Source organism: Populus trichocarpa, chromosome 2 (genome assembly GCF_000002775.5).
Source record: "Populus trichocarpa isolate Nisqually-1 chromosome 2, P.trichocarpa_v4.1, whole genome shotgun sequence".
NCBI lineage: Eukaryota > Viridiplantae > Streptophyta > Magnoliopsida > Malpighiales > Salicaceae > Populus > Populus trichocarpa.
The window spans coordinates 11,087,320-11,298,576 of NC_037286.2; the positions used below are offsets into that span (position 1 = coordinate 11,087,320).

General features: G+C 32.5%; 19 protein-coding genes, 1 long non-coding RNA gene, 1 other non-coding gene and 1 pseudogene across 26 annotated transcripts; 14 read left to right on the forward strand and 8 right to left on the reverse strand.

Annotated features, from left to right (window-relative positions):
• Positions 1-4,378: 4,378 nt before the first annotated feature.
• LOC112326581 (vestitone reductase) lies at positions 4,379-6,727 on the forward strand. Its single transcript, XM_024595093.2, has 3 exons — positions 4,379-4,696; positions 5,475-5,999; positions 6,528-6,727. The coding sequence occupies exons 1-3, from the start codon at positions 4,567-4,569 to the stop codon at positions 6,725-6,727; spliced, it is 855 nt and encodes a 284-aa protein (XP_024450861.2). The 5' UTR covers positions 4,379-4,566.
• Positions 6,728-9,439: 2,712 nt separating this feature from the next.
• LOC7453972 (vestitone reductase) lies at positions 9,440-12,311 on the forward strand. Of its 2 annotated transcripts, XM_052450845.1 has the most exons (5): positions 9,440-9,466; positions 10,334-10,444; positions 10,729-11,256; positions 11,523-11,718; positions 11,947-12,311. In XM_052450845.1, exons 1-5 carry the CDS (start codon positions 9,457-9,459, stop codon positions 12,086-12,088), a joined length of 987 nt encoding a protein of 328 aa, XP_052306805.1. In that variant the 5' UTR covers positions 9,440-9,456; the 3' UTR covers positions 12,089-12,311. The 2 variants fall into 2 exon arrangements, with proteins under 2 accessions (XP_052306805.1, XP_002301286.1); XM_002301250.4 differs by lacking the exon at positions 9,440-9,466 and having other exon boundaries at positions 10,278-10,444.
• A 2,382-nt stretch (positions 12,312-14,693) lies between these two features.
• LOC127905019 (vestitone reductase-like) lies at positions 14,694-16,666 on the forward strand. Its single transcript, XM_052450846.1, has 4 exons — positions 14,694-14,884; positions 15,239-15,763; positions 15,982-16,177; positions 16,299-16,666. The coding sequence occupies exons 1-4, from the start codon at positions 14,764-14,766 to the stop codon at positions 16,438-16,440; spliced, it is 984 nt and encodes a 327-aa protein (XP_052306806.1). The 5' UTR covers positions 14,694-14,763; the 3' UTR covers positions 16,441-16,666.
• Positions 16,667-22,238: 5,572 nt separating this feature from the next.
• LOC18110108 (vestitone reductase) lies at positions 22,239-33,823 on the forward strand. 2 transcript variants are annotated; one of them, XM_052450843.1, is made up of 5 exons: positions 22,239-22,485; positions 22,982-23,506; positions 24,058-24,253; positions 24,347-24,375; positions 33,493-33,823. In XM_052450843.1, the coding sequence occupies exons 1-5, from the start codon at positions 22,356-22,358 to the stop codon at positions 33,612-33,614; spliced, it is 1,002 nt and encodes a 333-aa protein (XP_052306803.1). In that variant the 5' UTR covers positions 22,239-22,355; the 3' UTR covers positions 33,615-33,823. The 2 variants fall into 2 exon arrangements, with proteins under 2 accessions (XP_052306803.1, XP_006388410.1); XM_006388348.3 differs by lacking the exons at positions 22,239-22,485; positions 22,982-23,506; positions 24,058-24,253; positions 24,347-24,375 and adding exons at positions 31,802-31,969; positions 32,254-32,781; positions 33,049-33,244 and having other exon boundaries at positions 33,473-33,823.
• A 3,161-nt stretch (positions 33,824-36,984) lies between these two features.
• Positions 36,985-38,959, forward strand: LOC18110111 (vestitone reductase-like). Its single transcript, XM_052450848.1, has 4 exons — positions 36,985-37,137; positions 37,702-38,226; positions 38,305-38,500; positions 38,589-38,959. Exons 1-4 carry the CDS (start codon positions 37,017-37,019, stop codon positions 38,728-38,730), a joined length of 984 nt encoding a protein of 327 aa, XP_052306808.1. The 5' UTR covers positions 36,985-37,016; the 3' UTR covers positions 38,731-38,959.
• A 9,318-nt stretch (positions 38,960-48,277) lies between these two features.
• On the forward strand, positions 48,278-50,256 carry LOC7494002 (vestitone reductase). Its single transcript, XM_002301255.4, has 4 exons — positions 48,278-48,617; positions 49,014-49,544; positions 49,642-49,837; positions 49,926-50,256. The coding sequence occupies exons 1-4, from the start codon at positions 48,497-48,499 to the stop codon at positions 50,065-50,067; spliced, it is 990 nt and encodes a 329-aa protein (XP_002301291.3). The 5' UTR covers positions 48,278-48,496; the 3' UTR covers positions 50,068-50,256.
• A 653-nt stretch (positions 50,257-50,909) lies between these two features.
• Positions 50,910-56,223, forward strand: LOC7494003 (uncharacterized). Its single transcript, XM_024595091.2, has 10 exons — positions 50,910-51,302; positions 51,386-51,491; positions 51,621-51,681; positions 51,764-52,059; positions 52,901-53,040; positions 53,667-53,741; positions 54,242-54,332; positions 54,923-55,126; positions 55,589-55,633; positions 55,850-56,223. Exons 1-10 carry the CDS (start codon positions 51,087-51,089, stop codon positions 55,930-55,932), a joined length of 1,317 nt encoding a protein of 438 aa, XP_024450859.1. The 5' UTR covers positions 50,910-51,086; the 3' UTR covers positions 55,933-56,223.
• Positions 56,224-56,465: 242 nt separating this feature from the next.
• Positions 56,466-56,538, reverse strand: TRNAK-CUU (transfer RNA lysine (anticodon CUU)). Its single transcript has one exon. It is a non-coding gene; the product is annotated as a tRNA-Lys (tRNA).
• Positions 56,539-59,586: 3,048 nt separating this feature from the next.
• On the reverse strand, positions 59,587-64,224 carry LOC18096336 (ATP-dependent DNA helicase 2 subunit KU80-like; annotated as a pseudogene).
• Positions 64,225-68,572: 4,348 nt separating this feature from the next.
• Positions 68,573-70,683, forward strand: LOC7461718 (uncharacterized). The gene is made up of 7 exons (XM_024595953.2): positions 68,573-68,849; positions 68,950-69,006; positions 69,377-69,502; positions 69,683-69,749; positions 69,893-69,985; positions 70,081-70,194; positions 70,275-70,683. Exons 1-7 carry the CDS (start codon positions 68,701-68,703, stop codon positions 70,326-70,328), a joined length of 660 nt encoding a protein of 219 aa, XP_024451721.2. The 5' UTR covers positions 68,573-68,700; the 3' UTR covers positions 70,329-70,683.
• Positions 70,684-71,093: 410 nt separating this feature from the next.
• On the reverse strand, positions 71,094-74,015 carry LOC7494005 (proteasome subunit beta type-1). The gene is made up of 7 exons (XM_002302500.4): positions 73,711-74,015; positions 73,521-73,628; positions 72,778-72,859; positions 72,046-72,175; positions 71,825-71,967; positions 71,644-71,730; positions 71,094-71,383 (listed from the first exon to the last, which is right to left on the reverse strand). The coding sequence occupies exons 1-7, from the start codon at positions 73,755-73,757 to the stop codon at positions 71,309-71,311; spliced, it is 672 nt and encodes a 223-aa protein (XP_002302536.1). The 5' UTR covers positions 73,758-74,015; the 3' UTR covers positions 71,094-71,308.
• A 16,103-nt stretch (positions 74,016-90,118) lies between these two features.
• On the reverse strand, positions 90,119-95,659 carry LOC7494006 (AT-hook motif nuclear-localized protein 1). The gene is made up of 6 exons (XM_002302501.4): positions 95,317-95,659; positions 94,553-94,957; positions 93,065-93,132; positions 92,179-92,310; positions 90,850-91,011; positions 90,119-90,662 (listed from the first exon to the last, which is right to left on the reverse strand). The coding sequence occupies exons 2-6, from the start codon at positions 94,905-94,907 to the stop codon at positions 90,402-90,404; spliced, it is 978 nt and encodes a 325-aa protein (XP_002302537.2). The 5' UTR covers positions 94,908-94,957; positions 95,317-95,659; the 3' UTR covers positions 90,119-90,401.
• A 4,827-nt stretch (positions 95,660-100,486) lies between these two features.
• On the forward strand, positions 100,487-100,951 carry LOC18096337 (late embryogenesis abundant protein At3g53040; the record flags this gene model as incomplete). The annotated part of the gene is made up of 1 exon (XM_024594139.2): positions 100,487-100,951. A coding segment is annotated over one exon (357 nt), but the record flags the coding sequence as incomplete, so codon positions are not given.
• Positions 100,952-111,141: 10,190 nt separating this feature from the next.
• LOC127904977 (uncharacterized) lies at positions 111,142-114,265 on the forward strand. The gene is made up of 3 exons (XR_008058479.1): positions 111,142-112,853; positions 112,934-113,067; positions 113,711-114,265. It is a non-coding gene; the product is annotated as an uncharacterized LOC127904977 (long non-coding RNA).
• A 97-nt stretch (positions 114,266-114,362) lies between these two features.
• On the reverse strand, positions 114,363-118,395 carry LOC7461721 (LOB domain-containing protein 19). The gene is made up of 2 exons (XM_002302503.4): positions 118,007-118,395; positions 114,363-114,805 (listed from the first exon to the last, which is right to left on the reverse strand). Exons 1-2 carry the CDS (start codon positions 118,298-118,300, stop codon positions 114,461-114,463), a joined length of 639 nt encoding a protein of 212 aa, XP_002302539.3. The 5' UTR covers positions 118,301-118,395; the 3' UTR covers positions 114,363-114,460.
• Positions 118,396-130,363: 11,968 nt separating this feature from the next.
• On the forward strand, positions 130,364-133,607 carry LOC7461722 (LOB domain-containing protein 30). Its single transcript, XM_002301259.4, has 2 exons — positions 130,364-130,969; positions 133,028-133,607. The coding sequence occupies exons 1-2, from the start codon at positions 130,613-130,615 to the stop codon at positions 133,403-133,405; spliced, it is 735 nt and encodes a 244-aa protein (XP_002301295.2). The 5' UTR covers positions 130,364-130,612; the 3' UTR covers positions 133,406-133,607.
• A 3,820-nt stretch (positions 133,608-137,427) lies between these two features.
• Positions 137,428-147,522, forward strand: LOC7494008 (brefeldin A-inhibited guanine nucleotide-exchange protein 2). 3 transcript variants are annotated; one of them, XM_024595680.2, is made up of 12 exons: positions 138,688-138,834; positions 139,906-140,066; positions 140,503-140,820; positions 140,943-141,288; positions 141,356-141,778; positions 141,893-142,185; positions 142,545-142,818; positions 143,458-143,963; positions 144,084-144,405; positions 144,537-144,918; positions 145,075-145,745; positions 146,527-147,522. In XM_024595680.2, exons 3-12 carry the CDS (start codon positions 140,567-140,569, stop codon positions 147,136-147,138), a joined length of 4,083 nt encoding a protein of 1,360 aa, XP_024451448.2. In that variant the 5' UTR covers positions 138,688-138,834; positions 139,906-140,066; positions 140,503-140,566; the 3' UTR covers positions 147,139-147,522. The 3 variants fall into 3 exon arrangements, with proteins under 3 accessions (XP_002301298.4, XP_024451448.2, XP_024451449.2); XM_024595681.2 differs by having other exon boundaries at positions 138,711-138,834; positions 139,928-140,066; XM_002301262.4 differs by lacking the exon at positions 139,906-140,066 and having other exon boundaries at positions 137,428-138,834.
• Positions 147,523-163,990: 16,468 nt separating this feature from the next.
• Positions 163,991-165,670, forward strand: LOC7494011 (AT-hook motif nuclear-localized protein 22). Its single transcript, XM_002301264.4, has one exon. The coding sequence runs from the start codon at positions 164,532-164,534 to the stop codon at positions 165,426-165,428; it is 897 nt and encodes a 298-aa protein (XP_002301300.1). The 5' UTR covers positions 163,991-164,531; the 3' UTR covers positions 165,429-165,670.
• Positions 165,671-170,721: 5,051 nt separating this feature from the next.
• LOC7494012 (kinesin-like protein KIN-UB) lies at positions 170,722-178,692 on the reverse strand. Of its 2 annotated transcripts, none has more exons than XM_024594118.2 (19): positions 178,332-178,692; positions 178,060-178,160; positions 177,843-177,965; positions 177,428-177,613; positions 177,013-177,234; positions 176,783-176,930; positions 176,468-176,617; positions 176,108-176,196; positions 175,616-175,819; positions 175,106-175,228; positions 174,591-174,722; positions 174,341-174,472; positions 173,477-173,615; positions 173,303-173,395; positions 173,047-173,172; positions 172,809-172,934; positions 172,011-172,154; positions 171,349-171,477; positions 170,722-171,272 (listed from the first exon to the last, which is right to left on the reverse strand). In XM_024594118.2, exons 1-19 carry the CDS (start codon positions 178,522-178,524, stop codon positions 171,112-171,114), a joined length of 2,721 nt encoding a protein of 906 aa, XP_024449886.2. In that variant the 5' UTR covers positions 178,525-178,692; the 3' UTR covers positions 170,722-171,111. The 2 variants fall into 2 exon arrangements, with proteins under 2 accessions (XP_024449886.2, XP_024449885.2); XM_024594117.2 differs by having other exon boundaries at positions 176,783-176,936.
• Positions 178,693-186,355: 7,663 nt separating this feature from the next.
• LOC7461723 (4-hydroxy-tetrahydrodipicolinate synthase, chloroplastic) lies at positions 186,356-189,560 on the forward strand. Its single transcript, XM_002301265.4, has 3 exons — positions 186,356-186,759; positions 186,873-186,956; positions 188,354-189,560. Exons 1-3 carry the CDS (start codon positions 186,674-186,676, stop codon positions 189,279-189,281), a joined length of 1,098 nt encoding a protein of 365 aa, XP_002301301.1. The 5' UTR covers positions 186,356-186,673; the 3' UTR covers positions 189,282-189,560.
• A 2,867-nt stretch (positions 189,561-192,427) lies between these two features.
• On the reverse strand, positions 192,428-193,240 carry LOC7494013 (protein LITTLE ZIPPER 2). The gene is made up of 2 exons (XM_002302505.4): positions 192,828-193,240; positions 192,428-192,752 (listed from the first exon to the last, which is right to left on the reverse strand). The coding sequence occupies exons 1-2, from the start codon at positions 192,935-192,937 to the stop codon at positions 192,521-192,523; spliced, it is 342 nt and encodes a 113-aa protein (XP_002302541.2). The 5' UTR covers positions 192,938-193,240; the 3' UTR covers positions 192,428-192,520.
• Positions 193,241-205,875: 12,635 nt separating this feature from the next.
• Positions 205,876-207,766, reverse strand: LOC7461724 (peptidyl-prolyl cis-trans isomerase CYP18-1). Its single transcript, XM_002302506.4, has 5 exons — positions 207,640-207,766; positions 207,475-207,549; positions 207,171-207,332; positions 206,417-206,575; positions 205,876-206,192 (listed from the first exon to the last, which is right to left on the reverse strand). Exons 1-5 carry the CDS (start codon positions 207,640-207,642, stop codon positions 206,109-206,111), a joined length of 483 nt encoding a protein of 160 aa, XP_002302542.1. The 5' UTR covers positions 207,643-207,766; the 3' UTR covers positions 205,876-206,108.
• Between the last annotated feature and the right edge of the window lie 3,491 nt (positions 207,767-211,257).

Sequence of the window (211,257 nt, forward strand, 5' to 3'; positions counted from 1 at the left end):
ATTTGTGAGACTCGAAGTGATGACCTATAAAAAATAAATCTAGAATCTAACGAGTTGAGTTACACTCTCAAAATTAATTCAAAAATTACGTAATTGTCACCCACATATAAGAGAGCTGAACGTAAACTTGAATCTTTTAGGAGGAAGCCTTTTTAACTATTGTTTATTCAATAAATCGAGTCTTTTTTATTGTTATTGATATAGCTTGTTTCGTGTATTTTTTTTTCGCGTATTTAATTGTATATGATTTGTTCTTCTTCAACCTTATAAGCACCATAAATTGCAACTATGATCATGTCTATTTTGTTCATCAGGCTCTGATATTGGACTAAAAAAGATATCATTTCAACCCTATTTCTACATGTATTTGAGTTTTTTATTCTCAAATAATCTACTAAGAAAACACTAGGTAGTTTGTTGATTTTTTATTTATTTTTATATTCACTTTCTAATTTAAGCTTTTCAAATTATATCAATAACAATGATGCCTCATATCGCATTCGACGTCATCGTTGTAACTTGTCCTCATTTTCTTATGGAAATGCTATTTTTTTTTTGTTTGTGTGAGAGAGGCAAACATCTTAACTTTGTGAAAATGAATTTCCACGATCATTAAAAAATTCTAATTAGTCAATAAAAATCTATAATAACAAACTATTTATACTAAAAAAAAAATATTATCACTTTAAAGTGTTATATTCAAAGTAGATTGCATTACTTATCTTGTCTTCTATTCCTAATAATTTGTTATGCATAGTTTATTGGTGATCTATCTACAGGATGATAACAAGTTTATTACGATAAGTTATACCTTGATTGTTGGCTTAAACCTATTCATTTTAAAGTCTGGTTTATTTTTTTCACTCTTGGTTATTATCTTTGGATAACATTTTGGTGAATTGATAATTTTAAGATTGGTCACTCCTGATCACAACTTATGACTAATTATCGATCAAGTCATGTCAATAAATAATTCATGGATCCATATTGGGATCATTAAACCCAACCTAAATCATAGAAAAAGTTTATGAAAGGCGCTTCGATATTGTGTTTACTCTAAATACCAAAAGTAAATAGCAAAATATTTTTTAACTTGGATTTTTAGAAACCAGGATGAGTATTTAAGAATTTGAGAATGCTAACGGTTAAAAAGTTATAAGGATTCAATATGAAAACATGCTATCTGTTGAATATTTTTTTTCTTTTTTCTTTTATTTTAAAAATGAAAATATGAAAATAACATGTTAATTATAAAACTTACATGAATGTTAACAAAATACAATTTTTTTAACATAATTATGAAGACAATGGTGATTATAGCAAGCATAGATATTCAAGACAACAATTTAATTCTAAAAATAAAAATTTTCAAATTGTATTATTCATTAATCTATCATCTAAGCAAACAAAAACACTTGTCATGACTTTTTCATTCATGATCAAGAAGGAATGCAACAATTTTTTCTTTTTATTTTCTTTCTCTCGTCCCTCATCTCTATCTTCTTGACAAGTTAGTTTTAAATACCCGTTAGGAGATTAGAGGGAGAGATTAACAAAGATCAAGAAACTACCTAGCTAGCGAGCTATATATATATATATATATATATCAGTCATTCAATTAATACAATTCCTTCAATACAATTGTCGCACCCGATATCTCTTGATTACGGAAAAAAAAATAGATATTTAACTAATGATACTTCCAACTCTAGCGTTGGTAAATATTACATAGCTATAAAATAAATTTATATCAATATTTTTATTCCTGACTCTAGCGTAAGTGAATAAACAAATACAATAAATTAATTTTTTTTACACATGCATATAATAAAATAAAAATAAATTTAAATCAATATTTTTATTCCTGAATCTTACATCCGTGAATAAACTAATAAAATAAATTTATATTATTTTTATTCAATCATTACACATTTTTTTATTTTATATTTTTTTGGGGGCCGGGACCCGGCTGGGCAACAGAGGACACGAGTGATTTACATCACGCGTGTTTAATCAGGCGGAGAAGTTAACTCAGAATGCACTGAGTTATAATCTCAAAATGAACAGTAAATCATGAATTAAATTGAAATGCAGAGAACGCAAAGTTCACTTACCTGGTAACTTTGAAAAAGAAAACGTAAGGGAAGACTGGCCTGCTGAACACTTTTCTCCTTCTTTCTTCTTCGTTCTTGTTATTCTATGAATGGTTTGTTCCCGTGCTTCTGGTATTTTATTGATCTTCTGTGCTCCCTCCTGTATGTTTCTGTTCGTTTGTTGTTTGCGGCTGCAGAAGTTATGAAGGAACTCTGCCTTCCCTTTCCTCTGCTTCAACCTGCCCCTGTCTTCCCCTGAGTTTTTTTTATTGTTCGTCTGGTTTCCTCCTCTGTTTTTTTTTTGTATGTTATGCTTGAATTCTGGGACTAAACCAAAGCTGGGTTTAGCTCTCTGTTTTCTTCCTTTTGTGTTCGTTTTCTTCCCCTTTCTCTGTTTCGTTCGTTCCCCTGGCTTTTTCGTGTTCTCACCCCCCCAGTTTTTTGTTCTCGGTCGCCCTCCCTCTCTCTGTTTTCTTGCTCTCGTTCTCTCTGTTTCCTGCGTTTTTTTCTTTTCTTCGTCTCCTCGGTTCTGCTCTTTTTTTCCCTTCCAGTCCTCCCTGTGACCTTTCGTTCTCTGGCTTTTATAGCCAGAGAACAATGCCGTTTCTTCCAACCATTGATTGCAGGTGTAATGGTGGCGGTGGGCGTCCGTTGAAGAAGATGAACAGCGCATCCCCACAGACGGCGCCGTTTTGGTGTTAATGATTATTTCCGTTTTGGCCCTTGAAGTGTTAAAGGTTTTGTAATTAATCCCTAGTTAAATTGTAATGGGACCCCTGCATTTTGGAGACATTTACACGTTAGTCCTTGGACCTTAATCTGTTGCAATTGTGCCCCCAATTAACCCCAAACTTTGATATTTCTTCAATTAAGTCCCTGATTTCATTAATTAAATTAATTTCAAAATCAATTAAGTCTCAAAACTTATTAATTCTCCAATTAAATCTTTGATTTGATTAATTAAACTAGTGAAGAGTTTAATTAAATCTTTAAACTTCCAATCATGTTGCTCTTAACCCAAATTTTAATTTATTCTTTATTTATTTTATTTATATTTATTTTTCATCATTTTTTTTATTATTTTCAGTAAATAAAATAATAATAATAATTAAAATAAAAAGTTAAAAATTAGATTATAACATATTTTTCCTCTTTTTTCCAATTTCGTGACATGATATAGAACTCGATAATAGAACTTGGGGTCTCATATATATATATATATATATATATATGTTATGAGATTTCACGTTTAATATTTTCCATTATCTTCTCGTTATCACTATAAAATTCAAATCACACTTCATTTTGTGTAGAATTAAAGAAATCATTCATTCCAAAGTAGAGAGGTTCAAAACATTATATACTGAAAGGAAACCTTTTCTCAATGTAAAAATGAGATAATTATATAAATCTTTTTTTTTTACTGCAGTTATGATAAATTTATAATTTATGTTTTAAAAAAATCTGCTTAGATTTTTAATTCCTTTTTTGTCTCTTTATATTTAATCTATTTATCACTATTTTTTGTTCTTATTTTTATTCTTTTGTGATATTTTTTTAGTTTGTTTTTCTTTATATTTTTGAAAAAAAACATTATTATTTTTTATTTTTTACACTTTGAATATTTATCACTTTACACTTAACTTATTTATCTCCATTCTTTTGTAATTTGTTTATGTAAATTTGTTTTCTTTACACTTTTGTTTTAAAATATTATATAAAGACTAAAAAAATAATGTTTCACTGTAGCAATTACAATAATCTATTTTTCTACTATATTAAAAATTAAGTTGAGATCTTACACGTTTTTATTAACGTATATAATCTTAATTTTATTTTATTATATGTAAACAATAATTTTTTTATTCACAATTATATTTTTTATCCAATGTCAAAAAATAAATTAATAACCTCTACGCATTTGTTTTTTGCATTAGATAAAAAATTATTCGATTTGCAGTGAAACGGGTTGAGTAGATGTGTCAATATTTTTTTTCATTTTTATTTATTGACACAGAAGATTTTTTATTTATATAATTAAATGCATACAAAAACTTTTTGATTCATGATTAAGATTTTTTTTTTGAGTACAAAAACACATTTAAAAAGCTTGTGTATTTATTTCTTTTCTAAAATTTTTTTAACCAACCCGCAGTGATACCCAGATAAAATAGTTAGTGTTCTCTAAAAGTAAAGAGTTATGAATAAATTTCTCAATTATATATATAAAATAAATAAATAAACAGGGGAGCATGAAATGCACGTTGTTCTTGGACGGACAAATAAATTGGACTGTTTGTCCATTATCATCGTCTCATTACAGACGATCATTGATTTATAGCATAGAATATTAGAACGTCAATTGCAAGTCATTTCACATTGTTATCATCGGGGATTTATACTGAAATACGTCGGGCCCCCGGGAGTAACCCTTGTTGATGAAGGCAGTTTAGTGTCTTACAGCGTAGGAGAAATGGAAGGATATTCAGGGAAAGGTGTGGTCTGTGTAACTGGTGGAACAGGATTCGTTGCCTCATGGTTGATTATGAGGCTTCTTGAACAAGGTTACACTGTTCGAACCACTGTTAGATCCAACCCTACAGGTGAGATTTTTATTTCCTTTGTCAGTACATACATTTTTCTATCTCTGAATAAAATAACTTCTTATTGATTTGATCATTGTAGTAGCAGGTATGATAGTGTTTGAGCTTCAATATATGATTGCGATAGCTGTACATGTTTCCCGTGAGAAAATGCTTTCAGGCAGGATTTGTAGCTAATCTGTGCCAACATTTATACCATTTCTGAAATTTGATTTACTCCTATTCCTAGTTGATTCTGCTTCTTAGCTTGTATGTATGCTTTTACAAAATGATTTTATACTTAAATTATATGCTGAAGACACAAAGAACTATGCAGAAAAGCACTACCAATAACAATATCAAACACAATAATATAGTCTTTACTTTTCACTACTGGTCAACATCATCTTCATTGTTACATATTCCATCCTTGTAATATAGTCTTTATGATGCATCCTGGCCCTGCTAATTACCGAAAGGTGAGAAAACCTCAATCCCTCTGTTAATCTCACAGGTAATGCTCATCCCACACTTTTTGCTAGCCAAAATCAAGGCATAATGTTCATAATCAATATGGTCTCCATTGAGGCTCTAGCCCCCCTCCTCCTCCTCTAAGAAGAGACTCCACTCTCCCTATTTGAGAAAAAGGTTGCGAGTTCGATTTTTCGAAAAAGTGTCAACCTCAGTTCCCAAGCATCCAAAAAATGTAGTATTGAATGAAGTTAAATGCTAGCATGATTAATTTTACTGATTGAGAGCGAAACTAATTATAATGAATCCTTTGATGTTATATGGCCAGATGGTAAACAGGGCATCGGCTATCTCACAGATCTACCAGGAGCGAAAGAGAGACTCCAGATTTTTAACGCGGATCTTGACAGACCAGACAGTTTCAACGAGGCCATTGAAGGATGCACAGGAGTCTTTCATGTGGCTCATCCAACTGGTTTTACGAAAGAAGAAGCAGAAGAAATGGTCATCAAGAGAGCTACTGAAGGAACCATAGGTGTTTTGCAGGCATGCCTAAATTCAAAGACAGTGAAGAGAGTTGTTTACACTTCAGGTATATCGACTGTTTTATTTAGTGGAAATGGTCAACAAGTGGCGGATGAGAGTGCATGGACAGACATAGATTACTTCAGAAGTCTAAATGTAATTGGCAATCCTTCCTTGATTGCCAAGACATATACCGAAAGGGCAGCTCTGGAATTTGCCGAACAACATGGATTGGATCTAGTGACTTTGATTCCTTCCCTGGTGTTCGGTCCCTTCATTTGTCCTAAAATCCCAAGGTCTGTGCACATGGGACTAGCCATGGTTCTGGGTATGTTTTCAGTTTCATTTGCTATGACTCTTGCAAACTGGTTCATTTTAACTTTCGGCTTAAAAACAATTCAGAATCTATTTAGTTGCAAAATGAATTCTAAACTAAATTAAAAGGTTGTTAGTTAAATCTTCATTTTAATTAAAAAAAATCATGAATTTTAATTTTAACTTATGCTACTTAATTTCCTTAGTTACTGTGAATCAATTTTATCAGTCATGTGTTTATGTTAAATCATTTTTATCATAAGTTATTTATTAAAAAAAAAACTTATTTTGGATTATATATGCGTTAGGCTTGGTTTTTTTTCAGGTAGAATAACTTGTTTTGAATATTTTTCTAAGAATATTTTACAATTACTAAGTTTTGTCAAGTAAATAAATAAGAAAATTGAGGAAAATATTTCACGTAAGCTATTTTATATGAAACGTAAACTTAATGTCAGAAATCCCTTCCTAGAAGTTATGTTAATGGATGCTATAAGCTGCAGCATTCATACAAGAACTTTTGACAGCTTTGAATGTGCAGGCAACAGGAATCACTATCGATTCCTTATCAAGTCGAACATGGTACACATAGATGATGTGGCTATGGCACACATTTTTCTGCTTGAAAATTCTAATGCAAAAGGGAGATATCTTTGTTCATCGAACGAAGTATCGCTCAATGAGATGTTTGAATTTCTTTCTGCTACATACCCAGATCTTCAAATCCCAGCAAGAGAGTGAGCCTGCATTTCCTACATGTTTCCATTAATCTTTAAAGAAAGCTGTTTCTAATTTATTTTGTGGACCTTACATCTCTCTCTTGGATGCAGATCCATTTCATCCTTGAAGGACATTGAAGGTTATAAAATATGTAGCCTCTCATCCAAGAAGCTCCTGGATTGTGGATTCAAATTTAAGTATGGTCTTGGAGACATGTTTGATGGAGCTATACAATCCTGCAAGGAGAAGGGACTTTTTTAAATATTTCGTCAAAAAACTATATTATCATTTTGGCTCTAACTCGTAATTGTTTTTTTCTAGTTATTTTTAACAGCCCATTTGTTTTTTAAGTGTACCGCATGGTGTATTTTTCATGATTAAATGGTGTTTTGTAACCCAGTTTAAGATGTTTTTTAAAAATAATTTTTAATTAATGATTTATTAAAATAATTTTTTAATTTTTTTTAATTTTTAACATCAATATATAAAAACAATAAAAAAATCTAAAAAAACATTCAATTAATATTTATTTAGATTAAAAAAATACTTTAAAAAATATTTAAAAAACAAGTTGAATCACAAACACATATAGTTAAAATGTCCATTTAATATATATATATATATATATATATAGATATATAGTAATTTCCCCTCTATTCTAGCTTAGTATAGATCTAACGTTGTTAATAATCTGTATACTATTAATAGAAAATGACTGATACCCAACATTACTAATAACCTATATACTATTGATTTATAGTTGAATAAAAGTTAGTATCTTAGATTTCGTTTTGTATGATTTTTGCAAATTAATTTAAATTGTTTTCTAACTTCTGATTCATATAAATATAATAAATATACTTATTTAGAAATAGATTTTGGTTTAAATCAAAAGCTTTTTACAAATTTAGATTAAATTTTTGTTTTAATAAAAAATTAAAAATTTGAACTTATGAATTCTGACTTTTATTATTTTTTTCTTTAAAAAAGTTAATTCCAGTTATTTTTATTAAATATATTCATAACCTAAAATATTTTTAACTTATTTTTTTCCTAGGTTATTTATATAAAAAAACTTTTAAATTATTATTTAAAGTAAAAAAATTCTTTTCATAAATCATACTAAACATCCTCTAAATTGCTCAGCCCTTTGGCTCAAGAAACTATGTAAATAGTCTTTGCTAGCCACGTGCATGTGTTTCATCCTATAGCTTATTTTGTTTTTTTGTGCAATATAATATGTTTAGCGCTACCAGAAAATTAGAAAATATAAACAGACACACCGACAAAATATTTTTATTAATATATTGTAGTAAATATTTCCGATTGAATATGTCCTTGTTGGATCCATCGATAAACACCAACCAAAATACTCCATTAGTATATACCAAGGAAATTATAGTGGGAAAATAATGAATGAAAAAAATATCAACAAGTATGATGACATGTTATTTTTACAGATAAAATTATCAAAGGATTTAAATCCGTCCACAAATTTGTCTGAAAAAAATAAAAAAACTCATGTGACGCGTCGTCTACTAGTCTACTCTGGTCACTAAAAAGTCAGGGAAATATGTTTTATACTCGAAAACTTATTTTTAACTCAAGTTTTACCTTAAAACACCTTATAGAAACCCCTAAAACATTAATAAACCTATTTATGGCATAAATAACCCAGAAATTGGTTAAAAAGCCCAAAATCAATCCCGAACTAAAAGAACTTTCCAACCCCGTATTTACCTTCTTAAGTAAGGTTCAGGTCAAATAACATCTAAATAAAACTTGTCTCATCTAAAGGAACCCGCTGACACCAATATCAATTTTTTTTCGTGGTTGAAATTGAAGGCAATAATGATTTTCTCTTCCCCTAATCAGTAATCTAGTGACTCTCTTTTTTTTCTTTCTCAAACCAAGAGACTGAAAGGTAAATAAAATAAAATTTTGGATCAAAAGTGAATTTTTAAAAACTAAAAAGACTGTAGTTGTATCAATAGAAAAGTTGGAGGATCAAAGTGGACTTTTCATGTCAAATTTGAAATTACCATCTAGTTTTTTTATGTTTTTCAATTTGATTATTCGAGTTTGAATCTTGTCATTCCTCAACAATTTTTAAACAATTAGTCATTGATTTGGCCACAAAAAGATTCAATAGTAGAGAAAAAAAATGCTATGATTAAATCATTATTGAAAACCCTAATAATTTGTTAGCGAAACCCATGTCTCTCTTTTTTTTTCCAATAATAATTGTTGTTTATAAAAATATATTGTTATTGACACGCTGTTCAATGTCTACTTATCAATGTACTAAAATACGCCAACCATCTAGGTGGTGGCCCAGTGGTAAAAGCTTGGGACCAAGAGGTTTGCTCCCTCTGTGGTCTTAGGTTCGAGCCCTGTGGTTGCTCATATGATGCACACTGGAGGCTTACATGGTCGTTAACTTCAGGACCCGTGGGATTAGTCGAGGTACGCGTAAGCTGGCCCGGACATCCACATTACTAAAAATAAAAAAATACACCTATTAATTTAATCCATTGCGAGAGGCCTAACACGTTTTGGTGTGGCATCCAATAGCTTTGGAAAATTGGGCTCCACTGTCACAAATAAGGTGTGTCCTAGCTAGAATTAAATTAAAAAATAAAATAAAAGCCACCTTTGCCTCATTTTAAACTTGCCAATAATAGAGACATATTGTTTTTAAAAGGTGAATGATCTTACTTTACCGACACAGAGAAAGGAAGAGAGAACAAATGGAAGAAGGTGAATGATCTTACTTTAAAAGGTGAACATATTGTCCTAGCTGAAATATATATTTTTTTTGTGCAATAAAATATGTTTAGCACTATCAAAAAATTAAAAAATACAAACAAACACACCAACAAAATATTTTTGTTGGTATATTACGGTGAATTGTTTTGACTGAATATGTTTTTGTCACATCCATCGGTAAACACCAACCAAAATATTTTCTTAGTATATACCGGAGGAATTATAATGGGAAAATAATAAATGAAAAAAGGCCAACAAGTACGATGACGTGTTATTTTTACAGACAAAATTATCAAAGAATGATTTAAATCCGTCCACAAATCTGTCTGTAATATTTAATTTATGACCTAAATAACTACCCTCCTTTCTTTCTCTTTTATTTTTTCTTCCTCTATTTTTCTCTGCAACAAAGAGCAACCCCCCTAATTTTATCACAAATCAACCTTTCACTACAAATTTGGTCACCTTAATACTCAGTTTGTCAGCATCTTTGTTCTAATTCAAATTTTGTTGATGATTTCTCACTTTAAGTTAGTAAAACTACCTTTTTTTTTGTTTGAACTTAATATTTAGGATAAAATTAAAAAAAAATTAAAAAAAAATACCAAAGTGAAAAAACTTGGCATTTCATTGTTTGTTGCTACAATGAAATACAAAGAACTTTTAATATATGATAAGTAGCTATCTATCTTATTGTCGGTAAAACTATTAAATATTGGAGCAAATTAAATAAAAAAAAATTAAAAGCGGCCTTCACCACGTATTAAACATGCCAATAATAGAGACATATTGTTTTTAAAAGGTGAATGATCCTACTTTACCGAGACAGAGAGAGGAAGAGATAACAAATGGGAGAAGGAAAAGGCTTGGTCTGTGTAACTGGTGGAGCTGGTTTTGTTGCTTCATGGCTGATAATGAGGCTTCTTGAACATGGTTACACTGTCAGAACCACAATTAGATCTAGCCCAGGTGAGCATACGTTTTTCCCCTTTAATCTTGAAAATTCTTGTATTTGCCCTTCCTAAATTAGTATGGCTACATATAGCCTAAGTACGTAATTGTAATTCAACTAATATTTCTTTCTTTTATTCTTAATTAGGAGCTCTCAGATTAAGAAATATCTTTCGAATAAAATGAAGTGTGCATAATCATGTGGACATCTATTAATAATTAATTTGTTGAATGCTGAAATGTGTGTGCGTTAAACATGACATGACCCTGATAATCTCTTTTTGTACTATATGCATGGCCAGGAATTAGCAAAGACATAAGCTACCTCACAAACCTAGCAAGAGCGGCAGAGAAACTGCAAATCTTTAACGCAGATCTTGACGATCCAGACAGTTTCAATGAGGCCATTGAGGGATGCATGGGAGTCTTTCATCTCGCGTTCCCCCTTGACTTCGCTGATAGAGAACCAGAAGAAGTGATCACCAAAAGAGCTGTTGATGGCACTCTAGGGGTTTTGAGAGCATGTGTAAATGCAAAGACAGTGAAGAGAGTTGTCTGTGCTTCTAGTCAAGCCACAGTTATATATAGTGGTGATGGTGATGAGAAGGTGGTTGATGAGAGTTCGTGGACCAACATAGATTATTATAGAAGCCTAAATCGTTTTGGCACTTCCTACTTGGTTGCTAAGAATAAGACTGAAAGGGCAGCTCTTGATTTTGCTGAGCAATATGGATTGGATCTTGTGTTCTTGATTCCTCCACTAATTGTCGGTCCTTTCATATGCCCTCGCATCCCTGAATCGGTCCGATGGTCGCTATCTTTGATTTTTGGTGAGCTAATTTGTTTTGGTTTAACTTGAATTGGGACTATTTAGAACTTGAATTTTATCTTGTAGCATATGTTCAAATCTTTTCCACTTTTTAATATTTTTATGTAGTGTTATTAAACTCGGTCGACACGGAAAGTCAACAGTTTTAGAATCTTAGAAAAAATTAATCTAGAATCTACATCATTAATTTTAAACTGACTTGGGTTCATTCTTTTAATCCACAACAAAGGTCATAAACATGTTTAATAACTTTGTTTGTGTGCGCAGGTGAGAAACGATTGTATCATCTCCTTATCAAGCTAAATGTGGTGCACACAGATGATGTAGCCAGGGCGTATATATTCCTGCTCGAATTCCCTCATGCAAAAGGAAGGTATATTTGTTCATGGGAAGAAATATCCATCGATGAGATGTCTGAATTTCTTTCCGCTAGATACCCAGAATTTCAGATTCCCACGAAAGAGTGAGTTGCATATCTTGAGCCTTTATTTCTTTCCTGGTATTACATCTTCGGCTAAATTCATCGATTAGTAACTTTTATTAGATTTTATGTTAGTTAATTTGACACAAAATTTAAGGAAAACAATATCAATTGGATGGAATTAGACGAATTGGAAGAATGAGATAGAAGTTGAGAGCAAATTCCATATATTTTTTGCATATGTTTCCAAACTTATGTATTTGCCCGTAGTTCCTTGAAGGACATTAAAGGATTCAAAATGCGTGGCCTCTCACCCAAGAAGCTCTTGGATTGTGGATTCAAATTTGAGCACGGTCTTGAAGACATGTTTGATGGGGCAATTCAATCATGCAAGGAGAAGGGATTTCTTTAGATTCATTCTCGCACCCACGTATTACATCTTATCTTATAATATATTATATATTTTCATTATTTCGCACGCATGTAAAATATTAATAAAGATTCCTTCCTTGTAATTGTCTGCCATTGTAATCAATATTTCATCATGTGATGATTTATTTGATATTAAAAATATTAAGGTAATAAATATGTATAATTTTTAAAATATAATGATTAAATTAAATTTTTTATGTGAATTTTAAAATTATTATATATTTATGGCGTGTTTTTTATTTTGATTCTTTATCTTTTAATTTTATTATTAGTTAATAAACTTGACTATTGAGCTAGCAATTTATGTAAACACACATTTCATTTAAAAAAAAATCCCTTCTCCATCAGAATCTTTAATCTGAGCTATTTAAACAGAACCCTAAATTGAACCGCTTATGCAATATCAGCAGCTGAGTGAAGGAAAAAGAAAAAAAAAGAAAAGAAAAATCAAAGTGATTGCTTGAAAAATCTTTTTGTCTGGTAGCTTCATTGTGAATGTCAATAGGTAGCTGGGTATTTTATGTTAACGTATCCCAAGTTATTTCAATTTATGAGTGTAGTTGTCTTTTTTTTTAATTAAATTTGATTTTATTATTATTTTTTATATATATAATTAAAAAAATAGTTTTGAAAAAAACATTGTTATTAAACTTTATAAAATGTATATACATATTATATTTTATATATAAATATTAAATTAATTAAAAATTTAATTTTATAATTGATTTGTTTAGTTTAGTTTTTTATTGAACTAATATGTACATAACATCCACTCACTTATTTATTATGCGGAAGATTGTTAAAATCATAGTTGACTCGTAAAATCATATGATTTTTTAAGTCAATATATGTTTAACATGTAAAATTACTTTAAAAATTTAAAAATAAATAAAATTAATTAAATCAAGCAAAATCACAATATAAAAATCGTTTTAACGATTTTAATAAAAAAAAATACATTTTTGCGGTGCCATACATTAGATATTTAGATTTGGGTGGACGGCGAGGATGCAATTATTATTTTGTAAAATTTGAAAAAAATTAAATTATTTTTTAAATATTTTTAAATATGATATATTAATATTAAAAATAATTTTTAAAAAATAAAATAAAAATATTTTTAATATATTTTTAAATAAAAATTATTTTAAAAAACAGTCTTTGTCGTTGTCGTTGTCGTAGATATCTTTTAAAAAACATCTTTATTAACAGCTGGCTCAAGTGAACTGAAAACCATGTATTTTATAATGTTTTGCCCTTTGCGTTGTTCATAAATTGATAGAAAATAATAGTAATATAACGTCTGCGTGTATACTCACCGAGTCACCGTCACTGATCCATTTGGCATTTTAAGCTTTATACCTAACCTGTAAATTAAGCCCGAACTGAATTGTATATCATGACCATATTCAAGGTCTGCTATGAGAAGTACAAGTTGAGCTTTTAAGCCACAGACAGACGAGGTTTGTTTGTTATGGATGGATTTTTTAAATTGATTATATGACTAATTTAAATTAATTCTTGAATTATTAAACACATTAGCATTTAGAAAAAATTTTCTTATGATTTTATGATTTTATGATTTTAAGATTTGTTTTTACAATTTGAGTTTATATTATATTTTTTGTGTGGTATTAAAAATATGTTTTTGACAATTTTGATTGTGTGTTTTGATATTTTTAGATAGACTTTTTCAAATTCAACCATAAACCATAAATTTTTATTGATACTTTTTGTTTTTTTTCTATGTGATGAATAATAATTGAGTTGCATATAGTTTTTATAAAATGTAATCGATACATAAAAAATTTAAAAAGTGATAAAATATCAACCCCTAATCTTTTTTTTTTACTCCGTAGTAGAATTTTTTTTTTTTAAAAAAAAGAAAAGATTTTCATGCAATATGAAACCATTAAAATGAAAGAAATCTAACATAAGTGGTTTAAATCATAACACCTACAGTTAAAGGAGTTGAAATCACAACAACAAGAACAGCAGCAGCAACAATTTAGGGGTGGCATTTGTACCACTATCCATTGAATTTTGAAAAGTTCTAATTCACCAGATGTTTTTAACATCAACATTATCATTATGTTTTTTTTTTTTTTTAACTTTGTGCTATATATGTGACCAGAACACAAGAGGGACGTTAGCTTCCTGACAAGTCTACCAGGAGGATCAGAGAGACTACAAGTCTCTTCTATGCAGATTTAAGTGAACCCGACGGCTTTGATGTGGCTATTAAAGGATGTATTGGTGTCTTTCATGTAGCTACTCCTGTACCTCAAGATTTTGGAAATGGAGAAGCCGAGGAAGTAGTTATCCAAGGAGCAGCTGATGGAACATTAGGAATCTTGAAGGCTTGCTTGAATTCAAAGACAGTGAAACGAGTTGTGTATTGCTTGAAATATTCTTTTTGTTAGGTAGCTTCATTGTGAATGTCAAGAGGTAGCCACTTTTAAAAATAAGAAAGAGGAGTTGACTTCTTACATTTGATCAAAAAAAAAAAAAAAGAGAAGTTGACACCACGTTAATAAAAAAAGAAAGAAAGAGGACTTGACACGTCTCTTTCCATATATATGAGTATGAACCAGAGAGGGAGGAAGACTCACCACCACAATTTCATTGGAACTCATCTTAGAGAGGGAGAGAGAAATGGAAGGAGAAAGAGGAACAGTGTGTGTTACAGGGGGCACTGGGTACTTGGCCTCGTGTTTGATCATGAAGCTCCTGGAGCAAGGCTACTCTGTTAACACCACCGTCAGACCTCACCCTGGTAAGTTTTCTATATATTTTTTGGGTTGGGGGGGGGGGGGGTTTCGGGGACGGGGAAATGAGAGATCTGAGCCTCGTTCATGGTGACATATGAAAAAAGGTCAGTGAATAATGGAAAATATCACGAAAATAGCTTCACCCGGAGAAGATCGAACGGTGGCTCGAACTGCATAACCTTGTTCAAGTAGCCTCGTGATCAGGCATGATTGCATGAAGCAATGAATCCTGTTCCTAGACACACACACACACACATTCTCTCAAATATGGAGAGAACCTATTTAAGTAGGATTTGTTTGCTAATTAATGCTGACTAACATTTATGAGCACCGATTCTTCTTTAACATTATATGGCCAGATGGTAACAAGGACATCAGCTACCTCACAGGCCTACCGGGAGCGAAGGAGAGACTCCAGATTTTCAAAGCAGATCTCAACGAACCAGAGAGTTTCAATGAGGCCATTGAAGGGTGCGCGGGAGTCCTTCATCTGGCTCATTCCCTCGATCTTGCTGACAGAGAACCAGAAGAAATAGCCACCAAAAGGTCCTTGGAAGGAACCTTAGGAATTCTGAAAGCATGTCTGAATTCAAAGACAGTGAAGAGAGTTGTTTACACTTCAAGCGCAGCCGCGATTCTGTTCAGTGGCAATGGTCAAGAAGTGGTGGATGAGAGTGCATGGACAGACATAGATTACTTCAAGGATCTAAAATTGACTGCCCGTTCTTACACGTCTTCGAAGACAAAAACCGAAAGGGCTGCTCTAGAATTTGCTGAGCAGCATGGACTGGATCTAGTGACTTTGATTCCTTCTCTTGTTCTTGGTCCGTTCAATAGTCCCAGAATCCCAGCCTCGTTCTACGTGGGGCTGGCTATGATCATGGGTATGATCACTCTCTTTAACAAGAAATCATACTGGATTAATTTTTAAAAAACAGTTTAAAAAAATCATTTTTAAAAAAAACCTCTGCGGTTTGGGCAGGGCCAAACACCCTATTAGCACACCTGATCAACAAGAACTCCTTCAGCAATCATGGGCTAAATCCTTGCTGCAGTATCATTAGACTATAAAGATACTTGAACATTCATGTTAAATTTGCAGGCAACAGGAATCTATATCGACTTCTTATGGAGTCAAATATGGTACATGTGGAGGATGTGGCCATGGCACATATCTTCCTTCTCGAGTATCCTGGTGCGAAAGGGAGGTACATCTGTTCATCAGATAGAATATCACTGAATGGGATGTCCGAATTTCTTTCTGCTAGATACCCAGATCTTCAAATTCCAACAAAAGAGTGAGTTCGCAATATTTCTTGTATAATTATATGTTTCTGATTCATGAAGAAAGTCCATTCTATTTTATTAGCTGGCCTTTTTCCTTGTATCTCTCCAGCCTTACATCCCTCTTGTGTACAGGTCCTTGAAGGACATTACAGGTTACAAACAATGCGGCCTCTCGTCGAAAAAGCTCCTGGATTGTGGATTCAGATTCGAGCATGGTCTTGAGGACATGTTTGATGGAGCTATACAATCCTGCAAGGAGAAGGGGTTTATTTAGAATAATCTTGGCAACAACTTATCCTTTTCTTCTCTTCTTAAGTGAATAATGGGTTTGTTAATTGAGATTAATAAGTAATTTCAACAGCACTTTCTTTCTCCAAGACAGTTATTGATAAAAGTAAACGATCAGATCATTCCACAAAACAACCCGTGTTAATTTTTATTGTTAACTTAATTAAGACAAAAGGCTTTTTATATTCAATAATAGTGAATCATTGTCATCCGATCTTTTTTTATTTAATTTATTCTAATATTTAGGGCCTGCATATGTTCGTACTGAGGATCTAGCTATTTTGTAGTGGTAATTGATGATTTTTTTAGGTTTACATAAATATAGATCATAATTTCTTTATGATTATGAATAATTCACAACTACGGTAATTGCTCAATTCTCTAAACGTGTTAAGGTGTTTTATTCTAACAATAATTTGAAATGTAACAATTTTCTTTTTAATTTTTATTAACGTGGATATTCGGGTTAGCTTGCACGTATCTCGATTAATTTCACGGGCCCTGAAGTTAACGACCATGTAAGTCTTCAGCATCCCTGAGGTTTGTGAGACTCGAACTGGTGACCTATAAAAAATAAATTTAGAATCTGACCAACTGAGTTATACTACCAGAAAAAACTAAAAAATTATAGAATTGTCACTCAAATATCATGTTTAAGAACTTTCCAACTAAATAGTAGAGCTGAACGTAAACTTGAATCTTTTTAGGAGGAAGCTTTTTTAACTATTGTTTATTCAATAAATCGAGTCCTTTTTTTTTATATTGATACAGCTTGTCTCGCGTATTTAATTGTATATGATTTGGTCTTCTTCAACCGTATTTTATTCTCAAATAATCTACTAAGAAAACACTAGTTTGTTGATTTAGCTATTGATTTATTTTTATATTCACTTTCTAATTCAAGCTTTTCAAATTATTTCAATAACAATGATGCCTCTTGTCGCATTCGACATCATCGTTGTGACTTGTCCTTCGCTGTAACTTATCTTTTTCTTATGAAAATGCTATTTTTTGTGCGAGAGAGAGGCAAATATCTTAACTTTGTGAAAATGAGTTTCCACCTAGTATTATGATCACTAAAAAATTCTAATTAGTCAATAAAAATATATGATAAAAAACTAGTTATACTAAAAAAAAGATATTACCACTTTAAAACATCTTATTTAAGGTAGATTTCATTACTTATCTTGTCTTCTATTCCTAATAGTTTGTTATGCATAGTTTATTGGTGATCTATCTTCAGGATGATAACAAGTTTATTATGATAAGTTAAACCTTAATTGTTGGCTTAAACCTATTCATTTTAAAGTTTGGTTTATTTTTTTCACTCTTGGTTATTACTTTTGGATAACATTTTGGTGAATTGACAATTCTAAGATTGGTCACTCTTGATCACAATTTATGACTAATTATCGATCAAGTCATGTCAATAAATAATTCATGGATCCATATTGGGATCATTGAACCCAACCTAAATTATAGAAAAAGTTTATGAAAGGCGCTTCGATATTGTGTTTACTCTAAATACCAAAAGTAAATAGCAAAATATTTTTTAACTTGGATTTTTAGAAACCAGGATGAGTATTTAAGGATTTGAGAATGCTAACAGTTAAAAAATTATAAGAATCCAATATGAAAACATGCTATCTGTTGAATATTTTTTTTCTTTTTTTTATTATTTTAAAAATAAAAATATAAAAATAACATGTTAATTATAAAACTTACATGAATGTTAACAAAATACAATTTTTTTAACATAATTATGAAGACAATGGTGATTATAGCAAGCATAGATATTCAAGACAACAATTTAATTCTAAAAATAAAATGTTTCAAATTGTATTATTCATTAATCTATCATCTAAGCAAACAAAAACACTTGTCATGACTTTTTCATTCATGATCAAGAAGGAATGCAACAATTTTTTCTTTTTATTTTCTTTCTCTCGTCCCTCATCTCTACCTTCTTGACAAGTTAGTTTAAATACCCGTTAGGAGATTAGAGGGAGAGATTAACAAAGATCAAGAAACTACCTAGCTAGCGAGCTATATATATATATATATATATCAGTCATTAAATTAATACAATTTCTTCAAAACAATTGTCGCATCCGATATCGTAGTGACTTTAAAAAAAATTTTAATTATGGAAAAAGAACAGATATTCAACTAAGAATACTTCCAACTGTAGCGTTGATAAATATTATGTAACTATAAAATAAATTTATATTAATATTTTTATTCCTGACTCTAGCGTCAGTGAATAAACAAATACAATAAATTAATTTTTTTTACACATGCACATATTTTTTTAGCTAAAAAAATAAAATAAAATAAAAATAAATTTAAATCAATTTTTTTATTGATGACTGTGCGACAGTGAATAAACTAATAAAATAAATTTATATTATTTTTATTCAAGCATTACATATTTTTTTATTTTTTTATTTTTTATTTTTTGGGGCTGGGCCGAACCCAGCCAGCCCGGCCTGGTCACTGGCCCAAGCCAGTGACCCGGCTGGGCAACAGTGGACACGCGTGTTTAATCAGGCGGAGAAGTTAACTCAGAATGCACTGAGTTATAATCTCAAAATGAACAGTAAATCGTGAATTAAAATGAAATGCAGAGAACGCAAAGTTCACTTACCTGGTAACTTTGAAAAAGAAAACGTGAGGGAAGACTGGCCTGCTGAACGCTTTTCTCCTTCTTTCTTCTTCGTTCTTGTTATTCTGTGAATGGTTTGTTCCCGTGCTTCTGGTATTTTATTGATCTTCTGTGCTCCCTCCGGTATGTTTCTGTTCGTTTGTTGTTTGCGGCTGCAGAAGTTATGAAGGAACTCTGCCTTCCCTTTCCTCTGCTTCAACCTGCCCCTGTCTTCCCCTGAGTTTTTTTATTGTTCGTCTGGTTTCCTCCTCTGTTTTTTTTTTGTATGTTATGCTTGAATTCTGGGACTAAACCAAAGCTGGGTTTAGCTCTCTGTTTTCTTCCTTTTGTGTTCGTTTTCTTCCCCTTTCTCTGTTTCGTTCGTTCCCCGGCTTTTTCATGTTCTCACCCCCCGAGTTTTTTGTTCTCGGTCGCCCTCCCTCTCTCTGTTTTCTTGCTCTCGTTCTCTCTGTTTCCTGCGTTTTTTTCTTTTCTTCGTCTCCTCGGTTCTGCTCTTTTTTTCCCTTCCAGTCCTCCCTGTCACCTTTCGTTCTCTGGATTTTATAGCCAGAGAACAATGCCGTTTCTTCCAACCATTGATTGCAGGTGTAATGGTGGCGGTGGGCGTCCGTTGAAGAGGATGAACAGCGCATCCCCACAGACGGCGCCGTTTTGGTGTTAATGATTATTTGCGTTTTGGCCCTTGAAGTGTTAAAGGTTTTGTAATTAATCCCCTAGTTAAATTGTAATGGGATTTCGGAGACATTTACACGTTAGTCCTTGGACCTTAATCTGTTGCAATTGTGCCCCCAAGTAACCCCAAACTTTGATATTTCTTCAATTAAGTCCCTGATTTCATTAATTAAATCAATTTCAAGATCAATTAAGTCTCAAAACTTATCAATTCTCCAATTAAGCCCTTGATTTGATTAATTAAACTATTAAACTTTCAATTATGTTGCTCTTAATCCAAATTTTAATTCATTCTTCGTTTATTTTATTTTTACTTGTTTTTTATCATTATTTTTTCATCATTTGTTTTTATCATTTTCAGTAAATAAAATAATAATAATAATTAAAATTAAAAAATTAAAAATTAGATTATAACAACCATAACATATTTTTCCTCTTTTTTCCAATTCCGTGACATGATACATAACTCGATAATAGAACTTGGGGTCTCATATATATATATATATATATATATATGAGATTTCACGTTTAATATTTTCCATTATCTTCTCGTTATCACTATAAAATTCAAATCACACTTCATTTTGTGTAGAATTAAAGAAATCATTCATTCCAAAGTTGAGAGGTTCAAAACATTATATACTGAAAGGAAACCTTTTCTCAATGTAAAAATGAGATAATTATATAAATCTTTTCAATTTTTTTTACTGCAGTGATGATAAATTTATAATTTATGTTTTAAAAAACTCTGCTTAGATTTTTAATTCCCTTTTTGTCTCTTTATATTTAATCTATTTATCACTATTTTTTGTTCTTATTTTTATTCTTTTGTGATATTTTTTTTAGTTTTTTTTCTTTATATTTTTGAAAAAAACATTATTATTTTTTATTTTTTACACTTTGACACTTAACTTATTTATCTCCATTCTTTTGTAATTTGTTTATGTAAATTTGTTTTCTTTACACTTTTTTTTTATAATATTATATAAAGACTAAAAAAATAATGTTTCACTGTAGCAATTACAATAATCTATTTTTCTACTATATTAAAAATTAAGTTGAGATCTTACACGTTTTTATTAACGTATATAATCTTAATTTTATTTTATTATATGTAAACAATAATTTTTTTATTCACAATTATATTTTTTATCCAATGTCAAAAAATAAATTAATAACCTCTACGCATTTGTTTTTTGCATTAGAAAAAAAATTATTCGATTCGCAGTGAAACGGGTTGAGTAGATGTGTCAATACTTTTTTTCATTTTTATTTATTGACACAGAAGATTTTTTATTTATATAATTAAATGCATACAAAAACTTTTTGATTTATGATTAAGATTTTATTTTTTTTTGTACAAAAACACATTTAAAAAGCTTGTGTATTTATATTTAATCTATTTATCACTATTTTTTTGTTCTTATTTTTATTCTTTTGTGATATTTTTTTTAGTTTTTTTTTCTTTATATTTTTGAAAAAAACATTATTATTTTTTATTTTTTACACTTTGACACTTAACTTATTTATCTCCATTCTTTTGTAATTTGTTTATGTAAATTTGTTTTCTTTACACTTTTTTTTAAAATATTATATAAAGACTAAAAAAATAATGTTTCACTGTAGCAATTACAATAATCTATTTTTCTACTATATTAAAAATTAAGTTGAGATCTTACACGTTTTTATTAACGTATATAATCTTAATTTTATTTTATTATATGTAAACAATAATTTTTTTATTCATAATTATATTTTTTATCCAATGTCAAAAAATAAATTAATAACCTCTACGCATTTGTTTTTTGCATTAGAAAAAAAATTATTCGATTCGCAGTGAAACGGGTTGAGTAGATGTGTCAATACTTTTTTTCATTTTTATTTATTGACACAGAAGATTTTTTATTTATATAATTAAATGCATACAAAAACTTTTTGATTTATGATTAAGATTTTATTTTTTTTGTACAAAAACACATTTAAAAAGCTTGTGTATTTATTTCTTTTCTAAAATTTTTTTAACCAATGTCAAAGAACCATCTCAACCCATAAGCTTAAGCAGGCCCACATTACCTTGTGCTTAATTTTTTTATCAAATAAATAGGGATGGTGAGATTCGAACTCGAGACTACTTGGTCATCAAGGCTCTGATACCATGTCAAATAACCATCTCAATCCAAAAGTTTAAGCTGTTAGGTGAGGTCCCAGGATATGATTTATATTATTCTCTAACAACCAACCCGCATTGATACCCAGATAAAATAGCTAGTGTTCTCTAAAAGTAATGAGTTATGAATAAATTTCTCAATTATATATATAAAATAAATAAATAAACAGGGGAGCATGAAATGCACGTTGTTCTTGGACAGAGATATAAATTGGACTGTTTGTCCATTATCATCGTCTCATTACAGACGATCATTGATTTATAGCATAGAATATTAGAACGTCAATTGCAAGTCATTTCACATTGTTATCATCGGGGATTTATACTGAAATACGTCGGGCCCCCGGGAGTAACCCTTGTTGATGAAGGCAGTTTAGTGTCTTACAGCGTAGGAGAAATGGAAGGATATTCAGGGAAAGGTGTGGTCTGTGTAACTGGTGGAACAGGATTCGTTGCCTCATGGTTGATTATGAGGCTTCTTGAACAAGGTTACACTGTTCGAACCACTGTTAGATCCAACCCTACAGGTGAGATTCTTATTTCCTTTGTCAGTACTTACATTTTTCTATCTCTGAATAAAATAACTTCTTATTGATTTGATCATTGTAGTAGCAGGTATGATAGTGTTTGAGCTTCAATATATGATTGCGATAGCTGTACATGTTTCCCGTGAGAAAATGCTTTCAGGCAGGATTTGTAGCTAATTTGTGCCAACATTTATACCATTTCTGAAATTTGATTTACTCCTATTCCTAGTTGATTCTGCTTCTTAGCTTGTATATATGCTTTTACAAAATGATTTTATACTTAAATTATATGCTGAAGACACAAAGAACTATGCAGAAAAGCACCACCAATAACAATATCAAACACAATAATATAGTCTTTACTTTTCAAGAAAGTGTCAACCTCAGTTCCCAAGCATCCAAAAAATGTAGTATTGAATGAAGTTAATTGCTAGCATGATTTTACTGATTGAGAGCGAAACTAATTATAATGAATCCTTTGATGTTATATGGCCAGATGGTAAACAGGGCATCGGCTATCTCACAGGTCTACCAGGAGCGAAAGAGAGACTCCAGATTTTTAACGCGGATCTTGACAGACCAGACAGTTTCAACGAGGCCATTGAAGGATGCACAGGAGTCTTTCATGTGGCTCATCCAACTGGTTTTACGAAAGAAGAAGCAGAAGAAATGGTCATCAAGAGAGCTACCGAAGGAACCATAGGTGTTTTGCAGGCATGCCTAAATTCAAAGACAGTGAAGAGAGTTGTTTACACTTCAGGTATATCGACTGTTTTATTTAGTGGAAATGGTCAACAAGTGGCGGATGAGAGTGCATGGACAGACATAGATTACTTCAGAAGTCTAAATGTAATTGGCAATCCTTCCTTGATTGCCAAGACATATACCGAAAGGGCAGCTCTGGAATTTGCCGAACAACATGGATTGGATCTAGTGACTTTGATTCCTTCCCTGGTGTTCGGTCCCTTCATTTGTCCTAAAATCCCAAGGTCTGTGCACATGGGACTAGCCATGGTTCTGGGTATGTTTTCAGTTTCATTTGCTATGACTCTTGCAAACTGGTTCATTTTAACTTTCGGCTTAAAAACAATTCAGAATCTATTTAGTTGCAAAATGAATTCTAAACTAAATTAAAAGGTTGTTAGTTAAATCTTCATTTAATAAAAAAAAATCATGAATTTTAATTTTAACTCATTAATTCTAACTTATGCTACTTAATTTCCTTAGTTACTGTGAATCAATTTTACCAGTCATGTGTTTAAGTTAAATCATTTTTATCATAAGTTATTTATTATAAAAAAAAAAAAACTTATTTTTGGATTATATATGAGTTAGACTTGGTTTTTTTTCAGGTAGAATAACTTGTTTTGAATATTTTTCTAAGAATATTTTACAATTACTAAGTTTTGTCAAGTAAATAAATAAGAAAATTGAGGAAAATATTTCACGTAAGCTATTTTATATGAAACAAACGTAAACTTAATGTCAGAAATCCTTTCCTAGAAGTTATGTTAATGGATGCTATAAGCTGCAGCATTCATACAAGAACTTTTGACAGCTTTGAATGTGCAGGCAACAGGAATCACTATCGATTCCTTATCAAGTCGAACATGGTACACATAGATGATGTGGCTATGGCACACATTTTTCTGCTTGAAAATTCTAATGCAAAAGGGAGATATCTTTGTTCATCGAACGAAGTATCGCTCAATGAGATGTTTGAATTTCTTTCTGCTACATACCCAGATCTTCAAATCCCAGCAAGAGAGTGAGCCTGCATTTCCTACATGTTTCCATTAATCTTTAAAGAAAGCTGTTTCTAATTTATTTTGTGGACCTTACATCTCTCTCTTGGATGCAGATCCATTTCATCCTTGAAGGACATTGAAGGTTATAAAATATGTAGCCTCTCATCCAAGAAGCTCCTGGATTGTGGGTTCAAATTTAAGTACGGTCTTGGAGACATGTTTGATGGAGCTATACAATCCTGCAAGGAGAAGGGACTTTTTTAAATATTTCGTCAAAAAACTATATTATCATTTTGGCTCTAACTCGTAATTGTTTTTCTCTAGTTTTTTTGAACAGCCCATTTGTTTTTAAGTGTACCGCATGGTGTATTTTTCATGATTAAATGGTGTTTTGTAACCCAGTTTAAGATGTTTTTTAAAAATATTTTTTAATTAATGATATATTAAAATAATTTTTTAATTTTTAACATCAATATATAAAAACAATAAAAAAATATCTAAAAAAACATTCAATTAATATTTATTTAGATTAAAAAAAATACTTTAAAAAATATTTAAAAAACAAGTTGAATCACAAACTCATATAGTTAAAATGTCCATTTTAACTATATGAATGAAAAAAATGAATGAAAAAAATGAATGAAAAAAATGTCAACAAGTATGATGACATGTTATTTTTACAGATAAAATTATCAAAGGATTTAAATCCGTCCACAAATTTGTCTGAAAAAAATAAAAAAACTCATGTGACGCGTCGTCTACTAGTCTACTCTGGTCACTAAAAAGTCAGGGAAATATGTTTTATACTCGAAAACTTATTTTTAACTCAAGTTTTACCTTAAAACACCTTATAGAAACCCCTAAAACATTAATAAACCTATTTATGGCATAAATAACCCAGAAATTGGTTAAAAAGCCCAAAATCAATCCCGAACTAAAAGAACTTTCCAACCCCGTATTTACCTTCTTAAGTAAGGTTCAGGTCAAATAACATCTAAATGAAACTTGTCTCATCTAAAGGAACCCGCTGACACCAATATCAATTTTTTTTCGTGGTTGAAATTGAAGACAATAATGATTTTCTCTTCCCCTCATCAGTAATCTAGTGACTCTCTTTTTTTTCTTTCTCAAACCAAGAGACTGAAAGGTAAATAAAATAAAATTTTGGATCAAAAGTGAATTTAGGGGTGGCATTTGTACCACTATCCATTGAATTTTGAAAAGTTCTAATTCACCAGATGTTTTTAACATCAACATTTTCATTATGTTTTTTTTTTTTTTAACTTTGTGCTATATATGTGACCAGAACACAAGAGGGACGTTAGCTTCCTGACAAGTCTACCAGGAGGATCAGAGAGACTACAAGTCTTCTATGCAGATTTAAGTGAACCCGACGGCTTTGATGTGGCTATTAAAGGATGTATTGGTGTCTTTCATGTAGCTACTCCTCTGCCTCAAGATTTTGGAAATGGAGAAGCCGAGGAAGTAGTTATCCAAGGAGCAGCTGATGGAACATTAGGAATCTTGAAGGCTTGCTTGAATTCAAAGACAGTGAAACGAGTTGTGGACACCTCTTGTGCATCAGCGGTAGCTTTTAATGACAGTGGCGTGGAAATGATGGATGAAAGTTACTGGAGCAATGTTGATTATATCAGAGCTTCAAACTTATCCATGGGTCCTTGCTTTATTTCCAAAACTTCAACGGATTAATTAGACCTTGTAACTTTCATACCAACCTATATTAATTGTTTATAACGTATCCTTCGAAAGTGCAGTCAAATCCATCTGTCAGTCATTCTACCTCTGTCAGTCAACTGGCTAATTAATTGTTTATAACGTATCCCATCTTTCTTCGTCAAATAAGACAGTAGTTGTCGGTGTTTTCCTTAGAATCCTTCGAAAGTGCAGTCAAATCCATCTGTCAGTCAACTGGCTAATTAATACTTGTCTGTCTCCAATTAAGTAATGCGGTTTTAATCTGATGTGACTTGATTTTACAAGTTAAAATACAAAGCAGAATACGGGAAAAAAAAAAAGGTTTGTCTAAAAACATTCAACACTATATTTTTTAAAAAAATACTTAATAAACACTTTTTAGAACCTCAAAAACAATTTATCATCCTAAAACCCCTAAAAAATATCAAAAACGCAAAATTAAACTAGGAAAACATTTCCTCCGTTAACATGATCTACCTTTTCAAGCAAGTTAAAAATTTAAAAATACCTCAATGAAACTCTCGTTGTTCAATGAAATGATGACACCAAGATGTTTTTTTTTTTTGAAATATGATCAATCAACAACTTTATCTCTCATTTATCGTAATTCAACAACTCACTCTCCTCTTGCAAACTTGAGACTGAAATATAAATAAAATAAAATCTTGGACTAAATCATATATTTTTCAAATTAAAAGGACCAAATAGGATTTGGACAAAATCTCAAGGCTAAAAGGCGGTGACACTAATATTTTTTAAAAGGTTTTTCATTACACCAAACTTTTAGTTTTGATCTCCTCATTTTTAATTTTTAAAAAACAATAAAACTAATTTTTTATTTGCAAAAAGCTGAATCACCGGTCAATACAATGTTAATGGATAGCTTGATGGTTGGACTAAGAAAATAAAAGATAAAAATTGAATTTTTTTAATAAAGGGTTTTCATTTCACCTCATTTTCAATTTTGGTCCCTTAATTTTTAATTCTTCACAAACAATCAAACTGAATTCTACTTTGCAAAATTTAAAGTCAACTCAATACTCATAATTTTTTGAGATCTTGAAAAAAAATAAAACAAAACAAATCATCAAGTTCAATGATTAATTAATGAAATGTAAAAGGATGAAGTTGACAAAAAAAAAGTTCGATAGCCGAAGTAAAATAAATGATGGACAAAAAAATAAAAACACTATGGGAATCAATATTGGTGTTCTCACTCACAAACCACGATGAAACACTGAGGTATTATATGTTTTTTAATAATCAATGTAACAAATGTGACCACAATCACCAAATTGAGTACTAACTCAATACTAGGATATTTTTTCGATACCATAATAAATATTTAAAAGGTAAATTAAAATAAAATACTAACCCAAAATCTCAATAAAAACATAATGGGAGAACTAAATTAAAAATAATAAAAATTTAATAACCAAAGATTAAAAAGATAAAAAAAAAATACAAAACATTATGAATTACTATTATAATCTATAATATTTATTTATTGTTGTGGGTCTAGAAATGTTTTTCCACACCCATTAGTGTTTGTTAATTATAAGAGATTTAATGTTTGCTATTGGATGTGCAAACAAATAATCTGAGCACTCATTTCATGAATTGTTTTTTAAAAGAAAAAGAAAGCCCTTCTCAGTCGAAATATATAATCTTAGCTATAAAAAGTTCAATGTTTGTTATTGTGCTAGACATTTGACATGTGATTCTTTGCAGGTTACATATATTTTTTTCAATAAAAAAAATTATATTTACAGCCTCTTACAACACATTTTTGTATTAAAAGAAATTTTAAGTGAAAATAAAAAAGTTTATACATATATATAATCAAATAAATCAAGAACTATGTATTAATAAACTAAAAAGAAACCATAAACTATAACTAAAAATAAAACTGGAAAAATCGAGAGACATGTATAGATTAAGATATTTAATCTCGTAAGACATGACATTTACCCTATTGTGTTTGTAAATTTGTTTATTAAAATATATTTGTATTCAATCAAACGATAATAAAAATAGATACACATATTAAATTGATTGGATAAAATAAAAGGAAAAAAAATATCATGCAAGGCTACATATATTATAAATATTATTTGAAAATAAAAATATTTTATTTTTAAAAAATAAAGTACATCAATACAAAAGATTAAAAAAAATAATAGATGAATCTTCAAAATTTAAATGCATAACAAAAAAATAATCTTAATTTAAAAGAGGTTATCTAAATAAAATATAAATAAAAGAGAGAATGATATTAATCTAAATATAAATAAAAGTGTTTTTGAAAACATATAAAAAAGTATTAACTTAAAAAAATAATTAGAAAAAAATAATATAAAAAAAGGAAAGGTCTGGTGTTTCCGGGCCTAGCAAGTCTGGCCCATTTTGTTAAGGTCTGCGCGACTAGACCCTTATTTTTTTATTGTATCCATGTCATTAGGTTCCGCATATGTATAATTTTTAAAATATAAGGACTAAATTAAATTTTTTGTGTGAACCTTGAAACCATCATCTATTTATGGTATGTTTTCTACTTTAATCTCCTGTCTTTCAATTTTATTCTTAGTCAACAAACTCAATTCAATTTCCTTTGAATTTCCCTTAGAAAGGATGCAATCTCATAAAAGAAATGTGTGAGGACCGAATTAAAAAAAAAAGGAACAATAAGATGATGTACAATGTCAGCATGGGTTTTAGTTTTTAACTTAGTAAGGTGTTCCCATTAATTTATCTGAACACACATTAATTAAAAAATAAAAAAAAATGAAAGAAAGCCCTTCTCCATCGGAATCTTTAGTCAGAGCTATTTAAACAGAACCGTTAAATTGAACCGCTTATGCAATATCAGCAGCTGAGTGAAGGAAAAAGGAAAAGAAAAGAAAAGAAAAATCAAAATAATATTTAAAATATATTCTTAATTAATCTAAAAATAAAAAAATATACCCAATATATTATAAATTATTTAATTTTGAATAAATTACACTTCAATTGTTGGAAATATAATAAAAAAGTGTCAAATTGTTGGAAATATAATAAAAAAGTGTCAAATCCACAAGACTGGATGACTTAAGGTGTGTTTGAGATTGTAATAGCGGTTGAGATTCAAAATGCTTTTGTTTAGAAATGCATCAAAATAATATTTTTTTTATTTTAAAAAAATTATTTTTGATATCAGCACATCAAAACGATATAAAAACATAAAAAAAATAGCAAAAAAAAAATTTCAAAATTTGAGGGAACGCGGTTTGCACCACGTTCCCAAACAAACTCTTAACACCATTTAGCCATAAAAAAATAAACACAAGTGTGCTGGCCTGCTAGTCCAGGCTTGCGCGCCTGGGTTTTTTTATATTTTTTTCAAATTGCATTGCCTACCCCGTTAAAAAAAACCAGACAAAGGGTTGTCTCTTGTCCATAATTCACCACCATAGAGGTGACCAAAAAGTTGGGGGTGTCCTTTTGATCTAAAATCTATTTTCCAATCAATTTTCATCTAAAAACACTCAGTAAATACCCTTAGAACCTTAAAAAAACAATTTATCATCCTAAAAACCCTAAAAAATGTCAAAAAGACAAAATCAAACGAGAAAAAAATTCCTCTCTTAACACGATCTACCTTTTCAAGCAAGTTAAAGGTTTTAAAAGATCTTAATGAGACTCTTATTATTGAATGGAATATTGACACCAAGATTAATCTCTTTTTTTTTTTGAAATATGGTCATCCAACAACTTTATCTTTCATTCGTCGTAATTCAACAACTCTATCTCTCTCATCTCTCAAACTTGAGGACTGAAATATGAATAAAATAAAATCTTGAACTAAATCATATAATTCTCAAATTAAAAGGACCAAAAATACTGAAATATGAATTAAAAGGTTATAAAAAAAACTGTTATGTTTCTTTTTAATATGTGGAATTATGAACTTATATGTAAGATGTATTCCTTATTTTAAATTCAAAAATACTAAAACATTTATTTAGTTTTCTGTTAGTATCCAGAATTCTGAAATTATACGTAAGACGTGTTCCTGATATTAAATTCAAAAATACTAAAACATTTATTTAGTTTTCTGTTAGTATCTGGGATTATGAATTTATACGTAAGACGTATTCCCGATATTAAATAAAAAGATAGCTTCTTTTATTTTTATATTGACATTATAACGGTTGAGTTTTTAACTTGACAAGATAATGACCTCCTTACTAAGTAGAACTTTTCTTCGACCATAAACATACCAACAGTTAGAAAATACAACATTTTTTTAGTTTATATCGAACAGATAAACGAAGCAGTTTATCTCAAGTAAGGTGTATTAGAGGTGTTAATACCTTCTCTTTACAGGTTAGGAGAATATGATAACTCCATAAAAATCAAATAAACAAATTTTAAAATTCAGTTCTCAATCAACTCAATATTGAATGGTAAAATTAAAAAGAAAAATTCAATTAAAAAGAAAAAAAAACCTGAGTCAATCTAGCTAACTCGCAAGACTTGTGATTTGGGACATGAGACGGTGATAACCCCATAAAAATCAAATGATATTAATTCTTAATCAAATCTATAGAAAGCAAATTAAAACAAATTATAAAATTCATTACCCAGTAAACTCAATATTCGAGAATAAAATTAAAACACAACTAAATTAAAAATTTTAAAAAATACCAAAGTGAAAAGACCATGGCATTTCATCATTCATCCCTACAATGAAATGCCATGACCTCCTAATATATGTTAACTAGCTAGCTACATTACCGTGACTGAAATATATATTTTTTTGTCAACACATAAAAAATATAAACATCAATAAAGCGCTTCACACCATCAAAGAAATTATGAATAATATATTTTATTTTAATAATTTTATTTTAATAAAAAATCCATAAACTTATATATATATATATATATATATAAACAACCTAATTATTAATGATTTGAAGTAAGGTCAAAAAAAGGTTTCTTAGTTAAAATTCTATCACCTAAATAGACAACAATTTGCTTTTTTTTTTCCCTCGCATTTGAATCATAATATTTTTTTTCCTAGAAGAAAACAACAGCTTACCAGAGTCAAGGAAAAAGTCCTGAGTTAGATCAATTTTCTTAATAAAAAAAAAAGTACAAACCATTGCTAATATATTTTGTAGCAACAAGATTTTTTTTTTACGAGATAAAAATTTTATGCATTCATTTAATAAAACAAATAAAGAATTAAAGATGTTAGTAAATGTTAAAAAGATTTGTTAATGATAACTAAAAAAACAAGTCAAGAAGTTGAGAGACCCCTGACTTGGGCTTTTGCCTAACTTGGGTTTCAAATTAAACCAAACCAGAGCCGATTAGATGTGAGCCGATTAAAAATTAGTTTGATAACTAGGAAATTGTTTTCTAGTTGATGTCATCGTAATCTCTCTCTTCTTTTTTTATAAAATATAATAACAATATTTTTGATCGACCTGGATCAAATTAAGTTAATCTGCAAAACACTCGAGCCGGGCAATGAGATGGATTTAATAACTTATTTTTTTAAAATTTTTTTTATCAAACTATACAACAATAAAAATTGACATGCATCCAAAAAAAAAACCCATAGAATACAACTCAAAAAAAGAAACCTATCATGAGGGGCTTCGTATATTAATTTCATCCATTGCGAGAGGCCTAACACGTTTTAAACTTGTTAAAACCATCTATTGTGGCATCCAATAGCTTTGGAAAATTGGGTTTCACTTTCACAAATAAGGTGTGTCCTAGAATTAAATAAAAAGAAAAATTAAAAGCGGCCTTCGCCACGTATTAAACATGCCAATAATAGAGACATGTTGTTTTTAAAAGGTGAATGATCCTACCTTACCGAGACAGAGAAAGGAAGAGATAACAAATGGGAGGTGGAGAAGGCTTGGTCTGTGTAACTGGTGGAGCTGGTTTTGTTGCTTCATGGCTGATAATGAGGCTTCTTGAACATGGTTACACTGTCAGAACCACAATTAGATCTAGCCCAGGTGAGCATACGTTTTTCCCCTTTAATCTTGAAAATTCTTGTATTTGCCCTTCCTAAATTAGTATGGCTACATATAGCCAAAGTACGTAATTGTAACTCAACTAATATTTCTTTCTTTTATTCTTAATTAGGAGCTCTCAGATTAAGAAATATCTTTCGAATAAAATGAAGTGTGCATAATCATGTGGACATCTATTAATAATTAATTTGTTGAATGCTGAAATGTGTGTGCGTTAAACATGACATGACCCTGATAATCTCTTTTTGTACTATATGCATGGCCAGGAATTAGCAAAGACATAAGCTACCTCACAAACCTAGCAAGAGCGGCAGAGAAACTGCAAATCTTTAACGCAGATCTTGACGATCCAGACAGTTTCAATGAGGCCATTGAGGGATGCATGGGAGTCTTTCATCTCGCGTTCCCCCTTGACTTCGCTGATAGAGAACCAGAAGAAGTGATCACCAAAAGAGCTGTTGATGGCACTCTAGGGGTTTTGAGAGCATGTGTAAATGCAAAGACAGTGAAGAGAGTTGTCTGTGCTTCTAGTCAAGCCACAGTTATATATAGTGGTGATGGTGATGAGAAGGTGGTGGATGAGAGTTCGTGGACCAACATAGATTATTATAGAAGCCTAAATCGTTTTGGCACTTCCTACTTGGTTGCTAAGAATAAGACTGAAAGGGCAGCTCTTGCTTTTGCTGAGCAATATGGATTGGATCTTGTGTTCTTGATTCCTCCACTAATCGTCGGTCCTTTCATATGCCCTCGCATCCCTGAATCGGTCCGATGGTCACTATCTTTGATTTTTGGTGAGCTAATTTGTTTTGGTTTAACTTTAATTGGGACTATTTAGAACTTGAATTTTATCTTGTAGCATATGTTCAAATCTTTTTTACTTTTTAATATTTTTATGTAGTGTTATTAAACTCGGTCGACACGGAAAGTTAACAGCTTTAGAATTTTTTAAAAAAATTAATCTGGAATCTACATCATTAATTTTAAACTGACTTGGGTTCATTCTTTTAATCCACAACAAAGGTTATAAACATGTTTAATGACTTTGTTTGTGTGCGCAGGTGAGAAACGATTGTATCATCTCCTTATCAAGCTAAATGTGGTGCACACAGATGATGTAGCCAGGGCGTATATATTCCTGCTCGAATTCCCTCATGCAAAAGGAAGGTATATTTGTTCATGGGAAGAAATATCCATCGATGAGATGTCTGAATTTCTTTCCACTAGATACCCAGAATTTCAGATTCCCACGAAAGAGTGAGTTGCATATCTTGAGCCTATATTTCTTTCCTGGTATTAATTCTTCGGCAAAATTCATCGATTAGTAACTTTTATTAGATTTTATGTTAGTTAATTTGACACAAAATTTAAGGAAAACAAGATCAATTGGATGGAATTAGACGAATTGGAAGAATGAGATAGAAGTTGAGAGCAAATTCCATATATTTTTTGCATATGTTTCCAAACTTATGTATTTGCCCGTAGTTCCTTGATGGACATTAAAGGATTCAAAATGCGTGGCCTCTCACCCAAGAAGCTCTTGGATTGTGGATTCAAATTTGAGCACGGTCTTGAAGACATGTTTGATGGGGCAATTCAATCATGCAAGGAGAAGGGATTTCTTTAGATTCATTCTCGCACCCACGTATTACATCTTATCTTATAATATATATATTATATATTTTCATTATTTCGCACGCATGTAAAATATTAATAAAAATTCCTTCCTTGTAATTGTCTGTCATTGTAATCAATATTTCACTCAAGTGAAATATTGAGATATCAAATATATATAATTTTTAAAATATAATGATTAATTTAAATTTTTTATGTAAATTTTAAAATCAGCACATATTTGTGACGGGTTTTCTACTCTAGTCATCTATTTTTAATTTTATTCTTAATTAACAAACTCGATTTAATTGCCCTTGAAATGATGTAGTTGTATAAAAAAATATACGAAGATAAAATTAAAAAAGAATTTATAAACAGTAGCTCTACAGTAAAATATAATGCATAATATTATCAGCTCTTACAATGAAAAACTCATGCATTGTAGTTTTTTACTTAATAATGTGTTAGCAATTTTTTAAACACACATTTCATAATTAAAAAAAATAAAAGAAAGCCCTTCTCCATCAGAATCTTGAAGGCTTGCTTGAATTCAAAGACAGTGAAACGAGTTGGTAGCTTTTAATGACAGTGGCGTGGAAATGATGGATGAAAGTTACTGGAGCAATGTTGATTATATCAGAGCTTCAAGCTTATCCATGGGTCCTTGCTTTATTTCCAAAACTTCAACGGATTAATTAGACCTTGTAACTTTCATACCAAGCATTACCAACCTATATTAATCTTGGCCCCTTCATTTGTCTAAACATGCCTGCTTCAGTTCACGCATCACGTGGTGCTACTTATAATTAACTCTAAAATGCGTGGATATTCACTGTAGCAGGGTTTTTTTTTTTTTTTGCTTTTGTTTTTTTTACATGTATTTTTTTGCTTTTTTTTTTTTACCCAAAATTGATTTCTTCTTCTTCTTTTTGTTTTTTTTTTAAAAATTTTTTTATTTCAAAATTATCTTTGCTAATTTTTTTAAATATTGAGCTGGTTGAAAATTTAACTATGTAGTTTTTTTCTTTAAAACATTGTGGATTGCTATAATATTCACATACATTGTTTTTTTTATTTATTTATTTATTCTTTTTTTTTCAAAATGGTCTTTGTAGATTTTATTTTTTTTATATTAAGTTGGTTGAGAATTTAGCTTTGTAGTTTTTTTTAAAAAAAAAACAATATGAATTGCTATAGTGTTTCCCCTACATAGTTTTTGTTTTGCTGCAGTGTTTCCCCATATATTTTTTAAAAAAATTATCTTTATCAAATTTATTTTTTCAATATTGAGTTGACTGATAATCTAACTTTAGCTTTCCCCATATGTTTTTTTTATTTTTTTATTTTTCTTTTTTTCCAAAATTGTCATTTTTTACATATTTTTTTTTCAGAATTATTTTTGTTAATTTTATTTTTTTACTATTGAGCTGGTTGAAAATTTAGTTTTTTTGTCTTTTTCTTTAAAACACTGTAGCTTTCCCCGCGTGTTTTTTTTTCCGCTTTTGTTTCCTTTTTTGTACATTTTTTTTTTCATTTCTTTTACCCAAAATTGACTTCTTCTTTTTTTTAGATAGCCTTTGTCGGTTTTTTTATATATATTGAGCTGGTTGAGAGATTAGCTTTGTAACTTTTTTTTTAAAAAAAAATATTATGGATTAGTACAGTGTTTCCCTTACATGGTTTTTGTTTGGCTACACTGTTTCCCCCACATGTTTTTTTTTTAAATTATCTTTATTAAATTTATTTTTTCAATATTGAGTTGGTTGAGAATTTAGCTTTAGCTTTAGCTTTCCCCACTTTTTTTTTCATTTTTTTAAATTTTCCCCACGTTTTTTCATTATAATTATAATTATAATTATAATTATTATTATATTGTATTATATTATATAACTGTTTTTTTCTTTTGTTTTTTGTTTTTATTTTTTTAATGAATTTTTTTTGTTTGATTTAGTTTGTTAATGTTAAATTTTTTTTATTTAGTTATCAAATTTTCATGATATGAATCTCGGGTTTGATGGGTTAACCTGATTTGACGAGTTATTTTTTTCATTTAGTTTAGTTTGTTAAAGTTAATTTTCTTTCTATTTAATTATCAGACTTTCATACTTTCATGACATGTATCCTGGACTTAACGGGTTAACTTGGTTTGATAGGTTAACCCGGTTAATTCTAGGTAAACCCGTTATTTTTTTTTCTATTTAGTTATCAAACTTTCATGACGCAAATCCCAGGTTTTACGGGATAACCTGGTTTAAAAGGTTGACCCAATTAATTCAATGTTTTTTTTTCTTTTTCTTCATTAGTTTTTTCCTTCCTGTTGATTTTTTTTCTTTGTTTTTTTTAATTAATCTATTTAATTATCACACTTTTATGACACGACTTTATAGCCAGACCCACATCCAGTATTCTTGGGTCCGGTGTTACAGCCAGACTCACTTAAACTTGGATCATGCAAGTTTAATTTTATTATTAATATTATAAATATTACTCTTAGGTCAGGCGTTGCAGCCAAACCCAAGATTCTTGGGTATAACTTTACAGAAAAACCCAAGATTTTTAAATTTTTATTTTTTTTAATATTTTTTATGCAAAAACAATAACCCGAGGCATCACGCGGGTATCAAAGCTAGTTAAATATTAAAACCTGTAAATTTAAAACTTATAATTAAATATTATTAATCTTGGCCCCTTCATTTGTCCAACGATTTTGTGGAGGTAAATTCTATAAAAAACAATGATGGAGAACCGAGAATAACCAAGACAAGATTCGACAGGTATCCACTACCAAAACGTTGAATTAGCTTTCTTTCAGTAAGAGTGTTTAGAGCGTGGTTATGAATGTTTTTTAAAATATTTTTTATTTATAAATATATTAAAATATTATTAAAAAAAAACAAACAATTCATGTATTTATATGTGGAGTTTTTTTATAAAAAAAAAATAATGCAGTACAAATAAAATATTGAAGAAATCGTATAATTAAAAACTTAATTGAAAATATTATAAAATCATAAATGATATATTAAATATTAAAACCTGTAAATTTAAAACTTATAATTATTGTCTATTATTTTTATAATTAAAAAAATAAATAAAAATTATCATTATCACGATAAAGATATTAAATAATATTTATTTGTTTTTTAAATTCAAAATTCAAAATTATTTTTTAAAAAAACTAATATTTTGTAAATAAATCGCATATACTATATGCTGACTCTCAATCAATACATTATCTGTAATTTTATAGACTATATTATTTTTTTAATTAATTTTTTAACGGTGCTATTTTTTTTAATTAATGTGCTACTTATATATATATATATATATATATATATATATATATATATATATAAAACTCTCTATACACTGCCATTTGTGCGATTCATCTTCATTGAGAGAGAGAGAGAGAGAGATGGAAGGAGATAAAGGTAAAGTGTGTGTAACTGGTGGTACTGGGTTCTTAGCATCTTGGTTGATCATGAGGCTCCTTGAACATGGCTACTCTGTTCACACCACCATTAGACCTGACCCAGGTGAGCTTTTGTTCCTCTTCTCATTGTCAACACAGCTTCGATAAGGAGCAGCACATTACCATGTTTAGAAACTACTTACATGAACAGATACATTAAATTCATCGTTCATAGATAAACAAATTCATTTCAACATCGTTACAAAACTTTGGTGTTTTCTTTGTATATTGTCTCCTAATAAAGTTCATGGTAATAAAATTATTCAACTGCTTTAATAAGATCCTATAATCAAATTGAGAACATGTCTGTTCTGCCACTTTTTCTTACTTGCATCCCAATTACTCTTAGAATTTGAGACATGTCTAGTGGGATTCACCAACAGAAACACTGATTTGATCAATAAAGACGATTTCTTATGCGTGATGTTACTGATCTAATCAATAACATCATTTGGCACGTAATTAGTATGGATCGGTAAGTACTGCGATGGTTACATTGCATCAATTTTCTTTTTCTCAAAGATGATTAAAGTTTCAACTCGTTTGATTCAGCATAGGTTGTGAATCCCACCTGCATAAATATCAAAAGTTAATTCTCAGTCTTTTCATCATTTTGATGCGTGACCAGAACACAAGAGAGATGTCAGCTTCCTAACAAGTCTACCAGAAGCATCCGAGAAGCTTCAAATCTTCCAGGCAGATCTAAGTGACCCCAACAGCTTTGAGGTGGCTATTAAAGGATGCATTGGAGTCTTTCATGTAGCTACCCCTGTTGATTTTGAAAGCAAGGAACCTGAGGAAGTGGTCGTCCAAAGAGCAATTGATGGAACATTAGGCATCTTGAAGGCTTGCTTGAACTCCATGACTGTAAAGAGAGTAGTGTACACTTCCAGTGGCGCGGCAGTAGTGTTTAATGACAGTGATGTGGACACAATGGATGAGAGTTATTGGACTGATGTAGAGCATGTTAAGGCCTTAAAATCCTTCGCGGGCCCTTACTTTATTTCCAAGACATTAACGGAGAAGAGAGCTCTCGAATTTGCTGATGAACATGGATTTGATCTTGTGACAATAATCCCTTCTTTTATTAATGGACCTTTCATTTGTTCCAAGTTTCCTGGCTCGGTGCACACGTCGCTGGCTATGGTACTGGGTAAGTTCTGTTCTGTTTGTTCTTCTTAATGATCCTATGATTTCTTGAAGGAACTGTTTCCAATGGATATCATTTCAGGTGAGCAGCAGAAATACGGTACTCTTTTGAATATGTCTATGGTGCATGTTGATGATGTGGCCAGGGCACACATTTTCCTCTTCGAACATCCTGATGCGAAAGGGAGAAACATTTGTTCTTCACACACAATAACCATTGAAAAGATGTCTAAATTTCTGTCCTCCAAGTATCCTGAGTGCCCCCTACCATCATTGGAGTGAGTACTTTTTAATCTTCCCCTTGTTCTTCTCTTAATCTTGAAAATAAAAGCTAAATGTTAATTACTTCTCCTTAATTGCTGGCAGATCTTTGAAGGAAATCGAAGGCACCAGACTCGCTGGCCTCTCATCAAAGAAATTACTGGATTTGGGTTTCAAATTTAAGTGCGGGCTCGATGAAATGTTTGATGGGGCAATTCAAAGCTGCAAAGAAAAGGGTTATCTCTAGTTCAGGTTAAGACAAACTGTTGTGTAATAGAATCATCATAGCATCTGCCGGCCCTATCATATCTTCTAGACAGTTTGCTGATGTGGTTTTGTAAAATTCATTGAATATTTTCAGTGGTTTCCGGTGCATCAGAATTCCAAGGCCAACGCGTTGTAACTAAAGTAGTTGATCTAATAAATCAAATAACAATAATAATAATAATAATAATAATAAAGACTCTTTAAATTAACGAGTTTTTGATTCCCAGATATTCAACTGGCTAATTAATTGTTTATAACGTATCCCATCTTTCTTTGTCAAATAAGAATCTAATAAAATAATATTTAAAATATATTTTTAATTAATCTAAAAATAAAAAATATATATACCTAATATATTATAAATTATTTAATTTTGAATAAATTACACCTCAATTGTTGGAAATATAATAAAAAAGATGTTAGACCCACAAGGTTGGATAACTTAAAATATGTTTAGGATTGTAGTAGCAGTTGCGATTTAAAGTGTTTTTCACTTAAAAATATATTAAAATAATATTTTTTTTATTGTAAAAAAATTATTTTTGATACCAGCACATCAAAACAATTCGAAAATATAAAAAAAATTAGCAAAAACCAAAATTTTAAATTTTAAGGGAACACGGTTTGCACCGCGTTCCCAAACAAACTCTTAATACACTTTAGCCATAAAAAAATTAAACACAAGTGTGTTGGCCTGCTAGTCCAGGCTCGCACGCCTGGATTTTTTTATATTTTTTTTAAAATTGCATTGCCTGCCCCGTTTAAAAAAAAAACAGACAAAGGGTTGTCTCTTGTCTATAATTCACCACCATAAAGGTGATCAAAAAGTTGGGGGTGTCCTTTTGACCTAGAATCTATTTTCCAATCAAGTTTCATTTAAAAACACTTAATAAATACTCTTAGAATCTCAAAAAAAAATTTAGCATCCTAAAATCCCTAAAAAATATCAAAAACACAAAACCAAACTGGAAAAAAAATTCTTCTCTTAACACGATCTACCTTTTCAAGCAAGTTAAAAGTTTAAAACGACCTCAATGAGACTCTTATTGTTGAATGTAATGTTGGCACCAAGATCAATCTTTTTTTTTTGTTGAAATATGGTCAATTAGCAACTTTATCTCTCCTTCATCGTAATTCAACAACTTTCTCTCTCTCCTCTCTCAAACTTGAGGACTGAAATATGAATAAATAAAATATTGAACTAAATCGTATAATTCTCAAATTAAAAGGGCCAAATAGGATTTGGAAAAAATCTCAAGGCTACAAAACGGTGACACTAGTTGTTTTTAAAAGGCTTGCCACTACACCAAACTTTTAGTTTTGATCTCCTCATTTTTAATTTTTAAAAAACAATAAAACTAAATTCTTATTTGCAAAAAGCTAAAACACCAATCAATATAATGTTGATGGATAAAATTATAAAAAAGCTTAATGGTTAGACTAAGAAAATAAAGGATCAAAAATGAATTTTTTTAATAAAGAGTTGTCATTTCACTTCACTTGCAATTTTGATCCCTTAATTTTTAACTCTTCACAAACAATCAAACTGAATTCTACTTTGCAAAATTTAGAGCCAACTCAATACCGATAATTTTTTGAGATCATGAAAATACAAAAAAAAAAAAAAAAAAACAAAACAAATCATTAAGTTCAATGATCAATTAACAAAATGTGAAAGGATGAAGTTGAAAAAAAAAGTTTGATAACCTAAATAATAAAAAATGAAGGATAAAAAAATAAAAACACTATGTGAATCAATGGTATTCTCACTCACAAATCACGGTGAAACACTAAGGTATTATATGTTTTTTAATAATTAATGTCACAAATGTTACTACAATTATCAAATTAAGTATCAACTCAATATTATGATATATTTTTGATACCATAATAAATATTTAAAAGGTAAATTAAAATAAAATACTAACTCAAAATCTCAATAAAAAAAATAATGTGAGAACTAAATTAAAATAAAATTAATAACCAAAGAGTAAAAAGATTAAAAAAAATACAAAACATTATAAATTACTATTATAATTCATAATATCATAATATTTATTGGTGCGGGTCTAGAAATGTTTTTCCACACTCATTAGTGTTTATTAATTATAAGAGATTTAATGTTTGCTATTGGATGTGCAAACAAATAATCTGAGCACTCATTTCATGAAATTTGTTTTTAAAAGAAAGCCCTTCTCAGTCGAAATATATAATCTTAGCTATAAAAAGTTCAATGTTTTTATTGTACTAGACACTTTACCTGCAGCGATCTTTGTTTTTTAATAAAAAAAAAATTATATATACAGTCTTTTCCAACATATTTTTATATTAAAAAAAATTAAGTGAAAATAATAAATTTATATATACATAATAAATCAAGAACTATGTATTAATAAACTAAAAAAGAAACCATAAACTATAACTAAAAATAAAACTGGAAAAATCAAGAGATATATGTAGATCAAGATTTTTAATCTCGTAAGATGTGACATTTACCTTGTCGTGTTTGCTAAATTTGTTTATTAAAATATTTTTTTATTTAATCAAACGATAAAAAAAAATATACACATTAAATTAATTGAATACAATAAAAAAAAATATCATGCAAGGCTACATATATTATAAATATTATTTGAAAATAAAAATATTTTATTTTTAAAAAATAAAGTACATCAATACAAATTATTAAAAAATAATAATAGATGAATCTTCGAAATTATATAACAAAAAAATAACTGTAATTTAAAAATGAATATCCAAACAGAATAAAAGAGAAAATGATATTAAACTAAATATAAAAAAAATTGAAAAAACATAAAAAAAACATTAATTTTAAAAAATAATTACAAAAAAAATAATATAAAAAGAAAAGGTCATGCGCTTTAAGCCTGGCAAGTCAGGCTAGCTCGCTTGGCCATTTTATTAGGGCTTATTTGTTTTTGTTGCATCGATATCATTAGACACCGAATATGTATAATTCTTAAAGTATAAGGATTAAATTAAATTTTTTGTATAAAATTTAAAACCATCATATATTTATGGCGTAATTTTTATTTCAATCCCTTATCTTTTAATTTTATTTTTAGTTAACAAATTTAACTCAATTGCTTTTGAATTTGACCTAGAAAGAATACAATCGCATAAAATAAAATAATGTGTGAGGATCAAATTAAAAAAAAAATTATAAACAATATATCCATAGTAAAATATAAGAATATAAACAATGTGAGCTCTTACAGTAAAAAACAAAATCCCAAGCTTATTAGTTTTTTACATAATAATGTGTTGGCAATTTATTTGAACACACATTTCATTAAAAAATAAAAGATAAATTCAATCATGCAAGGAGAAGGGATTTCTTTAGATTCATTCTCGCACCCACGTATTACATCTTATGTTATAATATATTATATATTTTCATTATTTCGCAACGCATGTAAAATATAATTAAAGATTCCTTCCTTGCAACTGTCTGCCATTGTAATCAATATTTCATCATGTGTTGATTTTGATATGTGCACAGTAGTGATATGGACGTGAATATAGCAGCAGAGGTGAGTAGTGGCACAAGCAGGGGCACGTTGAGTCACATGGACGTGGATCATGCTTTGTCGTCAAGTTGTTATAGAATAAGTCAAGTTAAGTTTATTTTAATTAGATTGTTAGCAGATAATAAGGATTTCTTTCGGGAATCTCTAATTACTTTCCTACTTTCCAGCATTTAACAATTCATTCCTGTATATAAAGCCTGAGGGCATTCAATAAAGGATATCTCAGAAATTATCCAAAGTTATAGTCCTCTTCTTTCCTGCTTCTTCTACTTCTTTCTAAATTATAATCATATGTGGTATCAGAGCCTGGTTATCATGGACACTCAGGGGCGGAGCCACAATGGGGCATAATGGGGCAACTGCCTTAACTTTTTATAAGCATGCTTATGTGCATAAACAGAAATTAGAAGTTGAAAAGTCCCATGAATAGAAGGGGAGTTACAGAAAAATATGGGAAATAAAAAAAGAGAAAAAAAATACTGTCTTCACGTCCAAATAAAGCAAATGCATGTTTCTTGGAAAATCATTCATCTTTGGATTTTCTTATATGCATTCCATTAAAATTACTACAAAATCTTTTTTTCAACAACGTTTTTTTATATGATTTGGGCTATTTTAAAAAAAATATCTTCGATGAGATTGATAATAAAATCATTATGAAGCGATTTTAAAATATAAAAACTCGAAAAGAACAATTATAATGTAATTTTTTTTATTTTAAAAGTATTCTTAAATTAATTTTATTTAATATAAGTTAGTATATATGTTTTAAATTGATTTTTCTATATAACACATGTCTATATAATACTTAATTAATATCAAGTATTTATTAGTAATTTGCCCCTTTAATTAAAAATTTCTGGCTTCGCCACTGTGGACACTCGTGGAAAAAGTAATGTCGAATTCCGCAACGAGGTCAATGAAGCCTTAGCTAGGCATGAATCAAGTTTTGATCAGGTAAACTCTGTTTTACAGGCAGTGTTAACTGAACTCCAAGCCCTTCGCACCATCCGAAATCCAAATCCTAACTCTCCTGAAATCAACCCATTCGCACCAAAAGGATCATCACAATTCCACACTTCCTGTTCTCTTAACACCAATGGTCAGCCATGTCCACAACTCAAACTCTCATTTCCACGTTTTGATGGTAATGATCCTACAGGTTGGGTGTATAAAGCAGAGCAATATTTTGATTTTCAGGACATTGCACCTGCTTAACAAGTCCAGTTAGCCTCCTTCCACTTAGATGGAATTGCCCTTCAATGGCATAGATGACTGAACAAGTTTCGAGGACCCCTCATGTGGAGCGAGTTTGTCCAAGCAATTTTGCTACGCTTTGGACCTACAGAATACGAGGACCCATCAGAGTCACTCATGCGTCTTAGACAAACCAACACTGTGGCAGCCTACCAGGAAGCCTTCGAAAGACTCTCCCATCAAGTTGACGGCCTGCCTGAAGGTTTCCTCATAGGATGTTTTGTTGCAGGTCTTCAAGATGATATTCGTATCGATGTAAAGATCAAACAGCCTCACACATTGGCAGATGCAATCGGGGTTGCACGACTGCTTGAGGAGCGCAATCTATTACATAAGAAAGCCAGCCTTCCAACCCGATCATCACACAATATGCTGACATCCATGGTGCCCACCAATTCAGCAGCGGGAGTCCTGAGACCACCACCATCACAGCGAGCAACCCCTTCTCCAAAATCATTTCGGAGGATAACCAATCAAGAAGCTAAGGAACGGAGGGAAAAAGGGTTGTGTTACTATTGTGATGAGAAATTCATTCCAGGCCATCGCTGTGAACTGCCACAACTGTTTATGATCGAACGAGCCTTGAGGAAAACACTGATGATTCTCAAGAAATGATGAATTCTGAAGACATACCAGAAATCTCGTTCCATGCCATTGCTAGTGCCGAACACCCCCAAACCTTACGTGTGTTGGGAAGTTTGAGGAACAAGAGTGTAACAGTACTCATCGATGGAGGCAGCACTCATAACTTCATTGATCAAGCGGTGGTCTCCAAGTTTGGATTGCTAGTAAACCGCAGCAAACAATTTCAGGTCATGGTTGCTAACCGGGAGAAGATTACCTGCAATGGACAATGCCAAGGTCTCACACTGAACATTCAAGGGCAAACCATCACTGCCAATTACTATATCCTTCTAGTCACCGCTTGTCAATTAATGTTGGGTGTACAATGGCTTAAAACCCGTGGCCCCATTGAAATGGATTTCAAAAAGCTCACTATAAGCTACAAAAAGCAGGGAGAAACACAAACCCTTCATGGACTAAGGCACACAGACAACGCAGCATTCACAGGAAAAGAGTTCCAAGGGCCACAGGGAATTGGCTTCTTCCTTCAAATCATTCTCTCTTATCCCAGTAATAACACTATACACCACCCTCCTGAGATGAATAGCCTTCTTTCCAAATTCTCTCACGTGTTTGAACAGCCTGCCAGTTTACCTCCCAAAAGATCCAATGACCATCACATACCATTGCAGCCAAATTCAGGTCCAGTAAGTGTTAGACCCTACCGATATCCCTATTACCAAAAAACCGAGATAGAGAGAATGGTACAAGAACTTTTAAAGTCAGATTTGATAAGGCCAAGTAATAGTCCATTCTCGTCACCTATTTTACTAGTTAAAAAAGCAGATGGAGCTTGGCGATTTTGTGTGGACTATCGCGCCTTGAATGAAATTACCATTAAAGATAAATATCCAATTCCAGTGATCGATGAACTTTTGGATGAACTACATGGATCCCGGTACTATTCCAAATTGGATCTACGGTCCGGCTATCATCAAATCCGGGTACGCGAAGGCGACATCCCTAAGACAGCTTTTCGAACACATGAAGGGCATTATAAGTTTGTCGTCATGCCATTTGGTCTCACTAACGCCCACGCAACTTTCCAAAGTCTCATGAATGACCTTTTTCGTCCATATCTCCGGAAATTTATTTTGGTTTTCTTCGATGATATTTTGGTATACTCTAAATCATGGGAAGACCATCTCACTCATTTGCAAATTGTTTTACAAATTTTGGCAAACAATGAATTGTTTGCTAAAGAGTCCAAGTGTCGATTCGGAGTTACACAAATCGACTACCTAGGCCATATCATTTCAGAAAAAGATGTTTCCATTGATCCCACCAAGATACAAACGATCGTTGAGTGGCCTACACCAACAACAACCAAGGGAGTCCGCGGATTTTTGGGGTTGGCTGGGTATTATCGAAAATTCATTCGTCACTTTGGAAGTTTAGCAGCACCGCTTACCCGATTGTTGACCAAAAAGGGCTTCCAATGGAATGAAGAGGCTGATATGGCTTTTAGAAAGCTGAAGGCAGCCTTAACTAATCCACTGATCCTGCGCCTGCCAGATTTTTCTCAAAGCTTTGTGACTGAATGTGACGCTAGTGGCATTGGAATTGGAGCAATTCTCTCCCAACAAGACCAACCAGTGGCATATTTTAGTGAAGCACTGAAAGGGTCCTCTTTAACCTTATCCACCTATGAAAAAGAGATGCTGGCCATCGTTAAGGCTATTCAGAAATGGCGGCCATATCTGCCTGGAAAACCATTCACGATTCGCACCGATCAGAGGAGTCTCAAATATCTCTTGGAGCAACGAATCACTACACCCGCACAAGTACGTTGGCTATCTAAGATACTGGGATATGATTATGTGATTGAGTACAAGAAGGGAACTGAAAACCAAGGAGCATATTCATTGTCCAGGGTGGTGGAATTCCAGTTTTTATCTATCTCTGCTCCACGGGCAGACTGGTGACTGACCCTACAACAGGAAGTGCAGCAAGAACCATTTTATGCTAACTTCAAGTCAACCAACCCATTTATGATCCAACGCGACAGGGTGTGGTTCAGGAAAGGCAAGGTCTTTTTAGATCCCACTTCCACTCTCCTTCCACAGATCTTGATCGACTGTCATGCAACCCCTGTTGGTGGGCATTTTGGATTCCATAAAACGCTCGCCCGTATCAAGCAAGATTTCTCTTGGCCAGATATGCACCGCACAGTAAAAGAATTCTTGCAGCAATGTGAGAGGTGTCAACGTTTCAAAACTAATTGCATGAAACCAGCAGGGTTACTCCAACCTCTACTAGTGTCAAACCAAGTCTGGACGGAAATCTCCATGGACTTCATTGAAGGATTACCCTCCTCTCATGGATACAGCTGCATTATGGTGGTTGTGGATCGCTTATCTAAGTATGCCCACCTCATTCCATTGAAGCATCCCTATACAGCCATCACTGTTGTCAAAGCTTTCATCTCCAATATAGTTCGATTGCATGGCATTCCTACCTTTATTGTTAGTGATCGCGACAAGGTATTTCTCAGCACCTTTTGGCGAACACTATTTCAGTTCCAAGGCACTCAGTTATGTATGAGCTCTAGCTACCATCCTCAATCGGATGGCCAGATCGAAGTGGTTAACCGGATCCTAGAACAATATTTACAATGCTTTACAAGGGACCAACCACGAACCTGGTTTGACTGGGTTCCTTGGGCAGAATTCAGCTACAACACCTCTGTCCACTCTTCAACTAAAGTAACGCCATTTGAGGTGGTGTACGGTGTTCCACCTCCTAGCTTATTAACTTATGTTCCTAGCACCTCTAAAGTTCAAGCAGTGGATGAGCACCTGCGTGATCGAGATTATATTCTTTGTGAGCTACGAAGGAATCTTTTGCTCGCTCAAAATCGCATGAAATGTCAGGCTGATCAACATCGTCGGGATGTTTCCTTTGATATTGGTGATTATGTGTACTTAAAACTACAGCCTTATCGCCAGACTTCAGTAGCTTTTCGAAGCTCTATGAAACTGGCTCCGCGATTCTTTGGACCTTATCAGGTCATTGCAAAAGTAGGATCAGTGTCCTACAGATTAGCGTTACCTTCAGATTCGCAAATTCATAACGTATTCCATGTCAGCTTGCTATGCAAATATTTTGGGTCCATTCCCCCCACAATTGCTCAGCTTCCTCCTGTTTCAGAGACTGCAACTATATATCCTTCCACAACCTGAAGCTGTCATTGACCGCCGGGTAGTTCACAAAGGGCAATACTGTCCTAAGACTGAAATTTTAGTTAAATGGGCAGGTGCACCAGTGGAAGATGCCACTTGGGAGGACGTAAGGCGATTTACCAAGACATACCCTACTTTTATCCTTGAGGACAAGGATTGTTAAGGGGGGGCAATGATAGGTGCACAGTAGTCACATGGACGTGGATAATGCTTTGTCGCCAAGTTGTTATAGAATAAGTCAAGTTAAGTTTGTTTTAATTAGGTTGTTAGCAGATAATAAGGATTCCTTTCAGGAATCGCTAATTACTTTCCTACTTTCCAGCATTATTGTTATTCATTCCTGTATATAAAGCCTGAGAGCATTCAATAAAGGATATCTCAGAAATTATCCCAAGTTATAGCCCTTTTCTTTCATGCTTCTTCTACTTCTTTCTAAATTATACTCATCAGATTTATTTGATATTAAAAAAATATTGATTTACTGAATATATATAATTTTTAAAATATAAAGATTAAATTAAATTTTTATTTTGAATTTTAAAATCATTATATATTTGTGGTGTTATTTCTACACTAGTTTTTTATTTTTTAATTTTATTCAAAATCAACAAACTTTGAATTTGGTCTAGAAATGATGCAATTGCATAAAATAAAATATAAAAATTAAATTAAAAAAGAATTTATAAACAGTAATTCCACAATAAAATATAAAAGGATGCAGAATATTACCTCTTACAATGAAAAACTCATGCGTTGTAGTTTTTTATTTACTAATGTGTTGACAATTTATTTAAACACACATTTCATTAAAAAAAATTAAAAAAAAATGAAAGAAAGCCCTTCTCCATCGGAATCTTTAGTCTGAGCTATTTAAACAGAACCCCTAAATTGAACCGCATATGCAATATCAGCAGCTGAGAGAAGGAAAAAGAAAAGAAAAGAAAAGAAAAATCAAAGTGATTGCTTGAAAAATCTTTTTGTTTGGTAGCTTCACTGTGAATGTCAAAAGGTAGCCACTTTTGAAAATAAGAAAGAGGAGTTGACACGTTTCTTGCCATGAGTATGAACCAGAGAGGGAGGAAGACTCACCACCACAATTTCATTCGAACTCATCTTAGAGAGGGAGAGAGAAATGGAAGGAGAAAGAGGAACAGTGTGTGTTACAGGGGGCACTGGGTACTTGGCCTCGTGGTTGATCATGAGGCTCCTGGAGCAAGGCTACTCTGTTAACACCACCGTCAGACCTCACCCTGGTAAGTTTTCTATTTTTTAACAGAAAAGTTAAAAAGGTTGCGGGGGTAGTTACTGCCTGCTTATACACATTACACATATAATTTATATCAACCCCTAATCTTTCTTTTTTTTTACTCCGTAGTAGAATTTTTTATTTATAAAAAAGGTAAGATTTTCATGCAATATGAAACCATTAAAATGAAAGAAATCTAACATAAGTAGTTTAAATCATAACACCTACAGTTAAAGGAGTTGAAATCACAACAACAAGAACAGCAGCAGCAACAATTTAGGGGTGGCATTTGTACCACTATCCATTGAATTTTGAAAAGTTCTAATTCACCAGATGTTTTTAACATCAACATTTTCAATATGTTTTTTTTTTTTTTTTAATTTTGTGCTATATATGTGACCAGAACACAAGAGGGACGTTAGCTTCCTGACAAGTCTACCAGGAGGATCAGAGAGACTACAAGTCTTCTATGCAGATTTAAGTGAACCCGACGGCTTTGATGTGGCTATTAAAGGATGTATTGGTGTCTTTCATGTAGCTACTCCTGTACCTCAAGATTTTGGAAATGGAGAAGCCGAGGAAGTAGTTATCCAAGGAGCAGCTGATGGAACATTAGGAATCTTGAAGGCTTGCTTGAATTCAAAGACAGTGAAACGAGTTGTGTACACCTCTAGTGCATCAGCGGTAGCTTTTAATGACAGTGGCGTGGAAATGATGGATGAAAGTTACTGGAGCAATGTTGATTATATCAGAGCTTCAAACTTATCCATAGGTCCTTACTTTATTTCCAAAACTTTAACGGAGAAAAGTGCTCTTGAATTCGCAGAAGAACATGGATTGGACCTTGTAACTTTAATACCAACCTATATTCTTGGCCCCTTCATTTGTCCAAACATGCCTGCTTCAGTTCACACATCATTGGCGATGGTGCTGGGTTAGTGCTCTTTGTTGTTTAGAACATTAGTGTTTAATTCGAGTTTTTTTCTTTTATGATGTTCTGAAAGCTGTTGATCTAAAGGACATCATCTCAGGTGATCAGGAACAGTACGAGTTACTCATCAACACATCTATGGTGCACATTGATGATGTGGCCAGAGCACATATTTTCCTCCTTGAATATCCTGAAGCAAAAGGGAGATATATTTGTTCTTCAGACATAATAACAATTGAGGAGATGTCTAAATTTCTTTCTGCCAAGTACCCTGAGTACTCAATACCAACATTAGAGTGAGTAATTTCTATTCCTTTCTGCAACATTCTTCACTTAATCTTCAAAATTGAAAATTAACAAGTGTTCATGTTTCTTTTCGGGCAGATATTTAAAGGATGTTGAAGGCTTTAAAATCCCTGGTGTATCCTCCAAGAAACTACTGGATTCTGGTTTCAAATTTAGGTATGGACTCGACGAAATGTTTGATGGAGCCATTCAATGCTGCAAAGAAAAGGGTTTTCTCTAGTTCAAATTCAGGACAAATTACTCTGGGTAACTGGGTTGGAATAGAACTAGAATAGTGGTAACTCCCGTCATGGATTGTATTTGCGCGCGTGTTTCTGTAATTGTTGCATCAGAATGTAAAAGTGCAGAATTATTCTTATTTTGCTTTTGATTTTTAATTCTAAGAACACATCCACTTATTATTGTCTCACTCCTAAACTTTTACGTAATTTAATGGCTTGTATCTAGCAAACATAATTTCTTTCTGGACTTGTTTCCTTTCTATGATACAGAGGAATAAATGTGAAGACTAGATTTCTTGCATAAACGACAGACGGGAATGATAGAATCAGAAAAGTCCAAACACATGTCAAGACTAGTAAGGGGAAAAGAGGAGATAAAGGAACAGTATTACTTGAATTTTACTGTGAAACAAATTGATTTTCTTCTTGGGAAGACTGCATTTCTTGAATTTTTCATTGTTTGAAGTGTCTTAATCCTATTCAGTACTGAGTTTGTCTTCAATTCTGAGCTCTTCTATAGAAGGGGCGTGGTGATTCAATTCTGAGCTCTTCTATACCACCAGATCTTGTCATTCAAATTAATTAATTGGTCGGAAATCTCAATCTCATTATATGGTACAGCCTCATGCTTACCATTTTTGTTGAAAGTTCAATCTCATTTGCTCAAGAGACTGCAGTGCCTGCTGGCTGTCTGGATGGTATTCTGTTCGGATCTTCTAAAATCCGACCTAGCTTCCTTCTGTAGGGCGGGTCATATTGTTTGGGCTCGCACCAGAGTCTCCTTATGAGGCTTAAGTCTGGATAAAATTGGGCCTGGATCCTTTGTACCTGGGTTCTAAGCATCGTACAGACCACTTCAGAAGATTTTCCTCGACAAAGAATCAAACTGGTTTTCAACTCCATTTTCTCTTCTAGTTCTGGAGAGAGTGAACGAGCGAAAGACGCAGCAAGGAGACTCGTAAAAAAGCCCCGCCATTTCTCATCATTATATCCAAAATCAAAACTAAGATTCAGAAAAATGGATCAGGTCCTCCCGATTGCACTCATCTCACTCCTTCTCGGTACTGCAATCGCTCTTATTTTCTTCAAGAACTACTTCCTCAAAAGAAAATCCGAGATTGGATCCATCTCCGAACCCGGACTTCATCCGGATCTTCATAAAAAACCTCCTAAACCTACTCACCAATCCAGAAAACCTCACTCCAAACCTCACTCGCATGCCTCCTCCGATAAGGTAAAGAAAATGATAAGTTTGAATTTGAATTAATTCTTTTTTCTTCCATGTGAATTTTATTTTTTTGATCGCGAAATGTGCAGGATCATAATAAGAAACATCATCCATTGGATTTGAACACTTTGAAAGGTCACGGTGATTCTGTTAGCGGCCTGTGTTTCTCGTATGATGGGCGCAGTTTGGCTACCGGTAATTTATTTCAACTATCATTGTTAGTTTTAATTGTTAAATATTTATGAAATTATAATTTCTGGTTCACTCTTACTGATTCGGTTAATAATTATTATTATTGTTTTGTAAACAAAAAATAAAAAACAGCTTGTGCAGATGGAGTGGTGAGGGTGTTTAAATTGGATGATGCTTCGAGTAAAAGTTTCAAGTACGAAACCGAAGCTTTTCTTTTTCAGATTATGTGACCACTCTTTTATTTTATTTTTTTAGTGCTGATAATTAATTTGTAGGTTTTTGAGAATTAATGTGCCAGCTGGAGGTCATCCGGTAGCAGTAGCGTTTTCTGATGATGCATCATCTGTGGTAGTAGCATCGCAAACACTGTCTGGTTCGTCTTTATATATGTGGGGAGAGGAAAAGGTAAAAGCTACTGATGACTCTAAGCAGCAACCAAAGCTTCCGTTGCCTGATATCAAATGGGAACATCACAAAATTCATGAGAAACGGGCTGTTTTGACCCTGGTTGGAACCGCTTCTACTTATGGAAGTGGTGATGGAAGTACAATTGTGGCCTCTTGTTCGGAAGGTATATGTTGATTTGTTTTCCTGGCTTAGATATTTAATCCTTTTGAGTTCTAATAGTAACATATAAATAAGCATCAATGAGTTGATGTGAATGTTTGGCACACTATTGAAATGGTATGAATGCTAGGATTCTAACGTTTTACTAACCTTGTTAGACTAGGAAAGGTTGCCTAAGATTTGGATGTGGTTGCAAACTAAGTGATTGTAGAATAGTTATGGCTTTGAAGTTTGAAGCATGCCTCGGAAGTAGAATATTTTACGAGGATCAATGGTTGGATAAAATTTAATTTTCAGAAAAAACACAAAATGTTCAGATACTTGATTTTAGTGGTTTCTGATGTTTTGGATTTTGGTATATTTGTAACAAACTTTTTTTTCTTTCGTCTGACAAAATTGAAAACAGTTTCATCCATCCATTCATTCAACCTTAATTGTACATCACCTGCATCTCACATGGTTTCAGCAATGAATCTCCATGATTTTATCATGGATATAATCCAACACTTTCCAAACAGGTTTCTGTCTGATTAGCTGCCTTCAGAACATATTAATTAAGGACCAGACATCACTGGCGGCTGTACAGGCTTGTGGATTCTAGTGGCCAATCCACTACATGGAGAATGATATTATGATTTTTTTTTTCCCATTACATTATAGCAATTGCATTACACCATTAATCTTAAAAGAGTTTCCCATCAAATTTACAATTTTAAATTATCAAACCGAGTACTTGGAGCAGAAAAATCCAAACTCTTTGATTTACACTTCTTTTGTAATTGTTGTTCTTTCTTGGGTTTCAGAAAGCAACACTTATTATATTTTTATTTTTTTTTACTTGCCAGGTACTGATATCAAAATTTGGCATGGAAAGACAGGAAAGGTTTTGGGGAATGTCGATACAAATCAATTGAAAAACAACATGGCTACTATATCCCCAAATGGGCGTTTCATTGCTGCTGCAGCTTTTACTGCAGATGTGAAGGTGAACATCTCTAATTACTGATAGAAGCATATTCTTGGGACTCTGTAAGTGATATCCCGAGTTTGTGCTTGACAACAGGAAATTTATTCACACAATGCACCATATGATGTGATTCCTGATAGAGTATATGGTGTTGAAGATTCTTAGGCATAAAATCTTACATCCTTTGTGACACTCATAATACTTCCCAAAAATGATTTAATTTTTCATAGAGAGATTTAGCTGTTATGTAATATGTATAGATGTGAGCCTAATATGATAAACATAAGCCATCAGTTAGTATTGCTGCAAGATTTTGTTTGATGACCTTAACAAGCTTATTAGTTTAGGCTTGTTTACAAGTTTGCTTATGAGTCAACGTATCAGGTCATGTTAAGAGATTATCCTCCCTCTAATGAATTACAACAACATTGTTATTCGTCAACACATGGATTTAGTCTATTATCTTCAATTCCAACGTTGTTATCTGTCACCACATATGGATTAAGTCTATTATCTTCGATTGCAACTGTTATACAAAAATTATTTTAAGAGGCGCCTGGAATCCGATTGCAAGCTTTAAATTTAACATTCTGTTAGCAGTTGAAAATTGACTTGCTATGTCGGTTCTAAATTTTATTTGGCAGGTATGGGAGATTGTGTATTCAAAAGATGGTTCTGTCAAGGAGGTTCCCAAAGCCATGCAACTTAAAGGGCACAAAGTATGTGATCTATAAAATAATTTAACACAAATTCATCTATATCTTGTTAAAGCTTTGCTGTTATTTTTTTATTTTTTTCCATGTTCTACTTCCCCTCTTTCTTTATTTTGTTTCTGAACTTCATGGATATGTGTCATATTTTTATTTAGCATAAAAATAGTTATGCAGTTTAATTTAAAATCAAATCTATGATGGGACCTGTTTGAATAAAGTTGAATTTTCTGAACTGGGATGTGCTTGGTAAGCAGTAATAAAACATTGGTAACAATGACTAAATTATTGTGTGATATGGTGTCATACAAGTTTATCCTAGTAGATATATTCAATCTTTCTGCAGTTGTTGATATGAATTCTCCTCTAAATGGAATGATCTCTTTTATCATTATTTTAGCCTTATTATTTGAACTATATTATACTTTTGGTGTTGTTATCATGTTTCTCGCTCTTATATACCTAGGATATGCTTGTTTTTTCTCATCTCAAGTTAATTTGATGTTCAGAGTGCAGTAACATGGTTATGCTTCACTCCAGACTCAGAGCAAATCATCACAGCCTCCAAAGATGGTTCGATAAGAATTTGGAACATCAATGGTATGTCCTGTGAAAGTGAAAAATCTTTCATTATGTACTTGAAGTAGGACTGCCTTAAAAAGTTGAAAATGAGGGCTGTTCAATGCTTATTATAGGTGGGTTTGGCCTTCTCAAATTTTGGATTTTATGTCATGAATCGAGACAAATCAAAGATGATTTCTAGAGAATAATTGAAAACCTAAGAGCGCTGTGAACTGGCAGTTCAGGCTGTGCAAACTTTTATCTTTGGATGTTATGTCAGTTTTATCTTAAATAAACCCCAATCAGCACTCTTGTCTGCAGAATCTCTAGAATGAATGATCCTCAAACATTTGTGTTTTGTCAATAACAAGAATTGCCTCCTGCTTCAATATCTCTTTAAAGTCTTGTGAAGCATCTAACCTATAATACAGGCAAGACTGTCGTAGCAAACACTTGGATAGTGGTAAAATATTTTGCTTTTGAGTTCTGGGATAGATTTGTGGGTTTTTAATTCTCTTCACCTTTGAATGATTGCAATCATTTTGCAATGTGTGTGTTTGTGTGGCTTCTGTGTTGGTAACCATATGATGAAGATCATACTGAGTTCTTTTTTATTGATTTTCTTCAAGTTCGTTATCATCTTGATGAGGATCCAAAGACTTTAAAGGTGTTTCCGATTCCACTTCATGATTCAAATGGTGCAACTTTGCATTATGATCGTCTCAGTTTATCCCCTGATGGAAGGATATTGGCTGCAACACATGGTTCGATGTTGCAGTGGTTATGTGTTGAAACTGGAAAGGTTTTGGACACGGCTGACAATGCCCATAATGGTATGGTTTTGGTTCCCTTTATGTATTTTAATATGTTCCTCCGTGGAGTGGTTGAAAATGTAAAGATCATATTGCTCTCCTAAATACATCTATTATCTTAGTATGTGACCGAGATCTTGATGCAGTGGCAGATTTGTCCCCAGTGCCCAAAAGCCCTGCTTTCATCTGGAAATCTTAGCTTCCGTTCTTAACAACTTTTGTTTTGAGAAATCGGACAAGTTAATTCATTTGAGTTTAATTGTTATTAAGGTTGTTTTTTCTCAACATATTGTCTGCAGTCCCGCTTTAATTCATGATCATGAAAAAGATTTCATTATGAATGATTTTATTCGCTATTGATGTTCCACCTCATCGGAACTGCTGTCTCATGTTCTTCAAGGAGTCAGACTTGGCGTGTTCTGTAGTAAATAGGCACCGGTAATATCTTGGTGGATATTATACTAATGCTAGTTTATTATGCAGGTGACATCACATGGATTGCATGGGCGCCTAAACCTATGCCAGCAGGTGCTCATTTAACAAAACATCCTTGTCGTTATTCAGTTCGTTTTTCAATTACCCTGTGCCATGCCTATCTTATTAGTTTTCTTTGCATTTCACTCTAGGAGTATATAGGAGAAACAAAGCACTGAGTAATGAGAAAGACTTGAGGCCATGATTTTTGCCCATGCATTTTTTGGTTGTAATTGCATGTGATTGATAACCACTTCTGTTGGCCTCCAGGTGATGGACGGACCTTCGTTTTGGCCACGGCCAGCGTGGACAAGAAAGTGAAGTTATGGGCAGCTCCACCGCTTAAGATATGAAGGGATCATTTATTCCGGTGATAGATATGAAGCTCTTGACCTGACACTCTCATAGATGATTAGCCTTTAGCTTCATGAGTTGAGCAGTATGGTTCGCTCAGGTTCAGTAGCATTAATTACTTCGAAAGAGAGTTGAATAGAGCAAAAATCCCAGCTGAGTTGTTGGACAAAGTTTGGAATTTTGAAGTTGAGAAAAAACTAATCATTGTATGGCTTAGATAGCCTGATCTAACTGAAAAGTCTTGGTAATAGGCGATGGCTTTGAATGTATGATTATTATAGCATTTTATTTGTGGTTGTTTTTTAAAGTAATTTATTTTAATTTATAAAAAATATTTTTGATATTAGTATATTAATGATTTGAAAATATTAAAAAGATATTAATTTGGAAAAAATATATAAAAAAAGAAATTAATATTTTTTAAAACGTAAAAACAATGTAGAGATAAAAACCAAAAGGTCGAGATAGCTCCGTTAACTTTTGTGACTTGTCTGTTAATGCTCTTAGACCGGGTTGTTTGAAAAAACGGAAACGCCCACCGTGGGGCTCGAACCCACGACCACAAGGTTAAGAGCCTTGCGCTCTACCAACTGAGCTAGACGGGCTTGATGGAAGATTTCGAGTTAAGATTCCTAAATCTTCACAGTTCACCTGGTGACGCGTACCGAATATTGAATGCCTGTATTTCATGGTATTAAGTTCTCCTGGCCACACGCATCTCGAGGAGAATCAAAAATATCTATCTGACGTATGTGATCAAGATTTTATCATTCATGGATTTCCCTCATCGTGGATGGGCACTGATATTTCTGAGCATGCACAGAAAAATAAAATTCCGCTCTGTGGTTGCTGTGGGACACCAGGAAATATAATAATACAATTTTGATTCCCCACGGATTTTTTTAATAGAAAAAAATATTCATACATTTTTTTTTATTATTATTATTATTAACATGTGTTTTAGTATAACAAAATTTTAAACCGTAAAGATTCACACGATATGACTCAATAGATTTAGGGATCCAAAAATAACGAATAATTCATAAAACCATGATTTGATTAAAAAAAGATAGTGTATTTTTTAAAATATTAAGAATGTAATATATTAGATTGACCTGATTTAACTTTTGATAATTTATCATGTTCATGACTCAGGTTATGAGACCACGATAATATAAAAAGTAAATCAAAACAAATTATAAAACTTCATTCTCAATCAGTTTAATGTTAAAGGATGAAATTGAAAACAAAAATTCAATTAAAAAAATAATTCGAGTTAACTTGCTAAATTTGTGATCTAGATCATGAGATCAAGATAACCTCATAAAAAATAAATCGAAACAAACTATACTCAATTCTCAATCAACTCAATGTTAAAATATGAAATTAAAAAAATCAATTAAAAAAACAAAAAACAAATATTAGGGTAAGCCCGAGTTAACTTTCCAGACTCGCGACCGAATCATAAGAATGAGGTAATCCAACAAAAAAAAATCAAAACAAATTATGAAATTCATTGAATTGATCCGGATCAACCTTGGTTAACCTGTCAAGTTGAAATAAATTATTATACTCAATTTCCAATCAATCTAATCAATTTAATGTTAAAGAATAAAATTGAAAAAAAAATCAATTAAAAAATAACAAGAGTTAATAAAAAGTAAATCAAAAGTTATTAACCTGTCAAACCAGTAACCTGGATAATGAGACTTAAATAACCCCATAAAAAATAAATTAAAAAAATATATAAAACTCAATTCTTAATTAACTTAATTACCTTAATATTGAAAGATAAAACTTTTTAAAAAAATAGATCCAAAAAAAATCTTCCAAACTTGTGATCATGTTATTTATAATAAGAGGGTAAGATCATAGAAACAAAATACAATAGATTATAAAATTTAACATAATATTGAAGAATAAATTAAAAAAAAAAATCAGTATTCCAGTGAACATATTTTTGTATGGAGGTGAATCGTCTATTTACCTCCTCTTTTAGGTTTTTTTTTTAAAATTTTTGTTAAAGACCAAAATCTTAAACAGAGTTATTGAACATAACCAGGTAAATAACCAATATTACAAAATCAAATATCTTGATTTATATGTTTTTTTGATTTTTCTAGTTATGTCTTTAGTTATTGTTAATGAATTTTTTATTTATTTATTGATATAAATAATTCTTGATTTATTTAATTTGATTAATGTATAAGCTTTTTAATTTACATTTAAAACTTTTCACGTAAAAAAACGTATCTAAAGGTACATGTTTATTTTTTTTGTTGAAAAAAAAATATCAACCTCACAACGGAGCACAAATTAAATAACTAGTAATAATAATGATATGTTATGATAATAATGCGATGGTGGTAGACTAGTAGTTATTAAGTGAAATTAGGGTGGCAATGATAGTGGTGACATCAATGATAAAAGGGGGTGGTAGTGATGGGGATGGTTAAAATTATTGAATGATATTATAAGTAAATTAAATAAAATATTTAAAAAACATATTAGCTAAAATATTTTTTAATAAATGAATTAAATTTAAATATTAATTGTAAAAATACTTTGCATTGACTATTTTAAAAAAATATAAAAAAATATTTTTCTTTAAAATAATTTATGTAAAGCAAATGCCCTTGTTATACTATGATTTTTGAATTATAACTTTTAATTTTGAGTTAGAATATATAGTTATTCTATATCAAAAAATTAAATAACTCATATGAATATATATTAAAAAAAATTATTCGGCTAATTATTTATAAATTAATTTTATATTTATTCAAAAATTAAATAAATAATATAAAAAAAATTATGTATCATCCAGGTTACGTCAGGTGACACGTCAGGTCACCCGAGTCACAAGTTGACCCGACATGCCACCTAGATTTAATCGGGCCAATTATAAGCTCGGGTTTTTATAAATTGAAACTCAGTCAAAGCCCCGGATCATCCCACCAAAAGGTTTCATAACCATGAGAATAAGAGTTAAAAAAAAATCCTAATTATACTAAATATTCTTTGCAAAATCACTTTCCCGAATAATCTTTCATTCAATAAAAGAATTCTACCAGCGTATTTTACAAATCCAATAACGGGACCCTTTCAAGTATTGAATTCATTAAAACTATAAATAAAAAAAACATTATTCAGTATCTTGTTATTCTTTAATTATTGTTAAATAATAATTTTTTAGTTTTAAAATCAATGATTGCAGGAGCTAGCATGACCTATTCTTACATAAGGACACCTTAATCCATTTCCGACGTTTTGCTCTATAGGTCAGACGACGATTCGCCAAAATTTTGTTCTTATATTGAGTTGGCAGGAAAACGAGATGGCGTCTTCCCTCCCTAAACAAACAAACAAAAAAAACAGGTGCTTTGCCATCAGACATGACAATGATTCTGTTCCTTGCTAAACAAAGCCTCTCATGGCCAGGCCAACATCTAAAATGGAAGTTCTAGAGCTCCATGTATTATCCAAATTTAGATGGCTATATAAATGCATATGATTCTAGTCATATACCTTAAATTAGAAGAATAGAAAATGACTACGAGAAATCAAACCTTACAGTAAGTCTTGTTCTCACTCAAGTTTTGGCTCCTTTTTAACCAGAAAGCTTTTAGCTTCATCATCTGTAAACTCTATGCTTATAAAAACAAATTATTGAGAAACACAAGAGTAATGGCTAAGATAACGAATTCTTAACAATAAAAAATAAGCAATACATGAATTAGAAAGAAAACCTGTCCATGGCTTCTGACTTTGAAATCAGAGTGAGTCCTTCAGATACGAGGGATTCACAGAAATTGCCAAGCTTTTTCTCTCGGCAGATATTGAAAAGATGGTGAAGGAAATCATTGAATTGCTTAGGTTCCTGCATGGAAGTTTCAGAATTAACAAGCTATTGTAGGTTTGGCTTGACAGTAAAAAATGATTAACCTAGCCTGGGTCCGTAAATCACCATTATACCCAGGCATTTGTCTGTAAAAAGTCAAGTAACGTGTGGGTAGATATGAAAATATTACACACATTCATCCAATTAGTACTCGAAGTTGATGCCTTACATAACTATTGAGAAAACAGAAAAACCAGTAGTTGATGGCACAGGCTGTCAAAATAATTGGATCAATGTTCTTGTTTCCCACATGCAAGCTATGGAGAAAATTAGACTACATGACAAGCTTTTCTTTCAAGAATGTAAGACTATCCCAAGACAGGGATGGTTGCTAGGCAGCAGCGTATCAGCAACCCAAAATAGTTTCCAAAGTCCATTTGATTAGACCATGGGGAAAATGCATTTGAAACCTCAAATGATGCATAGTTTAGTAAATAAATCTCAAATATGTAACACAATGGAGTGGTTGAAAGCAGCAGAAGAGTTGCAGCCATAGAGAAATTTGATAAGTCTGAGTAATTAACACTAAATTACAGACATAAATCATAAAACCCATAATTATCCTAATTTATAAACTAATGCATCCAGAAGAGATATGAGACCTACTTGCTCAAGCATGCAACCTTTGCGAAGGGCAAGCAGACATTCCAATGTTTTTCCATGATTATCGCCTTCATAGGAATTCTCGACCAGGTTCTATATTTTGTTTTTCATATCCTTGATTACTTTACCAACCCAATCTGGACTATCTCTGCCTGACATCATGACTTCAAAATCTTGAACTGGACTAGAATCCCCAATTTTCTTGATCTTAACAGGCTTGGGAGATAGAGCATTAGTTGCACCTTCGTAACCCTCTTCCTCATCCAGGCCAGGGGGTTTTTCTCGCAACAATTGCTTGCTTGATTTCTTCTGCTGCAATCAAAATCGACTTCATCGATGTCCATGATAAGTTTGGCAGCAGTATGACACTATGCTTGTAATTGAAGTCCTCAGGAATACTCACCCTTGGATGTTCCTTGAGTTCAAAGCTCTTACAAAATGCATCAACTACATTTTTGTTTGCAGAAAGAAGATCTGGATCAGGTTCAGTTATTGTTTTGAGAGTTTCATCAAGTGGAGGCACAGCTGCATCTGAATGCTTTGACTTCAACTCGAGATGATGATAAAATCGCTGAGAAACACAACATTACCATCAGTTTCAGTCAGAAAATTACCACCATCTGCACAGGATTGCATGGAAGGGCAATCCACAGTAATTCAACATATAGGACCAGGACGTCTTATTTAACAAAGCAATGTAAGAAAATTTATAAGCACACAAATCATAAAAAGCGCTCATATAAAATGAACATCTATTACAGAAACACACGAGAAAACCACAAGAAAGGTCATGGTTTCAACACTCGTTTTTGTTCTCGCATGTAAGCACCTTAAGGATTTACTCAATAAATTTAACATTTGTTAACCAGAACAGCATCAAGCTGGTCTACAAAAAATATATGCAGCATGGTACCTCCAGAATGGGATTTGGTGTGAAATCAGGTAGCAGAGCTTCCTGTTTGCCAGATGGTGCAAGGTCAAGCATCTTTACAAGGTTATCTGCAGCCTCTTGCTGCTGTTCATTCGGCAGCCAAGAAGCTGGAAAATTGCTAAAAGATGGAAACTGAAATTCTCGGACATCCTCAGCGAAAGGAAGTACATTAAAGTAAAATGAATCAGGCTGCCCAACAAACCAGCAAGCAATTTTAATAGGGTAACAAACCCAAAACAAGCAACAAAAGCAAAGTATAGAGAAAAAATTTGATGCTCAGGAACCAAAACAAGTACAAAAACCTACAGTGCCGTCTTTCTCAGATATGTTGGGTGTCAAAACCCCAACAACAGCATTCCTTTGGTGTTGTCTCCACACAAATCGCAAAATTGCAACATTGTTCATTTCCTTCATTGCTCTGGCTAAAGCAGAAACTGCAAAAGCAGCACATGTATTGCCTGGTTCAGGAATAAAGATGTTGACATCTTTCATGTAGTAGTGTCTTTTGATTACATGCATGTTAAGACAAAAGAAAAATATCAGACAAAGTTTTCATTTTAATCCACATTAACCATACAAAGCAGCGATTCTTTACCGCATTATGTTTGAAGCATCAGCAAATCCTAGAAGCTTCGCACTCTTTTCTGGTTTGAATTTCACAACATCCCACTCAGCAGATGATATTGGAACAACTTGTGGTCCATATCTATAACCCTTAATTCTTTGTTCTGGAGGAACGACCTTACTAGGATCTTCCACACTTTTGTACTCATAATCTAACTTGACTTCATGTGTAGCAAATCTGTTTGTTGGAGGTGCTTTGTCAGAGTATTTCTTCAGAGTGGGAAACCTCTCCTCTATGGTCTTTTTGTAGACCCACACCTACTCATAAATAATACGGACATAATAAAACTCAAAGTCTATATTCTAAAAATGCAACTTCCAATACCAGCACGCACCAGCTTTTAATAGTTGAACATCAAAAGGAAAAAAACATACTAATAAATAAGAACTGTCCAAACAGGAAACCTGAGAAAGTTAAGTAGACAGAAACTGAATCAGATGAGGATTAGAACTGTAGATGACAAGAGTCAGCTAATGCCATGTAACCACTTAAATGGCATGATCCCTTTCATGTCTAATTTAGAGTAAGATATAATTAGGGGAACATTTAGGTCTGATCAATCCAATGCATGAAATCGTTTTAATATAAAGTATAAAGAAACAAAGAGAATATGCTATAACATCCAACCACAAATAATGAGATACGAGGTGTTCCAAAAATAATCTTTAATGACAAATCAAAAACTTCACCTTGATCTTCATCTTGGAGCTGAGTTCAAGGTCACCTCTGAATATTGTAACTGGAGATATATTTCGAGTTCTAAGTGCACCTAACAATGCAGTAGGAGTCTCAACATACACTGCCTTAGCAGATGTTTTCTCTGAGAAAAGATTCAGCAGTTGGTCATTTTCCTCCATTATTCTTTGGTTTCCACCCCCGTTTAATCTTCCCCTCGCAATAATACTTTCCATTTTCACTCCACGTGCACTCATTTGAGCTGCGATAGTGTTCACTTGATCTTCCCTGGTCCCCTCATATGGATATTTAACAGGACACAGTGCATTTGTAATAAGACAGAGACGCTTCTTTCCTTTGTTTGTTGCTTGATACTTTTTTATCAGCATATCCATTCCAACAACAATAGCATCAAGATCTACCAAAGTTAAGTACTCAATTATAAAAGCATTGATCAGATTAATGAAGAGACAAAATGTAGCGCCATACCATATTATTGGGCTTAACAAAATGAATACAGGTAGTCCTCTAATACAAATCAATGCACGTGTCAGATGAGAATGGCATGCTCGAAAGGCCTATTCTAATAATTCGGCCAGAGGAAAATATGTTATCAAAGCTCACTTCATTCTTTATTTACAAAGAAACTCCCCAGGAAGAGCTGAGAAAACAAAGAAAAAGACCCTTCTACTGAGCTCAAATGCATAGAGGCAGGCAGGCAGTAATGCCAGGAAACAGAAGGTGAACACAGATAACAAGAACGTAGGAAAAACAAGTCAAATCACCCGCACAGAGCATAAATTTCCAAAACAAGTATTATAGAAAAATCCATGGATACAATCGCCATCAAACGTTCCTCGAGGGAGCTCTTGAAGTGCATCAACAAGATCTCCATTAACAACTTCGATATCTCGTAAAACGACAACATGCTCATACCCACCCACTTCTTTCGTCAGCACATTGTCAGTCTCTAAGAATTGTTTTTTTAAAATAAAAAATAAATAAATACAAAAGAAAAAACTAACATAAGCAGTAAATCGAACACAAAATAAAGCAGAAATTGTTTTTTCTAAAATCAGCAACCAATCAACTGAACCAAAATTTATACCTCAAGTCCCGAAAAGAACAACTCCAACCTTGTCAAATTTTCTATAAATTAACTGCACATAAGAAACAAAGTAAAACCTGGAACAATGCAAGGACCAAACTAGAAAAAAAACTAATTGAAGAATCTAGAGACTACAAAATTTGGAAAAGTTGTGATACCTTTTTCTGGACAAGCATAGAGCAAAATTTTTGAATTTGAGGAAGAACATTGTGCATTGTTGGACCGACATCGAGTAACAATACCAACCCTTCCTGTTTTTTCAAAACCAAAAAATAAAAATGATTAATAAAAACAGAGCACTGTAATCTAAAACCCTAGCAGGAAGGGGGGGGGGTATCGATGAAAATTAGTGAGTGATGAGATGATTTACACTGTTTCGAGCCATTAGAGAAAAGAGAGAGTAAAAGCTTGTTGTAGAAGCTGAGGGGGTGGGAGGCAGTAATATACTGGCCTTTCGGCCCGCGCTTCGTTGCGGGGTAATAGTATTTAAAAATATGAGTTGTTGTTTTGAAATATTTGAAATGAGAAATAAGAACTTAATTAGTGTATTAGATAAAATTAATTGATTAATATAAATATTAATTAAAAAAAAATTGATATAACTTGTTCACCCTAACCAGCTAAGGGTGGTCACTATATTCAAATAAAAATCTAGTTTAAAAAAAACATGCAATCATTATTTTAACCTTACTTTAACCATAACTTAAACGTATAACAATGAACTATTAAAAGATTAATTCAAAAAACAATTGAAAGAGTGAAATGAAAAGACAACAATATATTGTATTGATCCGAGTTAACATGCAAAATTTATAATCCAAGTAATAAACACGAACACAATGAATTAACTTGGTTGGATAACATGTCTCTTTTCTTTTTCTTCCTTTATTTTTTTTTTGTGGGTCTTAAGCGACCACAAATTAGATTAAATATAGAAGTAAATTGAAGAGATATAAAAAAAATAAATGTCATATTGTATCGACTCTAATCAACTTGAATTAACCTACAAAATTTACAGTTCAAGTCATGGACATGATCTCAACCATGCATTATTTTTTTAAGCTAAATGATAAAAATGATGAAATTGCATATTTTTTTTAAGCTAGACAAAAAAATCATTGGTAATGAAGGGTTAAATTGTTTAAAAAAAATTGAGGGGAGAAATGCATTAAAAAAAAAGGTCTTGGATATTGTGTTTTAATATGTCAAAACTATGATCCACATCAAAGACTAAATCATGTCTAATAATTTTTTAAAAAAATAGTTTGCACCAAACACAAAGAATAAAAAAAAATTCACAAAAACACCCTAAAAAAACCCAAACACACAGGGTTAGTGGCTCAGCGTGTCTAGCCCTCTAAAAAAAACACCTAGGTGTGCAAGGCCTAAACCTTAAACTTTTTTGTCTTTTTAAGGGGTGGATGCCTTATCATCCACCTCTAATTTTTTTTTTTAAAAAAAATAATAATTAGATGATATGTCGTATGCCTGCCTGGATTATGGTCACCACAGTGGTGGCTGGAAAATCGAGGCAAACTTATTTTCCCCTTGAAAACTCATGTTGTAAGTCATTTCAACCAAAAAAACAACTTGCAAACACCCCTCCAAACACCTATAAAACCAATTTGTCAATCTTGGAAACCCAAAAAAGGTTCATAAAACACGAAATCAAACCGAGTTAAATTTTTCTTCCTCAACTTCAATTTATTTTTTTAGGCAATATCAAGGTTTTAAATAACCATCATCGAGCTATCTTCATCAAATGAAACCAATGAATATCAAGATCAATCAATCTAGTGGCTAGAATATATGAAGACAATGACTTTCTTTTTTTATACTGAAATCTAGCGAAACTTTCTCTCTCATTCACAAACCAAGAACTAGAAAATAATCAAGATAAAGTTTTATACCAAAATTAAATTTAAAAAAATATAAGGGATGGAAAAGTTGTAATTTAGAAAATCAGAGAATTAAATTGAACCTTTTACGCCAATTTTAAACACAACACCTATTTCCTGTGCTTTTCTAAGTCGGTCCTTCTTTTTTTAATTGTAGGCATGTAAACAATGTTGAGCACTGTTACAGATCACATAAAAATTGTAGTTTAGTTTATTTTGTTAGTGTCATGTTATTTTGTAGTTTAGAAAATGGCCTGACAGTACGAGAACCCAGACTGCTGTTTTTTTCCTCTTTTCTTCCCGCCTCGGGTTGCTAAGAGGCAAGTCCTGTGGCTGTGGATTTCTTTAATGGCGGAAAAGAGAGGGAGGTCAAAAGAGATAGAGCACTGCTACAGATCATCTAATGATGCGTGCCGACACGAATGCTCGTTTAAACATGGTTTGTTTTAAGGTGGGGGGATTTGGTGTTAATATACGGGAGGGTAGGTGTGAAAAAATGTTTGTAATTTATGTTTTTGTTTCTTTTTTCAAACTTAGGATTTATTAATGGAGTTGTGCTTCCCATTTACGTTGACTATTGAGTTTTTCATGACTTGTCAACTCAATAAAGTTACATAAATAAATAGTCGAGTAAACCTAGTACCTTCATTTAAATAAAACAAATTCGAGTCCAGAAAAAAGAAACTCATCATAATTAACTTAATAGCATGTATGTTATTATATTTTAAAAATGTTTTTGGAAAAAAATAATTTTACTTTAAATATTTTTTTTTAGATTATTTTGATGTGCTGATGTGAAAAATGATTTTTAAAAAATAATTAAAAAATATTATTTTAATATATTTTCAAACAAAAAATACTTTTAAAAGTAACCGTTATCACTCTTTCAAACATTCCCTAAAAGTTCATCAATTATACAAGGAAAAATAATTATTTGTTAAAAACATGGTTTAATTTACAAGGAAAAAAAAAAGGTAAAAGTGGCAATTGAATTAAGTTTTTTTAATCATTTCAATGATTTTTTATAATGATTTTTTTTTTTACGTTTGGAAGTTTGGAAATGTAATTGGATGAAATTTAAAAATTAGTTTTGCTAAAACTAATGGACAAGCTTTCAATACTCTACATTAATTCCACATGCATCGAAACCTTTTTTTTTCATACATAAGATTTGTTTAAAAACATGAGTTTTTTTTTTATAAAGACTATTATATAATGTACATAAACAGTTGTATTGTATGTGGTACGAAGAAATCTTTTTTTTTTAACGTGGGTGTCCGGACCAGCTTGCGTGCACCTCGACTAATCTCATTGGTCCTGAAGTTAATGATCATGTAAGCCTCCAGTAACTCTAAGAGAACTCGAATTCGTACCTATTGAGGAGTAAACTCAAATCCTAACCAGTTAAATAAAAAAAAATCTTGATATCTTGAATGATAAACCTGGTGGAATATTTTACAACTTAGCGGTACATTTTATTTCTTGATGTCCATGAAATTATTACAAACAATACCAAAGTATCCACACCACAAAATTATAATCCTAATTATTAACACATTTCACCATTGGAGCGATATACTAAAATTAACTAAAGGGTTATGAAATATGGATCAAGATGAATATGTAAAACTTAGATTGCATACCAGATTTAATAAAGTCCAAACTTGAATGTGGACGGTAAATAAAAAATATAAATAGTTTACATGTTATAAGATCCTTAAAACAAGAAATGAGTGAGTATTTATCTTAAATAGAGTGATAAATTATATTGAATAAGGTGAATGGATAGTTATTGAAAGTTATCTTGAACTTTTCTATTTAAAAAAAGAGAAAAGACAACCAAAGAGGATACCAAACTTAACAATAACAACTGAATTGCAATTCAATTAAGTTTATAAAATCTTCAAAACATGTTTGACAAGTAGACATATAATTGTAGGCTGATAACCAATAGTCGTTAACTTGTAGGCAATGATTATATAGGCGATAGGATAGTAAACAATAACTATGTAGGCGATAATCAAGTAGGATTGTAATTTTTTTTGTAATAACTAGGCTTATAGTTTCAAATTCATAAACAAAAAAAAAATGCTCCATTATATAAGATTTCCAATATGTAGATATAATCAGGATATGAATCACTCTATGAATATAAGTACTTATTTTCTAAGCTATTAAGTTTAATTTACATCAATTTATTTTAATTATTTGGTTATTTTTCCAGTTGAACTACTGTTTGTATGGAAATGAATTTAATTATATCAATACTTGTGTATTTTTATAATATAAATTTGAAATTATATGAGTAGATTTAGGAATAAATTATTCAAACCAGTCAATTTAAAATTTCAATCTTAAATTGTAAAATCTTTTTAATTAAACAGACACAAACAAACCAACATAAAAAAAGAACGTGACAAATCAATCACTAATATTATTTTTACCAGACACCTGTCAAATATTTTTAAGTCTCAACCTTCAACCATTTTTTCTACGTCTTTAATGCTTAATTCTTTATTTAATCTCAAATTTTTAAAACTTGTCCAAAATAAAACTTTCATTTAGACGATTTCGAAGAAAAGTAAAATAAAAAAGTGTAAGATGCCATGTGTAATGCATTGTATCTGATAGGATACGTGTAATCAGTAGTTTTATTGTTATGTTTATTATCATTATTATTATTTCTTACCTTCATTTTATTGACCTGGACTTTGCTCAACAATATGTATTCATACATTCACGGAACTTACCTTCTAGCTGTGCCCTCACGTAATTTAGTTTCCTTTTTTTGAAATAAAAATCACAGCATTACCCTTGCCGTTTCATTTTTCAAAGTGGGCGGTGAACGCCCCTGGTCAATAAAAAAGAAAAAGTAACGACCGTCAACACGGAAAGGGTCATCCATCGCAAGGTGGGCTCGTGCTTTAGGATAGAAACTAGAAACGCCTCCAAATTGCGCAGGCAGGCAGGCAAGAGGCAACAACACAAACAAACAACACGAGACACAGAGCTTGAGTTTGTAAAACATGGCTTCAGTGGCACCACCAAAAGCCTATCCTGGCTGTCTCTGTAAGGCTCGCAGCATCGAACACCACAATGGGTTCACTCGTCCTCGTATCCTCTTTTGTCAGCAGCAGGATAACGACAACAAACCCCAGCATCAAGTTGCTCGAAGGTACTAAATTCTTTGTAGGCATGAAAATATATTTACATCGAATGTGTCTGTCTATCCAATCAGGTGGAGAGGTTCTGATAAGAAGTATATAAATTTGAAGGGAAATAGTACTAAGGAGCAGTGAATTAGCAGTAGCTGGTGCCATTCTCAATCTCGGGTATGTTTCTTTTTCCCCATCCCTGTCTCCTTATCCCTTTAAAGTCTCCCGTTCGCAAAATATCAGTGAAATGTTACAGCAGGGAGAGCCGAATTCACCCATTCATAGTATTGTCTATTGTCATGTAGGTTTTTCTCGTGAATTTTCTAATACTCTACACACTATATAGAGAGGTGGATTTAGTATTAGTATGCGTAAAATGATGCAAGGATCTGATAGATATTTAATTAATCACTTAGAGTTAAACACTAAAAAGTATTCTTAATTTCTTAAAAAAGGGTTTTACAGTTAGGTATCCTCGATAATTTATATTTAATTTGGGATTTTTTTTTTAAATCTCTTATGTTTTCAATCTGGCATATGTTAACAGTGGGAAAAAGCCTGATTACCTGGGGGTGCAAAAGAACCAACCATCATTATCTCTGTGCCCAGCTACAAAGAATTGTATCTCAACATCGGAGAATATCACTGATCTTACCCACTATGCCCCTCCATGGTAGGTGCTGCCACAAAAAATCTCGCCGACTTCATTTTGAACGTTTCTTAACATGTGAAAAGCAAGTCCCAACTTCTCAACTAGTGCGTCTCGTGGTCGCCGAAAATGACCCGTCAAACTTAACATGTGCTGAGTTGAATATTTTGGTGTGTTTTTTTTCCCCTTCTTCTTCTGCTGTAGGAACTACAATGGTGGTAGAAAAAAGCCAGTCAGCAAGGAACAGGCAATGGAAGAGCTTCTTGATGTGGTAAACTGTCTTTTCAGATTCCTTCTAAGCATGTTGAACAAAAAAGAGATGTGATACAACAATTCCATTGCTTCATGATTGTAGATTAAGCTTTAACAGCAAGATCAAATTAAGCTGAACCTGAATAATTATCAATTGCGCAGGTAAGATCAACGAAACCGGAGAAATTTACACCAAAGATTGTAGAGAGGGATGATGATTATGTGCACGTGGAATACCAGAGTCCTATTTTAGGGGTAAGTTAGATGTCTTCCTCTCAAGAAATCGCAAGTGGAGCCTTTGAGTTGCAATGAAACGCTTAACACTAAAGCCCTGATGTTCTTTCAAACAGCTAGTAGATGATGTTGAGTTTTGGTTCCGGCCAGGCAATAACACGATTGTGGAGTATCGGTCTGCATCACGCTTGGGAAACTTTGATTTTGATTACAACAGAAAGAGAATCAAGGTTAGCTTTTCTAACATTATGGGGTCCTTTCCTTCGAAAATATCGTCACTCACTTAGCAGGAACTTGGCGTTCACTGCAGATATTGAGACTAGAGCTGGAGAAGAAAGGCTGGGCATCTGCAGAGAGTTTCTGAAGGCCCCCTGCCTGATAGCTGCGCTGTTAATTTAGAACATCAACAGCATTCATTGATGTTGAAAAAAATATAAAAGAATAAGATTGTACTAGGAAAATTTTACATCTACCCAGTTGTACCCCATGATGATTTGTTTCCCGGTGATCAAATGATCCACGGACAGAAGTCAAAACTGAGTAGATACTCTCTAGTGGGTACAGTTGTAATAATCTCCATGTGTTTACATCAGGAGTCCCTTACTCTTGATGAAAAGGGACTAGGGAAGCTAGAACCCTGAACCCAATTCCTACAGTGATGGGAATAAGTGCAATTAAAATTCCAATAGCATTGCACATTTGTGCCTTGACGAGACCAATCGCTGTATCTTGAAGCTCGGCCCCTTCCATTCTATAGCCAAGAGAAACCGTGAACAAGATAAAAAGAGCCCTTGAGCACGGTGAATATTTCATAGTTGCCTCGCCACAATGCTATGTGCATAACACTTATCAGTTTCACCCCATCAGCAAATGCCCAATTCTCAAGTCCGTGATGTTAACTAGTTGTTCAACGTCAAATTTTAAAACGGGAAAGATGTCACTCGAGGAGAAATCACTTGACCAAATAAAGCAATAATGAGCACTTCAAATCGTATACAAGACAACGCCATCGAAAAATAAAAACGAGCGAAGAACACGCTACACCAGAGCTAGGTTAAAATATCATGAAGGCCGCATATGAAAAGCATCGTCATCTATAAAATCCATACCCAGCACAAGATGACGAGGATAACTAACTTGGCTTAAATCAGCTGCATTGATCTAAATTACATGAAAGCTTTCAACGTTGCAAAATATTCATTAACTAGGAAGTGCAATTGTTCAAGTTCAGGACTGATTTAGAAGTTACACTGTAATGGGAGAAATCATAACAAAACGAAGATATGGTAAACGACAACCACCACTTTAACTTCCATTAAGTCCGGCAGAATGATCATCTGTGGATCAATCTTTTCTGAGCTCTGCATATTCACGACGCATACCATCAGCATTTAAGATGACAATTTCAAGCTTGTCTCCCTGCAAAACAAACAAGATATATTAAGGAGTGTGATAAATGAACTGAAGTCAAAGCATGGACGTAGGCATAATATCTTGTATGGGTAAACCTAACAACATCCTGCACAATCTTTTCCTTGTGTAAGAGTAATAATTCAGAGGGAGGCAGACCTCCCTCCAGATACTGGATATAATTTAAAGAGGACAAAAAAAAAAAGAAAAAAAGAGAGAGAGGAAGAATTCATTTAAAGGGCAAAAGCTGAAAGGAAACAGGAATTTACAGTGTATATATCCCTCTCAGTTGCAGATGCAAAAACATCTTTGACCACATCAATTGCTTCTGCCTCAGAAAGTGGAGTTACAGCGTCCTATGAAAGTCACAAGTTTTTTAGATAACCAGATAAAAGACGTAACACCCCAGACAATTGACAAAAGAAACAATGTTAGCCAAGGACAGCATACCTGCGCAGGTAATAAAAGAGGGCTGGGGGACTTCAGCTGGTTATCTAGCACAGGCATGATGAGTTTAGCACCAGAACCTTGGGCACTATACCCAACCTTCTCATAGGAACCGACAGCATCGTAAGTGTAAACACAGCCCTTTCCTAGATGTTTAAAAAGAACACCAATTTGTTAACACCAATCAAAAGCTTAAAACTGCACCATTAACTTGTATCACTTACCTTCCTCATCAAAGCCAACCAAAACGTTGAAGGTATAATAAGGGAAGAAACGTTTGTAGTAGAGAGTGTTGGAGAGAAGTCGAGCCATGGCAGGGCAGCTCATCTGCTTGTTGTGTTGATGTTGATAGATCTGTTAAGTGATTAAGAACAGATATTAGGTTCCATGCCAAACAAGAAGCCAATTTCTTTTCAAACACAGCAAAAGGGAGTCCATTAGACCACAAAATCATAGATATTTACGAACACACACTTCTAGATGGCCCTTTGTTACTTGAAAGTTACACAAAACACCACCATTCTTAACAGATATAAAGGCACACAAATTACATAGCTCTCAGAGTCTCTTCCTCCAAACAAGAACCTCTCCAACTCCTTCCATGCGGCAATCTTTACAATTTTCAATTTGGACTATAATCCTGAAAAGACTTGGGGCATACCAACCTCCACACTTTCCAAAACAAACACTGAAAAATAACTAACACCCTGATAAAACTTCAAAGGAAAAATCTCAAGATATAGTAAGATCTCAAAGGAAGGGAACTAATGTAATCTCAAGGATACATTCAATCAATTACAACATGCTTCTAATATAATTTAGGTGGGAAAAATTCTGCAGAACTAAAGCATTAGATTGTTTTATATTCAATCAATTTGAAGAGAGAGAGAGAGAGTCGCCTCAAGTTAAATAGAACTAACAACAAATGTATCACTTTATTTTTCATGAAACCTCACCAGGTGCTTAGCCCCCAAAACCTTTTGTAGGGCTCTCACATCAGCTTGAAAGCCAGAAGAGGCCATTAAACACTTGTCCGCTCTGACATCAGTGAAGCACATCAAGTCAGTCTTGTTAATAAATAACTAGGAAAAGAACACACTTCATTAAGAAGCTGAGTAAAGGATGCAAGTACTTCCAGATCATTATCAAAATTGATTCAATGAAAACTCTACCTATCTAGTGAGCACTAAGTTCCATACTTTCAGTTTGTCAAAGGTATATACAGGTATTGGCAAGAATGTGCAAAGACAAGTTGGAAGACAGATATCTCTAACCTCATATTTGTCCAATTTAGAAAATTTATTAAACCTTTCCAATGAAATCCTCAATGAATAAAAATCCCTAATTGAATTATTGTTACATTCATTTGATCCAAGGATGAGATGAAGCTCAATTCTTACCTGTGCCCTCGTGCAAATTCATCCTCTTTGAAAAAAGCACAAACTTTTTTATTTCCAAAAACCAGACCGATCCCACAGAGTACTTTACACCAGCATCCAATTTTACAATGGGGTTGTTGAAATTAAATGAAACTATAAACCCAATTGTAAAAACCACATTTATCAGTCAATTTCACTTAACAGAGCCTAAATTCCGAATTGGAGCACAAAAAACGAGAATATCCAAGATAAGAAAACCCACAAACTAATTCAAGCAAAAAAAGAAAGAAAAGAAATGGAGAGAGATTAAGAAGACATACAATTTATAGATTTTGGAGTAATCGCGAGTGAGAATATTGTATCCGGTAGACATTCGAGTATCAGCGGCGACTACACAGTAATCAGCTCCAGCAATCGCAACGCAAGTCCTTCAAAAAAATAGTTCAAAATCAAACAAATCAACAAATAAATAGACATAACTTACTGAGAGGGGGAGGGGTAGAGGGTTACCCTCCATTAAAATCGTAGGGTTCAAATCTGGCTTGTTGTTTAGTCATTGGGTGCTGGTAGAGAGAGGGGTTGCTATGGCTTAGAGAGAGTGAAAGGCTTAAAATCGGAGAGGGCAGGCTTCGATTTTTATTTGTTTTAGATCTCTCCTTGCCGGGTCTGTCTTGCAGCGCACTTCAGGTGTTTTAAGAAAAAAACCCCCTTCATAAAAGTACCTAACCTATATAGATAATCGATTAGCTCTTAATATATTAATATCTTCTTAATCATACTATTTGGTTAATTTTATATTTTTTGTTCGTAGAAAACCATTGAATTCAATGACATCTCACTTTTATCGTGTGACGATGAACTAAATAATACAAATAAACATAAGTTTTTATATTTCTTTAAGCAATGGTAATAAATTCATGAGGTTTTTTAATTAAAAAAATAAAGTTATGCAAGCTTCAAATTACCTAATGATTATGTTAATTAAAACTAATGAAAGGATTAACAATTAACAAAAACTATAAAAGCTGTGGAAGAAATCATGTAGCAAACATTATGGAAACCCAGTGATTTTATTATTCATTGGTAATAATATTGTGATTTTTCAATTTGATTTTTATTTGTTTCATTGAATTTTTTTTGAATTTTTTGTTAGATTGATTTTTTTTTTAATTTCACAATTCAATAAAAAACTTGTAGATATTTTTTAATTTATTTTTTATTTTTATTTTGATTCTCATTATTTTAATTATTATTTTTTATTTTGGATCTTTTTATATAATTGATTTTTCCCCCAATTTTATCTTGCAACATTTGATTGATTAAGAATTAAGCTTTATGGTTTTTTCAGGTACGGTGCTTTCGATTTTATAATCCAGATCACGAGTTTGAAAAGTTAACGTGAGTTGACACTATTTTTTTTCACTTCTTTTCTTTTTTGATCTCATCATTTGATGTTTTTTTTTCTTAAAAAAATAGGATTTGTGATTTATTTTCTTTTCTTTTCTATCGGGTTATCCTGACCTCATGATCTGACAACGAGTTTGGTAGATCAACCTGAGTTGGCTCGCCCCCTACTCAGCTTATAAGCTTGTTATACTAACTCAGATTGACTTAGGTTAATTTTTTATCTTTTTTTATATCAAAATTCATCATTCTATATTCATCAAAATTTGAAAGGCTTGGAAAAATACTATGGAAGTCCACAATGTTTTTCCCATTTAGCCCTTCTCTCTACAAAAAAAAAAAGCTTGCTATCAGGGTATTATGGTCTTTTTAAAGGGATACAATTGTCATTTTCAAATTCATAAAGGTTAGAGAGGTATTTTTACATTTTTTAAACAATAAGATTACTAAAATAATCTTTTTGGCAAATAAAAACGAACTGGGATCCATGGCCTTTATAGACATTTTATTTTTTAATAAACACTTGAATATGTAGCTTCCCTTGGAAAAAAAGTTAAAACTTACATGTAAAGGCGTTTTCATCTTCGACTCTTGGCTTTTTTGTTATACTCAAGAGGACTAAGAGGTATTTTGATCTTTTAACACACACACAAAATATTAATAAAAAGAAAAAGTGGATGGCTCATGCCATGCACGTGCCAGCGAGTAGACACCCTCGTGCCTTTTAAGTGGCACATGAGGCAGCATTTGGTGGTCAAACATCGCCTTCTGTGGTGGTGTTGGAAGCGTACCGACATCCTCTTCCCAATGGTGTAGCGTGACTGTTAGGCCTCGATGAAGTTTTTCCTTTTCCTCTCTCTTCTCATTGCCAAAGTATGAAAATATCATATTATTTATTTATTATATCCAATTTGGTTATTATTTGATTGTTAATTTTTTTTTTATCTTTTTTTGATTTTTTTTTCTTCAACTTCGCCCCTACTCATTTGGTTTAGAATGAATTTCATATCGAATTTGATCATTGTTCTTTTAATTTTTTTTTTCTATTACTAATTGATTTCTTTTTCTCAATTTCATCCCTAGCATTTGATTTAATTTTTTATGTCGAATTTGGTCTTATTTGGTTTATTTCTTTTTTCAATTGTGTCCCTAGTCATTTGGTTTAATTTGATATTTATATCGAATTTGATCCTTCTTTGATTTTCTTTTTATTTTATTGATTGAATATTATTTTCAATTTCATCCGTAGCATTTGATTTCAATTTTTTTTATGTTGAATTCGACCCTTATTTTTTTTTATTGTTGTTTGTTTTGGATTTTTTAATTGTATTTTTTATTCAATTTCATCTCTCATTATTTTTTTATTGGGCATTTCGCTTCATTTTTTTATGGTTTGTGTAAGATCCCATATCGGAAGCGAGCGTCCAGAGCCAGGGCTTTATAAGTGCATGCTCACCTTGACTAGTAAGACGCGTTTTGGGGCCATGCGTGGCTGCTAAGAACAAACCCGTGAGGGGGACCTGGGTGGAAGCCCTGGACAGTGGGTGGACTGGGAGGCCCAAAGCGGACAATATCTTGCTCGTGAGGTGGGGTGTTACAGTTTGCCTTTCATAGGATTAGTCCTGGCTTTATGACCAAGATCACGAGTTTCAAAGGTTGACACCAATTAAATTTTTTTTTAGTTCCTCATATGAAATTGATTTATTTTCAATTTTATCTTTCAATATTTAATTTTTTAGAATTGGTCTTCGTGCTTCTTTTTTTTCATTTTTTTTTCTATGAGGTTATCTCAATCTTATGTTCATGGTTATGAGATTGGTAGGTTAACCTAGTTTGACTCAAATCTTTTTTTATTTGATTTTTTAATTATCTTTTTAGTTTCATCACTCGATATTATTTTATTAAGAATTTTGCTTCATTGTTTTTTGACAGTTTGCCTTCTATGCAGTCAGTCCAGGGCTCATAATCACATTCACGGGTTTCGAAAGTTAATACAAGTTGACTTTGATATTTTTATGTCATTTTTTTAAAATTATATATATTTTTTAGTTTTGTCATTCAATATTGAATTATTTTATAGTTGAGCTTCATGGTTTTATTTAATTCACTTTCGTGAATTTTTTTTTCTTTTGTTAGCATGAATAATCGTTTGATTAAATAAAAAAATTATTTTGAGAAACATACTTGTTAAACACAACTAAATGAATGGTTTATGTTATCAGATCAAATATCTTAATCTTAATTATTTCTTGATTAAATATCAATTTATGTAACTAGATGTATGTATAAGCATTTTAATTTATAATAAAAAAATTTTTATATTCAAAATCACACGTCTGAAAAGCATGTATATTTATTTTTTTACCCAAAAAAATATCTTATGTGTGGCGAAACGCGGATCACATAGCTACTAGTTTCCATAGGGTGATTTAATGATACATGCAACTATATCCCATCACTTCCTATTTTCCTACAGATCATTTTAGAAATCTCCATAGCAGTATCTAAAGATTGGTTATATGGCCAGCCAAAAAATCCAAGAGGGGTCAGCCATGTAGCAGATATGAGCTCATATCATTACATAGCAATTGTTTCTCCTCCATCCATCTTTTCGCATGCATCTGTTTTGATGCATCCTTTCTAATTTTTTTTTTAAAACTAACTAACTGGACGTTAGCACTGGATTTTTAACTCTATCTAGGTGGCTGCACTTGCTATCCCGTCGAGCTTTGGTTGTCTTCCTGAACTCCCTCTTGGTTTAATCTCTATTTTTAGCTACACTCCACAATATATAAATCCCTATTCCACGAACATCTCCTGCATCCTTTTCTTCAAGGCCTAAAAATATTAAGCTTACCTTTGGGTATATTATGCGTATCCCTTCTACCTTTCTTTCTCATCCAAACAGGAGACATATATTCGACTACATTCTCCCCAACACACCAAAAACACAGGCTATCGTTTTTATATATGGTGCCTTTTGATTGTATCATTTCTATTGCTAATTAAAAATGGCAACAGAGATAAGACAACTTTCTATGAAGCCAGCTGCTTGGATTGAGGTTGCACCGTCCCTCCTCGGTTTCCCATTGGGGCCTTCCAAGTTTCCCAAATTGGAGACTTTTCGAGAAGAAAGAGCTGAAGGTTATGAGGATGAGAACGATGATGATGGTGATGGTTGATGCTTTTCTTTGTCCTTTTCAAAATAGAGTCTTAGAAGCTGTCACAAGGAAGATGAGATGTTGGCAGCTGCAAAGATGCTCCATAACATACATATTTGATGCAGCATATGTCTTGCTGACATGTTCTATTATATATCTGTGCAGAGAAGTGGGAATTCATCTTAGGATTTCGCAGGAGATTAGGTGCTACTTCACCATTTTACTACTACGTGTTTCGCAATTGGTTGCAGATTTGAGTTTGGGGAGACTTGCAAACGGAAAATTATTAGGAGCCCGGCTCACCATCAACCTGCTCACATAAATTAAGTGGGATAATTTATGTGGGGCTATGAACATAGGCTAATGATGAGTCGGGCTCATTCAATAATGTCTTTGTCTTCACATATGAATAGTGTACCCCTTTTCAATAATAATATGATTTTTATTTTATTTTTCAATCGTTGCCTCCTAGTAAATAACATCTTCAATGCTAATTGTATCCATGCACTGCTGGATAATGGTCGATATTAAACCAAAGGGGAGGTTTTCAAATTCTTTTGGTTGTCGAGTTTTTCCTTGCTTGTGTGACTATGCTCCCCATAAATTTTCAGCACGTAGCATTCCTTGTATTTTTTTAGGGATATTATCCTTCCTATAATGGTTTTCGTTGTTTGGATCTGACAACCACCAAAAATTATATTTGTTTTCATCAAGAGTGTCTCTCGTTCGCTTTTTTTTTCTTTTTTTTTGTTTCAAGCTTCTCGTATGTTCTAATCCAATGCTAAGCTTGTGGGGGGATGTTAAGGATAGTACTCAAGAATCCTCTCTTGACATTAAGCAATGATCTTCTCCATGACTGTACGTAGCAGTTGAACATGATTGTACAGATATATTATTCATTGCATTGATTTGTCTCCATCTGCACAATATTTCCTTTCATGTACTTCTCCATAAATAAAATATTTCTCCACCTCTAACAGTGTGGTGGTTTTACATTCTCAGGTAATATATTTTTATTTTCTCTGAAATTTTGGCTTTCTTAATTTTTTTTATTATTTTAATTTAAAATGAATAACAAGTACCTTATTGAATATAAAATCATAATGTTATCACCTTTCACTTAGATAATTAAAGTTTATCACTATAAAGTCTAAATAATAAGCAAAGGAATATTCAAAGTTGTTGCAAAAGTCTAAATTTAATTGATGATGTTGATATTTTCATAAAAAAATTAATATATTTGCATCAAAAGCAAAGGAATATTCAAAGTTGTTGCAAAAGTCTGTGGCGTTTCAAGATACGATGACATTTTAGCATTCCTATGTTCGGCAAACTATATTTTATTTCAATATATATATATGATCTATAAATATAATTATCTAGATTAAAAAATTAAGAACTAAACAATATTTACATGCACATTAAAATTTTAAACACTTTAAAAAATTAAAAATAAAATGAAAATAAAATTTGCCTGTATTATCACCATCCATCTTCTTATTAGAAGATTATTATTTAAAAAAAAAAAAACAACTAGCACCACGTCTTAGATGATATATTAGCTTGTTCAAAAAGGAAAGAAAGAAAAACTGAAGCTTTAGTTTAAAAGGATACGCAGCAGCAGCAAGTAGTAAGTTTCTTAAGCACGTGGATAAATAGCGAGTATTTATTAATTAATAAGGAGTCCTGATCCATTAAACAATTCCATGACGTACAAATATTAAAACAAGATGATCTAGCAAAAACAAAAACAAAAACAGAAACAGAAACAGAGACAAAGATCAGCATAGAAGGCAAGGCAACAACAATGGGATTTCTTCTCTTTCTCGGATGGTTATATATGCAGCCTTTCCCTTCTTGTTCCCCTTATGGGCGTTATCGGTTACGGGGTCTGTTCTCATTCACTCTATTGCCCTACTTTTCTTTATTACTTTGTTTTCCTTTTTATGCGATCAAGATAGGATTTAGATGCATGGCGCCATGGCGGCATGTCAGAAGTTAATCACATCACCCATATGATCTGATGAACAAGGAAACCTCTAATGGTGGTTTTTTTATGTTACCTTTGACTGTATTGCTTAACATTCAATAATGGTTGTCAATGCGAAAAAAATAGTAATTTTCAAACAAACAGGTTGTTGAAAGCCTCTCTTAAATTATAGTTTTTTTTTTCAAAACCATACTTGAATAACTGAAACACAAGTATCTTAAAAGGATGAGATAATTTTCAATGTCTAAGTCAATTTAGATTGGGAGATAAGAGCCTTATGAGACTGTATATATTTGTTTAGTTGCATACGGAGATAGTGCATTTAGGTCTCTCAACCCTGTTTAGGGTTTGATTAGTACATGAAATCTTAATGAATCTTCTATTCAGGGATATTGTCATGTTGAGCTTTACAAAACATTGAAGCTTTGGATTTGTTGGGCCATTGAAGCTTCGAGGAACTCAAATCGATTACCTTTGCTCCTGATAAGCATCGTGCCATGTCGTATGTACGGTTCCAAGTAAAAAAACTTACAGAAGCGAGCTTTATTTGAGCTTTGGACACCCAGAAGAGTTTTGTGACCTGACTTTTAAGTCGTATCTCTCCCAAGCCTACTTTGGATCGTGTACAGAGAATATAAACCCTGAGCCCAATACTAGCCAATCTTACTACCAAGCAACAAGTATATTCCAATCACATTATAAGCGGACCAACTACGTACACCAAGATTACTCTGGTCCTACTCACCTAGGTGGGCCAACAACTAATATTCTATTTTAGAAAAACAGCAAACAAATTTTTTTAACAAAATTATGAATTAAGTATTAAGCAGAAGATATGTACATTAATTAATAATTATCGAAAAAAAAAGCACATTTCTTTCAGTAAGGATTTCAAACAATTGAATGGACAGAATTTTGTGTTCGAGCAGATAGAACAGATTAATGCAGAATTTTAGTATGTAGAACAATGGCTCAGTAAGCCAAAATCACATAATTGGTCAAGTTAATGACAAAACATTGACTTACATTCTACATCTTTGTCTCTACTGTTGCAGCACATGCTCGTGGTAAAACTCGAAGCTGATAAGCTGAACGCATATGATGCAGCATCTGGGCTAAACAAGCTTGTTTTCCCGGAGTTTTATCTACTGGGAGCCTTATGCATCAGCTTTCTATTAACAGGACACTGGTTTGCGTGTGTTTTAGCTCTGCCAAACCTCTATCACCATGTCAGATCGTAAGTTTGTTCTTAATTTCTAAAATTTGTTTTTTTATTACACGTAATCTTGCAACTCCATTCAATTCAGAGACCTGAAAGCATGAACAAAGTCAATAACGTTATTGCTTGGTTGTCTTAATATCCTCCAAAGACATTGAATGTTTTCAAACCTGTTGATGCCGATCAACGCTTTTTCAGTACCTTTATAGACACTGATAAAGGCTTCAAATGCTTAAGGAGTATTTTTCGCGCACAGTGTTTCCTCACAAGATTAGAGGGAGAACAGACTTTCGAATTTCTAAGATTCATCACTATGTATTTGAGGGTACACGATAACTCGTTGGCATAGTTGTTATTAGAAAAAAATTAGGATCCATGTTACTTTGTCCACACTGCAATTTAAGTCATGGTTTGCAAATCCATGATCAGGTACATGAAGAAGCAACATTTAGTTCAAGCCGTTGACATATTTAACCAGCTGAAGTGGGAAAAACAGAAAAGGTGGTACAAGATGATCTATTTGGTGACCCTTTTCATGGTTGCTACGGCGGGGTAATGTTATGAGATGTAGTTCAGCAATCCTTGTAAATTGCTGACTTCTTTTAAGTAAGTTGGCTATTGATCACTTAGGTACTGATTATTTTTCTTTGTGATTGTGTTTTAGGCTGCTTTGGCATTTTCCTGAACTAATTGAAGGTTGATCAAGCATTGGTGATCCTTCTGAGTTTCGTGTGCTGTGAGTCGCTACATTCTGTTAGTTGCTCTTCTCAGTTTGCGGGTTTTTTTGAAAATGTCATTGGAAGTAATTCTTCTAATTTTGATTTTTTGGGAAGAAAAAATGTCCCTTTTGAAGGACCCTTTTTTCCCCTCTCTTTCTTTGTTTTTTTAATGTGTGAAAATATTTGATGGAGTCGTTAGAAGGAAAGAAATTACCCACTTCACCAATAATTTCATCATAGTTAAGGATGCATTTTGTGTTATAACAATAATCTTAACAAACTTCTAATCAGCTGAATTATTTGGATGAGGGAATTGAGCCGGTCCTCATGAATTTGTTGAGGTATGTTTATGGATGGTAATATCAGTGATGGGATAGCTGCACAGTTGAAATGGTGACGGTGCCTGCCGAAGGAAAAAGGTTAAATGGTGCCATTGGCTTTTGTAGTTCAAACATATGTTGTCCTAATCTCGTCTGCAAAATAACCAAGATCTGTGCTCAATTGAGGCTAGCAATTGTATAATGTATAGCATGGAAAGTATAATCAAGAAATGCAATTCCCGAATCCATTCATCAAGATATTATAAAAAGATTCTATGAATTCTGTCAGAAATGTGGATTTTCTTAGGTCAAGCTGCCGATCTTTGCAGGGTTCTGATCTGTGAAGACTTTATGGTCCATTTCGGACATTTCTGATTACTGTCTTTGATTGATTCCAGGCTATTTTGTTCGTGGGCAAACTAAGATACAAAACTTTCGAGAATCGCTCAAGGCATCTGTAAATTTAGCCAGAATTGACAGCATTTACATGCCCCGTTATGTTCTTGGGCATTTGTTTTTCAATCTACTCGCCTTTTTTAGTTGACTATTTATGAAGAGGTTATATCAAACGTAATTCAGATTCTTCATATTTAAATAAAACAGCATGATATATACACGGGTGAACTTGTTTTGCAGGATCAAGATAACAGAGCCTCCCATCTGTTCTTTACTGGGGAACAAGATAGAGAGGGGGGATTATTTTGGTTATTTTTTTTATGTTTCCCAATCAAGTTTCTGGAGGGCTTATTTGGCTTCGAGCACAAGACGATTTAGATGCCATACTTGTTTATAGTACTGCGCTATGCTATAATTTGAATTTTTTTAGTTTTCATTTAAATGTTAAGAAAAATATGCAAGTATTTTTAATATGTAAAATTCTTTTTGATTATCAATTAAAAATTTAATGTATTCAAAGTATTTTTTTTAATTATCAAGATAATGGCATTTTCAATCGATTTCATCCAACTAAAACTATTCTGTCAAATTCATAACTTGAATTGAATAAAAATATAAAATGAAAATCATTAAACTATTTTATTTAATTATGATTAAAATGGTATTATTCGGATACTCTTCATAGAATAAATTACTTTGCTCTAACCTAATAAATTTGGAAATGAAAATATTTTGAATAAAATTTTTAAATTCTAAACCTAATTTTAAATAATAAATTAAATCTATTTTTAATTAATTTAAAGATTAAATAAATTAATTCATTTATAATATTCAAAATAAATTAATTTTAAAAAAATAACATTAAATTAAAGAAACAAACCAGTCCATGCAAGCGAGCCTCACCTGAATTAAAAGTCCTAGGCCTTGCACCTTTCTTTTTTTAAAAAAAAAACAAATTTGGCCTTAGGATTCCACTCCTTTATTTCTTCTTTTATTAAAAAAAAATTAAGTGGGTGGCAGGCAACTAAAACTAACAGCCCTTGTTTAAAATTTTGGCTCGTAGGAGCTTCTAGATTTGCAGTCCCACCCACCAACTAAGCGGCAGATAAAATTCCTTTTAGCAAGACAAACATTCCAAAGTTGAACCGGAAGAAAGTTCAGCGAAAGATTGCATAATGGGGTTGGAGATGTATATATGCCATTGAAATTTGCGACGTCAAATTAAATGTGTATATATGTCATATAATAGCCAATAGAAATCCCAAACCTAACTGATCAAGTCTTCTATAATTAATTGATTAATTAGTTGTTTAGTTAACAGAAAATAAAAGTCTCCTTTTCTTTTTTTAATTCTCTTTTCCAATTTTGGAGAAAGACAGCTAGGAGTCCTTGAATTCTGATCAATAGATTGCTAAAATTATGCACACTATATATATTGCAGATATTTATTAATCTTTTTCGACACATTTCTATTCATAGGAACACAGACATGCATGCACATGCGTAAGATCAGCTTGCAGTCCTAACAGTGTCCTTAAAAACACAACCATCGAGACTTGGAAAGCTCAACACGCCCTCTCCCACCACTCTCCATGACTTCAAGAATCAGAGGTGAGAAAGGAACTGGAAAGAAAAGGAAAAAGAAGAGTAATATACAACAAAATGGCAAATTCAAACTTTATTACATGTTTTCCATTTATGCATAACTAAAGCTTGGGAAGCTGACCAGTTAGCTAGACTTGCTAACCAGCAGTTATACAAAGAAGCCTGTCTCCGAGAAACTCCTCCCTCCTTTTCTGATAAACCTTCGCTATAAATCCCTCTATTTTCTTCTCCAACTTATTATCATATTCTTCATCTTCACTGTCTTTACCTTCTGTATCAATAACATCATCGTCATTTTCTTCATCATATTCATCAGAACCATGATAGCTATCATCATGATAACCATCAGAATTATAGCTCTGATCATCATCCTCATCATCAGTGCTAGTGCTACCACAAACTTCAACGTTTTGTATTGTTTGGTCCATTTCATACCTTGGAGGAGTGAGAGAAGAAAACGAGTACTCAAGATTTTCTACTGATGGCGGCTTAGAGCTTCCTATAAAGATGGTGATCATGATAAAGTGGAACATGAAAAACAAAGTTACAAGGCTAGGTTTTGCCACGATAATGAAGTCATAGCTAGAGAAATGAAGGTTGTTATGCTTAGATATTGAGAGTAACAAAGAGAAGATGATACAAATGACTGTAGGCTCTCTAATCCTCATCCCCAAGTGGGTTCTCTACTTCTCTCCCTCCCTCTTCGTGGATAGCAGAATCTCTTGATGGCTTTTTATATAGCCTTCTCGAGTCTTGATCGTGACAGAGCTTAATTATTAATAAAATTATAGTATAGGTTTTACAAAGAAGTTTCCTAAAGTCTACTATTAGACGAAAAAGAGGTTAGTTAATCACATAATAACATGATTTTTATATTACCTTTGCAGACAAATGATGTCCATTTTCTAACAAGTGGCCGGCCATGCATTGCTTTTTGTGTAAAGCCCTGGAAATCTGATCTTCATCTGATTGCATATTTCTTGACTCTCAAGAGAGCAATAAGATAAAGAAGAAATTAATTATAGAAGAGAAAAGATCAAGCATCTGTTTAGTTCTGCTGTGCTCACAAGTCAAGCACTTCTTTTAGCTTATCAAACACTATCAGGGAAAGACATGTTTATCTTATAATCATTTTTTACCTGTTCTCTAATTTTATTTATTTATTTTTCTCAAAACGAACTATTTACTAAATACTTTTAATTTAAAGAATCGGACTGCAAACTACTTAGTTTATATGTAGAACATGACAAAATAGAGTCAAAGCCAAAAAAAAAAAGTGATTCTTCACTGTACGGGTGTTTAGCAAGTAGTAAACCAAATTGAGGAAGATTTTTTCACAAGTCACAGAAGATAGTTTAACAAATTAAAGAGTGTAGAAATTGAGAAAAGATACCGATAAGAATACAAATCGATGACTCAATATGAACCCAAATCTTCTTTGCATGTCACTATGCTTCATAATTCTTTATATATATATATATATATATATATATTGAGCTATATATATTACTTTAATGAATTTAGTTTTTTTTCTTGATTTCAACTTTCAATACTAAATATGTTGGAAGTGAGGTTTTATAAAAAAAACTTTATTTATTTTCTATGAACTTATCTCGATCTCATGATACAGGTCGCGAGTTTAACAAGTTAAATCGAGTTGACTCGGGTTATTTTTTTATGTATTTTCTAATTGATTTTTTTTTCTTATTTTATCATTCAACATTAAATTGTTGAAAATTAAACTTTGTAATTTCTTTTATTTTCTTTCTATGTGGCTATCCCGATCTCATAACCTTGGTTGCAGGTTTAGCAAATTGACTCGGGTTAACTCTGTTTATTTTTTTTAATTGAATATTTTTTTTAATTGGGCTTCAGAATTTATTTTTTATTTGTTTTTTATTGGTTATCTTGATCTCATGAATTGAGTCACGTGTTTGACAAGTTGACTTGAGTTAACTTAGTTCATTTTTTTTGGTTCTTTTCTAAATGAATATCTTTTTTTTTTTTAATTTCACCCTCCAACAACTCAATTTATTTTTTAATTTCATCCTTCAATATTAAATTATTGGGAATTGAACTTCGTAAATTTTTTTCAATTTGCTTTTTGTGAAGTTATTTCGATCTCATAGATTTAGTTTTTTTTTTTTTTAATTTCATCATTCAACATTAGATATGTTGGAAATAGAGCTTTGTAATTTTTTTTTTTTTCATTTTATGAAGTTATCCCGATTTCATGACTCACATTGTGAGTTTAACATATTAACCCGAGTTGACTTGAGTTTCTTTTTTTTCATTTTTTTTCATATTTTTTTTATTCCATCATTGAATATTGAATTAGTTGAAAATTGGACTGTGTTTTTGTTTAATTTTCTTTATATAGGGCTATCTCAATCTCATGACTTAAGTCACAGGTTTGACAAGTTGTCTCGGGTTGATTTTATTCATTGTTTTGGGTCCTGTTTTAATTGAATATTTTTTAATTGAAATTTATAAATTTTTTTCAATTTCACTAACCAATAACTCAATTTTTTTTATCCTTCAATATTATATTGTTTTAGAATTGAGGTTTATAATTTTATTAATATAGATTTAGTTTTTTTCCTCGATTTCATCTTTCAACATTGGATATGTTGAAAATAGAGTTTTGTAATTTTTTTATTTGTTTTTTTATGAAGTTATCCAGGTATAATGACTCAGGTTGTGAGTTTAATAAGTTACTTAGGTTGACTGAGGTTGTTTTTTTTTACCATTTTTTAATTTATTTTTTTTTCAATTTCATCGTTAAACATTGGGTTGGTTGGAAATTGAACTTCATAATTTTTTTTCAATTTTTTCCATGAGGTTATCCTGATCTCATGACCTGAGTTATGAGTTTGGTAGGTTAATCTGGGTTGACTAAGGTAGTTTTTTTTCCTTTTTTAATTTAATATTTTTTTCAATTTTATCCTTTAATATTAGGTCGGTTGGAGATTGGCCTTCATAATTTATTTTAATTTTTTTCTATAAAGTTATCACGGTCTCATGACTCGGGTTGCAGATTTGACATGTTAACCTAGGTCTGTTGGCCTCAATACTTGGAAAAAAAATGTCATCAAATATTTCACCGTATCAATATTTAAGAAAGATGTCATCAAATATGCATTATGTTTTGAGTTCATTGTATTTTTTTTTATTAGAAAACAAGTTAGCACCGCTTGGATATTAATTTTTTACAATAAGAAAAAATTGATCTGACTCACGGCACAGCACAAACCAATAATCTAGTTAAATACTAAAGAAAGGCTAATCTTCCTAGTGAAAAGAAAAGGATATATTCACATGCAAATATTTAACCCTAGCTATCTTTTTTATTTTATTTATTTTATTTTAGAGGTTAATTATGGTTTCTATGAACAAATAATTTTTATTTTTATAAATGCATCGTGCAAATATAATTTATTTACATAAAATTAAAAATTAAAAATTAAAAAATTAAAGACAAATTATAATAATATCTTTAAAGCATTATAAGATTAAGAAAAATAATTAAAAAGATAAATTCCTATTTGTTTTTAGAAAAAAGTGAACTAAACAATTTTAAAAAAATAATGAGAGAGAGGATATTAATTAAAATTTAAATAAAATTATTAATGAAAAGTAAAAATAAATAGAGATAAAGTATTAATTAAAATTTAAATAAAAAATAACTAAAAGTAAAAAAAAAAAAAGAAGAAGAAGACAAAGTTCAAGCTTGGATATTGGCTAAATATGAAAAAGTTCAAGCCATGCACTTGGCTGATTAAATTTTCTTGAAGGAGCAGACGTGATCTGCTACAAATAACATGTCATCTACTGGATATGTGATAGTAAATTAAGGTTTTAGTTTTGGTATCTTAAATATTTATTTTTTAATTTTTTTATCTAAAAAACATTTTAAGAACATTTTAGAAACCTCAATAAATTTATTTTTAACTCTAAAACACTCTTTATTATCTCAAAAACACCCTACAAACTTCAACAAACATATTTTCAATTCCAAAATACTCTTTAATCACTCTAAAAAATAAAAGATTAAATGAATAAAAAAATTATAGAACTTAATTTTTATTTTTTCCGACATGGTTAAAAAACAATACTATTTCCATTGAACTTTTCTCAAAAATTAAATTTATTAACACTAAAATCATTTTATTTTTTTTAGTTGGAATGTAATCATCATATATTCTGGCTTTTGGTAAATATCTCCTAAGAAACTAGAAGTACAAAGTTATCAGACGGGCTCGACGTCGGTCTACTTCACTCCTGTCAAGAACAGGCCGCCCAAGAAAGAATTGAAGGGTTCACGAAAAAACATCTCCTTTGAAGAAACCCGAGCTGTCAAAGTTCGGGAACATGCCCATTTACGAACTACGCCAACCAGCTAGGTTCGAAACCTTATGAACTGACATTGTTTACAGGGACCAAAACATTTATATGTTAAAAAAAACCCACCAAAAAATCAAGTCAAAATAAAAGGCTGAAGAAACAGATTTAAAAACAAAAAAATCACTCGGTTGAGTTTCGATCTTGATCTTGTAAAGCTGAAACCGATTGAACCAAATCTAACCCAACTAAAAATAAAAGAAGTATAAAGAGACACTTTTTCCCTTTTAATTTTTGTTTCAGCCGCCACCCCATTCCCTCTCTCTTTCTCTCTTGTAATTTACCTAATTATTTAATGGATGCTTAACACTTGCAAGATGAACCCTGGCTTCAAATCTCCAATCTAAAGGCCGGGTTGAAGGAACAAGCTCCTTATAGAAGCTAGGCTAAAGCCCTTCTCGCTTTGTTCTACCAAATGAAAAAAGAGCCCGTCACTTATGACCGATGGAACGAGACACAGATCGTGAGAGGTCAAGGATTAATTAAGGTTTTGTTTGTTTGCTAGGAAGTATTTTTTTTAAAAAAAATAAATTTTAAAAAAATAAATTATTTTTTGATGTTTAGCAATGTAATTAAAAATAAGTTGAAAAACATTTTTCAATATTTGGTTATGTTATTGAAAATAAGCTGGAAAATAACTTATTAATGTTTTATTTTTCTCAAGTTTATTAAAATAATAAGAAACAAATCTTACAAATTAAAAAGTTGAATGAGAATGAAATTGAAAAAAATATAATTTCATAAATTATCTCAAATAAAATAAATAATAATCAAAATAATAGAGATCAAATCTAAAAAATAAAAAAAATAAAAGATGAAGAAATTAAAATAATAATAATTAACATTTCATAAATTATTTCAAATAAAATAAGTAACAATTAAAAGAATGATGACCAAATTTGATACAAAAAAAATTTCAATAAAAAAATGATAAGAAAAAAGCAAATAACAAATATAAAAATGAGGACCAAAGTTAATATAAAAATTAAATTTTAAGAGATGAAATTGAAAATAAATATTCAAAACAAAATATATATAACAATCAAAAGTTTGAGGACCAAATTTGATATAATCAGCAAATAATATGACATTTTTAAATTTTTCACAACTTCCGGAAAGTGTTTTCCGCCCAAATTTTCTAGGAAAACACTTTCCTGAAAATCAAGCTAAATTTTCCTTTGACTGGAAAGTGTTTTTCGTTGATCAACTTTCCAAAAGGCAAACAAACGCAGGAAAGTTTGGAAAGTAGTTTCCCGGAAAGTAAATTCCGGAAAACAAACATAGCCTAAATACTCGACCACCGAGGGAAGAGAAGATGACTGGAAGTCCAAGAGGGGCGAGTCAAAAGGAGAAGCAAGTCATTTTGAAGGATTTATCGGGTTTACCAGTTTTCAAAGCAAAAAAAACCGAGCTGAACCAAGCTGAATTTAGTTTAAACCAGCTTTCAGTTCGGTCCAGATTAAATTTTTCAAAAATAACTACTACTCACGATTCTCTTGAATATTGCGTTAAGCTAGTTTTGTAAGCCTTACAAATTTGCTCACCCAGACTGGCATTCAATTCAAAGTGCTGATAGCAACATACCTCCCTATTACCGTGAATGTTTTGGAATGTCCTAAAGAGAGGCAAATATCGTCTGCAATTTTATATAAAGGAAGTATAATTTGGTAGAAATTTTGCTATTATAAGAATTTGGCCTGGGGTTTAGGAGAAATGTCATAAATAAACTCATAACCAAGGCAAATCAAATGTGTTTACAACCAAATACTCTACCCACAACAAACCAAAGAAGCCTACTTTAGATTAGCCCTAGTAATCAGATATCCTGTCTGAGCCCAGCCAAAAAGTATGTCATTCCTAACATCCTAGTTATTCCAGAAGAAATATTCAATAAAGCAAACAGAATTTGATACGAGGAGCTACTCAGACTCCAGGATGACCAATCAATATAGTCAGTAAGAGATGCTTTGACTAGGACTCTCAAAATTAACCTTCTGGCAATGATATGTTGATATCAGTTACTGAGTTTCTCACATCCTGCATGGAGTGCATGGTGGCCCAGTTTTCTCTTTGGAAGGATGAGGAATTTTGCTGCTGCCCATGTGGAGTACCCACACTTTCCTCTCGCTCCGCAATAGACACAGGTATCACTGGTGCTGGTGCAAAAGTTGCTGGTATTGAGTCAATCTTCGGTTTCTTTGGTTTCTGATCTTGATGATTTCCTGCCAGGAAACTGCCTACCACGACCTGATAACAAGATGTTAAAAGCAAGTATTTCAAAACTTGATTCATTTCAACTTCTGTAGGGGAATGCAGTGGAACATCAAAGCCCTTAACCCCTTCTTAGTTACTGCACCTGTAGCGGGTACTGAAGGGGAAAAGCAAAGTGGAGTTTTCCATCTTTCAATTCAAATGAGAGAGAGAGAGAGCTTACCTGCACAGGACTAGCAGCCACTAGAAGTCCAGCAACACTGCCCCCTACAACACGACCATCAGGGCTTGCCAAAGAGACACTCATCCCACCCGATCTGCTCCTTGTTCCTTGACTCTCAGTAGGCATAAATGATCCAGACAAGGAAAGTATTTCAAAGCGACCCTATAAAATATAGAAGAGATTAAAAACTCCATACAGCAACTGAACCTCGTACCCTTCCTAAATATTTTTTTAAAAATGAATTTCCAAATACAATTGCTTTTAAATTCTACTGGGAATAAAAAAGCACAACCGAAAATTTGCATTTCCCATCCCTCTTTGTTGGTAATTAACCCAGGTTGAATCCATGTAGGAATTAGACTGTTGAAGGGTATGCATCATTAGACATTTATGTTTTATGATTTGGAGAGTCGGAATATGCTTCTATAAATATAGGAGCCTGGTCTTATTTTATGTGTAGAGGTTAGAAAAAACAACAAAGCCATGTACGTGGTTTAGAAAGAGTTGTGCTGTGTGGGCTGAGTTACAGCTAATTGGTTTTGTGGGTTTTAAACAAATTAGTGTGCACTGTTAATGAGAGGTCTTTAATCAATAAAGCACTAGTTTGGGTATTTTAATTTCCTACAATCTCCCTTCATATTACTAAAACCAATACTTAGACAAGCCAGATAGATGTCAACACGTATGAAAAGAGCTGGCAACTCTCTGCTATTTCCACAAAATTGACCATCCAGCATCAGCCAATATCCATCAACTGTCAAAGAAACAGCGTCTCAATTTTGACATAATTTAACAGTATACTCATGTTCAACTAGGTCAATTCTCCAGTGTAACAGTAAAAGACAACAACAGAAGTGCATTGATGTTGAAGTTACCCAGAGGAATGCCATTCAAGGCCTGCTTCATCTTGGACATTGTATTATCAGAAAAACCCTATGAACCTTGACTTGATTATTCCAACATAAAAAAAAGCTTTTCACATTACATGGATTATATGAGTTTACAAGTTTCCGGAGAAAATAAGGATACCTGACTATTTGAAACATGTGTTGGTCCGATCCAAGTTACAAAATTCTCAAAATCAAATAAATTCTAAGATTTCCCAACTTGCTAACTTTACCCAGAGAGAAACAAATTTGCAGAAGATCACTTTAAAACTCCAAGACATCCTATACTTTTACAAAATCAAATCCATGCAAATATAAACTACAAGAAAGCTAAAACAATAACAAAACTGGTTAAATCTTAAATTTAGTAGATGCACTCGTTTTAATTGTAAAGTTAACATGACTTGTTTAAGAAATAGGATGGAATGAGAGAATGGCAGACCTCATATGTCAAAGTACCCCCAGAAGAATCGGGTTGACGAAGAGTGACATTTGAAATTACTCCATTAGCAGATAGGATGCAAATAGCACGAGGCCCTTGTTGTGAAAATGATATCACCTTCATGGTAACATCCTTGAAAACCATAAAAAGATTACAAGTGAAGTAGACTTTAAAGAACCAAAGAAGATCATGAGTGAAGCTAAACAGAACAGTCATGCAGAAGTTAATTTGCAATTTGTCATTTCACAGGAAAAAAGAAGAAGAGTATTACTGTAACTCAATCCCATCCATAACTAATCAGATGAGTGACCAAAATTAATTTTGGCAAGCATTTCAGAAATGCCAGTGCTGAATACAGACAATCAGTTACCACTCACCAAAACAACTTGCAAAAAAAGGATGATACATAAAATAGAAATGGAATGTACCAAAAACTGGTTCTTGATCCTTTTAAATATCCATCACGATTTCCCTGAATGCTAATATATTCTCCAGTCTTTTTAGATCAGTTAAATTGAAACACCATGTGAAAAATTGGATAGCAGACTTTCAAGTGGAACAAATTACTAAGAAGTATCATCCATCAACAGAAATGAAAAAAAAATAGATAATTGATAAAGAAAACCAGTGTGTATGCACGAGTCAGAAAGATGATCTGCTTCGAGGGAAATAACTCTGCAATGAAATCTGACAGTCAGGTCTTGGGATATAAAAACTTTTGTCGCTATTAGAGGCCATTCATGCTGCATGTTTTCTGAAAATGTGTTCATTTACGTTCACAAGCCATATAGAAATTTATTAAATAAAAAATTGAAAGCGCAAACAATTTCCATATCAGCATAATCCAAATGTAAGTTAAAATTTGTCTGTCTTCGGTCAAGCATACCTCGCCAGCATTAACAGTGATGACATGGGGCGTAAAATTTGTGCCAACAGAATTAGCAGCCCATTCACCTAAAAGTAACCATCAAACAACACCAGTGAATTCAAAATAAAGTCAGCAATTTTCCCCTAACAAACAATTTAACCTTTTTTTTTTTCTGAAAGCACATGTTCAATTTTCTTTCATTTACTACTTTAGAGCATAGTATCTCAAAGCACGTTACCCCACCTTTTTAGAAACATGGGAAAATGAAGGATAGGAGAAACAAGTACAGCAATATATAATGTACAAGTTGGACAAACTAAAGGAAACAGCTTTCGGACAGAACTTAGTACAATTATTAGCAAGCCACACATATTTCTTTTTACATCTTGAACAGTGAAAAACTTCCCATAGTCAAGTCAATCTCATGAAGAGAAGCTTAAGCAACTGAAAATATCTCAAATTGATTATCATTGAAGTTGAAGCAAAATGACATTGCACTAAAATTGTTGCCACAAGGTAAGAAATTTCCACAGTTTGATAACTGGATATTGTATTATGGAAAACATTTCTCAATGAGTAGATATACCATATCATAAAGTGAAAATTCATGCGAGTCAATTGTACATACATATGGAAGGACATTATGTATTATAGCTCAGAATTCAAAAGGTACAGGGCTTCAAATCCCCAAGCTCCAGGCAAATTAGTGTTCCAACCACCAATTTGCACCTGGAAAGCCTTGGGCTACTTATACAGGGTTATAGTCTGCCATGCAACTTCATCGGTGATAATATTGACAAGTGTCAAATTCTAAGGCATGACTCCAGGAGAGGCAAGTTTGACAAGCATTAAACAAGATATTCCATTGCTTTAGAAGTGCGCTAGAAGAGAAGAATCTGTGCCCATATGGAAAAGAGAATTTAAAGCTCAAAAAAATTCAGAAAAAGACAGTTTTCTCAATTGAATAATGGCACCCAAGGAAGGGCAGGAACGGAAATAACATTTTGCAAGCTATTTTCTAATGCAGTCACTGTAACTAAAGACATTGCCGAAGAATTCCAAACTTAACATGCACTGTTTCTGCCATCAGAGCATATTGTTCAATCCTCGTCAAAAAAGCAAGGAATATTCTCACTCTCATGCCAACCCAACAAAAGCCCACCTTGTTATTTTCAGAACCAGCACTATATAATTCCAAATATAAACAACAGCATTTCACAAAACTGTCCCAGGTGAGCTTTCAATGAGTGTTATTAGGGGGTGAGTTCACATTAAGGGAATCTTTGGTGTTTGAGGGACCTGTGTTCTTCAAATCAATCAAAACAATAATTCAAAAACCCAAATTGCACAACTAAAAAACAAGTTTGGAGACCAGTTCAACTATAACAAAAGGAAACAATGACTAAGTCATTAATATGAAAAATTAAAATCATTGTTATTCATACCATTCTGATAATAGAACAAACTCATTCCTAAAGAAATGGGCTTGAAAAGGGAAAAACATACCTAAATTCTCCATTCCCAATTTCTTGTACTTCTTTTTCTCATAACTACCAGGCCACACTTTTCCCGGCTTTCCAGCAGAGTAGTCTCCACCAGGTGAGGGGGCCGAAGCAGAGATAGGCATCGGTGATAATGCCCTAGCGACCGCCCCATCCGGTCCATATTTCCTTGGCCTCCCTCTTTTTTTCTTTTCTGTAGTTCCTCCAGTCAATCCAGCACCAACTGGTGGCACCTCTACGGCTGGTGGTGACACTACAAACTGGCCAGGATTTTCAGTCCTAGGAGCCACGTGATAGTTTGATGGAGCTTCTGCTCCTATCACTGTTACCCCTGCACTTAATCCTTCTCTTCCTTCCATGCATAAACTATTCAACAATCACTACAGCTAACAATCCTATTTTCCTGCTTCTGCAACACAGAAATTCATAAAAATTAGAATCAAAATGAAAGGTTAACAGACAATAAATTAAAAAAAAATGATCTCAGTAAAAATAAAAACACAGGAAATTTAATTCAACCTAAATATTAGCATTTTAATTCCGAATTACCATACACAGAAAAACCTAGAGATCATAACCTAAAAAAAAATCATATATAAAAGTAAAAAAGGAAGGGAATTTTAAAAAAGAAACAACAATTTGCTTTAATCTTCAAAGATCAAAACCACGAACTTTCACATAAAAGAAAAGGAACTGTTAAACTCTACTTCTTTAAAAAGATGTTAACTCAAAAAAAAAATAAACAACAAAATGTTAAAAGATCATGACCTGCAACAACAACTTCAGGACGTAGAGAGGATTCTCTTCAGAAACTGTTGCCTCTCTCTGAGTCTTTTTCACATTCGCTTAGCTTCTTCAAACAGTACTGGCACTCGAAGTTTCTTTTAGCAAAGCACTCAAGAAAAAAGAGGAACAGGAAAAGAAAGAGAAGAAACTGTTTGCTTCCTGGGAAAAAAAAATTTCTCGAGAAAACAATAGTCTTCCCTTGTCGGAAAAATAATCCACTTGCCTTGCCGGTCTGAACAGAAACCAGAAAACGAAAAAAAGGGAGTGGTAAATAAATAAATAAAGTACGAAAGGGAAAAAACGAAAATGAACATTTAAGTAAGAGTAAAGCAACGATTTTAAAAAAATATTAATTATTTTTGCTAAACCCGATAAATACAATTGATTTAAGGGAAATTTCACGTCCGTGAGGGGAATTGAAATTTGAAATTTGAGTTAAATATGGTTAATTTTGTAATTTTATTGATAGAGCATGTGAAATAAGGTAAAAAAGTGGATTGCTTTTTCTAAAACAAAATAAATAAATAAATTATGGGTGTTAACATTTAAAGCTGCAAAAAATATAGGCGTTGGATGACCAACCTTTTTTTTTTTTGTTGCCGCTGACCTGCTTTTTGTCTTTTTCGGTGAATGAAAAATCTCATTCTAACCATTGCCACTTGTTGTCATTGAGAATTACAAACTGTGCCACTGCGCTGTAGTCAGCAAATCTAGATTTTTTTTCCCACCATCCAAGTGTACAATGTTGAGTTTTATGAACGATTATTTTTTAAATTATTTTTTATCTATAAATATATTGAAATAAGTTTTTTTAATTTTTAAAATTTATTTTTAATATTTATATATTAAAATAATTTAAAAACATTAAAAAAAATTAATTTAAAATAGAAATATTATTTTTTTATAAAAATATTTTTCTACCGTAAAAACAAATAGGCCCTATATATTTATACTGTAGTTGTTTTTGTGATTGTAATTTAAAAAAATTAAGTTTTAAATAAAAAATAATTTAAAATTGTTTGGTTAAAACTATAGTTAAAAGTAATATTAATAATAAAATAACATGCAGTAATTTCATGACTTCAAATTATACAATAAAAATGTGATTATTAACACATAATAAATATAGCAAAAAACCATAAAGGTCCTAAAAAAGAATATTAATAATAAATGTATCAATTGCAAAGTATTTTTTTATTATTAATATGAATGTCCAGACCAGTTTGCGTGCACCTCTATTAATTTTACGGACCCTGAAATTAACGACCATGTAAGCCTCCAGTAGCCCTAAGACTTGTGGAACTCAAAATGATGACCTCATGAGAGCAAATCTAGGATCTGACCAGTTGAGTTACAACTCATACGAATATAAATATTATTATTATTTATACATGTTTATTAATATAAACTTATTTTATTATTTTATTAAGCTAATTATGACCAAGTCTATGGTTTGCAAGACTTTATGAACATAGAATAAAATCGATTAAAATGTCATGATGATGAAAATGCATGATCATGCTAGATTTTTTAATTAAAAATAATCGTCTGATTAATCCGTGAAACTTAAAATGATATTTTTTATGAAGTAAATTTAGGGTCTGATCAGTTGAGATATAACCCATATAAATATAAATATTATTATTATTATTATTATTATTATTTATACATGTTTATGAATATAAACTTATTTTATTAAACTAATTATGACCAAGTCTATGGCTTGGAAGACTTTATGAACATGGAATAAAATCGATTAAAATCTCATGATGATGAAAATGCATAATCATGCTGAGATTTTTTTAATTAAAAATAATTTTTTGATTAATCTGCCTTAATTTTTTATCATGGAAACATATAGAGCGTATTTGGTAGTGTAGTTGCGGGTGCTTTTCAAATAACTTTTCGTGCCAAAATACATGCCAATAATATTTTTTTATTTTTTAAAAATCATTTTTAATATCAACACATCAAAACAATCCAAAACATACCAACCATATTAAATTTTAATAAAAAAAAATTTAAATTTTGTTGAGAACGCAGCCGTAGCCGCGTTACCAAACATTCCAATAATCACCGTACCATTCATTTAGTTTACTTTTCATTCTTGGCATTTGACTTTTGTCAACTCATTCCATCCATTTTTCATTAATAAAACATATTACAAACCTTTTCTTTTCATTTAAATACAAAAATCAAAATAAAAGTTAAGTAAAATTAGAAATTAGAAAATAAAAATTCAAAGCTTCTCCTCCCTCTCCCTTTCCACAATCCTCTCCATCATCGTCCTTGTCAATATAATCCATCACAATTAGAAAAATTGAACAAAATCCAGCAAGCAACATGCCCAACCTCTTCATCTGCTCACCTCTACTTCTTCATTCCTCCCCCTCTGCCTCCACACGACACCTTTGTAAACACAGCCACCATAAAGCAACAAGCATACCCAACGACAATTGACACAACAATTAAACTTCTCCCACCAACACCATAATCACACACCCAAACATCAATTAAACTCATACCCAATCACACCACCATCTTCACCGCTACAAGCAATACCAAGTCCCGCCATTTTAATTGTCAAAAACCCAAAACAGATCTCGCTGGAGTTGAACCATATACGGGTTCCAGTTTGGAGCATAAGAGACACAACGAGACTTTTGGAGGTTGGGGTTGAACCATATACTAGTTCCAGTTTGGAGCATGTCGTGGGCACAAAGACTGGAGGCTAGAACAGATCTCCTTGATGCGTGAAAGATTTGGGGGAGATGAGGCTATTTTTGTCAGATGGAGAGTGGGTTTGTAACAGTAAAAGAAAACCGTATCTTTATCCATGGAGAACAATTTTCAGCGTAGCGCAAACCGAGTTTTGAAAGGCATGGACAACCCTAGTTGTAAAATAAATAAATAAAATAAAATAAGAAATACGATATGTTTTTTTAATGAACATGTTTGAGAAAGAACTATAGACATGAGTAGCAAGCGTGGTGACTGCCATGGGCGGAGGCATGTTAAAGGCTTGGGTGGACTGTAAATGGGGTTAAGATTTTATTAATATTTTTTAATTATTTATATAAAAAAAATTTATAATTTTTGATTGAGTTATTAAAATTTTTTAAAAATTCACCTAAAGTCTTCTAATATGATGTTTTAACTTGAGTTAAAATTTTAGAATTTTTAGAGAAATTCAGAAATTCGATGAAAAATCACAATTTAACCAGTTTTATGTTATTATATATAATTTTTAATCCGACCATCAGATTAAGTTGAAATTTTATGAGGGATCTTAAAATATATTGAATAAAATCTGGTTAAAATTTTAGGATGAACGGAGCTTGGTAGTATTAACAAAAAAAACCGTCAAATAAAAGCAAAACGACTCATTAAGGGTAAAATAGTTATTTGCCATTAAAAAATAAAACAAATCAGCTCTTTCTTTTTTTTATATGTTGCCGACTAGGCATAAGCAAAATAAGAAAAGGCGAGAGAGAAAGAGAGAAAAGCAAGGGAAAAAAAAAACAAAAAACAAAAAAACCAAGAAAAAAAATAAGAAAAATAAGAAAATAACCTTGTATACTTATAAAGTCCAACTTATAAAACACTAATTTAAGAAAGAATCAAGTGAGGGAAGGAGGAATTGAGAGAGAAAAAAAAATTAATTACTTTATTTTTCAATTGATATGAGATTATTATTTTATCCTCGTTGAGGGGTTGTTACAATATTAATTCAGATTCAATTATAGATGAATTATATTCTACAAAACATTGAAAGATGTAACTTCAATAATAGATTTATTTTTACTTTCACTTTAATTTTATGTACTTTTAAATTTATTTTTTAATATTTTAGATAGTATATTTAAATTAAAATTTTACTGTTAATTTTAAAATTTTGTGTATATGAATTAATAATTAATTTTTTAAAAAATTATATATTTATTTAATAGTCCGGATGAGAAAAATTTCTTGACTCCGGTGACTGCATCACCGTATTGAGAGGATCAGGCTTATCATGTGATCGAATCTGAACGAAAACGCAAGCATGGGGCAGGGAAGATTTTGCAAGAACCATACGACTCTTTTCTTTTTCTTTTTTAATCAGGGAAGAGGGCGATGAAAAAACAAACAGTAAAAATGTCAGGTGGTGGTATATTAGCAAAAGAAAGTTTGAAAAAGGAAACATTTGATTTATTGAATAATGGAGGTGGTCGGGTGGGCATGCTCCTCTAGTTGTCGTGTTTCTAATTATGATCCTCACCTTTGAAAATCTTGACTCAATCTTTTGTTAGTTAAAATATGTATGCGTATGCGTGGATCGTTATCTTTGAAACACTCTTGCTTGGTTTTTCTTTTTGTTTTTTAGGGGTGCTTGGCATAATTTTTGTTTTTATTTTTAGATATTTTTTAAAAATATTAAATTAATATTTTTCGGTGTTTTTTTATGATTTTATATATTAATATCAAAAAATTTAAAAATATTTTATTTTATTTTCAAATAAAAATTATTTTAAAATTTATTAGACACCAATATTATAAATATTCCCTTGTTGTCATGTTTGGAATGAAATTGTCAATTTGTCACAGGTGGAATGTAAGGTGAAAAGGACTCTATAGGTGATTTCTATAGCTATTGATTTTTTCAAGCCCACTACCCATCAAGATCAAGTACCTTTTTTTTTTGTAATAATATATATATATATATATAATCTCAAAGTATTTTACCACAATGATAGAATCTCAAAATTATATTGGGGGCAAATAATGACAGTGATCTCGACGATTTGACCATTGGATCTGCCATGGCTAGTGTCCCAATACACAAATCGTAGGTATATGTTATAGACTCCCCCTGTGTTTGGATTTTATTATAAGAAAAAATAAAAACAGTAAATTTAAAGTTTTTACAAAATAATAACGTTCAAATTTTTTGATGAAATATCACGATATCAATTATAATGAATAGCCAAAGATATTGCAGCGGAGAAGACTTCACAAAACCAAAGATACTATTTGGGAAGGGGCTCCAAAAACATCTCAGCAGATTGCAGAGAAGGCATCTCAAGCGAAGGGCACTGTCCTTGAAGGGAGCCTAGGCAACAGACACTGTAGTTGGAGGGCCTCAAAAATCCACCCAGAATGCTGCAGATAATGGAAGGACACTATTGTTGAAGGGACTAAAGAAACTACCCATTATCTTGCAGAGAAAGGGGCACAGGTAAAGGACCCCATTGTTGAAAGGGCTCAGAAATCTACCCAGTATGTAGCAGAAAAGGGAGCACAGGTAAAAGACACCATTGTTGAAAGGGCTCAGAAATCTACCCAGTATGTAGCAGAAAAGGGAGCACAGGTAAAAGACACCATTGTTGAAAGTGATAAGAAAACTTCAGAGTATGTTGCAGAGAAGGCAGTAACAGCTAAAGATGTGATAGCGCAAAATGGCAAAAAAGTGGTTCGTTGCGTAGAGAAAGTGACAAAGAACTTCTTCATTATGGAGACATTTCATTGAATGTAGTAGGTGATAATTGATATCATGATTTCCAATAATAATATATTATGAAATATTGTATTTTTAAATCATTACGTTAATTAAATATTATAATTCTGAACTATAATATTTTAAAACTGTACTATTTCACCCAAAAAAATTATTCTTTTTCATTTCATTATTTATTTACCTTTCACTATTTATTTGTATTTTATATGTTTATTGCCCAATTTATTTTCATTTTTTAGTCTTAGATAAATGATTATTTTACATGTGTAAACCAACCAATAAGTACCGTCCAGTGGAAAGTTTATATGGTTAAATTAGATAATTATCATGTAAAATGTAAATAAATAGTAAAATGACACAAAAGTAAAATATTTTGGTAAAATAGCATGTTTTTTTTGATATTGTGTTGAAACCGTTATAAAATTTTAAATAATATTACAGTTCACAACTATAATATTTATTTTAATTTATAATTAATTAGTCAACCAATTCGTTAAATTAGTCCATTGGTTGTAGGAAAAATCACAAAATTATCAAAATTAGAGCTCCATGGCCTGGACATATCTCATTAGTCTATAAATACATATGCTAGACTATCCACGTAATCTGTTTAGAGCAAATCTTCATCTAGTTAAGACAAGCACATCCCAACTGCTTAGAATCACTTATGATAACTACTATGTCAACAATAATTTTTTAAATTTTTAATTGGAGCATGTTTTAAAATCTAAAAACTAGATAAAGATATATGTTTTTACTCATAAAGCATATTTGAAATAAAAAAATCATAAAATTATGATATTTGTGTGAAACAATTAACTGGTTATACAACTGTAACCAACCGGCAGACATGTCATTTAACAGTTATCGCGCTTCAGAAACGCAATATGTTTAAATGTTGTTATTTTAAAGTGTAACAGCTATTTTAGGTTTGAAGTTAAGGTCTCATAACCAAGGTTGTCAAAAACGCTTTTTTAACACGACACGGAACATACAATATAAACTCGAATCGTAAACTCAGATCGTAAAATAGCAAGTAAAAAATTTTAACTAAAAATCGTAAAATCGCAAGTAAAATATTTTAACTAAATTGCAAGATCCAGTCAAGTAATAAATAATAATATAACACAATTAAAATAAAAATGAAATAAACAATACAAATATCCAAACACCTTAAAATACATAATTCAAATAAAAATTCATTGAATCCTTATCAACATCCAAATAAAAATACTAAAAATATCCAAACACCTTTCAAGTGCAAGCCAAATGATGCTTAAAACGGTAAATGCCTCCACTGATAAATTTCTGAAAATACTTCACTGAACTCTTCTTGAATTATTTTCAACATCTATACTATATTGCCATCACACGTCAAGTTTATTGCCACCGGTAGTTTTTTTATATGCCATGTATCCTGCAGTTCAAGAATCAATATATACAATTATCCATTAATAAAAATATTAGACAGAATAGCAACAGAGAAATCAAGATAATATCATTCAGAAATCATCTTGGCATATTTACCTTATGTTCCAACTAGGAAAGATATAGCACACACGGAAACAAAGCATTAAGGATATGAAAAATGAATATTGACCAACAAGTATTACTGGAACTGGCAACTCCTACATGGTATAAAACGTGAAACTTACCCACAATTCATCATGATCCCAGAAAAACAAACTGAAACTAACATCAGAAAATTGCAACATATACTCTCTTGACCATTTTATAAAGCACAAAATTATACATTAGGTGCTATTCAGAAGTCCCTCTGTGGATACTAGGTACTATTTTCCTCTCCTTCCTTCATGGAAAGTCTTGATCTTTTTGGAAAACAGAAATACTAGCCTTAAAAATCAATAGTTTAGTAAACAAAGTGAGGTCGATAACATGCCTGCAACAACTATGTGCATGGGATAGATGACTACACAAATATTCAACAAATTTACCCCTAATTTATAACCAAATTAGGCAACAACAAGCACAGATTGAATAAAAGAAGTATTTTTTCATTAAAAAAAAGAAAGTTCAATTAATTAATAAAAGAAAGCTTCTTTAGCCATAGAAATCATAACCAAAAGACCTCATTAACAAAAGAAAACTCAAAACCCGTATTATAAATAGGATTTGCATTCTTGGGTTAGGTTTTGCTACTAGACGGGTGCCCGCACTCCATTGCTGACTTCCATTATATGTCCGTAATGAAATGGTTTTAAGCATTCAAAAAGTGAAATTAAGGCAATCTAAAACAAACTAAGCTTAGGAAGGCAAAGAAAGAAGTACAAAAGCCTGCACAAATATAGGGTCTTAGCATTAGCACAAACAGTTTTATGTCAAAATAGAAGGAAGAGTAAAATCATAAATTTGGTACATCTTGCAGAAAAGATTAAAGCAAAGATTGTAACGGCAGTGGCGGCTAATAAACATGACAAATTTTAAGCAAGCTTAGATATTCTTTGCAACGCCAAAAAAAAAGGTAGAACTGAAAAGAAACAACTCATCCTAAACAATAGGACATAGGCTTCTTCAAACAGCACAATGAGCAGAATCACATAAATCAGCCTAAAAAAAACATTATCTGTGAGCAGCGAAGAAGAATTGAAACATGTGAAGAAGCAATCAAGCATGACATAACCGAAGATCAACAGTAAAACAGTAGTTGAGTAAGATGGGGAGAAAATGTCGACTAATTTTTTAAGTAGAAGCAAAAGAAACTAAGGGCTTTTCATAAAGAGTCAATGTTTATACTTGGTTAGCAAAGATCAAAATTCATAAACTCATTAAAAAACCAACATTAAAAATAACAGAAACATGGGTGTCCTGGGTTTGTAAAATGCTTGGTCTAAACATGATGAAAGAAAAGAGACAGTGATGAAGATAGGTCAGCACATCCAAGTATAACAACATGGGCATCATGCAGAAATAGAGTTCTGCCTAAAGATGACTTTCAAAGAAGAGAAAACTAAACTGTTAGCTGAAAAAACAATCTAGAGCCATGAAACCCGACCACTATACAGCACTGACTGTTCATCAGCCTCCACACAGAAGCAACCTCCTCTGGTCCGACATTGAATAAAACACAGAACATGAATAAAACACAGAACACATAACAACAAGGAAACAATTCTCATGCAACAACAACATCCTTATAAATTCTTACCTTCTTCTCACCAAGAACGTTCTGGTGAGTGGAGAGTCGAAACGTGTAAAATCAGAGGCGTTGCTGGTAAGTGGAGAGTGGAACCGATTTCTCAGTCTGATTTCTTGATCTACTTAGCCGCTAGTGATTTTGGGGTTCTTGCAGATTTGGATTGGGGAAAAGGGGAAAGGGTAAATAAGAAAAGAGGAATGGAGACATTAACAGGGGAAAAGGTAAAGCAGAAAGGGCAGTTCGCAAGTTGTTTTTCATTTCAGCAGAAATCATGAAATCGGACCGATTTTCATGTTTTTTACGGGTTGACCCGATTTTAAACGAGTTTGACCGGGTTTGACCGATTTTACCAGTTTTCGAGTTTTAAACCCGATTTTACACGTTTTATGCCTTATGATTCGTAAAATCAACGATTTTACGAGTCAAAACTCGTTTTTAACAACCATGCTCATAACGCTATGAATGTGTGTTAAAGAAACAAGGTGAAGCTTTTTTTATTTTTTTCTTGATTTTTTTAAAAAATTACTCCGACTTTTTTATAGTTTAGTTATTTTCTCATTTGTTCTTTATGTTTTTAAAAATTACAGTTTATATCCAGGGTCAATGTAATTTTTATATAATACTTTATATTTTTATTAGGATGAGAGAACTGATTAAACTGAAAAAACAAAAAAAATAATCTAGAAAATTGAATCGTGAAAAAATACTGATTAGAAATTTTTTTAAAAATAAATTTAGTTTGGTTTTGATTTCAAAAAACTAAAACTAAATGAATTAAACCAAATCAAACCGGTTTGAACCCTTTTTTACAGCTTAGAGTTTAGACTCGTATATATCTTTGAATCCATATGGATGTGTCAATGTAAGGGTATGAAATGATGGTTATATATTTGCCACTTATAGTAATGGACTCCTTAGAAACAAATGTCTAACAATAATAACGGACTAATGCTAAAGCTGTTTTAATTCTAAGTTGTGAGCAATGTACTGTTAATAAGGAACTTTAGTCTAATTCATGAGATGATAGAGATTAGAGGCTGTATTCTCATTTGGAACGTCTGGGAACGCGGCTGCGTCCACAAAAAATTTAATTTTTTTTTTTTACTAAAATTTAATATGGTTTGTACGTTTTGGATCGTTTTGATGTGCTGATGTCAAAAATGATTTTTAAAAAATAAAAAAACATAATTGGCATGTATTTTTGCACGAAAAGTTATTTGAAAAGCACTCGCAACCACACTGACAAACACGCTCTTAATGTATGCGTTGATGGAGGACACCCTTAGAGCCGACTTACAGTGAACGAGGGCCCTGAGAAAAATTATAAATTGAACATTTTAAAATATTTCAGAAATATTTTTATTATTATTTTTATGTATGTCTGAGAAGTGAAGCATTTGACAATTTTTATTTCATACTTGGAGTCTTTTATTAACTAAGGGCAATCTTTATTTTATAAAGTATAATTAACATATATACCTTATTTATTCTTGAAATTTTTTATTAAATAAAGATATCCCTAATTCTAGTCGGCTCTAGACATCCCTGACCAACATGGGAACCGTAGCTCCAATATAGAAATCTGTTTATTTTTGTGTTTTAAAAATATTTTTGAAAAAAATAATTTTTTTTATTTTAAATTAATATATTTTTAGTGTTTTTAGATATTTTGATATGTTAATATAAAAAATAATTTTTAAAAATAAAAAAAATATTATTTTAATATATTTATAAATAAAAAATACTTTAAAAAACAACAACACTCCTAAACAAGTTTTTAGACCTCATACATTTTCACCGAGTTAGGCATTCAATTCAGGTTCGAGCTAATTTACCTGAGGGCATGGTTAGTATGTTGATCCTTCGGCCCATTGGCCCATTGAATGAATTTTTTTTCATAGCTCTGTTCAACCTCTGAGCCAAAATTCAGCACCGTCATTTTTTCAAGTAGAAAAAAAAAAAAGTACAGTTGTGATTAGGGGTGTTCACGGTTCGGTTCGATTCGGTTTAGACTAAAAAAACCAACCGAACCGAATTACAATACTGTTGTAAAAAATTAACCGAACCGGACCGGAAACCGGTTCAAACCGAGCCGGTCCGATTCGGTTAAATCCGGTTTTTTAAGGAAAAAACCGGGAAACCTAATCCCATGGGGTTTTTTGGTTTTTTTTTTTAAATTGGCTTACGGTTTGGGAAGATTTAGCATGGCTAAGCTTTAAAATTGGCTTACGGTTTCAGTTAAATTAAGCTTTAAAATTTAAAGCAAGTTCAGCTTTTAAACATTTATAATGTTAAGCTAATTCACATGGCTAACTTTTAATATGAATTTACTAACTTTCAATATAAATTAAAATCTGGACATGAATTAGAACAGTAATTAAAATCCCACAGAGATGCAAATTAGCTGACTTTTAATATACTTCCTAAAGTGCTAAATCAATGCAATATGCAAGATGCATGATCAAATTTTAAAACCTCAAATTAAAAGTCTGTTCACACTAGAAAAGTACAAGCGAATACATTAACAACCAGCAATAAATTATCATAAACATCCGGCATAATTTGAACTTTGAAGAAAAAAACCCAGCAACACCAGCATCCAAAAATTCCAGGATAATGCTATAAAAAAACACTAGCAAATTAGCAACATATTATAGTTCAACTATTGAAAGAATTAAGTATGCAAAATTTTAAGGGAAATTAACAAGGTAAAATAAATTAATTACCCAAAACAATTATATTCCAAGATTGCACCAAGCCACCAATACTACTTACAAACAATCAGTTGAGATCTTTAAACTTTCACCAAATTCTACAAAAACATAAATTAAAATGTTAGATTAAACATATGTAAATAAACAATATTATAATTGCAAAAAGGCATCTATCACCTCTTTATTCTAAAAAACATGCATACTGTAAATTACACATGCAATGAACCTGAAAGTCTGTAATGGAGAAGGAAAGAGCAAGCAAAACCCTGAAAGTCCGTGGCATTTACACATGCTGATCCAACACATTTACTGTGCATGTCAAATAAACCAGCTACTTCGAAAATAAAGTCATCAGATCAAACAACTCACACTAAAAAAGATCCAAAAATGCCCACATCACTGACCCATCCGTTCCTTTTCTTAAAGGAAAAAAAACACAAGCAAACCACCCCATTTTGCTCTCTTCTGGAATCTAACAACTCCAGATTTGGAGCAGAGCAGTTCCAGGGCCTTTAATGCACTAAAATTACTGCTTAATAATGTTTACACAACTGGTAAATCCCAGTTATGAGCAAGGATTATTACTGTAAAAGAAAGAAGACACCATTGATGCTAAAATACTAAACATACATCAGCCAAGAACAAAGACTACCACCTTGAATCACCAAAATATAATTAAAATTTAAAGAATTCTTAATTTCAATAAAACAGAATGAAGTCATGAACATACTGTCAGCAGCCCATAATTAATACAACAGAAAATAGATTGATATCAACACAAATCAACAGAGATCAGAGATCAACACAAATCAACACAAATGTTACAAGATGTAAAAACAGTAAAAACTTTGAAAGATAACTCGATATCAACAGTCAACACAAATCAACAGAAATCAACACAAAGCAATCAATAACCCGATATCAACATAAATCAACAGAAAGGAGAGAGAGCTGGGGAAAGGGGGCGAACCTGAAGAAAGATGCAAAAACCCTAGCAGCAAAAGGATAGAAAAAGAAGCAGAGGTCAGAGATCTTTAATGGAACAAATGTTACAAGTAAAACTTACAAGCACACGAAAGCCGGAATTAACACATGGATAAACAGTAAACTTTACCTCTTTGACTCTTTCTGTTGCAGGTGAAGAGAGACGCCAAGGGGTTTGTTCGGGTTTTTTTCGACTGCAAGTATACTAGATGTATGCGGAGATCTGGGTTATTTGCTTATTAATCAGCTAGAGAAGAGACAGATGCGGGGGCAAGAGGCAGAGAAGATGAAAATTGAAGGGGAAAGGAAGAAGGGTCTGGTGTGGGCGGCGGCTGAAGCAAGAAATTTAGGTTTAGGTCTGTATAGTCTGTACCATTTGCATTTAGTATTTATACTAGGTCGTTTCTGGTTTTATTTTTATGGGTAGCCGGTTCGGTTCACCGGTTTTGGTGGTGAAACCGAAACCGAACCGAACCGGAAAGATTTTTGGTTTTAGTAATCGGTTTAATCGGTTTTTCATCTCGGTTCGGTTTTCTCGGTTAATTTTTCATCGGTTTTCTCGGTTTTTTCGGTTATTCGGTTTTTTTGAACACCCCTAGTTGTGATGGTCACACTAGTTGGAAATGTTGACCAAGGCTATTAAAGACGTTCAAATTGAATCTCGGTTTAAAATTTCAACGCGGATATCATTTATGTTCCCTCCAATTGCTTACACCAGTTTTACTGTCATGGTTGAAGACAGCTATGGATGGAATAATTTAAGAATTTAAGTGCCTGATACTCCTTTTAATTCACAAATCAAGACCGCCACCATAAACATATAATATAATATTTTTAAAAAGTATATATTACAGGCACAATCACAATTAAAATTAAACAAAAAAAACCTAAAACATTAAGGAAAATTACTGTTAATTCGGATACAAAATTGAAATAGTCTGAATTTTTTTTAGTTGTTCAAGCTTTTTTGGTTCATCAATTTTATACTTTTAAATTGGATTAGGTCAATATCAGACTTTATATTTTATCTAGGTTGGCTTTGGGTAGGGTTTTTGCGATGTCAGGAAAAAAAAACAGTCGATTAATGTTTGCCTTCACGAATTTAAATGAAATTATATTGATTTAAAATAATTTAACTTATGAGAAGAGAATCTGAATAATAGACAAATATTCAACCATTTTTCTCGGAAGAATTAGGAACTAAGTGCATTGGCAAGGGAAGATCAGTCATAAATTTTTCTTGGTCACTCAATTTTTTTTTTTTCAATTTAATTCTTTAAAATGTATTTTTTTTATTGGACTTAAATATGTTTTTTCATTGCCTAGATATGAAGATTATGTAATGACGATGCTGAGAAAAACTTTTGATGCTTGGTTGATGATCGATTTTGTAAAATAAATTTTATTTTTATTTATCTAAAATAATTAGAGCTTGAGATATCAAATTTGAGACCGTAAACAATTGGAAGACTAGAGTTGATAGGCAATGGCAAATGGGTTGGCGAGCAGTGAGTGTGACTCTTTCCGGTGTCGATATGCCATCTTTGGTGGCGTTCAATGCATCTCGGTGAGACCTTTTTGAAGGCGTAGTGTGTGTGACAATTGGTTGATTGATTGCATCTAGAGAGTTGTTTTTTTTCTTCTTCTTATTTTCTCTCTCCTCTCATTGGACTTCACGCTACTTTATCAAAAATTCAAAATACTCATCTCATTTTGTTTTTATTTTAAATTGGGTCCTTCTTCTGATTTCTTTTTTCTTGGGTTTTTTTTATAATTTTATCTTTTAATATTGAATTGGTTGAAAATTGAGTTTCATGTTATTTTTTTTTTGATTCAGTAATCTCTGTTTCATGACCTGAGTCACGGATTTAAAAAATTAATCTGAGTTAACATTGTTCTTTTTACGTTTTTTTTTTTACTTTGATTTTCTTTTTCAATTTCATTTGTCAATATTAGATTTGTTAGAAAATGAATGAAATTCATGATCTTTTCGGTTTTTTTTCTATGGTCTCATGTGACTACAATCTACTCATAAACTAAACAAATATCACAATTAATCATTTAATTCCCAAAATATAGAGTGACTACAATTTTCTAGTTTTAATCAGATCACCTTAAGCTAAGTTAGGAAGATTAACAAGCCAATTTAAATCGACTTCATCACAAATGACAATGGAAAATGAAAACGGTGATCATCTCTAGTTGCTCTTCAGTAGATTAAAAGCCAATTTAAATCGACTTCATCACAAAAAAACGGTTATATCACCAGTAACACTGACAAGGATTGTGGTTTGAGACAGAAAAAATTAACCAGCTCTAAGTTCTTCAAAGGAGTGGTCTTCTTGTTCAAAAAATTTCTCGCTGTTTTAGGGGCACAAGAAACATAAGGGGTAGCCGGTGTTAAGACCGTCAGCATAGGAACTGATGTTGTTGGAGGAGTTTAAGCCACTGGAATAGCCAGCGTGTCAGGTTTCTTTTTTCATCATCTCCAGCATAGATCAAATTTGAAGGTGTATCCATTGCTGTCTTGTTATAAGGCAATGTGTTTAATGCTCCACTTGGCGTTATTTTCTGATCCTCCACTAAATTAACAATGTTGGCCCTAGAGGACATGGTCAGAAAAATAGGAGACAAGGGACTTCCGGATCAAGCTTGACTCATTTTCACGTGCCTTTGCAGCAGCAGTAGAGGGACGCTTCTTTACTAGTTGACCAAAAATCTCTGAGTTTCTCCTACCTACAAAGCTCTGTACAACTTGAAGAATGAAGGATAGAAAGATTCGAAACGGGAAATTTCGAAATGATTGGTGTGTAGCAAACTAATGAAGTGTCTTGCTTGCAACTGACCGAACAGTCGGTTCTTCCAGCTGAAAATGCCAGGAAGGAACCATTCATCAATTTAACGTTCAAAATATGATAATATTCTTGCAGATCCCACTGTCATGCAGGAAGAAAAAATCCAATTTGAATAAAGATTTACCAGAGAACTAAGATGCAAAACCACCGTGTGGCCCGTGTCTTAAAGAGTTGCATCGGTCTAAGACATTGCCCTTTTTGTCTGGATTCACAAGAGGAGATTTTCTTTTCAGCTTTGGAGTTCCGAAGCATTGTTCCACCAAGAGAGAGTTTTCGATTACTCTGCAACTCCCATGGAAGTTCTGGAAGGCTTCCTCCCTCTCTGTAATGGGGACTTGGTTTTGACCGGAAAAGCACTTCCTGCTCTGCAATCAGCTGTGCCCGACTTTTCTTCCGGTCCTTTATATATATAGAAAGTTTATTCGGTGTGTACTTGTTAAAAATATTTTTTTAAAAAAATATATTAAAATATTTTTTTAATTTTTATTAAAAAATCATTAATTAAATTTTTTTTTTAACCAAACACAATTTTAAAAACATAATTTAAAGTGAAAAAACAATAAGCCTCTTCATCTTATCTGCTTGTGACCAAATGTGTTTTTTGCCGGGCTCTCTCTTGTTTGAAGTTATTGATGAATTTTGTGCCAGATTCTTTTTGACTATTGAGTAAAAAGGTAATGCCCCTTCTTTGGAAAATATGATATACAGGCTTCATGCATCATTGTACAACATGCATCTGTGGTTTGTTTTTGGAGGGTATCTTTCTTTCCTCCTTCTTTAGCTTATTCTTCTTCTAAGCAAAAGAAGGAAAGATCATAAATTTTAGTTGGTTTGCTGAACCCTTGGAAACTTTTTAATCTTTGTCCATGTTAGCTCCTTACCACGTATGATAAACTTGCGATAATTATATAGAGAGCAGGAGTTAAGGCTAAATCTCTCACTCTTATGCCATCTTATTTGTGTTCTTGTAGTGGGTGCTGTTTTTTTCTCTTTAATAGTAAGCTAGTGGACAGAGAATGGTTTCTTTAGGTATTTATTGCGAGTTAGCTATTTGAGGTTCACAATTAAAGTTTGTGATGCAACAATGAAAATTTGTTCTCCATATATGATACCGCATTTTACCAAACATGAAGAATTTTTCAATCGCGGACAATGCTTTCTGGAAAATTCATAAACTGCGTTGAAATAGTTTTCTACATTCTGTCATTTCATATTTCTTTTGCAATGCTTATATATTTTGTTGATTCTGGATCTGGAAATCATGCAGTGTCAGTTTGTCTTGAAACTTTTTAGCTTGTTCAATTAAAAAGAAATAGTGGTGTTTTTTTAGCTAAATCATGCACAGATGATGTTCAAATAGGGATGGCGGTGTATTCACTATTCAGGACACTGATAAGTTGTTCTTGTAGGTGTTCTTTTCCCGTGTGATTTTTATTATACAGCTTGATGGTTCAGATCATGCTACACATGACATCTAAAATGCCTGTCGTTGTCTTTCCGGATAGCAATTATCTTTAAGTTGTGCAGGAGTGCTCAATCTGCAATACTGCATCGATTAAATGGATATGAATTAAGAGCATCAAGCTAAGGGCTTGCTGTCTTTTCTCCTCTGAAGAAACTCAAGATCGTTGCAGATTTTGGGCTAGAATAGCAATGGCTATATGTCCTATGTGAACTATGTATGCTTGGAGGAGTCTTGAACAGTTACTGCAGGTGAGCTCCTAAACCCTTTTGTAAGATTCCTACGACCCGTAACGTAAGGGACTGGTTATGCCACCATAAAATCTTGAAGGCTTCCAAATGCTAAATTCCAATTATGACATGTTTATTTATAAAATCTCCTTTAGCAAATTCTTTACCACAATTTCTTATGGCAAGTTAAAAGGCTTTGCAACTTAGGGTGTGAACTTGATGTAGAAATTAGAGTCTTAAGGTACATAATTATGTTCTTCACTGTTCTGTTTATGCTTCTCTTCTTGAAACTAACTGGTCAATCCATGGTCAAAGCGTGGCTTCTCTTTTATCTATCTTATCTCCTATGGCTATTCAAGTCTTAAGGGAGTCACGGTATTTTTGAAGAAAAACACGTCTCTCGCTGACATGACGGATCAGTATTCAACATTCTACTGGCTTGTATCATTTTTTCTTTTGAAGATACTCTTTTAATGTTATTTGATCATCTAATTCTTTTTCATTAATTGTTTGTTTGTTTCATGAGTGGTTGCTGAGTGCACAACCTTATAATTTCTGTTCTTGTTACTCCGCCTTCAAAGTTCAACAATGAAGCAATATTGCTTTGAAGGTCAAAGAAGGTATGCACTAAGAAAATACTTATCTTGTACTTTTGCTTAGACAGTATTTGTAACTGTCACCCTAACATATGATTTGCCAGGTTCTAGATTTCTTTCGAAAAGATGGGGAGTACTACTCGAACACTTTATGCTCTACATCTTCCCTAACTTTGGATCTGCCTTTTATTCTGGTTCCTGTTCTCCATCTCTATCTTAGAGGTCCAAGATCTATCATGTACAATGAGTTTCTCCTTTTTGTGCTTGTGTAATTACTTGTTCTCGTTATTATCTTTCCCATCTCCGATTTGTTGGATCTGTGGCTATATATATTGGCATCCCAAGGTTCTTTGGAGCCCGAACACACTCACTAGTCTTTGGGGCATAAAATATAATCACAGTGGATTGTGATTCGATAATGTTTCCTTTTCTTGGCCACAAGTAATGTGAAAGCATGGGCTGTGAGCTAAAGTCAATTCCCCTCGCATACTTGCTCCATTCCCCTGCAATTGACTTTAATTACCATGTGGCTTTATATTGATTATGCTCGGGCCAATATTAGCAAAGATTCTACCTTCCGCATCGTAATTTGTAATCAAGGGTCTATCTGCATGTGGACAATGTGAACTCTGTTCTGGTAATGGGAATCCATCCATTTAAGTTCTAGAATTACTCTGTTTCTTTAGTACGTTCCATGCCTTGTTGCTTTAATGGATTAGCCCACAGAAGATGACTTCGGGATTTTTTCATGCTCTTGTTACGCATCTCATGCTAGCATGCTATGGTGCTTTTTTCAGTTGCCTACATGGTTTATCAGTTTAAGTGGCTCTCTGACACCATCTGCTTTAACCTATGCTTAGATTTTGTAATATTTGATGCAGGGGATTATGGTTTGAAATTTGGATTGCCTTGAGAAACGTGTGATGGCTTTGGACTTTGGAGTTGTTGCTGGATCATTATGAAAACTCAGGAAGCTAATTCCTGTATGACCCAATGCGGCAGGATGTGCTTTTTAAGTAACCAACATGCTAATGCTAAGGTCCTCTCTGTTCATCATGATAGCAGCTGTTGCTTAATAAAGAGCAAAGAGTTAATTATTAACAATACATGAAAAGAGTCGTGCGAGCTTAGTTAATGGCAGTTAATTCGAATCGTTTCCTTGGGTTTTCGGTGTAGAACGGCTTCAATGGATATATTTCCGAACAAGGGAAGTAGCCATGAGGAACAAGATAATGGGCCTACTCAGAAAGCCACACTGAACCATTAGAGACATGCAAAAGCACCCAATCTCTTCCACTTGGACTTAACCGTGGTTCAACATTATAGAAGTGGCTGTACCATAATGTACAAGTATCGAGTCTGAACTGCATCTTCAGGGTATTGTTCAATTTGTTGAAATATGCCAAGGGATTAAATGAATAAACTCCCCTTTGCTGCTCACTTATTTTTATGAATCGTGCTTGTAAACTGATTTTAACCAGTTTGATTTCCTAAAATCTAGATCTTGGGTTTAGAGAAGCGGAGACGGGGGGGAAAAACAAGTACAATTATACTAGATAGATTGTGAAATAAATACAAGATGAGCGCACTGGAAAGACAACAGAAGCCAAATTCAACAAGACCTGGAATTTCTAAGGAGAGTTTGGAGGCCTAAATCTAACTCCTGGCAAGCATCTAGACGCAAACGCTCGAGCCAATTCGTGGAGATCCTCATTATCAATTCCATGCTCTGATGGATTGTAGAAACCGGTCGATTCTGCGGATGCTTGTTGCGGCTGTAATTGTAACTGATCAAAGTGCATTGATATGTTAGAATTCGAAGCTAATTTTGAGAACGATGGTACTTCTGAAGATGAACTAAGACTCATTAGGGAGTGGCTCTGAGCACACAGAGGTGGTTGCTGAGGGAAAGGGAGACACTGCAATGTTGAAAGGTGGGCTTGAATGTAGGCCAGCTCTGCTTGCAAATTCATTAACTATAATCACCAGAAAAACTTCTCATCAGAACCCTGTTACCTTCCAAGTAGCATCCATCGAACTCGTATAAAAAAGGGTAGGATCCAAATTTCAACTTGTAATCCAGGAGCACAATGATATTGGTTTTTGTTTTTCATTATAAGAAGCAAGTGTCGTTGATGAATCTGTATACATAAAAGTCTAGCAGGTTTATTGAAACGGAACATGCATTAAAAAGAAGATGGTTGCCTTTCCACGTATTTTTTCAAGGAGTAGGTGAAGAGCATAAGCTCCTCTTGGAAGAGCTGCTGCTACCATGGAAAGTAGAAACCGAACAAGGAAAAAAAAGGCAAATGATTAGAATTCAAAGATCAGCAGCTAACATGGGAATTACGTCAATGTGATTTGTTTATTAAACTGTTAAGGCTGAATTCCACAAGAGAAATCAATGAAAAAAGTAAAATAAAAAATAAAAAAATAAAATAGAGGGGATTTATAATGAATACGCTGTCTGTGCACACTCGTTGGCATGTTTACTCTAATGTTCATAATTTTTTTTTTCTTTTTGTAACCTAACTTTTTATTATAGTTTGTTCACTAAACTTTATTTCTTTGTTAGTTATGTCAATTTGGTTTTATATTTTATAGTTTGTTTTGTTGTGCATGCTTGTGCATATACGCTATAATAAATCCCCAAGAGGCGTAACGTGATGGCAAAGGACTTGAGATCTGCACAGCAGATCTCCAGTTCGAGTCAGGGCGTGCATCCCTTATAAGAGCCTGAGACAACCGGGGTTTTACTCACTCACCTGGGCCGACAAAGTGCGATTTTCGGGGGGTGGGGTTTCCTCAAATCAAAAAAAAAAAATATATGCTATAATAAATATTATTTTTACATTACATTACTTTAAAGATTTCTATTAAAAAAATAATTATAGAGTTGTGTATCTTTTTATACCTTCGGTAATTGTCTTTTTTAATTTACATTATTTTTCTTTACATTTCAATCCTTAAAAATAAAGAAAGAAGAGATAAAGCTACTAAAAAGAAAGAGGATAGAGAGAAAACTTTTGATTGACTACATTCTAGCAAGAAAAAAAAAACAATCTTGGTGTTAATATATATCTTAATAAGGAGAGTTCAATTAAGGTAGTTTTGATCTCTATTCATGCTGAAAAAAGTAGAATGAAATTAAAAAAATCTAGTTTAATTTTGAGTTTTTAGGCTAATTAATGTGATTTGACCTTAGATGTTTTTTAATATTTTAAGGTTAAAACATTGAAAATTAAGCCTTGGATATTCTAAAACTTAAACCCTGACTTTCGATAATTAAAATTTGTTGCAACATACAACATTTTGTATGCTTTATTTTTTTAAAAAAAAAAACTAGGCATGTAGGCCTTGGTTTAACTCTGCTAGCCTCCCCTTTTTTTTTAGATTTTTTTATGATACTTACTTTTCAGAAGATTAGAGGTTTTTAATGGTAATATAACACATAATTTATGAATAATTATATATAAGTCTAATAAGCATAACTTGTTTTTTTAAAAAAAAAATTCTCATGAATATTCTCTCAATTTTTTTACTGTGATTTTTACAATTTTTTTATTTTGTTACTGCACATTAAAAAAATTTAATGTATTCAAAACACTCATAAAAACAAACATCGAGTACTCCACTAGTTATCTTTTCCAAACATTATAAACTTCTGGACTCTATCTCAAAGTCCTCATAAGTAATCAGAATTAATTAACAAAGGAGTGCTGTTACACCTAATTCAGTGAAGCAAGTAGCTATATATATATATATTAATTGGATATCTACCCAACGAGCCCAGCTTGATGTAAAAATCCCAGACACTCCATGAAGGAAATTTTATATCCACTCATTAAAAATGAGAAACCCTAACATAACCCACCGACAAAGGTTTGATCATGAACAAAATGGTCTTGTAGGTATATCCATGTCTGCCCGTGTGGCTATATATAAGAACTTTTGGTCTCTAGCTAGCAGATTTGCCATAATGGAGCCAAAACATAGGTTAGGTCCCACTATGATCGCTTCTTACAAGGAAACATTAACCCTCCTTTGTTGATCATAGTTAATAAATGCATCAAGAATTCAATATTTCGCAGATTACAAGTAATATTAATTATATAGGACTACCCATCAAAGTCAAAACCAGATATACTTGAGTATTTCTCGAGCTTTGCTTTGTACGCCTTCAGTCAATCCTCTCTCGGAGTTTTACCATTCGCACAGGATCTAAAGCGCAAGTCAGCCTAAATTTCACGCAACTTTATTTTTTTGTTGAAAAACATGATTAGTTTTTTTACACCCCAAAACAGTGATAAATATATTCAGTCAATAAATGCAAGCTCATTACATCGAGAAACCAAGGGAGAAGTGATGTTTGAAATTAAGAAACTAATTAAAGAGATGTTGGCGAACCCTAGCAATTAAGTAAAATCCACAAGAATACTTGACTTCACGTGCTTTGGGACTAGAAAACAAGAAACCCTACGGAAAGTTAAAAGTTAGTAGCAATAATCTGTTCATATTCACGTATGAATATGCCAAATTAACCGGTGATGATTTCACAAACTTGTGAAACAAACAGTAATGTGCAGATCTCGACCGACCAACTAGATTTAGCTTTAGAGTTCTAGACATGAAAACGAATCGTAATGCCGCCATGAACAATATCTTACTCTTACACGACAATCGTGTGAATTAAGTTCAAGAAAACTGGTAATATTAAAGCCTGACAAAAGTTTGCGCCATGTTGAGAATTCCTTCCGCATAATTATTGAAAGTAATTTGAAGGAAGGAAAAAGTTCTAGAAAATCCCTTTTAGTTAATCATAATATGGAAGCATACAACACAAACCAATTCTACGCGAGAAGATCTTGTCGACCCCAAATTATATATCAGCAGATATATGACACTTAAATCTCTAATGGATATGTAACAAATTAAGAAAAAGGTTATGTAGTGATAAGCTACAATTAAACTAAACAATATATAGGGGCATTCGGATATATATATATATTATTACTCCCGATTAATTTGTTCTTCCACCACCGTACGTTCTGTGCAAGTTTAGAAGGGAAAGGGGGAAGAAAGCTAAAGATGATCAAAACCCTAACACGACATAAACTTCAAGTATTAAATATTGAAAGGTTTGGCCAATTAATTATCATCAAGAAAAAAATATTTACCTGTTGTTGGAGAGTGAAGATGTGGCCAACACAGCCATGAACAGGGTCTCTAACCCTGGTCAAGGCCTCGTAACAAAGAGTAACAACAGCATCCAGACGCTTGTGAGTAGGTATGCGCAAGAGAAGCTTAGAAGCATTGCTAGCTCCAAAGACCTTGTGCACTGCTGCAAAGTGAGCTGTACCTTGATCAGGATCAAAGTATGGTGCAAAAATGCATCCTTTTACACACTTTCTCCTTAGGAACTTGCAGGCACCACAAGGCCCACTTCCATTATTTGCACTAGCACTCATCATCTTCTCTCTGCAGAAATGACCCACTTCCTTGGGGTTTCAGCTTCACTCTTTGTGGGGTCTATTGAGACAGGAGATAGAGAGAGATATGAAACGAAGGCATGAATGGGTATTTATTTACTCCATCAGAGACGAGAAAGGTCTGTTTGTCTTAATTTTACCACTAAATTTGTTTTAAATTTATTACGTTTTGATATTGATTACGTTAAGACAGCAAATGAGTTTACTTTCCACTTTATATTTCATGTTCGAATTGAATAAAAAAACTGTATTTTTTTCCCTGATACATCAATATTTAGATGTAGATAAATGACCAGCTTGATTTAAACCTAATATTCCCATTGAAGAAAAACAAATAAAAGGCTTTCATAAGAATTTAAAATGCAAATTGAGAAAAATTTATATTAATGTGTGAGAATTGATAGAAGATTTATATCTGCTTTCTTTAAAACAAATTAACTAATTAATTAAAAAATGCAAAGAGATTAAATTTTAGAAAAGTGAATGTACTTTTTGTTCAAACTTTAAAGCCACGGCAACCATAGAGGAAGCAGGCGGGGGCGAGCAAGATTGCGTGAAGCAAACATACATGCGGCGAATGACAGTATATCAACATCCAACCGCCGCAGTAGTGGCCACGTGCGAGACCCCACGTGGGACAAACATCCTATCTCCTCCTTTCCCATCAAATTATTTATGTCTCTCTCCCCCTCTCTCGTCACTTCAATAATTTCTTTAGAGACAGAGACAGTGAAAGATATGTGAGATTAGGCTTCCAGTTTTCTTCACAGCTTTTACTTCTGTTCCTTTTCACCCCATCATAATCATCATCATCATCATCTACCTACTATAAAAGCTGTGACTGTAGATAGAGTTTTGAAATACAGAAAATTATGTGTATATAGGTAAAATGATTAGTATCAAAGCTTTATTACAACTTTTAGATATAGAACACAAGCAAGAGCAAAGAGATCAGCTGCAATTGTGATAGGAGAGATATCAGCACACTGTAACTTGCTTCTATTTGCGTATAGATGCAAATCTGCGAGCAGTTTTACAATTTTTTCCTAACGTTGGTACAAGTTACTCCACTCTGAGAATGATGAATGAATGAGTTAAAGAAATGATGGTCTAATATTCTGAAGAGTGTAAACAATCATTCAGTCAACTTGGAGCCCAGCATTATTGGTTTTCAAGAATGATAATAATATCTACTCCAATCATAGCTAGCTAGTAGCGTCACTTTGAATATTTACAGGTACAGTGGTTTAATTCACTAGTTGTGTGGTAGCTAGCATATATATAACTATATGCACTTCAATTTCCTGTATGAAAAAAATATCCCGCGACTCTCTCCTTGAAGTGCATGCGAAATGGTGCCAATTCTATATCTTGATGGAAAATAGTTATTTTACAAAAGGTTGTTTCCATGAAGAGTAAGTTTCAGATTATTTTATGACATAAAATATTTTTTAGTGTTTGTTTATAATATGAAAAATAAATTGAAAATTAATTTTTTTAATATTTTTTTAACAAATTCATTAGAATAAAGGGGTCAAATCTTATGGGTAAAAAATTTAATGGATGATGAAATTGAAAAAAAATATCAATTTTATAAATTATTTTAAATAAAATAAATAGCAATCAAAAGAATAAGAATCAACTCTAATAAATAAAAAAGTTGAAAAAAATAAGATTTGAAGAAAAAATTTAATTTTATAAATTATTTTATATAAAACAAGTAGCAATAAAAATTTAGTTATTTCACATTTGATTTTTTTTTTTAAGTTTTGGATATTGTTTTTTAAAGTAAATAAAAAACACTTTTTTAATGTTAATTTCTCGGTCGACAGGAAAATATTTTTTCGTGGAACAACGTTTTTTTAAGGTTATTAAACATCAAAAAAAGCAATAAAAGTAGTTTTTTTCTTGGTACAAAACGAGACTATCACAGCTCAAAGGGACCATGGATCTCAGGATCCGTACGAAGCTCACGATGCCAAAAAATCCGTGTACGTATACATAAAAAAGAGTAAATTGGATTATAGATGTGGGACTCCATATATCACAAGATCACCGTAATTTTGCGAGAGGCTTGTTTTGTTCTTTGAAAAGGGTTAATTTTGTCAAAATCATCGTACTTTTATGAGTGGTTTGTCTTCTTATTTTTTTTTTTTAAAAAAAAACGATAAGTTTTCTAGTATCTTTGTCATACATGAATGTGTTTTTTCTTATTTATTTATTAAGAAATTAAGATTGGTTGTGAAGACCATTAATTAACTTAATGGCTTGCAATGGAACTATAATTTCAGGATGTTGGGAGTAGGCTAGAGATGTTATAATCAAACAAGCTAATGATATTCCCCTGCAAATACCATTTATATATAAATTTTATTTGATTGTTGTAATTTATTTATACTGCAATGAATTCTTCATATATATATATATATATATATATATCATTAATTGTAGTAATACAACTAATTAAACTTGTTTTTAAATTTTTATCCTACCTCCAATTCATCACTCATTAAACATTAATGCCTACAACTCAAAAACTAGTCATTACATGTCTATTAGACATACTCACTAACATACTTAAATCCATGAGGAGGAGGTACCACAAACTGGTTTAGTGGCTCAACTAACTCAGTATTCTCATCTTTTCCATCTTCCTCATCTTCCTCATCTTCCTCAACTCTAGTAATATAACAATCATCTTCATTGTCACTTCGTTCAGGTTTTTTATAGCAATATAGATTCTATGTCATACCAAACCGAGCTTCCATATTTATAATTTCTTGTGCTAATATTTGATTCCTTGCATTACCACTTAAACTAGACAAACAAGTATAACTTGGCACTCTAGTAAACTCCATACTATAGAAGTTTTCTCGTTTAAGTCTAGTATTCAAGTATAACTCTAAAATGTTCATCCTATTAATATTGGTAAACTCAAATATTGAATTCACAGTTTTATCACTATAAATGAGTACACCGACATCACAAGTTAGACTAACATTAGTTTGCATCATCCTCAAGTAAGTAATTTCAACTTCAGTTTTAAACATATTCCAATGAAATCGATCATATAATATTCTAGATAGCCTATTAAAAGACATATCTAATGCAATAGTTAAGAACTCATTACTTCCTTCATTGTAAGTGATATTATTGTCAGTATGAACAATAATACCACCATAAAAGTATAGTACTCAAATACTACAAGATTTTCTGTTAAACAATATAACAAATTAAAACATAAATTTAATTTATTAATATCGTTGGATTAATTAAAATACATAATTTATCAATAAAGCATTAGATATTGCGGGTGTTTCACGGTGGGTGGAGAGGGGTCAGGTTATGGGCAGTGACGCATTCACGGGGATGGTGAATATAAGGAGTGGATGAGATGGAAAATAAGGAGAGAAGAGTGAAGAAATAATTAGATCTAGGGTTATAATTCATTAATTTGAAATCACATGTCGCATATGCAACTCATGAAACTATTTTTTTTTAATTTTTTTTTACTGTATTATTTTATGAAAACTGTAGTAATACAACTGATTTGTTGAAGCATATCACACAACATCAAAACTTTGAAAAGAATGGTGAACATGATAAATTTCCTAGACAGTTCGACGAAAATGACTTTGAAGTTGAGAAAAGCATGTTCATAGATTTCATGATTGTCTGGTCCACAATATTTCTTTGACTGATTGACTAGTATTTAAAAAACAAAAGTTTTTGTCTCCCTAGAGTTCTGCAACCTAACATATCAGGGCACTTAAATCTTAATAGCTTGCTTTGCCATATTTTATGGTGACATCCTCGAATTTATAATGCATTTCTTTCAACAGAAATTTCAATGATGACAACCATACATTCATACATACATATATATATATATATATATATATATACATATATACATATATATATGTATGTATGTATGTATATGTATGTATGTATGTATATACATATATATACATATATATATGTATGTATGTATGTATATGTATGTATGTATGTATATATATATATATGTATGTATGTATGTATATATATATATGTATGTATGTATGTATATAAAATTGTTTTTTTTATTTTATTTTCTGATTCCTAGGTGTTGACCGCACGGATGGTAGAAATTAGAAACTTCAAACTTGTGGGGGGCTATTTTAGAGGAATTACATTACGTTATTGAGCTGTGATCGGGCTGCACATTTTCTGTTTCTAAAAGTTCAGGCAACCCTAATTACAGAACATCACTTCAAGATCAAGGTTCAAGAGTACACTAATTAGGGACTCGGACAATTAAAAAATGTGTGTTTTCTTGGACATGTTGCCAGATAAGTGGGCTTTTCTCAAATTCTGTAGGGACCTTGTTTCTCAAAATTACTCCTTGATAAATTAATGATAGCTACAATATTCAAATTTGTTTGCAGCTCTAATATTCAAATTAGTTCTTAATGGAAAAACAGCTGCTTGAAATATGGGTCTATGGCTCTACTTCACGTGTGGTAGGCAGTAGAGGCTTGGCATGCTAGTGTTTCGAATAATCAGACAATTAGCCTTGTAGTTTAAGTTATAGTAGCCCTCTGTAGATACAGTAGTTTTGAATTAGAAGTTGTGTGAGCTGACTCTAGCTTACATGTTAGAAAACTTGAAAACAAGAGATACGGAGCGATATAAATTAATACATGATTGAAAATTAAAAAATTAATATTATGAAAAAAAATTCATAAGAAATTTTAATATGAATTAATCTTTGAAGTCAACCAAATTAATGTTGACCGATCATTACATATTTTTATAAAACTCACGAAGACCGAGATTTAAATAACTACGATCCTGTTTGTTTTTGTGTTTCAAAAATATTTTTGAAAAAAATTAAATTTTTTTATTTTTTTACTTTAAATTAATATATTTTTGATATTTTTAAATTATTTTGATATATTAATATTAAAAATAATTTTTTTAAAAAAAATATTATTTTAAAAAATAAGTGTAAGGCTTTCAGATAAAAAGAAGAGAGGAACTGCTGCAACGTAAGCAACCTGTGACCAAAGCTTTTTAGAATATTTAAACAGTGACACGTGGCGGTCAAAACTATGGAATTGCTTCCTGTTCCCAACGACACGCGATTGGACAAGTCCCGGACGACGTGGTGAGTTGCCGTTACTTTCACTCGCATTTATTTTTTAGCCCTCCCATTTATTAAATTAAAATCAACCGATTACACAGGCAAAAAACTCCTTAGTTTATTATGTTGACAAAAGCTAACAAGTGGTTCATTTTGTGATAAATGATTTGATCTCCTAGCTCTGTATTTTTGTTTTAGTTGTACTATGTATGTATGGGGGAAATTAATGTTTATTTCACCTAACCTAATTTCTCAAATCATCTAAATTATATATGTTTTTTATTCATCACACCGTTTCATATAAACTATATGACATCAATCAATTAAATTTGTTCAACCAATAGATCCCCCGAGTTCGCTGCAGCAAGGTGGAGCATTTTTTTCAACAAAAAAAAAAAACATGGATGTTGTTAACATTTTTTTATTATCTATAAAAAATTTAAAAACAAAATAAAAAGTTGATATGCATGTTTAATAAAACAAAATTAATAATTATATGTGTTAATATATATATATATATATATATTAATTTCAATTGAAAAATTAAGTCGAAAAAATATATTAGGAGAAAACAAACATATCTTTTTTGTCATAGGTCATTAATTTGATAAACAATTTAGAATAAATATAAATATTTTTTTTCATTCAATATTAATCATGAGTATATTATTATCAAGATTTTGTATATCATGCTAATTCACAATTATTCATTAAAAAATTGATAATATCATTACAAAAGGTTTTATTTTTTAAAAAAACAATTACATTATTTTTTTATTCAATCACACTTTCTAATAAAATGGAGTGATAATTAAAATAAAAGTTTTTTAAGAATTTAACCTATTTAAAATAAGTAGAAAATATATATTTATCAAATCTAATGTCAATTCATTCATGGATCTTGTGATTATTTTAGTGAAAGTATATATATATCTTTTAATATGTTCATATTTTGTATGTGATTCAAGGCTAAAAAAAAATAATCAACGTGGTAAATCATGTCAAAATATATATTAAAATTTTAAAAATAAAAATTTGATTTTAAATGAATGTTCATAGCAATTTATTATTACTATTAAGTTTTTGCATCTTATGCATATAATAATTAAAAAAGTCTGTTAACATTCTAATGAAAACCTATAAAACTATTTAAGAATCATGTTAAAATTGAAAGATAAGTGAATCATCATGTTAAATAATTTGTTTTTAGAATGCAAAAGAAAAAAGAGTTAAGCTTAGCATCTAGCCTAAAAAAATGAATGTCATGCAAGCTTTTATTTTTAGGCCAGGTCCACATATCTAGTCTTATTTATTTATTTATTTTTCTAAAAGGTGGACAACTTGTCATCCACTCCTTGTTTTCTTGAAAAAAAATAAATGCAAATATATTGATTACTAGCCTAGATTTTGACCATTAAAGAGTGGTTAGAAAATTGAGCTATCGCATTTTTTAAGTTTAAAATTATATTTTTAATCTATTTTGATACAAAACACCTAATAAACACATTAGAAACATCAATAAATTAATCTCTCAACTTAAAATATCTATAAATTGCTTTAAAAACACAAAATGAAACCAAAAAAATTCTCCCCGAACCCGATCTACTTTTTTGAGGTAAGATGAAGACTAAAAACAACAATCATCAAACTTATCCCGTCAAATGAAATCTTTTGACATCAAACCTAGTCATTTTGATTGTTGAAATTATGACAACTTACAATTTTCTCTCTCTTCTATTATTTTTAATGAGTTTTTCTCTCATCTCTCTAATTTAAAGACTAAAAAAATAAACAAAATAAACTTTTAAACTAAAATAAAAATTGTTGTGAATTTAGGGTTCGCCATAAATTTTTTCCATGTTTTACTTTTTAGTCATCTATCTTTTAATTTAATATTTTTAATATAATTTCAAGCCTAATTTCATCTAATAGACTACATAATTATGTAATTAAAAAGAAAAAAATTAAAAATTTTGAAAATTAAAAAAAAATCAAGTGCTTTACTTTTCACATAAACAATAAAGAATTATTATATATCTCAATTTTTTTTAGATTTTTAGGTAATATGATCAGTCAATAGTCGAATGAGATATATCTTTCTTTCTTAAAAAAATAATATTAAAGTGATAATTAAATTAAAGGATGTTATTTAATATTGTAAAAAGTTCATTTAATGAAGAGGCAAGGTGTGTTACTTTCTTTTTCAATGGAATGCTGCGTGGACCCGTATTAGGAGTAAGATCCATTAGCAAGTCATGGTTTTACCGGCTGTTTCATTCTTATTCGCGGACTCAAACATGTCAACCTGCGTGTCAATCAATCTTTGAACGCTGACTTTTAATTGACCAGGATTGTTGATAAATGTAGATGGATGGAGTTTAGAAATATAATTATATCAAACTTAATTTTTGATATTTTATAAATTATAAATTAATTTTTTTTTTAATCAAATGAGTTGGATGTTATTAAATTTCTCAAGCCATGAGTTTTTTTATTTTGATTTTGTTTACCAGATTTTAAGTGCTTTATAAAACTTTTTAATACAACAAATTCAAGATACATTGCCCAATTATAGTATATAATATATTTTAGTTTATACATTTTTCACATTTCTATTTCATTCAACCTAACTTATTCATTGCTTTTGTGTGGACATTGTATAAAAAATCACACAACTTGGTATAAACAATAAAAGAAAATGGGTTTAGAATAATATAACTTTAACATAACACTTAATTATAAGAACATATTGAATATTAGTTCTTTAAATTACCTGGTCGCACTGTAGTTTTCCCATACTCACCTCTAAAGCGCCTTATAGCTCTCTTTCCATCAATAGTTTTTCTTAATTGATTTCATACATGAATTAGTTTTTATAATTTAAAAAACTAATTACTCGAATTTGAGATTCTGTATCAAACCTTAAACCTTTTCCACCAAGCACATATATATATATATATATATATATATATATATATATATATATATCCATTTAAGATGGTCATCAAGTTGACTTTATTGAAACAATGTGGTTCTTCAAATAACCACTTTATCATATATGTGATGAAACGCGTAGTTTCAACATTGTTAAACCTTAAAATCAATTTAAAAAAGTCATTTTCATACAATTGTGAAACTTAAAAAAAAACTCATTTAAAATAAATAACATCATGAGACAAGAAATTTATATTGAGAGGGTGCCCTTCCATTACATTATCCATTTGCATGTGGTCGACTCTATCAATAAAGGCATGCCCGATATTTCCTCAATTGTTGAGCTTTGGTCAACAACTTCTACATTAGGTTTCTCTTCATAATTCTTCTCTAGATTCATAACATGATCACAAACACTACTACTTGTTGGAGAATGAACACTCCTTTTTGGACTTGGACTTTGACTTGGTTTTTTTTTTTTTAAAAAAAAAAAAACATGATACCTAAAAGGAAACAATAAACACAAAATATATATAAAAGCATACATAAAAATCATCAAACATATATAAATATAATAAATTCAACTATTTATTAAAAATGAATTACAATTAACCTACACAAACCAACTAATAACTCATCATTTTTTTAATTCCAAAGGAACTTAGTTCCCCCAATTTAGAAAAATATAATTCATAATCCAATAAATATCAAACACTTTATAAGTTGAAACTTACTTAACCCTAATTGTTATCAAATCTACACAAAATCAATTGTCTAGATTCTCAACTAAATCATAAAATTGACAAAAAAGTAATTGATACCCAACTAACTACCCATTATTTATTCAATTCAAGAATAAATAAAATCAATTAATACCCTAATTATTATCAATTACACATTAATTTAACTAAACCCTAAATTTTCAACAAAACCTTAAATTGACTAAAATTAATCGGTACCCAACTAATTAATTATCCATCATTTCTTCAATTCAAACTTATTCAACCTAAATCAATATCTTTAATTATTATTAATTATAAAATCAATTTTCCATAAATTTATAACTTAACCATAAAATTAAAAAAAAATGGTACCCATTAAACTACCAATTGTTTGTTCAATTCTAACACATTTAAGTTACAAAATCACACTCAATTTCATCAAGTGATAAATTAAATCTATTTTTTCAAAGTCCCAAACAAACCTTAAAATACAAATCATACATTAATACAACAAAATTATTATCATAAAACAAGTGAAGCACTTAAATACACAAGGAAATTACAAATGCTACAAATTAACAACTTTTAATAAATTAACTTAAAAAATAAATGGTTAAAACATAAATGAGTACTGGGTTTGCTTGCTTGGTGAAGTGAAGATGAACAAGAAATTGAACTAAAAAAGGGAAGCTTAGGCCTTTGCAAAGATGTTACGTCAGTCGGCGAGTTATAGTGGCAAGATATGTATTTGGAGCTTGTGAAGGGGGTTGTTAGACTTTTTTAAGGAAGAAGGTGGTTGTTTGTTTTGAAGAAAAAAAAAGATGAAATTTGTTGTGGATAGAGAATGTTAGGTTTTAATTTCTCTTAAAATTACTGATAGAATTTCTATTGGTAATTTAACACGTCAATAATGCATATATATATTTTTTCTATCGTCGTTTTCATATGAAATTTTTTTTTTTTATGATAAATCATGATGGAATATTTCTTTTTAATGTTTTTGTTATTTTTTTTTTAAATTTTCTAGTAGTAATAATTGGTTGAAAGATTTCGGTATTAATTGGAGGATATGAATTTTTGATCAATGAGGTTTGATAGTACAGTCTGTTCCTCATTAATTATGGCTTTAGCTCATCCATCAATGTTCATTGCTACAAATTTCTACAGAGGCAACCCAAGTTTAGGAGTTTAGAGAGTTTAATTTATTATCCAAATGAGTCAATGAAATGATTGATTGCTTCTTGGAAGCCTAGCTTTAACTATTGTCTTGGAATCGGAAATTAAAAATGAGAAGGTCAATGTGCCTAAAATTTTAATAAGGAGGCCCATTAAAATTACAAAGTCCGATAATTAGAGGACCGCATGCATAATCTAGTTTACTCTTTTACATGTATACTCGACTCTAAATATCCTACAAGTTGGGAAATATATATAATAATTAATTAACAGTAAGAAAATTAACTACGGTGGTGAATTTGATAAATCCCGTTTAGATATCAAATCCCAGAAATAAACATAATTAAACCATGAAAATACAGCCTGTTCAATGTGATTATATATATATATATTGGTTCAAAGGAGATCATGTTTTGACTTGACTAGTGGTTCTTAAGAATGGAAGAGACATATTCTTACATATTTGTGGAATGTAGTATTATTTAAACCATAATCTTATAAATTCATCTTAATTATCCCACCTCTCTACTATTAAATCAGTACCTTTGTGATTAAAAAATAGAACGATATAAATTTATATTGTCATTCATATGTTTTTTTTTAAAAAAAAAACTTGAATGCTAGTGTTTTTTTTTAAATTTATATATATAGGCATTTGTCATAAAAAATACATATATACATAAAATCATGACCAAGGTGATTGATCATTTGTCGAATCATTTTTATTGGCATTTTTTTTATTGAAATAATAAATTTTAATTTCAAAATAATTCATTGTAAACAAAAACATCATCTAATTTAATAACAAGAGGAAAAAAAGTCATAAAATCCTAATAATATATATGTATCTAATTACTATGAAAAAAAATAAAGTCATTAATTCCGTTGGTAAAAGTCATAATTAGTGACAGAATTTATTCCGTCAGTAATTTCGCTGGTAAAAATGTTTTTTTTATTTTCTTTTAATTATTTTTTTTTACTGTAATTTCCTTGGTAAATATCGAGGAAATATGTTCGTTGATAAAATCTGTCTGCAATTTACCAACAAAAATATTCCCCTAATATTTCCGTTGATTTTCTGTTAGTGTAATATCTTGGCTGAAATTTAGATAATAAATTTAAAATAATCTGAAATCTCAAACAGTTGAAATTTATTAAAAGATACCAAATATACTATCAGATCAAAATAAAACGAAATTGAAAACTATAATTTTAATTAAGGATTTGCCGTATTATAAATCACTTAACGCCAACCTGTACAAGATTAACTCTAAGAGGATTGATTGCTCGTGTGTTTACCAAGTTAAGTACTGTATAACTTAAGCGAATCAACCTTTCCGTTTCGAGCATAAATTTAAGAGTTCATAAATTGACTGTAACAATTTATAGAACATGAGAAAAGTCCAGTTTCCCAACTTTTTTCACATCACGCTTGTGCTTAACACCTCTCTAACTCAAAGCCAGGCAGGCATTATATTACCTCTCAGATTTTTCATTGCTCATTAAAGAAGTAACTAATATTATGTAAGTGCAGTGTTTTAAAAATGGAATTAATTAAACCTGTGGGCATTCATCTCTTACTAAGAACCCAGTGGATTTATTCTGGCTTATTTTATAGAAAGTGAAAGGGAAATTGAGTCATTTTCGACAGAGAGAGATGGTTGGCGTCTTTTGCCGTCTACGCAGCTTAAACCACGCAGTTGCAGATTTAGACGCAGACCCATTGACACGTTTCGACTTGAAAAACCTTCTATTCCTTTTCTTTACTTTATATTTGGAAATTGCAAGCTAGCCAGATTATTTCATATATAGCTAAGAACCAAAGTTAAGTATATACAAAGTTATACATCACTTTTTTATCAACTGATCGGAGAGAAAAGAAAGAAACCTTTAGAGAGAAGAAGAGAAGGAGCTGACATGATTATCAGTCTTGCTAGCTAGGCAAGAAGAGAAAAAAAAAACAAAAGGAAAAAAAAACAAAAAAAAGGGCAGTTGAGAAAGAGATATTTATTACTATAGAGCTTGGCTCATCGCATGTTTGCTTCACGCAAGCAGCTAAATTGGAAGGGAAAGGTTTGCTTTATCGCGTGGCTTTAAAGACTTCACTAGCGTTTTAAATCCCACCATTAAAAAAAAAAAAAACAACAAACTCTAACCCCAAATACCCCATAAACCAACACCACCACCCACCAAACCAAACCAAACCCTAGACCACCACCACATACACATACCCTCGATCCATCTCTCTTCTCCTCCTTCAAATACAAACCCTGGCTAATTATGTGACAAACTGCTTTATTTACTTTCTTTTGTTCTTAAAGAAAGAGAAAGGAAATGAGTACTACAACAACAAACCCTATAAATAGCGGTGTTGGTGGTGGGAGCAGTGGTGGTGGAGGTGCAGGTGGAAGTAGTGGTGGTGGAGGTGGGCCATGTGGTGCTTGTAAATTCTTGAGGAGGAAGTGTGTGCCAGGCTGTATATTTGCACCTTATTTTGACTCGGAGCAAGGTGCGGCACATTTTGCAGCGGTGCATAAGGTTTTTGGTGCGAGTAATGTGTCAAAGCTTTTATTACACATACCTGCCCACAAAAGACCTGATGCTGTGGTCACAATTTGCTATGAGGCTCAAGCTCGTTTAAGAGATCCAGTTTATGGATGTGTTGCTCACATCTTTGCTCTTCAACAACAGGTAAATTATATTTCTTTTTAGTTACTTATTGTCATCCATTTCTGAACTTAAGAAACAGAAGGACAAGATAACATTTGTTGTTCTGTTTTCTTTCTTAGTTGAAGCTATTAAACACACCACTTACGCTATTTGCACGACACTTTAAATGATGTGTTGGGGATTATTCAGGGTGCGAAAAAGAGCTAGCCTCATCATGTTTGGTTTGGTTTGGTTTTTTTTTTTTCCTGTTGTTTTTGCTTGCTTATGCTGGTATATAGTCTATTCTTGAAATTCCTTTTCTGAAGCTCCCCTTTGTCAATGAGATTAGCTGTTTTAAACAGTTAATAGTACTGCTTTGACTTTCCTAGTTTTCTTCATTGAAATTAATTCCATGGGGGGTGGTTTTAGTTTTTGTCAAACTATATATGCAAGTTAATCCAAAAACCCTTTGCAAGGTAGCCGTGACCCTATATGGGAAGGCAAGTGTCCAACTGTTCCAAGTCAGTGAGAAGGCAGATTTTATCGGCTCTCCTTTGTAGCTAGGGAGAAAGCAAGTATTGGGTTCTTAATTTTGTTTTCTGTGCTGCTGCTCCGCGGCCTAGGGGATAGTTTTGTGCTTTTTACTGAAAACTAGAACGCATTCTTGACGCGGCCTAGGGGATAGTTTTGTGCTTTTTACTGAAAACTAGAACGCATTCTTGATAGGCAAATCACAAGCCACAGGCGGTTACCAGCTATAATGGCATAGTCTAGAGTGCGTGCCATTTTTCCTTTCGAATAGTGGATTTTGCAGTTATTAAGGAAATGGTCGGTTTTCCTTGTTTTTGGAAGCAACCTTTTGGGCCAGGGCAAGCAGTCGAGCGCAAATAGTTGGATTTCCTAATCAAAGAAGGGTCATATAGGGGTGCTGTTGTCAAATCATGGAGGGTTTAAAGTAGTTGAAGCACTAAAATATTATTTTCCTTCCATGAAATCATGAAACACATTGCGATTTTTCTCCTTTCTTGTGTTTCATAAATCACCACTTGAATAAAGATCCTTCTCTCTTAGTTTAAATATATGAACGAAATGAGACACCCTTTTCTACGTTCATGTGTTTGTCGATATTTTGATACTCAAGTACTCCTTTATGGATTTAATTATGCCGTACGTGTATTTTATGAAGATCAAATGGATTTAGTTGGGCAGCATCGCTATTGCTATTTGATTTGTCATATTGTAATTTTATCAAAAAAGATCAATCTGATCTCTTAATTATATCATGACAAATGATTGAAATGCATGAGCAGTTATTTTGTTTCAATGCTATACAGTATATTTATATATGTGTGTGTTTAAAATTTTGGATACATCAAACATGCAATTTCGACAACCAGCCACTCCTTCTCGCGTTTCAGCAATTAATGCCGAAGAATTCTGCTCTTAATCACTATGCTTCTCTTCCTTTGTCAAAGAAATCTTTATTTTGCTCGCAGCACCATGTTGCAATGCACGTATTTCAAGCATCCGTCTAGCATAAACAAAGACAAGATGCTTCAAACTAATTGTGTCAAATGTTTATATCTTTTCAAGTCGTCGTCGTTGTCATTAATTAATCAATTTAAGCAGTTCTATACATTTTTTCTTTTTTTTAAAAAAAAAAAGCAGAAGAAAGTTAGCCCCATATATATATATATATATATATATATATATATATATAACGTCATTATAACTTGATTGACATAAACTGTCTTCTTTCCATGTCTTGGAAGTTTGTTTTAACTTGCCTGCAATAACTTTCGGTACGTAGAAAACACTCAAACCTGTGTTCAATTATGGACACTAACTACAATAATGACGGTTTCAAAATGTTGTGAGCTTCTGGACAGTTGTATATATGTGGAGATGACACCATTATTCAACTCTGATTATTCTTAGAAACTTCATATCAGTGTATTATTGTGCAGGAACGAAAACAATTTATAAAGCTAGATGTACATATGTAATTTTCCTCCCAAAGCGTGGAGTATTGATAAAGATCAAGCGCTAACAAATTGATAGTTTTGTTCTCTTTTGGCAAATCAATTCTTTGATTAACAGGTGGTAAATTTACAAGCAGAACTCTCATACTTACAAGCCCATCTAGCAGCAATGGAAGTTCCATCGCCACCTCCTCCACCACCGCCAGCACTAGTGACGTCGCCTCCATTCTCAATAGCTGACCTCCCATCAGCCTCTTCTATCCCCGGCGCCGCGTATGATTTATCATCTCTTTTTGATCCAATGGTGCAACCATCATGGTCCATGCAGCCAAGACAGCTGGACCCCCATCAGTTTGGAGGCAGCAGTGGCACGTCAGAAACTAGTGGTGGTGATCTACAAGCATTGGCTCGTGAGCTCCTCCATAGACGAGGATCTCTACCGCCAGGGTCCGTGCCCTGTAGTGACGCATTAGCATCATCATCTATCTCTAAATGACCGACATTATATTAACAAAGTACTTTTACTAATGGGATGCGAACCAGGGGGTTTAATTTCCCTGCTATTTCGCTGGCCATGCATGATTTGGTAGTTTGATAATTGATCGATATTTCTTTTTGTTCTTCCTTCTAGCAGTGAAATTCTTTAGATTGGGAGGTATGAATTAAAAATTAAACAATGTCTTACAATTCTTATTCTACTTGCAGTTGCTATCTTAGGTAGAGTTCCAAGCAATTTGAAAAATTAATACAATCAATTTAATGTCATTGATAGCTGAATTTCACTGCAAAACTATATGATGTATATATACAGGGAATTCTTCGATGCTTAATTAATAAAAATGAAAACAAATACATGGGTCACAAAGGACGACAATATTATATATGTAGTGAACGAATTAAAGTAGTAAAGACAGAGAAATAAATGTAATTAAGGAGAACGCTTTTTTTAAGATGGTCTGTGTGTTTCTTTCTCGATCTTCTCTTACCAGATGTCGCGTTAGGGTATTTATACTTGGAGGAATTGCACTAGTTTGCATGGGAGCGCGCAGAGGCGTAGATGACATTACACCATCCATCCTAGCATAGGAGTAATTGTGGGAATGTGATGATACTTATACCATCTACGTGATCACCACTACCAAGCTTAATTAACATGGTGAAGTGATGGTGCAGAGGTAAGCTGCATCCTTTGGAATCAGGCTATATAATATCAAAACAATTTAAAAATATAAAACATTAAAATTTTTAAAAAGTGAATTGTTATAATTATTCCTGCTGAGAACTCCAAGAGATAAGCATGTTGAAAAAGTTAAAGAGATGGCATGTATCGAAGATAATATATATCCTTTATCATGGCAGTGCCGTATGGACACTAAATTAAAAGTACTATCCTTTATATAAAGCTCGTGTCTTTCCCATTTCTATCCTTCTTAAAATAGTCTTCTTCATTGATTTAGCATTTTTCTAGAAGAGATTTTTCTTGCTCTTTGTATCCTTGACTTATCTCTTTATACAGAAGGCACAATGAATTGTGATGGGTCATCCAGAAGACCAGTTGCCATGTCTTTAAGAGTAGAAGATCGACCTGACGAGGAGTACCTCACTTATTTCTCTGATGGTGAAGGTTCATCTTCTCATCCTATTACCATCCCTGACCACCGTTCAAACATGGAGGACCGCCGCTCTAAAGGGTCTGTGCCTGGCCATATTGCCCCTTTAAAGATTGAGTGGTTCAAGGCAGAGTTATAGGCTCAAGATGCTTTATTTAGAGACGACCATATACCTTTTTAGGAACCAGTACGATGAAGAGGGTGTGGGTTTAATTTTGCATGTCTGATGCAATTGTGCTTGTTACTATGAGAAGCAGCTCTGTCTCGTTAATTACATTTTGGTAAGAGGAGGATTTGATAGCTTTCTTTTCCTTTTGTTTTCCTACTATTTTGTATCTCTCTCAATCATAAACATTCATCGTCAAGCGTTGAGAGGCTAATTAGCAAGAACACATAGCCTATGTTATGTCAAACGTCTAAGAGATGTCTCATGTGATAGCCTCACTCGAGAAGCATTATGCAATTACAGAAGAAAGACGAAGAAATATTACATCAAATTATTTTATGAATTTTATTGGGTTTAATAATTTTATTTTATTTTAAATTGTTTTTTTAATTATATAATAAGGACCAATTAAATGACAAGACATCATAAAAAACAAAATAAAAAAAGATCAAGATAAAAAGGAAAAAAAAGGTATTGAAGCCCGCATCACATTGTGGGGTTGGACAAAAAGAAAATTGAAAATAAAAATTTATCTAGAACATAGGAAACTCTTAGTATTGTTATTAAATTCGTTTAGTGAGTAAACTTTCGAACTTTGTGATTTTATTTTTTACTTAACTCGAGTTTCAATTAAATTATATAAAAATTATTTTGATATAATTCAATTAACTTAATGGGTCTAAAAACAATTTAAATAATCAGTACAAATATAATTTGACCTTAAAAAAATCAAGATAATATTTTTTTAATATTGTAATGATAACCTATTGAATCGACCCAGATATGTGATTCAGTTAACTTAATGGGTCTAAAAGCAATCTAATCTAGATGATCAGTAAAAACATGATTTGACCTTAAAAAAATCAAGATAATATTTTTTTTAATATTAAAATGATAACATATTGAATCGATCCGGATTTCATGAATTAACCCGTCAAACACACAATCTAGATCATGGACTCCAATAATTTTAATAGCTCATAAAATCTACAATCAATCAAATCTCTATACATTATAGAGCAAACAAGATAAAAAAAAATTGAAACTGAAAAAGAAGAAGAAGAATATATGAATAGGTGCATGTCACCTCAGTTTTTTTTTTTAATTTCAATTTTAAATTAAGCTTGACTTGTCAAACTTAGTGCTTGTTTACTATTGTATAGTAGTAGCAGTTGTTTTTCAAAGTGTTTTTCACTTAGAAATGCATTGAAATTTTTTTTTGTTTTTAAAAATTTATTTTTGATATCTGCACATCAAACCATCTAAAAACAGCTAAAAATAATTTGAAGTAAAAAAAATAAAAAAATTCATTTTATTTTAAAAATATTTTTGAGACGCAAACCTTGTTTAATTTGATAGGGAATTTCAAGCTAGTATATACCTTAACTAGGATATGATGGAAGGATAATTTGATTACCAATTATTTTTATTATTTTTAAAAAATCTTATGAGGACCCTAACCGATAAAGTTAATTTAAGGTATTTTAGTAAAAACTTGTTTTTACTTGAAAATACTTAAAAAAACACCATATAAATCTTAAAAAATCCATTTCCAACCTCAACATCCTCTAATCTTTCTAAAAAATAAAAAATAAAAATTAAACAGATTTTAAGGATCTTAAAATATTTTTCATGATATAATTTGAGATGAAATTCACTTCCATTAAGTTTCCCCCTAACAATACAAATATACCAAAATAAATGTTGCTGGTGGTTTTCTTAGATTTTTTCACTACTCTCCCTCGAGACTAACTATGAAATAAAAAATTAAACCCAACGAACCAAATTATAGTTTTATGCCCCTTTTGTGGCCAAGGGCTTTGTTTCTTTCTTGATGTCATTTTGGTCGTCCATCCATTAATTTTCAATTGTTTTTTTTTAAAAGCTAAAATTTAATCTTGTAAAATTGTTCACTAATTTGACGCTCGAATATTTTACAACATGAGATTCAGGCGAGATGAACACAAATTAAAAAAAAAAAAAAGAGTATATGAAATCATGGAAAACAAAACTTGGAAGGATTGAGTTGAAATGAAAAGAAGTTTAATGGCCGAAGTGAACAGTGATAAAAATATAAAAGATCGAAAATGAAAAAAATTGAATATAAATAATGGAGTGAACATATAAACGTGAGAGGATGAACAAATGGATGTACAGTTAAACACCTATATATACATATTTTAGTATATAGTTAATTAATAATAATAATTGTGTCATAACCAGCATCATGCGGTCGTGCCTATACCATTCATGTTTGTAGAACTTCATTTACTCGAAGAAAGAAAGAAATATTAGATTGAGCTGGACGAGAGAGTGAGTTGGATTTACGTAGTTTTGCAGGGATAATTGCAATATTAGCATAGAAACTTCATATATATATATATATATAATTTTAAATTTATACCAGACGTTAACGTAATAATAGTACAAATAAACAATATAAGTTTTAAAGTTTAAACCGAAAGATATAAATCAAAGTGTGAAAAAAAAATTGCTACCACCATCTCGGAAATAGCCTGGAAGTGAACGACAGTCCACTCCGATCATGACTTCATTAGAGTAAAGCATTCGAACTCCGAATCCCCAGATTACCCGCCCCTAAACCGCATTATTACCATCGGTCAGTCATCATATCACCCCGTTAAAGTTCCCTAATTCATTAGAGAATGCAGGGCAATACTGTCACACAAATCTCAAAACCTGACTTTTCCATGAGACAGAAAAACCCAAAACGCGATCTAAATCTCAAAGCCACTGAGCTCTCTCTCTCTCTCTCTCTCTATCTCTATCTCTCACTGTTCTCTTCATTTCGATTTCTCTATTATGCACTTCACTGTCTCCTCTCCAAGCCATGAAATCTAAAACAACAAAACAAGCCCTAACATTCCCTCTCCAGATCCGAGCTCACTGAGTCACGGACCTCACTCACCTTCCTGACTCGGGAATGGCTTCCTCGGAAGCCGATTCCCGGTTAAGCCAAGTGGTATCCCCTGCTTTAGAAAAAATCGTCAAAAACGCATCGTGGCGTAAACACTCGAAATTAGCACACGAATGCAAATCCGTCCTCGAGATTCTCACTTCTCGAAAACCCCAACAACAACATCCTCCGACTTCCCCGTCGGACGACTCCTCATCCGAATCCTCTCTCCCTGGCCCACTCCACGACGGCGGGTCCATCGAGTACTCCCTCGCCGAATCTGAATCTATCCTCAGCCCTCTGATCAACGCGTGCAACACTCAATTCCTCAAGATCGTCGATCCAGCCGTTGATTGCATCCAGAAATTGATCGCGCATGGGTACCTACGTGGCGAGGCGGACTCCACCGGAGGTACTGAAGCGAAATTGCTAGCTAAGTTGATTGAATCTGTGTGTAAATGTTATGATTTAGGGGATGATGGTGCTGAATTGCTGGTTTTGAAAACCCTATTATCAGCCGTTACGTCGATTTCGTTGAGAATTCATGGAGATTGTTTGTTACAAATAGTGAGAACTTGTTATGACATTTATTTAGGGAGTAAAAATGTAATTAATCAAACGACGGCGAAAGCGTCTTTGATTCAAATGTTAGTTATTGTGTTTAGGAGAATGGAGGCTGATTCTTCAACGGTTCCGGTTCAGCCGATTGTTGTGGCTGAATTAATGGAACCAGTGGAGAAAACGGATGTCGATGGATCAATGGCGGTGTTTGTTCAAGGTTTTATAACGAAAATTATGCAGGATATAGATGGGGTTTTTAATCCGGGGACACCCAGTAAGTCTTCGATGACAGTGGCACATGATGGGGCTTTCGAGACCACTACTGGTACGGTGGAGAGTACAAATCCGGCAGATTTGCTTGATTCGACGGATAAGGATATGTTAGATGCCAAATATTGGGAAATTAGTATGTATAAGACGGCTTTGGAAGGCAGGAAAGGGGAGTTGGCTGATGGGGAAGGGGAGAGGGAGGATGATTTGGAAGTGCAGATTGGGAATAAGTTGAGGAGAGATGCATTTTTGGTGTTTCGAGCACTTTGTAAGTTATCTATGAAAACTCCGCCCAAAGAAGCATTGGCGGATCCACAGTTGATGAGAGGGAAGATTGTTGCATTGGAGTTATTGAAGATTTTGTTGGAGAATGCTGGTGCTGTGTTTAGGACTAGTGACAGGTACGACCTATGTTATACCTTTATAGTGTATATATTCTTTCTGGATTTTGCATTTTTTTCCATTAATTTTTTGTTTCACATTTGATTTGAAGTTAATTGTCATAAACATGCTGATAAATCTTATCACGGTGCTTTGTAAAATGATAGGTGCATTTACATCATTTGTAAGGTCTTGAAGTATTTCTTCTATGTAGCTATATAAAACTATTACTGAGTGGAAACCAGACTTGTTCTAGTGGATATATGTGCATTCTAGTGAATTTGGTTTATTTTGTCAACAACAAAGAGATGAAGCAACAATTGTTAGATAGTATATCCATGATAAAGAGTCTTCAAGGTAGATCTCAACTTTTGTATCCAGAGTATATTTTCTGTATAGCTAACCTGACCACTGGCGGCAGGAAAACAGATAGATTCTAGTGGACACAGATGCATTCCAGGGCGCAGTCTTCTGTGCAGATGGCCTAGAATGAAGTTACAATGGTTAGTTAATATTTACGTAAAAGAAGAGTCTTCTAGGTTTTAGATCTAAATGTATCCAGCATAAGCCTTCCTTATCCTGAAAGTTTATTAAAATGCTGCCATTGTTATATCCAAGCTTCATAGAGAGTCCACAGGTAGAGCCATCATTAGCTCATGCAGAACAATCAGCACTGTAGCTCATTCTGGATCTGAATTGTTTAAAACTCGTTTATCAGAAAGATTTTAAAATAGAAAATTGAACCACGGGGAGAGATAGGGTGGAAAACTTGTGGAGGTCAATTGCTTGCAAATGGTATGGTACCAGTAATAGTAGCTGCTTATGCTACTTGGGAGAATCGGTATAACTTTGGCTGTAAATGGACTTCTCCTATTTGAAGGATTCATGTGCTGTTTGTGCTGTTAAGATACGGGATTAAGGATCCATTCGGTAAATTGCTTAATGATCTTTTCATTTTCCGTTGTAATAGGGTTTTGAATACATGGCTGAAAGCCTGTAGACAACTGTTGTGTGGCTATATCAGAACTGAGTATTGTTGTTACCTATTTCAGTAGTTAATTTTAACCAGTATTTATCCCTTTCATTTCAAGGGATTAAGGAGTGTTGTTTCAGGTGTAAGAGTCTTGCTTTAGCTTGGCACTTGGGATTTCTGATGGTAGGACAAATCCTTGAATGCCTTTTGGTTGGATGTAAGCCAGGAAAGCATAGCTACCAACTCTTTTGGGAGGCACACTGATCTCACATATTTTAGGTTAGTTGAATCTTAGTTTAGAGCGTGAGTCAACTAGTGCTATTTTTCCATCAACTGGCTTCCTTTTCCTCTCTTGGCTTCAAAGGTACCATGGTATTAGAAAGGGTCACGTTTCTGATATTTTTATATTTTAGCAATCTCAATTCTCATGTGGTTATCAGCACCTTAAAAATTGACTTTGGAAATGCTGGTTCTCTTGCCTATTATTTTTGCTCCGAAGTTGAATGGTTTTATTTTGGTTTCATTTCAGTCCTTTCTATATCCATAAGCGCCATTGTTATGATCTTAATGGTATTTGATGAAAAATTGAGATTTAGCTTTTATCACTTCCATGCTCATGCAATTATGTTGCTCATGGAATGCTATTCGCATAACAAAGCCTCTCAAAGTTAAATTTGTGATACATTAAATTTCCTTGATTCTTGCGCTGAAACAGGTTCTTAGGTGCCATCAAGCAATATCTATGTCTTTCACTGTTGAAGAACAGCTCGTCAAGTCTTATGATCATTTTCCAGCTTTCTTGCTCCATTTTCATTAGTTTGGTTTCAAGGTTCAGAGCTGGACTGAAAGCAGAAATTGGAGTATTTTTTCCTATGATTGTTCTCAGGATTCTTGAAAATATTGTTCAACCTAATTTTCAGCAGAAGATTATAGTACTTCGGTTTCTAGATAAGCTCTGTGTTGATTCCCAGATCTTGGTAGACATTTTTATTAATTATGACTGTGATATCAACTCATCAAACATATTTGAGAGGTATGCTTTTTTTTCCTTTCTATAGAGATCTGAGTTTGTAATACAAATGATCTATAGCATTGACAATAATATCACGTATTAAATTGGTTGATGAATTCTGATTTGTTATCTTGATCATTCAGAATGGTCAATGGACTTCTTAAAACTGCTCAAGGTGCCCTGCCTGGTACTGCCACTACACTGGTGCCACCTCAGGAGGTGACCATGAAACTTGAAGCTATGAAGTCCTTAGTGGCTATTCTGAAATCAATGGGAGACTGGATGAATAAACAATTGCGCATTCCCGATCCTCATTCTGCCAAGAAATCTGATGCAGCCGAAAACAGTCCTGGACCTGGAAGTCTTCCCATGACAAATGGTAATGGGGATGAGCCTGTTGAAGGATCAGATTCTCATTCTGAAACCTCAACTGAAGCATCGGATGTTTCAGCTATTGAGCAACGACGGGCTTACAAGCTGGAATTTCAGGTAACTGATTTTATTTTATTTATATGCTGACAACTGCAAATGGAATCTAATTTAAAATTTGTGGCAGGAAGGTATATCTCTTTTCAATCGGAAGCCTAAGAAAGGAATTGAATTTCTAATCAATGCAAATAAAGTGGGGAATTCAGCAGAAGAGATAGCAGCCTTTCTTAAAAACGCATCTGGCTTGAACAAGACTCTGATTGGCGATTACCTTGGGGAAAGAGAAGATTTTTCACTGAAAGTAATGCATGCTTATGTAGATTCTTTTGACTTTCGCGGCCTGGAGTTCGATGAGGCTATCAGAGTCTTTCTACAGGGCTTTAGGTTACCAGGTGAGGCACAAAAGATTGATCGAATTATGGAGAAGTTTGCTGAACGTTACTGCAAATGTAACCCAAAGGTTTTTAGCAGTGCTGACACAGCCTATGTCCTTGCTTACTCCGTGATACTGCTCAACACTGATGCTCATAATCCCATGGTGAAGAATAAGGTGTGTTCAAATTCTTTAGTTTTATTCGGTGGATATTTCAGGTAGCATGATGGATAAGTTTGTGCCCTCCTCCCTCACTTATCTCTCTTGCAAAAAAATAAAATAAAAATGCAGATGTCAGCTGATGACTTCATAAGAAACAACCGTGGCATTGATGATGGGAAAGATCTACCTGAGGAGTACTTGAGATCTTTGTTTGAAAGAATATCAAAAAATGAGATCAAAATGAAAGAATATGATTTAGCTCTCCAACAAAAGCAGTCTTTGAATTCAAACAGAGTTTTAGGCTTGGATAGTATCCTGAACATTGTGATCCGCAAGCGGGGTGAAGAAAAGAATATGGAAACAAGTGATGATCTTATCAGGCACATGCAGGAACAATTTAAAGAAAAAGCTCGAAAATCTGAGTAAGAACCACTGCCTCTCCTGTTCTCCAAAATCCTTTTGCATCTCCATCCGAAACACTTTGGTAACTGATCCCAACCTATCCAGTAATTTGGGTTCTGCACCCTATTGGGCTCTCCAATATGTGGACAGGGTGATAATCTTTTTGATCTTAATTCTATTGATAACTATGGACTGTTTTCATTGTTAAGGTTTGATTAGTGCCTCCTGAAAAATAAAAATCCTTTTTGATGTATTCTTTTTCCCAAGAGAAATGTAATCACGTCTGTGTCCTATGATTATGCTCTCGGTGAAGTTGATATTTGTAGCTTGAAGGTTATATTTAATTCTCACAGATCAATTGTGGCCTGGCAATTTGCAGGTCAGTTTATTATGCTGCAACAGATGTGGTGATTCTTAGATTCATGATTGAGGTATGCTGGGCTCCTATGCTGGCAGCCTTCAGTGTGCCTCTTGACCAAAGTGATGATGAAGTGGTGATAGCTTTGTGTCTTGAAGGTATCCGCTATGCAATCCATGTTACTGCTGTGATGTCCATGAAGACTCATAGAGATGCTTTTGTGACTTCATTAGCAAAGTTTACATCGCTCCACTCCCCTGCTGATATAAAGCAGAAAAATATTGATGCTATCAAGGTTCGTGTTTGACATAATATCTCTTATAGATGCTCCTGCAGATTACTTTAAATAAAATAAGTATTGTTTTGTGATCCTACTTTTCTTTACGTTGTAATTTAAGAAATCCCATTGAGATTATCATTGCCTTGTGCTACATGGGAGTATATTTTTTTTTATTTTAATGGCTTTATGAGGCTCCCTTCAAATTTTAACATTGCAAATCTTTAGATGGTAAGTAATAGTAGGATGGAATTAGATGTTCTAGCCAAAGTTTTTTTTCTCCCTCAATGGATAAATTGATATCTTTTGGAGAGGGGGGTACAAAATTGGGATCTCTTTTTTGGAGAGAGATGTTTGGATAGAAATAGGTTCTCTCTGTTAATGTTTCATGAATTATCTTTTTGCAGAAAATTAAATGGTTAAATGAATGAACATGTAATATGAGAAGAGCCAATAGAAGGTTAGATGGTAGCTTTATTGAACCTTCTGCTAACTACAAATCTCTTGCAGAAAGTCTGCAAGTTGTCACAACATTTGTATGAGCATATTATTTTTTGGAGCTTTAACTATCAATGATCCCAATATTATATTCTTTTCTTCATTCCATTGCAATATGCCCATGGCTCTAATAGTGATTTGGGTTTGCATTGTTTACAGGCAATAGTTACAATTGCAGATGAAGATGGGAATTATTTGCAAGAAGCTTGGGAACATATTTTGACATGTGTCTCACGCTTTGAACATTTGCATCTCCTGGGAGAGGGTGCTCCTCCAGATGCCACTTTTTTTGCTTTTCCCCAAAATAACTCTGAAAAGTCAAAACAAAGCAAGTCAACCATCCTCCCTGTTCTGAAAAAGAAGGGACCCGGGAGGATGCAGCATGCAGCTGCTAGTGTGCTGAGAGGTTCATATGATAGTGCTGGTATTGGTGGAAACGCTGCTGGGGCTGTCACAAGTGAGCAGATGAACAATTTAGTTTCCAACTTAAACAAGTTAGAGCAAGTTGGCAGCTCTGAGATGAACCGCATCTTCACACGGAGCCAAAAGTTAAACAGTGAGGCAATAATTGACTTTGTGAAGGCTCTTTGCAAGGTTTCTGTGGAGGAATTGAGATCAGCTTCTGATCCACGGGTCTTTAGCCTTACAAAGATTGTTGAGATTGCGTAAGAATTATTCAAATTTTCGTTCCTTTCTTGGGACTCTTGTCTTTTCTGATTCTTTGAAATTTATCTGCTGTTACTGGAAGGATTGCATCATAAATTTGATTTGATTTCTTACAACAGGCACTTTAACATGAATCGCATCAGGCTTGTATGGTCAAGCATCTGGCATGTGCTTTCTGATTTCTTTGTAACCATTGGCTGTTCTGAAAACCTTTCCATTGCAATTTTTGCAATGGACTCTTTACGCCAATTATCAATGAAATTCTTAGACCGAGAAGAGTTGGCAAACTATAATTTTCAGAATGAGTTTATGAAGCCGTTTGTTATTGTTATGCGGAAGAGTAATGCTGTTGAAATCAGAGAATTGATTATCAGATGTGTCTCGCAAATGGTCCTGTCTCGTGTCAATAATGTTAAATCTGGATGGAAGAGCATGTTCATGGTATTGAAATCTTCTGATTTTCAACCTTACTTATGGTGAATTTACTGTTAACCATTAAATTTTAGATTTGATTTTATGAGATATTCTACTAGCAATACTGTTTTTGACCTTTTGAAATCATATTGCTTTAGGTTTTCACAGCAGCAGCTTATGATGACCACAAAAACATTGTACTCTTGGCCTTTGAAATAATTGAAAAGATTATTAGAGATTACTTCCCATACATTACGGAGACTGAAACAACCACCTTTACTGATTGTGTGAATTGCCTGATAGCATTCACCAATAGTAGATTCAACAAAGACATTAGCCTTAATGCAATTGCTTTTCTTCAATTCTGTGCCACAAAACTTGCTGAAGGAGATCTTGGATCTTCATCAAGGAACAAAGACAAGGAAGTCTCTGTAAAAATTTCATCCCCTTCACCTCGGACTGGAAAAGATGGAAAACAAGAGAATGGAGAAATCAAAGACAAGGAAGATCATCTTTATTTCTGGTTCCCTCTGTTGGCTGGTAAGGAAACTGGATAAGTTGGCACTTTGTCCCATTACAAACTATTTGCTTTTGCTCAAGTTGTAGAACCTCTTTGTTTTAATTTCCTCCTCTTCAGATTTCATCAATCTCAATCATTTTTTCACTATATTAATTATTTGTGGTTGGTTTGTGCAGGTTTATCAGAACTTAGCTTTGACCCTAGGCCTGAAGTCAGGAAGAGTGCCTTGCAAGTTCTGTTTGAAACTTTACGCAATCATGGTCATCTTTTTTCTCTACCTTTATGGGAAAGAGTCTTTGAGTCGGTCTTATTTCCTATATTTGACTATGTGCGGCATGCTATTGATCCTCCTGGAGGCAACTCCCCTGAGCAGGGGATTGATGGTGATATGGGTGAACTTGATCAAGATGCATGGCTCTATGGGACATGTACCTTGGCTCTCCAACTGGTTGTAGATCTTTTTGTGAAATTCTACAATACTGTCAATCCGCTTTTAAGAAAGGTGCTATCGCTTCTGGTTAGCTTCATTAGGCGTCCTCACCAAAGTCTTGCTGGTATTGGTATTGCGGCATTTGTGCGTTTGATGAGCAATGCTGGAGATATGTTTTCAGAGGAGAAGTGGCTGGAAGTGGTTTTGTCATTGAAAGATGCTGCCAATGCAACACTCCCTGATTTCTCTTACATTGTAAGTGGAGAATCATCGGTAATAGCCGATGAACAAAATAATGGAGAGACTGCTGGATCTGACATGCCCGAAGATGAATCAGAGGGACTGGTGACACACCATCTTTATGCTTCTATATCTGATGCAAAGTGTCGAGCTGCTGTTCAACTTCTGTTGATTCAGGTACTCTTAACTATTTATTTTGATATCATGGAAATTTTACACAATTATATTTGTGTGTGTTTGTGGGTTCTGTGCTCTCCTTCCGCAGCTCTGCTTAGGTGTGAGTTTGATGGAGATATATTAAAGAAAAGAAAAATGTAACTATTCCAAGGACATCATGTTGGAATCTAGTATCTACAATTCTGCAAGAGGGTGACTGTTGCACAATATTGATACCAGGTCGTCTAATCTGAAAAAATATACACAGTTCTAAACATAAGCATTCGTGCTTCCTTCCTTTTTCTGAAAGTTCTGAACATTGGCATTTGTTTTTAGACAAATTGAGGTTAAAGTAAGAAAATGAGCTTGATTTTCAAATCTGCAAGAGGGTGACTGTTGCACAATATTGATACCAGGTCGTCTAATCTGAAAAAATATACACAGTTCTAAACATAAGCATTCGTGCTTCCTTCCTTTTTCTGAAAGTTCTGAATATTGGCATTTTTTTAGACAAATTGAGGTTAAAGTTGAAGAAAATGAGCTTGATTTTCAAATCTTGTCGAGGTTGCTCATAATTAGGAGATTCAGAAATTATTAAATTCTAAACCAGAATAAAGTTGAAGGGCCTCAGTTCCTTCCCTGATGCTGGTGTGTGGGTGCCTATGCGATTGCATGTGCCTCAACGACATGAATGTTTTAATGGTTTTATATGTTGGTTCGTAATTGCTTAATCAGAAATGTTAGTTTTGTGATTCAATCCACTGAACATGGAGTGTGACCCTTCCATTATTGTATTTGGCAGGCGGTGATGGAGATCTATAGCATGTACCGGTCTCAACTTTCAGCAAAATGTGCCTTGGTGCTCTTTGATGCTTTGCATGAGGTGGCATCCCATGCTCACAGTATCAACACAAATACAACATTACGTTCAAAACTACAAGAGTTTGGCTCTATGACCCAAATGCAAGACCCTCCACTATTACGCCTGGAGAATGAGTCCTATCAAATTTGCCTCACATTCTTACAAAATCTTATGATGGACAGACCTCCACCTTTTGATGAAGCTGAAGTGGAATCCTGCCTTGTCAACCTCTGTGAAGAGGTTTTACAGTTTTACGTTGTAACTGCCTGTTCTGGACAGGCATCAGAAACTTCTACCAGTGGACAATGCCTGTGGCTGATTCCTTTAGGTTCTGGAAAACGAAGGGAATTGGCTGCACGTGCACCTCTTATTGTTGCAACTCTCCAGGCCATCTGTAGTTTGGGAGACTCTTCGTTTGAGAAGAAATTGCCTCATTTCTTCCCTCTTCTTTCGAGTTTGATAAGTTGTGAGCATGGGTCAAATGAGGTCCAGGTAGCTCTCAGTGACATGCTCAGCTCATCAGTGGGTCCTGTTTTGCTTCGGTCTTGTTGATCTTGGTGAGACTCAACTGCATTTTGGGTTGTTCATATACGTTATCCTTCTTAGTTGTCTTTTTCTTCATTTGCTTTATTATAATTTGTTACTGGAGATATAGATTCATAGAGTATGAAGAGGTAGATGATTTTGGATCAGCCAATACTTCTGAACGTTACTGTAGTTTATTCAGGAGCTTGGCTCATCCTTTGTTCAGAATTCATAGATTGTCATCAGTTTTGATGTTGTATGCTAGTCATATATTTATTTTCCAACCTCCCTATCAAGAAACTTTAGAACAATAATTACCTGTAAAAAGTTGCCAATTCAGAATGTGAGGTAGAGGTTGTTTTCCGACTTTGATAATTTATTTTACTCTGGGTGACTGCAATGTTGGAATTTTGAGTTGGACTTGGATTTTAGACTGCTATTTTTTCTTATGTACTTGAAGGAGTCAATAGTGCTATTAATCTGACTGGATTTCATAAACTACGTGGGATAGTTTTAGGGCAGGAAGGCAAGTATTGGTTATGAATTCTGATGCCTGGATTATTTCTGTCATGAGTGTATGATAGCGAACTTGATGTTTCGTCACCAATTATGTTGCTGAGATAAGCACATAGAACTATCTATGAAGGGCTCTCGTGCAGTTTTCACTCTTGTCATGTTATTATTTAGGTTATAATTTATACATGGCTGTCCACAAATTCCGACGTTGAAAATACCAATAAGAGGACTCGATTAAAGTCTAGTTTTGGAGACCCCAACATGTAAATACTAAGGCTTATGCTGGTGAAAACACGCATGTGCCTGCTCTTTTTAAGCTAGGACTTGATCAGTTCTTCAATGACGCCTTCGCTCAAAGCATTTGATAATCCCAAGGTACTGACGAGAAGGAAGGTCTGTTCTCTAAGTAGGTCTAATTGTATCCGTAGAATTATTGCAAGGCGACAAACCCAGATGCTAATTTCTGCCATTCCCATCCATATAACGTCCCCACAGAATTTCTACCATTCCACTGCACGACCTATCATCATCCCCAGCAGTCCTACCATCACCCCCCTATAACGCACAAGCACAAGCAAATCCATTCTGGATTCTTCCAGAGCTTGCTTGAGCTCTCTACACAGGAGGGCGAAAACCTTTCTTCAACAGCTGAGAACCATGGATAGAGTTAGTAATTGCAGGAGGAGGAAAAACAAGAGATTATTGTCTTCTAGTTTTGATCTCCTAACTTCATCTTTTGCAGCCATGGAAATGTCCAACTAGTTCTAACATGTTTTCAAGGTCATAGGCACAAACGGGGATGGCAAAATATCTTGCCATGAGCTCAGTGAAGTTCTTCTGTGTCTTGGCTATGAAAATTGAAAGGCTACTTGGGGAGCTGAAAGAATGGTGAGAGATGGATTTATTGTGTTAGATAAATTTGTCGATGCTGTTAATGATGATGGAAACTTTAGTAGCGGTAACAAGTAGGATTATCTCATGGACGCTTTTCTAATTTTTGATACTGACAAGAATGGCCAAATCTCGGCGGGGGAGTTGCAGACTGTTCTTATTAGCCCCGGATGCAAAAAAAATGCAGCCTTGAAGATTGCAGGCGTATGATAAAAGATAGTGATGGCTTCGTGGTTTTTCATGAATTTCGATCGGTGATGACAGCAAGTGCAAGCTAGCTACAAGATTAGCAAATGAGCCATGCACGTTGTCTTGGACTTTTTCGATGTTTCTGCTTCTTCAAGCACAAGTGCTAGCGAGTTGAAGCCAAGTGCGGATATCAATTATTGAATGGAAGAAGCGACTTTACAGAAAGTTGGGAAAATTATCAAATAATTGAAGTGGGGTAGTTTGCCATTCTTTGCATAAAAAAGGGCATTTTAAAAGAGAAGAAAGCTCGTTTCTGATGAGTTTACATCTGCATGGCAAAGACTAGCTAATTTTATCATCATGATTCGAACATGGTCAAGTACAGCTGTTTATGCAAAAATATTTATAGTGGATAGATAGAGTTCGTCCATTAATAATATCAGATAGGAGGAGGCCCCGTCTCGCAAGCTTTCTGATGTGCCAAGGAACACACCAAACCATGAGAAAGCCCATAGACGACAACTTAGGACAGGATATTATTCTACATGCAAACAAACATGTGCTCATCATGTTTCTTATTTGTCGATTTCCGTAGTGGAAATCTCTGTTCCAGAGCTCCTTGTCTTGTCCTACTCTTTCCCCTTTCGGAGATCCTTGTCCCTCTCGTGGCATACTCCTCGCCCGCAAGCCGCAAAGAAAGCAGTATGATTATTTGATGTGAATTGAGTAACTGGGCTTTGAAAATGAGCCTGGATCAATTGCTATGAATCCTTGTACCAGTAGCTTATTAATTACTAAAACAATTATTAAAATTAAAAACGTGGGATCGGTTTATAAATCAAGTTAATATATTATTTTACGCATTTTATAACAAAATTCTATGAATTCTTGTAACAGTAGCTCACACACACACACACACACACACAATACATACATATATAATCGCACTGTGTAAAACAAATTGCTATTCGAGAATCATTCAGCGTCTAAGTGTGTATATATATATATATATATATATATATATATATATATATATATATATATTGGTTTAGTGGAAGGTTTAACATGTCTTGGATTATATAATAAGATAAGATCATTTCCATTACATAATTATAATCGAGAAACTTATTTCATTAAAGAATTTCTTTAATAATTAATCATTAAACTAAGTCTACCGGATTTTGTATATGGATCATTGTAAGTAAATGGATCGTGGAGCATGCTTTTCCCAAGAGTTAGTGCCCATCCCATGATGATTCTTGTTTGGTACAACATCAAGAGCAAATAATCTTGAGAAAAAGCTATTTGGGTTTTGTAGCTTCTCTCGTCGTGTCATTGTGGATTGCATTGATCCTGTATTATGAAAATCTTATTCTTCCTTAGACATGAAAAGGTACAATTTGATTCCTGGAGTTTTTAGTGTTGACATTTCGATTGTAAAACTTTATTTCTCTATGTTTCAATTCTTGTAGGTGCTTTAAGAGAGATAAAGTTGTCTAGAAAAGGAGATAAGATAAATTTTGACTAAACATATTTTTGTTATGAAAAATATTGATTTTTGAATAAATAAATTTGTTTTAAAGTGAGGAATTTTGGCATAAAAAGTATATTAGAATCCTCAAAGTTTGTTTTGATTCGATTTAGTTTTTCGTTATGAGACTAATTATGAGGTATTCTGAGGTTGAAAAATGAAGTTACTGACACTTCTATAATTTTTTTAGGGTGTTTTTAGCAAAAAAAATATCTTAGTTTTTTAGAGACCAAATTATTTAAACTTCGATTTTTCACCTATTAAAAATAGTTGAAATTTATTACAATAGACGACACATTATCTATCTAGATAGATGATGTACCATTGATTCTTTCACTAAAAAAAGCTTTAATGGACGGCGACTTGTTGTCCATTCAAGTTTATTCTTTAAAAAAATATATGCAACTAGGTTTTTTTTTAATAAGTCAGATGCATGAACTAGCCCTTTAGTTAGGTCTAAGAATTTCATTAAAAAAAAACAAATTATAGGCATGCGAGCCTAGGCTTGATTCTTTTTTTTTTCCTTTCTTTATTTAATTGTTTCATTTATTTATATTTTCTAATAAGATTAATAAAATGATATTTAAAAAAATATTCGGTTATGCCATAATTTTCAAACAAGATTATACCTTTTAATGGTAATATTAATAATTACTTTATAAATAATTATATAAAAACTTAATACATAGAATTATTTTTTTAAGAAATTAATTGTTCATAAATATTCAATGAGAATAAAGTATCTATTTTTTTAATCTTTTTGTGGATTTTTTTATAAGTCTTCTCGAATTAATTAATTTTTTATATAGTCAAGTAAAAAAGGCATGTTTTCATCAAAATAAAAAAGAAACACGGAATATATTTTTTATGTCTAACTTAAATCATTTGAGTTTATATGAATATTTATTTAAATTGTCTTAACTTTTTATTCAAAGATTATATTGTTAATAGATAAAAAAAAATAAAAATTGCAAGCATAAAAAAAGAAACAACACATGAATAAGAAAGAGAAACTTTGATTAAAAAAATACATGTTCTTAAGAATTTAAACTATTGAGTTTATTTTAAATATCTATTTTAACTTGCTACATAATTTCATAATTATTTTTTCAGAAAGGGCTCCGCAACGCTACATCTTGTGAGCAAACTGGCTTGTTCTCAACAATTGAAAGTAGCCTAAAAATGTATAACGGGCTTGAAGGTTATTGGACGGACACATTCACTAGAGAAGGAGTTTCATCCTAGTAATTTTCTAACGGAGGCCCTAAACGTTAAAGGCGTAAAGGATTAATTATTTACCTTCATTTGTCAAATTAAGCACTCAGAATTTAAAGAACGGTTTTTATGGTCTTAGAAACAAAGAAAAATTATTAACTTTGTTATAATACGGAAAAGAAAATGATCAATCAATCGTTAACCACAACTAACAGCAGCCCACGAGACTAATCTCCATTGGATGAAAGTTTAAGAAATTATTTATCTTCATTGGAAGTGTTTGGATGAAAGTTTTTAATTGATAGAGGTATTTAATGTTGTTTACCGAACATGCTAGACTCACTGTTTTTACAGTGACCCGGAATGGTGCAAGACAAATTTCAAAGATTAGCTTGTAGACTAATCTCCAGTAGTACTACTTAGAGTATTTGGTTGTTGAGGAACAAAATTGTTTTTGAGGAGAGAACTATAAGGTTGTTTGATTGTTTCTTCACCATCCTTTATCGGGTTGCTATTTGGTTGCATACTCTGGATTCAAACTTCACTTATACAGGAAATGATCTCTTCAGATCTTCTAATAACATCAAATTATGGTGTAATAAGAAATCTTAGGTAATCTTTTTATTTTTGTTGTAGTAGATTAATTAATTAATTAATTTTTTTCTAAGTTCTTTTTTATTTATTTATCATGTTCTTGTAGTTTACTTTGTTTATTGGTTTTATGAACTTTTCAATATACTATTGCTAATTATATATAAAAAAAAAACAGCAGCCCACGAGAAATCCCCATCAAAGCAGAGTAATATCTGATCGAAGATTGATTAGCAAATGACATTTTGCTTGTTGTTTTAGCTATCTCGAGAGATGTCCTATCGATATGTTCTTACGATTCCAACATATGATTATTTATACATGGAAGTCCTTAAAACATAGAACCAGGCGTCGAGATTGTTGTGATGATTAACGTTTTGGAAAAGGTTAAACGACTGTCTAGGTACTTTAAAACCCTACCTTATGTTTAATCATTAATTCACAACCCATTGCAGCTCATACAAAATGATTATCTTAATAACTCTCAATTAATTTAGTTTAAAGATCGTATGAGCTAATTAAATTGTCACGCATTTCCCAGACATGTCAAGCACAATCATTTTGTTTTCTATGCATCTATTAGGATATTGAGTTGTCTTTTGGCTTTCATCATCATGATCATGTCTTTCAATAGCAGTTCTTACAAAGCCGATGAAGTAGTAAAAAGAAACTAGCCGGTTCTTCTCATTGTGAACTTTAAGAAATGCGATCGAGAGGAACCCAACTAAAGATTCGAAGCCATCATTAGATTAGCACATTCACATTGCCTTCCGAAACAAAATTTCACATAGTGTATGCATAATATAAATATCATTAGTGAAGTACCAATCTTTTCTTAAAAAATTATCAAAACTGTCAGAATTACTTCATCCGACTTTGATATGTGAGAGGGATAATCATCAAATCAATTTGTACTTTGTCATCTGCACTCCCAAATATGCAGGAACCAAATTTTATAAAGCCTTATAGCTAGTATTTCATGACTTATTATAGTCAGTCAGTAGTAGTCGTTTGCTTAAAATATTAGGTTCATTGAAATTGATAGTGGTTAAACCAGGATCCATCTATAGGGTTATAATGGGAGAAAATTACATTTCTGTGACAATCACCGAGTTTTGTAACACTTACTAAAGAAAATACAAGTGATGTGACAAGTGATTATGGGTTGGTTCAGGCATGCCAAGAATTGTTTTAGTAAAAAATTTCAAGGGTTAGCAGTTGTAGCGCAATAGTACCTCAATAATTATCGTGGCAACAGTTGACCACACTCTTATGACCTGTGCTTATATATATATATATATATATATATATATATATGACATGATAATCAACGTCTTCAGGGTACTTACCAATGTCAAAGAAGTTTGAAACTTCGTGATAGACCATAAAAGAGAAAAGGAAGACTTGAGACTTATCGTTCCTAGTTGATAAGGAATTAAGGAGCAAAAGTAGGGTTTACTAAAATAAACTGGCCTGCTTTAAATCAACAACAAATGTGAAAAAAAATCCAATGGTTGACAATACGTTGCACTAATGTTTAACTTTTGAAGAGGTCATATAAACAGATGAAGGGATCAGAAGACAAAAATGATTCCAAAAGGAATCACTATCAATCACATGGGAACCTAAGTTTGGTCGGCTGTTTAGTGTCTAAAATATTCGTGGTGCTCTAGGTGATTACGACTAATTAATTAAAGCAGGAAGGCCTTCAATTGGCCTTCCATGGAGGACAGGAAATGGTTGCAACAATCTCAAGCCACTTTGAGTAAAAAGTGGCTTCTCAAAGAGGGAGAGAACATGCAACATCATGCTAGATTCGAAGAGATCATCAACCATCGGTGCCCTTCACATGGAAGTAATGCTGTGTTTTTCTTTGATGTGGTCCATAGCTTTACTCAGATAATTGTTTATTGATTTGGACAAGATAATGGGTTTGATTTGTTTAATAAAGGAGACTAGAGCTAGTTGATTAAGATAAGCATATTAACTCTATGTTGTCGTTGTATTTGTATGAGCACGAAATGCGCATCAGTTTTCTCCGCTTTGATTCGTTCATATTTTGTTTTTATTTGTTAAGGGAAGACCAAGTCTTCTTGAAGACTTAAAAACCTTGTTATGTTCACAACAGGACTCAACAACCATCAACATTTTGGTTTACTTTCGGAGGTTAGTTTTGTTTCAATGGCGTCCCCGTGAATTCAACGCCATATGTAGACACATAAACTTTTGAATAAGTTGGACTGGAATCTCGACCGTCAGTTTCACCATCAACTATGTAATCACTCAAATTATTTTTAGTTTTTGTGGAGGGAAATGATATTCCGAAAAATCTAATGCGGTGGAATTCAATATGTAAATCGCAAAAAAACAAAGCATAGGTCAACTACAGATGAACTCAACATATTTTGCCTTCGAAATTCAATAGAATTAATTGTGCCACTAGCTCAAATGCTTAGCGTATCACTGCCATGGAACTTGTGGATGGTTAGTGATGATGTCATTAAAAACGGCAGGCATGAATTGAACTTTCTAGCTAGGCTGTTTCTCGGGCTCGATTGAATTTAGGCTCTAGTCTGAGTGCTTACTGCAAAAACAAGTTTTTTGTGAAAATAATAAATATTTTGATATTTAAGTTAGTAAATATATATATATAAAAAAAAGTAGCTTCATTTTTTATATAAATAATAAAATTTCATAACAAACCACATGTTTATTCTATTTGTTCATTAACATTAAATCTATGTGTTGTATTGATTTTTTTTTCCTTCTTATTTGATAATGGAGTTACGGTGATTCCTAAGTTTTTTCTTTAATGATGGGACTTGAAGCATTGTCCAAAAAAAATCAACTAAATCAACTTAACAAATCACCAAACATTTCCAATAAGTTTATTCTGTTTGTTCATTAACATTAACAAAACACTAAAGAATATGGTTAAATTGATGTGGTAAGTGTTGTGACATGCACGATGTTGAATGACGGATCTACATACTTCATGAGAAATGAAAAAAATAATTTGAATTTAATCATAAAATTATGATTATGAAGGTTCAGGAGTCGTTACCTAGTGTTAGGTCACTAATTAGGAAACCTAATTGCGTGAGTCCAGGTAAATGACTAGTTGTGCAAGAAAAAAACACATCATCCCTAGTGCACTCTACCTAAGATAAACTACATTGTTATTTAATTGTTATTCTAAGTCGTATTTCTGTCTATTGGTCTTATCTAAGGTACAAGACAAATCTCTCTTCTTGAAAAAGACTCTACCTTATTGGGTTAAATCCTGACCATTCTAAGGCCCATATTTATTTATTTATTTGATATAACTAAGTCTTAGCGTTCCGAATAACAAACTAATTATAATGAGATTTTTTTTGTATTTTGCCCAAACCCTAATAGATAATCATAAATCGGATATGATATCCATTTTGCATTTCTAAAACATGATAAAAATGATTTTATCTCTCTTTAGAAAATATGCATGAAAAACTTTTAGGATTTGGCCGTATGCACGAAAACCAAACACATTTTTTTAAAAATGAAAGTTTATTTTTAAATTTTTGGATTTTTTTTGAAGTTTTGGAGAAAAATAAGTACTTTTAATATCTGGTTTGTATCTTATAGTGTAAGTCTACAGCCTGATATTATACAAAATTATTGAAAAAACATACGTGGGACCCACAAATATTTTTAAAATGCCTTTTGAAAAATATGATTTTTTTAATATTTTAATATTATTAAATTATTTAGCATAATTGGGTCGGCTAATGGCATAACAATCCTCTCTTCTTGTTTTTTTTTTTAATATTGGGCTGAACTTGGCCTAGCTATCTAGGCTGGGTTGAAACAGGTCCATCCCAGGGCCACGTGGTCGCTTGTCCAGCCCAATGACGATGCAAATTTTCTTCATTTTCATCCAGAACGAGCTCTCGTTCTACATGAAAATGGCTATAAATTTAATAGCTAAAGAGGAAGGAGAAGGTTTCTAGCATGGGGGGTGGCTAGCTGGTAATGCTAAGAACTTTAACTTATGGCTGGTGGCGGCGTTGACGATGGAGGTAATTCATGGGCAGGTAATTCGGTGTGTGTGGAGAATTGAGTTATGCTATTTGTGGAGATTGTGGTGCTTGGTATGCTTGGTCATTGTCAGGAAAAAACCATTAGCATAGAAATATGGTGTCTGCTCTATATAGAAAAATATGGTGCCTAGAATTTAGGTGTTACACGGTACTTGTAGCTGAAAAATACATGGAAGTGATTCTAGTGTCAAAAACAGCATAGAAAGATGTGGTAACTGCATTGAAAACTGAAAAAAATGTATAGAGGAGTGTGTTATGCAAGGATATCTTTGATTGGTAAACATTTTATTTCTTTTTCATAAGAAAAGTGATGGGATTGATAAAATAATCTAGATCAAAGTAAAGATGAAGTTCTTGGTAAATGGTAAAGAAATTGATATGGTTATATATAATTAACAAATTAATTCATAATGGATGTGAACAATAGTGGGTGAACAATGAGGTTAAAAATATATGATTTTAGAAAAACCATTATGCTACTATTTGATGAAGAGGTTATGGGTCTCTGATTTTCCTTTGGTAGCACAGAGTATTGGTTATGATTTGGACAATGTTAGCTATAATCCTATAACTAGAGTTTGTGTTCTTCTTGCAATATCTTTTAATGTTCCATTGAATGATCGAGTTCAATTACTTATATATGGTGTGAAGGTAGAGGTTATGGTTTTTGAGATTAGGCCATCCTTTAATTCGAAATTTTCATCCATTAAGGATTTCATGGATACCTCGTCTGAATCAAAGTCCAAGGAAAAAGATGATGATATGTCAATTTTTAGTGATGACAAGATGTCCAATGATGATTTAATTCTTCAGAAGAATTCTGAAATGGATGACATTGGGATCATTATTAAAAAATGTATACATAGGTTGGCATTGATTGATAACTTGAAATCCAAGTCTGTTATGAATATACACATTTATCCAACGTTCTTGTTTCATGAAATCATGGGTTTTGAAAATAAAAAAGTTTATACTCAAGGATCCAATTTTATAGATGACTAATGTTATCTTAGATAAGATTGCTATTATGAATCAAGTTGGTTCGTCATTGGGTCACGATAAAAATCTAGGCCAAGATGTTATGGTTCTTATAAATGTTGATGATATAACCCATGAATCAATAAATTCAACAATCATGTTATTGAATATGATAGATTTAAGCTTGTAACATGGTTATAAACAACACATGATTTGTATATGCATGAAGAAAAATGTTAAAAATCATATAAAAAAGGCATTATTATGGCAATAGATTCTAGACAGGTTATAATTATGTTGACTCGTGTATGCAAGTAAAGAATTCAAGGATTCAAAAATCTTTACCCTATTAGAAAACTCTTCAAAATAATTAAGAAGATAAGGTCAAGACTATCATGCCAGTAGGATAGGACTTGGGTATTGATTGTGGGATTCATGTTGTAGAGATTATTGATAAGTTTTAAAAATAGATTGATGGTGAGAAAAAGGTTTAAGAAGGGAATCGGTGGAGAAACAACAACTTATATACTCTTTCAATATTCAATTTCTTAGAATTTCTGTAATAAAATAGCAAATTAGAGGGGGTCTGTTACGGTGTATATATTCTACATTCCTTAGACAAAGAGTGTGGCAAAGATTATTCTATGGAATAGTCTAATTTTTTTGACAAGCTAGGAACAAATTCATCTTTGAGGAAATCAACTTGGATTGTAAATATGTTCTTTGCCTATTCTTTGACAAAGTAGTAGCTTGGATCCATTCTTTCAACAATAAGTTCAGTTACAGTTGGATACATATGTTAAAGAATAAAGAGTGTGTTTTTGCTTAGAGAAATAAAGGCCTATAATATAACTTTCCAAAACCTTTTTACTTGATTTTATTTTCTGTTGTAAAGTTTTTTTCACTTGTTATGCTAGGTTTGAAAGGATTTTAAACCGTCGAAGATCTCGTAGGTTGTGTGGGTGAAATATATTCAGCACTTGAAATCCAAATGTTTCGTGCTACAATCACACTCCAGTATGGAGAATCAGAATCGATGTGTTCACGATTTTGTTACCACGCAAATCAGCAACTCCGTTCTGTTCGTTTCACATGCAAAACGGATGTTAAGATTCTTTTTTAATTACATCCATTTTTTTATTTGTTGTTTTTTATAAATATATTTAACTAACAATAACTTTCTCTTGCAGATTATAGTTCTTGAACGCGAGTGAAGCCCGATGAAGTTTTTTATGGAAACGCACATGAGGAGTGATGATCGCCAAAAAAAAGTGCAACAACTTGTGGATAATCGAGCTCAACACTTTATGGTATATTGTTTTTCAAGCATTTTTTCTTAAGTTATTATTTTTTTGAATTTGCTAACTTTTTTTCCAGGATAAATACAACACTTGGTTGAAGGAGAAATATGGGGAGGATCCTTCGAATCATCCGGATCGAGATCAGGATTTATGGTTGAAAGCAAGATCGTATGGTGAACCTGATAAAAATCATGTGCCACGGTCTCTCTAACACTACGGTCGAAGACTTGCAGACGGCTCGTAGTGTTTCAACCGTTGGATGCTTGTAATCGGTTTCGAGCACTCAAACTTTAGAGTTCGAGGCAATTTTATACCAACGAGTTCAAGCTCGGACGACCCATTTCAGTGCTGAGATGACCAAACTTCACCGATTGATAATGGAGATGAGATCATAAATGGGTGGTATATGTGCTCTTCTTTATTAGCCCCACAGTTCCGGTGAAGACCTGCCTCCTCTTATAGCACCTCTATTCTAGATTAATTGTATTTAAACTTATACATGTTTAAATTTGTAATAAATATTTGATTTTTATATTAATTGAATTTATTTTAATTATTTCTACTTCTATTTAATATATATTTTTCAAAAATATATATATTTTAAATTATTATCTATGGGGTTATTTTGTTGGTATATTTTAAAGAGTTGAAAAAACATTATTGCAAATACCACTGTCATTGTTTAATCACCAACGAAATTACTGGCAGTCTATTTGTCGATTATATTTTATATTCACTGGGAAGAATACCGATGGACAAAAAAAAATCACCGATGAAATTACATACATTTTTTTTTCCAGTAATATACTATATTCACTAATGGAAATATAAATGGAATGAAGCAAATAATTTTTCTTTTGGTGTGTTTTTGCTATCAGTAAATCCATCGGTAAAATCATTATCGTTGGACTCACCAATAAACCACAAACCATCGATGATTTTTCGGCGAAGTATTTATGCCCGTGACCTCGTCGGTAAAATTCATGCTGATGGTCTAAAAATATAAATACCAACAGAAAATTCCGTCGATAAATCTAAACATTGGGGTAATGACTGTTAACTAAATAAGAAAACTATGGTTTGTATTGTATTCTGTCCATAAAACATATTCAAATTCGATATTTAGTTTCTTTTGTTTGCTAGCTTCATTTGATAAAAAAGATAATGGTTTGGTGAATAATGAATATGATTTTTAATAATTAAGGTCATTTTCTTTGTTGGCTTGTGGTTTGGTGTACGAGAGACATGGTTTGTTAGTTTATAAATCATCTGATGAAGGGTTGTAGAAAGTTATGTGAAGGGAGGAGACGGTGACCCGGTTGTCTCGGCGAGAGGACCCCTCTTTGATCTCTCTCTTGGATTCTCCTTCATCCCATCAGTACCAAACTCTTTTTCTAGTGTTTTTAATTTCATCTCTTACGTACACTAATTGAAAGAAAACACGATCGATCATCAAACAGTTAAATCAGGTCATCAATTCTGCAATCTTCACATCTTTCATCGTTATATGATTACTCAACACCGATCAATTCTTTTGTGATAATTTGTATTACTTTACTCCTAGTAATATTTAAGAGAAACCATTAAAAATTTCTTAGGATGCTCAGTTTACAGAAATATCCACATTCCGCCTTCAAGGTTGGCGCTACATTTAGAAAAGAGAAAAGGACGATCATGCTGAAAAGGAGAAAGGTTGCTCTACAAATATATATATGCAAAGGCTATAGGAAGAGTGACCTTCGTTTTAGTTTTGTCTAAACACGATAGAGACATTTATTGACAAGTCGTGAAAGGCAAATGGCAGAATAGGAAATGGGATTGCATTGAATGTAGTGTCAATCCGACATAGCGCATCAGATGGGGCTCATGGGATTCAGGGCGTGGAGGTGAGTGATTGTTATCGTTTTGATTGTGATGGCAGCCAGTACAGAAACTGAACTGTAATCTATATATTATTTCTACAGAAGTGGAGACAACTCGTAGTTCTCTTCAATTTACTGCTCTCGATTGTTTAAACAGCAAGCGGTAGCTTCCTCTCCTCCATTCGTGATCCACCAATTTCTTACTAATGATTCAAAAATATCTCAACCAGTCTCCCTTGATAGGGTGTGCATTTCATGCCGCTCGTGCATGCTATATAGACTGTATATGGTACTGTTCTTGTCGTTGTTAATAGCCTAGCTGCCATTTCTCTGTCTCAGCTCTCACATCGCCAGTCAGGTTTTTTTTTTGTCAGCGCCACCCACGCTCTTTTCTCTCTCACACTCATGCCCACACGCCCTGGTTTGTGATTCAACAACATCCAGCACCATTGACGATGCAGTCAAAACATACTTGTCTGTCCTCGGCAAACTTCTGCTTCCCACTCATGCCTCTATTTAATTGAAACCTACTAGCTGGTGCCTATGATCTGTAGCATCATACATATGTCATTGCGCCTTGTGTACCCGAATTTTTTTTAACACTCAAAGAAGACGGTCTTCAAAAAAGAAAACCGTTGCTTTCAGGTTAATTACTTATTAGAATACGTTTGGGAACGCGCCGTGTTTTTAAAAAATTAAAAAAAAATTTATTAAAATTTAATATATAATATAAAACTTCTTAAAATTTCACTTAATAAATTTTGAGATTTAAATCGTGTTTTTATATACTATTATAATCTTGTCAATTATAAGTTGAAATTCTATCATATATATTCTCCTTCTATTAATTAGCAGTAATATACGAAAATACTATGCTTCTGAATGCTGTGCCACACCATCCACAACAATTTTTTTATAACCTAAAGTAAGATATTAGCAAGGAGATCGAGAAAAACAAAGCATGTATCAATAAACAAAGTGGTTGTTGATAGATTCACAAATTAGTTGTTTGGACCATATAACAACTCCTAAGTTATAAGTTATGATTTAAACCCATTTTGTTGTATGCTGTTTAAATCATCAAATTAAAAACCATACATTAAAGGTCATATAAAAAAAATTCAACCGTTAGTTTTTTTTAGATATTTTGATCAATTAACATGTAAATGTTGATTTCTTTGATGACTTTTGATCAATTTTGAATAATCTTTGAAAAGTTTTATGCACACGGGAGCAAAAAATAATTAAACTTATTACAAGTCAAAACCCTTAAACACCAAGAGCACTATAGCTGTGAGGAGACTCTCAAAATACTTAATTTTATTCATTTATATTTCACTTATCAAAAGGCTATAATTACAACCCTTTATATATAAAAAAAAAATAAAAAACCCTAATAATATTGAATAGAAAAAATAAGCTACAAAAACTATTCATTTCAATTAGAAAAAAAAAAACTAGAAAAATATAATAATATAGAAAAGTAAAAATAGAAAAAAGACAAAATTAACTAAGAAAATATCATTTTCCCAGAAAAAAAAATTCTTGTATATATCAGTTTTTCTGTGTTGAAAAGAATTTGCCCTTAAGATTTTAATTAGAAACTATTCTCCACCATAAATAATATTATTTTGTTTTTGGGTCACCTATCATCTATCATGGGTCGACCTTAACATCTTTGTGCAAGCATCAATCAATATTAGATTCCTTTCTTAAATGATTTTAATAAGATATTTTTATATTTATCTAGTGCATTTAGTAAAATATTTTTGTAAGATTTAAACTTAGAAAATCGATGGAGAAAATAAACCTGCTTGACCACCACCTAGATGTATGTAAGCATCAGTCAAAGAGGCCTAACAACATGGATTCTTTTGAGAATTAACTCTTACATAAAACATTGAGCAGCGATATACTTACAAGCAAAAGGTATTAATGAAGACTCCTTCATGCTATCTTGAATAACTTCTTTTTTTACACTACATTTTTTTTCCGTGAAGTGGGATATACGTGGATCGATCTTTCAGACCACCACCATGCTGCTTGGAACTAAATATATTAGGTCACGTTGGTTCTTCAATTGACAGAAGCCACTATATATATTTATGATAACTACAGATGCATCAAATACGTGCATTAATCATTTATGGGAGATATAAAGCCTATATATATATATATATAATGAAGGACTTGTATATTTTTTTTTGAAATTCTCATAAGAATTAAGAACTTCAACCCTTATTACACTAAGCATGTTAGAATGGACTCAAATTATTTAATTGATTTGTGCAATAGATACTGGTATTATTAATTTATAAATCATTATTGTAACATATTCCTAAATGATTTGATCCACATGTATTATATAGATGCGTGTAATATCGATTTGTCAAATGGGACTAATCAAGTTATCATGGAGGCACAGAAATTAATGCACATACACAAGACAGAAACATGGGACTTCCCTTGACTTGTGTTAGAAGGGACTTAATTACCTTCCCTTGCAACCCGGGGAGCAAAACTGAACTTGAACGAACATCAAGCTACCAAGATCAGAAATGATATCATTTGTTCACTAATTAAAATAAAAAAAATTTTATTTTAAATTAATTTTTTAATGTTTTCATATCATTTTGACGTGCTAATATTAAAAATATATTATTTTAATATATTTCCGTTAAAAAAATACTTTAAAAAATAAATAATTTGGATGCTCAAATTTAAATTAATTTAAATTAATTCCCAAGATAGAGCTGATTTATAATTAATTAATTAATTTGGACGCTCAAATTTAAATTAATTTGAACAAATGAATTTGTCCGAAATTAACCTTAATAATCAAGATTGGAGAAAATTCAAGTCATTAATTTGCACTCCTAATTTTCATTATGCGATGCGATGCGATGCGATTCGAATATATTTTTACATGTTTTTTTTTCCCCAAAGATGCCGTGCGTATGCGAGAGTGGCACCAAGTTGAGTATCATGATAAGGAGGAGGAGAGAGCGGGAAGGAGCTGGAGCTGATTAGCATCCCATGATCGGCAATCGGTGGACCCCAAACAACTGCGTACACATCAACATCAATGCATTCACATTCCTAGAAATCAAGAGCCCCGCTTAAGACACGCCCTGTAGGTCCAACCCTATTTCCCATGTCCCACGCGCCACCATTGACCACCCCTTGGAATCCCCCCAATCCCTTCACAAAATTACTAGAACTGCCTGTTGAAACTATTAATTGTAACGTTCTCCTGGGAAACCTGATTACACCAGCGTTATGTATTGAGCTCTCATCAGTTTTAGTTTAATGTGTTATGTTGTTTGTCATTTTCTAATCTTAATAACGCTTAACTCTTTTTTATTCTGGTTAAAAAGCTTTCACCTTTTTGCATTTCCTTGCAAGAAATTCATGAATTTCTTTTCCATCTCGTGAACAAGCTTCAAGGATTTAAAGGATATGTTAAGAACAGGCTTGTTGCCAGAAATTGCAACAGAGAAGAGGAGAAAAAATAGTAAAAAGAAGGGCTTCTAGTTCAAGTACAAACTGGAGGGACGACAAAATGATCTTTGGATAGCAGGCTTTCTAAGACATTTTGAGGTGGGGAAAGGAGAAAACGTGGGGGTGTAATTGGGACGCGATAGTGTGTGAGAGACAAAAGAGTGAGGGAGAAGTAGGACCCACACACCGCCCATGCGCACGCTCTTACCAAAACTAAACCCTTCTGTCATGGACCCGATGGGATTAGCCCTTCACCTAACCCTAACCCACAGCACACATTATCTATCTGTACCCAAAACCCAGAACACAAGAGGAACCACCACCCCTCTCTTATCAGCTAGCTTTAGCCTTTTTCTGCTGTTCATTTTCTCCCAAACCTTTAACCAACAGCTCTCTTTATCTTCGTGGGATAGGAGCTAGCTAGACACTTGAGATTATAACCTAGATAAGAGATTAAAACAAAAGAAATCACCTTGTAGAGAGGGAAAGAAAAGGATATATGGGCTTGATTCAGTTAATTTATTTCTGCTGAAATTTTGGTGGCTGATGCTTGAAAGACCATCCTTTTCCATCTTTTGGTGAAGGTTAGTGTTGGATTTGATCCATTTACAGATCATCCAAAGAAAAAGAAGTCAAAAAAGGAAGGAAAGGGACAAATCAAGAACCACCTAAGAATCTCCTTGCTGCTATCTTTCTATTTTTTTGGGCTCGTTTCTTGTATGTTTCAGCCAATTTAATTAGGTTGATTTCAAGCTACCAAAAAGAAATGGATCCAGTTGCGGCTCATGGGCGTCCTCTTCCTCCACCTTTCCACACAAGAGATTTTCATCTACATCAATTTCAACACCAGCAACAACAGAATTCTGAAGATGAACAAAGCGGTAACGGTAACTTAAACCGTGGTCAAAAGCGAGAGCACGCTGAAATCGCCACTAATAACAACAACACAGCAGAAGGCAAAGAATTAGTTCCTTCAAGTGCTGGTGGAGAAGGAGAAATTACAAGAAGACCAAGAGGTAGGCCTGCTGGGTCTAAAAACAAGCCTAAACCACCAATCATAATCACAAGAGATAGCCCAAATGCCCTTCGATCCCATGTCATGGAAATCGCTACCGGATGCGATATCATGGAGAGTGTATCAACTTTTGCAAGGAGGAGGCAAAGAGGAGTTTGCATTTTGAGTGCAACCGGAACAGTAACAAATGTAACTCTTAAGCAACCAGCTTCGCCCGGTGCGGTGGTTACTTTACATGGAAGATTCGAGATTTTATCGCTTTCAGGTTCGTTCTTGCCACCTCCAGCTCCACCAGCTGCTTCAGGATTGACGATTTATTTAGCTGGTGGCCAAGGCCAAGTTGTTGGGGGGAGTGTGGTTGGCCCACTTCTAGCATCTGGACCGGTGGTGATCATGGCTGCTTCTTTTGGTAATGCAGCTTATGAGAGGCTGCCTTTGGAAGAGGATGAGTCGCAAACACCGGTGCCTGGAACTGGACCTTTAGGGTCACCAGGAGTTAGTAGCATTGGGCAACAGAATCAGCAACAACACCAACTAATGCAAGATCCAAACACATCTCTCTTTCAAGGGTTGCCTCAGAATCTACTAAATTCAGTGCAACTCCCATCTGAGGCCTACTGGGGCACAGGCGGCCGCCCTCCTTATTAGTAATAAAACAAGAAAACTTGTGGTTTTTCTTTTCTTTCTTTTACTCTTTGTTTCTTTAATTAACTTCTTAACCATCCATCTTCATTCTCCTCTTCTTGCTTTAAGAATTAGGTATCTTTCTACGATGTTGTTCATCAGGGTTTTCAGCTACCTATGATTGAAGAAGGATGTACAAATTTATGGAATTTTTTTTTGTGGGTTTGGTGTTTATCAGATCAGTAGCTCCTTTGATTTAGCTTGAAGATGAAGCAGCGTCGTCAAGTTATGGCATTGCAATTATCTCTATTTCTTTCCTTTTTCTTCAGCTGCAGTTCTGATAACTTGCCTGATAATTAATCTTTGAAATATTCTTTGCTGAAGAAGGAAACAAAAAAAACAAATATTGTCCAATTCTTTCTTTCTTTTTCTTTTGTTTATGTATGTGTGCTCACTATGAATTTGAGAGGTTCTATGTTACATGATCCGAACACACTCATCTATTAATTTTCTTAGAAAATATAATTACAGTGGAGTTCTGGATCTCCTTAGACTGCGGTGATTTAATTTTATATTTTTTATATCTGATTTTTTTTTTATCTTAATTTGTATACGCACATAAAATCAAATACAATAACATAGACTTTTTAATTTTTATATCTTATTTTTAAGTTTTTTTGTTCTTACTTTTTACATCTGGTTTTTTTTTTTTTTTTATGTATTCGTTTGTTTTTTGCTTTTTTATTTCTGACTGGTTAGGGTTTTTACTGAACATTTGGAAGCACTGGCAGAGAGATGAACATTGGGTACTGGGTTGCACGTGCATTTCTCTGTAAAAGCTCCTTTTCGAGGCAACATTGATGCACATAAAACTTCCATGTCAAGGCAGGAAAAACAGACCTCGATCAAGCGTTAAAACTTTCTCCACCTCTCCACCTCTCTCTCTCTCTCTCTCTGTCTCTAAAACTGTCACTGCAAGGGTAGGGACGAGTCGATAAGCAAGGTAAGCATTATGAAGACATGTATAAGAAAATAGATAAATAAAATTCTGAGTTCTTGAGTGAATATACCCGTAATTCAAACCCTATATATATATATATATATTGGTAAATTGAAACCCTAATTTTGCTCATAAATTCTTTGCACTGAAAAAACCAACATTGAATTTATATATATATATATATATTGAATATTTTTAAGTGCAAAGAATGTTTTTCATTAATTTTGAAGAGTTTCATCCGTTTTATATTATAGACAGACATGGTTTTTTTCTTCTTCTTCTTAAACTTCATAGTTTATATTTTAAAAGAAATATTGATAATTAAAAATTGATTAATTGATATACCACTATATCTATACCTTTATCTATACCCATATCCATATATATTCTTTTCTTGCTATGCTATTTTATTTCCTTCTTGGATTGGCTAGCTAGTGTTTTAATTATGTGTTTGGACTTAGGAGCATTTCCTCAATCTTCTTGTCACTAAATATATTTAAGTACATAGTTTTTACATGGTTTAAACTGAGAAAATATATAATATGGCACCTAGATTTTGTACCGCTTGGAGGAGATTGTTGTTGTTGTTGTTGTTGTTAGCTAAGTGGACCGTGTTTGTTGTACTTTGCCCCAAATGCCATTATGGTTCTTCATGATTAACACATATTGATTCTTTGAACTACACTTCAATGATTAAATCTATCTGTATGTATAAAAATATTGAGATTCCACTCGTATTATGTTTGCCTTTTGTTTTCTTTTCTGGTACCTATCTCTTGAAAGAACTTCAAATTTGATGACTGACTTTATACCATCAACACACACCCGGCCCACGTCCCAGTGGTGCTTGCATTACATACCACACTTTTGAACCTTAAACCTGGTTTTCCTTCATTTCTTTCGAATATATATGGACCCTTTCTGATCAGATATGTTTTTATGCAGTTTTTTCCTCCTTAGAATATGATTGTAGTCGAGCACTGCTCGGGTACTCGCCCCCCTGTTGTCTAGAAACTCCTGCTCTTTTACTAGGTCTTGCAATATATGGACCCTTTCTGAGTTAGGATTTTAAAACTATAAATGTCACGTTGTGCATATTGCTCCGCTTCTGTTTATCAACATCTTTCATTTTGTTTTTTTATTCCTCCGATTTCAGATTCCTCACAGAAATAAAGACCCTTTTACCTATCTCATGCTCGTATTTTGTGTTTCTGTAATTCCACCCATTTCTGAGTTGTTCAATAGCTAGTAATTAATATTTAATGTGAGTAACAAGCTTGCGAGAGTGATAGTACTTGAGTAACTACTTTGTAATTCTGTAATTCCACCCTTTCTGTAGATTATGGAGCAACTTTTGCAGTAATAAACCATGCATGAAACTATTTAAGAGAACTAGTTACGTTTCAGTTACATCACAAAAACCCACCTCGATGATCAATAAAGCTACAAAGACACGCTATATTAGTTAACCAAACAACTTTAATCCATATAAATCTGAACCGCGTAATAATTTTCAGATCAGTAGTTGGCTGCTCATACATAGCTCGTCAAAGGAATATGAGTTTTAAGAAAGCAAGTGCGAAAGTGTTTTTCTTTTGATAGATGCCAAGTTTTAAGGTTACTTTCAATAAGTTTCGCAATTAAAAGCTTTAGATATATGTCAATGAAGAAGCGAAGTTGATGCGTCTTTCATTAATCTCACAGGCCTGGGGCAATAAATTAATAGCACAGGAGTTGATATATGTCAATGGAAGAATAATAGCCATGTCCAATCACCTTAAAAAGAGGTGTAACTATATAAATATCCCGTGAGCAAAGGAGTGTCCTAATGTCCTGTGAAGATCAGGAATATATATGTTCTTTTAGCTTCAGTACAGTATGTTCTTTTGATTTAAATTAACCTTAAATTCCTTTGTCTTACAAGTGCAACAAGCTCTTAGAGTGAGTTCTTCAACGGATAAGTAAATATAATGATAGTTTATTGAAGTCTTTGTTGGAAAATTAATTTGGTCAAGAACATGGTTAATAGGATAAAATTAAAAGTGAGGTTCACTCACTTTTAGGTTTAGATTTTGATAGAATTTAATCTTTAATATAAATTTTTTAATATAGAACATTAACATATTTTAAATAAATTATGGATGAATGAAAAAATTAATCTTAAAGAATTCTTGGTTGATATATTTTGATGAAACTCAAAACCCCTAATAAAATTATATTCCAAATATAAAAGAAACAAAGCTTTCTTGATATTTATAAAGTTAAAATTGAACTAAAAAAACACCCAAGCTTTTAGAGAGAAGAGGTTCTAAGCAAAATAGGTTTTGGGTTTAAACCCCCTCGCTCACAGGCTCGAGCTTGGGCTTTGGATCGGTCCTAGGTTTGAGTTTAGTTTGTTATAAAAATAATATTTTGAACTACAAAAGATTATTTTTTGCAACTAAAATTTGAGTTTGGGCCTGATTCATTGAGAATTATTTCTTTCAACACATTGGTTTGTCCATTCCATGAAAAGAAAAATTTGATCAGTTTTTTCAAAACTCTTTCAATAGTACCCGAACAATTTTTCCAAGTCAGAATTTACTTGATTTAAATCCAAAAACATTTAGTTTTAATTCTAGTTTATTGTGAGTAGTCAAAGTTGTTAGTAGAAGAAGTCCATCAACTTTTGAAGCTTAAAATTCTCTATAAAAACAGGTTGAAAAGGATTGTTTGGGGTTGCTAAATTCTGCATTGTTTCGATAGAATTTGACAGTATTCCTCCTCATTTAATTTCCCAACATTCCTCTTCTGGTTTTAAAGTTTCATTTTCTCTCAAAATTCCTTTTAATCTAGAATTTAGATTCGGTCCTTGTAGATGGATAATTGAGTACTATTTTCTTGATTTGTTAGATCTTATTTAGAAGTGCACCTAAACAAGATGGTGGTGTTGGAATCCTGAAATACTTATGTTGTACCAAGTGAGGAGCAATAAAGCATTAAGAATAAATAATTGATCCCTGACAATAACAAAAATTAATCAATTTTAAAGTGTTTCAACAAATAAATACTATTTTGATTTTAATTTGTTTAATTTTATACATTAGTACTAATGCATGTTAAGATTTAGATTCTATTATTTATGCAATATTATATATATTTGTTTAGTAAATATGTCAGTCTTTTTGTTATTGTAAGTAACCATAATGTAATACTTATCAACTAAATATATTTTTCGCACTTGTCTAATTTTAATTGTGAATTTTTAAACTAAATATCTCTATCTGCTTCTTCTTTTTTTTTCTTTTACCTTGAAAGATGTCCTTACAAGTATCTGAGATAAGTATTTAATTTCGACATTTTTTTCTTTTCTAGTTTTAACTATAAGGGTATTCTTTGACTTTTTGTGTATTGAGATTTTTTTATCTCGATCTTAAAATAAGTCATTCACGTTTTAAAAAAAAATAGATCAATTAATAAGATAATTTTTTCCACGGCTCCTCTGAGGTGTCAAATCCTAGGCGGTGATTTGGGAATTAACCCACTTATTATCCTAATTCCTATTCAATTAATTAAGCCTTTCTAGAGGATTAATTATCCTATAATAATACCGGAGAGATAGACCTGTGTTTTTTTTTTTTTTTTCGTTTTTGTGAAGTAAATGAGACCTTATAAAGAATATACACAGAAAGAATGTTGCTAGCAATAGCATTTCAGGGAATCACATATATATATATATATATATATATATATATATATATATATGCCATGAAAGCCTAATAACAATGAAGCATTTGATAGAACCAAATTATCGATTTGGGTTAAGAGGGAACCACCACTTTGAAGGTTTGTGAATTGAGATTGGTGATTGTTAGTGTTGGGAGTTTGCTTCAAGGTGGTGCCTGGTGGGCTGGTGGCTACCAGCACGGACTACTGACCCAGGCAAGAGTGGGTCAGAGTGATCATCAGCCTGGATCCGGTAAATTTTGTGATTTAGGCTCTCGGTCGGCCGTATGAGAAAAGGAGATGCTTTTTTACTGGTCAGTGGGAAGGAAAGTGAAACATTGAGGGGCTTACGCGGCTTTAATATGACCAAGTAGGGTTACCCTGCAAATTCGTAGTTGAGACTCGAGGGATTTCCATTTTTCAAAATTATATGGAGAACTTTTCCTTGAGAAAAACTCGGAAGAAAAGGGATGTTTTGTGTTTATTTCATTGGTAAAATTCATTAACCTTGACCTCACGTAAGGTTCTAGATTGATTTCCATTTCCCTCTCCTGTAGACTCTAGCACGGACTACAAAGCAGTGTCTGGAGACAAGGATCTGTAGTCTCACCATAAAAAAGCTGACCAACTAATATTTTCATTGCTGGTAAATAAAGTGAATTTACACACGGTGAAGTGCGGCAGGCGTCCTTCTCCTACGGGACTTCAACTCTAGTTACAAAACTTTTTTCTTTTCTTTTCACGATGGCTACGAGTCTATTCTCATGTCAGAACTACCATTTCCCGTCTTTTCCCTCAATCCAGCTACAAATATTAATACACTAGCACAAGACCGATTGTAATCCCCCAGTCTCGCCTCTTTACACAAAAAATGCGAGAGTATTCCAACTGACCAAGTAATTATTCAGTGCAAAGAATGATGCGTGATTCTTCACCAGTCTATACAGCAACCAGAGAACTGGCTTGGCCCCCAGATATGGATAACAAAAAATTAACATGTGGTCAACACTCTATCCGTAACCGCCGCATTTCAGACCTGAAGGTGGAACTTGAATTCAAAGTCCGATGAGCAAGAGCTCTTATGTCCTCTCGAGAACAATAACGTGAGATACGAACTAGCTCCCAAAGTGCACCTCCACTGATCATTTCTTTTGCATTTACTTCTGAAATACAAGTTTGACCTTTCAAGGAACATGTCAATGGGAATTTTCTCGATCAAAATGAGGAAGTGGCACTTACCTTGCTGAGCCAAGTGACATAGAGCAAGCTCAATGTGGCGTCTGATTGGTGCAGCTTCATTATTAGCATTTTGTACAATCCATGGAAGTGCGCCGTCTTCTATAAGAAGAGATCTGCCACTTTTTAATCCTGTGGTAGGCCAACATAATGTTAACATTAAGAATATAGATTCATTCACGTCTTCCCATACAAATATGTTCATGACACAGTCCATGAACTATCAGATATATTCGTAGCCAGTATGCTATTGGACATATGACACATTATCAGACATATACTTGATCGAGGAATCTGGCCAGAATGTGAGAGCTGAGATCATTTAATAGAATTGCTTAACAAATTTGAAGGTGCAATAATTACCTTCTCAACCCTAACACTTGCCCAAGTGCCCCCACAACAAAAGAAATAAACCCACATGAACAAAACCCAAGAAAAGCAGTAAGCAGATACTTCAACCTAAAATCAAACATATATTTTCCGAAGCAACAAATGAAAATAAAAACTTTCCCTAAACACACATTATAAGTTTCCATTTTCTGATTTGACAAACCACCACAGAGATTGACTGTAATATCAATTGCCATTAAGGTCCAGATATAGCCTGTTTGCAGGCCTCAGATACAGAAGTTCATGGTCAAGATCATATGAGACTGAAAACTAACCTTGAGTAGATGCCCGGGACTCGCATTTTGCAAAGTTTGCAATCCCACGAGCTACTTGGGAAAGAACATCAGGATGTCCACACCTCACCATTCCTAGCAGAGCTCTTATCCCACCTTCAGACCTCAGCTTCATTTGTAGCTTATCTGTGAGACAAAAAGAATGTAGTATGTCAATACCGCACAATAATTTGATATGACATCCAGTTTAAAACATTGAAAGCATACAATTTTCATTTGAGACTTAAATCCATAGCGGAGGCAAATTAACAGCTGCAGCAAATGCATTTCTCTCAATGGCATCTTTTTAATACAGCATATTCACTGAAGCAAAGCTAAAGAATATGTATATGGCCTTCGGAAATTATTAAATTGACATTTCTTTGATGAATGTGCTGCAATTTTTATTAAGTTGGATTGACAAAGGCGAGACTCAAACCTGAGACCTCACCCCTCTTGCTCGTGCAAGAGTACCACTACGCTATATGCTCATTGGCATGTTATTAAATTAACTATTCATCAAGAATCAATAATGACATTCTTGTAGAAATACTCCTTAACTGAAATGTGTTCTAGATTTTCATTCTAGCAAGATTCTTGATGACATGCTGTTAGAAATACTCCTTTACTGAAATGAGTTCTAGATTTTCATTCTTGCACTCCTGTCTTGATGAAGGTCTAGTAACCTTTCCATGGCTTCTATTTTACAGCAAACTGAACCTTCTTATAATGTTAATAATGGCCAAAAATATATGAAGAGGAAAGAAACACTAGCATGATGCAGCAGAACAAGCAGTATACCATTTCCACATAGATTTGCAATAGCTCCAGAAACCATGCGTAGAGTTTGAGGATCCTCAGCATCAGCTGCTGTCATAGATAACAAACTAATCCCCCCTTGAACCATGATTAGTTCTTGATTGGCTTCTGAAAGAAAGGCAACAATACACAAAACCTATATATTTAGGAGCTGATTGGTGTTGGAACCATTAAGCATTAATTGTGAAGATGACAAGAGAGAAGTATGGGTGACAATTACCATTCATTGCAAGATTGGCAATTGCACCTGCTGCTACTCTGCGAATAGTTTCATCCTCAAAGCTTCTAAGGACCATCAGCAAGGAAGTAAGACCACCAGATTCAACAATCCTTTCTTGATTTGCTTCTGCATGATATACAAGGTGAAACACAAATCAGTTGCATGAAATAAAAAGAAGAATAACAAAGTACTATAGTTTGAACCTCGGATCTACCACAACCCAGCTCATCCATTCCAGCTATAAATGAGTACTGACCTTCAGCTGCTAGATTAGCCACCACTTTTACAGCATGTATTCGTACATTCGCATCTTCTGACTCAAGCAGTGACAAAATCTTTTGCAATCCAACTGTCAAATACATTGATCATTAAACTAAAAGAAACGCATGGACCAAACATGGTTCATGATTTTGTGCAAGAATTTTATTACCGTGTTCAAAAAGTGAGGCAGTCGGAGCCTTCTGTCCATTCATAGTCTCTTTAAATTGTGAATTCCTAGCTTGCGACATGAGAGAATCTACACCACTGAAACCATTTGTGGATCCACTTCTTTCAAGATACCTTTTTGCCTACAAACATCGAGGGTGTAACCAGGTTAAAGTTATAGATAATATATGATTTTGTCTGTGATTAAGGCTGGGGATGGGCAACTGGACAAGGGCGTTGCTTCTTGTAACAATTAAAGTTAACTTAACCTGTGAATTAAAAGCATAGTTAAAAATTAAAAAGTTCCCTTTAAATTATGGTAAGGTGGTAAAAAGGTTGAAAATTTACATTCATAATTTTTCACCCCTTTACTCATGTTTGGTATATTTTTTAGAGGGAAAGATTTAAAGGAGGTTGACGTTCAACCCTCGAAAGGGGGTCAAATGTAAACCTTGGAGAGGTGGGAATAGATGGATTTTTCAAGGGGGGAACTTTGAATTTTGTGTTTTGCCCTCTCTTTATTTAATTTTCACCATTTTTTCCCTCATTTTGATCCCATCTCAAATTTCGGACAGCAAATATTTATTATTTTAATATTTCTCATGATAATATTTAATTTAACATTTGGTTTAATTCAAGCGCGACCCACTATCACACATAATTTTTCATCTTTTACCAAACATCCTTAACATTTCACCTTTTAACATTTTTTTACACCCTTAACACTTAACCATTAATCTTACTTCTTAACATTTTCCCTCCAAATTTTAACCTAATACCAAACACAACCTAAGAGCAAATGATCATGGTTTGAGTGATTGATGGTGGAGGGAAAAAGAAAACTGCCCAATATTTCTAAATTGAATACCTGATCAGCTTCAAAAGTCAACTGCAACAACTGACTTTGTAGGATCACAACTTCTTCTTCCAGTTTCCTTTTCTTATAAGCCTCATCCTCCAATATCTTGTGAAGCCTTATGATCTCTGTATCTCCACCAGCCTAGTGCATAAATAATCCACAACTTTATTCTTCTTTTTTTTTTGGTTGGATGTGGATTGATGGTGGAGGGTTTGGGAAAAGTGCAGAGAAGAAAGGCAATACAAAGCTTAATCCTTACCCCTGGCTGCATAAATTGCTCATATTGTCCCTTAAGTTTGTTGATCTCATCTTCAGCCGCCTTTCTTAACTGAATTTCATTTTGAAGCAACTTTCTGAGATCAGAAACTTCCTCAGAAACAGGGCCCAGCTCCTGAGAAATAGGATGGAAAAGGGAGAAAAGGCAGGGTTCATATTGAAAAAATTTGGAAAATCAATTTTTAGAGAAAAGATAAAATGCACTGGCGAGGGTCAAGATATAACAGCAAAACATTCATTGTAACACGGTGCCATGAGTAAGTACATCGTAGTGCCAAGAGATTCTGTACTGAACTATAAGTGCATCATCATAATTAGCAGGGATATGCCTGTCCTATAATCAAATATTATTTTTATCAAAGGAAAAATTTATACAGCAGCTGGATATAATATAAAGTTTGAGAGAGGATTGAATCCTAACTGGAATTCATAGATTTCAATCTGACAACAGTCATAAGACTCCATTCTCAACAGCAACAAGTGCCACGGAAAGATTACCTCTCCATTGCAATTATCATTGATGAAGTCATCACGGCCATGCCTTTGCTGATTTGCTAACAATTTTTCCTCTAGCTCCTTGACAGATTCCATGTATTCCATCTGACACTTTAGCCTCTCCTTCTACAAAAAGCAACAGGAAACTTAAAGGTGTTGAAAAAAAATATTATAGTAATTGAAACAATAAGACTCCAATTTCATGTTAAAAGGTAGCAAGGAATGAAAGGAGTAGACTGCCACGAGTAAATTCCTTCCTAAGGCATTTTTAGTCCCTCAACTTTCATTTCTCTTGTTCTTTCCAAGATCTAAACAAAAACTAAACCCTGAATGAGAGTATAAGATAAACTGCATTGACAAAAAAATGAGTGCCATCCATGACCATTACAGCCTGGGCTCTTTCCACGTTTTGTACAAAAAGAACAAACAGAGAAGTAAATGAACACAGTGCTATTGTTTGCAAGTAACATGCAAGGCTCTTCTTTACAGGAAATAATCAATAGCTGAACTGACCTCTAAGGCTTCTGCAAAGTTCCTTTCCACCTCAGCAATACGATTTTGTGCTTCTTGATTTATTCTTTCAACTTCATTGTCAAAGGCTTTCTGCTGCCTTTCATTTTCTGCAATGAGCTTGTCTACTTGTATTTCAAGCTTTCTAGATAAACTTTTGTAATCAAACTCTTCCTTTATTTTCAGCATGTTCTCCACCTTCATTGCCTAAAGACAGATGAAGTATTTACAATCAGTTGATTATTTATGCTACATCAATATGTAACATATACTTTAATGGTGCCATCATAAATACACTATGCATATTAATAAAACTCTCATTAAGTAACAGGGATGCCAAATAAAAGCAGTATGAAGTCATGATGTAAAAAGGTAGAAATACACATTTCACAATAGCATTTGTAATTTGTACATTATAACAGAGGAGAGAAAAAATTGTTTGATGGAATGTACTGCAAAAATTCAAGGCATGACACATGAATCAACAGTGCTCACCCTTTGTCCAAACAATATAGTGCTCGAAGTCTCGCCCCTGTGGCATGGTGAAGGGCCAATGGTCACAATTAAAGAAGTTCTTGCAGTTCCTGCAGTGAGATGACATGTGACCAAAATATGAACTGGCGTTTTTTTGCAGAGAAATCTAGAATAAGAAGCCAGTTCATTTATGAAAATAAACCTTCATTGAATGGTAAATTAGTAAATGAATTATTCCTCTCAAGAAACAACAAGGGTAAGGTAATGGTTCAAATGATCACTAATTTGGATCTCACCAATAACATCTAATTAACTGATCCAGTCAGATCGTATCAAAACCTGAGAAAAAATTAACTTACATGAATAAGAATGGCAACTCACCTCCAAATGAATCTTTAAGCAACCTCGTAAGTTTTGAATCGCGAATTGGAACATGAGAACTATTCTCAGCCAGTGCATTTATGCACTTCCCTAGTGCACTCAGTGAGAGATTAATAGACTTAGCTTCCTCTAGCATATGTCCCTCGCTTCCTGTCAAATGAGGAAAGAGCATATGTTAAGAACCTACTAATTCATAAAAACATGGGGAAGAGGTTTAAGAAAGCCATGATCGTCAGAAACCACACTCCACCTCATATATATCCACACTTATATTCCAATGGATATAAAGAAAAAGTAACATCTTCTGATACGCACCTGACTTGTGAACACGTTCTGAACCAGCCAGATCTACCAAAACCAGCTTGCTTTTCCGAACAATAGGTTTTGAAGGTTTGACCAAATGAGATGAATTATCAATTTCACTTGAAAGAGCATCTTCTCGTCCTGTAAATGACCTCTTAACCTGAACCTGCACTAAAATATGCAACTATACATCAAACAGAAAACTGAATCAAGAGCGTCAAAAGTAAAGAAGAATTATTCACCATTAGAATAGCATGACTACGAGAAGATTCAGTATTCAACTTCGTATTCGCAGCAATTCTATGAGCTTCCCCTAATCTTAGCAGTTCCACAATACTCTGCTGGTCCCTGATTTCTGCAACAGTTGCCCCAGGTACTGAAACATCACCAGTTTTTGGATCTTCCACAATAGAAATATTATCGTTTGCCGGAACAAGAAGGTCCTGGACAGCCTCCATATAAAGCTATACGTGTTTGTAAAGAACAAGAATGTTAGGTAAGTTGTGAAGGCGCAAACTGTAACAGAACAAGATCAAAGTGAACATGGTGAAGTTCAGAAGTAATTTCATTCAATTTGTCACTAAATAAATGTAAGAAAAACAAATAAAAAGAGATCATGCAATGGTACAACCATCTTTCACCTAACTTGAGCCCAACCTGCAAATATGATACTGAGACAGAATCAGTCTCTGGAGAGATTTTTGCTAAAATATCCTCCATTGCACGAACCATGATCCCACGAGAAGAGGTATCATCCTCTCCCAGGTGTCCAAGAGTAAAAGTTTTCCCAGTACCGGTCTGACCATAAGCCATCACTGTCCCATTGTAACCATCTAAAACACTCTAAAAAATGAAAACTCACATCAGTAAAACTTTTAAATAAGACCCTACAGATAACATATGAACATCCAGCGTGGCATTATAACCCATACAAACAAAACGGAAGTTGACAGCAACGTTCAAGGATTTTAGGATACGCCACGCCCAAAACATTATGTTTAGTGACAACAAAGCGCCAGCATCGTTGCTCAATTCAGCAATGTACACAATAAATAAACCAAAAGTAACCAACCTCAACAACAGGCTTAGCAACAGCTTCATAAACACGCTTCTGAGACGCGAATTCAGTAAGCACGTCATCGAACTCATATGTATCCGCATCCCAATTGTTTTTTCGAAGCTTCAACCTCTTAAGCTGAGATTGAACAAAAAAAAAAGCCCCCAGAATCATTAATAACACCACAATCAAGCTCAAAAACAATACTCTAATAATGGCACATTTAGACCACCTCAGGCTGCAATTCAACATAATCGGCAAAATCCGCATCTGCTGCCAACTCCTCCGCATTTCGCGGCCGCAATCTCACCGCCACTCTAACTCTTCCCGGCACTGTCAAAACCATTAAAACATTTTGAAATCCACAGCACAGAATGATACTCCTTCACAACTCAAACAAAGATCCATTGCCGGAAACCTAAAACCACTATAAATGTTTTCTACTAGTGATCAACATAGTTCGCGATGAGTCAAAATGTAGTAAGAGAAAAGAAAGGAACTCACCTCCGTCGTCGGAGGCGGAGAAAGTGGAAGGGTAGCTGCGGCGGAAAGATGGGGGAGGAGCGTGAGAGAGGTGGACTCTGGATTTGAAAGAGGAAGATTTGAGATTAGAAGCAGTGAGGGGTTTAAGTGGCCTTTGAGCGCTGCTGCTGCCATTTCGAAAAGCACTGTTACTTGACGATGATGATGATGCCATGTGATAATTACTTATCCTTTTCAGATTCTCCCGTTACTTTTCCGTTGATTGGTTGCTGTTGTGGTTGGCGAGGCGGAGTTGAGTGGAGGAGAAAAGGGCCAGAAAGGGAAGGATTGATGTCCGGTTGTGGAGGTGTAATTTGGGGGGTTCGGGTGGATTCCAAGTTGATGGAGAATGGGGTCCACTTTTATTTGAAAGAGTTGCATAGCAAGATACAAGATGGGTCATTCAAGGCAGGTTCATGGGTCCCACATCCCGGTCGGTTCCTTGAATTTTTACGATTTAAAAGTCTTTGAAATTTACATTTTCCTTTTCTTTTTTAAAAAACTTTAATTTGAAGTTTAAATTTTGCTTTCCGAGGAAGGTTGAGAAATCATGTCTTTTATTTATATTTGTATTGTTTTTTAAAATATTTTTTATTTAAAAATATATTAAAATAATAATTTTTTATTTTTAAAAAAATATTTTTAATATTAACACATTAAAATGATCTAAAAATATCAAAACAATATTAATTTAAAACAAAATAAAAAATAAAAAAATTTAAATTTTTTTAAAAGCATTTTTAAAATACAAAAATAAATAGAATATAATCATGTTTGAGTGATGAAAAATTGATTTCGTGGTTTCCATCCTATTTATTAGGGAATGTTCAGTAACATGCTTCTAATAAATTTTAAATTTTAAATTTTAAATTAATTTTTTTATTGTTTTAATATACTAATATTAAAAATAAATTTAAAAAAATAAAAAAAATTATTTTAATATGAAAATACATTTTAAAACTCAATTTCTAACGGGATTAAGGATCCTTTTGAGAATCACTTAGAAATATAAAAAAACAATGAAAATAGACTTGCACTTTACTATAAGATATTGATTTTATGAAATTAAATTTTTATTATTAGGCTAACGATTTTTTTTTTTCTTTTGCCATCCATTACTGGAAAATACAAATTTTAAAGGGCCATGTCGACTTGTATCTCTAAAAAAAAGCATCCAAAATATAAAATTCTTAAGAAACGAATTGGGTGTGCAGTCACCATCTAATTGCAAAACATACCTAATTTTCAAGAGCAGAACGTCGGGAGCCTATGGGTAATTTATATATATCTTGCGTAGAAACACTAGAAAACAAAAAACATGGCTAAAAAAAATGTTAATCCGAATAATATTATGGTAAATAATGAAAGTCACAGAATGCCCATAAGCAGGTTCATGGATCGTGCACTCAGCCCCGTCGAATATTTTTACGATTTTGTGTGAGAAAACTTTACTTTTTTTATTTTTACTTTAATTTGAAGTTTTCCCTTTTAGGGAGAGGAGAAATCTATGTGTTGAATGGAAGAAATCTATGAGCATGGATGGTTAAGGAATGTCATCCAGCATTTAAATCTCAAATATATCCGGAATTTACCATAAATTCAATAGTTTTTATATGAAAATAATTTGCAAATGACATTTAAAGGATAAATGTTGTCTTGGTGGTGGGATGTACGGTGTTTCAAATATAATTTGAATATAAAATCATAACTTTTGAATTATAATATGGTTCATTGCGCTAGACAAGGATATATTCAAAAACGAAATCCTCGTAGAGAAATCTTGGTGTCTGATTTTACACTTAATTATAAATACACATTCTATGAAAATATAATATGTTAAGGTATGTTTTTTTTTCTTTTGTATAATTATCCACCGCTTCACTAAACAATAAGAATTCTAAAGAGTTTAAATTTGGCTCCTTCTTGTTGGAATAACCAAATTCAAAAACAAGATAAAATGAGAAACTAAGCATATAAAAATTTACATGATTCATCATTCACTTGGACTTTGTTCACGGACAAGTATAAAAAAAATTTATTAAGAATTATAGGGATCACAATCACTCTTTAAATAAAATAGTACGAGTAAACACCTCACACATTATTTTTATAGATACCTCACAGAATGTATCACTCACTTTTTTTGTGGGATTTCTCTTTTCTTCCACTACAAGATTTAACAGTTTTACCGACGGAATTTTTTTGTCGGTGTAAGACACATATTCCGTCGGTAATTAATTTACCGACAGAATCACCGACGGAAATGCTCCGTCGGTAAATCTTTCGTCGGTAATTTTTTTTCCGTCGGTAAATCCGTTGGTAATAAAAAAATAAATTTATCCGCTTCATTTCGTCGGTATATCCATCGGTAATAATTTTTTTTATTACCAACGGATTTACCGACGAAATTACCGATGGAATTTCCGTCGGTAATTCCGTCGGTAATTATTTAAAAACATTTAAAAAAAATCATTTTATAAAATTATAAAATAATTAAATTAGCATAAATTAACACTGTATAATATATACTCAAAATGCTTGGAAAAAAGAATAAGAAAATCAACTCAAACAAATTTGCAACAAATAAATAAAACGAAAAAATAAATTCAACTAAAAAAATTCATATGAAAAAAATAAAGTTGCAATTGCTAAAAATTTAAAAATCCTATAAATAAATGAACTAAAAATTGATCTCATATGAAAAAAAAATCTCACAACAACATTTATACAATTATTAAGAACAAAAACAATTAAAAATAAAATAAAAAACAAATATAGTGAAAAAAGTCATGAAAAAAGAAGAAAAAAGAAAAATCTTACCTTAATGTAGTTGCAAGTGAAGCTAAGGAGAGAAAAAAAAATTTCGTTAAGCATATTAATTAAAAAAAAACTAAGAGGATAAAAGAAGAAAGAAGAAGAAGACATACCCATACATGGAGGAAAAGAGAAGGAGATGAGGAGAGAAAAGAAGAGAAAGAAATATATATTAATGTTTTTTACATATAGTGAAGAACAAGAACAAGAAGAAGTAGAAGAAGAAGAAGAAGAAGAATAATAAGGAGAAGAAATGAGTCTGTCTCTTGTGAAATAAGGGGATTCAGGCTTTCTATTGGGGCGCGTTACCGACGGATTTACCGACGGATAATTGAATATTAATATTTTTAATTATTCAGTCGGTAATTCCATCTGTAATATTTAATTTAAATTTTCAATTTCGTAAAATTTTTTCAGAAACCGCCAAAAAATTACCGACGGTTTTTCAATCCGTCGGTGATTCCGTCTATAATATTTAAATGAAAATTTTAAATTAATTGAATTTTTTCAGAAAACCGCCAAATAACACTTTCTGGAAAATACCGACGGAAAATTCCGTCGGTGATTCCCTTTGTAATTGACATGATGAACAGTGTTCACAGTTTACCGACGGAATTTTCCGTCGGTAAAAATGACACGTCATCTTTTTTTTTACTTTGTTTTATATTTTTTCCCACGGTAATTCCGTCGGTATATACCGAGGGAATATTTTCGTCAGTAAAATCCCTCGAAAATTTACTGACGAAAATATTCCCTCGGTATTTCCGTTTGTATTTATCAATTTTCTGGTAATGTTCATCTTGATGGTGCATCGAAGGTCTTAGGATGCATCTTATTTATAGGATAAATATAACAACCTTTGCATTAATTTGTCACCGAATTGGTGCCTACTATTTTTTAATTTAGGCACCAATTCGATGCTTGCACATTCTTTTGTCAGGAGAAGAATGGGTTTCCATTCATTTGTCAACAAAAGGGTTAGTGGCTCCATGTTCTTTTACTTGAAAACTTTGATAATTTAATAATGTCTTCACACTTGATTATCTGTGATTCTTATATCATTTATGCACTTATTATCTCTATGTTGCTTACATTTATATTAGGCCATAAAAGGATCTACACTATATCTACTTATCAGTGTTGATTGGTTTGGTCAAAACATTAGTTAGGTTTTTTTTAATATGAATCTTCTTTAAATCCACACTTCTATCTTCCATCACTTCTTGAACAAAATGACATTGAACATTTATGTGTAGTGTTCTTAAATGAAATGTTGTATTCTTTGCAATACACAGGTCAATCTAAACCATCACTAATGACAATAGTGATTCTTCAATACACATATGCTAATTAAATAGTAGTTGTGTTATCATAGCACAATTTTAACCTAAACTCGACCATGTATTTAACACAAAACAAAGTCTAAATCATCATAACCGAAACCCAAACAAAACCATAAATCACCAAACTGCAAACCCATAATTGAGAGTGCAGTATTTTAACATCATTTTTATTTATTAATTATAATCCCAAATTATTATGTGTTATTTTTAAATATTGTTTTTGTTTATTAATTATAAAGATGATTGATAATAACAATAATGAAACATAACAATGTACGTTTCTTAACTTGTAAATGAATTATTTGATTTTTAAATAACTTGTTCACGATGTTCACATGTTAATCTAAAATAAATATGAAAATGCATAACATGTAAGACAACATTAAAATCAACATGATAATTAGCTAAAATAATATTACAAAAGTAATAATAATAAAAATAAGTCCTAACTAAAAAAATAACACAACAATAATACATTCGAGCAAATCTATGTTTTATGCGATGACGAGTAGATGGGTCAACTTCATCAATAGCATGACTTTCCATTTGTATGTGTGGTGTCATCCTCTAAAATAACATTATGTAGACTCAATGTCTCTTCTAATAGGTCAAATATAGTACGACATGTTTTGAATCAAGAAGATGCATAATAACGAGTAAGTTCATCATCATCATCGAGGTCACAAAGATTAGTCACAGCACGTCAACTATCATGTAATTATTTTTCAACCTAATATGAAGTTAATAGAAATTATTAATCCATAAATAAAATGCAATGATTTTTTCCAAACCTGTAAAAAATAACAAATACTTATAGCATTTTGAATCCGACGTGCATGTGGCTCATGCTTCATCTCCTCACGTGGAGGAACCTATGCTGGGTTTGGTGTAATGATTCAACGTGTTATACTTAGCCACCAGCTCATGTATTCCTCCTTGAAAATTACAGGATGCACCTTTCTAAAAATAAAATTTCTTTGTGCATCTCACATCAATATATACAGAAGATAGTGGATCATCCAATTATAATTAGCATGTCTACCTGAACAATTAATGGAATGCAACTAATCACTCGTATCTATATCAGACAGGATGTGTTGCTTAAAGCCAAGTTGCTGCATTACACAGTCCAGGCAATGCATCTCAACAAGCTCAAAAAATATAAGGGGAACAACTGATATTCATAAATTTATTGTCAATGTGCATATAACAATAGCAGCTGCCATATCATATTTTAAACAAGGATTTCACACAACCTATTTAAACATCAACAACGTAATTATTTTTAATCATTTACCATCATGAACCTATGCAATTATTTCTCATAATTTACCAACAACATAAAATTCCTACATCTTAAGGATTTTTTCTTCTACAGAAACGGGGACCATGAAAAAAAAAAGAAGGAATTATATATGTCTCTTAACCACGATTTTGAATCGTGGTTGTATTATACAATCACTTTTTAAAATCATGGTTCTTATTAAAACCATGATTCTGAATTACAGTTTGTATTAAAAACACGATTCAGAATAGCAGTTCTCTTTAAACTATATTATTCCGCAAAAACTTTTTCAAATCATATCATTTCTCTAAAATTTTATTATAGCTGTGTCATTTTTCAAAAACAATCCTAAATTTCTTGGCAAAATCATTTAATGTTGGAAGTGGAGAATTTTGAATTGGTGAAGAAATAAGACGACCATGTTTTTTTAAAAAGTAATTAGCCGAGTAGACTTGACTGGATTTGCAATTTGCAATGACTGACTTCTTCGAGTACTACAGTAGATCCAGTTTTCATTACAAGAAAATAATAGAGAATTATTGAATTGTTAACTTTAAGAAAATGGGACTGCGGCCCTGCGCAGTTAGGATAACAACAAATGCTAGACTCCACAATTCGAATATAAGAGTTGCAATACTTTTCTATTGGAATGGGACCGCATAATTACAAAAACAATTGCATTCAATTACAAGTAGAATAAGTAAAATGTGAGCCAGATGGTTTTTTCATGCATATTTTTCAAGTATAACGTCGGAGACTAAGTCCAGGCCACGACACCTAGGCCCAAGAGGTGTTAGGTTGGTTGGCATGGGCCTAGGTTCTCTCCTGGCAAGGGGCCCCTAGGGCGGGAGGTGGCTGCGGAGCCCTGTGTAATATCCTAGACTGGGCCCAGTCTACAACGCTTAAGCCTAGGGATGCTAGGCTGGTTGGCCTAGCATTGAGCCTCCTGTAATATCCAAAACTTGGCCCAGACTATAACGCTTAAGTCCAGGGGCGGCAGCTAGGGTGGCCTAGCACTGAGCCTAAAGGGCCCCAGGCCAGGTAGCCTAGCGCTGGCCCTTGCGCCTTGTATATAATATAAAGGCGCCAGGCCACCCTAGCACATTCTATATAAAGGTGTCATGCCACCCTGGCACCTTTATAAATATATGGCGCTAGGCCGGTGGCCTGGTTCTGGGCTCAGGCTTTGTGCCTAGACTCAAAAATTGGCCACTGGCCTAACGTTGGGTATAGGCCGTGAGTCTAGATCCTAAACTTGTTTCTAGACTCCTTTCAAGTCAACCCGTTATAAAAAAACAAGTGGGTTGTAGATAAATAAAAAGTTGTTAAAACATAATGATAAACCATATTACATCACATAAATAATAGTGTTAATTTTCAATTGTATTAACACACCATAGTAATACCAAGGATGTAACAAGATTCAAGATAATCATTATACATATATTAAAAAATAAATCTCTAACGGTAAAAATAACATAATTGTTTTTTTAATATATCAATGACCAATCTATAATTTTTGATATTTTTTTTTCATTTTACACTTGCCATGTTTATCACTTTTTTTTTTGTTTTTTTTTATAATATTTTTTTGAAAAAATATTATTTTTTTCTTTAAACTTTGAATATATAATCACTTTACACTTGATCTATTTATACTATTTTTTTATCCTTATATCTATTCTTTTATTGTTTGTTTTTTATTTGTTTGTTTTTTTCCTTAATTGCCTTTTGAATTACTATATAAAGACTAAAAAAATAGATATTTCACTATAACAATGTAATATTGTCTTATTTTTCTAATATTTTAAAAATTACTTGAGATTATATATATATATATATATATATATATATATATTAATTAACGTATGTACTATTTATTATATTTTATTATATGTAAGTATTAATCTTTTAATTTATAATTATATTCTTTACTTAATTTCAGAAAACATGTTAATAACATTTACATATTAATTATTTTACGTAAGAAAAAAATTATTTAACTTATAGATAGATGAATTGAATAGATGTTTTAACACTTTTTTTTTTATTTATTGACACAAATAATTATTAATATATTTAATTAAATATATACATAGGCCTTTTTGATTTAATTATGATTTGTTTTATAAGAAAAAATACAATTGAAAAGCTTGAACAAGTATCTCTTTTAAAAACATTTTTTACCCGTAACGAAGCAACTCAAATAACTGGTTAAATTTATTTACTAGATTAAAAAATTAACAATATATTTTTATTTAATCAATCAATAATTACATTGAAATATATTATTGTGCTGTATTTGTATTTTAAATGTGTGTTTCACTTTCTCAAAGGAAATCTCAAATTTCAAACTCTACTTTACAAATAAATAAAATAAAATCACATTGTTTTTTTCTTTAAAATTTCCGTAAACTATCTGCTTTTATTAGTTCTTTTGAAACAAAGAAAAAAAAAAGAAGAAAGAAAAAACAGAAAAGATCACTAATAAAAATCGGATAAGTGCTGGAATTCAATAGCGCCAGCTGTCACATATAAATGAAGAAACTCACCCTTAAAAACCCTAAGAAAGGAGCACCCATAGCCCCATAGCAAGTTCTTACGCCACAGCCTCCACTCCAACACACACCGACTCCCATTCTTATCCCCGTCGGAGCTTGACGTAATGGCCGCCCTATACAGCCACAGCTCCGCCGCCCTCCTCCAAAACATCACCATCAGCACTACGATTATTGCCACCATTTCAACTATTATTACCACCAGCACCATTCATTGAAATCCCATCTCTGCTCTTCATTTTTTAATCATATATTGAGAAATAAATAAATAAATAAACTCACTTTCAATACGCAAGAAGAAGAAAAGGACATAAGCTTAAAAAAATGGCCGCCATGATGAGCTATAGCGTATGCTTGAGGGAGTCTACTCTCCAGTTTCCGCGTCCTAATTGCGGTGATAATTACAAGAGGTTTATCTCATTTTCTTATTAAATTTTTGTTACTTCTGTTAAATATATATATTTTTTATTACTTCTTAAAAACAGATCCTGCTGCCTCACACACATTTTTTTTTAAATGATAGGAGGGGTGGAAAATGGAGATCTCCACAAGCTGCTGCAATACCAGATCTTCATCTTCCAATGCGTAGTTTTGAAGTTAAAAACAGGCAAGATAATAATAATAATAATAAGCTTCTTTCGATCTTTTAGCAGGTTATGATTGTCGATTATTTACTTCTTTTTTTTTTTATTTCTTTTTTTGCAAATGCAGTAAGCAAGGTAAAACTCAGAAAAGAAACGGTGTCAATTAATCATCATTTTATTATAATAACCAAGAATTTAACTGACAACCTCGGACCTGGATAGATAATATTCAACATAGAAAAATCAAGGGCCAGACATGTAATTGGAATCTGTAACTGCGTAAATGGATTCTTACGATCCTTAGGAGGTGTTTGATATTGTTTTAAAATAGCTTTACATGTTTTTTAAAATAGCTCTTGGCTTGAAAAATAATTATTTTTTCAGAAAACACTATAAAAAACATCAATTTAATGCTTTTTTAAACTAAAAATATTTTTTAAAAGCACAAAAAACAGAAGTAAAAGCTTTCCCAAACACCTTTTAGTGTTTGGGAATGCGGTATCTTCTACTTCTAGCTGATGAATGGCTATTCCTACTTGTATAAAAGGATCAAAACCTTCCACACTCACAGTGGATTTACAGATTGTACCTTTTTGGTCAGCCCTTAAGAATCAAACACCCATATTCCATTACCATATAATCTTGTTTCATGAAAAGCAGTGCTGTGTTTTAAAAGTATGTTTTATTTGTAAAAGTATAAAATCGATGTTTTATTTAAGTTCTTTTCAATGGTTTTGATGTGAAAAATAAAAAAAAAATTTAAAAATATTATTTTAATAGCGAAAGTAATTTTTGAAAAGCACCACGCACTACAATACCAAACACACAATATTAATGCCACTGTTAAAACTAAGAAGTTGTGTCTAGATTTATGGATGCGTTGATTTAAACTAGGCATATGACCAATGAAAACCTTTCCCCCCTTGAATTTGATGTTTTTGATTGAAACCACTTCAATAATTGTGGTATGCACTGGATATGTAAAGCTTACATTGCAAACTCAGAGGACCTGTAATTGATATTCGTTTAGTAGGTGAAAATCTGTACTTTTGCATATTTTTAATTCAAACAGTTTAGACATTGGTTGATCTGAATGATTTCTTTGATATAAAGATTCTAAACTGGATGTTGACCCCATTATTCCGGTGGTTTATTCTCATCAATGGGAAAATATTCTTGTTTAAATGCTTTGCTTTGGCTTTTATATGGTGGTGGTCAACGACAATAAATCATGCGTGCAAATTAATGTTTGCATGAATTCATTTTTCTGCAAACAAAACGGTGCTATTTTGAACTTGTTAAACATTGTATCTGTGTCACCATGGGTGTGGGGTGAGGAAAACAAAGGCCCCGTGAGAAAATACCCTTTCCCTTTCTAGAATTGATATTGCGAATGACAATATCTTCTCTTCTATTGCAGGACATCAGCAGAGGATATAAAATCTCTTAGATTGATAACAGCCATCAAAACCCCGTATCTGCCTGATGGTAGATTCGATCTCGAAGCATATGACGCGTTGGTGAATATGCAGATTGTTAATGGTGCTGAAGGTGTGATAGTTGGTGGCACAACTGGTGAAGGCCAGCTAATGAGCTGGGACGAACACATAATGCTCATAGGCCACACTGTTAATTGTTTTGGTAGCTCAGTGAAGGTGATTGGAAACACTGGAAGTAACTCTACAAGGGAAGCGATTCATGCCACAGAGCAAGGTTTTGCAGTTGGAATGCATGCTGCTCTTCACATCAATCCTTACTATGGCAAGACCTCCGTGGAGGGGATGGTTTCTCATTTTGACTGTGTGCTACCTATGGGTCCCACTATCATATACAATGTGCCATCCAGAACTGGCCAAGATATTCCCCCACGTGTTATTCATACTATAGCACAGAGTCCAAACCTGGCAGGAGTCAAGGAATGTGTTGGTAATGATCGGGTTGAACAATATACAGATAAAGGAATTGTGGTGTGGAGTGGGAACGATGATCAATGCCATGATGCTAGGTGGAACCATGGGGCTACTGGTGTGATTTCTGTTACTAGCAACTTGCTTCCAGGCTTGATGCGGAAACTCATGTTTGAGGGGAAGAATTCTGAACTAAATTCAAAACTCCTACCGCTTATTGACTGGTTATTTCAGGAGCCAAACCCCATTGCATTAAACACAGCTCTTGCTCAGCTTGGGGTTGTAAGGCCAGTTTTCAGGCTGCCATATATGCCTCTTCCTCTGGCTAAGAGGATAGAATTTGTGAATTTGGTGAAGAAAATTGGCCGGGAGAATTTTGTAGGAGAAAACAACGTTCAGGTTCTTGATGATGATGACTTCATCTTGATAAGTCGGTATTAGACAGTATATCTTGCTGAGACTTCTTGTGTGGGCTCGCCAATTACTAGTTCACATTTGATGTGCTTTTCCATTTCACTTTAGTTACACATAAGCTTCATGATGTGGTGTTAGGATATGGCAGAAGGCAGATGAAGATGCCTGTCTTGCGCACTATTGCGTTTGCTTGCCTGTAAGTGCTGGAAATGGTTCGTTTGCTAGTTGCGTTGGCTATTCTTGCCTGTTTTGGAGTTCTATGCTGAACTGTTTCTAGGAGTTATTTGAAGGAGATTTATTTTTAAAGTGTTTTTTGTTTGAAAAATTATTATAATAATATTTTTTTATTTTTAAAATTTTATTTTGGAGATGATCATATTAAAATAATTTAAAAATATATAAAAATAATAATAATTTTAAATACAAAAAAAAATTCAAATTTTGATTAAAAAAAATAAAATTCACTCTCAAATACCTTCAAAAGAGTGTGTTAGATGGAAGGTTTTGGGTGAGTCATGAATGTGTTGATTTGAATATATTTTGCAATCCGTTTCCAACCCAAGCTTGTGCATGCACATGATAGAAGAGCTTTAGGGCAAAAAGTTGATAATAAAGCATGTATCCTTTGTAGAAAATGAATAGAATTATATTTTTTTTTAATCTAAAAACATGATGTTAAAGCGTTGCTAATGTATTTTTTTTTTAAATGTAACTTGAATTATAGATTTTAATGTTAAAAGAAGAAGATGAAAAGAAATTGAGAAATAATAAAAAAGCTTTAATTCAGTTTGAGTTAACATAAGAAAATTGGAACTTGGATTGAGATTGCAGAACATTCTCATTGCAAGTATAGATAGTAAATTAAAGCTGAAATAAATTCAAGTATAGATAATAAATTCAATATTAAAAGCTGAAATAAAAAAAAATATGAAAAATATTAAAAAAAAAGTCCAATGTCTATCTGAACTAACATTTCATATCTATAATTTGGGTCATGAGATGAGAATGATAACATCAAAAAAGATAATGAACCTTAATCCTCAATAATCCAATGTTTTACGATGAAAATAAAAATAAAAAATTAAAGGAATAAAGAATAATTTTTACATAAAATAAAAAAAAATGTAAAACTTCTAAGTCAATCCGAGCTAACATGACAAATGTGTGACCTGGACCACGAGGTCGAGTTACTGTTATAGAAAGCAAAACGAAAAAATAAAGAAAAAATAAGTTTGATCTTCAATAAACATAATATTAAATGATGAAGTTAAAAAGAAATCGGTGAAAAAAAAATATAAAAAAAGATTGATATCAATCCGGGTTAAAATTGTATGCTAGTGACCTGCGTCATGAGACCAAGATAACTGTACTGAAAAAATTAATGAATCTCAATTCTAAACAAATGAAAAATTGAAAGATAAAATTAAAGAAAAATCAATTTTAAAAAAGGAATGTAGGTAGAAAAATAATAATTAAAAGAATAAAAGCTAAATATGATATAAAAAATAAAATAAATAAAATAATAAGAGATGTAATTAATTTATTTTAAAAAATAAAAATTAAAGAATGAAGACATGCACCTCCACGTAAGGCGTTGAAGGAGACAACAATTAGCCATTTTTGATAACAGGGAGGCACCGCTCATGCCTCCCAAAAGGCACAAACATCTTTTATTTGTTTCTGTATGTATTGTATGCATCATTAATTTTTTTTATTTAATTCATCAAAAGATTTAAGTGCCAATAACTTCACATGATATTAATGAAAAAACATAACAAAATGATAAAAAAAAACCCTTACACAAGCTAATGTTTTTTTTTTCTTTTCTTTCAAGAGCACCTCAATAATTACACCGTACACACACATATAAAAAATTAAAAAAATGCCCCTTCCTGAACAATTAAATAAATTTAACTTTTAAAAGAATTTTAGATATCGTACCATGAAAAAAGAGAGTAAAGAGAATAAGAAATATATCTTATCATAAAAACTATTTTGCCCTGAAAATAAGTAATATGGTTTTCACTGTGAAGTGTTGATGGAATTTACAGTGGAATGTAAGAGTCTTGACAGTAAAAATCTGATAAGTATGATTTTTTTTATTTTATTAATGTGAGTGTTTAAATTAATTTATGCATATCTCGACTAATTTTACAGGTTTTAAAATTAATAATTATATAAATTTTCAATAATCTTAAAATTTATAAAATTCAAATTAATAATATCTAAAAAATAAATCTAAAAAGTAAATCTAAAATATGAGCGGTTAAACTTTCTCATATAGATTTCTGGCTGTTAAATTTAAATCAGTACGTCGACCGTATACCAAACCAATCTCATTGGTGGGTGCAATTTATCTGATTAGTCTGGACGGCAACAAGATCTTCGGTTTCCTGAACAAAGCGTTTCTAATTGGGCCTTTTTGCTAGGGCAATTTATTACATCCAAGTCCAACTTATTTTGGACCATGTGAAAGTTGGACAGTATCAGTATCAGTATCAGTATCAGCTGTCAATGACTGTAGCAGGAAAGGGACATGGAGCAAGAGGGGCAGGAAAGCCTCACGGGCATGTTTTCCTTTCCCATTGAAACGTCGGGCATTCGACTTCTACGGCCAGGCTAAAGAATATTTTGCTATTGTCTTAGGCTTTTGCTGTGAGAAATTTGTGCATTAGCCTGTACTTGAATACTGTTTCATTGACCGTGTGCTAGACACCAGTTGGTGCAGCAGAGTAAGACAATGCGATTGGTGAGATCAAGGTTTTTGTAATAATTAATGACTTCTGGGCTGATTGTTGCTTCTTGTAACCTTCTACTTCACTTCACAAGTTAGGCAAATTCTAAGAGTTTTCCAGGCATCAACATACGCATGGGTCACGGGTCCGGAGAACTTCACTGTCCCCGCCCTTGAGAAACTCATCTGTCTGGCTCCACTCACGAAGATGAACAACAATAACCAAAAACTAAGAAAAAAACCATATGAAATTCTTTTAAGTCACTGGATTCTAAATAACTGATTTTCCTTGATGTTTTTGCCCACCTTATATTTCCAAAAACCACCTAACACGTTGTTTTTTCCCATCCGGTATTAATGAAAACCCACTAATAGTTTATCAAATGTTACAAAACACAGAAGAAGAGAATGAAGGAGAAGGTGAGATGACGGAGAAAGATTGAAGAAAGCATTGATCCTCTTCATTTCTATTAATACTCTTGTATTCGATCTGCATATAGTAACTTCTCCTACATAGATATATATGGTCATATTAGTTGTTGGGAGCCAAGTGGTCATGAAGAGTATTGGAGGACTTCTTTTGGAGCAGGTAAGACAGAGCTTGATTTTCTTGGTGTAGAAGGAGTGCTTTCTTCCTCAGCTTCTCATTCTCTTCTATGATGCTTTTGTTCTCCATGTACAGTTTCAAGTTCTTGATTTCCATCTCTTTCTTTACCAGTACAGCCATCTTCTTCTCCTTAGTTTGTTTGGTCAACCTTCTCTTCCTGTTACATCATACAATATTTAGCACTTCAATTTGAGATCAGAGAGACACACACAGAGAGATCAGAACTACTAACCTGTTTAGCCTGTGATATCGAAGGCTGTGTCCTTTTGATGGCTGTTGATTGCTAAAAGCAATATACAAGGGACTGCATGGGCTCAGTTTTGAACATGTACTAGCACTCATTTTGTTTCTCGTTAAAGTTCAGGTTTTGTGTCACAGAGAAATGGGGGCTTGTTCTTTTTCTTGTAAAAAGGTGCCTAAAAGAGAGGGAGAAAAGCTTAGAAGGGAAGATGGGGTTGGGGGGATTGTAGCTGATGGTAGAAACTAAGAGAAATAAAATGAGAGTTATATAGAAGGGGTAATGTGGCTGTGCTTGTATCTGCATATGAAAGAAAAAGATGCAGAGGCCCTTCATGGTAATGATGGCATGAGGACTCATGATTACAAAGGCCAGCAATAGACGAGGACTGCAGAGAAGAAGAAGAAGAAAAAAGGGAGGCTTTCCTTTTCTTTGGCCTTTTTTATTACTATTTCAGAAAGTCTAAAGATTAATGAGCTGGTTGAACTGGTGGGGGCTTTTGTTGGTCCCACAGAATAGGACAATACAGTTTTTTTACTGTGTTTGTTTTCATTAAAAATTGATTTGGAAAATTTTTGATTTTTTTTTATTTTAAATTAATATTTTTTAACAATTTTTTAGTGTAAAAAAATAAATTTTAAAATAAAATAAATTATCTTAATATATTTTGAAATAAAAAATACTTTATTATAATTTTGTATTCAAAAAATAAATTTTAAAATAAATAAATTTATTTTAATATATTTTTAAATAAAAAATACTTTATAAAACAACACAATCTTCTTTTAAGCAACTTGAAGTCACTTTTTTTAAATTTGGAACTTCCCCTTTCAATTGCAATACTGTCGAACAACATCTTGTCACTTGTAGCATCCTAGTTTGGCAAACTAATACACTAGATCTGAACCCGCGCTATTTTATGAATTTGTATTTTCTTTGGGGAAAAGATAATGTATAGGCACTAAAAGCATGTTTTAGATAAATAAATAAACAGATGACTTGAATTATATCTCTGACTAAGCTTAATAGGTTGCTTTTATTTTACTCAAATGATAAGAATAATTGATAACTATAGCAGACAATCAAAATTAAAAAAAAAACATTATAACCTAGAAAAATAAAATTTAAAGTATGCAATTGGATAAAAAATACAAAAAATAGGATCAAGTCAATTTCAAGTAGCGTGATAGATATATAAGTTAGGTAATAAGAGACGAGTCAACTCATATTAACCTGCAAAATCCGAGTGTAGTTTATGAGATCGGGTAAATCTGATAATTAGAAATTTTAAATGATTATTTAAGAGACTACAAAATCCGAGTGTAGTTTAAGAGACGAGTCAACTCATATTAATCATATTTCATATATAAAAAATTTAAATAAATCACAAAGCCTTTTTTATTTTTTTGAAAAATAACCAAAGTTAAATGATGAAATTAGAAAAAAAAAATAAAGCAAAAAATAAAAAAGGATAGCCGGCCACATGAACTTTTAAAATCCATAAACCGGGTCATTATACAGAAAGTATCATTAATAAAAAAACAATGAAACTCAATCTCGAACAAATTTAATATTGAATGATGAATAATCACTATTATTATTATTATTATTATTATTATTATTATTATTATCATTATTGTTGTTATTACTATTATTATTGTTATCATCATCATCGTAATCATTATTATTACTATCATTACAACTATTACTATTACCATCATTATTAATAAGTAGCATTATCACTATTATTACTACTAATACTGTTATTATTACTATCACTATTATAATTAAAACTATTATTGTTATTACTATTACTATTACTGTTATTGTTACTGTCATTATTATTATTATTATTTTTAGAAGTATTATTATTAGTAACATTAATAGTATTCATATGTTTATTATTATCATCACCACCACCACCACAATCACCACCGCTATTCTTATCATAATTATTGCCAGCATAATTATTATCGTTACTACTACTATTATTAGTGTTAGTAGTAGTAGCAACAATAACAATACCAACAATAACATCAGCAGCAACAACATTATTAGCATTATTATTAGTATCATTAATATTATTACTAACATTATTACAATTACAATTACTATTGCTATTGTTATTGAAAAAAAAACCATAAACTTGAATTGAATGATAAAATTAAAAACCATAAAAATTTTAAAGAGAGAGAGAGATGAAAGGGAAAAAAAGATCACCGGCGATAAACCGATCATCGTAAGATGACACGTGCAACCTAGAAAAGAAAAAGTGACGACAAAGAATAAAATGAGATGACGAAAACATATTTTCCACCATTGGAAGTCGCCACACACGCCAACAACTTTTTTATTTTAAAAAAATTAATTAAATACTAAATGATGTTATTGCCCTTGATCAAATCAACAATTAAAAAAAAAACGTAAAAAAACCCTAATTCCATGAGTTAAATCTTTTAGCTTCAAGGGAATATTTGTAACTTAACTGCATATTAAAAACAAAAAAAAGACTTAAAACACTCCTGTTTATGGTGTTTTAAGTCTTTTTTTACTATCATTACAACTATTACTATTACAATCATTATTAATAAGTAGCATTATCTCTATTATTACTACTATTACTGTTATTATTGCCATCACTACTATAATTAAAACTATTATTGTTATTACTATTACTATTATTGCTATTGTTACTGTCATTATTATTATTATTATTATTATTATTATTATTATTTTCAGAAGTATTATTATTAGTAACATTAATAGTATTCATATGTTTATTATTATTACTATTATCACCACCACTACCACCACAACTACCACCGTTATTCTTATCATAATTATTGCCAGCATAATTATTATCGTTACTACTACTATTATTAGTGTTAGTAGTAGTAGCAACAACAACAATACCAACAATAACATCAGCAACAACAACATTATTAGCATTATTATTAGTATCATTAATATTATTACTAACATTATTACAATTACAATTACTATTGCTATTGTTATTGGAAAAAAAAAACCATAAACTTGAATTGAATGATAAAATTAAAAACCATAAAAATTTTAAAAAGAGAGAGAGATAAAGTGGGAAAAAAAGGTCACCGGCAATAAACCGACCATCGTGAGATGACACGTGCAACCTAGAAAAGAAAAGGTGACGACAAAGAATAAAATGAGATGACGAAAACATATTTTCCACCATTGGAAGTCGCCACACACGCTAACAACTTTTTTATTTTAAAAAACATTAATTAAATGCTAAATGATGTTATTGCCCTTGATCAAACCAACAATTAAAAAAAAAAATGTAAAAAGGCCCTAATTCCATGAGTTAAATCTTTTGGCTTCAAGGGAATATTTGTAACTTAACTGCATATTAAAAACAAAAAAAGACTTAAAACACTCTTGTTTTATGGTGTTTTTTTTTATTCTGAATATTCTGAATATTTTATTGTCCATTAAAATATTGAATAGATAAAAATACCTCTAAATTAACCTACAACGACAATGTGCTGTGTGAAAAAGACAAGAATAACCCTGGTTAAATGACAAACAATATTTTTAGAAAACCCCATACATGTCGGTTCACTATTACAGTGAATAGTGAATCATATCAATGGCCAAAGTAAAATCACCTTCCCTTCGTGTTGTTGTTTTATATAAATCCCATCCCATGTGCTGTAGCGATGGACACAGTTCAGATTAGTATAAGATTTCTCTTATCACTGTAAACGTGAAACCGATGATCACTCCCTAAGGTGTAAACAAATACACGATCCATTTCCTTTCTTAGGGGAACAGGCAGGAATCAAAATAAGACAGTACCTTTCACCTCTGGTTTTGCTACTATATCATATTCGGATAATGAAAATGAGTGATTCGTCTGAATTCAGTCGGAGAGAAACAAGACTGGTCTGAACTGAAGATATCATGATTCTAAAAACCTAGAGTTTAATTAAAATAAAGCGGAAGGGCAATGCAGGATAGCACGCAGTCTCTCCTCGAGGACTAAGATCACCATGTTTGACAAGATCAGCCACCGAAGAGTCCACGCAGTAGATATCCATTAATTAACAATTAGGTTTAGGATGAAGAAGAAGAAGAAGATTAGTGTGGGCCTGTGACGGAGTATAGTATTTGGACCTGCTAGTCAAGGCTCAAGAAAGCCATAGTTTCTATTCTGTTTACTAACCCATAACCTACCTTGAGACGGTGCTGCTTAGTACATGAATCAATCTTTACATCAAAATCTAAGAACTGTTAAAAGCACTCTTCTTTCTGTTTATTTTTTTTGGTACATTGGACGACTGTTTAAGGGTTTAATCTGGTGGATCCTCTGTATTGAATTACAGACTTCATGAAGATCTTACTTTTTTACATATCAGTTTAAAGTTCAAATCTTTAATACCTAAAAGAAAACGTGCTTTTTACACCATCATATTTAAGTCCCAAAACTTCACCTGAGAAGGTAAGAAACAGATGGTAAAAAAAAACTCAAATGGTAATTGGTATTTCAGTAATTATTAATTTTTATATTGTTATTTTTAGAAATACATTGAAATAATATTTTTTAATTTTTAAAATTTATTTTTGATATCAGCGCATCAAAACAATCAAAAAAATATTAAAAATAAAATAAAATATTTTTCGAAAAATCCTTTTTATCTTTATCTTGCGTGGATGAATCGACCTTCGGGAATTGAAATTGTCTCTCTTTATCATTACTATTTTTTTCACCGGAAATTAATCCCTTTACGTCTTAAACTATTCCGATATAATTTGAAAATAAAAGGTCGTCCTTGCACCTCCAAACAAATCAAAATCCCCAATTTTCTCATCCTCATTGTGCTTAATCATTTGCATTAACGAGAAGACAATCACGAACAAGAACATATACTTAATGATAGTGGATCTGACTTAGATTGCATTGCGCTGTAGTTAATTGCTAGTCAAGGTTTCGGTCATTAAATTACTAGATAATTCAAGAGGATTAACCAACTAGATGGAACCACTTGCTCCACAATCACCACATCGATCGATCTATCATCATGATGTGCATACACCACTCTCATCTCCATTAATTATGGGAATATATTTAAGACCTCATGTGTATCTTTGATAATGGCATCTCCGGAGTCTTGAAAAATTAAAATTATACCCCTAATTAATTCTCTCAAGTTGTTCTTTACCCCCCCCTAAATAAACCCAATTTGATTTTACCATGGTCTATATTTTTTCACCTCAATTAACTATCATTTTTTTTTTCAAACTTCCATTTATAATCTATCTGTTTATCTGTTTTAATTTGTTACCCCTAAATACATCAGCACATTAAAATAATTTAAAAATAATTATAAACACAAAGTCAAACTCTTACCTAACAATATTTTATCGTGTTTTTAAACAATAACTAAAACTAATCCGAAAACATCTTATTATTGCTAAAGTCAAAAAATTAAGCATACAACATGAGGCACGTAATGCGTAAATCCACTACTCAAATGCAACAAATGTTGTAATAGTACACTTGCTGTGCTATAATAATTAAACATGCAAGATTTGCATGTTTAGGGACTTTTTTTGTTCCATGAAAGCGATTATATATACTTGAAGACAAATTAATCTCTGTTTAACGAACGAAGCAAGCTCTTTTCACGAAGAACTTCTTGCTTGGAAACTTCCTTGGCCTTGCCTTCATTTGAAGCAACCTTTCCCTAATTTTTCAAAGGTCAAGTCACAAGGAGTTTCACGAGCAAATCACGTGTGGGAAGTACACATTATGGGGGCAGTAGGGAAGTAGCCAGGGAAAACAACCAGGGGAAGGGAAGATGGGTTGGGGCGACGATATATAGTACTCGAATGAGGAAGAAGATGCTTTATGTAAACTCTGTTAAAATTGTGTTTTTTTAAATTTTAATTATTATTAAATTAATATTTTATATTTTAAATTATTTTGATGTGCTAATAATAATTTTTTAAAAATAAAAAAAATATCATTTTAATATATTTCTAAATAAAAATTATTTAAAAAAACAACTACTATTATATTTACCATCATCACCGTAAAAGAAATGTAGTATTCAATGCTGTTACGTTTTTCTTTTGTCCCATTTCTTCATGTAATTGAGTGCCAATGTCATGGTCATATATTTGGAAAATGAACCTCCATTTTGGCCTCATCTTCTTATCCACCATCATGATCATCACCACCTCTGCCCTCTCTCATCTATAAAATACTAGCAGTATCATCATGATCAGGATAGTGATTTCTTTTTTTTGTCCTATTGCACTTCACATGGTCCCTGAATTGCCGATTGGACACTTGGCTTAGCTAGCCAGCCATCCAGTTCATATTGAACCAGTATTAGATCATATGGTGCTAGCTACATGGCGAAAACTACGAGAGGCTCATGACTGATACTGCAGCCATGGTATGTGAATTAAGGTCAAGTTCGTACCATTATAAATTGACCATGATGTGTTTTTTGGATGTTATCTGCCTTGTTCTTGCTAGCCATACATGTGCATGTACCTGCATCTGATGTCGAGGTTTAATACCTCATCATACCCTCTTTGAACTGAAAAAATGAATCAGCAATTCAGTGAGGACTTGGGCCACTAGCCTTCAATGCTCATGCCTCATCTCTTGTTTGTCGCTAAATGAATATAGTCAACTATGAAATGAAACGCCCTCCATTTTCAAAACTGATCTAATTATACTTCGGATTATTCTCCTCTAGTTATAATCAGAGAGAACTATATATGTTTTTATGTGCTTCTTTGTACCTTCAACAGCTTCAAAAATCTGACAGCAACCCAATTGCACTTGCCATGATTTGATTTGATTTTAATTTCGTACCCGAGATAAACATTTTTTTTTGTTACTAAACCGGCAACTTTCACCTGAAAATTAGAAATAAAATGCCTGTTGCGAAGTCTAAAGCTGCGGTAAGGAAAGACATGAGCAGGGAATTATCGTAGCAGATTTGCCATGACTTCTATCAGGAAAGGGCTCTGGCATCCAAGGAAAGCTAGCAGCCATGTATGTAACAGGAAGTCAATATCAATAAAATGAAAAACATAGTAAGAATTTTAATTTTAATGGGTTTGAGAGCCAGTGGATATTAGTTTCACATGCACAATGATTACGATGATGATGATTAGGATGAGGACGATGACTGTTCAAGCCCATCCCCTATCCCTCCACCGAAGGTGGTCCAAATCTTCTTAACGCCAAAATTCAAAATTATAATCGATGGAAATTTCCGATTTTCATCACCTTTGATACTCTTCTATTCAACACTCATCATCACAACAGTTAAAATCCCGATTCTTTGCAAATGCGTAATTTTAACATGTGGGAAACTTGCACAGGTTCAGCCTCAAGAAGGAAACGTCTCCCTTAATACCCTCCAGGGACTTCGATGAGAGAATTTTCCAAACATCCGTGCACGGAGAAGCTACGACAACCTATTCGTAGCATAACAAACCGGATACCGGTCAACTGCCATCACCACACACGAGGGAAACGACAAAAGTCTAGTAACCCTGCTTGATGAAAAGGCTACAGCCCTAACACCCAAGAGCAGATTCTTGATGGGGCTAGAACGCATTCTTTAATTGGTAATCAACTTTGTTAATCGGCTCTGCGCAGCAACTTTCCTCAAAAAAGCGTTGATATACACAAATAATTTAATAAATACAGAACGGGGACTTGAAAAAAATTAAATATATACCGAGGTTAGATCGAGAGGGGGGCGGAATGAAGAGATAATGAAACTGAAATGGCTGAACCAATCTGGTATCTCACCATCAAGGAGAGAAATGTGTTGGAATTTGCTCTTGCACGCCTGTTAATGTCAAGGAAAGATAATTATTTTAGGCCTTCAGATAATTGTTATTTGTGAGTGTTTGCACAAGATAGTTAGAGAGAGAACCCGAACAAGACTATTCTTCATATCATTTGATAAATTGTCATAGCCATCCAACAAAATGAGCTTCTGCTCGCTCTTCGCACCTTTAGCCATCCCTTCGATCTCTTTTAGTTTTTGGCACCCTTGTAAGAACAACGCAGGCATTTTTTCGGAGTGAATTGATAGTTTTTCCGTTGAGGTGCAGTAACATGCATCCAATACCTTTAAACTTGCAGGAAGCGTTGAGATTGATAGAAGATTTGAGCAGTGCATATATAACGATCAATGTCTCTAACTTAGGAAGGAGGTCAATGCCTGGAGGTAGATTAAAAAAATTGTTTCCTGTCAAATTCATTTTTTCGAGAGACAACAGACTCCCAAAATCGGACAATATCGTGCCTTCAGACAATCCACAATATTCACAAAGATCTAATTTTCTCAGTGAGATTAAACCAGAAAAGGAAGCTGGAAGGAACACTTAAGAGATTGATCTTCTTGGTGAAAGCCACAATGAATCCCCCATTTCCATCCCCAAGCATTTTAAATTTCCCATTTATTGAAAAAAAAAATCCCATTATTGGATCGTTTTTCATCCAATTATATGGATCGATCAGCACTGATGGAATTGCTATTGAAAGACAAGATGGGGATAGTAAATCTTGTTTGTCATCACATGCACCCAATGACAACTTCCTGAGTTTCTTCAAATGTCCAATCGAGGAGGGAAGTTGTTTGATCGCAGTTTCATTCCCCAACAGCTCAGTTAAGGATTCCATACAACCCAAACGTGCTGGCAACCTCTCAAGTTTTGAGCACATATTAATGTTCAGCGTTTCAAGAGATTTCATGAGGTGCAATATTGAGTAAACGAGTTAAGAATTGTGCTTCTTTGCCAATATCATGTTTGGCTTACAAATTCACAGTTTGAAGTTTCTACTTTACCATTCGGTAGGGTTAGAGAGAGTGGAATGGGATGTTCATAGTTTTTTTTTTGAAATTATCTTGTGAATCCTTAGAAACATGCAAAAAAGTAGAGGAAAAACTTTGGCATGAGCCCTTTCACTGATGGGGATTTTCATGAACTGTAGTGGTCTCCAATTTTCTCTTAATCAATTCCCACTACAAAGAATGTCTGTATGGTAATGGGTTGCACTTTTAATCAGTAACCTGCGATCAAAATCAAAATGAGACACCATCGTCTTATTTTTTCGAGCAATGTCCCTTAACCCGGATCTCATTTACTCGCTTATATGCACTTGAACCCAAGTCCTTTTGTTTTTAGTTAAGCTCATCTTCTGATGCAGAAAATCCCATCGATTCACTGCAGAAGACGAGCTTGGTAAGGCATTTTTTTTTTGTTTTTTTTTAATCGTGATTATCCTGTCCAGTTCATATGCACCTTCTATTCTTTAAAATTTTAAAATTTTAAAAATAATCCTGCTAGTGATTTTTTAAAAATAAATTTACAAACCTGACACTTGCTGAGATATTTTGTCGTTGTTTTTGGAGAGGCGGAGGACCCTACACATAAACATAAAGACTAAATACTTATAAGGCTTGTGCTCAGTGGCAGAGGCAAGGTTTCCTTATTTTTCTTACCTGGGTTCGAGCCTCAGCGTGCACGCATGTCATCCTCGCGATATCTTACCTGCCTATTAGGCTTGCAGGGTGTTCAGTGAATCCGGGGATTAGTTGTGGTGCGCATAAGATGACCCGAACACCCTGAGTTAAAAAAAAAAATACCTAAAAGTGTTGGCGTATCATTTTGTTACATGTTAGGATGCCTCGTCTGATAATAATAGCTTTGATATGGCTTTCCAATTTATACCTTTTAAAATGATATTATTAGAGCAGCATAAATAATTAGTTAAAGACTAAAACGAAAATTTGATATTCTTAATAAGAAATAAAATATAAATGCACATGAAAATACTTTACATTGTTTATCCTTTTTATTTTATATATTTTCTCTTATTTATATCATAGATTTATTTTATATGTTAATTAGTACATATGATTTTTGTACTTATCTAAAATTTAATAGGAAAATAATAAAAGAGAAGACATTGATTAAAAATTATTATTTTTAAATTAATAAAAATTAATAAAAAAATAGGTATTATTGGGCCTACGAACATGGACTAAAAATAAAAGATCCAATACCTAGGTTGTTTGAAAGGCTAGGTTGAGTGCATTTTCTTTTTCTTTAAAAGAGACAACCACTTGAGTTTTTTTTATGAATAAAATGCATAGCACATTGTTTGCTTGGAAAAATAATTATTGTGTCATCCTTTAGAATGATTTTTCAGTCACTTCCAATAATTGAAAAATTATAATATGAGTTTTTGGACTCTAAAACTCAAATTCAACTTGTTTTCTTCTTAAACAACTTAAAAGTATCCTACGAATCTTAATAAATTCATTTTCAATCCCAAAACACCATCTAATCAATTGAAAAGTAAAAAATAAAATTGAATAAGAAAAGTTTATGAGTCCAATGATTCAAGAAAAATATTACTTCCATTAAAATCCCCACCTGAAGAAAAATTTATTAACATCAAAATCAATTTTTTTTTTTTGTAGTTGAAATGCAAACCCTTTCACTTTCTTCTCTTTTATATTGTTTTTTTCTCTCATGGATCAAATATGAAAAACTGAAAACTTCAAGGAAGCTTCCTATACTTTTGGAGCATTGAAAAATGAAAAAAAAATAGCTATGTTTATTTTTGTGTTAATTTTGGTCATTTTTCTTTTAATATTTTTAAAACTATAACAATCTTTAATTTAGCATCAAATTATTTTTTAACAAATCATATCCACGTGAGCATGCAAAGAGAAATAGATTCTAACACATAAAATCATGTCAAGGATGAAATCAGAAAGAAAAAAATTTCAATGGCTGAAATGCAAAAAAAATAAAAATAAATTCATGGACCTACAAGGAAAGAAATGATTGTGAACAAAGTCCTATTTGATTTAATATATCGTAGTAATAATAGAGCATTTGTATTTGCTGTCAATCTATGATGATTTTTTTCTAAATTCATCAAATCTTATAACAAGAAAGGATTTTCTTTTAATATTTTTGCAGGGCTTTTATTTTAATGCATAAGATTCGAAGTTTAATACCTAAAGAGAGCTTTTTATATGTATTTTTATTAAGTTACACATGATGGATCTTTGATCGAACTGATCAGCCCAATTTGTTTTATAAGAACATTAATACAAAGATGATCAACTATAAAAATTATTGAAGTATTGATTTGACTGAGTCAAAATCTTGGTTTAATTAACTTATACATTCTATATAATTACATCTTTTATTAAAAAAAAAGTTGATTCGAGTCAATTTTTATTGAATATACTTCTATCTGGAAGTAATTTTAACTTATTTTTATCCTAATCATGACTTAAAATCAAAAGTCATTTTTTATAAGTTAAGCCAAATGATCTTTGAATTTGCTCTACATTCATGACAACGACTTCCATGAAAAGATTGAGTTATTGAGAGTTCCAATATATGAATGATGTGGGTAAGGATGACAAGGAGTTCCTGTAAGTCATTGAGGCTCATCTCCTCAATAATGATCCATACGATTATAAATAAATCAAAACCTATGTAATAATACGAAGAGTATCTTGTTCTTAAGATTACAGTAATCATCTCGATACTTCAGTTACAGTAAACCTATAAATCATCAAATTATCCGATATATTCATTTAAGAATGAATATCAATTTTCAATCCCAAAACTCTTTTGTATTATGGAATTGTCTAGTTGTACTTTAAGAATAATCAGAACACATAAAAGATGGAAAAAAAAACAAGTTTTTTTCATCAGTTTCAATCAGATTGAAAAAAGTTGTCTTTTGTTCTAATATCCTAGCCTAAGCCCATGTGGGATCTTAAGCCAACATAAATGGTGACGAGCCAAGACTATCATATGGGCTTCACAAGCCCATATAAATAACACTGAATTTTTTTTAATTTGAAGTAAATTTTTCTCTTCATTGAACCTCAATTCCAAACAATATCTAATTAGAATTTTAGTTTCAAACTAGGATTCCTAAACCTAATCTCATTAGAGCTAGTAGAGAGTCCTGGTCTCATTAGGACTCTTGGAGGAAGTACTCTAGCTTCATATTACATTCAATTCCTTTCATACAAGTGGCCCTTTAGGCTCCTAATCACGTTTGCAGTAAAGCTCAACTACAATCCTAGTGCCAATAGGATTGCACACATCAAATATGATATGAATACTTTTATCCATACATGTTGTCTTACAAAGTCAAGTGCATGAGCTAGCATCCCATCATGTCACCCAAAGTGACTTGAATGTGCATGCCCACTATAGTCAATCCTTATTTTGCTCTCATTACCTAGTAGATAAATTCCATATGAAATATGATTTGAGAACCCTTCTAAAATTAATTCTCATTGTGTGCATATACTTCTCAAAAGTCATTCACTTAATGAGTGACTAGTGACAGCTACGACTAAAGACATTTAATAGTGTTATTCACAACGGAAAATATGCCTCACACCACATATCATACAGATATCACTATATGGACTTTTACCAAATAAGTAAGCATATAATTAATTAAAACAAACTTATAAAATAAAAGAATGCCTAGCAATTTCATTAAATAATTATATTGTATTTACATGCACAAGCTAATATCTATTGGCTACTAGATTATAACACTTTCATAATCATGCTGGAAGATCTTATAACCAAATGCGTTGAGTAATTTTACAGTCCTTTTATACTCAGCTTTACACAATTAATTCTCCAACTTCACTCTTTACTTTTCAAAAGAGTACATGAATTTTATTTTTTTTTTCCTTTCATACTTTCTATTGTTGTGTCTTTCGACCTTTACTAAGAGAAAACTACAACCTTGGGAAACCAACTTTCACTTATTCGATGACATGGACTTTCTGACCTTGTCAATCAAGAACTTCTACACAAAAAATCCATTATTTTTTCCATCTATATTGTAATCAAATGATAACCATTTCGAGTTTGAGCTAATAAATATCTTAATTGTATTAATAATTTATTTTTGTTTTAATTAATCATAAAATAATTTTTTGTCTGGAACTGTGAGACAAACTTATTTAAATACTTGAAAAGTACTCTGAAATATCATGCAACTGTAAATAAAAAATGTTGCTTTACATTATTCTACAGGTAATACTTGGTATTTCCTTGTTAGCTGTAATTAAGTTCAGTTGTTACTGTTTAGAGGCGGATACATTTATCCACGAGATTCAATCCTAAATCAATGTTACAAACACACCAGTATCTCGCTGCAACAATATCCAGACAGATATTCCGAGATGGAAACTAACCAGCAAGTGGGTTGGCATGTATTGTCACGCGATTGATCCTTATCTCTGCAAGAGGTCTATCCCCTTGCCCTGTTTGAGTCTGCGCAAAACCAAATAGCAGTAAACATTGCTGTATCTGGTGAGAAGATGCAAAGGCAAAACATCTAACATGACGAGTAAAAATTACAGGCCCGAACAGAAGTATCAAACAACAAGGTTTATCAATCTTTCAAACAGAAATCCACTGCCCCGAGGCAAACCATTTCTTTTACTTCCATACAGGGAAAGACTGTAGATCTATTGACCATGGTTAGCACAACATACCTTTTCCATGATATCGAGGACTTCAAACCCATGAATTACTTTGCCAAACACAGTGTACAACCCATTTAGATGGGGTTGCTTTGCATACGTTATGAAAAACTGGCTTCCATTAGTATTCGGTCCACTATTGGCCATTGAGAGTGTACCCCTTGCATTATGCTGAAAAGAAGAGAAACAGTGCATCAGGCATTAGCATTTCTAGCATCTCAAAACTGGCACTAGAAAACAGTTAGTTCTATATTGAGTATAACTTGTTGCGACAAATGCAGTATACAATGAAAAGTAAATAAATGTCTGTCAATACAGCTATGAGTCTTAAATTCCTCACACCTCAGGCTGTTGACATTGATTAGATCGGAGGGTGATGATAAATTACTACATTTCAACCACCTACACACATACATTATTAGCTATCTTGTGACCATGCAGCCAACAAAAGAAAAAAGAATGAGTGGCATGATAATCTAGGCCACTATGTCTACCACACTCTCATTTCGTTTTAGAACCCTTGAAGTATATGTCCTTTCTAGAGGCACTCGCTTTGCAAAGTTTACAAAAAAGAACAACATCGTCTCCAACAAGAACACAAGTGAATCCACATCCTCAAATCTTACAAAAGAGGATTGCATCATACACAAGCAACGACTCTATTAAGAATTCTTAAAGGGTGACACTGAAAGTTACCAAAAATAAATTCAGATTACATAATGCATACAAAGATATAGGAAGCTTCAGACAAATTAAATTAAAATACCTTGAGAGACTCTCTAATCTCATCATTGAACTTCTTGCCCCAAATACTAGTTCCTCCTTTTCCTGTCCCTGTAGGATCTCCACCTTGAATCATAAAACCTTTAATATTTCGATGAAATATGGTCCCATCATAATACCCACTAGCACACAGCGCCAAAAAATTCTGTAAGAAGTCCAAAACAAAACACAAGAACTATAGGATTAGCTCATTAACTTAAAACCCACTTCTATTTCTACCGATACAACTTCTACTTACAGCAATAATTATAGAACTTAGTTTTTTCAAAACACAGTTACCGACTGACCTCGGAGGCCTTGGGAACTTCATCGCAGGCGATCTCGCATTTGATATCACCAAGATTTGTGTGAAGTGTAACTGACTGCAAAGAAGAAAAGAGAAACAATTCGTTTTTTAGTTAATAGAGAAACGTAGTTAAGGTGCTCGATAAAATTTAGCAAAGAGAACTAACCATTCTGCGTGGTGGATGCGCTCACTGATAAGGAAAGCCTGTTTGTTAACTGGTCCTGGTGAATGCTAATAGCTCCAGCCTTCAAAAACTTGGCGTTCGAGGCCTTTCTAGACTTATATGGGCTTTATTTTTTATTTATTTTTACTTTTTAAAATTTATTTCTCACATTAACACATTAAAACTATATAAACACATAAAAAATTAAAAAAAAAATTTCTATACAAAAATATTTTCTAGCCGCATCAATTTTTTACAAAAAAAAATCATTATTTTTTAAACTGTTTTAAATATTACAATTAAGTAATATAATTTTCTATTTTATGACAACCCCCTGAATAATTTTTTTTATTTCGATAATTTAACTAGTACATGTTTAGATTTACACCCCTTTTACTAAATTTCGTTAATAATTGAACTATTAAAAGCTTGTGAAAATCACGTGCAATAAAAAAGGGTCAAAATAAACCTCTTGGACTACCGCCTATTTTGATTTACACCCTTTGAATAAATTTTTCTATCCCAGTAGTTGAACTATTACAAATTTAGATTTACATTGCTTTTTGCTAGCCTCGTTGATAAATATATTATAAAATATAAAATTAAAATAATAATTATTTTTATTTTTATATTGAATCGGGTGAACTTGGTTTATCTAAACTTGTGATATGCGTCTCAACTAGTAATTTGAGTTTTGTCCCGGGTCGACTCTCAAGTTGTATTTTAAAACTATAATAATAATTGTTTTTATTATTATATGTCTTAGTTATATAATTTTAGAATTGAAATTTTTTTACAAGGATGTTTTAAGGATAAAAACTAATAAATATTATTTCTGAAAACATATTTTCTTTGTACCTCATATTTTAAAAATATATAAATTCACTTCAAAATTATTTTAAAAACATATTTATTTTTATGTCTTTATCTCTTTTTCTTTAATCAAATATATTTTTATTTATATTATTTTGGTCTATTATGTCTTGAAATAATAATCAAATGCTGCTTAAAAAAACCAAATAATTAACAAATGAAAAGTCAAATAGAAGAAAAAAAAACTGGAATAAAAATACCACTCCTAGTGAAAATCCCACACAACAAATAAGGAATGAAATTAGATGTAAGTCATTGTGTAGCTTTTTATTGCAATATATATATATATATATATATATATATATATATATATATATATATATATATAGTAAACAAAATTTATCAACTTTCAAGTCAAAATCAGTTTTCTTCTTCTAGGTTATTTTTTTTGTATTTATGTGTATAGTTTTCACTAAAAATCTAACAAAAAGCAAACAAGCAATATCTTAACTATTGAAATACACAAAAAATAAAAAGAAAGAAAGAAATTGTTTAAATAACACAAATCAAAATAGACAACAATTTACCGGTTTTTAAGGTGTTTAAGAGTGTACTAATAATTATTTTTTAAAGTGTTTTTCACTTAGAAATATATCAAAATAATATATATTTTTTTAAATAAAATTATTTCTGAAATTACCACATCAAAACAATCCAAAAACATAAAAAAAAATTAAATAAAAAAAATTAAATTTTCATAAACCTCTTTTTAGTCCGCACTCTCATACGAAAAGCTTTGTATGGGATTAACTATTTTACGACTATACATGTAAGTGTAAAGTTACATGAGAATTTTGTTTATGAAGAATCGATTTAATAGAGAAAAAGGCTGAAAGAAATTAAGAAGATGGGACTTTTGTTAGCAATACAACAGGCTTGTCATCAGAATCTTTTGAAACCATACAGGTGACAGTGAACTGCCACCCTCTAAAAGGAGGTGAATGAGACCTCCAATGGCCAGCAATCCGCTCTTTCTTTGCCCATCTCTCCAAGTCTTGTCTTGGAATACTATAATGCTACTCCCATGCATTACAAGCCAAGCCATGAAGGGCATTCCCTGCCTGGAGAAAAGATAAGAAAGAACGAGTTTCATGCCTGCACAGACAAATTCAACAGCTCTAAATTTGACGGATTTCTTCAGGTGATCATGCATTATGCATTGCGGGAAGAAACAAGTAGAGCAATAAGCTGCGTGATTAACCTTCGCCATCTTGCAATCTTAAGATTTTAAATCAAGTTATTGATTCTTTATCCGACATCTCCAGACTGAATATATAAAGATAAGCTAAAATGCCCATAAATTTCATTCAACAATCACCTATACATCCTTGGTGAATTCTTGCAGTGGTTTAGAAACTTTCTGTCGCTTCATAATTGCCGAGATGAACAAGGACTTCCTTCATATCTGATTATGATTATGATCAGAGCATTCTCCAAGGCGATATGCCACTCGTCGCTTGATGACCAACTGCTCCCGGATAGAAGAACGTCTCAGCAGATAGAATCCTCTAGTTTCCACTTTCCCCGAATATTAGGACAAATTGATATGATTTTCATTTTCGGGAAGGGAACCTGTACTTGGTTGGTATCTTTGTGCTTATTATTCCTTCAAAATAATAGTGAAGGGGGAATTTAGAAGAGAGTACTAATTAAATGAAACAGCAGATGATTCAATATGGAATGGCTCACTAGGAATATGCACATACTGCCCGTGTATTATAATTATTATAAAAAACACTGAAAGGCATGGTAAACATACTGTTCATCGTACCAATATTCACACATATCATTGTAGATTACTACATGGTTTAATTTTTTTTTTAATTACATATTTATAGGCATAAGTTGATGGCCAAATAAAGCAAATTTATTAAGAAAAGATATGATTCAAAGACGTAAGGCCAAAAGAAAAAAGACATGGAAAGAGTGGTTGTTTAGTCTTACTTTTTCTAATGATGAATTTTTTATTCTTTTAGTTTTTTCACATTTTATTTCTTATTCACAACTTTATTTTATTTTTTATTTTTCAGTCTTTCATTTGAGAGAAGGAAAAAAAAGTGCCAATGCCAAATTCCACCATGAAAATAATTGATTTTGATGTCAATAAGTTCAATTTAATAATGAAAGTTTTATTGATGTGTTTTTTGCCATTGAAATTGCCAAAAAACAAAATCAAACTTTGAAGAGAATTTTGTTTTTGGTTTGGATTTGTGGTTATAGGCGAGTTTCAAGGGAGGTTGTTTTATTGGTTTATTTACATCATAGGAACATTTTTAGGTGTTTTGGTGTGAAAAATTAGTTGCAAAAATGCATTGTTTTGGTTAAAAAAAAACATCTTGTTCTATTTGCTCAGCAGACGACGCGTCACCTACACTTTGTTTTTCAAAAGTTTTTGGAGTAGACAACATTTTCAAATACCAAGCCCTTTAGTACCTCATTTTCAATATTTTCCTTCTATAATCTAATCCCAACATCATGGATCGAGTGACGGTTTTAAAAGATTAGTCAAGGTTGACTCCAACTTTTTTTTAGATTTTTTTAATTATTATTTTACCTATTTCATCATCCATCATTATATTATTTGAAAATTTAGCTTAATTAATTTTTTTAGTTTCAGTTCTATAAGCTTGTTAAGATCTCATATCCAAGATTAAAGATTTTATATGTTAACTAGAGTTTTTGTTCTCTCACTATTTTTTTTTCTTCATCAGATTTTGTCTTTCATCTTTGTCGGCCTTTAACATATAT

What these genes read in the sequence shown, in the direction of transcription:
- LOC112326581 (XM_024595093.2), top strand. Translation starts at nt 4,567, where the DNA reads ATGGAAGGATATTCAGGGAAAGGTGTGGTCTGTGTAACTGGTGGAACA. An exon ending in TGTTAGATCCAACCCTACAG is followed by an intron (nt 4,697 to 5,474) that starts GTGAGATTTTTA and finishes TTATATGGCCAG; the next exon opens with ATGGTAAACAGGGCATCGGC. An exon ending in GGGACTAGCCATGGTTCTGG is followed by an intron (nt 6,000 to 6,527) that starts GTATGTTTTCAG and finishes TTGAATGTGCAG; the next exon opens with GCAACAGGAATCACTATCGA.
- LOC7453972 (XM_052450845.1), top strand. An exon ending in CACAATTAGATCTAGCCCAG is followed by an intron (nt 10,445 to 10,728) that starts GTGAGCATACGT and finishes ATGCATGGCCAG; the next exon opens with GAATTAGCAAAGACATAAGC. An exon ending in GTCGCTATCTTTGATTTTTG is followed by an intron (nt 11,257 to 11,522) that starts GTGAGCTAATTT and finishes TTGTGTGCGCAG; the next exon opens with GTGAGAAACGATTGTATCAT.
- LOC127905019 (XM_052450846.1), top strand. Translation starts at nt 14,764, where the DNA reads ATGGAAGGAGAAAGAGGAACAGTGTGTGTTACAGGGGGCACTGGGTAC. An exon ending in CACCGTCAGACCTCACCCTG is followed by an intron (nt 14,885 to 15,238) that starts GTAAGTTTTCTA and finishes TTATATGGCCAG; the next exon opens with ATGGTAACAAGGACATCAGC. An exon ending in GGGGCTGGCTATGATCATGG is followed by an intron (nt 15,764 to 15,981) that starts GTATGATCACTC and finishes TTAAATTTGCAG; the next exon opens with GCAACAGGAATCTATATCGA.
- LOC18110108 (XM_052450843.1), top strand. Translation starts at nt 22,356, where the DNA reads ATGGAAGGATATTCAGGGAAAGGTGTGGTCTGTGTAACTGGTGGAACA. An exon ending in TGTTAGATCCAACCCTACAG is followed by an intron (nt 22,486 to 22,981) that starts GTGAGATTCTTA and finishes TTATATGGCCAG; the next exon opens with ATGGTAAACAGGGCATCGGC. An exon ending in ATCCTTGAAGGACATTGAAG is followed by an intron (nt 24,376 to 33,492) that starts GTTATAAAATAT and finishes TGGACATTAAAG; the next exon opens with GATTCAAAATGCGTGGCCTC.
- LOC18110111 (XM_052450848.1), top strand. Translation starts at nt 37,017, where the DNA reads ATGGAAGGAGATAAAGGTAAAGTGTGTGTAACTGGTGGTACTGGGTTC. An exon ending in CACCATTAGACCTGACCCAG is followed by an intron (nt 37,138 to 37,701) that starts GTGAGCTTTTGT and finishes ATGCGTGACCAG; the next exon opens with AACACAAGAGAGATGTCAGC. An exon ending in GTCGCTGGCTATGGTACTGG is followed by an intron (nt 38,227 to 38,304) that starts GTAAGTTCTGTT and finishes ATATCATTTCAG; the next exon opens with GTGAGCAGCAGAAATACGGT.
- LOC7494002 (XM_002301255.4), top strand. Translation starts at nt 48,497, where the DNA reads ATGGAAGGAGAAAGAGGAACAGTGTGTGTTACAGGGGGCACTGGGTAC. An exon ending in CACCGTCAGACCTCACCCTG is followed by an intron (nt 48,618 to 49,013) that starts GTAAGTTTTCTA and finishes ATATGTGACCAG; the next exon opens with AACACAAGAGGGACGTTAGC. An exon ending in TACTCAATACCAACATTAGA is followed by an intron (nt 49,838 to 49,925) that starts GTGAGTAATTTC and finishes CTTTTCGGGCAG; the next exon opens with ATATTTAAAGGATGTTGAAG.
- LOC7494003 (XM_024595091.2), top strand. Translation starts at nt 51,087, where the DNA reads ATGGATCAGGTCCTCCCGATTGCACTCATCTCACTCCTTCTCGGTACT. An exon ending in TGTGGCCTCTTGTTCGGAAG is followed by an intron (nt 52,060 to 52,900) that starts GTATATGTTGAT and finishes TTTACTTGCCAG; the next exon opens with GTACTGATATCAAAATTTGG. An exon ending in GGCTGACAATGCCCATAATG is followed by an intron (nt 55,127 to 55,588) that starts GTATGGTTTTGG and finishes TTTATTATGCAG; the next exon opens with GTGACATCACATGGATTGCA.
- LOC7461718 (XM_024595953.2), top strand. Translation starts at nt 68,701, where the DNA reads ATGGCTTCAGTGGCACCACCAAAAGCCTATCCTGGCTGTCTCTGTAAG. An exon ending in TGGAAGAGCTTCTTGATGTG is followed by an intron (nt 69,750 to 69,892) that starts GTAAACTGTCTT and finishes TCAATTGCGCAG; the next exon opens with GTAAGATCAACGAAACCGGA. An exon ending in ACCAGAGTCCTATTTTAGGG is followed by an intron (nt 69,986 to 70,080) that starts GTAAGTTAGATG and finishes TCTTTCAAACAG; the next exon opens with CTAGTAGATGATGTTGAGTT.
- LOC7494005 (XM_002302500.4), bottom strand. Translation starts at nt 73,757, where the DNA reads ATGACTAAACAACAAGCCAGATTTGAACCCTACGATTTTAATGGAGG. An exon ending in TACTCCAAAATCTATAAATT is followed by an intron (nt 72,860 to 73,520) that starts GTATGTCTTCTT and finishes CACTGATGTCAG; the next exon opens with AGCGGACAAGTGTTTAATGG. An exon ending in CTCTTTTATTACCTGCGCAG is followed by an intron (nt 71,731 to 71,824) that starts GTATGCTGTCCT and finishes TGACTTTCATAG; the next exon opens with GACGCTGTAACTCCACTTTC.
- LOC7494006 (XM_002302501.4), bottom strand. Translation starts at nt 94,907, where the DNA reads ATGGAAGGAAGAGAAGGATTAAGTGCAGGGGTAACAGTGATAGGAGCA. An exon ending in ATTGGGAATGGAGAATTTAG is followed by an intron (nt 93,133 to 94,552) that starts GTATGTTTTTCC and finishes GGTTACTTTTAG; the next exon opens with GTGAATGGGCTGCTAATTCT. An exon ending in GGGGTACTTTGACATATGAG is followed by an intron (nt 91,012 to 92,178) that starts GTCTGCCATTCT and finishes TATATTTTATAG; the next exon opens with GGTCGCTTTGAAATACTTTC.
- LOC7461721 (XM_002302503.4), bottom strand. Translation starts at nt 118,300, where the DNA reads ATGATGAGTGCTAGTGCAAATAATGGAAGTGGGCCTTGTGGTGCCTGC. An exon ending in TCTTCACTCTCCAACAACAG is followed by an intron (nt 114,806 to 118,006) that starts GTAAATATTTTT and finishes TGGTGATTATAG; the next exon opens with TTAATGAATTTGCAAGCAGA.
- LOC7461722 (XM_002301259.4), top strand. Translation starts at nt 130,613, where the DNA reads ATGAGTACTACAACAACAAACCCTATAAATAGCGGTGTTGGTGGTGGG. An exon ending in TCTTTGCTCTTCAACAACAG is followed by an intron (nt 130,970 to 133,027) that starts GTAAATTATATT and finishes TTTGATTAACAG; the next exon opens with GTGGTAAATTTACAAGCAGA.
- LOC7494008 (XM_002301262.4), top strand. Translation starts at nt 137,630, where the DNA reads ATGGCTTCCTCGGAAGCCGATTCCCGGTTAAGCCAAGTGGTATCCCCT. An exon ending in AAAATATTGATGCTATCAAG is followed by an intron (nt 142,819 to 143,457) that starts GTTCGTGTTTGA and finishes CATTGTTTACAG; the next exon opens with GCAATAGTTACAATTGCAGA. An exon ending in TTCAACTTCTGTTGATTCAG is followed by an intron (nt 145,746 to 146,526) that starts GTACTCTTAACT and finishes TGTATTTGGCAG; the next exon opens with GCGGTGATGGAGATCTATAG.
- LOC7494011 (XM_002301264.4), top strand. Translation starts at nt 164,532, where the DNA reads ATGGATCCAGTTGCGGCTCATGGGCGTCCTCTTCCTCCACCTTTCCAC.
- LOC7494012 (XM_024594117.2), bottom strand. Translation starts at nt 178,524, where the DNA reads ATGGCATCATCATCATCGTCAAGTAACAGTGCTTTTCGAAATGGCAGC. An exon ending in ATGTTGAATTGCAGCCTGAG is followed by an intron (nt 177,966 to 178,059) that starts GTGGTCTAAATG and finishes GTTCAATCTCAG; the next exon opens with CTTAAGAGGTTGAAGCTTCG. An exon ending in TGCCTCACTTTTTGAACACG is followed by an intron (nt 173,396 to 173,476) that starts GTAATAAAATTC and finishes TGTATTTGACAG; the next exon opens with TTGGATTGCAAAAGATTTTG.
- LOC7461723 (XM_002301265.4), top strand. Translation starts at nt 186,674, where the DNA reads ATGGCCGCCATGATGAGCTATAGCGTATGCTTGAGGGAGTCTACTCTC. An exon ending in TGCGGTGATAATTACAAGAG is followed by an intron (nt 186,760 to 186,872) that starts GTTTATCTCATT and finishes TTTAAATGATAG; the next exon opens with GAGGGGTGGAAAATGGAGAT. An exon ending in AGTTTTGAAGTTAAAAACAG is followed by an intron (nt 186,957 to 188,353) that starts GCAAGATAATAA and finishes CTTCTATTGCAG; the next exon opens with GACATCAGCAGAGGATATAA.
- LOC7494013 (XM_002302505.4), bottom strand. Translation starts at nt 192,937, where the DNA reads ATGAGTGCTAGTACATGTTCAAAACTGAGCCCATGCAGTCCCTTGTAT. An exon ending in CGATATCACAGGCTAAACAG is followed by an intron (nt 192,753 to 192,827) that starts GTTAGTAGTTCT and finishes ATGATGTAACAG; the next exon opens with GAAGAGAAGGTTGACCAAAC.
- LOC7461724 (XM_002302506.4), bottom strand. An exon ending in AGATTAGAGAGTCTCTCAAG is followed by an intron (nt 206,576 to 207,170) that starts GTATTTTAATTT and finishes TCTTCTTTTCAG; the next exon opens with CATAATGCAAGGGGTACACT. An exon ending in TCCTCGATATCATGGAAAAG is followed by an intron (nt 206,193 to 206,416) that starts GTATGTTGTGCT and finishes GGTTTTGCGCAG; the next exon opens with ACTCAAACAGGGCAAGGGGA.